Raw genomic sequence first — 219947 nt, forward strand, 5'->3', positions numbered from 1 at the left:
CATTATTTATCTTGAGGTATGAGATATGTTGTCCTCTCTTTCATCTTGGACATATACTTCTACGTTCCATTCTACTATTACAGTACGGGTGCAAACAGATCTCTCCATTCCTCCAACAGAGTCCTTCTTTCATCAAGTAAAATGTCTTTTGCCCTACAGAGATACACAACTTGGCAAGTATATCTCTATTCCCATTTCCATTCTTACAGCAGCATCCAGTGAATACCCTGGCCTCTCTTCGCCTGTCTTTAGGTGCAGTATCATTATTTAGTTATACACTCATTCAATGGATTCTCATTCGTCTGACAGATACCTGTCCCATCGATCCACAACAGAATTCATGGAACTTGATAGACTTTTGTCCACTAAACAAAATTCCTGTGTTCATAAATAAAAACAAAAATGTCCTTCACCCAAATATTCTACTCCCTCTAAATAAAAAAAGGTATGGGTATTAGAACATTAATTAAAATATAGCACAAAACAACGTTTCGACCTTCTTAGGTCATCTTCAGGTTAACAATGAAGAATTGAAAATCCTTTTTACTTCAAGTGGATTTTGTACAAACAGTATCCCCTTTTTTACACCCTTGTACAAATTAATTGAAACAAATTGTCATTTTACAATATTTTCAGCATGGCGGCCGGTGTAGGCTCGCTGGACCCGCTGATTTCATTTAATAGTCATTTTTTCACACAGACGGCGTCATTAGCTGTGTTTTGCAGTACGGTGTATCTATTTTTGGGATATATGACGAAATTTTGAGGAATATTACGTCATTTGAAATTGCGTTAAAAGGGCAAGGAGACCAGTCAAAAAACTTCTTACCAACTCAATGAATAATAAACGGTATCAATGGGGTCTGAAATACAAGAACTGGACGCAAGAACAATGGAGGAAGATGTTATTCAGTGACGAGACTCATTTCTTCGTACAGGGTCAAAGAAGTCTGCATGTTCACAGATCTCCAGGTGAGAAACTTCGAGAATCTCACATCAATCAGTTCGTAAAACGTCCCTTGAAGAAGATGTTTTGGGGCTTTTTCAGCTACTATGGCGTCGGAGGCTAACATATCGTAAAAGGTATGATGCAAGGACCACAGTACATCGAAGTTTTGCAGAGAAGAGTCGTTCCAAAATTGAAAAAGAGATTTCCAGATGGATCTGGCATTTTTCACCAAGATCTGACTCCGTGCCACACATCGAAACTTGTGAAGAATGTTATGATTACAACGCGAATAAAGGTGCTGGACTGGTCTGGAAACTCTCCAGACTTAAGTCCTATTGAAAATCTTTGTGCGATTTGTAAAGAAATACTTCGGGGAAAAGACTGTAGTACGAAAGATAAGCTAATTGAGGCCATAACTGAGGTGCGGTACTGCGATCCAAAAATTAGTAAAGATTGTAGTCAACTCGTGGACTTGATGCCAAAGCAGATTAATGATCTTCTGAAAAATAAAGGCGGTCATATCATGTATTAATTTGTGAGTAATTTTTGGATTCTCAGAAATAAAACGCAAAAAATTGAAAAAAATCGTAATTTTTCGTCTTGTTTCAATTAATTTGCATAAGGGTATATTTTGTATAACGTACATATAGCATAAAAATGGTATATTCTAATAATAAACACGTGGCATGTATAATATACATATAATTAGGAAGGTTTTATTAGTAGAAAAACAATACGTATATTTCGTGGAGAAAAAAACATACATCATTTAAATATAGCCAGGAAGTCACATATTACTTGGTAAACAAAAAAAGGAAGAAAAAACACACTTCTTGAAAAATTGGCGTATATAACGTACACGTAGATAGAACGCGTGACATATCTGTAGAAAGCGACTTGTAATTGTGTCTAATGTATGAATAACCAGAAAGTATTATATTTTTTTCGGGAAAGCAGTGCACAGTTATTGTCCAGAATAATATGTATAATGTAAACATAGCTATAAAGTGTTGCATTGGAAGGAAAATAATACTATCCAAAGTTAAAGGTTGTATTATTTACACATATCAGCGTAAGTTGCATTAAGAGTAAAATAACATATACCCTTAGACCAGAAACTGTGTTACAGTGCACACCAGCAAGTGTTATATGAGCACAAAAACACACAATTTTCTAGAGTAGCTGCGCAAAGTATATATGTTACATTATTTTGCAAATAACTCATTGCGTCTAGACCAAGCATTACCAATAACATACACAAACCAAACAACAGTTATATTAATATAAAATTACATAATCTTTTACACAGCAGATGTGTGTAGTGTATATACACTGCCAGCAAGTGGTATATTACTGAACAAAGAACCCATATTTCTAGACCAAGTGTTACGAATAATGTACACAAAACCAACACATAATTCTGGGCCAGAAGTTGTGCGTAATATTCACATAACTAGTAAATGTTAAAAAACAACACCTACATTTAAATCAAAAGATGGACGTGAGTATCAAATAGTATCATATGGGTGGAAAAGCAGCGTATAGTCAGAAAATGTAATATTAGTAAGAAAGAAATGTACATTTCTAGATTTAGATGTGTGTATAGTATACATATAGTCAGAAAATGTAATATTAGTAAGAAAGAAATGTACATTTCTAGATTTAGATGTGTGTATAGTATACGTATAGTCAGAAAATGTAATATTAGTAAGAAAGAAATGTACATTTCTAGATTTAGATGTGTGTATAGTATACGTATAGTCAGAAAATGTAATATTAGTAAGAAAGAAATGTACATTTCTAGATTTAGATGTGTGTATAGTATACATATAGTCAGAAAATGTAATATTAGTAAGAAAGAAATGTACATTTCTAGATTTAGATGTGTGTATAGTATACATATAGTCAGAAAATTTAATATTAGTAAGAAAGAAATGTACATTTCTAGATTTAGATGTGTGTATAGTATACATATAGTCAGAAAATGTAATATTAGTAAGAAAGAAATGTACATTTCTAGATTTAGATGTGTGTATAGTATACATATAGTCAGAAAATGTAATATTAGTAAGAAAGAAATGTACATTTCTAGATTTAGATGTGTGTATAGTATACATATAATCAGAAAATGTACTATTAGTAAGAAAGAAATGTACATTTCTAGATTTAGATGTGTGTATAGTATACATATAGTCAGAAAATGTAATATTAGTAAGAAAGAAATGTACATTTCTAGATTTAGATGTGTGTATAGTATACATATAGTCAGAAAATGTAATATTAGTAAGAAAGAAATGTACATTTCTAGATTTAGATGTGTGTATAGTATACGTATAGTCAGAAAATGTAATATTAGTAAGAAAGAAATGTACATTTCTAGATTTAGATGTGTGTATAGTATACGTATAGTCAGAAAATGTAATATTAGTAAGAAAGAAATGTACATTTCTAGATATGGAGATGTGTGTATAGTATACATATAGTCAGAAAATGTAATATTAGTAAGAAAGAAATGTACATTTCTAGATTTAGATGTGTGTATAGTATACATATAGTCAGAAAATGTAATATTAGTAAGAAAGAAAATGTACATTTCTAAATACAGATGTGAGTAAATTATTGACAAACTGAGAAAGTGCTATACTAGTAAGAAAGCAAATCGCATTCCTATACATAAAAGAAAGAATAATGCTTATTGAAAAGATGTTTATAATATATACAGCAGCAAGTGTTATAAAGAAAAACATCTACTCTTCTGAGCCAGAAGGTGTATCCGATGTTCACACAAATCATTAAATGTGTACTTGCAGCAAGGATTATAATATTAGATAAAAAACACAAACGTTTAAACTATGAAGTATGTATAAATATACTCATAACCAGTGCTTTTAACATTAGGAAAACAATAAAACTTTAGTTCAAGCGTTTCGTAGAATGTACGTAAAACGAACAAGTTTTAGATTATCGGAAAGGTAAGACACACTTCTAGACCAAGCGTTCTTACATACTATACACGTACTTATAATATGTTGTATACATGAAAAGTAGAACACTTTTCTTGATTAGATGTGTCTATTTTACGTATATTAAAAAGTATTACGTTAGTAAAAAACAAGAATCAAATACTTCCAGACCAGCACATTTATATAACGTACGCCTAGTCAACAAGAGTTGGATCATTAGAAAAATAGTAGATCCTTATAAACCTGATGTTTTGTAAATTAATATGTACATATCCAACAATTAATTGTCATATTATTAAAAATACAATATGTTCTTCTAGACCAGGGGTTCCCAACCGGTGGGTCGCAAAGCCTTGGCAGGGAGTCGCGTAGCCTTGTTAGAAGTAGCTTGGGATAACATTAATTTTATTTCATCAATTACATTTTCATGCTCTTACTTTTTTTTTTGTTTCGGTGCAAAGCAAAACGTGTGCTACGTTAGTTCAATGTCATTAGGTGATATTATGGATGTATGTATGCGTGCCTGTGAGTGAATGTGCCTGTGTGAATGTGTATGTGTCTGCAACTGTATGTATGTGTGTACTAGTGAGTAGCGAGTATGTGAGTGCACGCGCATGTACGTATGCTTGTGTGTCTGTTTAGCTGTGATCAAGTGTGTGTGTGTGTGCTCGCTGTTCACACGTGAGTCACATGTCCGTTGCTGATTGGTGGATGACGAATCGCGTGACTGGCCACGCTCCCTTCCTTCCCAATACTTACCCCATCATTACTCCACCTGCACCCCCCACAAGTAGTCAGTGTAAGATCTACAGTTGCCAAAGCGTTCATTATTCAACATTTTTATTTTATTTTAACAAGGAGATAAGTAAGCAGTAGAAGTGAGTTGTGTCCATGGCTAAACGGCACAGATACTCAGAATGCTACCTCAACATTGGCTTCACCACTGTGCTCGCCAACGACGTCATCGAGAAACCACAGTGTGTTTTGTGCCATGCTGTCCTGAGTGCAGAGTCAATGAAACCATCAAAACTCAAGCATCTTCTCGAGACAAAACATCCAGAACACGCAAAGAAGGGTTTGGATTTCTTCAAACGGCATGAACGGTGTCTTAAAAGCCAAAGAATCGATAGAAGTGGGTCGTTTCAGCAGCAGAATGCAGCCATAGTGGAAGCTTCATATGAGATTGCATTCGAAATTGCTAAGCAAAAAAAGCCTCACACGATTGGAGAAACACTTCTTAAACCGTGCATGATGAAAGCAGTAAATCCTATTCTTGGAGAAGCCAGTGCAAAGAAGATGCAGCAAGTATCCCTGTCAAATAATACTATACAGAGGCACATTTCTAAAATGTCTATGGATGTGAAGGAACAGGTTTTGACCTGTTCCCCTTACAAAACTGGCATGAAACTGGTTAATTATTATTATTTTGGTGTAATTTATATTTTTCGTGAGTGATGCGAATTACTCAGTATCTCTTGTTCGCGATATACACACAAAATGTCACATTACACATAGACACAGAAACGTTAAGTTTCATTATTAACGGTACCTATACATACATATATATTAATTAACTTGTGAAAAGGTAAACCGGAAAATTCTATAACCATTCCCCAAGTTTCTCTAAGGGGATTAGCTCCCCCCTTAGCTTTTCTAATATTTTTACCTTGGTCTCAAACTTCAAACTCTTCATTTCCTGTAACACTCCAACTATTGTCTTTCTCTTGATTTAAAAACCAACATTCTCATTTTTGGAAGTGCAGTAAAAATGCTTCATTAGATCTAATATTTAAATTTTATATAAATGTACCGTTTATGCGCTTTGTAGCATGGCCTAGCGCGTTAAGGCGTGCGCTTCGTATTCTGAGGGGCGCGGGTTCGCGCCCGAGTCGCGCCAAACATGCTCGCCCTCCCAGCCGTGGGGGCGTTATAATGTGACGGTGAATCCCACTATTCGTTGGTAACAAGAGTACCCCAAGAGTTGGCGGTGGGTGGCGATGACTAGACTGCCTTCCCTCTAGTCTTACACTGCTAAATTAGGGACGGCTAGCACAGATAGCCCTCGAGTAGCTTTGTGTGAAAAACAAACAAACTTTGTAATGTTTATCCGAACACGCTCGTGCCATTCTGCTTGCTGGTTAGGTTTCTACTTTTTTATTACTGTTTGAATTTGTTCTTTTTTTTACCAGTATCAATATATTTGCTGTTGTTTTCTGACATATTAATATTACGAAAAAGATAAGTATATTTTGCATATGTACTTCAATATATCAATAGGTAATTGTTCATTGATATCATTAACTAGAAATATGTCAAATATTTATTAATTCTATCTGAAAACAAAACATTGTTAACAATCATCCCAAAATTTAAGCGTTGACAGGTGTAATGCACTTTATTTTCTATTTGATGGGTCACTTGGAAATACCAATCTTTGCTGAGACAATGAACAGAGACATGTTTCATTCCATCAAAAGGTACTTGCATATTGCTCATAATAATAACTTGGCTCAATCAAATCTAATTATAGAACTGCCACTAGTTGATATGTATAGAAATATTTGCCAGAAGTTCGGTATATGTCATGAGTTTCTAAGTATAAATGAAATTATGATTCCATATCATGGTCACCACAATTCAACAACATTTTATTAAAAATAAGCTTGTTTGGCTTGGATATAAGTTGTGAATGTTGGCTGTTCTTACATTTTTTTCCATCTGTTGTAGAAAAGAAGGATACCAAAGGTTGCCTTCAGCATTCCATGTTGTCAAGATAATACAGTAGTCAATACATACCAACATGTAGTGTTGTTTAATAAATTTTTAGAACTCATAAGGACTCAGTGGACTTAGCAAAACATTTGTGCTTGTGGAATTATCCGCAAGAATCGAACCAGACACTACCCTCTCATATCATACGCATACTGAAAAACCGGAAAGAGGATCTTTTGATTTCAGGCCAGATAGAATAGTGTTGAGCGCTACGTGGAAAGACAATAACATTGTAACTGTTTCAAGTAACTAATACGATATTAACTCAGTTCATAATGGTGAAAGGCGAGCAAAGAAAATTAAAAAAAGATGATAGTCAAACAACTATATCTCATCAATATGCACAACAAAGGAATAATGGATAGTGTTGACATATGATCGGATGTTATGGTAGAATATATTTTCAAATATCTTGCACTTATTTGAGTTGCTTCTTTAGGTTTTACTAACATGTTAACCCTACTTTAAGTATAGAAACAATGGTAAATGTTAAGCAAGGAAGCCATCAACATGGAAGCCCATCTGCACTGCTTTCCAAAGCTGTTAAATATGACAAAATATATTACTTTCTTGAGCCCTACTCGCATGGCAGATGTTCAGTGTGTGTGTGTGAAAAATACCAAACTCAGGTGCACAAAGTGTGAAAAAAGACTGCACAAGGCATGCATTAATTTGTCCCTCAGAAAATAAAGTGCAAATTAAATGGTCTGTTTACATATAAAGGCAGCAAACACATTTACATCAGTATAATGCAAAGTTTTCTTTACTTCTGTTCAATGAATAAAAGATAAAGAAAAGGTCTCAGAGTTTTGAGTATTTTCAACAACATTTGTATTCTTTAGTTCAATAACTGAGCAGTAAATGTTCTATATTTTACTTGCTTATAAGCATAGAAAATGTATTTACATAGCTATAATAGCTAAAAATATTTGTTTGTGTTGAATAAACTAAAAAAATTCATTTTGTTATTTCTAGGTATTTTTAATCATATTTATTGTATTTTATTCAGTAAGTAAAAAATAAAATCAAGAATGTTAAATATTTATTATTACATATAAAACACACTATGACAGTTTCCCTGTTTCCATTTTGGGAACATAAAAATCAGAGAACACGTATCTATCACACAAGTTAGACTAGTTACTCAAAAGTGAATAAAGTGAGCTACAAGTCCAATTTTTATAGGTTTTCCATAACTGGGTCATACAGCAACCAGTAAACAAGTAAGTTACCTCAATCATTTATTATTTGTAACAGTTATTCTACTCTTTCCTGTCCAAATTTTATATTTCTACATATTTCCAAAACTACCAACGTCTCACACAATAATACCATTATCATTCAATCTACCCAACTAAAAACTAATTAATTCTCTAACAGTGATCCTAAAATTCCTTCTGTATGTTCTACTATGGAACTAAAGACAAATTACACTTCTTCAGAAACATAAACAAGTAAAATTAAAACTCGGAACTTGTGAAAATGCAAAAATTCAATATTATAATTTCACCAAGTAATTTTATGTGCTCTATCTTCATACTGCTGTTTCCTTTATTTTTGATATTGTGTATGTTGTTAAGACGTTTATTTGTCAACTGTACTTATTGAACAAGTTGCGATAGCGCAATGATTTATGGTCTTGATCTCAATGCAGTCTTCATCTGAAATACCCGATAAATTTTGTAATTGTATAAAAATTACTTTGATATTTCTTTGTTACACATTGGCATTTCTTTCTTTACATTGAATATTGTTTAATAGGTAAAAGTATAAAATTGCTCAATACCACGCAGAGTCCCATAGGCAATAAACAATGTATGAAACAGTCGACAGTCTGTGGGATTACATGACATCTAATTTCAGATAGATAGTGATATAATATACATTTTATCAATTTAGTTAAATAAAATATTTATTTGTAATTTGCAAAGAGACGTACAAAACTAATTAATGATGATTTAGATGTGTGTTACAATGAATTTTACGTGTAACTATTTTCATAATTTCAGTTCAACTGGAAAACGTAATAGTTAGCGTTACAGGGCTGTGAATCTGAGAATTTGTAGCTCGCATCCTGTTGCCATAAAAAGGTGTTTTGCACTTTGGATGCAATGTACGAATGCCGGTCAAATCTCACTATTCTGACAGATAAGAGTAGCTTAGGAGTTAGTGGTGGGTGCTGTTAACTAGCCGTCTTCCTTCTAATACGTATGGACAGCTATGATGAGATATTTCTTCATGTAGTTTTGAGCGAAATTTTGAAACAAACTTCAAAAAAAAAAGTGCAAATCAAAACTGACTCTTTTCATGGCTCTCTCTCTTCTGGTACTCACTGTCGTGTTCAAATATTTGAGTGCTTGTCCTCATGAAAATATTACCGATGGAATGATCATGTTCAACCACAGTGAATCATTAGATATTTACAGAATCTTGTAATATGTTAGTAATATTTTATTCTAATGTACGGTGGTCTCCTCCGTACCTTCTATCCTATATGAACACAGTGAACTGTTACGAAGTGGAGTTTATTTCTTGTCGTCTCTGTATATTTGAATAAACTTAATATATTAATAAAGGGTAAATAATACTTTTATTAACTATTTTAGTAATGTGATATTTATATTTTTGGATTAATATTGTTCTGAATGCAATGAAAGAAGAATTAACACTTGTTTAGAATTAATAATTTTATCTTCAAAATATGAATTTGAGGTTCATCTCATTGTTTTCTTAAATTTATTACAACAAATTTCAAAACAAAATTATTGGATGATGTTAATAAATAATTTAATATTTTAGAAGTTAAGTAAGTGGAATAGCTCTGTTATTATTATACATATATAACTGTGCATAAACCATATCATTTTAATAAAAAAAGGCACCGGCACGGCCAGGTGGTTAAGGCACTCGACTCTTAATCCGAGAGTCGTGGGTTCGAATCCTCGTCAGACCAAACATGTTCGCCCTTTCAGGCGTGAGGGGTTATAATTTGACGGTCAATCCCACTATTCGTTGATAAAGAGTAGCCCAAGAGTTGGCGGGGGATGATGATGACCAGCTGCCTTCCCTCTAATCTTACACTGCTAAATTAGGGATGACTAGTGCAGATAACCATAGTGTAGCTTTGTGCGAAATTCAAAACTAAACCAACCAATTTTTTTTAAAAAATGGGGTCGGTGAGAACAAATGATGCAATAGTAAGATTAAAACCTAACAAAGGCACTAGAATGATCATTAAGGAATAAAATATATTTGTAAAATTAATCATTTTCAAGCAAAAAGACAGAGTTAATTAACTTAGAAAAAAATCTTACGTGTACTGGAGAAAGAAAGCTGCCGAATTATTTATTAATATTAAAATGATAATCTAATTAAATGAGTAAAATATAAATGTAACGTTATCAGATAATCGTCCAGATGTCTTATATTGTGTTTGAACACCTAAAAATATATAAATAAGGTTGTCTGGTTAGATCAATCATTCTTGGAGCATTATATTTATAATGAGTGTATTATAGTAAACAGTTTAGTATCTTCTAATCAAATGCAAGTTCTGGTGTACAATCGTTTTATTCAAACATTTCTTTGGAAGTGACTTCAAAATTATCACTTTAATCGTTTTGTGAAAATGAAGATGTAAAATTTTCAAAGAACGTTTTTAAGAAATTATTGGGATTGTCATCAAAATATGTCAGTTTCTTTTTTAATAATAACATCCATTACCAAAATTATAGCATTACAAAATTATAAAGGTTACACTGTCAATTACCAAATTATTTTTTTGCAGTTATGAAAAACAAAAGCTGAAAAAATTGCCCATTAAACTTCAAGCATATATATATATATTATAGAAAGTATGTTGATTATAAATTTGCAATTTAATTTTTTTTTCTCGCCACACCAGCACATAACGATAACGGTAATTTTGAATGTGAAGATATAATAAAACATTTACAGACTTATATTTTACTCTTAGTAGTTAGTGTCTAGATTTATTTCGCCCAGCATGGCCAAGCGTGTTAAGGCGTTCGACTCGTAACCCGAAGGTCACGCGTTCGAATCTCTGTCGTACCAAAAATGCTCGCCCTTTCAGCCGTGGGGGCGTTATAGTGTTACGGTCAATCCCACTATTCGTTGGTAAAAGAGTAGCCCAAGAGTTAGCGGTGGGTGGTGATATCTAGCTACCTTCCCTCTGGTCTTACACTGCTAAATTAGGGACAGCTAGTGCAGATAACCCTCGAGTAGCTTTGCACAAAATTTAAAAACAAACAAACAAACCAGATTTATTTAAAGTAAATTTGGTTAACATGTAAATTAATCGCGCATAAATAATTAAGTGATATTAAACAAAATCGCGTACCACAACACTTGACGTCACATGTTCCTATTTTATTAAACATTCTTAATTTAGCAACATATTTAATACCCACAGCTCCCTACAACTTCCTCTAGCTAATATTTAAGTTACAAGAATATGCTGCTAATGTTTCTTCTGAATTATTTAGCAGAAAAAGTGTTAAAATGACTGATATTAATGATACATATCCTTCAAACTATATTCACATATAAATTTACTATGACAAGTAAAATGCAAAAACAGTTGTAATTAGTTTTATACTAATATTCTATTCACCGCAACATGATGTCACGGACATTACGTTATCAAACACTAAAGGACATAACAACGTCTCTTACATGTAACAACCTATACAGAACATATTTATGCTTGTTTATGCTTTCGCGTTTCAAAAGAAGAAAGAGCTTTTGAGATGTAAGGAAACAGTTCAATGAATAATTCTCCATCTCTTCCCTTTGGCTTTTCATTAAGAGGCAGGAAGAAGAAATTTTACTTTCTTTCCTTAAAACAACAGATTTTCGGTCTGCATACTTAATTAACAGACTTGTACTTTTGTAATTTTAGAACCTATTCATTGTGTCTTAGTTTATATAAGATTAAAGTGATGTGAACACCAGACCTTACAATGAACTAACCTCTACCATTTCTTCTACTATACATGACAGTCATTACGGGCAGATTCAAATAAATCGCACGTGATAAATGTCTAAAAAAATATTCAAAACCACTAAACCATTTGTGAAACTAAAATATATCCAACTATAATAATAGAAAGCGCCTTGAAGACAAAAAGTACTTGAACTACCTATAAAGTTCTGACAGCTAGTAATCCACAAACACATGAACTATTTTTCTCTATTCTATATTCTCATAAGTAGGTGAAAAGTTAAGATGCAAAGCCAAAACACTTTTTAAAATATTCTGACTTATGTGAAAAATGATAAAAAGAATAAATCTCACTTCGTTACAATGTACCCTGATTTACGTTGCTTTATTTCTTCTTTATATATTCGTAATCTATAACCATGATCTTCGCCAAAATTGCGAAACTTCTTTGCAATTAGCATACAAATGCTCCAAAATGGAAAGAAATGATAACAAGCTAATGACTTGTAACATTCGTATTCATTATCTCATGTTTTAGGTTCTTTAGCGATGTGCTCAGAGTTCATACATAATGGTATACATTACAGTCTCTATAAATAAGCCTGAAGATACGCTTAACACTGGAAGAACATTAAAAGTCAAAAACACTTTCAAGTGGACTCAAACCCCTACAGTAGAAATAGTGAACTGTATAACTTTTCTAAAGAACTTAACCTTATAACATCACTTTCAGCTATAGTTTCTTGCTGCCAATTATCCATAAAAGTTTTACCTACGTCACTATACAGTTAATATTTAAAACAGCTCATATAACCATCTTCTTAGTATTGATTCTTCTATCGTGTTCACTTTAAATATAGTAGCATTATACCTTTCGATGCCTTTAGAAAACGGTATGTGTGTGTGTGATGTTTCAGGTTTTATTTCGAGTCTAATTACCAATATTCATTTCCAAGGAATTTCTGTTAATCCTACCCAGTCCTTGTTTACATTCATTTTCAAGAATGACTATTGTACAAACAACTTAACGATGGGAAAAAGAATAGACTTTGTTTTTGGTGTCTTATTTTTATGTATTTCTGAAATAACTTATCCGAGCGAATGGAAAACAAACGCTACTTCATCTGAAATCTAGCTAAAACACATACGCTGTTAAAAATGTTTGCAGGAAAATGGTATAATATTACACAAACGTCAGTCTTTAATCATGTAGAAAATAAATTACACCAGAATGTAATTGATAACTTAGACCATTAATAGTTATCATTAAATCAATCAGAAAATGTCACATTAATATAAGATCTATAAAAGTATAAGACGCCATACTATTCGTTATATATACTAAGTAATAACAGTGCAAATCAAAGTATAGCTTCCAAAACTGAAATACAGCACAAATATATGTGTCAGGTCATCCAATAAGTAGTGTCCAAAAATTTAATACAGAAAGTGCATCATCATTTCAGTCATTGTAGAAGGTTTTAATGACTAAAATTTATCGTAGGACGTGTATAAAAATGTTGAGACAAATAAAAGAAACTAACCCAACTCCACTTTTTCAAATAATTAATCAAATAAACTCTTATGAAGATGGATGTCTCTGAGGAGCACATTAGGTACGTAATGCTTTACGAGTTTAAAAAAAGGCAACAGTGCAGCAAAAAATACACGAAACATTCAAGATGTTTATGGTGCGGAGTCTCTCAATGAAAGAAAATGTCAAAGATGGTTTCAGAAGTTCAGATCAGGTGACATGCCATGTTCAGGTCGTCCTATTGAGTTTAGTTATGGCTTTCTAATGGCTGCACTTAATGAAGATTGTGCTGTAACGGTTGAAGAACTAGCACAGAAGCTTAATTCAACCCATTCAACAGTTCACCGTCATCTGCAACAGCTTGAAAAGGGGTCAAAACTTGGGAAATGGGTTCCCTATGATTTGACAGAAACCAGCCTTAGAGCAAGAGTGAACATTTGCACATCTCTGCACTCTCGTGAACGTAACTCACCTTTTTTTGGACGGGTTAGTAACTGGAGATGAAAAATGGATATTTTACAAAAATGTTAAGCGCCGCAGACAATGGCTCTGTGCAAGTAAACTGGCTAAAGCACAACCAAAAATGGACCTCCACCTTAGGAAATTCTTGTTAAGTATTTGGTAGGATATTGTTGGTGTGATCAACTTTGAGTTGCTGTCACTCAATGTGACAATTACACCAGACTTTTATTGTCAACAGTTAGAGCACTTGAATGTTGCACTAAAAGAAAAGAGGCTTGCTTGGATCACTTGTAAAGGTGTTGTGTTACACCAAGATAATGCACGGCCTCATACAGCAAAGATTGAAGAGTTAGACTGGGAAAAATTTCCATATCCTCCTTATTCTCCAGACCTTGTCCCATCTGATTATCATCTGTTCCGAAATTTGCAGAACTATCTTGATTGAAAAGAGCTTGGAACACATGAAGAAGTAAAAAACTACCCTCTCTAAATTCTTTTCCTCCAAACCCCAAGGATGTTATAGAAGTGGCATCAAGAAGCTTGTAAATCGTTGGCAGGAAGTAATTGATAATGATGGAACATATATTATTGATTAAATAACATTAAAAGCGTTTGAAATCCTTTCTCTTTTTCTTAACTTAAAATCTGACATTACTTGAGGGATGACCTGATAAAAATTCAACTTGGGCTAGTCTCACTATTCCACGTGAAAATATGTGGCAAGATTCTGTGCTTGAGTGAGGTGTGTGCTAGATTCAAGAGGGTATGTGAATACGTTAATGTTATTGATAGAAGTGACCGGGGTAGAAAACCAAAGGTCTTCAAATGTATTGTTAAGTACCTCGGGTTATGTTTTTGAGTATTCAGACGGTGGTTGAGTTCACATCTTGCTAACAACCTTGCTGTACATACAACAAGATACATTATAGCACAGAGTGATATCAAGGGACGGTAACTGTTCGAACAATGCTGTTAAGAAGAAATAAACCCCAACAAAAGACTTTATTGGCTTAAGTTGACATCATACGACAATCGGTGAAATGATCAAAGTTGGGGACGTGTGCTCTTTTCGGGTGAACCTATTTTTTTTTAGTGATCATAACGTCCATTTATCTGACGATGCTAAAAACAGTGTCAATGTACAACATTTACAATCATGTATGCTGCAGGATTACTTAACCAACAACGTCAGTGATCTGCATAAAACTGATGGTCTCCTGATTACTAAAAACTACTTAGATACGTCATATATTGTCCTTACGAACACTACTCACCTGGCGAAATTCGTTTTCTAACTAGATGATTCCAAATATACAAGAAATGCTGTGAAACAGTATCTTTATGGTAACGATAATGATAAAATTCTCATAATTGTGGCTTGGCATGTACAAACTTCTGGTATAAACATTCTTGAAATTATATGTGGTTTAGATAAAATTGAAGAGGTCATGAGGCAACCAAAGAAACTGGCTAAATTATGAGATCAATGCAGGACATTTGTTACAATACTTTACAATTGTAGGTAATAAACTGTATGGTAACATGAAAAAAAAGATGTGATAATTTATATTGAGTAAAACCTTACACACAAAATGCTAATGCGTTGTAGAAGTTATTCGTTTTTTCTGTTTCTATCTCTTTTATGACAACATTTGTTCCATTAACAAATTTATTGTCTAATTGGCATTAATGGTTACTTGTGATATCTGTATGTATATCATTTGTGTGTTTTCTATTATTTCAGTTGCTGCATAATAATGAATTATCGGAATATGAAATTACAGAATAAATCCATATATAATATGTAAGTAAAATTTGTTTCTTTGTTTTGAAGTTCTCACCAACCTACACCAGGGCTATCTGCATTAGCCGTCCCTAACTTAGCAGTGTAAGACTAGAGGGAAGGCAGTTAGTCATCATCAGCCACCGCCAACTGTGTGGCTAATCTTTTACCAACAAATAGTGGTATTGTATTTTGTTTTTGTTTTTATTTCGCACAAAACTACTCAAGGGCTATCTGTGCTAGCCGTCCCTAATTTAGTAGTGTAAGACTAGAGAGAAGGCAGCTAGTCATCACCACTCACCGCCAACTCTTGGGCTACTTTTTACCAACGAATAGTGGGATTGATCGTAACATTATAACGCCCCACGGCTAAAAGGGCGAGCATGTTTGGTGTGACGGGAATTCGAACCCGCGACCTTCATATTACGAGTCGAACGCTTTAACCCACCTGGCTATGCCGGGCCTAATAGTGGTATTGACCGTCATAATATAACGTCCCCGCAACTGAAAAGGAGAGTATGTTTGGTGTGACTAGATTCGAACCCGCAACTTTCATATTACGAGTCGAGCGCCCTAACCACCTGGTCATGCGAGTTCTATCTGGTCTGTAACTGAATATTTTGTCAGCGGTTCACGAGTCGCAAATTGCTTTTATGCTGATGCACAAATACACTTCACTTGACGGGAGTGGTAGCTAGCTCTTTTCTTCACACGTAAGTTTTCTTACAACGACAATAACTAACGTCCTCGTTGAAATTGTTACATTCGAAATTAATTCACTGAAGTTTGCAATATTCGAAATCTATGAACATTTCTGGTCAAATATCTGTAGGTTTCCGATTAACAGCGTTTGCCACAATTTTAGCTTCCGAGGCTTTAATACACTGACAGTAGCGACCAAACATTGTTTACTCTTGGCGCGTCGGTTTATATACGTTAGAGCGAGGTTCTAGAAAATTTAGTTGGCCTAAAACACATGTTGTTGATTCTCATTCTAACAAATCTTCTATAAGTTTAGGGAACAGGAGAGACTTGCGCAATACACATTTAACATTATACGTTACATAAATGTCTAAATATATATCAAACTGAAACAAACACAGATATTAAAATGATATTAAATCCGTAACACCTCTCTCCTTAGAGAATCAAAAATTGGCATTAGACAATTTGTAACTGAGATATTATATACATACGTGTATACATTGAAAACAATATATTAAATATAATACATTGTACAATTCCAAACATTATGACAATACATAACAAAATGAATACAAATAATCTTATGCTCATAAAATCATGAAAGTGTTTAAACACAAATGTTATGTCTTTTGGGTCAACACAATAAATAATCACACGACATTATCAAATTGTTGGCACTGACAAATATAAAATGATTTAAGATTTAACTTTTAACTTAGAACTACTTTTGTGTCTGATACAAATCTCAGGGATGAGACCCCAATTTATTATTTTACGTATAACTTATCGCGGAGGAGTGTCCGATTTGTTCTGTTATGTACGTTATGTATTACGATTTCGAAAAGCCGGAAATCTTAGTTTGAATTTAAAAGTTAATTAAATGTTAATACGTATCAAATTTATTATATTTTCCAACAAGATTGATTCACAAAGTTTTCTTGTTAACACAAATATATTTTAATATACAAAAAAGAAATTATAGTAACGGATATTACAAATAGCTATTACAAATAATGATTTGCGTATAAATGTTTTATAAACTTACAAACAATACTGAGTCGTGTATCTGGTTTGGAACTGAATAGACTGCACCACAAAGTTTTTGCTTCTTGAACACTATTGGGCATTCCTTATAGGTTTTTGGCTGCTGATCACGAAAATCACATCCAAATTTGCCCATCACGTACCGTTTCATCGAAATCTTCAGTTTTCACCAGGACTTTGCTACAATAGAAAAACGATATTAGGGCAATTGGAATCCGTCAATACTTGCTGACTACTGTTGGGCACTGCAACGTGATGCACCGGATACTGAATACAAACGGAAATGAGGAGCAGAACACTTTTAATTACGTTGAACTTAATTAATAGCGTATTGGAAACATAAGCGCAATTAATTACGTAATTGCCGGTAAACAGTTAACTGTCTATTTCTCAGAGTCCCTACGTGATGAAGCAAAACCAAAACTATATATGTGCATACTCACCAGGTACCTGTCACAATCAGTAAAAACTTTTCAAAAAAATTGTTGTGCAGTTTTATTTTGTCTACGGTTCACGAGGTGTAAATTACTTTTATGTTGATACACTTCACGTAAAGGGAATGCTAGCTAGTTCTAACCTTCAAATGTAAGATTTTCCCGACGACAATATAAAGTCCTCGTAGAAATACTAACATCCGATGTTAATTCATTGAAGATTGTAATGTTCGAAATCTATAAACGTTCCTGGTCAAGTATCTGCAGTTTTCAGATTGATAAGAGTTTGTCACAATTATATTTTCCAAGCTTAAAGTACACTGACTGTAGCGACGGGACGTGTCGGTTTGTTAACGTTAAGACGAGGTTTTAGAAAATTCGGTTGGTTGAACAATGTTTTGGTAAAACATATTTGGTTGATTCTTATTTTCGAGAATCTTCTACAAATTTATAGAACAGGCGGGACTTGAGCAATACACATTTAAAAATATAAGTTACATTATTTTCTAAATATATATTAAACTGACACAAACATAGATATTAAAATAATATTAAATCCAGTTGATCCTGAATCGTTCGAATGAAAAGAGGACACGGACTGTCTTGACGTTAACTTAAGGATTGACATTGACAATAATATACAATCTACTTTGTTTCACAAACCAATAAGAAAACCTCTCTTTCTTAAATACAATTTCCATCATAGCAAAGTTTCCAAGAAAGGCGCAGCTATTAGACAATTAAACATAACTGATCGCAATGTAGTGAAAAATCAGTGCAAGCTTCGAACTAAAACTAATTATTCTGAGCAACTAATATCCTTCTTTTCAGCGAACAAATTTTCAAGGACAATGACGCGCAAAAATCAACACCGCATTTATAGCATGAGAAAGCACAGATAAACAAGGAGGAAGAAAAAAAATTAATAATAACACAAAAAGTTATTTTTATAACACCTGTAATTGACTATGCTACCTTAAAGGAAATAAAAACTATACTTAGGAAATCTGAATTACCAACTAAGGTTATAGAAGAGCCAGTTCCAACATTAGAAATCCAATTATCAAAATCTCGGTACACTGCCCTACAACGTAATAAAGCAACTGTCTTATAAACACATGTTTAGAATCTAAAGGTAATTGTCTTCTCTTCATTGTTGTTTTCCAGCTTATTTGCGTCATACGTACATAGGAGAAACCAGAAGAACCCGACGCACGAGGATAATAAAACACATTGACTGTATTTATAAACAACAGCATGACAGAAATGCAATTCCAGATCATTCTTAATTAATTATGCACAAGTATCACCTGACTTTAAACCAATATTTTCCGTACAAATCTCACCAAAGCCACCAAGTCCACTGAAAATTCAAAGCAGCTGAATAGGAACAAAGAATGGCGCTTACAGTTTTATTTTAACCGTTTTTGTTTTGTTTTTCACTCCGTAATCTTGAGAGATCTTTTGTTATTATTTCAACAACAGTTTTCATTCAACAAAACTTTTCTTTGAACAATATGCTTCACTACTTAACATATAAAAACACGCTGTAAAAATGAATGTTGTAGATTTAAATAGAAGTTATTATATAAATGATTTGAAGCTTTGTGGTGTCAGTTTTGGTTTGCGTCACACTGAATGCTCCTGAAGAAGTTGTAAAGTGAAATTTTGAGTGTCTACTTAAATAATAACAATATTTTGGAGTTATAAAATCATTTATTTCTTTTCATTATTGTATGTGTGTGTGTATGTTTTTCGTATAGGAAAGCCACATCGGGCTATCTACTCAATTCATCCAGGGGAATCGAACCCCTGATTTTAACATTGTAAATCCGTAGACTTACCGTTATACCAGCGGGGTACTTTATTATAATAAACCTTTCTTCAAAACACCAATATGCACTACAGAAATTAAATAATAAATTGGTTAATTGAATATTATTTTTGTTTTATTCATTTGAATAACAAATAACATTTATGTAAATGTTATTTTTGAAGAACATGGTTTAGTAGTTAGGGTGATCGAATCGCAATGTGCTAGTTGTGGGCCCAACTCCGTAATGGCAATCATGTTTGTCCTTTTAGACGTGAGTGTTTTATAATGACACAGAGTTGTTCAAAAATGAATGGTGTTGATTAGCTCACTTGTACTAGTCTACCACTGCTACATGACTAGCGCAGGTAGCCCTCGTGTAGCTTTGCGTGAAATCAAATTTCCCTTGAGATTTAGTTTGACTATTAATTTATCAACGTTGTTTGCATCAAAACACACATATATCAATTCTTCTCTTATATTTTCAATAGACTTTCCAGATACATAATTCTTTAATGATTCGTGTTGTTGTTGTTTTTTCAAAATCATTAGTGGCTTTAGTTCTAACTTATATGTTTAGATTACTATATTTCTTAAGCCAATCAAATTGTTTGAACTCTACACTTTATGATTTTTTTTTTTAGTTTCTTCTATAATTATAAATATTGTTTAAGATTTTTATGGTGAAGCACATAATTTTTCTTATAGTTTAAGGTTATCATTAAATTTATTTCTTTGGTCGCTGTTCTGTTCTCTGGTGTTAGAAGTATTTCTAAATAACAGTCATATAGTTCATTTAAACAGTCCAACTCTACTTCTAAAATACGGACTATTTTGCATTTAAATCCTCTATAAAATAAATATTGTCTCATTGCACAACAGTATAGGTTATTAGTATCTAAATAAGCAATGAACATATTTTCTTATTACAACCATAATATTTCATGTACTTATTATTTGCCTTGCTTTATCTATTACAATTCTTTGATGTCTCCACGAATACCCTTCTCATACGTTAAGATATTACCATATTCACTCAGTAACTATACTTCAATATCAGTTATTTTTAACACTGTATCTCTTGGTAGACCAGGTAATGTATACGAGGTCTGTTCAAAAAATACGCGGACTGATGTCATAAAACAAAATGTACTTTATTTAGAAGTTACAGGTCTGGGACCCCTTCAAAGTACTCTCCTCCGTAACGCACACACTTATCCCAACGGTGTTTCCACTTGTTGAAACTGTCCTGGTACGCTTATTTTGTAATGTCCTCCAGCTCCTTCGTCTCATTTGCCTTAATCTCGGGAATCGTTTCAAATCTTCTTCCTTTCAAGGGTCTTTTGAGTTTGGGGAACAAGAAAAAATTGCAAGGAGCAAGGTCAGGTGAGTAGGGGGGTGGGGAAGAACAGTGATCGAGTGTTTGGCCAAAAACTCACGAGTTCTGAGGGCTGAATTTCGCAGCAACGAGGTGCATCTTCAATTTTTCGGTCAAAATCTCGTAACAAGATCCAACTGATATCCCACACTCTTCAGCAAGCTCCCCTGACAGTCAGACGTCGATTTACCCGCACCAGGGTGTTGATTTTGTCGACGTGGGGTCGTCAGTTGACGTGGAAGGACGTCCAGGACGCTCATCATCTTCAATGGACTGTCGACCATCCTTAAAACGTTCATGCCACTTGAAACACGCCGTACACTTCATAGCAACATCACCGTAAGCCGTGTTAAGCATAGCAAAAGTTTCAGTCGCAGATTTTCCAAGTTTAACACAAAATTTCACAGCAAGTCGTTGCTCCTTCAGGTCATTCATTCTGAAATCCGCCAAACGAAAAAAATCGCACTTCACTTAAAACCGCGTAGCTAATACACAAATGAAGATATCTGCAATCGGAAAATGGCGTCGTAATCAGCTGATCTGTGCAAACCTAGCGACACCAAGCGGATTCCCCTGGAACCAACTGGAGCCGCGCAATTCAAACAGTCCGCGTATTTTTTGAACAGCCCTCGTAGTATCAAGCAAAGTCATAATTATATGTCTTCAAAAATATTCTTAAAAATCTCAAAAATAGAAACTGATATCAGAACATCATTCTTTACATAAAGATCAGAATATTGTTCAATATCTTGTACCTTAATCTCTTTCCAAAATTGTGAGTATGTTTTTAGTAATCATCTGATGTACCCCATTCATTCAATAAACTGTAACATGTTTTTTGGAGTGGTAATCATTTTTCATTGCATTTATCAAACGAATCCGTGTAATCATAAGAATAGACTCCTTTTCTTATTACATGATCGAGCTAATCTCCTGAAAAATGGTGCGTTGTATTTTTGACCTGCTATTTTTTTTATTAAGATTACCTGAAAATTTGTTATTGTTGTTGACTATCAAGCAAAAAGTTACGCAAAGGGCTATCTGTCGTCTGCCAGCCACTGGTATCGAGACCCGGTTTCTAGTAATATAAATACGTAGACATGAATTGTGCCACTGGGTTGCCTTGAAAGTTTATTTAAACTACTAGCACTGAAAGTAGGACGCTTTTTAATTTTAAACAATATCTTTCAATAGAAAGATTTTTCATTGTTTATCGAAATGTGTTTTAACAATTTGTTCACCACAGTTACATTGAACTTTTTTCTTTTTTTTTTAGTTTCATAATAATCATAAACACATTTTCACTCCAAGTTCTAACATCATTTTGGGTTTTATTGTTTTTATTAAATTCGTCCATAGGTTTTACAGTTTTACAAACAATAAAACTTTTTGCTCTCCTTTATTGATTAACAAAACATCTATAAATAAATGGATATCAAAGAAAACAATACTTTGAAGTAATTTTTTAAAGAATTGGAAGTAATGATATGATATGTAAAATCAAATAATACGAAACAGAAGGGATGATACGGGAGTTCTATGGTATATGTATAACCATGTCAGTTTAGATATAATAATAGCAAAAAACAAACAAATCTTATTCTACAGTAAAATATAAAATTGATTACTTTGATAAATTAATGAAAACATCATCGATAAAAGAAACGTTTCATCATTTAAAAAGATAAACAAATTATTTCTTCTTTGCTAAAAAGACCTGTAACTATTTAAAGATTTGAACATGATATGAAATAAATTAAATAACACAAAAGCGAAAAAATACTGAAAATATTAAGAGAATTTAACACCTTCAGAATCCGTGATGAACGTAAAACATTTACTGGAATACAATTATCAATAAAATCATACAATATTGCACTGTTGAAGGTAAATGTTAAGAAATACACGGCTTTAAAACAGGCTTCCTTAATATTTTCAAAATTACGTCTTACAGAAAACTAATTCAATATTAATTTCTAAATAAATTAATATCAAAAATACAGTTTTCATGTTTAATAATAAGTAGCCTCCCCTGTGGCACAGCAGTGTGTCTGCGGACTAATACTGTTAAAAAACCAAGTTTCGATAAGCGTGGGCAGAGCACAGATAGCCCTTTGTGTAGCTTTGTGCTTAACAATAAACAAACAAACAATAATAAATATGTATACTTCGTTTTAGATTACCCTAATTTAAAGCTAAAGAACAGCTAGAGTATTGGAATATCAAAAAAAAATGCAACAATGATCTTGTTGATTTTGAAACTTTCAAGATTTTAATAACCGCACTAAAACAGGGCCCTTAAGTATTACTTTCAAAATCTCTCTCTGGTAGTTATTTTGGGATAAGGTTAAATGTTTCTTAACGAAAAATTAACCTCCAAGGGTGTTCAAAGACTGAACAATTCTCCTTCACCCGAATTATTTTCAAAATTAACCGAAGAATTAAATTTATTAGGATATGCTAACCATTTCGCATTCATGATGTCAGAAAAACACGTAGGTTCAAGAAGTTATGATGGAAATGAAATAAAAAAACCTATAGCCCGAACGTTTTCGAAAGCTGGTCCTTTCTTCTTCAAGGGCAAACCAGAAGCGGTGGTGTAATTGAACAAGTGATATATATATAAAGAGAGGGAGTTTAGTGACATCGTGAAGGCCATCCGGTTTTCTAGGAAATGTTTATTTCTCTATGTACTATTAAAAGCTTATCATTTTCGATACAATGTAGCTAATGGCAAGAATGTATGTGAAAAGTGTTAGGGATATTTTAATTTAGAAATGGTTTGTTTGTTTGTTTTGGAATTTCGCACAAAGCTATTCGAGGGCTATCTGTGCTAACCGTCCCTAATTTAGCAGTGTAAGACTAGAGGGAAGGCAGCTAGTCATCACCACCCACCCTCTAATCTTACACTGCTAAATTAGGGACGGCTAGCACTGATAGCCCTCGAATAGCTTTGTGCGAAATTCAAAAAACAAACAAACAAACTAGACTTCGTAACAGTTTCACCACTTTATATGCTGTTGTTGTTTTGAATTAAGCACAAAACTACACAATGGGCTATCTGTGCTCTGCCCACCACGGGTATCGAAACCCAGTTTTTAGCGTTGTAAGTCCACAAACATGCCGCTAAGCCAATGCGGGGCCACCACTTTATATAAAAGAACACATTAAATAGAACAAGTTACAAATGTGTGTTTGTGTGTTTTCTTATAGCAAAGCCACATCGGGCTATTAGCTGAGTCTATCGAGGGGAATCGAACCCCAGATTAAATGTGTATCAGAAATAAAACTTGTGAGATCCTAGCTACAACATAACTCACAACACTGCACCTATCTTGCACAATCTCAATACACACACAAACTTTTAATTTAGATAATTAGTAATAAAGTCACTACTTACAACAAACATTACTATTCATAAATATACACTAGATCATTGTTTAAATATGTTAAGCAGTGTACAATCACAATTCTTATCGGTAAAACAAATTCCTCATAACATTGTTTATTATCTCTAAATTTTCCATTCACCAAATAATTTTGTTGGTTTTACTTTTTGTGGCTTACCATACGCATATTGTATGGCCAACCCCTTTCGCTTTGTCGCCACTTACTGTCTTATCGCTAGGGGAAGTCGCTCTAAATATGGCCGAGATAATCAACTGGTGGCTCTATCTTTTGTGATATTCTGAAAGTGATAGCAGCAGGAACAGGATCAAATTTCTTATCTGAAGTTGTTTTGACCACATGTTGTAGTGATAAATAATCAACGGTATAGTTCACCTTGGGCTTTTAGCATGTTGACTTACCACTTGTGAAGCCCTTCCTGAAGCTAATCAGATGGCCATTTTCTCTCTCTCAATGACAAACTTACATATCTTTCCGTATTCTGTAAAGCATATCATTGATTATTTTCACTACAACATGTGGTCTTTCCCATCACTTACGTAACCTTGAAATTCATTTTCTCTTGCAACAGGGACTGTACAGTCACACTATGTCAATACGATGAAATCTAGATTTATTAGCTTTTACATCAAAATGACTTTTCATCTTATCACAAAGGACTCACGTCTCTCTAAGGAAATTATTTAAAGCTCCTCTTGTTTTAGTTATGTGTAGGTGTTTTTCTTATAGCAAAACCTTATCAGGCTATCTGCTGAGTCCACCGAGAGGAATCGAACCCCTAATTTTAGCATTGTAAATTCGTAAACGTACCCCTGTATCAGCGGAGAACATTAATTAAAAAGCAAGTTGAATTTTAATTTATTAGTCATTGTTTGCTTTGTGTATGCAATTAAGTTCTTAGGTGCATTATTTAAGTAAATAAAATTACTTGGTTTACTAATTCCATCATTATAAAAATGTGCGCTTACATTTCGTTGGCAAACAACAGAAAAAACAAGAGGTCAAAAGTAATTACTATATTTATTGTTTTTCGTGTTTGTTACAAAGTCAGTCAAATAAATAAAGTTCGTTTAAAATACTTCAAGTTGTATCATTAAAAACATACAGTTTTAATGAATTAAAACAAAAGCTTGTGATTTTCGCTTTCTACAGTTAATTTAACTTACTCACAAATATTACAATTCGATCTAGTTAAAATATCACTTGCGACCACTAGCGAAACAACAACTCAGTTTCGCCACAATTAAAATTCATAAGCATCCACTCGATAGTTTGTGTTACTCACTTTATCAAACCTTCAGATTAGGAGTGATAAGGTGAAGTACAAATTTTTATACCTAACAGTTTCCACAACTCGGATAATAGTGGGATAAAGAAATTATCTCTTTAATCTGTGTGAATTTCTCATGACCACCAAAACAGTTTATCCAGTATTCCACAGTTCACTTAGTGAAATAATTAATAATGAGTAGTACTTTTCTCAATCAACTTTGCCCATGCTTCATCTTACTACACAACAACTGCTAGTTTGAATCCTCCATTTGCTTCCTGAAGCATTAATCGTGGCTTCCAGTTACTAATGAAATCTTCTACTGTATGGTTTTGTATCACTGTGACGAAAACGGTTTGAAATCCCACACGATGAATGTGTTATACTCCTACAACACTGTAAACTAATGTGTTCCTATCCCCTTTAGATTTTTAACGTTTACAAACCACTTCAATAACGCATTATTCACCTAAAGATTAATTTTTTGCTATATGTGTTAACAGTTCTTAACAAAGGCCACAATTGCAAGTTGTTCTTCCTTCATTTTGCAATAACAGCATTTCAGAAAACACGTGTGTATAAACTCGCATTTTCTATTTAAATTTTTATTCCATCTTGCAACTATGATAATGCTACTTGATTTCACTGTCACACAAATCGGTATTGAACAAAAACCTGTAGTTTTGTCACGAATTCACCAACTTGGGTGATTCCATTAAAAGATACTTTATGGACAGAAATATTTTATTATACTCCTTTGTCATGTAAAATGTGCATCAACTTTTATAAGAGTAAGTAATGATGCAGTAATCAGAGACTAAAAGCATCAGAAATATGGTGTAAGACCAAATAAATTGCATACTTTTCGTTTTTACATTTGTTGAGGCTTGCCTAGAATCACTACAATATTTTTACCATCAGCATAATCTCCATCTTTTACCAGGCTAGCCTGAAGACGACCTAAAAAGATCAAAACGATGTCCTGTATTTTATTTTAAAGTTCTAATACCCAAACCAACCGTCTTGTGAACACAAGTTAGCTAATTCTTCTTTATAAAATTCTTCTTTTTAAATATTTTCTATATATCGAATTAGTGTTAATAATAAGTAAAATGACGATAATACAGAAAATTTAGTTAGTTGTGTAAGATAGTGGGAGAGGTGTATACTTGTGCTTCACCTTATCATCATTAGTTCAATGACTTGTTCAGCAGCTTGTCCAAATTGTCAAGTGTAGAATTTGTAAGTTTGGATCCAAATGACATGTATGAACATTTGCTGCATCTAATAGCGTATCATATAATTGAATAACAATTTACTACTTGTTCTCCAAATTCGCTAATGTTCAGATATGAAGTTATATTAGGCTAACCTGTATCTCATATATGGTCTCCACCAACTGCAGAATTCCTTAAATGTTAACAAAATATATGGAATAGGTTGTAAATCATGAGCCTACATACCAGCAGTTGGGAAAAATGGCCAAACGATTAAAGAGAATGTACAACAAGAAAGTAAAAGAATATCAGTTTCAACAAGACAGCAACACAATAACCGCTCAAACACAAATTGTCTTCTGAGGAGTTAATTCATTGAAATGTGAAATTTAGCATTCACATGGTTCACGAAAGCAATAACCTGAAACTAATATCACTGAGCCTAGACTTGACAAAAACACGTGTGAACAGGTCGAACCCGCAGTAAACAACGCGAGCACTGTTATATATCACTTCAGTGATGTCGAGAAAACCCACTTGTAGAGAAAAATATATATGTAAAAACGGCTTGTTTTCATGTAGAGAAGCGAACAACGTTTCGACCTTCTTCGGTCATCGTCAGGTTCACAAAGAAAGAAAGAGGTAACTAACCGGAAGTCGACCACATGTTTGAAAAGGGTTGTGTTACTGAGTGTCGGAATGTAGAGGGAGTGCTTAGACGTTTCAATATATAATTTTATATTATTTATTTTATTACTATTATTTATTATATTATTTTTTAATATAGGTATAAAGGTGTTCCTTTGTATTGGTTTATTTTGGGCTTGAGTTGTTGTATAAGTAAGGCTTCTTTAATTTTGCGTTTGTTTATGTCTATTTCTTTATTTAGTATTTGGGTATTTTCTATTGTTGTGCTGTGTTTATTTGATTTGCAGTGTTCGAAAACGTGTGAAGGTGACTTTTTATGTTCGTTGAGTGTAATTTCCATTTTTAAACCTGTTTCTCCAATATAGAAGTCGTGGCAGTTATCACATTGTATTTTATAAATAATGTTGGTGTTGTGTTTATCAGTGTAGTATTTACATAATATAAACCTCAGTTTTGTGCCTGGTTTTTGAATAAACTTGGTATTAACTGGAATGTTATATTTTGTCACTAGTTTTTGCCCAATGTTGGTTATTTTTCTGCTGATCCCGGGAATATATGGTATGCAGCAGTATATGGTTTCATGATTTTTTAATTCGTGGGATATATTTACTTTTGTTAGTTGATTTTGCTTTATGTCCAGGTGTGTACGTATAATGTTTTCTATGGTTTGTGGAGGAAACTTATTAATGTTGATGAAGTATTGTTTTATTTTGTCTAATTAATCGTTAATTTTACCTGGTGAGCATAGTTTTATGGGTGTGTTTATTTGGTTTCTCAGTATGTTGAGATTTTGTTTTGTTTCATGTGCTTTTGTGTTTGTTATTCTATTTCGTAATGTTTTAATTTCGCGCTTTTTTCTTTTTGCATTTTAAATAAGGATCGATTTTATTTAACATAACATTTGATTTCACTTTTGTGTAACAGTACTGAATATTAACCTGAAGATGGCCTGAGAAGATTGAAACGTTATTCTCTGCTTCATTAGTAAAAGTGTTAATACCCATACCAGCCGTCCTGAAATACATTTTTACTTCAAGTGGGTTTCTAGTTATCACAAAGGGAATGAAACGAAAACGTTTTTCATCAAAAGACGAAATTGAGCTATTAGCATATAATAATTATTACAACGAAGAAGAAAACTTTTCAGATTTTTCATCAGCATCAAATTCAATTACTTAGATTTAGATAGTGAATCAGAGTCCACAAGTGAATATAATCCATTGGTTCCCAATGAATAAGGTGGCACGATTTTGATCCATTTATTCATTCTTTTAATAGTAGAAACGCTAGATTCACAGATAAATTTAGGCTCATGGATGAATCTTAATAATATGAATATTTTCCGTTATATTTGATTAAAGTATAATGAATCATATTATCTGAAAAACAAACAGATACAATGACTTTTGAAAATCCCTGAATTCAAAAGGAAGTGAAAGTAACACTCCCTCCACTTCACGAAGTAAAAAATGGAAAGATACTACTATTGATTAAATGTACGTTTTTTGCTCTGGTAATGCTTATGCAACATGTAAAAAAGCATGTGTTGGCTGATTATTACAAGAATGATCCTTTTATAGGAACTCCACTTTTTCCAAAATACATTACGTGAAATCGATTCAGGGAGATTTTTAGATATTTGCACTTTATAAATAACGAAGAATCGAATGCAAACGATCAGTTACGGAAAAAGTTCAAGAAATGTTTACAATAGTAAAGAATAAGGCTAAGGGATCTTTTTCTCCATTTTATAAAGTAGTTATCAATGAATCTTTGATTCTTTTCAAGGGCCGCTTTGTTTTCAAGTAATACATTCCAAGCAAGCGCCATAAATTTGGAATAAAGATTGTTAAGAAACTTTTTTCCCAATTTTTACATCTGTAGTGAGCCACTACCTGAAACGTCCTGCTGTTTAAGGGTTAAGAGAAAAAGTGAACAACCCTTTTCGAATTTCAATCAAAATCTCTCTGAAAGTGCTTAAAACTTCAGCAAACATATTCTTCTCGCCGCTACCCAATTAGAAATATTTATCAGGCTGGTGACACCACATAATATATCTCAAATACATAAATGAGAATGACACAATACAACTTTCTCACAGAACAGTAGATAAGTTTCTGGACTAGTCAAAATACAAAAATGAACATCTATGGTTAAATGTAACATGTGACCTGTACCAGATTTCACGTAATCTAGAAACAAAATTTTAGATTTTTGAAAATACTCACACAAAGGTCAAATATTTAGTATTTGTAAAGTAATCCCCTATCCCTTCTCGTAGGTTATTTCCTAAAGCAAAAATTAAGTTTAACATCAGTTAAGTAAGTTATAGTAAAATCAGGTAGAAATCACGAACTATGAACAATGGATAGATTGAATGCGTAATCACAGAAAGGCATAAAATGACCACCCATGTTTAGGACAGGTTTCACATGCACGACGAGCATTCTCAAATAACACACATAACTGACAAACATAATCTAGAATAAATGAAATTTAAAACTCTTTAATTCTTCCGTTAAGGGCAAATCAAAGTATGCAAACTATGACTTTTTTAGTTACATTCAAACTTAACTTACTTTATTATCATTCTATACGAATAAACTTACCAACAAAACGTAATTAATAAATCAAATGTTAATATGAAACAAGTTTTAAGTTCTTAAGCTTATATGAAAATATTTTAAATTTTAAATTTCCTCTAAAATTGTGACATTTATTCTCTAAGTATTGCCTCTTATTTATTTACAGCTTCTCTGAGAATTAACGTAAATTACTCATTATAACACCAAGACAAAGCTCGATGTTTATCGTCTTCGATTTATTTTTTTATACTCAAGGCGTGCGACTCGTAATCCGAGGGTCGCGGGTTCGCGCTAAACATGTTCGCCCTCCCAGCCGTGGGGGCGTATAATGTGACGGTCAATCCCACTATTCGTTGGTAAAAGAGTAGCCCAAGAGTTGGCGGTGGGTGGTGATGACTAGCTGCCTTCCCTCTAGTCTTACACTGCTAAATTAGGGTCGGCTAGCACAGATAGCCCTCGAGTAGCTTTGTGCGAAATTCCAAAAAACAAAACAAACAAACAAAACATAAACTAAAAAATCAGACACACTTGCCTCACATTTTCTTTCACAAACCGTAAATAACTCTTACTTTTATACTATATTATTTATAACCAATAGAAGGCAAAATTTTTAATATATCAAATGCCGTATTATATTACGTTTAGTGTAAAAAAGTACTCATTGAAGACGAGAAACCCACTTGAAATAAAAATGCGTCTCAGAACGGCTGGTATGTGTATTAACACTTATTGATAAGTAGAGAACAACATTTCGACCTTCCTAGGTTATCTTCAGGTTAAGAAAGAAGGAGTTTACAAGTAACTGTTGCTGGACACATGTCTTAGGGACGAGATATAAACGGGTACGGGATTGTAGGACGCGTTGCGGTTGGATATCAGGTTATTAATTAGTATAGGAAAAAAAGTGGTCCTTTATATTGGTTTTAGTTGCTGTATAAGTGGGGCTTCTATGAATTTGCGTTTCTATGGTTATGTTAGAAAACACCCAGATACTAAGTAGGGAAACAAATATATATAATAGTAAGAACGACAAGGAAAAGAAGGCCCGCCACAACAAGAAACTAGATAAATTAAGGTGCCAACAAACCTCGTAATTAACAAATGTCGACTGAAAATTAAGCCATGAAGAATAACATCTACTCAACTTCGCAATAACACCTATAAATATTCTATCCATCGAAATGAAACTGCCTGGAAGACCTAGCTACAAGACTTGCGACTCTACACAAACTGAAAACACCAACAAAACAACGAAACACAACCACCAGTAAAAATACAACTTCGACTACAATTCCACCAACAACCAACAACCTATCCTTTCCCTGAAAACAATATCTTAAACAACCCTTTCAAAGAATTTTCACACAAAACTATCAATGTAATTTCACGGAAAAGAAATCTAAAAAACAACTTCACATAAAAATATATTAATTCTATAAGCAACTTAATACAGGACAACATCAAAATTCTAAAAGCAGATAAAGGTAATGCTATTGTTATCATGAACACAAGTGAATACATTCAAAAAATGAACATCTTATTAGATACAAACAAATTAAAACTAGTAAACACAAATCCAACAAAAACACATGAAAAACAGTTAAACAAAATACTACTACAAATGAAAAACCAACACAATTTCAGAAAACATTTATTCTTACCTACGAAAGACCGACTCACACACACACACACCACAGCTATACAGCACCCCCAAATCCGATTGTCCAATACGACCCATAATGTTGACATATGAATCATATAACTACAACCCCGGTAAATATATAGCGTGGGCATTTTCTAAATATGTAACATCAGCCGGCTCCTTTTTCAAAGACTCTTTTAACTTTAAATATATTCTTAATCAACTAAATCATGAAGCCTCAATGGTCAGTTTTGATGTAATCTCCCTCTTTACAGAAGTCCCAACAACTGAAGCCTGCAAGATAGCTTTAGAACTTTATATCCAAGATTGCAACCCATTGATACACATCCCCAGCAACCAATTAGCAACCTTTATACAATTCACTACCACCAAAACTAACTTTTATGTTCAATAACCTAAACTACCTACAAATAAACAGCCTAAGTGTGGGAAATCCCATGTCACCAGTTCTAGCCAACATTTTTATGACACAGATTGAATCTCAAGCAATCAATTCAGCCTTATACCCACTGGTACATGTATGTTCACGATACAATTGCTGGATTCACAAACACACACTTAGTTTTTCAATCACATTTACTTGATGCACCCCAACATTAAGTTTAACTGTAAACAAAAAAAAAAAAACTAACCAAATAGCATTTCTTAACCTCAAGATCACTAGAACTGACACACACCTCAAAACAGAAAACCACAGAAAAATCACCCATACTGGATTATACATTCCCTGGGACTCAGCACATGAAACAAAACAAAAACTCAACATGTTAAGAAACCTAATAAACACAACCACAAAACTATCTATGTTCACCAGATAAAATTAACGATGAAATCAACAAAATAAAACACTTCATCAACATCAACAAATTTCCTCCAAAGACTGTTGAAAAAATTATGCACACACACTTAGATCAACAACACAATCAACAACAAATAAACAAACAATAATAATTCCCAAGAAACAACAAATTACAAAAGTTTACCCTGCTGCATACCATATATTCCCAATATCAATGAAAAAAAAATAACTACCATTTGGAAAAAAACTTGTAGCAAAATGTGACATTCCAGTTAATACCAAATTTATTCAAAAACCAGGTACAAATCTAAAGTCCTTACTATGTAAAAACTACACTGACAAACACAACACCAACATTATTTGTAAAATACAATGAACAACTGCCACAACTTTCATATTGAAGAAACATGCAGAAAAATGGAAACTAGATTAAAAAAACAAAACTCCACACGTTTTCGTACACTACAAATCAAATAAACACAATATGACCATAGAAAACACCCAGATACTAAGTACGGAAGCAAACGCAAAATCAAAACTCTACTTATACAACAAACTCAAAGCAAAATTAAACCAATATAAAGGAATGCCTTTATTCCTGCAGTAATTAATAACCTGACGTATACTGCAATGCCCCCTGCAATTCCATACCTGTTTACACTCTCAACTCTAAGATGTGTGTCCGGCAAGGTTTCTCTTTCTTAACCTAAAGATGACCTAGGAAGGTCAAAACATAATTTTCTCCTTATCAATAAAAGTGTTAATACCCATACTAGCCATTCTGAGATGCATGTATACAGTTATTATCTGTTTTGTCCTCAGTTTGAAAGTTTCTATCGTGGTGTTCTGATTAGCTAAAATTTTAAAGACCAGTTACAAATCCATGCAAATTATAACACTTACAGGACATTCTGGTTTGTATGTTTTATCATTTTGTGTTATTAGGTGCATTATTTAAGTAAACAGTATCATTAGTACAAGATAAATGGGATTTAAATACTTAATCAAAAACAAATTTTTGTGTACAAGAGAATTTGTAATGTTTACTAAAATCTTGTCAAATCTGGTGAATATACACTAACTGCATTAGAAGTTATAATGTCGATGCTTTCATGGTTACCTGGTGGTTATTACCTAGTGGTAACAAGGTATGTCAAAATGAACGAAACTCGTGAATATATTTTTGAAAGAGGAGAAACAAAGTTGTATCAAAAGCTTTAATTCACAGACACTGTAGGATACAGAACAATGACATCACAACAATCAAACACACGAATATTCTATTATCATGGGACAAAACCTAGAAATACACAGAAATGTACTGATTGCCTAGTGACATTGCATACAGGTATGTAAAAACGTGACAAACTATATAATAAATACGTATTACTAACATTGGCCCTAAAGCATTGAGGTGTTTGAAATGTGAAAGTGATCAACTGATATGTAACTGACTTAAAATGGGGAATGAGGTAGTGAAACAATAATAAAAAGGAAAACATGACTACCTAAAAGCATTCTATACTCTCTTTCACCTGTTTTTCAGATACCTGCAATCACTTCTTTAAATATTGGTTAAGTACAAATCAAACACTGACACATCATCCCAGTCATGTTACTTATTGATAATTTAAGCAAATTATTGAAGTAAAAACAAGATTGACAATTAGTAAAAACACAAGAAACATGTAAACTATAAGCCATTCAAAATGCATAAGACAAGTTAAATACATGGTTTAAAAACTTTATCTCATGCTTGGATTTATTCAGAGGCTTACAAATGTTTTGACTTTTTATTTTCAAAAACACTTTAGTGTTACTGATTAAATTAAAATCTGGCAACTAAATTAATAAACAAGGTTCAATAAGAGACAAAAATGAAAACAAGGCAGTAAGGAAAATGTCTTTCTTGTGTTAAGAACACCTGAAAACAGCAATTAAATTTCACATCCCCTAAAAGAATACTTCAAGTAAAATAACATGTTATCTACAATTTGCATTTCTTTCAAGCATAATGTTTATTTGATTTAAATTGAATTTTTTTGGATAAAGCATTATAAAACTCTTGTTTTACAAATGATTCTAAACAGAGTAAAATAAAAGGCAAATGAACAGAAGATTGGAAAATTTGGATAAATACAGTGTGTATTTTTGGAACCAAGAATAAAGATTATTTTCTTTTTAAACTAAGGTGTATACATAATTTTTTCTAAAAAAAACGGTAACACCTGTTTTGGAATGAAGATGTGCAAGTTTGTTTTTTTTATGTTGACATAACTCCTTCAATGAGTTTTACCCTTAAGGAGTGAATGTTTACAAAAATTGTATTTAATGCTGACACACACAATTTCAACATTTTATTTCTTGAACTCCTATCTCCTTGAACTCCTAGTGCCCACCTGCATAGTCCATTTGTTACTCAAGAAAATCATAAATCTTCTAATATTCATACTCATACCAAACACATAATAAAAAGAAAAAAATACATCTTTTATCTACATTATAACTAAACAACATGGGATTAAAATTAAACCCAAAAGATAAAAAAAATATTCATAGACTGGTCATTAAGTTACTTTAAATAGTTAAACCTGGAATTTTCTCATAGTCTCAAAAACATTATAATTTTCAGAAATAGAATTCACTATAAAGAACTTTACTAGCATTTCATATTTAGAATCAGTGAATATGAACATAGTACTTTCAGTGTCAATCAGTGAATCATTCACAGCTAAATGACATTTTTTAAAATCAAATCTGAGTTCAGCTGATCATCCAATTCTTATAATCTCACCACACAGATGAAGTCCAAAGAAGTGTTTAATATATTATATAGGTAATTAGTATTAATATACTTAACAACAAATTTGTAATACTGTCCACACAAACTTTTCTTAACCTTTACAACTGGAATTTTTAGATTATTACACATACAGTACTAATAAAGAGGTACACAAAATACATGCATCTACAAAACTATAATTTATACCTATTTTAAAGGACAACCTAATACCATTTAAACTGGTTTTTGTAGCACTTATTATTGCTTTAACATAAAAGTTAACAATTTACACTTAAAAAACAAGCACTCATTGATAATGAATTATACAAAAGCACTCTTTCACTTGTTGACTTACATATACATACATATTTATTAGAGGTTAGTGAACATGAGAAAAGGTTATACTTTTGAACAATCAGATCTTCCTATATCTTATTTTTATTGAATATTTTGTAAAAAGTAGCAGACTGGTCTTAAAAGCATAGAATGTAAAAAATATGAAACTGTTTTATACAGTAAGTAACAACACTGAAAGTTAATGTTTCTTCAAAACAGCACCTACCACATTAGTTTTATGAGCATTTTATTGGAAAAAAAGAGCCACTATTCTACCTTTAGTAAACACAACCCATCACAAGTTGAGTGCAAAAAGAGCGAACTACTTAAAAACAAATTTATATTTGGCACACACCACAAAGGATCTAATAATCTGTGGTACTTTTAGTAACAGATTAATTCATATACCTTTTATAAAAATACAAAATGTCAAATGTTACCTCGCATGATAAAGAAAAAACAAACAAGGCCAAATCATAGAGAACAAATGATTAAAAAATTCTTATATTTTATGAAATGAACTACTGAGGTTTTATCGCAACAGACCAGCAGTTGAAACCAACCAATAAGTCAACATTTAATTATATATATATGCAAGTACAGAAAAATAATCAAAGTCACCTATTCACAATATTAAAATGCAAAATAGCAGACTATGGTAAGTAATGGCTGAATTCTGTTCTGAAACTTTAACTGATAAAGTACAGAAGACATTCCTACAAAACTGATCACTGAGGTAGAACACCTATTGACAAACCCCTAAATAAAAAGTATATTTTAGAAAATGACACACCTTATATGTTGTATAGTGAAGAGTTAAAGAAAAACCACTAAACACCTCAAATTCAAGCAGTTTTTCTGTTTCTAAAACAAAATGCTCTGAATAGAATTGTGTAAGTAGAAAGGTATAAACAAATCCTTGGAAATGAATAAATAATAATTTTAACTAACATCTCTGCATATTTTCAGTTTGCCATTATATTCATAAATGGTAAATATCAAATTAAAATTGCAAATGAAGTTTGATATATGTCATCATGTTGGATATTTTTTAGTTCAAATTTCTACTAAACTGTAAAGACAACCTGAAGCTTAATTCAATACACAAAAGTAATCTAATTGTGTGTGAATAGTTTTGAAATTCATGAAAGATATTCAAGTTGTCATACTTAGTTTAGGAATGTTAAGATTACATATTTTCTGAATTTGAAAGCATAAGTGTTACTAAAGGAAACTAGTAATTTTTAAAGTTTAACTATTAAAGAATTTTATATGAAAAAAGAAATGGAAGTACAAGTATATAACAAAGTCCTATTAATGGTCAAATAGGAAGCTTTTCAAACAAGAATTCAGAATACAAGTTATGCAAGCAACATGCACCATACCTCCTAAGATCCACCAACAATTAACAACAATATTCATGGTAATATACTATAGAGGGAGTGAAAATAAAAGTAAGGATAAGACCTTAATCAAGGTTCTACACACACATTTCTGGCTTCTTGTTATGCTAGAAACTCTACATAAAAGGAAAAAAAGCAACAACAGAAAAACCTTCAATATTCACAGCTAGTTCATAAAATTCATGCATTTCATATTTAAAATCAGTGAATACAAACATAGTACTTTCACTGTCATCTAGTGAAACATTCACAGACGAATGACACTTCTTTAACAATATGTGAGTTCAGCTTATCATCCAATTACCATAGTCTCACCATATAGATGTAGTCTAAAGAAGTGCTTAATATATCATATAGGTAATCTGTATTCACCCATATACACATACAGAATGAACTCAGGTGTGTAAAAACAATCATTTTACCAAAACTAAACAACTGTAGTATGCAAAATTAATTTAGTTATTTAGATAATTTCTGCACTCATGATAGTATTTTTTAAAGTTGAGAAATGTAATCAAATAGAGTTGAAAAGAACAATTACCTAATGATAAGTGTCCACACAAAATATCTTATAAATACTGTTTTATTTATATATTAGTGTTTGATATGATGACTTTAAATAACATGAGTTATAAATGTTCAGAAGTTTTTAATTATTTATGCTTACTACTTTCTTAGCTTGTGTTTTATTAAAAATTTAAGGTTTTGATAATTGTTTTTACGTGAAGGTATTACTTTCCTTATGTGATTTTTATGCCATTTAGCTTTTTTTTAAAATAATTTTGAATATTATATTATCCCTGTACACAAAGAAGACATTCACCATCAATTACTTTTCTTAATTATCTAATCAGTTTTATACCTCTCCAGAATCTATGTATTTTTATAACAGATGAAACTATACAATCATCTATAACTTCCCATGTTGCTTCACCAACTGGTTAATCTAAAAAGTGTGAACAGAAAAAATAAAATGTTATAACTGACCATAATCACAAAATCTTTTCTTGTACAATTAGAAATAAAACAAAAACTACAACTGTGATTTCCATCACCATGACATCAAGTTCAAAAACTAAACAAAACAAAGTACATCTGCAGTACTATTAATCAAAATTATTTCAAGCTAGATTTACATAAAGAACTATACAAAATAATGAAGTTACCTTTCTTATTACAACCAAATGAACCTGGTTATAAATATCACAACTTATGCAAAACAGTCTTTTACCATCCACAGCATACAGAAACAACAAAAACATTATATGAATTACTGTCTAGTTGCAGTTGCACAAACATTTGTGCTTATGTGTTTGCATGTGTGCGTGTTGTTAACTGACCTTATATGCTAAAAATTAAAATAGCCCAAAACAAATTTTATTTATATATATATATTTACAATCCACATCTAAGGTGAAAGTTTAGGTTTCTTTGGGGATTTCTTGCGGACACTATTCTTGTGACTCTGAGCATGTATCTGTTCAGTAATCCTCTTTACAAGATCATTCAACTCTGCCTGCAATAATATATTTTCAAATTATATTTAAAAAATTCCTCATATTACTTAATTGCAAATGCTTCTACTGCAACTACAGGTCACATTTTTAATGTACAAGTTTTCACTCTTATTTTATTTACAAATGGAACAACAGACTAAAATTTCTATTTTTAAATGTTTTTATAATTTTCAACCAGAAATTTAATTTGATCTTATATTGTAACACACCCAATTTATTAACTCTACATTATGCCTTTCATTACCACCAGGGCCTTAAATTTAACCTTCCAAAGCGAGAAATTAAAATACTTCTTTTTTTATATCTAAGTTCAAAACATTTTACTTGCCTAAGAGGACCTTTTGATTTGAACAGAACTAAACTTTTACCATTGAGATAAGTGTTAGATAACCTACCTGATCATATGTGTACATAAGTTTGGAAAACCTCAAGTTCTTTTTCTTCTGTACATGCTGAATTGCATGGTCAAGGCAATAGACACTATCCTCTTGAGTATTCACAACCTAATTGTGTAAATGCATAATTTCATTAGAGATATATGAAAATTGCATACACAAACATCAGATAATAAAAATACTTACAAACAAACACACTCCAAAGCAGAAAATCACATTTTAAAAACTAAAAACAAATTCATATAAATTTTCAAACATTGTCCAAGTATCATAAGTGCTGACAAAGAGAAAAGTTAATACAGAATGATAAAAAGCAACTGCAGTTTCCTCATAATTTTACAAGTATCTGAAAAAATTAGGAAGTATCATTTAGGTTCAATCCCTACTGTTTAATTACTAGTCTTCTTTATCCAATACACAATATTCCTTTATTTTCTGCTGAGCCATGAATGTTGAAGTCTTTATTACAAGGTGTCCCATTACATATTGTTGAAAGTTAGTAAAAGAAAGCATAACATCTTATACTTTACATAAAAAAACTATTTAATTTAGAGTGAAATCTTTAAATAAAACTCCCCATTGAAATATAACAGTGTGCTCTGCAGACTTCACATTCTTGTTCACTCTCATCTTCTGTGCTACGAGGACGACGTTTCTTGTCTCGAACTTCTACCAATGGAAGTCTCTCAGAGGTTTTTAGACCCAAATCATACAATTGCTTCCTAAGCTTAAGAGTTTGTTCTCTGAAAATAGAAACCAAATGCTTTTTTGTTACTGACAAACAGCTGTAGAACATAATAAAATATATACATGTAAAGTTTTACATAAATAATTTTAGAAGACAAACAAAGTTTCAAAATTCAGAAACAAGGGGCCATACCAAATGTTTACTATTTTATTCAACTTAACTTTAATATTAAATACAATGATTAACAAATTACTACATACAATTATTTACAACACAACACAGAATTAAAATTATGTTTCTTTAATACAACATTCCACAGAGTCTGTTTCTCAATCCTTCATGTCAAGGTGGATCAGTTCAACTTTATACAGTTAAGCTCAAAATTACATAACTAATCCTATTTCATCTTGTTCCAAAAGAAACATTTATTTTTCTACCATACTGCAACATCATAATCAAAATGAAGTATAAAATGGTAAAGCATGTTTTACAACTTTTTAACAAGAAATTAAGAAAAAAATAAAGAAAAAATCTTTTCTTCTATCAAAATTTAACTGAACTAACTTTATTATTAATTCATTTCTAGCTCGAAACAAGTCTTCACTGAACTGTAAAAAAATGGGAACAAAATTAGAGAGAGCTTTCATGAGGTGTTTAGATCACTAATCTATGACTTCTCAAAGCAGACATATTGGCAATTATGTCAAGCAAAGGCAAATGAGGTTGAAAAAATTAGTAGCTAAAACCAATAAAACAGTGACACAATAAGTGGCATGTTACGTTCAGATAAAATATTAGGGAAATCTGAAAACGTATATATATTCAGACTATACTGAATTCAATCCAAAATATAAATTTATATATTTTCTTGAAATCTTTATGTACAAAACTAAATAAAAAACGTTTTCATTAAAAAATGTATAACTCCAAGTTCTTTTTTATATGTGAATGAATTACTACAAGTTTATTTTCTGTAATGGTGTAATTTTACCCTCAAAGTAGGATTCACCCATCTGAGTATGACAGAGTTAGCAAAACATTCTACAAGTTCTGACCAGAATTTCTTTAACACAATATTCCACACATCCAGATAGGTATGGTTTTAACAGTATATATCACAAATTCTAATTATCAACATAACAATTACCCTACATGTTCTAACTAGCATTAATATTATCTCAATAACACTATCTTAATGATTTGGTAACATTTCTAATTCAATACTATATAAATTTCTATTTGTATCTTGAAAGATACTTCTATGAAATATCATCTTTCAGGTCCTGACTATAAAAAAAAGTACTATGTAGAATCTTATATTTTTATAACACAATAATAATTACAGTTTTGCTTCCATAACAGTATTCTACACATTTGCACTTTTATAACAATATCTCATACACCTGTATGTTTACAATGCAAAAATATTCAAACTCTGGCAAAAGAGATTGCACACACAACAGTTTTGAATTTAATAATGAGATCTATATTAAGAAAAAAACACAGTTAGGGGACAAAGATAACACCAAACTATACCAATATTATCAATATTATGGGAGACTTACAAACAAGATTGTTGGAAAGCTATACAGACAAACCAATCTTGTAGAGATATTACATGGGTAACATTTTTTCACTTGGGTTGAAGAAAATTTCTTACTATTCTTTTATAGGCATGCAAACTCCTTCCACACTTCTATTAAATTCATTATAGATTACTCCACTACTCAAATACATTTCTAAGATGTAAACCTAACATAAACAGATGGTGTTCTAAATACTGAATTGTACTGAAAAGCAACTGATAGACCACTTACAATAATATATTCAATCAAATACACAAATTAAAGAAAATTCGCTCTGACACTAAAAGCTATGACCATCACACTGTTCCTTTGAAACAGACTTTGACTAAAGAAGGTTTTCAGCAAAACACTGTAACTCAACAAGTTTTGCATTTTGTTTTATTTATATTTACATTTTTATTATAACTGTTTTAACATCTTTTAAACTATTATCACTCTTTATACCTTTATGTAACATACACATTTCATTTGTACAAACTAAACCTGATACCAGTGTCTCCAATTATGATTTGTTAGTCTCCAAGGTAATCTCATCTGAAACATACAGTTTATGTGACATTGACATCTGTTTCCATATATTACACTGCACTCACTAATCATCACTTTTTATTTTCCTGAGGAAGAATAGTCAACTATCTGAAAGTGCTTAAATTTTGTATGATTTGTTTTGAAATCCATAATAAAATTTAAGCTTTTATTCTTAAAACAAACACAGTATTCTCCAGACTTCTATTTTTATAATAAAATGCCCTATGAACTTTTTAATTATACAGTATTATAAAAATCTCCTTTAATATTACAATATTTTACAATGTGAAGTGTTATTTTGATATCACAACTATTTTTATTTTGGCTAGCATTTTATAACAAAGAAACCTTCAGATTCTTTTTTATAGCAAAGTATTTTACAGATTTATATCTCCATTTTCAACACATAGTATCCTATAAACTTGTACTTTGGCTACCATATTTTTTAGAAATTGTGTAGTATTTTGAACATTGAAAAAGAACATAAGAGTCAAGTTTTTGCAACAATAACAACAACAAAAAATTCATGGACCTACTATATGGAATGACAGGTGTAGTACTGATTTATTGCAAATGGAAAGAAAGAAGCAAGAATCAGTGTGAAGATAAAGATTTACCAAAAATGATGAGGGCAACCGTGTTATAATTAAAGTTGATAATTAAATTGTATTTAAATGACGATTAAACAAATAAAACTGTTTAAATGATAAAAAATTCAAATAACAATACATTTTATAAGCATTTGGAATTGCCAAAAGAGAAGTAGTTAAATAATATATATGTTGAAAAATACATCAAAGAAAAATTACACTTCCACAATATCTCTTCAGTCAGGAACAATACAGCTGTGTTAGATATAAAGACTGTTTAGTGTAGATAGTACTAATTTATTTATTTTACGAGTAATATGTCATGACTGTTTAGTTGTTTTTTTTTTCATAATATAAGAGTTTAGAGCAGATGATTGTTGAAAGTTGTGTTTGTAAATTATTGATGCCAAGGCTACAGAGATTTCTAGAATGACCCTGTGAGAAATGTAAATAGCAGAAACCAGATAAAAGACCACAGAGTTGGAAGACAGCTATAAGTAAAGTCAAAACGAAAAAAAAATTTGGGTCACAGAAAAGTTAGAACATGTAGAATTAATCGTTGTAGTTGTAAATAACCTAAAAGCTGATATATTAAAAGTGAGGTTAACACTTTTCTGACATTTTAAAAAAAGTTATTTGTTTCATCAAAGGGAGTTCAAAAGCTATTGAACCTGCTCTGTGGACTTTTGAAGAAAAGTAGATGATTTTTGAAATAGGCCTAAATGTGAAAAAGCAGATGAGTATTGGAAGTTTTGGATATAACTGCAGTAACTCGTAAGGCAATGTAAGTGAATTACACACTAATGCTGTAGTGATAAACTAAAAAGAGAAAAGCTAAAAGAAAATGAGAGAGAGGAAAAATTAGAAATAAAGAGAATAAGAGACCAAACTAAAATTGCAAAGCTCACCCAAGCGAAGGAAGATGGACCCAAGAATGACAATGGAGTCAGAGAAATAACTTCGAGCCAAGTTGACCAAATCTGATGAACAGAAAGATGACATGGATGCTTTCTTGGACAGATTTGAAAGATTTGTCCCAGATCAGAACTGGTTAGTCTGTCTTATCCCACTTTTCACAGGAAAAGGCTCACAAATATATACATGCATGTCATCAGAAGATGATATGGACTATGACAAATTGAAAGTGCCTTTACTGAAACAATATGAAATTACTGAAAGTTTTTTGCTAAAACTTCAGAGAAGTAAGACTTAAAACTGGAGAAACTATTACTGTTTGTGGCACATCTATGGTGATACATCAACAGATAGGTTGCCATGGAAATAGTTTTGAGAGACTGGCAGATCTATCAGTATGAAAACAGTTCACTATTATGTGTCCAACAGACATGTCACTGTTCCTAAAGAAGAGAGCACCAAAAGATGCAGAAATCATCAAGCTGGTAGAACAGTATATGAAAGCCATGGGGGAGTATAACTGGCAAGTTAAAAAATATCCTGTCAAATTCAAAACCAGTGATGGCTAACCACAAGCAGGAGGCTACCAAAGGTGACACCAAATTAATAGACAGAAGGAAGAAGTGTTGCTATGTTTGTTATAAAATGGGGGACATTTGAAAGCAGTGTAAGTCCATTACCAGCAAGCAACAGCAGAAATCTCAAAATGAAGCAGCTGTAGCTATTTACAAAGATAGTGCTGGTAAGAAACAAGAAAAGAGTGACTCACTATACACACTGCAGCCAGAAGAAACGGAATCAAGAAAACTCATCAGACTCACTACAAGAATAGGTGCAAATGCCATGACTAATCAATGTACAACCAATGGTTGGTTCAAGTCAGCAAATGGATCAACAGTACCAATAGTCATTAGCAAGCACTCTGTGGAAAAGACTAAGATATTTCTTGCGTGCTGAAACCAGTCATTTCTCCAGTGAACTTCATTCAGGGTCATGCACTTAATCATCACCAGTTCAAAGCGTTTCTTGAAGAAATTGATTCAGATTTCTGTGACTTGCCTTATCACACAACAGTGAGGTGGCTCAGCTGCGGTAAAGTATTGTCTTGTTTTTATAAGATGAGAAGAGAAATAGATATATTTCTTATCGAGAAATATAGAGCCGATCTACTTCTGTTGGATCTTACCTGGTTGTCAAAGTTGTCATTTTTGGTTGACATCACAACCTACATGAATGAATTGAACTTTAAACTTCAGGGGAAGAATAACCTTTCTGTAATCTCTATAGAATTATTAAAGGATTTCAAAGAAAGCTGTCATTGTTTGAAGCACATTTGGAAGGAGGAAACCTCTCTCGTTTTCAGTGTTTCAATGAGTTTCATGCTGGAATCACAAAAGATATCAACCTGGAGTTTCAGAAAAAGATTGCTGGTGATTTAAATAAGCATTTTTTAGAGAGATTTTTGGATGTCGACAGAATCGAAAGTAACAATCTCCTTTTTCAGAATTCTTTTGATTGGGGCATTGATGACGTGCCAGTGGAACTTCAGCTGGAGGTCATCGATTTGCAAGGAAATGACTTATTGAAAGCAAAACACAGAGAGGGGCAACTTATTGAATTTTACAGCTGCATACCTGAAGATGATTTTCCAAAGCTGAAGCAGTTCGCATCTGGTATGGCATCAGTGTTCGGAACAACTTATGTCTGTGAACAAGCATATTCCAAAATGAAGTATGTGAAGTCGGTACATTGATCAAGGTTGACTGATGAACATTTGAAAGTAATTCTAATGATTGGATGCAGCAATTCAAAACCAAACACTGAAGATATTTTGAAAGTCAAACATGAATTTCATAAATCTCAGTACGTTTTTGCAGCTTAGTGAAATTCAGATATGTACTCACTATGTGCGATGTGACAATTGTTTTTGTTAATGTCACCTTCTTTGATAACCTTTTGGTAAATAAAAATGTTGGTTGTATTTCTGTTTGTTTTTTATTATATGTGTGTATTGCATGCTACTCCCACATGGCTAATGTGGCATCCTAAACTTAGTGTTAAGTCTTTTACAGAGAGCTTTTGTTCTAGCTTATGAGTATTGAACATAATGATCATGTGGCCTCACGCTTCTCATTCCCCAAGTAATCTGGCCCTCTGTGAAAAAAAGTTTGGTGACCCTTGGTTTAGAAGGTTTACAACAAGGTTATGTTTGAAGAAGTCTGATATAAAAGTGTTCAAATGAGTGTATAAACCTGTAAATACTTTCTGACAATAAACAGGTGTGGTATAGATAATGTTTATTTTGTTTACTTGAACATCTAACAAAACTAAATTATGATCTTCTTTCATCTCACATGTAAAGTTAATACGTGAACATTGTGCATTTAGATATTCTAAAAACTTCCCACTGCTCTCCAAAGTAAAGAAGAACAATAAAAAAGAAAAATAATAATAATAATGTACTACCACTTTGGGGTAAGTAAGTTAAACTTACCTCATGAAGTTTGCATTCCAGCCCCCACTGTGATGGTAAAGTACTAATTAGTAGCCCAGTAAAAAAATTATACTAGTACGAAGTGTCTCAGCCAGTTATCTAAACCAACTAGCATAACTCCCAATCACAACCCAAGTTCATTGTAAATACCAATTTTTAGACTCTAAACAAGCTTCTTATGTAATAAGGTATTCATCTGCATGAAGTAGTGCCAAGTTGTTTAACCCTTTTGCTACGGGATCAGTGTAATATACACCAATTTGTCTGCACATTTGCAAAGGTTAATTATTTGCACTATAGCTTCTGATACAGAATGTACACATTTAGAGAGATTACAATTATTTTGTACACAAAAAATTAGATTTTTTAATTAAATATTTTTGCTAAAGATTTTTTGTGAAAATAGAATAAATTTCCTTATTAATTTAAGAGAAACATGATTTTATGTTATGATTAAAAAAATACTCTTCTTCCCAAAAATCTCAAATATTATTTGCATAATCTCTAAAACCTCCTAAGTATATTTCAAATGTTTGTTTTCAGTTGGACTTTATATTTTGTTATTTTCTATACTTTTAACTATATGGAGTCAGCTACTTAAACAACTTCGTAACCATCATAAAAAAATTAGGAATATGAATTTTTTTGTGTGTGCTAAAGTGACAACATATTACAATGCGAAAATGGAAATGTTTAGTCTAAGTAGCTTAAGTCTCATAATGCTATATGTATATATTATGTCTTATTATATTGATCTTCCACTCATGCTTATCAACATTACATAACTTGCATGACGTGATGCACGACCAATCATGTAATGCATCCAATAATATAAAGCTGACCTTTAGTCTTCCCTGCCTCAGCTGTGTTTTAGTGGACTAGTATTTTGAAATATACAGTAACATTTCAATTATTATATAATATATATATACATATATAAATTATTAAAGTTATTTTTCTTAAAATCAAGAAGTAAAGCAAACAAATATTTCTTCTCCCTACAACCTTTATACTTAGTTGTTGCTGGACATAGGTTGTGAAGCCTTTTAAAATTTTGCATGTGGAGGATATCAAACAAAATTTTTTTTAAGGTTTTATATATACAGTTCAACAACCAAAAAATGATAAGTAGCTATACTGATACCAAATATTCCATTATAATTTATTAAGCTTAGTAACTAAGTATTCAGATTTTTAAAAACCATGAAACTTCAAACAGACTAAAGACACAACCTACCTTCTTGAAATATTTGTTCAAAAGAACGTAGTAGCCTTTTCACCAATTAAAATGCTGAGAAAGCCACTCTGAGGATGTTCTAAGCTGTTTATTGGCTATTCACATGTCATATAATGAAGTAAGTGAATATAAGGGCCATTTCCAAAAATGGAAAGAGGTGAACAGGGCCACCATGTTTGATTCAGTACATAAGCAAATTCTGAGTAAAATAAAAAGGTATCAGGTTCTTATTTTATATTCTAGCTTGTCAATACTAGTGACTCGGGTTTCTAATTTGTATAAAACTGCAGAATTAGTATCTTGACATCACAAATATCTAATTTTAAACAGCGCTGCATTCAACATACCATGACTCCCTACAAAATCTATATTTAATTGTGTTATTTTAATATTTACTTTTAAGTTAAAAATTAACTAACATATAATAAAGTTTGAATTATAATATGCAATTTGATTCCAAACTTATTGACATAAATTCATAACTTAGTAGTTCATTAAAATTTTGAATGCAAGTCAACAAATGCAATGATATGGCTTTTGACCCCTGAACAGTTGTGAAAGGGTTAAACACAACTAGATAATGCATTCAAATTCAAATAATTATCCTGTTGCATTTATAGATTAGAATTAAACTGTTTGAAAACAGGGTCATTTCTGAAACAATTTTACTTGTTTATAACATGCAAATCATTACTGTTCTTATATTTCCAACCAAGTTTAATAGTAGTCATTCATATAATCTTCTGAATATTACCTGATATGATCAATCATTGGCAAGATTTTCTGTAGCGTTTCAATTTGTGTGCGCCCATCATTTGCAATACAACAGAGAAGTCTCTCGAGAGAAAAGGCTGGAGGTTCACAACTGTTCCTTATGTCCTTAAACAATATACCAAAGAAATAATAAAATATGAAAATGTTGGAGATTTCCAACCATTCCTATTGTAAATTAAAATTAGTAAAAAGAATTGCAATTATTTCTAATGTTTTTTAACAATACACTATAGAGTTAAACAAAATAAAGTACAATGACCTTTATGGGTCAGCAGTACCATATAAAAAAAAACTATGAGTTATAAAACTGTGATCAATTCTTAGCGTGGACCACAACAGCTTTTACTTTCCAATCCTATCTTAAACAAGACAGTAAAAATGAGGAGGGGAATGGAAATAAAAATGTTTGTTATGACATTGCTCACTAAAAGTCAACTGCCAACTGGCATGAGGCCATGCCTTGAATACAAGAGTCATAGCTTTCAGAGTATCAGAGCAGACAGACTTTGCTGCTGTGTCAGCCAGCTCGTTTTTTTTAATACCAATATGTATCTAGAAAACCTGGATATTAATGGAAGATAAAGTAAAATGGGCCAGTTGTTGTTAAATACCAATGAGAATAGGGTGAGAACTAATTTTATTCCATGGACAGTAGCGAAATAAGAGAACCAATGTAAGTAGTACAATCTGTGCACTGCATAACTTCCACATGATCTGAGACAAGAGATGCGGTATACAACTCAGAAGTGAACACAGAATTTGTAGAGGGAATCCTGTAAGCAACAACCAAGCCACAAAACAAACCATGGCAGAGATCACCTGAATCATCTGATTTTAAACTATCTGTATACACAGGAACAGAAGAGTGGTTTGGCAAGGAGAGGATGTTACTTCCAATCTAAAGTATTCACCTTTCTCAGTTGACTCAAGGAAAGGTCATATCTGAGTGCAGTAAGAAACCATGGTGAAATGAAATGATCATTGAAGACAGTAATGCCATTAAATGCCTGGATACGAAGGCTAAGGACAGGAATGGCAGATTGTCTGTTCTGAAAGAGTACAACCCACTGAAAAAAAAGACAAAATTCTAGGCTGTAAGGATCAGAATTTGGTAGTATACTACAGAGAAATTTCAAATGGTGGAGGTGAAGAGGTTTGTGTTGTCTCAGTGTCCAAGCTTTGGACTGAAGAAGAGCAAAAAGTCCCCATGCAAAGCCAAAGCCCCAGATGGTGAATGGGGTCCAGCACCTTCAAGAATGAGGTCCTGGTGGAACCATAGGTCAGACAACTGTAGTCCAGTTTGGATAGAATGAGGACATGATAGATCTTGAGCACAGAACACCAATCTGCTTTCCAAATGGACACAGAGGATGTTCAGTGTCCTTGTACAATTTGACACAAAGCTGCTTTATGTGAGAAATGAAAGCAAGCTTACAATTAATGATAAGCCCCAAAAACTTTAACTTAGAGACAACAGGCAGAATAACATCACTGACACAGAACTTGGATCAGGATGTACACCCTGTTGGTGGCAAAAATGCATGCAAACAGTTTTGGAAGAAGAAAAGATAAAACCATTTGCTATGGTCATTTCAACAGGTGATTGGGGGCAATCTATAGCTGCAGCTTAATAAACCTCATATTTGATGACCAACATGAGATGTAAAAGTTGTTGATATAGAGCTTGTTTGCAGCAGTAGGAGAAAGTTATGTTGTTGTAGCATTGATCTTGACACTGAAAAGTGCAACACTCAAGACACAGCCCTGAGAGTCTTCAAGTTCCTGTGCAAACAAACATGAAATGGTCAAATTCACATAAACTTGGAATTGCCTGTCAAATAACAAAATTACAAATGAAAATTGGCAAATGGTCACATAACTGATAAGAATAGAGATCCTGCAAAAATGCTGTACCTTCACATGGTGTCATAAGTCTTCTCAAGGTCAAATACAGAAACAAAACTTCTCTCTTTAGGAAGGTTTCCCTGATCAATGATTAAAATCAAATCAGGTGTTGCAGGGTGGAGTGCTGTTGCCAGGACCATATTGGGCAAGTGAATGGAGGATTGATTGATCTGAGGAACCAAACAAGAAGAGCATTAACCATTCTCTCTAAGACCTTACAAAGACAGTTAGCCAAAGCAACTGGACAATAATTAGAAAGAATCTTGGGATGATTCCCAGGTTTAAAAAAAGTAGGATATTAGTTTTGCACCAAGTAGAAGAAAATATGTTCTCTTGCCAGATCCAGTTAAATACAAACATAATCAAGCAAGATAGTTATGAGATAGATGATGCAGCATCTCAGAGTGAACACTATCAGATCTGACCAATTTATTGTCAGACCAATGAAGAACAAGTTTGAGATCCACCAGCATAAAGGAGTGATTAAAGTTGTAGAGATAATCATTCTGTAAGGAAAGAAGCAATTGCTGTGCCTGAGGCTTTATGGCCAAGAAAGCAAGAAGGGAAGCAGAAGTGCTGGAAAGGTGAGAATAGCTTTCACCAAGTACATTAGCAATGTTCTATATATGTAAAAATGGCTGGTTTGGGTTGATAAAATATTTATGTAGAGGAGCAAACAATGTTTCAACCTTATTTGCTCATTGTCAGGTTCACAAAGAAAGAAAGAGGTAAGTGACCAATAGCTGACGACATGTGTAACTGAGTGTAGGAATGTAGAGGACGTGCTTAGATGTTTGATTATATTTATTAATATAGATATAAAGGTGTTCCTTTGCATTGGTTTATTTTGGACTTGAGATGTTGTATAAGTAAGGCTTCTTTAATTTTGAGTTTGTTTATGTTTGTTTCTTTATTTAGTACTTGGGTGTTTTCTATGGTTATGTTATGTTTATTTGACTTGCAGTGTTCAAAAATGTGTGAAGGTGACTTTTTGTGTTCTTTGAATCTGGTTTCAATTTTTCTACTTGTTACACAACCCCCTTCAAACATCTGGTAGGCTATCAGTCAGTTATCTCTTTCTTTCTTTGTGAACATGATGATAACTGAAGAAGGTCGAAACATTGTTAGCTCCTCTACATAAAAATTTTCTCAACCCAAACAAGCCGTTTTTACATATATATGTTTCTCTACAAGTGGGTTTTCTCATCATCACTGATTAGCAATGCTCTGTATGTCAGCAACTTCCTGGCCATTGAAGAGCAAGATGGAAAGGAGATGACCTCCCAATGACTTTCTTAAACTTGTCCTATGTGATTTTGTAACTGGTGATAAAAGAGAAGTCACTTGTACACTTAATCCAAAATTCATTTTGGTTTTGACATTTGGCTTACCAAGAATAAACACATGCCCGCTCAAAAGAATGCAGTTAGATAATATATAAGTACTCAGGAATACCTGAAAAAGATATTTCAGCTCTGTTTCTGAGACTTCTGTGCCTGCTGGTAGGCTAAAGATCACAACAGATGAGGATACTGTGGGAAGAGTCTCAAGATTGTAGCCAAAGAACAATCAGCTGTATGAATGATTCAATAGGTTAATGCATCTCTGCAGTCATTAACAGATGGAAGACAAATGACAACAGAATTGAGTTTCAAGAGAGAGAGATGAAAGAGAGCCTGTCAGCCTGATTCAACTTTGGTCAGGTGGCATTTTCTGCTCCATGAGTTATTGCCAATCTCCAAGAAAAATGAGAAAAAAGTGAAGGAGCATAATCAGATTGCTCAACAGCTGTAAAAGACTGATTACATGCATGAAAATATGCAAAAGAATAAGCACTGAAAAGAGGCAGGTCATGATCTGAGAGCATATGCTCCATGGAATGACCCATACAATCAATATCAGCCCCATCCAGTGGAGATTGTGTTCATTAGTCTCCCAAGATGAAAATGGAAGATGGGAAATATTCTTTGAGAGCATCAAGGTTTGACAGATCACAAGTCTCCTCAGGAGACAGGTAGAGAAACAAGGAGATAGGGATAGCTACAACCTCCAAGGGTGTACATAGTGTGGCACAAACAACATGGGCATATGCTGATCGACCACCACTGCTGCCCCACCAGATGCTCATTCATCACACATCTGTCATTCCGATATAATGAAAACTGCTACAAAGTGCCAGTATTAGCATGCTTCAGGAATGTTTCCTGTAAGGAAAAACTCGCACAGGAAGACAGGAATAAACCAAGGCTTTAATGTCATCTAAATTACAATAAAAACCTCAACAGGTACACTGTATCAAAGTGACATTTTTTTATTTAGGTGAAGGAAAACTGGGTGGAGAATCTTCTCTCTTTACAACTGTGCTGAATTTCTTAACTCGCTGAAGATCTGTTGACCTCCATAGATCCTGCCCTGGGTTGCACTGGGAACTCTCCATCATTTAAAGTAAATTCTGGCAGCTGTGAGTGTAAACAAATAACCATTCTGCATCTCAGGGTCAAAAACGATGAACTTGAGCAGTCATCAGAAGCCTAGGCTGTCACTAGAAGCAACAGTGAGGACAGAGACAAGAGTAGATGTTGACTTGTCAACTGTTTATACACAGAAGGCAAATGATTCTTCAGGTAATGGAAAAAAAAAAAGACACTGTTGGAGGCACAGAAATATATGTCTGCACACCCAATGTAGAAGTGAAATGTAGTACAGCAGCATATGTCCAAGTTAGAGTGGGGTCAATAACTTTTGAACCTCAGGTAAGAAATGTTACAGATGGTATGTAGATGTTGTACCTCCTTCTCCTCCATCTACTTAGGGCAAGATTGGTAGTGAAGGGGTGAGAACCACCACAGTTAACTCAGGGAGAGTCCAGTCCAGTTAACACTCGTAGACATCATGATCTAGATCACCACAATGAGCATATATCAAAGATGTCTTTGAATGTCCAAAATTGCTAACACTGGAAATACCCAAAGGGTTAGGAATGTAAGGCCACACCTTACAATTAAAATAAACTGCCATGACAGAGACAGACAAACATGACAATGTAAACGTCAAAATTAATATATTTTTCAGCAACATAATTCTGTTCTTAAGAGTAGAAATACAGTGCACAGTAGAAACTCCCTGGTTGGAGAAAGCACCAAGAATGTGACTTGTGGATGTTCTTCAACTCCCTCTTAACAATCACTCCTTCGATGAAATTCAAAGTAGCATGGGGAGTAACCTCAATGTACTTATCCTCAATAGTCTTTGATTTTTGAGGAGTTTTGCTATGTGTAGATGAAGATGTTTCCACCAAAATGTCTTCAGAGTGAAACTTCCTGACAGACTTTGGAGAATCAGCAAGCCCCTCTCATCCCTTCTGAATGAAAAAAAGAGAGATATTTGCCCTGAAGATTTGTCAGATAAAGAATAAAAATCATGGTATAGATTCTGATTATGGTGCTGACTGCATAACAGAGTCGTCTATGCATAATAATTTACTGATTAGCTGTTTTTTATAGTTTTATTTTTTAGAGGATTTGTAGATCTATAATAAGTAGAGAATGATTCACTGCCTACTGACCTCACCTCATGGAGTCCACTGAGGGGGACTCACTACAGTGCCTAACAAAGACACTGCAGCAATGCCAAGGCTTCATAAGCACTAGACTCAAACACTAGCATCAGACATAATGTCCACAACACCCACAGAAAATGCCCAATACTATTACTAAGTTGTCTCTAGTCCCAAAGGACCAGACGACTGACCCTGGAGGACCACCTCAAGGTTTCCTGTCTACAAACATTACAAAATGATGTATTGGAGTTCCCCAGATACCACAAAATCATCAGGATTTTCTCTTCTCCTTTCCTTCACAAATCACCATGCATGACAAACAGGTGGGTGAAAATTCAAATCCCAAAGGATTAAAGACTGAAAATACAGAACCTTACCTGAAAGGTCCCTACACTGTGTATGGATATTCACCTTAAGGAGAAATTTGTTACTGACAAATGCTGTTGAGTCAACATATTCCCAGTTTTATGAGTATTATTTTTTTATATAATTTTTTTTTGTGAAACTGATGTAAACTCAATGTTATGGCTGGTTAACAATAAAAATGGTGAATGTGAGAAAGATGGAATCAGACTTTCAGGACTTTCTCAGAATTTTTTTGAAAAAAACTTATTTTCCAGGAGTTTCAACACTGAATTCTTTGTTTGGTTTTTATAAAATTCCATGATTTTCCAGAATTTTCATACCCTGTGAGAACCAGATATCCAGATGATTTGGTGGATTGATTTCAGTAAGTTTTAATAAACTGAAATTAGGAACAAAAAACACTGAGGCATAGACTTAGTAAATTTTAAAAACTAATATAAGCAGTACCACAATGTAATGTTTCAGTTCAAGATCTGAAAAGCTATCACAATATGCATTATAATATACATAATCACAAGATGCAATTCCTGTAAAACATATTATTACTGAAATAACTAAAAACATTAGATTGTCTCAAATATTCACATGCAAAAACAATTATTTTAAAACTATGAAAACACATTTTACTAAACCAGATTTTATTTCTGAACAAGTTTCAAAATCAGAAACTTAATTCACTAGGCATTTTAAAAAGTAAAATTGTGCTTAACTGCCCAAGTAGTAAGTCAGCAAAATTAATGATACAAAAGTTACAAATTTGTAAAATAGATCTGTACAACTAAAATTCTTGAAACAAAAGTAATACAGTGTTTATTTAAAGACAAAGTCCAAATACCATGAAGGCTTTCTCAGCTAGATCCAACCAGTCAAGAGTAGCAAAATAAACAGATTCAGAAACACAATAACCACAGCAAATAGTTGATGTGAAGACACCAGGAAAAATCACAATAAACTGACCACTATCTTGAACAGTTCTACTTAAAGAGGCACCATGTTCAACCAACAGGTCTGGAGGAATCTATACAAAAAACAAATTTTTAAAAATTGTGCTTTAATGTTGATAGCAAGTGCTGCTAATCAGCAATTCAAGAAACAAGGATGATTGTTGTTATGATTTTGGAACCTAAAGAAAAATGTCAAAACTTGTTACAACAGTAAAGATAAATTATTAAAAACAAAATAACTTATTTCAGGAACATATCATAAACCATTCCAATAACACCAGCTACTAACTTCTAGCCTTTCTTTCAAGTTTTTTATGCCCTTGGTAACAAATTGTAATTAATTCCATAAAAAATACTCCCTTTCATATCTAACGTTCTGTTATATAAATTTAAATTCTGTTGACAGAAAGTTATCGTGTCCACATATAAAATGTCATCCCTGAACATATGCAAATAAATAAATTTCATTTAGAAAAGGGTATTAGCAAAACACATATATGCAAACGTATACAATATTATTATATTTCATCAGGACTCTAAATTAAGATTAGTAAATCACTAAATTGTTGACTGGTGTTCTACTTCTAGAACTATATCATGAAACTTAGATTTTAGTAAAGAACTAAACCAATTTAGTTTAAAATTCAATAAAAGATAATCAGAAACTTTTATAGTCAAGTATCCATATATTCTTTATATGCATTTCAGTCATTTCTGTTGCAAAATTCTATAACTATGGTTAACAAAATTCATTGTTTAATTTAATGATGACAATTTGGTTTTGCAATATCCAGTTGAGCTACATGGCATTCCTGGGTTAAATATCAAGATGTGAGGATAGTGAGATCACAGTTCACAAGACTGATTGCCAAGGCATTTAAATACATAGACCAGCCAGTTATATTAACATCACCTGACCCCAGTATAGTTTTGCTGGGAGCATGGTTAGAAATAATGTGTTCATGTGGTTAATCATTATAAATCAAAATCAAATACAACTCATGTTAACTGCATGTTGTTTTTTTTCTCATTCCTCTTAATTTGATTATTATCAAAATATAATGAATATTACTTTAGACCTATTAGTTTCTAAAGTTTTACAACCTTTTGATGCTTAAACCATAGCTCCTAATAATACGTTTTTAGTATAGGATGGCCTTCAAGACACTTTTTTTTTTTCTTCTGTTTGTTGATGCCCAAATCCACAACAAAAATGTTGAATTCATTGGTACTCCACATATTTTTTTTCTTTTTTATATCCTATCCATAGTTTCTTTTAGGAAACATGGGCACAATCAAGACTCACTACAAGAGAGGAAAGAAGGAAAAACAACTGGCAAGTATTATTCACATTACAGTTGCTTTACAATTCCAGTTAGAAAGTCTGAAATGTGGTTACCAGTTTCCACAAAATTTGCAAAGAAATTCCCAGCAGTTGCACAAATAACATGAGCTTACTCACTATATACAGTCCCCTTTTCATTCTGTTTAGAAAATATAAAAACATGGGACACTCTTAAAATATACTATGTAACCTTATTATAACATTTCATAATAAACTAAGCGGGTCCAAGTTCATGTAAACATTCATTAAATATCATATTACATGAACCTTATTTAACAGTTTCAATATCTTATTCTTACATAAAGTTTGACCTATTAAACAGAAAAGAAATTGCATCTTCAAAAAAAACTTTCAATCATATTTTTCTTTAACCATTCAAATTCTCAACTATTTTTTACATTTGAGGAAACATAACAGCTAGACATTTTGGTGAAATTGACCAGCATTAAATTGAGACAAGTTTAAAATACAGTTTTCTGACAAATCAATTATCTAAAACTTTTTTTTTTGGCAAAACTGCTTTTATAAGTGAACCATATCTTTATCTTGACTTCATAAGAGGGTTACTGCAAACTTTGTTAAATCTAGATGTTTGTGGGCTAGGTACACAAGTATCCACCCAAACCAATCAACTTTTAAATTTTGTGAAATCCTCAAAATTAAAACTCTTTGAAATTCAACATATTTGAAAACAAATTTCTTCAAAAGTTAAAGTTGATGCCTGCTCAAGGCAGCATTTTGACACAAGTAACTCTACAAATTATTAGTATGCTTCACAACAATGTAGTGAAATATACAATTAAATCTACACTATTAACATTTTACATGAAAGTGTTGTAACAAAAACAAGTTAACCTAAGTATTATCAATATATTTAACACAAAAGTATGTGCACATAAAACTGAACCCTATATACATTATACACTAAATACTATGGTCAACATCTAGCAGTTACCTTTTGTTTCTGCCTCTTAATTTTATAAAATAATGTGCAGAAAATGTTTTGACTTTAACATAATTTTACAAAGTTTTGTTCTCTTAGTCAAATTATGAGTTACTGCTATTCTGTGGGTACTACCCTAACAGGTGACAAGACTGGATGAATAATGAACTATCACTGAATAGTGTTTTCAGGGTTATTTTCTCCTGATGCAATTTTAACATATTTAATAACCTGGAAAATAATGCTGTACCACAGTTTACACATTTCTGGTTCAGAATATTAAAACATATATACTGGCTACTGATTGAATTCAACACCAAAGAAAGACATTTATTACACTGGATTAACTTAAATGCCCATGTCTTTAACACTTGGTTCAACTCCAGATAATCCAGATGATTTCACTCAGGTCTTCTGAACTACATGAATTTTAATCACTATCATAACAGTGTCATCACATAATCAACTTAAACAAGCATGTGTCAAATGAATCAAGACTTTGAAAAGCCAAACAGATCATCTGTGACCTTGAAAAAGGTATCTCTTTGGCCTCAAGATATATATTAATTACCAATTCCAACCTTCCCCTTAACCCTTTCCCAATGAGTCAAGAGTCATTTGTTGACTTGCATTTAAAATTTTATTGAGTTATTATTTTATGAATTTATGTCAATAAGAGTGAAATCAACTTGTAGAATATAATTCAAACATTAATATTATATACAAGTTAACTACTTAACTTAAAAGTGAATATTAAGCAGACACACCTAAATAATCAAATTTAGTGAGTCATATGGCATGTTGAATGTAACAGTTTAAAATTAGATGTTTGTGATATCAAAATATTAAATCTATAGTTTTGTACAAATGAGGAACCCAAAGTACTAATATTAACAAGCTAGAATATAAAATAAGAACCTCGTTATCTTTTTATTTTGCTGAGATATGGCTTATGTACTGAATCAAACACAGTGGTGCCATTCACCTCTCTCCATCTGTGGAAACAGTTTCTTATATACACTTACTACAGTATATACATTATTTCAATCAATAAACAGCTTAAAATGTCCCCTTTGTAGTTTTCTCTGCAATTTTTATCTTTGAAAAGGCAACCACATTCTTTCCATCCAAGGTTTCATAAAGGTAGGTTACTCTTAAGTCTGCTCGATGTTTCATATTTTTTAAAAATCTAAATATATATTACTTATTAAGGTTAATAAATTATAGTGGAATTCTAGGTATCAGTATAGTTAAATATGATTTTTTGGTTATTCAACTGTATATATAAAACCTAAAAAAATTTTGCTTGATATCCTATGCATGAAACTTTAAAAGGCTTAGCTACCTATGTCCAATAGCAGCCAAGTTCAAAGTTCACAGCAAGGAGAGATAATTGTTTGGTTTACTTTCAGATTTATTATTCTATATTTTAAGAAAAATAAGTTTAATAATTTATTTCTAAATAGTAATAATCTATATACATATATAATGCATAATAACTGAAATGTGATTGTATATTACAAAATACTAGTCAACTAAAACACAAACAAGACAGGTAGGACTAAAGGTCAGTTTTATAATACTGGATACATAACATGAGTGCACATGTACCACATCAGTGCAAGTTATGTAAAGTTGATAAACATGAGTGCAAGTTCAATATAATAAAAAAATAACAAATATATAAATATAGAGCATTATGAGACTCAAGCTACTTAGACTAAGCATTTGCATTTTCATTTCATGTTGTTATTCTAGCATGAGAAAAAGCATAATTTAATATTTGTTTCCTAAGTTTTATGATGGTTACGAGGTTGGCCAAGTAATAGACCTCCACAGTAAGAGTACAAAAAATAATATAAAATATAAAGTTTTACTCAAAACAAATGTTCAAAATGTATTTAGAGGTTTTAGAGATTACTCAAATAATACTTGAAATTTTTGGGATGAAGAATAGTTTTCTTAATCATAACATGAAATCACTTTGCACTCCGACAAGTAATGAAACAGACTATTTTTACAAACAAATCTTTAATAAAACTACTTTAACAAAAAAATTTGATTTTTTGTGTACAAAAAACTTGTAACCTCAACTAAAAGTATGCCAAATTTTGTGAAGATACACATGCTGTATCAAAGGTTATAGTGAAATTATTTAACATGTGCAAATGTGTGACAAATTTGTGTATATTATACTGAGCCAGTAGCAAAAGGGTTACATAATTCCATTCTATCCCAACCTTGTTATAGTACAGAGAATATCAATTTCCATTTCATCAATTCAGCAGCTAATTTACCATCACTCCCAATTACCACTCTTTGCTGTTAACTCTGCAGGCAGCCCACTATGGCCAGAACAAAGTGTGCATATCATGACATTTTAGAGTTACATTCAAAATTTATTAAACTACTTTATTATCAAGGTATCATACTATAATGGAACTCTTTCTTACATGATACCAATAACATTTTTTTTAATACACAATGTCTAACCCCTAATTTTTATCCTGTATGCATGTAGATTTGCAATACAGGTCCCAATTTTCTCATTTCATCTGCATTTTCCATCACTGAGATTTTTTTCTCTCCATTCTCAGGGTGCACATATGAGGTCATGAATATGTCACATGTAAATCTAATGCACTGGCACCATCTATATGAATATAATAGTACTGTTTGTTGTATGTCCATGTAAATAATTTGCAAGGTATGGATAGATTTTCACCAAAATGTTATGGATGTTCATTAGGTCCTTGGGGAAATACACACAAATTTTCAATTTTGCATTTCACAGTTTTTACAAGTGTTTTTGAGTTTTTTTTATCACTACTTTGACCCTGTTGATGGATCTTCACTAAATTTGGCACGAAGGTTTGTTGGGTCTACAAGGAGATCCATGCAAGTTTATAGTTTCATATTTTGTGTTTTGCTGTTTTTATGGGTATTTTTTGTTTTTTTTTAAATAATATACAAAGGAAACAACTTTTCATGTTCTAATGTAACCTTTCATTAATCATGAATTTACATAACTTCCATCCATGGTACAGGTATCTCAGTTAGTACAAATAAACTTGACAAAACACAGTTAAAATCAAATTTTAATACAAGTTATTAATTCTTACTTTCATTATGAAATATTAAAAACATTCTCAAATCTCACCCAAGTGTGAGAATTGAGACATTTGATTTCTAAGTGTCTCCTCTTCTCTAACATATTTACCACCGTTCCAAGAAGTGCAGTCTTTAAAATAAATTACCCATTATAACAGTTATTACTCAAGCAAAGTAAAACATTTTTAGCCTTCAATCTTATTTATTTATGGTACCATAAATTTGAAAATCAGATACCCTTTTATCCCACAAACCCCTGGTACAATCTCTCTTTCACATACTGTTGGTATTTCACTGATATTAAATACCAATAGAAAGCCAAGGTTTTAATCCATCAAATGATGTATTATGTTATTTTCCATAAGACAATCATCTATTTCACTTACACTTCAAACATTATTCCCACAGGAAACACACCAGTAAGACAGATTTATTTTTAACAGGTCTTATCACTTAGAAAGCCAGAAAAATTATGATGGAGATAAAATATTGTCTGCTTTTTATTCATTCTTATATTCTGTGTTCTTATGTACAGTATTTAAATGACTATAATATATTTAAACAAGAAATATGCTAAGTCCTCAAGTGGACAAAGCAACAAATAACAGTACAAGCAGTCACATCTATCCAAGGACAACATGGTGCCAATTTCAAAATAACAATTGCTGGATTATGATGTAAAATGAGCTCTTTCTAATGACTATGAACATGTACATGTTGAAAGTACACAAAACTTGTTAAGATCAACATTAAACCATAGAAGGTTTCAACAGCATTCAAAGAAAGTACCTTGAACAATACATGTCAAAAAGGCAAGAAAGCTCCATTTTCATCTAGAATTACACCTGCATAACTATTGCCTTATGCTTCAAGCTATACTTCAACAAATTTTCATGCATAATGTGACACAAACCTGTGAGGTTTCATTATTGTTTTCAATGTTTCTTTTGAAGTTAAGGAATAAAGCTAAGATAATATAAAAAAAGGAACTATAATGTACAATAATATAATATACATTGGCAAGAAAGTGATTTAATTAAATTCTGAATGTAAATCAGTGAAATGCACATAAAGAAGTTTAAAAAGGTGTTGCTGTCAAAAAGTTTATAGATTCTTTGAAAAACAATGTCATCTTTCCAACTTTTTCTTCTCCTGAAATCTATTAATTAATTTAAAACCATCAATGGACTTTCTTTCATTGCAACTGTCACAGTTGTATCGATTTATATTTTATGCCAAAAGGACTTTGTCATATAATGGGCAATAATTATGATGGCACTGAATGTAATTTTATACCATGTGTGTTGTGTGAAGATAAATGGAATTCTGCTCTTTCTATTGTTATAAGCATGCCATTCAACTTAAAACAGTCACTTGGGAATGGCATAGTTTGAACTCAAGAATGTTTATAATGATTATATTTTAAGAGTAGTTCTAGGACTTTGTAACATGTTATTGGTTTACAAACTGTTTGTACATGTAGTTTATTGCCAGAAAGAAAGATGTTTTTAACTGTAGTCATTTCTTGTACATAAAAGTCTGAAGTTTAGTCGCTCTAGCTGTTTGCACTTAGAGTAAGACCAAACATGAAGTTTTTAATCATTTTTATAATATTTTTTAAACCAAGGAATACAAACTTGAATAATATAAGCCTCCTAATCATAATGTACTTGACAATGCTAATTTCAATAAAATACATTAATAGTAAAGTGGTTTGATTAAATTTTGAATACAAGTTGGTAACACTTTGTGACATACACAGAAAGGGATTTATATATGGTATTGGAAATTATAGGGTTAAAATAGGGCTTCTTAGAAAATGTTTTTACAGTAACAGAAGATGGTCGGTACATTTTTACACAGAAACATACAATGGTCGACAGAGCTAAACAAAGTAAACTATAATTCATACTGAGTACTTTAAACAAAAAGAATTCATCTAATGCAATAAAATCATTTAATTGTTACCTTAAAACCTACAGGCTTCAACTTAATTGCACACATTTTAAGTTTATTTTAAATTATTGTCTTAAATGTACATGGTAGCACAATGGTGCTGTGATATGTTCATTCATTTTATTTGTCTAAAAGTGAAAAGTGAAGAGCATTTCAAAAAATAAATAACCAACTAATGCATTTCATAGAATAAAAAAAAGTTTCCAACAACCTTTACTTAACATCAACAAATCACTCAACTTACTCCAAGAATGGATTTTATGTAACTTACCATAGCAGTATCAGATGACAACCAAATTGGATTATTGGTACAGAATTCTGGCATAATTTTCTTCATAGCAGAACAAAAATTTTCTGTCTGATATGCAGGAATGCTGTACCTGAAGAATAAAAATATAGTACATAGATTTCATAGGTGATTTTAAGATCCGTATTGGCTAAATTGAAAGCATAGAGATAATGGTAAACTTAAAATTATATATCTGTAAAAAATGTTAAGATATTCTTACATATGTAAAAAAGATATAACAATAAAATTTAGAGAATTCTGGCAAGAGGCAACATCAAGTTTAGAAAACAGTAGCATGACTGAATTCAACAAAAATGTAATTAAGTAGTTTTTCTATCAGCAAAATACTCAAAATGGATTTAATAGATTATTGTAGCAATTTCATTGTAAATATAACATGAAAAAAGTAAAGGCTAAAAATATAAAGTATAAACTGAAGAGTAGCTAAAACTTAGTATCAAAAAAAAAAAAAAAAGCATGCAAACTCTTGTTCCAAATACAAATGTATAAATATAAAGTAAGGATGGATAAAAAGTATTACCAAAAAAGAGGAGGTAACATACCAGATCTTGCTGGCACCAGTATGAAGATATTCCAACCATGGAAGACAGTGTGGATCACGATACCAGCATCCAGTTGTGAATAACATTCCCACATGCAAAGTTGGAATTGTCACTCCTACACATGAAAAAAACAAAACAAAAACTCACACTTACAACAAATGATTTACTTTTATTCCTAAACATCTCTGTGTACTTTAGGCAGTTTTCTTTAAAGTAGCTTTTTACCTAAAAATGAGAAAAATTCAAAAATTGACAAATGAAGTTCTCCTTGACATTTATCACCAATGGAATTTGGTTCATATAACTACAATAGTGTGCACGTTATACCACTATAAATCTTTATAACAATTTTCGCCTTTTTGAAATAATAATTTGCAGCATAAAATGCATTTGATACTTGCTTAAGTAATATGAGGGTTTATATACAATATTTCACGTCTTATGTTAACCCTATTGCTACAGGTCATGGGTCAAAGGCCACTTCTTATTGCACTTGTTGATTCACGTGCAAAATTTTACTGAACTGCTATTTATGAATGTATGTCAGTGAGTTTTGTACAAAATTGTAGGTTATAATTCCAATTTTAGTATCATCAATTTGTTAATTTCTTAATTTAGAAGTAAATACTGAAAAAATAAATCCTAAATATTGATTTTTGTGCATCACCTGGTATGTTGAATGCAGCATTGGTTTGAATTAGATGTTATGTACAAATACCAAGTCTAGTTTCTTACAAAATATAAACTCAAATTATAGATACTGACAATTTAGAATCTAAAATAAGAACTTCCTATCTCTTCAATTTACTGAAATATTGATAAATGTAGTGAATTAAACAGTGGCCCTACCCATCACTTTCCAATTTTGAAAACACTTACACCTATTTCTGTCTGCAATGTGTGAATAACTAATCAAAAGCTCAGAATGCTACCCACATGGTTTTTTTGAGCCTCTGCAAAGCATTTACTTGGCAAACTCATTCTATGGTAGATTTGAAATCATAAAGGTAAATCTTTAGTGAGCTCAAAATTTCATATTTTTAGAGCCCAAATACAGCATAGTTATTAAGCTTGATAAATCATAATGGAATTACATGGTATTGATAGGGAATTTATGATATTTAATTATTCCAAAATGTATACATAAAACATAAAAATATTATTCTGTTTCATATCCTCCACATGGGAAATTTGAAAATGCTAAGCAATCTATGGCAAGCTACAAACAAGTTCAAAGTTCGTAACCAGAAAGAGAATTATTTCCTTTAATTCCTAATTTTCTGTTCTATATTTTGATAAAAAATAATCAAAATTGAATAAAATAGTAATAGTGTATATTATACAGGGTGTCCCAATAACATGTATACACACTTTGAATGATTATTACTCACTCAAACTTTCTTTTTTACAGATGCAACTGATTTGAAGTGATGGCAGAAGCAATACTAAGCTTTGAGAAAAGGAACTTTATCTGAAAGTTCTACTGGAAGTGCAAGAATGTAGCTGAAGTGCAAAGATGGTTTAAAAGGGAGTTTCAAACTGATCCATCAACACGACTCACCATTACTCGCATCAGAGATATGTTTGAAACAAATGGAACTGTTCAAGACATCCCATAAAGGGTGTTCTAGAAGACCAAGGTTGTCCACCAGTCCCACACGAGAAGTAGAGCTGTTGGAAAGTCTTCACTGATCTCCAAGAAAATCTGTTCAACAAACAGCCTGAGAGACAGGAATACCAAAATTTATCATCCATCTAATGTTGAAGTGCATTCATTGGAAAGGTTTTATTCCAGCATTAGTCCATGCAATCAATGAAAATGATCCTGACCATTGAGTTGAATTTTGTGAGTGGTATCTCACGAAATCTGCAGAGGACACACAGTTTCCAAACAAGATTGTCTGGAACAAAGAAGCCACATTCAAGTTAAATGGTTCAGTTAATTGCCACAATTGCACCTACTAGGCACCTCAGAACCTGCATGTTACAGTTAAAACACCACGTAAACTTACTAGTGGTTACAGTGTGGTGTGGATATCAGCATTGGGCATAATTGGACCATTCTTTTTCGAAAACACAGTCACTAGTCTCATTTATCTGAACCTGTTGCAAGAATCTGTCATGCCATACATTCAAGAACAATTTGGAAATGAGGAGTTTTGTTTCCAGCAAGATGGAGCACCTCCCCACTACCATCGTAACGTGAGGACCTATCTTAACGAACATTTGCCAAACAGATGGATTGGGTGAAGGGGTAGCATTGAATCTCCCCCATGTTCACCAGACCTCACACCTCTGGACTTCTTTTTATGGGGATCTATAAAAGTTTATAGCACAAAACCTGCAACAGTCAATGAGCTGAGAACAGCAACTGAAAGAGAATGCACCCAAATACCAAATAAAATGATTTGTGAAGCTAGAAATTCCATCTGTCAGCATTATCAGCAGTGCCTGGATCAAAATGGTCATCAGTTCAAACACCTGTGATAATGATAACTCAAAAGATTTTATACTTGTCTTCTTAAACTTAGATTGTGAAACCTAGATATATCTTAATAAACATTGTATTTGTAATCATTCAAAGTGTGTATACATTTTTTGGGACACCCTGTATTAAAACTAAAATGTGACTGTATTTTACACACAAAAAAAAGTCCATTAAAGCATAGCCAAGACACGTTACTTTGTAAGGGGCATTCTTGAAGATGGGAAACCCACTTGAAATAAAAATATATTTCAGAATGGCTGGTACTAGCATTAACACTTTTAATGATAAGCAGGTCCTGAAGATGACCGAGGAAGTTCAAAAAGTTGTTTTCTGCTTATCGATAAAAGTGTTAATACTCATACCAGCCATTCTGAGATACATTTGTAAAGGTCAGTTTTATATTCTTGGATACAGTATCATGAGTGTACTCTGCACTACATTATTACAACTTCTATAATGTTAACCAGGTACTGCTGAAAGGTTAATATAATAAAAATAAATAAATATATATTAATGTATAATGTTATGCAATTTAAGCTATTTAAACTAAACTTTTGTACTTTATTGTTATAACTTGTAGTTATTCTATGACAAAAAAAGAATAATTTATATTTACTTCCTAATTTGTTATGGTAATTATGGTGTTGGTCAAATTGACGATTCCAGTACAGAGATAAGTTTTACTGAAAACAAATGTTTCACGTGTATTTAGGTTTCAGAGATTACATAAATTATATCTGAGATATTTAGAATGAAGAACAGTTTTTTTAATCACAACATGGAAATCAAATCACACTCAGACTAATAATGAAACAGACTCAATATTTTCACAAACAAATCTTTAATAAAAATACTTCATTAAAAAAATTACTTTTTTTGTGTACAAAATGTTAACAAAAAGTCTACCAAATTTTGTGAAGATAAATATACTGCATTAAAAGTTACAGTAAAAATACTTAAAATACATATATGAATTTGTGTATTTTATACCAAGCCTATAAGAAAAGAATTACGAAAACCTTTGACTTGTTATTCTAAGAAACAGTTACATGCACACGGGAGTGGTTATGCCCCACTTTAATACATAAAAAATTTGTTAGCAACTATCAAGAGATACACCTGATCTAACAATATCCTTGCTGCAAATTATTAGGCAGAAAAAAATATTTCAGCTTTAAAATTACTGAAAATAAGGTACTTTTAGATCTCTACAGTAACAAAAAAAAGAACTTACATGCAATTAAGCATTATCATGCAAGAACTCACTGTCTAGTTTTAGATTTAGAACACCAACTAAATAGGAATAAAAGAATATTTGTTTACTTCTTTTATTCGTTTTACCCTATGTGTACCAAAGTCAACCAACAGTCCCTATAGTTTTCTAAACCTCAAAAACCTTGTCTTACAATGCTTGAAAAGAAACTTTTTGATAATGACCCCCAGTTCTTTTAATAATGTTCTCTCACTTCTCTGCAAACTGCTACTGAGAAGTAAATCTACCATTTACAAAGAAGATTTATTTGGAATATGTGACCTATGATATGAGCATCTGGAAAGTACTACAGTCATACACATTAGTTACAAGATATGTAGATTTTCAGCTCATTTTAGGTTTCATAATACAAGTTTTTTTTGTTTTTTTTAACATCAACCATACATCATCCTAACTTTAGTCACCAAAACACCTACATTTATAATTTTTCTATATCATGGATATTTTTAAAAATGAAAATGAACAAAATAATATTTAGAAAGTTATATCATAAAGTAACTGAAACATTAACACAGGACACTAAAAAAATCACAAACTGTTTTATTACTTGGTCAAGATTTTTTCTAATATGTTCAGTATTTACCAGAAACTGGGCCCATACACTTCAAGATAGAACCTTGGCTGTTAGTCAGAATCTTCAGGTTCCAAGGATGTCTGAAATATAAGAAATATTAACACTCTTATGTTCAAGATATCCATGTAGAAAAATATGGATAAAAATAACTATAGAAACCCTATTAATTATACCAATAAGGTTTTAAATTAATTTATTGCATATATTTACATAATCCTAACACATAACAGATCATGTCTTCAAGTGACAAAGACAAATTAAACTGGCACAATAGTCTGAAAATTCTTAATAATGTTAAGGAATAATAAATACTTAAATTTAATAATTGTGATTAAAAATAAAAACTGTTTCTACACAAATTTTTTTCCTGTTTTCCAAATATAATCTTGTAATAATACATGATTCTGTTAAAAGATGTTCTTCAAGAACATCCTCTTGCCAGACCATACAACTTATAACTCCAGCTACAAAAGGTGGATAACCAGCAATTTTCCAATCCATACAGTGTTGACTTAGCAGTTTTGAGATATTCAGCTATCTTGTCCTGTCAAAGAATCGATCTGGACAGCATTTCCCAATACTTTGTTTTTTTTAAAACTGTTGTCAGTTGCCACATCCTCCACACCATTGATGTTTGTCAAAATTGGATATAGTTTTCAAACAACCCTCATACTAGCAAGAATATAGTACATATTATGTTCATATTTGAAGCTTTACAATGTTTAGTATAGTTGAAAACCTATCGAGAATGTTTGTATCAATAGCACCTCTTAATAATTCAATATTAATTCTGAATGTTATTTTTGGTAACCCACTAGAGAATAACAGTATATAAATTTAAAGTTTTAAAATTCATATTAAATATGGCTGAAAACTGTCACAATAATAACAATGTTTCTCATATTAGTAAAGTTAAAACACAACATAACTTGTCAAAATTAGTACTAAAGATCACATTATGCCTAATATACAGAAAATAACAATGAAACAATTTAGGTTGCATACTCTAATCCATTTTAAGGTTCATTAAAATATGCTTTTAACATCTCCTTCTTCAAGCAATACAGAAGGATTACTAATATTGTTCTATTAATGAATTTATATCAAATCTTTCAAAACATTGTAGTGAAATAAAACGTTTAAACATTTATTTGTCCATAATTACTTGTATATATTTTAAAACAGGTTTATTATTTCTTATTATGAAAAAGGTACTGCAACTGCTTATGTTTTCAGTTTTAAAAGTAACACTATATTATTCTGTTATAAACATTACAAATTCACAAGTACTTAGATTCTGTAGAATTTGTAACAAATTAATAACTAATGGAATTAAAAATCAAACATTACATAAATTGATCAAAATATTTTGGAAAAAGTGTGTGTGTGTGTTTTCTTATAGCAAAGCCACATCGGACTATCTGCTGAGTCCACCAGAGGAATCGAACCCCTGATCTTAGCATTGTGAATCTGTAGATTTACCACTGTACTAGTGAGGGGCTTGGAAAAAGTATAAAATACACTACATAAATATAACAAAGCAAAATTTTTCAAAAATATACAATTCTTTTTAATAAAGTTATTTAAAAACATCTTTGCACTATTTTCATATGTATATTAACATAAATAACATGCATGAATGAATAATCTCTTACAAAAGATAGATATAAGATAATCTGGATATTAGTAATGACAGTAGACTGTATGGGTGGAGCATAGATGTTATACAAGTTCAGACTGTACCACCTGATGTGAACTGCAGTTTCATCTATACAAGGTTCATCAACACATCTCAAGTCAGCAAATCAAAGAAGTGTAGTATGGTATCTTAAAATGCTGGTATGTGTATAATATTTATTGAGATTTTACAACTTTTCACACTCATCATTTAGTAACTGAAAGAAGTCTGTAATACTAACATCAAACAGTTGGTCCATTGTATAATACCAAAAAATACATTTGGTGCAATTTCACAATATTATTCACATATCTGAAATCATTTATGTTACTATCATACATAATGTGTTAAAAAGATGTCAAAATGCCACAAACATTGTAAGTCTGGAAGTATGAACACAGTATCTTTGAAGCAGGTAACTGAAAACAGTAATCAGTGAATAAATGTTTCCTCCTTTCTAAATGTAAAATAATGCATTTGAATAATGTACATAACATTTTCATGAACAAAATTTAGGGTAAAAAGTAACCTATTTCCTCTAGTTTTTGCCTTTTTTTTATGTTAATTGTAACTTACTCCAAGAATTGTAGTTCAAAAATATTTTATAACTGATATATTCCCATTTTCTAAAATTTAACATAATATAACCTTTAGGAACAAATAAGGACTTATTGATCCATCTAGGCTGTCCCATTTTCTATAATAAAATTATCAAATAAATAAATGTAAAAAAATAATAAAATTTTAAAACCAACCCTTATCATTCACATACTTAGACAGCTTTTTTCTAAATTCACTTAAATTTACCAAAAGCCAATCACTCTGTTAGAGAAATAAAACTGTCTGAGCTGAAGATGAATGACTTCTACCTATTCCTATTATTCTTACTATTATTACAAGTGAAAAAAGTTATGCATCAATACTATCAATTCCCTTTACAATTAAATACCTCAATCAGATAACCTATTATAACTTATTTTCTCAAGAGATCTCAATCTCTCCTTCTATGATAATCCCTCCATCCCAAACACCATTCTAATAACCCTCGTCTCAACCCTTTCCAACAATTCAATATCCTTAATTCCTGAATAATAATATAAAAAGTTTGTATTTTCATTTCTGCACAGTTGCAAACAGCTTTGCTTTCAAGCAAAACAACTCACTAGTAAATTATTTTTTGGATTTTTTTTTTCCCCATTTCTTCAAAGAACAATTTTTTGCTAAAAATCTTGAGAATATATTAACTATTTTTCAATTTTCAAGCATTTCTCTAATTTTGAACAGGCCTTGTTTGAAAATTCATATCAAATGGCTTGATCATTCAGTCATAAAACACAACTTTGAAAACATTTAATAAAAAATGTAAACATGAATGGACAGACTTAAACTATTATGTAATACTAGTTTAAATATATAGGTTTAAGAGTTTTTGTATAATTTCTGTAAATGTTCCTTTCATTTGTAAACTGTAAAACTATTTATGTGTTAAATTATATCTGTTTGAAAGCTATAGAAATTATCTTTGATAAGATGGCATCATATCTTCAGATAGGGTAACCTTATATGGTTTCCAGATGTGTTGACTGGGTAACAAAGAAAACGAAGACAAGTTTAACACTGTAAAATGTTTGGAAAAAGTTATCATCATCAGCTACAAGTAGTTTACCTAGACACAAGAATATGTATACAGTATGAAACAAAGAAGTAACAGAACTGGAAATTGCTTAAGGTTTAATAAAGGTATTTCTTTTATGCTTGATTTTTATTTAACACTTGCTATGGGGCTTGGTCAAACTGATCAATTTTGTGACATCAAAATGACCTTTATAGTTTCCATACTATAACTTCTAATATGCTTTGTGTATCTTCATGAAATTGTGTAAGTTGTCAGTAAGCATTAAGAATCTTTAATTGATGACAAAATCAGAATTTTTAACATTGTATTTTGACTAAACATTTTTTATGAATATATGGAGTCAAGAGCTGACTTCACCAAGATCAAAGATATTTTTCTTCATCTGAAAGTTGTTAAATTCCATTTATTTGATCCTTAAAAACATTTGTTTTCAGTAACACTTTATATTTTATGTTATTTTCTCTACCATAATTCTATACAAGGTTGGTGAATTTGATCACCATTAAAAAAATATGAAATAAATTTTAACACGAAACAACATTTCTTTTTACTAAATAGCTTAATGTTAGTAGCAATATACATCTTTTTATACTTAATATTATTGTTTTAATGCCTATCTAACTAATAATCCTGCCATACAAGTTATATATCACTCAGTGAATGTGCAACTCATGCTATCCAATCAAATTATTTGATGCACAGGCTAATTGCAAGTGCACTTATGAAAAAAAAAAAAATTTCTTTTTTCCCTAACCTAACTTTATCTAGCATAATATGATTCTGATTTTTACATTTCAGTTACTTTTATGATTACAAATAAAGGGTACATGTCAGAAACAAAAAATATATTACAATGTCTTTTTTTTTCTGTCAACTATCAATGAAATTTAACACAACTTTTTACCTTAACAGTACTACAGCACCAAATTTTATTTATTTATTTAGATAATGCATCTAAGAACAAAGAATAATAACATATAAAACAACAAACAATGTCCTCTAACTATCATAATTTGCCTGGCTTTCTAGCTGTGCAATAAGATCCATTAAAAATTCAGCTATGCTGATCAATGTGCTTCCCATGAGAATAAAATTTGAACTGGAAGCAAAATAAACCATTCTCTGTTACATATTTTAAAAACAAGCAAAATGATAACCACATTTGGTCAACATCAGTAATTCATTCACCAAATATGAAGTATGCACATCATATTTCAAATAAATCTATGACAAAATTGTTTTTTTCTTCTTTGGGAGGGTGGGTTGGTGTAGGGCATGTGCTAATTGATTAATCTATTGGTTAATCTAGTATCAAAATACACTAATCATCCAGCTTTACCCACTATTGCAGTAACCCTTTTGGAAACAAAGCAGTAAGAGTCAGTGAATTACAATAAGAGCCAGTAGCTGTTTCATATGGACCATAACATCAGCAGTGTATGAAACATTGCAAACTTACAAAAATAAGACAATTTATTTCTTTTGGGATAAAAGAATAAAACTAATTTCCACTAATATTACAATAAATCTGAGTAATATCTCAAATATTACATGTATTGCATTTTATGATTTATTAAAAAACAGCCATATTGGGCTTGTTTTGTAAAAAATCAGGTAGTTTATTTGTCAAAATCATAGTAAATAATTCTATGTAAAAAAAAATATTTTTTACCCCAAAGTAAGACAAAATAAGAATTTCTTAATTTCACTTTTTAAATGTTTTTCTATAAATACACTATGATTTCAACAAAGACATTTTGCTGCTGTTACCTGGAATTGACTAGTCACAACAACAACTGTCCCCAGTCAAATTTCAATGGCTATTTATACCTAGTACTTTAATTTTATAACCATCAGCCATGATTTATATAGCTTATAATGGGCTTATGCCTCTGCACATTTTATGAAAACTGGAAATTAGTACGTTACTGTACGAATTTATTGTTCTGTTATTGTCCCAGTACTGCATATAAAATCATTCAATTTTTAATTTTTTTTACACAGTACATACTTTTTAGATGCACTCCAAGTCACTCAGAGATTAATCACATCATAACAGAACAATATAAAATGCTATAAATTATGTTCATTCTAACACATTGATAAATAATGTAAATATTTATGTTGCTTTATTGAGTCCTGCATGGAAGGTAAAATTAAGTTCTTTTTTAAATAGTTGAAAGTTAACATTTTCTAACACCTAAAATGTATTTCTAACAGGTACTTATTTCCTTCACCCAAAGTTATCTTAACCATTATTTATTCTCAAAGCATTGGTAAAACTTTAAATAGCACATCAGTCTTTTATACCCCTTCATTTTTGTATTATTGCAGCAATATGTGCTGATCATGTGACTACCTTTTACCAATCATACTCCACCAACTATATTAGCCAAGATAGTGCCATTGTAGTCAAATCCTCAATCTTGAGAATTGGCATACACAAACCAAAACACCTACAAATCAGTGGGGAAAATAGAATGTAGTAGGTAAGAAAAGATAAGTACCTATCAGAAATACATTTTCAGCTTTAGAAAATATTACCTTCTGAAATGGTTCTACCTCCTCGCACCCAAAGCTAGAATTCCAAATTGCAAAGGTGGAAGGGCTGATGTATGCACAAAAAAAATCAAACAATAACTGCCATAAAAGTATAGGAGTGCTACACATAAAATAGGAAGCACAGTGTGGGGTACAACACTACTTCTGAAACAGGTATGCTATTCACTCAGTAAAGAAGAAAGGAAGATACACAGGGCAGAATTGAACAGACTACATGACTAAGGCTAATGGACCGTAAAAGAATATGAAAAGACCAAGTACAATCTATATGGGCAGAAAAACATCCTGTGGAAGCATCTTGCACAAGACTGATCATTATATATTGTGATTATAAAAAAAAAAGAAGAAAGAAAGAAAAGAGAGAGAGAGATATCAACAAATGAGGTCTCCCCAGGCTAAACACATCCAGGGAAAGCATCTTGTGATAGTGTAGTTCATTCAGGTAGAAAACATCTAGTAGAAGTAACTTGCACTAACAGTGTAGGTCATGACCAACACGTGTGGTTGATCTGAGCAAAAAACATTTTTGGAGAAGTGCCCTTAGATTAAGAATATTACGATGGTGCAAGGGGTAACAGATTATTCTATTTTGAAAATCTGAAAGATCCTGATTCTAATAATCATGGGTCAGTAAGAAGTGGTACAAAATCCTTTCTGCTATACTCAGTGGTCTTACAAAAACACCCCCATCTCCACTGTGAACATTAGAAAAAAATGAAAAGTTAGTGCTCAGATAAAAAAAATCCAGTACACAAACCACTAGGTGGGATCCTGAAATGCAATTTAAAGCAACTGCTAAAGGGGGAAAAAAAGGACATAGTATGCTAACTAACTTCATTCAGAAATGAACAGAAGTATGTAGGGACTAGTGACATTATCATCATCCATTTCACAAAAACTTCCTTACTAACCACAAGAAAATTCTAATTCACAAGTCAACTTTTATTACTTCCAAAATAAATGTATCATCATCCATTTCACAAGATCTTCCTCACTAATTACAAGAAAATTCTTAATTCACAAGTCAACTTTTACTTCCAAAATAAATGTATGAAATGGTTGAAAACAAAAAAATATCAAAAATTAAGTAATAACTCATAACTGTTGAAAATGGCAAGAAACCACATATGAATGAGTAGAATTCACACGTAAAAATACAAAATAAAAACACATATACACATTGTAGTGCCAATCAAGAAAGTAAGATTGTGATACTATGGCAGATGAAGCTACTTTCAATATTATAGGTGGCAAGGTATGATTGGTGGAGAATAGTCACATTATCAGTACATGTTGCTGCAATGATACAAAAATGAAGGGCTGTAAAAGACTGATGTGATGTTCAAAATTTTAGCAATGCTGAGATGACAAATCAAGGTTGAGACAACTTCAAGTGAGAGAGAATAGTACTGTTTAGCAACTTAAAGTACACAAGACAGATTCCAAAATGTATACTACTTTTAGTAACAAAACTATGATACAATACACAAAATACTCACTTTGCAAAAGGGCTGTTTCGTGTACAAGGAAACCCACTTCCATACACACTGCTGTCTATATTCCCAGCATGCACCACTATATGACTTTCTCGCTCCTTGACATGCTTCCAGTAATCATTCTGTTAAAATAAAACCCTAACATTATCACAAATTGCTTAATTTTGCAAAATTGCAAAAACAAGTGAAAAATCTTACATCACAATACTTTGTGAATTGTTTGTGTGCTTATGTATGTGTGTGTGTGTGTGTGTATAGTATTTCTATATACCAGAACAAGTGCTAAATGATTTCCATGTTAATATTAATAATTCTTTTCTTCATCTCTAAACTCTCAAATTTATTTGCTTATTAATCTCTAAAACCTCATAAAGTTCAAAATCTTTTTCAGTAAAACTTTCCACTTTATCTGTTATTTTCTCTACTCTCACATAAAAAGTTGGTCAATTTGACTGACCACCTAACCACCAGAAAAATCGAAATTACCCTCTTTTTCTTTTTAGAATGACTTAAAATTGTAATATGAACCTACACTTTTTTATCCTAAATAATTTCACATCCACAACAATATACATCTATTTATACTAAACTATATTATTTTATTGCACTCTGAACCCTGACTAATTACTATTTTCACCAATATGTAATTGTAAATCACTTGACAAACATGCAGCTAATGTTACACAATTGGATTACATTACCCACAAACTACTGGTGCAGCTCCAGCACCAGATCATATTATTATTCATGTTACCTAACTAAACTTTAACTGATCAAATGAAATTCCCATTTTTACATTTTGGTTAATTTCACAATAATAAATAAAAAATACACAAGAAAAAGAGTACAAACTTGGTTTTTTTTTGTCATTGACTGTCAAATGACACTTAATCCTACTTTTTACATTAATGGTAGTATTGTACTAAATTTTCTACTTTGTTACACAATGCACCAAAAAACACAGAATAATAATGTGCAAAAGTAACTATCACAATTTTTCTAGCTTTCTAACTATGTGACGAGAGCTGAAAAAACTTCTTCTAGGCTCATATGTTTTCCATGGGAATTAAGCTTGAACTGAAAGTGAAATTGACAACAGGGGATTGTATGTGAAACTGCTAATGCACAGCAGCACCAGTATTGGTGCAGCTCCAGCACTTGATTAGTATACTTTGCAATTCAGCACTTGGTAATTAATAATCTTGTTTGAGCAATACATACATTTCATGTTTTCCTGATATTTATTTTCCTAATTACACTAAAATTAGTGAGAAATGTGAAAATTAGAATCTTAACATGATTAAAATGCATTGTAGCTGAAACTGCTGGCAGGAAAGCAGATTTGATCAGCAGGTAAACAAAATAATGTTAGCATTAATAGTGTCAGACTACTATTTTGTTACATGAAAACAACCATAGTTTCAATATCTTGATAAGAATTTTGTTCTAAATAGTTGAATAAAATGATACAATTGTAGCTATTGAATGGAAATAATGATTAACTTTTCTTCATATTTAAATACATGTATTTGCCACTGACATTTTACAGACCAAGGATTAGGACGGTTTCCTTTGGTATGCCAACTACTGCCTTGTTGAAGCATTTTAATCATTTCAGTGTTCAATCAGTTCTTCTCATAGACTGTGATGTGACTGTCTTAAACCAGGTAAATAAATTTAGAAAAACACCTGTTTTTACTTTTCTTTGGGAATGATGGTCATGACAAAGATTGCCTGTGGTAATAAGCACCCAATAGTATTGGGGATATTCCCTATGTCAGACAAAATCCAAATAGCAGATGAGAAACCAGTTAGCAAATACTGAAAAATTAATTAAGGGTGAAAAGTTAAGTGCTAATACCCACAATGCAACAGCTCCTACTGTCTTTCACTGTCTGGAGCTAGTTGTGAGAAAAGTTAATCAAATAATATTTGAAACCAATATAACACAAAATAATTACATATTTCATATCTATAAAACATATTACAATAAATATAAATGTCTGTGTGTATATGTAAATATTTCACTTTATAAATATCTTATTATTGTGATAGATCTATGGATGCACAAATATTTCTGATAAACAGCCACACATACAAAATGTCTGCAAATCACTTTTATTTGAAGCAAAATAAAAAATTAAGAAATCAAGCTTTAACTAAACTATTTACTTGTGTGAAAAAAATACAACAGAAAACCAAGTGCTTTTTCATCTTTCAATCAATAAAATATACACCACTGCATATAAAGCAAAAAATTACATAAAAGACAAAAACCCACTTGTATATAAAATTCACATAAAAAAATAAGCTGGTGAAGAACAAGAAAAAAATATAGATATTGAAAGACAGGAAACCTGAAAATTATAAAACTTTTTATAACGATTCATAAATCAATACTGACATGGTACATAAACCTAAATTTCAGCTAATAATTTTACTATTAAATTAAATAGTAAAATGCACAAATAACTAACCTCAACTGAAAATAAACTAAATAAAACTTGGATGTTTGCACATTTATTTAACTATGGTTATTTTACTTTAAGCATTATAAAATGTGACTATATATAAATATAGTTGTAAAAAATGTATTAAAGTTGAAAAAAGATGTAAAATATCTAAATGAAAAGCTAAGCTGTTGAAAACTTCATTAAACATAGGCCGACCATAGCTAGTTTCAGATACAATCATTAAGTGGTCATGATAAACAGCTCCTTGTTTCAGTTTCCACTGATCCTGCCTGACAATTCCAGATTTGAAGGCCACAAATGACCACCTCTTTTAGAACATCCACACACACAACAACAAGTTATTTGAAGCACACCTACTTCTGTCTATGACAGGGGTTCCTAACCAGTGGGTCGCAACCCCCCAGGGGTTTGCAAACTCTTGGCAGGGGAGTTGCGTAGCCTTGTTAGAAGTAGCTTGAAATAACATTAATTTTATTTCATCAATTACATTTTCATGCTCTTACATTTTTTTTGTTTCAATGTCACTAAGTGATATTATGGGCGTATGTATGCGTGCCTTTGAGTGAATGTGCCTGTGTGAATGTATATGTGTCTGCAACTGTATGTATGTGTGTACTAGCGAGTAGTGAGTATGTGAGTGCACGTGCATGTACATATGCTTGTGTGTCTGTTTAGCTGTGATCAAGTGTATGTGTGTGTGCTCGCTGTTCACACGTGAGTCACATGTCTGTTGCTGATTGGTGGATGACGAATCGCGCGACTGGCCAAGCTCCCTTCCCTCCAAATACTTACCCCATCATTACTCTACCTGCACCCCCCCACAAGTAGTCAGTGTAAGATCTACAGTTGCCAAAGTGTTCATTATTCAACATTTTTATTTTATTTTAACAAGGAGATAAGTAAGCAGTAGAAGTGAGTTGTGTCCATGGCTAAACGGCACAGATACTCAGAATGCTACCTCAACATTGGCTTCACCACTGTGCTCACCAACGACGTCATCGAGAAACCACAGTGTGTTTTGTGCCATTCTGTCCTGAGTGCAGAGTCAATGAAACCATCAAAACTCAAGCGTCTTCTCGAGACGAAACATCCAGAACACGCAAAGAAGGGTTTGGATTTCTTCAAACGGCATGAACGGTGTCTTAAAAGCCAAAGAATCGATAGAAGCGGGTTGTTTCAGCAGCAGAGTGCAGCCATAGTAGAAGCTTCATAAGAGATTGCATTCGAAATTGCTAAACAAAAAAGGCCTAACACAATTGGAGAAACACTTCTTAAACCCTGCATGATGAAAGCAGTAAATCTTATTCTTGGAGAAGCCAGTGCAAAGAAGATGCAGCAAGTATCCCTGTCAAATAATACTATACAGAGGCGCATTTCTAAAATGTCTATGGATGTGAAGGAACAGGTTTTGACTGAAATCAAGGGTTCCCCTTTGTTCTCCTTTCAGCTCGACGAGTCAACAGATGTAAGTTCATGTTCTCAGTTGCTTGTCTTCGTGAGATACGTTAATTCAGGTGACATCAAAGACGAATTCTTATTCTGCAGTGCACTTGAAACCACAACAAAAGCTGATGATGTCATGGAAAAAGTTTCAACTTTTTTTCAAGACGAAGATCTTCAATGGGAAAACGTGTGTGGGGTTTGTACGGATGGGGCACCGGCTATGCTGGGATCGAAAAAAGGATTCCAGTCGAGAGTGAAGAAGCTAGCACCTCAAGCAAAGGGCATCCACTGCATGATTCACCGATATGCTCTCGCCAGTAAGACTCTCCCTGCCTCTCTGCAGGAAGTGCTTGAATCTGTAATCAAAATTGTAAATTATGTGAAGACTCAAGCACTCAACGCTCGCCTATTCAAAGAACTATGCAAAGACATCAATGCTGACCATGAAATCCTTCTCTTCTACACAGCAGTACGTTGGTTGTTGAGAGAAAACATTATTAATCGTGTCTTTGAAATGAAAGATGAAATAAAGCTATTCCTGGAGACTCAAGAAAGGAAAGATCTTGTAGCTCACTTCGAAGATGAAGCATGGAATAAAAGGGTTGCGTACCTAGCCGACATTTTTGACCAGCTGAACAAGCTCAATTTGAAGCTTCAAGGAAGGGAAACACAAGTTTTCCTTTTTCAAGATAGTCTTCGGGCCTTTGTTTCCAAACTGCAGAACTGGCATTGGAAAACCAATCTTGGAAACATCGCTATGTTTGAAAAACTTTGTGGAGTGATGGATGAGTCTCAGATCTCAAACATCTTCAGTCTCTAGAAAAGGAAGTCGAGCGTTACTTCCCTGAGCTATCACAGGAACAGGAGGCCCTGGTAAGGAACCCATTTGGTACTGAATTTGATGTATCCAGCATCCCAGATGATATCCAAGATGAATTTCTGGATCTAAGGAACGACTCTTCAGCTCGTGATCTCTTCATGGTGAAATCCGTGACTCAGTTCTGGTGTGCTATGTATCAGTCATACTCCAAAGTCAGCATGATAGCTTTGCGTGTCCTTGTTCCATTTGCTTCTACCTACTTGTGTGAGGCAGGATTTTCCACTCTTGTCAATATAAAAACAAAGAATAGGAACAGATTGGATGTTGGAGATGATATGAGACTGGCTCTAACAAACGCTCGGCCACGAATTTCAAAGCTTGCTGCTGAAATGCAACATCAGGCATCTCACTAGCTGGGTTGGATAGCTGTTCAAACCTATGTTAATATTATTTTAAGAAATATATGTTTTTTTTGTGAATTCAGGTTGGACCAATGTGATTTAATTTGCTGATAAATAATTACAGAATTTTTAAATATTTTTTTTAGATGTTTCTTTCCCTCTCCTTCACAGAAAATAAAAGAAAAATTAAGCTGCTGATAGTAAGCCCTAAGTAGTGGGTCACATGGGTTTCAAACTTTTAGGTGAGGGGTTGCAAGTGCCAAAAGGTTGGTGTAGGACAAGTGATTAACCAAACAAAAGCCCAGAATTTCCCCTTAGTAGTTTTCTCAGGCTCTTTTAAGTATTCTGTCCCCAAACTCTTTTCATGCTAGATTCAAAATGGCATGGCAAGCTATTTTTGAGCTTAAAATTTCATATTTATTTAGACCCACATGCAGCTTTAGTTACTAAGCTAAATAAATTATAGTAGAATTATATGGTATTTATACTGTACTTTATGATTTTGGTTATTTTAAAATGTATACGTAAAACCTGAAAAACAATTCCATTTTTCATCCTCCACATGATACGGTTTAGCAAGCTGTGGCAAACAGCAAATAAGAACAAAGTTCATAACTAGAAAAGATAATCATTTGCCATACTTCTTTATTTATGGTTCTGTGTTTTAAGAACAGTAAGTTTAAAAACTTTTGTAAATTGTAATAATGTGTACATACATGTACATATATTATGTTTTGTAACTGAAATAAAACTACATTTTACAAAATATTAGTCCACTAAAACACAGCCAAAACAGGTTACTCATGCAAAGGTCAATTTTATATTCTTGTATATGGAAACATGAATAAACATGCACCACATCATTGCAACTTCTGTAATGCGACCCTCAGATTACGAGTTGCACGCCTTAACTTGCTTGGCCATGCCAGGCCTAGCTAGACAAAGCTGGAAGTTCAATATAATAAAAATAATATATATATATATATATATATGTGTGTGTGTGTGTGTGTGTGTGTGTGTGTGTATATTATGATGAGATTTAAGATATTTTGATTAAACACTTGTGTTTGAGTTACAACTTGCAGTCATTCTAGACTAAAATATTCATAATTTATATTTATTTCCTAATTTCTTTTGTGATTACAATGTCAGCCAATTTTACAAACCCCTTATAGAGTTGGGATAGAGAAAATAACAGATAAAATATTAAACCTTACTGAATACAAATGTTTGAAATGTATTTAGGAAGTTTTAGATATTAAACAAATTATATTTGAGATTTTTAGATTGAAAAATAGTTTTTAATCATAACATGAAAATCCAACTTTGCACTCAAACTAGTAATGAATAAAACTCGATTCATAAATAAATCTTTAGAAAACATACTTCATTAAAAATTTGATTTTTTTGTGTACAAAAGACTTGTAATGTTTACTAAAGTCTATCAAATGTTCTGATGATACACAAACTGCATTAAAAGTTACAGTATAAATACTTAGCATTTGTAAATGTGTAAACAAACTCATATATTTAGTACTAGACCCTGCAAAAGGGCTTACAAGGAGAGGCACATTACAAAGATCCCTGCATTGAAATATTACACAATTCACAAAAAGTCATTTTAAAACTACTGAGCACTCCACTTTTGATTCAACAATGAGTGCTATACATATTTTTTGTTAGAAATACAATCTTGTCAAAATTAATATTCAAACTCATAACTCTTGCTATGACCAACTCATTTCTGAAGAATAAATGCCTGCTTTACAATAACCACAAATTGTAAGATTATTTTATTTGTGACTTATCTATTATCTTTATTCCATTGCATCTCTTAAGTATCTTGAAAAAAGCTAAAATTATGTTAAACATCTTTTTTACATCTACAAGTTATAAAGTCATAATCACAATTACAAGAAAACAACAAAATGATTAGTTCTTTTAATAAGTATCAAACTGTAAAACTACTATAACTATATTCTTGTACAGTTCAAGACAAAAATTAAACCTTACAAACATTACAGTAAAGAATCATTCAACTAATTCAATGAGCTATAATGAAAGCACACAGACTCAATATTAAGTTTATAGCCTGACACTGCAAGAGTCTTATATGATAATGGGCATAGTATAGCAATATATTAATAAGTTTCCTATAAAGCCTAGAGGTTAACATACCTCCACTTCATCTGGTGAAGGCTCATGCTTATAATACATAGCCATAGTGTTTCGAGCAATCCTGTAAAAACCACTGAGAGACATAGAGCGGCCCTTAAAAAAAAAAAAAGAAAAAGAAAAAATCATACCAAACCTACAAAGTATTTGACAATAATATTACACATGCTATAAAATACTGGCCTATCAACAATAGCCATAAAATGTTATAATATTTTTGCAATTTAACTATTTAAACTTTTCACCCAAAATGAATATGTCCAATAAATATAAAATTTCAAAACCAAAAAATAAAATACATCTTATAACAAACAATAATATTTGGAACAAATTGGACTTTTAATTAGAAATTATGATAATCACACCACATTTTTGATGAAAGATAAGTTTAACAGCCTGCCTAAGCTCCACGAAAAACACAGCATATCATTTTGATGACAAAACCTATTCTCTTATTCTAATGACAGAGTAATTAAACTTACTAAAAAATAAAATATATTTTAAGTCATGTTAAATATTTACTGTACCACTGTAATCCCTAATAAGTCCACAAAAAATAGGTTTTAATAAATCTCACATCAACTCAGCTCCAAAACAAAGTATTCTGAAAATTATTGTAGTTTTCTTTTCTAAAAAGTCACAAAATTAGTATGCCATAAATTTCATAAAATGACAAAACACACCTACTTTTGCAACACAATCAATATTTTCTTCTTCAGAATCATCTTCTCCAGCTTCTTCAATCTCTCGTCTTTTCTGCACATATCTGTTGTGTTCTGAAATGACCAGTTCTTCAAGTTTTTGTTTTTCTTCAGCAGGAAGAGTATCATAAGGTACAATGTATTTACAGTAAGCATCATACAGCTTTGTTACTCTGTCTTGTGCCTAAGAAGAATAAAATACAAAGCTTGAATAGTAAGATCCAAATTTAAATTATAACAGTTTGAATTTTCTCAAACTCATAGTATGATTATTACTTTTTATAAACTTTTTAACCATGTAGATTATTATATTTGGACTCTTTCTAAATTCGAATGGTACATAATGTTTTTACACACTGAATGATCAGGTTTAAACAACAAGTATTAAAGAATTACAAGTAGTGTATGTACTCAAAGTAAACATATTTTAAGAGATCCAGCTAATTCAACAGGATACACTAAATACAGTTCTGCAAGACCCCAAAAGTTCCTGTTTCAAGAATTAATAAAACTAAAATTAAGAGTAACAAAAAAATTTAGTTCTTGTTGAATTTCATGCCATACTGTGTTATAGTTTACAGAATACATAATTCTTCTCATGATTCAAGGCATATACATATTTTACATATGTTACAAAATTACAAATTGCAGTGTTAAGCATCCCTTATGTAACATCATTTTAGTGTCTACTGACTGATAGAAAGCATAATTCCTGTTTAGAGGTGTGAGTCTTTTAAAACAGGAGATCCCTATAGGTAGCTTTCTGTCCCCTTTCAAGGAAATAATGGTCTTGAAATTTTATCCACCAAATACTTTGAAATTAAACAAAACTTAATCAACTTTCAATTTTTAATATTCATAGAAAAAAATTACTGTTCCTACAAGTTTGTAAAAATAAAAGAATGTTTCAATTTAGATCATTTCTTTTAAACTTCATTGTTATGATAACCATAATTACAGCAAACAACTACGAAACAGTCATGGTTCCTTGCTAACATTAATTTGAAGTTACACAACAATAACTGTTAATAAATATGTAAAGTATGAGTAACCATTAGATTATGGTTCACAAAAACCTACTGCTTTAGGAATATGCATAGCATCTGCCACCCTCTGCCACTTCTTCTTTTCTATGACCTGTTTCAGTCCTCCAAAGTGTTGCACAGTATTGTAAAGCTTTGAAAGATCTAGTTCTACTCCTCCTATCTTCAAATTCAGAAGAACATTTTTCTTCAGGTTTCTCATTAAATGAAGTACTACAGTATATTTAACTAATTTTCATTATAGTAAAGAATACGTACATTAATAATACAAAGAAAATAAAGTTTAATGAATATAAATACAAAATATATCTAAATGACAATTGCACATATTTTAAAATATTCTTTTTTAGCTACTTCACACAATTTCCATAATATTTGGAAGATAGACAACTACTTCATGGTTTTCCACCTTGTGTAATTCAAAAAATGAAGTCACTTTAGACAACTTTTTGTGAGTTATATAAAACTAAATCTATACAACTCTCAAAACATACACAAATAAAAAAGTCAAAAGTTTATATCAACACTGACAAAAAAACAAGAAACTAACTGTCAACTATATATGAAATTATAAGGAAGTACTAAATATAGAATTAGTAAAAAGGTTCATTTTTGCTACTATAATGAAAGTTAAATTATGTACAACATTTACATTTTGTTTTCAGTACTTTCATAAAGCATCATGCCTTTACTAATTCATGGTAATTACTACTTCCATGTTCAGTACATTGAAAGAATTAAAACAAAAACATAACTCAGCAGCATAAAACCTAAACACTTTCTGACAATGGCTGAAATGATTTACATTTCATTAGTTCAGTGTATTGCTCGGTACTGTGAGAATTGTTGTAATTATCAGATTTAAAATAAATAATGAAATTATAACTTTCAAAGCAATATAAAAATACCTATAAACTATTTCTATAAAAAAAAGCTCCATTAAAAAACACAGTAAAGTGATGATGAATTATAGATGTTATATTTCTGTGTGTAAACATACCAATGGTGCATGTTCAAGTGACACACCCTGTACTTTCAAAGTTTTCTTTATACACGAAACATGCTGAACATTAGGCCCCCACCTGGAAAAGAACATACATATTAGTGCTATGCATATATATGTCTTTCAACTGCAGATATGCTCTTGTTACCTTTCACATGATAAGCATCAGAAACTAATAACTTGAAGGGGACTTAAACAGAGTAAACTTTGAATTTGCTTTAACAGTTTGGTCTTTTAGGTACTTACAATTAAAACAATAGGAGAGAGTATCATATGTTTTAACAATCACAAACATTATATCACGATATGTACATATCTGTTTATATATATAGATTGATGATAAAATATTATTAAATCCTTTACACTATTTGTGATAATAAATCAAGCATTTTGGTTTCACTGTAAGCCTTACCCACAAATAGTCATGTTTGTACTGATACAAAGAAAGCTATAATTACTATGAAAATAGGTGTTATAATGATTCTATGCTAATGTACAGGGTGTTTGGAAAGTCACTGTACAGTTTTGAAAGCAGCAATAACAGCATTCATTCAGTCAACTTCAAGGCAGCAATTGATAGCAGTGTTTAGAAACAAAATAAGAAGGATCCAAGCCTGTATTGATGCCAACAGGGGTCACTTTCAACATTGTTTATAACTGTCATTCATATTTACCTCTTGTATTCTATATTGAAACATATCTGTTAATAAATATATAAGTGCACAGTAACTTTCCGAACACCCTGTATATATGTACGTGTATACTTGTGTTTATAGATGTATAATAACTAACAAAGAACATTTACTTATAATAATTCCAGTTTGGACATCAACAATTTCTCAATGAGTTACATTAATTAAGTTTTCTGAGAACATTTGATACAAAAACAGTCAGCTAAATAAAATACAAAGAAATAAGACTGTTATACATGGTAGAAATTTTTTTCAATTCCTATTCTATCCGTAACTTATTTTTGAATGTAATGTTTCATTCATAATCAATTCATTTGTTTACACTCCAAATGGCAGTTGTTAAGGAATAGTTTCCATGGGTTTTAAATAGTGTTCAGCTATGCAATTTGTTATAAATAATAGTCTCCTACTATGTTTCTTTATAGCTTATTGCACTGATTATATTATAACTTCTAATACAAACTGACTGAATGGTGATCACTGACAAGAGTTACATTTTTACAAATAAAATTATAATTATCAGATACTTTTATATATATAGACACAATAAATTTATGCAAGTACAATATTATAATGGAAAAACACACACATATATATATGTTCATTATAAACAAAAACATGATGTTAGACTGATAGATGGTGTATCACCATCAATCAGGGTCTCTTTCGCAGTCACCTTCTAAAACCTAGGGTAATTTTATATCCCACATTATAGTCTGTTCTCTGAGGGTCCTTTCAACTGGTGAAGCATTTTTTATTTTGTTTATAACAAACTAACATCAGTCAAGTGTTGGATTTGCTGTTTTTAATACAATCCTTTGTTGTGTTTTTATTTTACTTAACTCTTCAGTGTTAATGTTCTCTCTACATTATATATGTGTTTAACTCTTCAGTGTTAATGTTCACTCTACATTATATGTATATATGTATGTATGTATGTATTATGTATAAGTAATGTAATAATGGTTACAATACTTAGATTAGCTTACATCTACCATGTGCTGCAACTAACTAGTCTAAAATTAATCAAGCATAATTTATGTTTAAAACACAAAGTTTTTATATAAATAGTTATATGTTAATATTCTTGCACATTTTTACAAAATGGGATGTGATTTATAACATTTACCAATGAGCAGTCACAATTTGTCATGGCCATGGTCATTCTATCAATATTTTGCTCTCGTATAAATTAATGAAATTATTTTGATATGAACATAAATTGTCACATAACAAACAAATGCATGAAAATTATGTCAGTCATTGAATCATACACACCCCTTTCATAATGTTGGTACAGATTTTAGTAGCTGAAGGACAAAAACATGAAGTTACATATATGTATTAAGATGTACATTGAAAAAAAACATTATTGGACCCAGTATATATAGCCATTACTATGATTATGCCTTTTGTTTATGCACTTCAATAAATTTTCAAAAATCTTACCTATATAAGACTTTATGCACATATTGGTTGTGTGCAATGAAACGCATATCATCATTAACCTTACATTCCGGCTGAAATTAAAATTAAATACATTAATTAATCAGTATATTTTCATAATGTAATAGACAAGTAAAGTTATATAATAAGATATAATAAAAAACACTATTATGTTCTTTAAATGTCCAAGTTGCTAATTTTTTTTACTATTACTTTTCTGTTCTAAGGCAGGAAATTATTTATCAATCTAGTTTTACCTAGAAGAGTAACCTAATTTGCCAAAAGGTTAATTTAGTGGGTACACAAGTTGTATATAGTTCTTTTAACAAATATTAAATCATGTAATATTTTCACTTAAAAAGGTTTAATTCTTATTGAAAACATAGGCACAAATTTTATAGCAATATAATCTCGCTACTGAATTTTCTATATGCATTTTATATTTTCCCCTTAGTTTTACTCCAATTTGCATAATGTGCACATTCAAACAATGTAACATACTTTATGTATAAGACAATAGAGCAACAAAGATTTGTTCACTGTGTTGCAATAGAATCTGTGTTCACATCTGTTGTGTGCACTCAGAGTAAGTGATTTTTGTTATGAATAATGTTTTTTCTTTCTTTATGAAGTCTAACACAAATTACTGGTCATTTCCAGCACTCAAGCAACACTTTATTTACTTATTCATAAAACAAATATGTATGCATTGTAGTTGAAGCTTTTACATTCTGGAAATGATTTCAAACAACTTCAGTAGTAATATAAAATTATTTATATACATAACCAGCCTGATTATTAAAAGAAACAAAATACAATCAAAGTTCCATGCTATTTCTCTAAACACTGCATAGTTACTTATTTTAGAACCAGCTCAACTTGCAAAGGAAACAACTTGTACAGATATAAGTTTTATTTTTGTTTCTAGTTTCAATGCACGACAAGTGGAAACATGTCACAAAGGCCTCCTGTGACCCACTACACAGAAGATCGATTAAAAGAGGAAGATGGAGAACCTAAAACTTTGAGAGAACTTATGTGATTGGTTCGCTCGATTTCCAAAACCTCACTTGCTGGATACAAATATCCTTGTGGGGATAGGAAGACAGCACTAAATTACAGCGGTAAACTGCACTTAGGCATCTCAACTTTAGGAATTAGTTACTCCTCTGGAGGATCTTGTACCTCCCTCTACACTGGCAGAACACCTCCTCCCTACTCTGAACTGAATGGTTACAGTTATTTTTGTGGAACCCATTCAGAAAGTTGCTTCTTGGGAAGAAATGTGCAATGGGGAAACCAGAGAGACTGCAACACTCCAAAAAGTGCAATGGGTTCACGTCATCTACGGGTAGTACAGTTCGAGGACAGGCATATCATGACACAAGTATCACGAGAAATTTATACTCAAATAATCTTGTGAAATACTCCATCTCAAGGGTGAGCATATACATCCATGGTAATATAGAAATTAGCATGGCTTATAGTATAAACTTGATAGAAGTATGTCTACAAATGGTTATAACTATTTAAGTGGATCCCATACAGGGTATAAATAGAATACCTGGCAGGCACCACTTGCCACACAGCAGAATCTAAAACAAAGCTGAATCAGGGCTACTATGAGAAATTAAAGCACTAGTAAAGACCGACCTTATTTCACAGCCATGCTAAAGTTGGAAGAATATCCACAAGAGGAAGGCAATAACCTGAAGAAACGGAAACAGAGATGTGGTACATTAACTCGTGCAAAGACCTCCACATAAGCCTTTAGCAGAATATCCTCCAATGGCTGACAAAGATGAGAGGCAAGGGAATGTAGTTGATTGAAGGAAACATGAAAGAGATCACTTCAGAAGGAAAGCCAGGAAGAATAAGCCACCTGTATCAAAGTCATATCCAATTGGAAAGGAAACAAAAAATAGCAAGAAATAAAATAACATATACCTGAGATATAAGTTTCGAGAAATCTGATGAGGGCTGAACAAAATCCTCGGGAAGGTGAACTCCAGGATGGTGAACAAAATTATCTTCAGCCTATGCTAGTAAGAGTTTTGAGAAGAACAAGAAAAATAAGAATATGTATTTCACACAGTACTTCACCTCCTTGCAAACAACAAAGGCTGCAAAATATCCTGACAGTTGGCCAGCGCCTGTTGCCAAAAGTATGGGAAAGGTCGAGTGATACCCACCTGAAGTGGTAACAGTGACTTTGTTATTCTTGCATAATGTGAAACCAGCAAAATAATGTATGGACATGGGTACATCAAATGCTCTCAAAGAAAACTGAAATTAAATTAAATGAAGATGAACAAAGGGTTTTTGAACTAAGTTAGCATGAACAAAATTAAGGAATGTTAAACCACTTCTATGACGATAATATGTGTTCTAAAGAAAGATGTTTGCACTAAAAAACTGTCAAAAATAAAAAGAAATGATATTTCAGTGGTGGCATGTATTCAAAAAAGTGTGCAAAGGGCAGCATAAAACAAGGAAGGCAAATCTTGTGAGCAAAAGGAGAGTACTGTATCAAAATTACATATTTTAATTTTTTGAAGTTCTATTCTTTTAGAAAAGTTCTTGTCAAATTTCAAACAATTTCCTACAAAATATGATAAGAGAAAAATTTCCTACAATCAATGCACATGGCAAGGTCTCTTAAGGTTAAAGGCATAGATTGTGAAAGAAAGAAAGAAAGAAAGAAAAAAAAAACAGTCTCTACTTTATGTATTGTTTGCACCATAAATACACAACTTTCAAACTGTATTTGGTTACCTGTGCTTGGGCTACTGCAAGAATCAAATTCTGACTCTTATAAATCTACTTGTTTTTACATAATGGAAACATACCTGTCTATCATGTGATTATAGTTCTAGAACACTCCAACAGTTGCAAAGAAACATCCACACTGTGTTTACATAAGTTGTAAATAATTGTTTTGTTGAATTTATGGCCAATATTTGGTATTTAGTTATTATTTCTTTGCTTCCAAAGAATCCTCTAGGATAAACAATAAAAACTTCAATTATATGTACTTATTAAAAAAACAGTATATTATGAAGAAGGTCTTAAACACCCCAAATTCTTGAAACAGAATATTTTCCCCAATTTTTATTGCTATGATATGAAGACTAATTCAAACAATTTCTTAAACCATGGGCTTTCCAACTACATAAATTAATTTCAGAAAGAATGTAACCTACTTCTGTAAGTCACGAGTTGTTAATATCATCTTGTAACGAAATGAAAGTTGTAATCAAAAATCAATATCTTACTCATCCCTAAGTATTTGGGCAAAGATATTTTCTATGTTTTGCTAATATGTGTAACTCTTCCAGCTTATACAAGTATTACAGAACAATAAACTCTATAAATTTATTACTGACTGTAAAGTAACAATGCTAAAAGTGACTTAAGGTACTTTAATTATTTGTTTACCCAGACATTCACATCACTGGTTGTCCATTTTATTTGACATGAATGGATGCATAAAGTTTAATTTCAGCTACTCATGTCACAAAACTAATTGGTAGCAAATCATGTAAAATATCATTTTAAATTATAACAATTATCTGAAAAATTAGAGGTATGTGTTTGAGCTTCAATGAGCACTCTTACAACAGAATCTTAATTTAAAATCAGTTTCAGTACGTTTCCTGGAATGAACTATATGAGGTCTTTTACTTGACCAACACTGTAACCATCATAAAAAAAAAGGAAATAAATATAATTTTTTTCTTTTGTGTCAGAATAACTACATATTATAACACAAAAATACAAATGTTTTGTCTAAGTTGCTTAAGTCTTATTATGCTATAGATATTTATGTTTTATTATATTGATCTTCCAGTCATGCCCAGCTAACATTACATAACTTGCATTCACACAGTGCATGGTGTACTAATGTTGTGTATATAAAATCAACCTTTAATCTTCCCCATCTTGACCGTGTTTCAGTGGACTAGTATTTTGTAATACACAGTCACATCCAATTACTATACATATATATATATATATATATATAATTACTACTTAGAAATAAATTATTAAACTTATTTTTCTTAAAATTTAAAACAATAAATCAAGAAGTAAAGCAAACAATGATTTCTTCTTGCTATGACCTTTTAACTTGGTTGCTGCTGGATATTAATTGCTTTTGCTTTTGAATTTCATGTAAAGCTACAAGAGGACTATCTCCACATATAGGTTGCTAAATCTTCTAAAATTTTGGAAGTAGAGGATAACAAACAAAATTTTTTTTCAGGTTTTATATATATATTTGAACAACTAAAAGATCATAAATAACTACAATGATACCACAAAATTAAACTATAATTTATTAAACTTAGTAACTCAGATGTATTTAGATTTTATGAAACTTCAGGCAGACTACATACACAACCTACCCTACTGAAATTTTCATTTGAAAAAGCATGACAGCATTTACATAGATTAATATGGCTGAGAAAACCACTAAGCTGTCAATTGATTATTCACATTATATATTGAGTAAGTGTATACAAGGAACCATTTTCAAAAATTCAAAGAGGTAAATGGGGCCCACTATGTGTGATTCAGTACATAAGCAATTTCTGAGTAAAATAAAAAGATATAGTTCTTATTTGATATTATAGCTTGTTAATATTAGTAATTTAAGTTCCTTAATTTGTATGAAACTGCAGACTCAGTATTTTGACATTACAAATATCTAATTTTAAACACTGCTGCAATCAACATACCATATGACTCACCAAAATCTATATTTAGGTGTATTCTTTTAATATATATTTATAAATTAAGAAATTAAATCATATATAATATTAAAGTTTAAATTGTAATCTACAGTTTGATTCCAAAATTATTGGCAAAACTTCATAAAGTAATAGACCAATAAAATGTTGAATGAAAGTCAACCAATGCAGTGGCATAGCCTTTAACCCGTGACCCATCACAAAAGGGTTAAATGTGTATAAATAGAGAGTACTTCTGTGTTTTACACGGTTTATTCCTAAGAAATAACACTTTCAACTTTTGTTCTGAATATGTAACTTAAAATATAATTGATGCCAATATTTGTTCATTTTAGATACACAGAATAATTAATAGTATGTTTGTTGACTTAGCAATGAAGAGAAGTCACAGTTACTAAAGGTGTTATATTTACATGTAGTTTCAAGAGTAGATAAGGGAAAAGAATTCCTAACCTGAGATACATTTGAATATTACCTAGAGAAAGAACAAATTAATTATTATGAATTATGTTAGTAATCAGTTTTTATGTTGAACATAACATTTTGTAAAGACTTAATTTATTTGTTGCTAGTTGGTGTTAAAGAAGATCTGTCTTGTAAAGCCAATGAGAAGGCAGTGATGTTGATGGAACTAAAAATATTGTAGTTAGCATTAAAAGAAGAATGGATGTTGAGAAGGATGTGATGTTCATTAGGAAAAAAGATACCGAGCACAAAAAAAAAAAAAAAATTAATCTTCAATTATTCAATTTTAGAGCTGATAAAAAGACTGTCTCTAAAGTTTTAAGTGTCTGTAGGTGTATTAACCAAACTATTTATACATTGTTGTTTTTTTGTTGTTGTTCCTTCCTTTAGAACTTTTTTCTAAGATGTTTTATTGCAGTCTTATTATTATATTTAGTATACAGTACTTTGTAATTTTTCACTAAGTCAATCATATCTTCAAATGTCTAGGGTGAATTTCATACATTTAAATGCTCAGTCAAGTATTAAATAAGTAATTCATATAAAATCTCACCTTGAAGGAATCTGGAGGAATTATCTTACAAATACCATATTTTTCTGCTTCTGGTCTAATTTTCTCTATAAATTCCAAAGGGTCCTGAAACTCCTCTGCAGTAGGATGATAAACTGGTGCTTCAACCATCTTGGGAGGATCACTTTCCATTGGGAAAGGTTCCTTTTTCCATGTCACTTTTTTTGCATCACTTTTTTGTTTTTTATTTGCCCCGACAAGTTTTAATTTCCTCTTAACTGTTGATGTTCCTACTGGTGTTCCAGGGTGACCAATTTTTGGGGATAATGTGGTTTTTGTTCTTATAGAACTAGATGTCTGAGTTTGATTTGATATTGATTCTGTAGATGTAATTAATGACTCTGCTAACTGAGTTACAGGTTCTGGAGACACAGCAGGAGTGGTAGTCTGTGTACCAACAGAAATATCTTCAATTTTTTCAAGACTCTCGCTCAAAGTAGCTAGAATGTCTTCCTCACAGGTGTTTGTAGAAGCATCTGCTACAGTTTTGGCAGGAGAAAAGTCCTGAATAAAATGATAAGGAACATGAGTAAGAGTTTCACGAGTAGTAGTTAAAAGAATAGCACCAGCTGGGAAGGAATCATCAAAAACTCCTGAAAAATCACTGGTCATTAGACCTTGTATTTCATCAGAATTCCCAAAAATTAGATCATTTGGTATGGTGTGGGCCATTTCTCCTGTCATCTCAGCAATGGCATGATCACCTTCTGACATATTTTCAATGATGTATGATGCAGCTGCTGCAGTATCATCAGTGTTGTTATAGGTTCCACTCCTTTGGGAGGCCACTAACTGTACATTGCGTGTGTTACTAGGCACTTCTATAGAGTCTCCTTTAATGGACCAATCAGACTCCTTTTTTATTTGTAACTGTTTTTCACATTCCAAAGTTTGGTTTTTTCTTTCACTTTTTTTTATGCTGCTGTCTGTTTTTAAATTTGACTTGTATTTTTCTTTATCTTTTAATTTACGCTTCTTTAGCTTTTTTGAAAGTTTATCTTTGGTTATTATTCCATATTTCTTGTGAGATTCACTGAAATGCTTGCTTTCTTTTTTAGATTTTTTCAGTTTTTTCCTTTTTTCTTCTTTATTTCCTGACTTCCCAAGTTTTTTCTCATGGTATTTCCCTTCACTTTTCTTAGGGTGTTTTTTAGAAACTTCAATTCTGTTGTCAGAGTTAATGTCAAAAGATTCATATTTTTCACATGATTTTTTACTCTCTAAGTCTCGACAAGAAACATGTTTTTCCTTCTTCTCACTCTTCTTTAATGATTTACTAGAGATTACATGCTTGGAGGACTTGTTTGATTCCTTCAGTGGAACTAACTTTTTCTTCTTTTTAGGAGGTTCCATTTCCAATGATGTTACAACATCAAGTGATAATGAGGACTGAGGTCCACTTTCACCACTTTTTTTTTCTCTCTTTTTTATTTGTGGTTTGCTTTCTTCTAAAACATGATGATCCTTTTCTGATGATTCTTTAACCTCTAGTGTCACAGAAAGCTGATTATCTAAAGAATCTATCTGAGGTTTTGTTTTATCTTTTTTCTTAAACTGTTGCTTTTCTTCTTCCAGAAACTTTGGTTCCTTTTTGTAAGATGAAATCACCTCTACACTTTCTGAGGACTGACAGCCAGTTGATTCAAGATGAATTTTTGCCTTCTCCTTTTTCTTGGTCTGTGGCTTATATTCATCTGACGGACATGATTCTGAAGGACTGACTCCTTCAGACTTTTTATCTTCAGAAATTCTTATTTCTGCTTTATCAGATTTCACTTTCGAGTCCCTTTGTAAATTCTTTTGTTTCTTTGAAACTAATCTTAATGTTTCTTCTTTCATATTTTTGGGTTCTTGATTATTTTTTTCTTTTCTTTGTTCTTTAACTTCTTTTTCTACCTTATTCATTTTAGTAACATTTTTTTCAGTTTTTTTTGTTAGAATGCTGGTACTTGATTCCATATACTTATCTTCTATTTCATTTCCATCTTTCTTTACCGTGTTCTCTTTAATTCCTTCTTCCCTCTTCTTGACACCTTTTTTCCCCTTAGACTTAGAGACTTCTGTTAAAGGCTTTACAGCCTGAGAAAAAACACCTATTGTCAGTGGAAGATTATCAAAATACTCTATTTCACTTTTTTGTGTAATTCTTTTTCCTTTTGTGTTCTTTTGGGACTTCACAGAGGACACAGAGTTTCCTGAAATATTCCTTTGACGTAGGGATCTCCCATTGATGCCTGAAGAGTTCCTCGTTCGAGGCCTCTCCAAGGCTTCAGTAAGTTCTGTAGGCTTTCCAATACTTCTTGTTACTGGCCTGCTTACTTTGAAAACTTGAGGAACCTGCCTTCTTTGCTGAGGTCTTGCAACAGGTTTAGCAAATTTCTCTAGTTGTCTAACAGTTTTTCTGGTAACTGCTTTGCTTGTTGCTGACCTCAAAACTTTGCTAGAAGATGTAAATATTTTTTTTGTGACTTCTCTACTTTGATCACTTGTTCTCTGCTTCCTGTTGGAAACACATTTTAATGAAGTAGAGTTCTTTGCTCTTAGTCTGTCACGCCATTCTTGAAACTTTTTTGAACTTGCTGTAGATCTTAAAGTAGTAGTTTTTGGCTGAAACTTGGCTTTGTTTTCCTCTGTTTTGGATTCTTTAGTAACTGGCTTTGGAGACACAAGAACAGATTCTGCTTCAAAATCACTTTCTGAATCAAAATCAACAATAGGAGGTACCAATTTTGCTTTACGAAGATGTGGCGTTATACCCTGTGGTTCTGGATTAACAGGGGATAGAACTGAAGGAAGAGATTCTCCTCTAAGTCTAGCAGACCGAATTGGCTTTTGTTTGTTAGTTACTAATTTTAACCTTGTTTGCATACCCTGGCTAGTAAACCTTGAATTCCTTGAAGAAGAAGTGACAGTTAATCTGGCACTTTTATGCCTGTTACCTCTTCTTTTCGTTTTCTTATCTTCCTGAGAATTATCTTTGCTTGTATTCCTTCTTGTGTCTTTTGATTTTGATGTTTGCTTTTCTTTGGCAAGTCTCTGCTGTTTATATTTTTCTCGAAGTTGGCCAACTGATGTTAACTTTGAAGAATTTTTTAATCTTCCTGAAGTAGAATTTGATCGTGGCAAACTTTCAGGGTTAAGTGTTGCTTGTTTGGTTCTGGTAAATGAATCCCTGGTTAACAGTTTTCTTTTATGAGTTAGTGGTGCCTATAAAGACAAAGCACAATGCATTATAAAAGGCTAAATATAAAAATAATAATAAAATTTAATGATGTACTATAAATCTCTGCATAAAAAATAAATTTGAATCATAAGTCAGTTATAGAAACAAAAGATCCATTTATTAGAAAGCCATGACTTCTGTCACCTACATGCAATTTAAAGATATAAACCATGTTCATTAGTTCTTCAAAAGTACCACCTGTTATTGAAGCAATATACTAGACATCTAACTGTTTACATTCTTAGGCAATATAAAAGCAGTGTCATCAATACTATAAAACAGCTTAATTTTATTAATTTTGAATCTAACAAAAACTTAAAATTAATTCTAGCAAGAATAAATAAGTTATTTGAAAGAAAGAAATAAAGCTATAAAAATATTTTCCCTTTAAATATTTTTAACTCTCATATGCTTATCAAAAATAGTTAAAGCCCCAGCTTTCAAAATCTTATAATCTACAGTAGTATCAGAATAATTTTAAGAATATTTTGAAAATATAAATAAATTGACATTTTGGGTTTTCTCACTAACTTCTTTAAAGCAAGAAATTTAAAATCTTACTCCAAACAAAACTGTCTTAAGTCTTCAATAATATCATTGCAAAATAAATTTCTATTTAATATTAAATTTCATTAATGGTAATTATATGTCAAAATAAAACAAAACTACATAAAAATGTATAATGCAGCAATTTATGTAACAAAACTGAAAAAAAAAAGTTCTAAAATTCTCAACAAAAAAAATCACAAAGCTTTAGATTTTTCATACAAAAAAATTCAGCTACTTTGACAACTTTCAATCAATGATAACACACTAAATATTTAATTAAACTTTTAAAAATTTAAACTTTTTTAATAAATTGTAAATTCGTCAAGAACTATATTTAGTCCCAAAAACATTAATGTATATATGTATATATATATCATAAGAAAGTGCAATTTAACAGATTTCAGTGATATGATTTCATTCATAGTATGCAGCTTTTCACATTACATATGAACAAAGTTACAATGTAGTAAAAATCTGAATAAAGCTCTGGATTCTGAAGTTAAGTCAAGGTCAACTGACAGAATTTTTTACTAACATGCAGTTCATGCACAACATAACTTTTCAAACCTACACTTTTTTCTTTTCCACTGCTTTCTATGCTACTCTCATTATACATGTCTCCATTTTCTGATCCTGTAATGCTTCCTCTTTCTCTTTTAGACACCCATGTTCTTCCAACTGGTTGTTTAACTGGAGTTAGTCTATCCACAAGTGAGGCTTTATATGGGTTTTTTTCATGGAGTCCAGTAAATTTAGAGAGCTGTTCATCTTTTATTCCACTTATATCTGCTTTCCCCAGTTCAGGACTTGAGCTACGACTTGATTCAGAGTCACCATGAGCACCTTGATTCAGGAAGTCCAGAGCAGGAGGAAGTAAAGGGGTTCCTGAAGGTGATCAATATGTCAGCCATTTTATAGAAAACAAATTACATTCCTGTACCCAAAATAAAATCTTATAATGAATCCAGCCTCAATTATCATAATTACTTATTAAAATATGACAATGAATTCAGCCTCAATTTTCACAATTGTTAATTTTCTAAAGTAACATACTTATATTCAGCTACTTTGATGGCTTTCAATCAATGATAATACACTGAATATTTAATAAGATAAATGAACTACTTTTTAAATAAGCAATAAAAGAAAGTATAAACATTAAAGGAGTTCATTAGGTTACTTAAATAAAATACACAAAATGTGATTATTCTTAACAGAACAGTTAATTTCAAAGATGATATATACAAACAGTCTTGTAAAAATAGTCTGAGCAGGAAAAAACAAAATCTTAAAATATTATTGTTAAAATATCTGTGGAATGGAGAGCTGTAAATGTGTAAGAAAAAAAAACACAAAAAACTCTACCACCAAGATCTCGGCCATCCTACTACCACACAATCATATAAGCATCTACACAATGATCTGATGTCAAGATGCCATCCACAATACCACTCATGGCATGATTGATCCTGGGGTACCCCCCACATCAGCTATAAATTTAATGGTACTAGCCAGTAATGCAAGAACTTTTATTTTTTACTTGTTAACAAAAATCCATGTACTTATCAATCCAAGTAATCCCATTATATCCATTTGTAATTCCATAACCAAAATTATCTCTTCTTATTTAGTCATTATAATGGTATCCCATGTTAACTTTTTTCCCATATGCATTAAGGACATCAGTGATACCCTACATATACTGAGTGGCATTAAAAATGCAACAAGTAATAAAATGAGTTGTTTCATACGGATTGAGCAATAACGATGCAAACATGCCTGGGTTTTAATCATGAGTATTCTCTGAAAACAATTCAGTAGTTCAGATCATTTTAATCAGTGTGATCACGTGTCAGTATTTAAACCAGTCAAAACTTTCCAATCCCTTGCTGTTGTACATAATGTGAGAATGTGGAAAAACTTTTGTATGCAGTACACACTGTTACTTCAGCCTATAAAATGCTGGGTTTTAAAAGTTTAATTTCACCACAAAGAAAGATGCCTCAACTGATGCAAAGAAAGCAGGGATCAGGTCGTTGGAATCCTAATAAAGGGATGACACAAGCCAGGGTCGTGGCACACTTTCGGGTGCAACTTCATGCACGACAATGCACGTCCTCACACGGCAAGGGTGTGTACAAACCGTTTGAATGAAAACAATGTGAATGTTCTGGACTGGCCTCCATATTCCCCAATATTAATCCCAATGAGCATCTCTGGGACATTCTGGATCAGTGTATCTGTCATTGGGATTTTGCCCCCAGCTCTCTCTCTGAACTATATGCAGCACTTCTGGCTGAGTGGGACATCATCCACCAAAGGTAGATTGACTATTGGGTGACATCTATGCCAAGCAAGATCCAGGCTCTTCTGGTGGAGAATGGAGGACATACCCATTATTAGCGTTCTGGACATTGAAATCCTGATTAAACTGTTTGTGTGCAGTTTTTGATCAAATTCTAATATTGTGTAGTGCAAAAACATGATGATTTCATAATATGTACATTCAAAACCTATGTTTAACCTAGTATATTAAAGTTGTTTAACTGTATGTATATTGTTGTGTTTTTATTGCCTCTCAGTATATGCCTATCAGACGATGATGGAACCTCCTCCACTGTGTCATGTAGAAAATTTCTCCGGTGGGATATCCTTATCATGCCAGTAACATTGGAAGCCATCTGGACCATCCACGTTAAATTTTTCTCATCAGAGAACAAAACCTTCGTCCACTTTTCTATGTCACATGTTTGGTGCTTCTCAGAAAAGTTTAACTGAGCTGTTTCATGGTGTGAAAGGAGGCGTGTCCCTTGAAGACATTTACGGTTTTTAAAGCCTTTCTCCTGTAGATGCCATCTTATTGTTCTTGAGCTGCATTCTGCAGCCATAATCTGGTTCAACAATCAGCTGGCGTCTTGCCGAACAACTTGTCGAATCCTCCTGCTCTATGCAGGCGAAATTTTCTTGGGCCAACCACTTGAAATTCTCATTCTGTATCTCTCAGGATCTTTTAAGAAATTTGCAACAGCAGTTTTACTATGCCCAATCTCACCAGCGATAGCACATTGAGAGAGACCTTGCTTTTGCAGCTCGATAATTCTGCCACGTTCAAACTCTGTCAACTTTTTAGCCTTTGCCATGTTTTTTACCCAATGGAACACAGGAGATGTCAGTGGGAGATATTGACAACACTAATACTTGAACATAAATGACTAAATTTCGTTACATGTTTACTGATTAACACTTTGTTTCAGTATGGTCTTAAACATTTGAACAGCTAGTATTTAGACTAATTTCATAGTGTTCACATTTTCCCTATTAAATGCTAAAAAAGTTTTTTATTTTTATTTTCCCTTTTCTTATTTTCATCTTTTGAAGCTCTACTCAAATGAGTGGTTGAGTTTATCAATGCAAAATGCATATTTTTTCTTTATTTTCATTGGTCTTAAGATTTTGGCCAGCAGTGTAGTTTACATTTCAAGAACATTTTTCATCTAAAAACATCAACGGTACTAGAACTGGGCAATTAAATCAAATGATATCTAAGAACATCAATTATTGTCAAGTAAAATAAGAAATTAATCAAACTTAGCATTTCTCATTATCAACATTTTCAAATAATCCAAAAAATTAAAATATTATTATTAAAAAATTAAAATAGAAGGATTTTCTTTTATGACTACGATATGGCTGAGAATCTCAATGTTTTTTTTTTCTAATTAGTTTGTACTAATGAAGATGTTGGGTTGATTCCAGAAGCACATCTTCTTCTGAAAGAATATGTGATATCCTTGAATGGAGTTGGCATCAAAACAGAACTATTTAGATTTAACACTGGAAGACTGAAGAAATATGATGATGAAAGAAACAAGCAAGCAGCTTTATAGGTCATCTACCTTAATTCTTAATTAACCCATTAAAAGCTGTTAGGTGCTGGAAGCTTGAAAACTAGTCAACATCAGAAAGATTTTTGGAGCAGAAGGAGGATAGACATTATACAAATAATTACTAATACATAATCTTACTTTTGTGTATGGGAAATTATTAGAGCCTTAAAAGTACAGAAATTCTACTACAACATTTAGACACAATTCATGTTTTCATTAACTCTAGATGACTAATTTTATTACCAGTGTACACTGACTGCATCAGTTACTCTCATGCAAAATAAATGATCAACCAAAATTACATTTTAACATAAAAGGTCATAAAAACATATAATGAACGAATATTTCTGATTATTCCAAATATCCAGTAACCAAAATTAGGATTACACTGATTAATATTTCTCATTAATACTGTTTTCAATTATACACATATCCAGTAATTATAATTTTGCCATTACAACTTTGTTCATTTTAACAGATTAGTGTCACAATTAACAAAAACAATAAGTTAATTTTTAATTAACTTTACTAATCTAGAAAGCAAAATGTTGCCATTATGATTTCTCATTCTTATTTTCAATTAATTCAAATTTACTGAGCTTAATCAATTGATGTTATGACTAACAACTAACTTATCAAAATTAGCATTTTTTATTAATCCAACTATCCAAGTAATTGAAATAATGCTATCATGACTTTTCACTATTTTCCATGAATTGAAGTTTCTTCAGCTTTGGGCCAACATGGCCTGATGACTAGAGAAGTTGCCTCATGATCTGTGGGTCTTTTGTTTGATTCCTGTGCCATCAAACATGTTCACTTATCAGTCACATGATCAACAACTTGTTTCTTAAGTTATTATAAAGCTTCTATGGCTACTTGCTACTGGCTGGCAGCACCCACACCAAGGTGACTGTATCAGCAGGTTTCAGAAATGTTTCCTCTAAGGAAATACACACAGGATGGTAGGAAACAATCAATGTTTTGATGTCATCCAGATTAGAATGTAAACCTCAACAGTTCCATTATATCAGGGTGGCCATTTTTATTTACATGTAGGAGAATTGGGTGGAGAACCCTTCTGTTTACGACCACGTCTTTTACCTTCACTGTCTTTATTGAAGATCTATTGACCTCCATGGATCCTGCTCTGGTTCGACTGGGCAGATCTTCACTGTTGGAAGGGGATTTCAGTGACTGAGGACATGAACAAATGATTGTTTTGCATCCTTGGGTGGGTGACGAACATGTAGCTGATGAAATGCCTGTACCTGGAACCAAAGGATGTGGATCTTGAGGTTTGTTGGAATGTATGTAAGGGACAGAGATAGGTTTTGAAGTTGATTCATCAATTTTTTAACCATGGAGGTCAAAAACCTCTCATTTGTTTGGAGAATGATTCTTTTGGAGGCACAGAGATATCTGTCTGCACTCCCACTGTAGTAGTGAAATGAAGTGCAGCAGCATATGCCCAAAATGAAGTGATGGACAGCAACTTTCAAGCCTCAGGATAAGTAATGTTATGAATCGTTTTCAAATGCTGCACCTCTTTTTCTTCCAACCATTTAGGGCAAGAACGAAAATAGGACACGTGGGAGCCATTGCAATTAACACAATCAGGGTCTGTTTCACACTTATAGGCATCATGGTCCTTGCCACCATAACGAGAACATGTCAAGGAACCATGACATGACATTTTTGAATGACCAAACTGCTCACACTGGAAACATAGGAGAGGGTTTGGAATGTATGGCCATATCTTGCAATTAAGATAACCTGCCTTGATGGGAGCAAGTGGACGTGGTGATGTAAATGTCAGAATGAGGATATTGGTCGACATTGCAATTCCATCTTTGTGAGTAGAGAAACGCCTCACTGCAGAAACTCCTTGATTGGAGAAAACAGTGAGAATCTCTGACTTTGGGATGTTTTTCACTTCCCTCTCAACAATAACTCCTTGTGATGAATTTAAAGCATCATGAGGTGCAACCTCAAAAGGTATATCCCCAATTGCCTTTGAATGCAAGAGGAGTTCACTGTGTTGAGATGTGAATGTTTCCACCATTATGTCACCAGATCAAAGCTTCTTTACTGACTCTGGAGAGCCAGCAAGTTCCTCTAGTCCCTTCTGAATGAAAAAGGGAGACATTTGCCCTAAAGGTTTGTCTGCAAGAGAATATAGTATAAGAAAATGAGTTACAGGTGTTACAGATATTGAAAATTGCTGCTCAGAATCATCAAGACGTAGTTGTTTACCTATGGACTGTTTTTTCACTATTTTATTTAAGTTTTTATTTGGAGGATTCATAATAAAAAAGGAAATTTTGGTGCCCACTGACCCCACCCACTTTGGAGCCCTACAAGGGTATGCACTAAAATGTCAAACATGGACACTGCAGCAATGCCGGGTTTCATGAGCACTATACACAAACAATAGCATCAGATAGAATGTCCACAATGCCTGTTGAGAACATCCAATACTGGTACTTGGTTGACCCTAGCCCAAGTGTACCAGCCAATTGACCCAAGAGGGCCACCACAAGGCCGCCCGTCTACAGGAATTCAAGACCAAAGTGGTGTGTTACGGTTGGACCCCTCAATCATCAGGATCCTCTCCTCCCCTTCGTGGGTCGCCACACACAGCAAACACGTGGGTGGGCATTCAGATCCCAGAGGAGGTAAACTGAAAGAACAGAACCTTCCCTGGAAAGTCCCCTCACCACGTACAGGAATCCACACTGAGGGGAATCAACTAAAGAAAATTATTTGTTTCAATTTTTCCAACAACCAGTATCGTGAAATGAATTAATTACCATTTTTGATTATTCCAACTGCCCAAGTAATAGAAATCTCGCCATTATGTCTTGTTTTTTGTTATGCAAAATACTACCAAATAGGTTGCATTGAGTTCAAACTCCATTGTCAATAAACTTGCTCATCCTGCTATTTCAATATTAATAAGACTACTTTTGAACCGATAACTAGAAAATTGGCAAATAATTGGCAACATTCACTGCTAATTATCTGACAACGTAGATAAAGTATAAATTTAAGTTGTTTTTTTTCACCCTCTTATGTTCCTGATTCATAACTGTTTATCTATATTCTTCAATACTGAACAAATAAAGGGGTCTAAGATGTCAAGGTAATCACCTATTTTTGTTATACAAATAACTATTGTGTGTTGTTGTATAAGCAAAGGAAGATTTACAGTTGGATCAAGAATACCAAATCCTCATTATCTTTTAAGGCAGGGGTTCCCAACCTTTTGGCACTCGCAACCCCTTACCTAAAAGTTTGAAACCCATGTGACCCCCTACTTAGGGCTTACTATCAGCAGCTTAATTTTTATTTTATTTTCTGTGAAGGAGAGGGAATGAAACATCTAAAAACAATATTTAAAAATTCTGTAATTATTTATTAGCAAATTAAATCACATTGGTCCAACCTGAATTCACAAAAAGAACATATATTTCTTAAAATAATATTAACATAGGTTTGAACAGCTATCCAACCTAGCTAGTGAGATGCCTGATGTTGCATTTCAGCAGCAAGCTTTGAAATTCGTGGCCGGGCGTTTGTTAGAGCAGGTCTCATGTCATCTACAACATCCAATCTGTTCCTATTCTTTGTTTTTATATTGACAAGAGTGGAAAATCCTCCCTCACGCAAGTAGGTGGAAGCAAATGGAACAAGGACACGTTGAGCTATCATGCTGACTTTGGAGTATGACTGATACATAGCGCACCAGAACTGAGTCACAGATTTCACCTTGAAAAGATCACGAGCTGAAGAGTCATTCCTTAGATCCAGAAATTCATCTTGGATATCATCTGGGATGCTGGATACGGCAAGTTCAGTACAAAATGGGTTCCTTACCAGGGCCTCCTGTTCCTGTGATAGCTCAGGGAAGTAGCGCTCAACTTCCTTTTCTAGAGACTGAAGATGTTCGATAATCTCATCCTTGAGGAACTGATCCAGTTGGATCTGAGACTCATCCGTCACTCCACAAAGTTTTTCAAACATAGCGATGTTTCCAAGATTGGTTTTCCGACACCAGTTTTGCAGTTTGGAAACAAAGGCCGAAGACTATTTTGAAAAGGAGAACATGTGTTTCCCTTCCTTGAAGCTTCAAATTGAGCTTGTTCAGCTGGTCAAAAATGTCGGCTAGGTAATGCAACCCTTTTATTCCATGCTTCATCTTGAAGTGAGCTACAAGATCTTTCCTTTCTTGAGTCTCCAGGAATAACTTTATTTCATCTTTCATTTCAAAGACACTATTAATAACGTTTTCTTTCGACAACCAGCGTACTGCTGTGTAGAAGAGAAGAACTTAGTGGTCAGCATTCATGTCTTTGCATAGTTCTTTGAATAGGCGAGTGTTGAGTGCTTGAGTCTTCACATAATTTACAATTTTGATTACAGATTCAAGCACTTCCTGCAGAGAGGCAGGGAGAGTCTTACTGGCGAGAGCATATCAGTGAATCATGCAGTGGATGCCCTTTGCTTGAGGTGCTAGCTTCTTCACTCTTGACTGGAATCCTGATTTCAATCCCAGCATAGCTGGTGCCCCATCCATTACAAACCCCACACACGTTTTCCCATTGAAGATCTTCGCCTTGAAAAAAAGTTGAAACTTTTTCCATGACATCATCAGCTTTTGTTGTGGTTTCAAGTGCACTGCAGAATAAGAATTCGTCTTTGATGTCACCTGAATTAATGTATCTCACGAAGACAAGCAACTGAGAACATGAACTTACATCTGTTGACTCATTGAGCTGAAAGGAGAACAAAGGGGAACCCTTGATATCAGTTAAAACCTGTTCCTTCAAATCCATAGACATTTCAGAAATGCACCTCTGTATAGTATTATTTGACAGGGATACTTGCTGCATCTTCTTTGCACTGGCTTCTCCAAGAATAGGATTTACTGCTTTCATCATGCAGGATTTAAGAAGTGTTTCTCCAATCGTGTTAGGCTTTTTTGTTCATCAATTTCGAATGCAATCTCATATGAAGCTTCCACTACGGCTACACTCTGCTGCTGAAACTACCGACTTCTATCGATTCTTTGGCTTTTAAGACACCGTTCATGCCGTTTGAAGAAATCCAAACCCTTCTTTGCGTGTTCTGGATGTTTCGTCTCGAGATGACGCTTGAGTTTTGATGGTTTCATTGACTCTGCACTCAGGACAGCATGGCACAAAACACACTGTGGTTTCTCGATGCCATCATTGGTGAGCACAGTGGTGAAGCCAATGTTGAGGTAGCATTCTGAGTATCTGCCATTTAGCCATGGACACAACTCACTTCTACTGCTTACTTATCTCCTTGTTAAAATAAAATAAAATGTTGAATAATGAATGCTTTGGCAACTGTAGATCTTACACTGACTACTTGTGGGGGTGCAGGTAGAGTAATGATGGGGTAAGTATTGGAAGGAAGGGAGCTTGGCCAGTCAGCGATTCGTCATCCACCAATCAGCAACGGACATGTGACTCACGTGTCAACAGCGCAGCACACACACACTTAATCACAGCTAAACAGACACACAAGCATACGCATACATACGCGTGCACTCACATACTCGCTACTCACTAGTACACACATATATACAGTTGCAGACACATACACATTCACACAGGCACGCATACATACACCCATAATATCACCTAATGACATTGAACTAACGTAACACACGTTTTGCTTTGCACTGAAACAAAAAAAAATGTAAGAGGATGAAAATATAATTGATGAAATAAAATTAATGTTATCTCAAGCTACTTCTAACAAGGCTACGCGACCCCCCTGCCAAGGCTTCGCGACCCCCTACCCACTGGTTGGGAACCCCTGTTTTAAGGTATCAATAACTATGTTATTTAAGATTGTATAAACAGGTAATGATCTTGGGCATCCAGACAGCCATATCTTTTCTGTTTTTTTCCAGAACTTAGTAATTACATGACATGATGTTGCATAATCAAGTGTGAACATGAAGGAGGGGTGGTCCAAGAAAGTTAAACTTAACTCCTCTCCCCACATTTTGTTTTTAAATATTAATAATTAAATTATTTAATGCTTCGTAAGTAGGTGGAAATTTTGGGATAGTCCACATCTCCCTCCATTTTTGTTTTTAGAAACTAAAGAAAACAGCCAAACATAATACCAAATATGGTATCAAAATGGAAAATCAGATGTCAGTATTTTTAATTATTTACTACTCTAAAAGCTTTTTTCTAGATTTTCTGTTGCACCCTCAACCAATATCTGATTATTTTTAATTGAATACAACTATATAAATATTAAAGCTTTTGAGATTTCTTTTTCATCTATGTTAGTATTACTTAGAACAATGTTTCTCAACCACCAGTCTACAGATTAACTTCAAATCATCATGACCCTCTTGCTGATCCATGAGATTTAATGAAAACAAATAAACAAAAACAAACAGAATATTCATGTGGAAATAATAATGATTTTTCATTGTAGTTAGATTTCACTGGTCTGAAACAGTTTAGGGAGGCAGCAAACTGGTCCCAAATATCAAAAAGGGTTGAGAAACACCAACTAAGAACACCTACAGCTCTTATAACACATATATTACAGAATAGATTTTTCACCATTTAGAACACAGAATACTCAAGATATATTTTTCATATTGTTGATGCTCAATATAAGTGAAAATTCAAGTGTATGTATACACTTATTATTTTATATGTTTAACTGTACAAGTAATGATATTTTAAAAATATGAAAACATGCATCCTCTTTATAAATTTTAGGTGTAGACTTTATAATTCATCCTAAATATTATTACAACTGTTTAATTTTATTTATAAAATTTGAAATTTTCGTTTTTTATATTTATCAGATTACTAAAAATAAATAAATGCATGATAACCAAACTCAAATTTTACTAGGCTTTCTAATTAATTTTATTATTGAAGTTACTTATAGAGTGTAAACAGTGAAATTAATACAAATTTATTAGTATTGCTACTAGAGATCTTATTGCTTCCCCCTCCATTCTAACACATTTGATCTGTTCCTCTCCTAAGTAAGTTTCCTAAGGAATTTACTGCTAACAATGTTTAACATAATTTAAAATATGCATGAATCACATCTTGAAAAATACTAAACATAAATACTCCCATCTAGCAAGTTTTGATATTTATTTTTAACAAACATCAATGTTCTGGTAAAATCTTGTGCATTAATCTTATTAACATTTTATTTCCACCAAAGTATTCAACTAACTGACATGATATACACCTATAGCTGAAAAAGTTTTTATGTTGATAAAATTATCAACTTTATATAGAAATTTGATGTTTGAAAATATGGCAAAGTATTATGTTTATTTTCATCACTAAGAATTCAGTAATTTGAATATAGTATTCACATGGAGAAACAAGGAGAATACTATTAATCATATTTTCAGATTGTTATAAGTTTTATTACTACTTTGTAAGTATGATTCATTTCACATACAACAAGTATAGATGAATATAGTGACTTACTCCTAAATTATTGTATCTGAAGATGGGATTTCCTCTTACTTTCCATATATTTTTGCCACATATTTTAAGACAATTTTATGTCAATACAAAATCCATTTAAACAACTAACACAAAAATATTTACAAATCAACATTTTCTCATTTTGTGACATTTATTGAGTACAATTCGGGAATGCTTCATATCTTCATTACTAAACAACTGTTTGAAGTTCTGCCTGTAAACAACAAAACAACCCCACTCAAAGTCTGATAATTTAGAATTTTTCTACCTATCCAAAGAATATCTGTTTTTGCTGAGAACCTTCCACCCTTTGAGAAGTATATTATCCATTTCTTGATTTTCAAGTATTTTCCTTAGTTACTGGACTAGCCTTAACTGACACCTTTTTAGGATTCCACGTAAATGAAACACAATACAGTTTAAATACAACTGGGTAGAACAAGAATTAAACAATCAAGAGTTAAATGTTATATATATGTTACAGAGTTATTGTTCTCATAATTTCTTTCATTATAAATAATGAAAGTATTTGTGTGTTAAACTATGTCTGTTTGAAAGCTGCATAAAATTTGATTAAAGAGAAAAGGCATAAACTTAATCAGCTTGGAGACCAATTGGGTAACAAAGAAAATATTATTAAAGGTTTTACACACTATTATATGTACAATGTTTGAAGAAAGTTTTGACCAAAGTGAGCATAAATGCCACATGCTCAAACTGAGACACCATTAAGCCATGTAACATACCAACTAGACCTAATAGTCTAAAAGTCAACATACAAATCATCAAAATCTGAAAACATCATATCCCTCACTGACCATGTGATTGATTAAGTTCTGTAATGAACACCACAGTGCCATTTCTTACTTTTAATATCATACTTCATAAACCAAATTTTGTTATTTTTCTTCTTCAATTGGACACTCAACATTTTACTTTAGAGCTTCTTTGGGAGCATTCTAATGAAACACTAACAGTATTAACATAAATAAACTAGCATACTGGCTACTTATAATTATTTTCAATTGCATTGAAGTATATTTCAAACAAAGTTACTACTCTTATTGGTGATGATAAATTTATTAATTCATTTGATTTGCAAAACATAAACTTGGGATTACTGCATATTTGAAAAACAAACAATGGCAACCAAATGAAGTTATTTAGCCTAATAACAATAACATCACATAAAAAACAAATTTTATCCCTCATGTAATAACAAAAATATTGTTTTGCTTGTGCAAATTTTAAACTGTGTTTACTATTCAATAGATGAGCAAATATCACTTATCTCCCAGCTTTTAGCTAAAGACAACACACATGTAACCTCTTAAGAAGCACTAATCAAGAACCATGGTAGTGGTTTAAAATGAAAATCAACCTTTTGTTGTTCTTTATTATAATATAATATTGTTCTGCCATCAAATAGCAAAAATGGCTCTGAATATTCTAATAAAACCGAGGTAATATTATTAAAAGCATCATTGTGCATTATGCAAGATATTGGGTTGAGGAATAATTCGTGAGCGTTTTTTCAAGTTAAAAAAATGTATTCATAAATGAAACGCTTTCGCAAAATATTTCATGTCATTTGGTAGATAATTTTTTTTGCTCTAATAGATGGTGTGTTTGATTTTCATATGTCTTTAATTTTGCTTTCATTTTCAGCTCATTAAATGGAATGTCAAGTGGACAAAATCGAGCATTTTCGACACCATCTGCTTTTCACATTTAATTTCTTGCAATTTCGTTTACAACAATGCATACTATATACCTAGGTATTACATGAAATAAAGTATCATAATAAATGTTTTGGGTGTAATGTGTTCATGCATTGAAGTATTGTATTGTCTTGCATGTAATGCTTGAATGAAATTATTTAAAAACCCTCACGAATTATTCCTCAACCTAATAGTTTTCAAGCTTATTTACAACCTAACAAATAAATGGCAACTGTATAAGTGTTGGCATCCAATTGTTTTAATCTAGCATGGAGTTTATATGAAACCTTCTAATCTACAGCATGCATATGTATATAATTGTCTGCAAGCTGTAGACAAAATTATTTATCTCAGGACAGCTGGTATGGGTATTAACACCATTACTTATAAAGCAGATAACAATGTTTTGACCTTCTTAGTCATCTTATGGCCATAAGATGACTTAAAAGGTCAAAACATTGTTATCTGCTTTATTAGTAAAAGTGTTAATACCAGGCATTTTTACTTCAATTGGGTTACTCCTCATCATAAAAATTAAATGTTTATGTAGCATGCATGGCACATATACTATAGTAATTATTAACTTACCATTCAGATTGTACTAATTTTGATGTTTGTGTATAGAGTTCTTGTGTTTTCAGATACAACATTGCCAATAAGATAACTTTTTTTAACCACTGCATGCTTGATTTTGGCCATGTTACATAAACTACATTAATAATTATGCATAAATATATTAAATATAAAATATTTTATGTATGCATTAAGCATATTTACTATATCACAGTTGATATTTTAAATGTTTATGAGTTTGTATTTTAAGTTTTCAATGTTTATTTTAAATTAATGTATATATTCAAAATAAACTATAATGTTCATCAATAACAATTATCCATTACATCACTGCAGGTTTAATGCATATTTTTACCTCTCAGTAGTGATCTTTACTCTTTGAAATATTATTATGAGGTTTAAGTATTTGATTCAAATAACCGTTTCTACTGTTTCTGAGTTTTCCATTTTCATTTTAGGAATTTGTAAATTCCCAAACTGTTATGCTCTCATTTCAAAAACGGATTTCTTTTTTGAACATTCAATAAAACTTTACTAAACCTATTTAAAGATTTATAAACATATAATTTCCATAATAAATGTATCATAAAGACAGATATGTTCTTATTTCACTATTATCATGTTAACCAGTCTTACTAAGTAATTTGATGTATGCTGCTTCCTAGTATCTTTGTATAAATTTCTTGGTTTCACTTTCTCCAGACACAGAAACTGAAACTTTCTTTTTACAGCATTCTTGTTTCAGCTTATTGACAGAAACTATATCAGTATCCTTTATTGAGTAACAGTTTCTCCAAGTGTCAATCCCTGACAATACTATTCAACTGTAATTATAATAAGTGTAGAATGTCATTATGTTAAGAAATGTATTTCTTACTTTCTAAAAAAAAATAGCTGTAATGTTTTGGTGTTACTAAGCTTTTTGCATCAATGCTTTTACATGTATTGAGGGAGAATTTTCTTGTTGTTTATCAAATACCAAAAAACAATTTTTTGTAACAGTGCATAATTACCAATCTGTTCTGTGGAAGAGCTAAACTTCAACATTTTCACAGCACAAACTTTTAAAATTCCAAGAAACCGGGTAGATGGTGCAATACCCAGAAATAACATTGTTTACTGAGTTTGAAAAATTAGGGTTTATTTCATTCTACTGATAGTATTACTAAAATTTGTTGCATAAGAACAGCTTGTTTCGAAGATTCAGGCTTATCTTGTATATATTTGTTGTTGTTTTTCAAAATTTGTAATGCATACTGGATGAATTTACACATTTTAATAAAATTTAAAAAAAACAACTTTAACACTCCAGATAAATATAAAAGAATATATTTCTGTGTAAAACCAGCTTTTCACCTTTGCAGCTTCTTCAGAGTTATTATGCATAACTGCTTGTAATGTTCTATTTCTCAAGTCTGTGGTAACATGCACCTAACAATGTATAAAATATTATTATTGTTTCATTCTTGTTCTAATATTATAGTATTGTTACAATACTATGTCTATACAAATGTATGACAATGGTGGCTTAGTTACATGTATCACCTATTGTCTCTGTTAATTTTGGACTTTTTTTTTTTTTTTTTTATGAGTACAGCTTCAACATGTTTTCTTTCCTTAAAATTTTTAGTTTTTGTAAAATAGAAACTTTAAACGGGCATGAATTTTCTGTTTTCAAGGTTCCATGTATATATAAGAAGTGTTTTGCTGGAAAAGTTTGGTGTTGGTCATGTGTATATAACATTGATGTGTTCTCAGATGCACGTGTTCTGGTTTCTCATACATATGTCTCTCCACACTTTACAAATGATATGGTAGAACATTTTTTGATGTGACACATTTGTCCTGCTCTGTTTTCTCTGGCATAACATTGTTTTTGGTACATTTTTTTGTGAGAATGAAGAATAACCTAATAATTCCTTCAGTGTTTTACCTGTTTTTTTTACATTATGCTGACTCTCTGTTGAGATTGTTTAATAGCTTCATAAATCTTTTTTATCATGTTTTTATGATAAGAATGTTCATTATGTGCATTTTTGTGTTGTAATGTTTTTTTGGTTTTTTTATGATTTAAAACCACTCTCAATGTAATATTTGGGATATCCGTTTCATAATAAGTGTTTTAAAGTCATTTTGTACTGTTTGTATGGCATTCTGCAAGAAGCAGTTTTGGTTTATTCTCATTAGTTTTTCTACTAGGGTTCACATTTTGACTTGTTCCAAATGGTGTGATTTGTAATGGAGAAATACTGGTTTCTTGCATTCTTTGTTATACAAGGAGCTCTGTATTTCTCTTTCTTGGATTTTTAGGGCTACATCTAAGGACATTAAGTATCCTTCTGTATTGGATAGTTTTAGTGTAAATTTAAACGATGGGTGATAGTTTGTTTTTTGAATTTCATGCAAAGCTACATGAGGGTTATCTATGTTAGCCATCCCTAATTTAGAAGTGTAAAACTAAGGAGAAGGCAGCTAGTCATCACCACCCACTGCCAATCCTTGGGCTACTTTTCACTAACGAATAGTGGAATTGACTGTCACATCATAACACACCAACAGCTGAAAGTTAGGATATGTTTGGTGCAAGGGAAATTCAGACCCAAGACCCTTAAGTTATGAATCAAGCACCTTAACCACCTGGCCATGCTGGGCCCTGTGCACAAGTTGTTTCTTCTAAGATTAAAAAAAAACAAATATGTCATTGATGTATCTGTACTACACTCTTGGTATTAAGCCTGTCTTTTGTTTATGTGTGTCAAGAGCATTGGTTTCTAATGTATGCATGAATATTATTGTAAATGTGACTGCTGCTCTGTTATCCATTGCTATTCCTTTATTTTGTTAGTACAAAGTCTCATCAAATTTAAAGCAGCTGTTGTGTAGAACAAAATTGAGCATTGTGAGGATGGTGTATAATGTTATGTTTGCTTGAAACATGTTGATCAACCGAATATGTGAAGTTAATGATATTATTTAGGCCTTCTTCTATCAGTATAGATGGGTACAAGGCAATTACATCTAAGGAAAATAAAATGAAATCAGTGCATATTACTTGTGTAGAAAGATATTCATTTCTAATAGATCTTCAGTATTGGTTCAGCTTGATGGAGCAAATTTTAGACATCATTTAACCCTTTTGCATTGGGTCATAGTTCAAAGGCCATGTCATCACGTTTGTTGAGCTGCATTCAAAATCTTTTTGAATTACTACTTCATGAGACTTAAGCTATTTAGACTAAACATCTGTATTTTAGTGTTATAATATGTAGTCACTCAAGCATGAGAAAAGCATAGTTTATATTTCATTCATAATTTTTTTATGTTTGAAATTGGTGAAGTGACAGACCCCACAGTTATTATTGTTAATATTCATTACAAAATAGTCAGTCTTACAGAAAAGAAACATTTGAAATATATTTAGGAAGTTTTAGAGATTAAACAAGTAATATTTAAGAGTTTTGAAACAAAGAATAGTTTTTCTCAATTATAGCATGAAATCATTTTGCACTCAGATGAGTAACAAAACTATTCTATTTATTTTATTCACCTGTTACATATACTGGATTATTCCACCATGTTACCAAATATTAATTACAAAAATATTTATAATTTTAAACAAAGAACTTTCATTTCTATTATCAAATTCAAAATTGTCTGTATAATCTCTAAAACCTCCTAAACAAACGTTTGTTTTCAGTAACACTTAATATTTTGTTATTTTCTATACTATAAGTATGTGAGGTCTGTCACTTGATCAATCTCATAATCATCACTAAAAAATTCATTAAATAAATATAAATTATGCTTTTTTCATGCTAGAGTGACTACATATTATAACACAAAAATACAAATGTTTAGTGTAAGTAACTTATGTCTCATAACACTATATATTTACTTATATATTTATTATTTTCTATTATATTGACCTTCAAATCATGCCTAGCTAATGTTAAATAATTTACACTGATGTGGCACATGTGCACTCATGTTACATATCAAATAATATAAAACTGACCTTCAGTCTTCCCTGTTTGACAGTGTTTTTGTGGACTAGTATTTTGTAATATTCAGTCACATTCAGTTATAAAACATTATATATTTACATATGTATTATTACTATTTTCATCTCAAAACAAAGAACTTCCTAAAATGTTTAATTTTTTTGCCCATCCCAAAGAATAGTTTAATGTCTGCTAAAGCAATCACTCTTTAAAAATGTATTACCCACTCCTTGCTTTTTACAATTTTTCACTTGTTTTCCACTATTTTTTGCACTGGGGCTTGGTTGCACTCCTTTTCATGATGTCACATCAAACAACTTACCTGTTAGTAAAGAACAGTTTAGACATAGGTATAAAGCAAGTTTAAATATGATTGGATAGAGCAAGAATTAAGACTTTTAACATTACAGTAAAGTCAATAAAGCTGGCAGGAGTTTATGATTTTGTGGGAAAGTTTCATGACAGATATCCAATATTATTGACCAAAGGCATTTAATGGAAAGTTGAGAAGTCTTAGAAATTAGTTAAAAAAACTCTGAATTTTTTAATGTATTTTCAGACAGGATTTCAAGAGCACCTAAAACAAGGAGCATTTTAGTTGCACATCAAAATGCATAGTAAATCGTATAAACCATAAACAATTATACAAAGTAGAAATAGGTAGATCACTATCTGAATGTGCTAATGAACACACCAGTTAACTGATGATAAACCAAATAAACCAGTACACCACCATTTCCATTGTCAAGGTCATATTCTTGAACAGTTTAAAACTATAGTATTAATTACTGCCCAAATAATCAAAGTACAATATTGTATGACCTCAGGACTATCATCTCAAATGGCAATAATAAAGCATTTTTATCTTTTACCATTTTATGATTACATCTACCATAAAAATGGGCAAAAGTTTAATTTTTCCCATGACGTGTATCTTTAAAAATTTTTAAACATAAATAAATGTGTTTGTTTGTGTATGCCTTATACAATGTTCAAAACAAAACCTTAGGTTCTACAATTTCATTATACATATTAAATTGTTGCTCATATTATACCTTCAATCTCTTTTTCATTTATGTAACCCTCAGATTGTTGTCTTGTATTGCCGACACAAAGTATCTTACCATCTACTTTGTTCTAAACTCAAACATAATAATTCAAATTGTCCTGAACTATTCATAAATTTTACCACAGGAAAAGCTCTATGGTAAAAATATATATATCTTTTAAATCAGAAAGTAACCTATTCTTTTATGAAACTCTTATAAAGTGCTGGCTTCTACTACTCTGCTGGCAACTCATTACATAACCCAATCACCCAGTAAGACGTCTTTAACTAGATCCTAGTTTGTCTTCCAAATCTTAAACTTGTGCCCTCTCAAGATATTGTGTTTAGAACTCAGCACAATGAAATCAGAAGCCTTATTCCTACTGATCCCTCAAACAATCTTATAAACTTTAATGAGATTACTTTTTATGTTCTTCATTTAAGAAAACATTAAAATATTTTAACTTATCCACAAAAGATATCTTGGAATCATCCTAGTATCCCTCTTCTGAAACCCATCCAACAAATCATTATTCTTTCTTAGATAAAGAGAAAAAGACTGTACACAGTATTCCAAGTGAGACCTAATAAATCTGTTGAAAAGACAAATTATTAATGAGTATGATTTTTAATCAATGTACTTATGAACATGCACTAAAATTCAATAAGCTTTAAAACTAGCAATAGAAAACTGTTCTAATGGCTTGAATGACTTATCCACCACTATGCCAAGATCTATTTTTTCAGTCAATCTTGGATAAAAAAAGGCAGTTGATGTGAAGAGAATGGAACAAAGACTACAGGACCACAAAACAGAAAACACATGCATAAGTCATCCACAGAAAAGTAGTGGAAATCCAATGAAGAGCAAGGTAGGACTCACAGTGAAATATATGAGCACACAAAAGTTGTTCAGAGCTGACAGGTCAGTGATAGAGCACTAGCCTCTTCTTTTTGAGGACAGCAAACAGACAGGAATAAAAACCCAAAGAGGAGTTTCAATCACATTTGTTAGCTAGGGCAGAAGAGGAGAGGTGTGCAAATGTGGAAAACTGGGAATTCCAAATCTCCACTGAAAACCTCCTGGGAGTGTGATGAATAGCCTCCAAGAACAGGTGTAGAGAGAGCAAAGGATGGAGATAAGCAGATAGGTAGAGACAAATATAGGAAGGCTTGAGGCTTGAATATGAAAACTGAAGTACTGCTGTCAGATCTCCAAAAAGGAGCAAGCAACTCCAAATGTTGTGACTCTAAAAAAGGAAAATCAAAAAGATCATGTGCAAGAGCATGGTCATCCAGAGCATATGAGGGTAAAGAGATACTGACACCTGAATGCAACTGGCCTCTAAACAAACATTAGGAACTCCAATATCCAGAAAGGGCAGAAACACTAAATACTGACCAAAGAGCTCACCACTGAGAGATGCAGGAGTATAACCACAGGAAATTGGATGCAAGGATAAAACATAACAAACCTGTTTGATTAATCTGATAAATGAGGAAAGAAGCCTGGGCATAACCCTTAAAATTACAGAAAACTGTAAAGCATAAGTAGAAGGAACAAACACGCTCTCCAAATCCTCATTGTCATGTTCAGGAAAATCATAACTTGGTATGTAAAGACAACCATCAGGTGTTTCCAAAGACTACAAAAAAGAAGCCATCTCTCTCCAAGAAGCAGAACTGTTACTTCTTGAGATAAAACTTGCTCAGATACAACTGAAAGGGCTGGAAATTCAGCTATAGTTGTGGCAGTGGCTATGGTAGATGCATGGACTTGTGAGTACTTGACCAGGAGTTAACAAGATTAAAAAAAAAATTCTCCAGCTCTGTTCTCAAACTATTTGAGAAAATAAAAATTAGGCATGGCTTAATAATAACAGGACTGCAAATTAAGAAGTGATTTCAGGCTGCATGGAAGAGGGGATGCTAGTGACAATAGGAGTTTTACTGCACTCCCACTGGTAAAAGGTTGCTACATGACCATTTACAAAATGGCATTGCAGATGTCTCACTTGAATACATGATTCTTGGTTGAAGTATCAAGGTTAGTGGCAAGCAAAAATACATGCACACAGTGAGCAGTATACGTCAAGAAAAGCTATTTGTGAGGTAAGATATCATATTGGAATTACAAGTTTTTACACGGCAAGGATTTTCAAAACTCAAATACATTTGTTATAACCATGACCTTAACAATGAAAAAACATACACATATTGAGAAAGTACGAGTAACTCTACAGCTACACAAATGTTCAATGACTTCATTTACTAACAATTTCAAAATGCAGGGTCAGTATACTGGAAGAAAGATTATATGTAACAAAAGTCTTTATAGTTTAAATGTTTCCTTACCTCGTAGGCACAAAAATGTTAAAAAATCTTCTGTCTTAGGCCTTCGACATGGAAGCAAGTCAGAAGCAACATTACTTGTCTGAAGAATTTTTACAGGAGTTACTGCTGGGCTATTTGGAGTTGAACCTTGGGCAAATTTTCGTTGAGCATGAACTTTTGCTCTAAGAACAAAAATTTTTTCCCCATTAATAACTACAAAGTATACATAAAAATGTAAAACTGATCAAACTCATAACTTCAGTGAGAATGAAAAACCACAGTAAACAGAACTATTACCCATACATACATGTATGTATATATATATATATATATATAGGAGCCTCAAGGTATTTTAACTTTTACAAATTGAACAAATAAATATTGCTAGCACATATAATAAAAGTCTTTTAAACTAGCAATGCAAAGATAATCCTTCAGTAGCATTGCCTAAAATCATTAAAAAACTTAGAAATAAATATGTTTAACATTGCTGCATATGCACAAGTTTATGGGTGAAGTTCTGAAGAATGTTACACCATGTTACTCTCTCTTTAAAGTTGGTTCAAAGTGCTTTCTTGAGATTCACAGACATAGAGAACAAGTGTAAGAGAAATATCAAGCCAACACTGAGTAAAGTCCTCACAGTTATCATGATATCATCATGATTACACGAGCCCACAGTGCTTTTACTGTCTTGAAAACTTTACATGTCCTTCAGCAATTCTTGTATTCTGAATCCAAAAATGATATCCACTTTTATTCATCATGTAAATATTTTTCACAAAATATCACACACACTTTTACATAAATGAATTACTTTCAGTGAAACTAGGTCGTACTTTGTCATACTCAAAATGTTGACAATAACTGCCAACAGATTTCTCAAGACCAATTGCAACATCAGTCTTATCAACCATTCTAGAACCCACACACAACAAGCATAACAACAAAAAACGCTCATTATGGCAAAGTAGTAATTTGATCTAAGTGAGAGATTTTTTTCCCAGTTTGTAAAAAAAATTCCTTACATGATGAAAAAAATTAATATTATTATCAAAATCTGTGTAATTGAATTGTGAAAAATCCATTATTAAAAGCAAAACAACTTTTATGAAATTTAAATTTCCAGGTCTGTGTTATCAACAGTTTGCCTTACTCATTCTCTGTTAAACAGGTATACAACTTCATTAGGCAGCTTAAACCAGGAGCAAATATTCAAACAGAAAAAAACAACTGCAACATGGCAGGATTTTTTTTTTATCCAGCTATAATCACCCAAAGACTTCCATCACCTATCTTTATCACAGAAATTTTAATTAGCCATCTGCTCTATCCCTTCTGTCAGCAGTAGCAGCTTTTTCATAATTTTTTTTGCTTTCTTCTCAGGAAATTAAAGTTAGCCAAAGAGAATGCTTTTTCAAAAAATATTTAAGCATTCACTGAATAGTCCCAAAACCTAAAACAGATTATCCAGCTCAGGAAAGTGTTGTTAATTTTAGACACTATAGGATATTTCAAGATAAATTTATCTTGAAGTATTTTCCACTTCAAAGCAGAAAGACCACTCCCAAGAAACAAAAGTATTGTCTGAAAACAACCAAAAATACACTACAGCTTAGTATACTCCCACCAAAAATACATCAAACCCAAACTCCACATTAATCATAAGACTAGAATAAAATCAATAAACTTAAATAGCTGCTTCAGAAGATAAAAACTCAATCAACCAACAAGTCAAAACTACAGTCACTAAGAAGAATATAACAAAATGCCAGCAAATTCAAACACAAATTCAAAAGGTTCAGACACATCCTCTGACAAACCTTCTACCTCAAATCAAAGCAAACACCCATAAAAAGATGAAACAAGCTGAGATACCACTTGATCCTGAGACTGAAGCCTACCACTCTCACCCAAATATCTTCCAAATAAATTGGTTATTCCAGCATAAGCTTAAACTTTCAGAAAGCACCTCTGCCAATTTCCAAAAAAGCTCCAAAGATACTTAGCCTGTTGGTGCCAGCTCTTTTGAGCATACCACAGCCAAGCAAGAACCCCAAGAAACCACAAATGACAACTCCAATGACTCTCCTGATGTATAAGTCAATTATTTATTTTCAAGTTTTTATTATAACTCTGTAATTGATAAATTGCAGATATTCATGCATAACATGTTATTTACTAATAAAATATATTCTTTCAATTTAGCCTCACAGCTTGAGCACTAAGTGGGTAAAACATTCAGCACTTTGCTACAAAAAGTAGATTTTTCTCAGGCCACTCCTGTTTTTCCATCACAGCAAAATTCTTAGATAATGGATTTCTATCTCCTTCCAGTTCTTTTGGATTCTATGATTATTTTCATTTTATTTAATCCTATTTAATTTTTCAGGTTTTATTTTATTTTATTTATTTTATCCACTTACTTTCTAGAATATAATAATAAGATTGCTAAATTACCTCCACACAGGATTGATCAATGGTTGGTTTGAATCTTTTCAGCTCCCTCTGCATCTTGCATCTAATTGAGCCTAAGTTCACTTCAAGCTGAAGTTAATGTTTTTCTTTCTTTCTTTCTTTCTTTCTTTTTTTTTTTTTAGCTACAAGTGAGGTGAAACTGAATTCTTAAATTTTTCATTGCCTTTGATTCCTTGTAACCTAAACTTATACCAAACAATGATGCCTAAGGTTTAGGCATGAAGAAATTTTAACCATTCCATTCTCAAAAACAGAGGTTGAGTACATTATACCAATTTTATATCTTCACTACATTATTGCCATCAAGGCAGCCATGTATGATCATGTTATATCTCATGTCAGTACATTTTGATAATAACCTTGTAGCATAGATTCCACTGCAAGAAAACTCCATCATAAGATGTCACTCCCAACAACACTCCACACTGTTGCTTTTCACAGTCTATTTAGTGCAGGCAAAGAACTATTTCTTATTTTCTCTACTCTAGCTGTAGTAAAATCATCAATATACAATAAAATGAAAAGCAGAAAAATATGAAATAAATTAAATAATACTATGTTAATCTCTGTACTAAACAAATTGTATACAATCATAGTAATTATTCTCATCAAAATAAATTAAATAATACTATGTTAATCTCTGTACTAAACAAATTGTATACAATCATAGTAATTATTCTCATCAAAATATATACATTACACCACAAACCCATTAAATGTTTCCCCATACAGCTAATGTAAATAACAAAGTCATGCTACACATATTTAATATATGAAATAAATTAAATAATACTATGTTAATCTCTGTACTAAACAAATTGTATACAATCATAGTAATTATTCTCATCAAAATAAATACATTACACCACAAACCCATTAAATGTTTCTCCATACAGCTAATGTAAATAACAAAGTCATGCTACACATATTTAATATATGAAATAAATTAAATAATACTATGTTAATCTCTGTACTAAACAAATTGTATACAATCATAGTAATTATTCTCATCAAAAATATATACATTACACCACAAACCCATTAAATGTTTCCCCATACAGCTAATGTAAATAACAAAGTCATGCTACACATATTTAATATATGAAATAAATTAAATAATACTATGTTAATCTCTGTACTAAACAAATTGTATACAATCATAGTAATTATTCTCATCAAAATATATACATTACACCACAAACCCATTAAATGTTTCCCCATACAGCTAATGTAAATAACAAAGTCATGCTACACATATTTAATCTTCATAAACGAGTCAAGTATAAGTGTTATCCCTGTCTTGGAAAATGTAAATTAATAAATTTAAATACATCTTTATAATCTTTAGCACATGATTACCCCCCAAAAGTGATTAATCTTCAGTGACATGACACTAACTACAAAACTGCTAAAGAAGGCAAAAGGTAGTTTTGATATATGCTATTCCTCAGCAACTTTATATGGTTTTCATGTGATTTACTAACCTGTATATTCAAAATCATTTTAATATAATGTACTCAACCCTCTGTCATACAGTTTGTAATTATTAGGTCTAAAAAATACAAAAAAAAACACACCCTATCAGAAATCTAAACAAAAAATTTCAAACAACTGTCTCATGGAAATCAAGAGTCCATATAAACTAAGATATTTAAATTACATTTATGTGACTAAAAATATCTATATTACTGATGATAGTTTTGAAAACAGATTGTCTTTTGTTATAATGTGTGTGTGTGTGTGTGTGTGTGTGTGTGCATGCATGCAAATTCTTCCTTATAAGCATTAGCCTCCAAATCCTTGCTTGCAAAGTTCAATGTATCAGGTCATCCCTTAAGTAATGTCTGATTTTAGGTTCAGAAAAAGAGAAAGGGTTTCAAATGCTTTTAATGTTATTTAATCAGTAATGTATGTTCCATTGTTATTAATTACTTCCTGTCAATGATTCACAAGCTTCTGAATACCACTTCTATAAAATTCTTGGGGTTTGAAGGAAAAGTATGTATAGAAGGTAGTTTTGATCAGATGGGGCAAGGTCTAGAGAAAAAGGAGGATGTGGAAGTTTTTCCCAGTCTAGCTCTTCAATCTTTGCAGATGTCATCCTTGCTGTATGGGACTGTGCATTATCTTGGTGTAACACAACACCTTTACAAATGATCCAAGCAGGCCTCTTTTCTTTCAGTGCAATGTTCAAGTTCTCTAACTGTTGAGAATGGAAGTCTGATGTAATCATTACCTTGAGTGGCAGCAACTCAAAGTGGATCGCACCAAAAATATCCCAATAAATGCTTAACAAAACTTTCCATATATATATGCAAAAACGGCTCGTTTGAGTTGAGAAAATATTTTACATAGAAGAGTGAACAATGTTTCGACTTTCTTTGGTCATCATAAAACGAGCCGTTTTTGCATATATATTTCTCTACAAGTGGGTTTTCTCAACATCACTGATTAAAACTTTCCAAGGGTAAAGGTCCATTTTGGCCAGTTTACCTGCACTGAGCCAGTCTCCAGTGCTTAACACTTTTTATAAAACATCCCTTTTTCAACTCCAGTCACTAACCTGTCCAAAGACGATGAGTTACATTCATAAGAGTGTAGAGAAGTGCAAATGTCCACTCTTGCTCTCAGATTGGATTCTGTCAAATCATGGAGGACCCATTTTCCAAGTTTTGACACCTTTCCAAACTGTTGAATGGGTTGAATTAAGCTTCTGTGCTAGTTCTTCAACTGTTAAAGCACAATCTTCATGAAGTGCAGCCAGCAGCAAGTAATCATTAAACTCAACAGGAAGACCTGAATGTGGCACATCATTTAAGCTGTGGTCACCTGATCTGAACTTCTGAAACAACCTTCAACACATATCTTTCATTGAGAAACTCTGCACCATAAACGCTTTGAATGTTTCACGTAGTTTCTCCTGCACTGTTGCCTTTTTTAAACTCGTAAAGCATTATATGCCTAATATGCTCCTCAGACACACCCATTTTCATATGGGCTTATTTGATTAATTATTTGAAAAATTGGAGTTGGATTAGTTTCTTTTATTTGTCTGGACATCCTACTTCATAATTTAGTCATTAAAGATTTCTACAAAGACAGAAGTGATGACACACTTTCTCTATTAAAATTTCAGACGTTACTTATGGGATGACCTGATAGATACAAGCAAACTAATTCAAAATATCATTTTATTCTGCACAGAGATCCAACAAGATTTTTTCCCCACATTAATTCTATGCTAATTATAAGTAACAATGAAGATTAAAACTTGATGACAATATTATAAATAGGGAAGGAAGTATACAGTAAAGTAAGTAAGACAAAAAATGCATGCTGTGAAGCATAGATAGTTAAAAAGGTTGAGGCATTTATATTTTAACAGTTGAACTATGAATACTAAACTAATGTGCATACAGGTTATAATACTACAAAGAATAACTAAAAATAAACGAGTTTTAAATGTACAAAAAAGTGGAAACATAAATCTAGTAATTACAAAACAAAAAAGCTTGCCCAAGTGCTTTCTATCACCTTAAAACCAACTCTAAAAATCCCTTAATAAAAGGCTATTTCTAAGTTAATTGCAGACACACTTAGGACTGATAATAATAAGAACAATGGAAGATAAATAACAGGTGAATATAAACTTTTTTTTATTAATCTTCATATTTGGTACAACAGAAACTTGGTGGAAGTGACTAAGTTCAGCAAACAGCTAATATTTTGTGTATCCAACTTTTGCTTTAATAAATGCAAATAGTCTTTCAAGCATTGTTGCAACAACAATAAAATATAATCTTGTCTTAACAGTTTTGCACAGTACTGAATTTGGATCAAACATAAATGAGCAAGATAGATCAAACAACCCCTTACATTCTTATTTATCACTCCTGATCCACTCTATAACTGAAATTATCCTTTGTTGTTTAGACTTTGCTGAACTGATTGGTGGAGGTCACTGTGCTTGCTCATTAATTCTTTTTCCTGAGTTCTAACTTGTACTTTTTCCAGAGGTATTTTATAAACTTGCTTAGAACTTTGAATGATTTACTTACATAGCTTTGCAGAGAATAATTTGGTATACCACTTATCTTTCATTTGTTGATTACAAAGGATTCTTTTGTCAATATGTCTGATATGCAAGACTATTTAGTGTATTATCATCTCCTAAATACATTTCATGTTTGTTTTCAATAACACTTTATATTTTAGTAATGTTCTAAACTCTACAAGAGGTCTGTCGCTTGACCAATCTACATGAACATCATTAAAAAAAAAGGAAATAAATATATATCATGTTTTTTTTGTGCTCAAATAGCAACATTTTAACAAGAAAATACAAATGTTTAGTCTAAATAGCTTAAGTCTCATAATGCTATATATATATATTATTTTTTATTATATTGACCATCCAATCATGCCTAGCTAACATTACATAACTTGCATTCACACGTTGCATGTGCATTAATGATATACGTCCAGTAAAATAAAACTGACCTTTAGACTTCTTTGTCTTATTTGTGTTTTAGTGGACTAGTATTTTGTAGTATACAGTCACATTCAATTATTATATATTATATATGAATAAAAATTATTACTATTTAGAAATAAATTATTAAACTTATTTTTCTTAAAATATAGGACAATAAATCAAGAAGTAAAACAAACAATTATCTCATCTCACTACAACCTTTAACTCTGTCAATGCTGGGCATTGGTTGCTGAGTCTTAAAATTTTGCATGTAGAAAATACCAAACAAAATATTTTGAGGTTTAATATATATATACACACACACACACACACACACAAATGAATAAACAAAAAATGATACTGATACTACAGAATTCCATTATAATTTATTAAGCTTAGTAACTAAAATGCATTAAATTTTTTTTTTTAAATATGAAACTTTGAGCAGACTAAAGATACAACCAATTGCCTTGAAATCTTTGTTTGAAATAACATGACAGCTTTTTCACAGATTAAAATGGCTGAGTAAACCACTTTGGGGACATTCTAAGCTATTGATTGGTTATTCAAATGTCATATATTGAAGTAATTGTATATAAGGAACTGTTTCCAAAAGTGGTAAGAGGTGAATGGGGCCACTGTGTTTCATTCAGTACATATGCCATATCTCAGCAAAATAAGAAGATACAAGGTCTTATTTTATATTCTGACTTGATAATATTAGTAATTTGAGTTCCTCATTTGCAAAAAAACACTATCGACTTATCATTTTGACATCACAAACATGTAATTCTTAAACAGTGCTGCATTCAATATACCAAGATTCACTAAAATCTAAATTTGAATGTGTTCTTTTAATATTTACTTTTAAAGTAAGATATTTACTCATATATAATATTAAATTATAATTATAATTTACAATTTGATTCCAAACTTACTGACTTAAATTCATAGAACAGTAATTCAAAAAATTTTGGATGGAAATCACAAATGTGAAATGGTTCATTGAGTATGGTTCCATTATAGCATTACGTAGTTTATAAAAGTTCAAGATCTATCTGTGTCTCTCTGTCTCTCTCTCTTTCTCTGTGTGTGTGTGTGTGAATATTGAGTACAAATTAAGTAAAGAAAAGTAAAGACAATTAGACAGATTTAGACTGAGTGATTGGCAGTTTAGCCATAATGGACAATATTTTAAAGTGAGTTTCACAGTCCAGCAGAGATATGAAGAAGATTCCATCTTATCAAAATAAGTTCTAAATTAACTGAACCCATCTATGTTGACTTTAACAAAAAAGGAGACAATTATTTAAAGTCTGAAATACAACTGTCGTAACTCATGGAGTAGCGTAAGTGAATCTACTGCAGATTGTACAGGAAGAAACAGTAGAGAAAAATATTTCTTATCAGTTGGCTTCTAAAGTAATAGAATCAGCATGTGTGGACTTTTGACACAAAAAGAGAATTATTTAGTTTTAGATACAACTTTGATATCCTGTAGTGCAAAGATTTTGGTTTTTTGGTTTTTTTACAAATGTTTGATTTGTTTTGAATATATTACTTTAAAACAAGTGGATTGTGCTATCTCTTTATTGTTCACATTTTTGTGAACATGCCACAAACACCTATTTTAAAAAATCAAAGCCCATGTGTACAAAATCCTGACATTTGGTGAGCCAGCGAGGATTATACAATAGTAAATGATGATAGAGGAAGACATTAATGATAGTGGAAATATGTAAACCTACATACAGAAAATATTAGTGATGTTGAAAATTGTGTAGATTACAATTATGTTCTATAACCATATCATCAAATTTTAATAAATGGATAAATATTGGGTTAAAAGACAGTGAACTACAAAAGTATGTTAAAAACAACATGAACTAGAGAAAGAAGAGCAGAAACAGAAGAAAAAATGGAAGAGACAGAGAAGGGAGAAAGAAAGACTAAAGGAAGAAAAGAAGAAAGAATTGAAAGAGAGAGAGAAAGAATAAGAGCACACACTGAGAATGCCAAGCTCACCCAACAGAAAGAAGGACCTAAATCTGTAAAAAATAAAAAACATGGATGTTTTCATGGAGAAATATAAAATCTTCGTCCAAAGTCAAAACTGGAACAAAGGTGCCTGAGCAGTCTGTTTCAGTCCATAGGAAAAGGCCTACAAATGTACACAGACATGATGTCAGAAAATGCCAGGAACTGTGACAAATTAAGTGGCCTTGGTTAAATGATACAAACTTATGAAAGAAAGTTTTCTTTAAGTTTAATTAAGTAAAGACAAACCTGTATTTATATTTGTGGTATGTCTATGGTGATACTTTTCCAGATGAACTGACATGACTAAATGTGACAACAGTTTTGATGGACTGACAGGTCTTCTAGCATGTGAAGATTTCATGATCAAATGCTCAACTAACAGGTTACTTTTCCTTAAAAAGAAGAGTGACAGAGAGAGAACCAAAAGAGGTGGACGAGATAACAAAGCTGACAAAACATTTGAGAGAAGCCCATGAAGATAGAACAAGCAAGTTTAAAACTATCCACTTAAAATCACAACCAGTGGAGGCTGACAGAAGCAGGAATATATGAAAAATGACAGAATGTCAACAGACAAATGAAAAAAAAGAGATGCTATACTTATTATAAAATAGGGTACGTTGTAAAGGAGTGTAATTCCATCATCAACAAGCAACAGCAGAAATATTAACATAAAGAAGCTGAAGTTACTTACAGATGTAGTGTTGACAAGAAACAAGAAAAGAGTGATTGTCACTATGAATGCTGCTGCCAGAAGAAACAGAATTAATGAAAAACACAAAATATACCACAAGATTGAAGTGCCATTTCCAAGAGTGATCAGAGCACGATTAATGGTTGGCTCATGTTAGCAAATGGAACAGCTGGAGCTGTTATAGATATTAAGAGGTGCCAACAAATTACAATATGCCAATAGGTGAAGGTTATGCCAGAGACAAGGAAGTCCTATGTGACACTGTGTGCAGTAGCGAGAACCAGTCTTATATCTGAAGGCCAGTTGACAAGTAAGGTATGCCTGTGTAAACTAATTGATGTTACAGCAGAAAGTTTCCTAATAACAAAAATTAAGGTTTACACTCCATAGTAAGTAGAAGTTGAGGCTATGTGTATCAAGAAAACAATATAGGACTTCATGGTTGAAAACATACCATGCAGTTGAAATCTGAAGAAACTAAACAGAAAGAAGACTAATGTGGCATCTCCAATCACCACTACAGTAAAAGAAGGAAAATAAAGCAAGATACAAAGCCTCTTAATTAAAGTCTTGAAAAGTAATATCTCAAATGGATTTTTATAGGAGCTAAAGAAAGTGCAGAAGAATGACCCTTCGACACAGATATTTTGGGACAGTGCCCAAAAAAAAGTGGAGTACAAGAAAAAACAGAGAGGAGAAAAAGGCTTAGGAAACTGAACCAGACTTATGAAAGCAGTTCTACTGGTGAAGCTAAGTACAAAGGCAATAGGAAGTAATTATTTAACATGAAGGTTAAGGATTGCATTTCAAGGTCAAACAGAAGGTCTTAATTCTGCTACCCATAACCAGCAACATATTCCCTGGCAGTACAAAGGACCTTTCACTGTACAGGAATTGGTCAACAGAATGCACTATAAAGTAGAAGTGGATGGGAAAATCAAGGTATACCATACTAAACTGTTGAAAAAGTTGTCTGATTGGAAAGAAGGCCTAACACATGTAGCAATGGAATTACAGAGAGACATGGCAGGTGTGGCTGTCATAGAAGCTGAAGACAATGACTTTGTTATAGGCCTAAGAAATACAAGAACATCAACATAAGTGAAGAACTGACTCACAAGAAGAAGAAAGAAGTACAAGATCTACTGCACCAGATGTTAGAAAAACAAGTTGGTTCAAGAAATCTTGATAGAAATGAATAAAAACCCTACAATCCACTGGTATACCTTTCAAAAGTGCTGAGATTATAGGATTTTTATTCATTTCTATGCCAGTATAAAGACAAGAAAGACAGATCTCAGGTAACATACAATCAAAATGAAGACAAGGGATTCTGCCTAAATGAAGTCCTACAGGAGTACCCTATATGTGGAGAGACCATCAAAGGAATTGTAAACGTTGTAAACTAATGAGAAGACTTAGTATAAGAACTAAGTATAGTTTTGTATATTTTTCTTGGAGAGAGGCTTTTGTTCAATATAAAAGACTATTAGCATAAGCATTACTATGCAGTTCATATTGTGACTTAGTATTTTTCATGACAAGAGTGTTGGGGTTGATTGTTCTGAAAGCTTTAGCTGTGACTAATTTTGTTTCATAACTCTTTACAAGTCATATGCTGAGTAAATTTCATTTCATAATTCTTTACAAGTCATATGCTGAGTATGCGATTAGACTGTTATACTATACTTTGCTGATATTATTAACATCACATATTCCATTTTTTGATGTTTTTCTTGTCATATTAAGTTCTTATTGTTCCACTATAGCATCACATAGATTACAGAATATTCAAGGCCTCAGTCAAAAAGGTAATATACATATATAGAGGTGACTAGCAAGCATATGTTCAGTAAATTAGAAAAAAGGAAAGTCTAGCAAGAAATAATTAGATCTAAAGTGAGTGATTGGGAGTTGCTATAGCCATGATGTACAATTTATAAAGTTAGAAGTTTAGTCAGAGAATGTAAAGTTCACTCACACACAAAAAAAAAGTGAAGTTAGGTGTTGTGCAAGTGATTATCCTTAATGAGTGATTTTTGTTGTGTGTTTCACAGCTGTGTCATAATAATAGCAATAAGAAATGTAATTTGTTTTGTCAGTTGGGTTCTAGCATAACTTGTATGGTTTGTGTGGACTTTTGGCAAAAAAAAAAGAATTATTCAAAGTTCCGGCAACAACTATGAAAACAACAAAAGTACATCAGAAAATGTTAAGTTAGCTAAAGTGAAGTTAGACTGTGTGATTGTTAGTTTAGTCATAATAGGAAATATTTTACAGTCAATTTCACAGTTTAACACAAATAAGGAGAATAATTTTTCTTCTCAAAGGGTGTTCTAAAGTAACTTAACCCATCTGTATGGACTTTGATAAAGGAGACAACCATTTACAGTTTGAGATGCAACTGTGATAGCCCTAGGAGTAGTGAGCAAGTTCAATCACAGAATGTACAGAAAGAAACCAAGTAAAGAAAAATAATTAATCTTGTCAACAGGATTCTAAAGTAACTGAATCAGCCTATGTGAGCTTTTAACAGGAGAAAAAAACTATCTAGAGTTTAAGATACAACTGGGATATCCTAAAGCATAAAGAATTTTTTGTAAATATATTTGACTTGTTTTGAATATATTATTTTAAAACAAGTATATTGTATACTATCTGTTTATTGTTTGAATTTGTCACCAACAAGTCACAAATGCCTATTGTAAAGTAGCACATATAAACACATTACTTCCCTTATTCTAATAGCAGTTATAAAGAACTGTCCATGAATATCTGTTTTCCATATTCACTGATCATACAACCTACTTAAATAAAATCTTTCTTTATACCATTGCCAACATAATTTATTTTTCATAAATTTACCAATCAGGTCCATATTATCCATATTTAAAAAAAAATGGTAATGAAACACACACATTCATTACACAGTCAATGGTAATGCAGGTATAAAAGAAAGGAATGAATGAAAAACAGCAGAAATTATGTTTGATACCTAATGGCACATTATAGAACTACAGAAAACTGTTTCATGTGGTTTATATGTATAGTAATAAAAGAAATGTTCTACCAAGTTTTACAGTTCCCCCAACATTTCTAAGAAAAAAATTATTAATAAAACAGAAAACTCCGACTTCTGTAAAAAAAAAGTTCACCTTTTTGGGCTTTCATCTCTATTACCCACACCATTCTGTCCAGGACGCTGAAACTGTCTGTATCTTGCATTAGGGCCAGTTATGTCACCACTGGTCTCCCATTCACCCGAGTCCAAAATTTTTGAACGTCTATTCTCATTCAGTGAAGCATATAGGGCTTTTTTAAGGTCTTTCTCTTCCTTCCAAAGCAACCCATTGTTGTAATCCTGAAATATACAGAACAGAAGAGAAGTGTTAAAAATGTATAATGTTCATTTATTTACATAATATGATATGCTTTAAGCACACAATTTATCAGCCACATAAAATGATATGCTTGATTTAAATAAAGTTAATCTTGAAGAATTGTGAGGAGAGATAATGGTTGCCACTTACTTTGTCTACACATAATAATGCACATTATAACTTTAAAAATCATAGAAGCGTAGTTCATTAAAAATTATATATTTGATATAAAGATATCACAATTATATTTTTTTTTAAGTTGCACCTGGGCACAGTTATTAACATTTGTAAGTACCACAAGAGATTTGTAGGAGTCAAAAAATTCTAAATGTCTATTAACTCCCAGGTATTTTTCTTTTCAAATATAGGAAAGTTTACAACAACTACCCAACATTATTGCAACCAACTTCATTTTTTATTACCATTACCACTTTCATGATCTTTCTTTTCTTTGTTTTTTATTTCATATCTGCAAAGCATAATACCACAACAGCTGCTTACTGAAAGAAAAAAAAATCAATGATAAATTTCATAAAAGTGAACATATATTTCTAATTGATACTTTCCTCCTCCTCTCACATAAATGGTTATTCTCATTCAGTGCTGCTCTATATGCATAAATCGTTTTTTTGTACGTTACAAGCTTTGTGCTCCCATGTTTCTTAAAATGGTTCATCTGCATGTCATGTGTAAATCATTCTGCAACAACCCTCCACCTATAAGAATGCAAAACACTTTCCTGATGCATGTGACTTCCTCTATTCAATTTTATCAAACTATCACTTTCGAATTTTGGAAGAAGATGGAAGCACCAGTTTTCAGTAAGAAGAAAGAATGAGAAGTGTGAAAGAAGGTAAGTACCTATTGGAAATATATTTTCAGCATGGGAAAGTTATAACTCTGTAAACAGTACCTTACCTCATCTCACATAAACAGCTAGAATCCCCTACCTAACAGGTGAAAATACAGACATGAAGGAAAAGCAAATAAGCATTCCTCCAAAATGCCAAAAGATCATCCTAAAAGAGTAAATCCTCACAGTAGAGGATCATACATGAGAGACCATATCACATCCATACCAGATATAATCTTCACCTAGTGTGGAATGAAGTGTTGCAGAAATGGGCAGAAGAATGGGAGGAACACATCCATACAAGGAGAACAATGTTGGAACAGAGATCTAAACCTGCATCTAACAAATCTCAACCCATAAAGTACTAAAATATATGCTCCTAGATGTAGAATGGCTAGAGCATGATGGACCATACATAGCAAGTCAACTTCATCCAAAACCTCGCCACCAGGAACCAACATCCATGTGAGGGTACAATAAGGATCATATCATTGGTAAGTCAACTACAACCCAAATCCCAGCCATCAGGTGGGGGTAGGAAACAAGATCATACCATCTTCATCTCAAATCCAGCAGAATGGAGGAAATCTCATGCCCATACCTCCATTAATTGGGCAAATTATTTTAATTTAATAAATTGTTTGAACAATTCAGTCATTGACATTCAGTCAATCAGCATAAGAAAGAGGTTTTGATAATGAAAACTTTTCAAAACCATCCAACAGGACCTATTCCCAATGTAATAACATCCTTGGGATAATGAAGAGGAAGAACCATATTAACATAGAAGTTCAACCACCATGACCCACAACCTGAGTGAAGGGAACAGTAAAATGATTGAGTGAAGCACAGAGTCATCTGTAAGACATGTGAGAACTTAAGATGATTTGTTCAGCTCTAAATAAAAAACACAGCCACTGAGAACCTAACATCCATGGAAATGTAGGGTGAAGGATCTTAGTTGAAGAAATAAACTGTATTTTGACAGCTCACTCCAAAGATACACCATCCCGCACAGAGATGGAGCATCATATTGAAAAAATTTTCTCATCTAAACCAACAGAACATCACTACCCTATTTTCAACTGAATGACTGTAGCATTATTTGGGTCTTATATCAATATCAGGCGGACGTCTTCATGGTCCACCATCCCAGTGGCTTAGAACTGGGAAGTGATAAAGACTCCCATACTCCACTGGAACAAAACAGGGACAAAATGCATTGAAGAGTCCAGAGCAAGTGTAAACACCAGTGACAGTGCAACAGGTAGCCACAAAAACTTATTTTGAAAAACAAACCATAACTGATTTATTCAACTGAAGGCATGTCAGGGATGGGCTGCTATACTCTTCTGCTTTATCCATGAGGTCCAAGGGTGAGTACAATCTAGAACAGTCATGTTAATGAAGCAAATATGTTTTGAGGGAAACCTAGAGGAAATTTTGTGGAAACATCCCATCTCAATAGTAAGCATTTTATGATCATGGAAATTAGAAATATGCAGTCAACCTAACCTGACAGTGTAGATTTGACTATAAGTAGCACACTTGGTCAGGCACCACTTGTTATAAAGCAGGATCCATACAGTAAAAAAAAAACAGAAAATGGGAAAAGTCCCTGAAAAAGATATATATATATATATATCTATATAAGATAACCAGTTACAGTCTCACCAAAATCTAAAGAATGGCTACAGGTAGAAGATAACCTGAAGATGAAGACACAGCAATCCAATGGAGATGGTGAGATATGAACATATGCAAGTCAGTCCACATGCCCAGTTAAAGAATATCTTTCAAGAGTTAACAGGAATGAGACACCAGAGAAAAGGTAAGGCACCTAGCCTCATGAGAAGACACCTGGAACAAAGACAAGAAGTGCAAGCCAATCAAATTACAAGCTGAATCATAATTGTCAGGATGGAAGGAGGAAGGTCACAAACAGGATATGTCTGCCAAGGGATTAAGAGGTGAGGATCAGCACTGCAGGAGAAAGCCAAGTGGGCAACACAACAATGAAGAACATGAACAGAACATAACAGCCTACCCAGAAATGAGTGATGTCAAAGGTGGGAAATGAAAAGAGGAGGAACTGGCAAAAAGAAGAATTTACCCTCCTGAACTGCTGAAGTTATAAGGAAGGAAAGATTGATCCAGATAAAGGAGAATATATATTGAATGATAAAGTATGTGAAATGTAAATGGCAAATAAATCTGATTTATGCTGTCCACAGGCTAATAGGATGAGTAAATAAATATTAAGGGATAAGTGAAAAATTGAGAACAAAAACAGATGTTCAAATGGATAACAAAGTATAACAGTAAAGAACCATATTAATATTCCAATCTGAAGGGACTGCATGCCAAGCTGGATGATTGATTTGAAAGGAACACAACAATAAAGGAGTGAGGGAGAGGTAAAAAAACTTTATGATATCTAGTAAAGAGTGAGATAAGACAGCCTGATAACCCTCTATCAGGAGACAGAAGACCTCTGGACTGAGGAATAGTGGGTTGAGTAGGGAAAAAAAAAACGTTGACCCAAAGACCAATGGCAGAAATTATTCCACTTATGATTGATAAACATCCCTAGAGTGTGGGTGAAAAAAACAAGCTAAAAATGAAGTGATCCAATACGATAAAAACCAAGCATGAAGAGAGAGGATGTGAAGGGCTGGAAGAAATGCTAGTGATCAAGGTTGGAATAGAAGGAATGGAGTCAAATGGAAAAGGTAATACAGGAGCAGATGAGAGCTAGAACAGCAGCAGAAATCAAGGTTGTGCTTTCCAGCACAGAGCAATAAGGACTCAACACAGTGGCATGGATGATCAAAATCACAATGTGAAGAAGATGGACAGGAGGATAAACATTGGTCCAGTCTTGACTGAATGCATTGACATCCAGATCAAGAGGATGAAGAACCAGAGACTAACCAGAAGCAAACTGGCATTGAGGAATGAGGTGAGCATCCAAATGAGGAGTATCCCAATAAAGTCATAGTCACTCTGTCAGATAAACTTTCTTGGGGTGAGAAGAATGATCTACAACAAGACTGAAGGTGCCTAAAACATGGCATGAGAGAATTTGAATACAGAGTGTATGGACCTAAAAAAGGAAATCTAATGTTAAACCACCACAAATAAAACAAGAACAGGTGCTGTCTTTGTGATTGATAAAAGCCACCAATGTTGAATTATCCAAATGAATCATGACCAGATGATTTCTGACAAGATTAAGAAAATCATCCAAAGCACAACATACAGCCAGAAGCTCCAGGATATTGATTTGGTATGATCTTTCAGACAGAGACCACTGATCTGAAGTTTCCTGCTGATTAACTCATGCCCCCCCCCAAGCTCTAAAAAGAAGGATCCATGAAAATATGCAAATTCATACAAAGGAGAGGAAGCAGAACACCTGATGATGTGTGAGCCTTGTCCAACCACCAATGCAGGTCACCTACAAGGGAAGGAGGAAAGGAAATAGGAGCCTCCAATGGATCTCATGCAAAATTCTATTACTAGTACAAAGCCCAATGAAGAGACCTCATATACACTCAACCCTAGGAAATAAGGGCTTCCATGAAAGAACACATTTTTAAAAGTGATAGAACCTTGTGAGCTGTAAGAGAGGAAGCAGTAATGGTGTGGAGAAATGAAAGCTCCATCAAATGAGACACTGCACAGGTATAAGGAATAACTTCTCCAATTTGATTAACCATACCAGGAGAAGCAAATGAGTGTGATGGCATACTCCTGTTTGGAATAAGCTAACATCAGCCAGTCACCCATGTAATAATGGAAGCATTAAATCCGAGCATGCAAATATCAGAAAAAAACGTTGATCACCTGATAAAAAACATACAGAGCCAAAGCAAGGCCAATGAACAGGGTACAAAATTGATAAATTACTCCATAATGAATAAACCAAAGGCAGCACCTTGACTGACAAGATATTTGGACTTGCAAGTAAGAATTCACTACTTCTGCCTTTGTCATCCACAAACCCAAAGAAAAGTATACCTGAGGTTGAGAAAATAATTCCATGGTAAATTGGGGTAGAACCAAAACATAGAAAACTGATCAGAAAACTGACATGTCTGGGCTCTAAATAAGACAAATCACCAAAGAAGAAAGAGCAGATTGTTGTCAAACCAGCTCATCACAGGATTCTTGTATATTTAAAAACACCTGGTATGGATAGAGAAAGCACTAGTAGAGGAGCGAACAATGTTTCAACCTTACCTCGGTCATCATCAGGCTCACAAAAAAAGAAAGGGTTACTGACTGGTAGCTGACCTCATGTTTAAAGGCAGTTGTGCGATTGAGTGAAGGAATGTAGAGGGTGTCCTTAGATGTTGGATATATTTATTAATATAGGTATAAAGGTGTTCCTTTGTATTGGTTCATTTTGGGCTTGAGTTGTTGTATAAGTAAGGCTTCTTCAATTTTGGGTTTGTTTGGGTTTGTTTCTTTATTTAGTATTTGGGTGTTTTCTATGGTTATGTTGCATTCATTTGATTTGCAGTGTTCGAAAACGTGTGAAGGTGGCTTTTTGTGTTCTTTGAACCTGGTTTCCCTTTTTCTAGTTGTTTCTCCAATAAGGAAGTCGTGGCAGTTGTTACATTGTATTTTATAGATAATGTTGGTGCTATGTTTGTCAGTGTAGTTTTTACATGGTATAGACCTAAGGTTTGTGCCTTGGTTTTGAATAAATTTGGTATTAACTGGAATGTTATATTTTGTTGCTAGTTTTTGTCAAATGTTGCTTATTTTTCTGCTGATGTTGGGAATGTATGGTACGCAGCCATATGTGGTTTCGTGATTTTTAATTCATGGGGTATATTTACTTTTCTTAGTTGATTTTGCTTTTTGTCTAGGTGCGTACATTTTATGTTTTCTACACTTTGTGAAGGAAACTTGTTGATGTTGATGAAGTATTGTTTTATTTTGTCTAATTCATAGTTAATTTTATCTGGTGAGCATAGTTTTATGACTGTGTTTATTTGGATTCTTAGTATGTTAAGTTTTTGTTTTGTTTCATGTGCTGAGTCCTAAGGAATGTATAGTCTAGTATGGGTGATTTTTCAGTGAATTTCTGTTTTAAACTGTATATTAGTTCTTGTAATTTTGAGATTATGAAATGATATTTGATTGCTTTCTTTCTGTTCACATGTGAAGTTAATGTTGGGATATGTAAAATTAAGTGTGTGTTCTGTAGATGTGAATCCCGCAATCATATGATATACATATCTGTACCAATATAGTGGTGGATGTAATGCTGAGTTAATTGCTTGCCTTTCAACTTAAGTCATAAAAATATTGGCTAGAACTGGTAATGCTGGATTGCCCATGCTTAGGCCATATGTTTGTATACAGTTCTGGTTGTTGAACATGAAGTTTGTTTTCATCGTGGTGAATTCTCTGAGGGTTTCTGGGAATGTCTATTAATGGGTTAGGGTGTTGGATATAGAGTTGTAAGGCTATCTTGCAGGCTTCAGTGGTTAGGACTTCTGCAAAGAAGGATGTGACATCAAAACTGGCCATTAAGGCTTTATGATTAAGTTGATTAAGGTAAGATTTGAAATTAAAGAAGTCTTTGATGAATGAGTTGACTGATGTTACATATTTGGGGAATGCCCATGCTATGTATTTACTAAGATTGTAATTAAACGATTCATATGTGAACATTATTGGTCGTAGTGGACAATCTGGTTTATGAGGTTTGGGATATTACCAAAAACATACCACTGCAAAAAAAAAAAAAAAAAGAGGCCATATGCATGTCCCAGAGATAAGTAGACAGTAAATGAACCTGGGATGAAGTAGCATGCCTCCCTAGAAGATCCCACCATCAGAGAAATCACAAGTTTAAGAACAGATCTGAAAAAGACAAACATGCCATTGTGGAGGTAATCAGTGAGAGGCCAACCCTCAAAAGACTCTCAGGATATCTGTGAATCTCATTGGAAAGGAGGTGAATGGTAGACAAGAACTGTAGGAAAGTCAATAGGGTAAGACATTAGTGGGAAAACTGGATGTGGAATAAAGAAATAGAATGATGAGGGTCTGCCCCCACACAGGCTAAACTGATTCTGACTTTGAAAATCAAGAAACAGTTATTCAGCCTGATGGTACACACCAAGGCAGACTGATCTGAAGCTCCTGAAGGATGAGGTGTGCTGGCACTGTCAAGTTTCTCAGAAAAAAAAGTTGGGTTAACCAAGGTGAACCAGTTGATTGTAAGGTGCATGAGAGCTCAGGACTTGTGGCATGCAAAAAATGTTTGCATACAAAGGGCAGTATTAAATGAGAATAACTATTTATGCTAGCTAAGATAATGTTCCACACCAGAAATCATGATGAATAAATAATGTATATCAACTAAATGCCTTGGATCATAGTGTATATGCAATATCATTGTCTGGTAATTCATTTACAACCACTTTTTCATTCCATGCATTATGTTAATAAAGGAAATTGTGCTGCATTTGTTTTTAGCACAGAAACTAACTAATAATTTGTTCACAAAAATTTTTGTGTTTCAATAAAATGGGTGCATCCAACACAACAGAGTACTCAGCTTTACTAAATAGCTGTGGGAATTTTTTTTTTTGCTGGATGTCACTGTTTGTTGTCATTTTACTGAGCACAAGAAATACTTCTATTGAAATAAGTGTTTTTTGACAGTTGTCACATCTACAAGTAGTGTCAAAGGGGAGACACTCAATTGAAATTATTTATTCTACACTATAAAATAAACTCATAGAAAAAAACATTGTTGGATGTTGATATTGATTTGAAATTTTAGAAACTGAAAAAAAGTAATTTTCCTGTAATGTACTATTTAAAAGAAACATTATATATATATATATATATGTACTTATAAACACATTTTTTATATGATTAATAATTCATGAGATATAAAGCATGGCAGGCAGACATAGATCATTCGTTTTGTCTTGGATCTAAAAATATGCAATCTTGTAAGAAAATGCTCTGTTCAGAGTTTGATTCACTTAACTGAAACAAAATTTAGAAAGTTTCAACATCCAAAAATTATTTATTAAATCCTCATAATCAGAAGCATCTCTAGATGTAAGATCTGGAACTGAAGCCCAATGGCAAAATAATTTTGGGCATTTCAGTATGATATTATGCTTTACTGATCTGATTTTTCAAGAAAACAATGGAGGATTTAGGGTAATGTTAAATATAAGCATGGCATAGACTTTATGTACCAGTGCCTAACAATACCTCTGATCATAACAAGTATGTGTTGTAATGGACTAATGGTCACAGCAGAGAATTGTCTCTGTGTTTAAAGTATCAATGTCATAATATTGTAATGTGAGATGAGGTTTCTGCATTCAAAATAAAAAAATACTGAGTGATTAATAATTGTTAAACAAATACAAAATAAAAATAAAATGTTAAGCTTAACAATTTATATACAGATTCATTGCCAAATGAGGACAACTTGCATTCAAGTATCCTAAGTGTATAAGCATCTTACTGTATATTTTTCAACAATGTTCTATTACAACCTGAATAAAAACTTTAAAACCTGAAAAAAGTTTAAAGAAAAACTCAATTTTGCTATATTCATGTTCATTAAGTTGAAATATATTTAAGACTCACTAGACTTTTTGCCATCACATTTCTCCTGGGTCTCTGGGAAGACGGGCTATTATCTGAAGAGGCTGCTTGAGGACTGTCATTTTTTGAATCCACCTTCATAACAGTAGCCTAACATATAAATATGTATATATAATTCCTACACTCAAAATAATTTTTGTTAGATATGCTATGCTCATTAAGACAAATACAATAGATATCAGTCCTGATAAAGTCTGTAATTAAATCCCACCAGATACCCAATTTCAAACAATTTTTAGTGAGTGAAGATTACTTCCTCAACCAAACATTTTTATATTTTGTAAATAAATAACTTATTTGTATTTTACTAAAAGAACTACAGATGCACATAAATACTCAAAGAATCCAAGCCATACTAAATATAAACCTTCAAATACCTAATAAAATATGTCTGAATGTCAGTTTACAAAAATAACATTTCTATCTTGTAACCTACTAACAAATTGCCCAAGCTTACAAAAACTTTCAAAACATGAATCTTTTTTTTTCATCCTTACACACAAGAGAAAATGTGTTCATGATTTAGTATCTTAGAATTACATGAAACAACTTTTTTTTGAAATAGCTCACTTTTAAACTCTTTCAAACATGCTTATGTTCTTCTAATAGTAAAAGAAACAAAACTGCACACAATACTCTAAAAGGAAGTCACATATTTAGCAATATCATGAGAACCAAACAAATATTACAAATTTTATCAACAACTATTTTTAAATACCACCCCTCCAGAATGTCAATCTTAAAAAACTAATTTCTGTGAGAAAATCAAATGACATAAGTGAACAATGTAAAAATGCTCTATCACAAATGCTTAAATTTGTGTTTATCAAACCCCTAAACTTAATTTCTCAAATTACATTTTTTACACTTTATTGTATTCTCAGAACCCTTAAATTTTTTCCTAGTTTCAACAAAGAATAATACACCAAATGCAGAATGCCTCATCAAAACTAAAAAAAATGGCATTGTCTTCCTCTTGTTTCTTCAACCCCCTAAAAAACATATTACATAGGTTGAGTTTTATGCCTTAAAAGGAGGAGGCTGTGCAGAAAACATAACAATGCAGAGCCTGTATTGAATGCAAAAGGTGACTCAGATTAGATCTGAAATACAAGAGATAGAAGGGAGAGAAAATAGGAGTGAAGATGATGTTCCCTTTTTCACTCTGTCAACATCTTAAAGGAAATTACAATCCAGGTAAAGGAGAACATAGGTATGGAGATAACAAATATGGGAAACATCAACAGAAAATATATCAGACAACTGAAATCTGCATGCAAAGAGAAGTAAGAAGTACATCTTGAGGGAAAGGTGGTACAAAGAGCAAGAGGTAAAAGGTGCCAAGGGAAGAAGGGTAAGGCCATGGAGGACAACACTAAGATTCCAAACTGGTAGCAAAACTGGGTAGACCAAACAAATTAGGTAAATCATATGCTCAGCAACAGTCAGTTGCAAACTCTCTTTCTTAACCTGAAGATGACTTAAGGTCAAACGTTGTTCTGTACTTTATTTTAATTAAAGTTTTAATACCCATACCAGCTGTCTTGAGAATACATTTTTGCTTCAAGTGGATTTCTCGTCATCACGAAATGAAGTAAAGTGATGGGAGAGGAAAAATGTGACAAAGTGAAAAAAAAAAGATAATACACAAGGTTAACCTATAGCCCATGAGGATAGAAAGAGATAAACCATTCTCAAAAAGCCAAGTTAAAAATCAGAAAGGTGGGAATATTTGTTTGGGAAGGTGAGAGGCCATTAAGCAAACACTAAGAATGGAAAATGTGTCATTTATACTGGTAAACCATCAATGGAAATGAGAAGACCATAAGAAAAAAAAGGATGACTACCTGCATAGAGAGTCCTGTTCATCTTGCAAGGGACTGGAGAAACTCCATGTGTGAAGACAGAATGTCACTGTGGCAGGATAGAAGAGAAATTAGAAAGATTCGGGAAAGTGGAAAAGGTACAGTAAATGAACAAAGAAGGTTTAACAGTGAAAACCATAAAGGGGTGAAGAGAAGGACTTGACATGGAGTGGTTTGTATGAGAGAAATAACATGGTGATGTTAATGATACGAGGATAAGCATACAGGTAAACATTGGTCCAATCTTGACTGAAGGTATCCACCAACAAAAACTAAAGTGAATTATACAGAACCAGAAATCAGAAGAGGGGAAGTTTTGTATGGAACTGAGTGGCAAATGTATCTAGAAGGGGGAATGCTCACCCAGGAGGATAACCATCAGAATACTTGAAGAGCAGAAACCACTCCATTCATAGAACTTTAATGTGATGATATAACTGGCATACCACAAGATTCAGAGCACTTGGAATGTGACAAGTAAGAAGATGGACCTGCTGAAACTGATCCAAGAGATAATAGCAGGAAATGATCAAAAGCAAGATGCACAGCTGTGTTCTACAAGGTTGATGTGTGAAGATTTTATCATCAACCAGTTTCTCTTAATAATACACTTATACTCCCATCCTATAAGAGAAACACCTAAAAAGAGCTGCAAATCAGGATAGGAAGAATGAAGAAAAAATACCTGTTAAGTTATTAACCTCGTCAAGCCAACAAACAAAGGTGTCTTGTAGGGAAGAGGGGAGAAAGCATGGTCTAAAATATTCCAAACAAGAGTTCATTGATTGTGCAGCACCCACTAAAAGAAATATATTTGCTTGACCCTACAGGATAAGGGATTTCATGAAAGCCTAGACCAAGATTACCATTTTATTTGTAGAAACAGAACATCTGATTTCTCTCTTGAACTTTAAAATCCTTGCAATACAAAGTACAAAACTAAACTTCTGATAAAAGAAGCATACATAAAAATGCTTTCTCCATCTATAAACCTTATACATTCTTCATTTGATTTAAATCTGTGTAAAAACTAATTTACATGATATACTGTTCATTTTCTATTATTTTTTGTATTCAAATTGTTTAATGTCATCTGGACAGTATATTGCATTCTTTGTGTAATTTACATGGTGCAAATCCCTAGATTACCAAAGATGAAATTTTGTGGATCCCAAAAATCTATTAAATACTTCAGATAATTACACTGATGATGTTTCTTCCTCAAAAAAACTTCTGTAGCATTCACAAACAGATATAATTTAATATACAAAATCCTTCACTCCAACTAGATTCTTTTGCATGAAACCACAGACTACTGCTACCACTATGTTTACTATATTATGATGGGAAAAGTCCAATTTTTGCTCTATTTAATCAAACTCTCTTTATAACTGTTTTCAAAATTATAACTTTCCTATATGAAAATGTATTTCCAATAGGTACTTCTTTACTCTAACACGATTAGCTTTTTCCATTTTATGCTGCCCTCTAAATGCAAACTTTCTTTTCAAAAAGCATGCCCCAAGTCTTACACATTCCTATGTAGAAATTCAAAGTTCCAAAATATCTCTCATGAAAATCATCATGCATCAGCTCTCCTATTATATGACTCTCTCTGTGCACCACTACCAAACTATATCACAAAGTTTGGCAGAAAAAGCAAGCACTGACATATTGTGGGGAGGAATGGTGGGGAGTAACTATTGGAACTATTTTCATATAGGTAAATTATAACTTCTGATACAGTACCTTCCTTCCAGTCACACAATTTTGAATCCCACATTGAAAAGGAGGAGAAACAGGTGCAAGGGCAGAACAGGCAAATCTATCAAAAAGCATCCAAAGGAGATGAGAGAAATAGAGCAGGTTATCTAAGGAGGGTTACTACAATACTTCTAAACTAGGTGTCTGTTTGCTATGAGTAAGTGGGATCAAAACATGGCAGAACATGAAGGGAGCACATCCTTGTTGGAGAGGATAGTTGAACAATGAGATATTAAACAGAAAGCAGAATCACTAAATCCTACGATAGAAAGTGGGCAAGTGAGAATGTGTCTCATGGTAAGAAGTGACTAAGACACAATGGACTGCACTTAACAAGTCAATTACCTCTGAAACCTTACTCGTGAATATTGACATACTCACCTCAAGTCCCAGAGACCAGACAAAACATAAGAGAAGAATCCAGATCTACAAAAACCACACTCACTAGGTTCCAACATACATTCAAAAATGAGAAGAGTGTACCAGGTTGCAGGGAAAAATTGCATTTGGGCATCTCAACTCTGGAAATTAATATTTCCTTTGGAGAATCTTGTAACTCTCTATACAAGCAGAGCACCACCCTCCTACCCTGATCTGAATGGTTATAGTCATTATTATGGGACACATCTAGCAGGTTGCCTCCATAATCAACCACCTCAGCAACTTGGAAATGGTAAATGGGAAGGACTCCCATGCTCCACTGGAAAACAGGAAGAAAACTTACAGAGAGTACAGAGGGACTGCAACACCTTTACCAATGATATCCAATGGTGGTACAGTCCAAGATGAACACATTATGATGCAATTATCACAAGAAATTTACACTTATCTTGTTAAACACACAATTTCAAGGGTGAGCATACATAGTCATGGAAAACAAATAAGAATCAATATGACTTACAGTATGAATTTGATAATGTCTGCAAATGGTTATATCAATTTAAATGGAACCCATTCCAATTACAGAAAGAATACCTGACCAGGTACCTCTCACCACAGAGTGGGATCCAAAGTGAAACTAAAGCAGGGACCCCTGAAAAAAAAGAAAGCATTAGTAAAATCATAGAATAGCTAAAGGCAGGAGGCAATACCCAAGAAAGCAGAAACAACCATGTGGTGTAGTGGGAAATAAACATGTGCAAAGTTGTACACATGCCTGATCCTATAATTTCCTCCAATGGCTGACAAAAACAAGGGGCAAGAAATCAGGTAAGGTAATGGATTTGATACGAGGAAGCATGAAAGAGATCAAACACTGGAAAACAGACAAGAAGGAAGAGGCCAACTGGATCAAATTTCAAAACCAACTGGTCAGGATAACCAGAAAAAGATCATGGAGAGAGGAACAAGGATCCCGCAATGCAGCCATGCAAGCAATATAATAACAGAGAGCATGGACAGGACAGAGGTACCTATTCAATCAGAATGAGGATAGAGGTGAGAAACAGAGAATAGGCAGATAAGGGAGATGTAGGACTGATCTTCTCAAGCTGCATATGTCTGAAGAAGGAAAGAATGACATGGATAAAGGGCAACATGGATAAAGAGAAGTACAAGGTCTTAATAACATCAAGAATGAAAACCTCTGACGAACTACATCTGCATGACAAAAAGAGGAAACAATATGCCTTCAAAGACAGCAACCCAACTCCACAGCCCTGAAGGGATGAAACCATAAACAAATGTAACTCCAGCTGAAGAGGACAAAGTGGAACACCCATTGACATAAGGGCCTTTTCCAACCACCTATGGAGAATCCATTAAGAAGAATAAGAGAATATGACCATCCATGGGTTCCCTGGTCACAAAAGGCCCATAGAAGCATCAGAGAAAATGAAGTTCAACTAAAATAAAAAAACTACTTCTAGGTTCACATGTGGCCTAAAGAAAGATGTCTGCATTGTAGAACTGCCAAATTAAAAGTGATAGTTCAGTAGTGGCACATAGACAAAGTCACATGACTTACATGATAGTAGTACTCTCCTATTGGTGAGAGTTGAGACCTGATTATTTGCATGACAGACATCTTGAAACTCTAAATTTCATTGCATGATATGGAAGACTTATGGCATGTTTTGAAAAATGGAAAAACTAATCTCGTAAGCAGTGGTAAAGTACCATATCATAAACAAATGACTGAACTACTCAAGAGATGATAGAGACTTAGCAAATATAAAGCCAATCTTCGGGATGGGAAAGAAAAATTCTTATAAACATTCACAAGTGAAACTTTATGATGCACAAAAATGACAATCGAAGTTTTTCACTTTTTTTCATGAATTCCACTAAAGAAATGTTAAAAATTGATTTAAAAATATCGTTACAAAATAATTTTAGTTATAATTGTTAAAAGAAAGTTTAAATTAAATCAAAATTTAATTTAAAATTGCATGTAAAAAATTGAAAGCTAAAAGAGACCCTATCTTCAGGTACATAAATTCAGTATTAAGTCACTCCTAAACTGTTGTAAATAAACATATGTATCAGGTCATCCCTTAAGTACTGTCTGGTTTTAGGTTCAGAAAAAGAGAGTGGATTTCAAAAGCTTTTAAGTTATTTAATCAATAATGTGTGTTCCATTATTATTAATTACTTCCTGCCAACAAATTCACAAGCTTCTAAATGCCACTTCTATAAAATTCTTGGAGTTTGGAGGAAAAGAATGTAGAGACAGTAGTTTGACATCTTCATGTGTTCCAAAGTCTTTTATTTGATGGAAAAGATTTGCAAACTTCAGAATAGATGATAATCAGATGGGGCAAGGTCTGGAAAATAAGGAGGATGTGGAAGTTTTTCCTAGTCTAGCTCTTCAGTTTTTGCAGATGTAATCCTTACTGTATGGGGCCATGCATTATCCTGGTGTAACACAACACCTTTACCATTGATCAAAGCAGGCATCTTTTCTTTTGGTGAAACATTCAAGTGCTTTAACTGTTGACAACAGAAGTCTGATACAATTGTCACATTGAGTACCAGCAACTCCATGGGGATCACACCAACAACATCCCACCAAACACTTAATAATACTTTTCTAAGATGGAGGCCTATTTTGAGCTGTACTTTAGCTAGTTTACCTGCACTGAGCTATCGTCTGTGGCACTTAACACTTTTATAATATATCCATTTTTCATTTCCAGTCACTAACCTGTCAAAAACAGGTGAGTTATGTTCATGAGAGTGCAGAATAGTGCAAATGTCCACTCTTGCTCTCAGATTGGCTTTTGTCAAATCATGGGGGACCCATTTTCCAAGTTTTTACACAGTTCCAAGCTGTTGCAGATGATGGTGAACTGTTGAATGGGTTAAATTAAACTTCTGTGCTAGTTCTTCAACTTTTATAGCACAATTTTCATCAAGTGCAGCCAGCAGCAAGTCATCATTAAACTCAACAGGATGACCTGAATGTGGTGCATCACTTAAGCTGTAGTCACCTGATCTGAACTTCTGAAAACACCTTCGGCATTTTCGTTCATTAAGAGACTCCGCACTATAAACACTTTTAATGTTTTGTGTAGTTTCTGCTGCACTATTGCCTTTTATAAACTCATAAAGCATTATATGCCTAATGTGTTCCTCAGACACATCCATTTTCATAAGGCTTTATTTGATTAAGGATTTGAAAAAGTAAAGTTTTTATTTTATTTGTCTGAGCATTTTTATACATGTCCTACTACATATTTTAGTCATTAAAGCTTTCTACAAAGACAAAAATGAGGATGCACTTTCTCTATTAAATTTTTTGTCATTACTTGTAGGATGACCTGATATTATACATGAAAGATAATACAAAACCTATAAGATGAAAATGTGATTAACAGTGCTTATTATGTTTCTTCCTACAATTTTTCTACACTTTTGAATATTTGATGAAAATAAACATCTTACTTCATAACATTTTCAAATAAGTTTTTATTTATAATGATGAGAAAACCACTTGAAGGTGACCTGAGAGATCAAAACGTTGTTCTCTACTTTATTTTAATAAAAGTGTTAATACGCACACCAGCCATCTTGAGATACAAGTTTTTACTCAGTTGATAAACTTTGTTACCCTATGAAAACCTCAAAAATAAAATTAAAAAAAAAATTGTTTCAGATGTCAGGTAACTGAAAACATTTTTAATTTCTGGAAGTAAAATCATTTTTGAATACCCATGAAGGACTATCTGAGATTTAGCCAACAATACTGGTCTTAATACAAAAAACAGATATATATCATAGCATGCTAGATGAATTACTCATTTTAAACATTTTTCAAGAACAAAAAAATATATATATTAATCATAAAACCTCTTCTTTCAACAATGAAAGAAATATTCAATTATCTATCACATCATAGTTGTGTTTTTAAAATATTTTATCATTTTTTACAACAAAAAGTGTTGTTATCTTAACACAAAAACCTTTAAAATGTCTTGCCTTAGAACGACATTATGTTACTTATATGATGTATTTCACAATATTAATTATTAATCTGAAAAATACCAAATATATGACACACTAGCAATATTACTAGTAGGTACAGGTAAATGTAGATTACATACTCTTAATTGCTGAGATAAAGTAAACAATTTTATAGTTATATAATTATATTGCACCTATATGAAACAGTAGTAGTGAACAGAATGTACACAACTACATATAGGCAGTCAATTGTGTGAAAACTAGGTTAATCTTATCTTTACAACAGGGCAGTAAACTTAACATACCACTTTCACTTGTTTAATTGTCATTGCACATTACATATCCACAAAAAAAAATTGTTTATGGTAAAATTGCCAAGAAAAATTGTGGTAGGTGGTTATGATATTTATTTTTATTGAACATTATTACACCAATTGTTAAATAATGAAATCTAGTTTATGCATTTTATCAAAGTAAGAATTATTTATATTCATTTTTTTTAGTTTCTATCTAGCTTTCCTTTTGTATAAATATTTTTATTACTCAAGAGGCTTATAGAATATAACATCATGGGCCGAAGCTTGTTTCTAATACACAGTTGTCAAGGGAAATAATTATAAATGATTTATTAGCACTGTGACAAATCACCTTCTTAAAAACTTTTAACACTTTTAAAAGAATTATTAATCATTAATATATGCCAAACATATAAACAAACTATTAAAATTCAAATTAATAATATTAAGATCTTAAGGTGTTCATTCTAGTGTTTCATGGTAATTTAGAGGAATTGTTAAACTTCAAAACTCTAAAGTTATATAGAAAGGAAACTATTTTTGTATGTAAATTTATATGCTTTTGATATGATTATATTATCCAAATGTTCAAAGTTAGGCCAATTTAATAAACAAATTTTCCACAAGCAAGTCTTTAATATGTTAATACGAGGGCTGTTAAAAAAATATGCAGACTGTTTGAATTGCGCGGCTCCAGTTGGTTCCAGGGGTGTATCGCTAGGTTCGCACAGGTCAGCTGATTACGACGCCATTTCCCAATTGCAGATATCTTCATTTGTGTATTAGCTACGCGGTTTTAAGTGAAGTGCGATTTTTTCGTTTGGTGGGTTTCAGAATGAATGGCCTAAAGGAGCAACGACTTGCTGTGAAATTTTGTGTTAAACTTGGAAAATCTGCGACTGAAACTTTTGCTTTGCTTAACACGGCTTACGGTGATGTTGCTATGAAGCGTACGGCATGTTTCAAGTGGCATGAACGTTTTAAGGATGGTCGACAGTCCATTGAAGATGATGAGCGTCCTGGACGTCCTTCCACGTCAACTGACGACCCAAAACGTTGACAAAATCAACACCCTGGTGCGGGGCAAATCGATGTCTGACTGTCAGGGAGCTTGCTGAAGAGTGTGGGATATCAGTTGGATCTTGTTACGAGATTTTGATCGAAAAATTGAAGATGCACCGTGTTGCTGCGAAATTCAGCCCTCAGAACTCGTGAGTTTTTGGCCAAACACTCGATCACTCTCCTTCCCCACCCCCCCTACTCATCTGACCTTGCTCCTTGCGATTTTTTCTTGTTCCCCAAACTCAAAAGACCCTTGAAAGGAAGAAGATTTGAGACGATTCCCAAGATTAACGCAAATGGGACGAAGGAGCTGGAGGACATTACAAAAGAAGCGTACCAGGACTGTTTCAACAAGTGGAAACACCGTTGGGATAAGTGTGTGCGTTGGGGAGGAGAGTACTTTGAAGGGGTCCCAGACCTGTAACTTCTAAATAAAGTACATTTTGTTTTATGACGTCAGCCCGCGTATTTTTTGAACAGACCTCGTACAATTTCAAAACCAAATAGCCCACAATTTTTCACACTTTTCAAACACTATGTTATTTTCATCTACACATGATATGCATCTTAAAAATTTATTTTAAAATTGGCAAAACTGAATTCTTCCATATAATAGAACAACTACTTGTTCTTGCAAAGGAAATATTTAGCTGGTTGCATGATTTTTGAAATTAAAAGAAAAAACATTCCCTCATTCTTTGTTGTAGGCCAAAGAATAGATCCAAGAAGAATAAAGGAGTGTGTATAAACACCTGAACAAAAGCTACTTCTATGAATAAAGAAGCTCATTAACCCTTTTGACATAGGTCAAAGGCCAGATCACATTTATTGACTCACTTTTTATGAATCTATGTCAATAAGTTTTGTATCAAACTGTGTATTACAATTCTAATTTTAGTACTGTACACTGTTTAATTTCTTAGTTGAAATATATATAAAAATAAAAATATTGATTTTTGTCTATCACACGTTGAATGCAGCATTGGTTCAAAATTAGATGTTTGTGATGTCCAAATACAAAGTATGAATTGGGAATTCAAATTACTGATACTGAGAAGGTACAATATAAAATAAAAATCTCCTATCTTTTCTATTTTCTGAGATATTGCTACATTTACTGAAACAAACAGTGGCCCTTCCAACTCTTTCCATTTTCAGAAACACTTGCATACACCTACATCTGTCTGTGACATGTGAATGAGTTGAAAGCTCAGAACTTATGTCCATCTAGTAGCTTTTTCAGTCTCTTAAATATTAAGCTAGCAAACTCTTTCTTTTCATGCTAGATTTGAAGTGGTATTTTTTAGCTCAAAACTTCATATTTTTTAGACCTGAATACAGCTTGGTTACTAAGCTAGACAAATTCTAGTAGAATTATATGGTATTGTTTTAGTCACTTATTATTTTTGTTATTTCAAATTTTATGTGTTAAACCTAAAAACATTTATTTCATTTCACATTCTCCAGCTGCAAAACTTCATAAAGCTTCACAACCTATGTCAAGCAGCAAATAAGTACAAAATTCATAACTAGAAGATATGATTGTTTGCTATGCTTCTTTATTTAATGTTTCATTTTTTAAGAATAATAGGTGTAAGAACTTATTTGTAAATAGTACTAATGTACTATAACTGAAATTATGACTTTTACATCAGTTGGTAAAGGCCAGATTTTAATTCTTGATTACACTAACATGACTGCATGTGTACCACATTGTTGTAACTTCTGTAATGTTAGCCAGGCATGGGTGGAAGACCACTATTATAAAAATATATATAATGTATAATTTTGAGATTTAAGCTATTCAAATTAAACATTTTTGTTATAACATAATTTATATTTATTTCCTAAGTTCTATGGTAGTTACAAGATTAGTCAAATTAACTTAACCATAAAGATATTTGATAGAGAAAATAACACATAAAGTATACATTTTTGTCTTAAAATAAAATTTGATAATTACCTGTAGTTTATAAATATTTTGCATGTAAGTTTTGAAAATTTCTTATACATAAAATGATTTGTGATCTTAAAAATAAAATTACTTTGCATGTTGAATAGTCAACATTAAAATACAAAAGGCACAAGAAAACCTTTCCTTAGAAAATCTTAAAACATAATTTAAAAAAATTAAACAATAAAACCTTATAATATTTACTGATAATTTTGTGAAGACACACTTAATAATTCAAAGATTATAGCATAAAAGCTACAACAAGCACAAAATGTTTACAAGGTCAGGCCATAGAACCAAACCCATACTATGAGAAATAAGTAGCAATAACATCAAAAGTGAGACATGTTAATAAACATGAGCAAAGTGCAACTATACTGATTAGTAGTAAGCAGATTATGCATGTTTCCAGTCAGGTTAAACAATTTGATAGCATTTTCAGGAATTCATACCCTGAGGAACTGTTAATCAAAAAAGGAAATGGTATAACTTCTGTTAATAAACCGAAACAAGTATGCTGTGAATAAGAACAAGTTTCAAATTCTGTGTGTCCTCGGAACAGAAGAAGCAAGAAATTTACACAAAAATACCAGAAACTAATGTATACTAAATTATCAACTAAGGCTAATCAGCCTTACTAATTACTACTTTTTATTAATGCATCATAGTATATTTATACATAACAATCACAGTGTTTTTATTTTATTCTATTAGTTATAAAGGACAATGCAAAAGTAACTATGTAGTGTTTTTTACTACCTTAAAATGTTAATAATCAAAATTAGAAAATATCAGTTTCTTGATGACAAAAAACTCATTTGAAATAACTGTTTGAAACGTTGTTCTTTGCTTATCAGTAAAAGTGTTAATACCCATGCCAGCCATTTAGAGATGCAAAATATCAGTTTACTGACCTCACTCTTGTTTAATGAAAATTGATTATTACATTTGTAACTAATCACAAGATTAAAAGGCTAATATGAAAAAATGGATAAACAATATTGTTTCATTAGTGTTTGTCCTAAAATCACAAAGTAGTAGGTTCAAGACAAGCCAGTGCTAATCAATTGTTACTAGCACACAAATTTAGGAAAGTATGATATGTGATGTTGAAAATCACACCCATACAGATGCAAAAAAAGTAAAAACAAATTTGGTTTAAGCACTGAAGAATAATGGCACACAAGTTATAAATTACAATAACATATCTTACATATTATTTAGTATTAAATAATACAGCTATAAGCAATAATAAATTAGAAACATCACACAGTGCAAAAACAAAACAGCAACTTTATACAAAAAAGCAGAGCAGAGCACAGATAAATCCTTGTGAAACATTGTACTCTGTAAATTACAATATCTTACATATTATTTAGCATTAAATGATACAGCTATACACAATTATAAGTTAGAAACATTACAGTACAAGAAAAAACAGCATCTTTATACAAAAAAGCAGAGCAGAGCACAGATAAATCTTTGTAAAACATTGTATTCCATAAAGAAACATAATAGCAATATTTTAACTTCAAGAGTTGGGATAATAAAAAACCCTAAATTTGGACAATTGATTATTTCTGTGACTCATGACACAAATCATTCAAACCAAACAACTCAGAATTAATCAAAAATGTTACCTGAATATTTTACAAAATATTCAACACTTCAAGAATCCATACATGAAAGAAAAGGCCGGTATGTTATGACAGCCATACTACATTTGTCATATCGAGAGCCAGCAAGGCCTTTCATTCAATACCATGACTTATCAGACAAGTTGGTGATATAACAGATGAAACAGCAGACTAGGTAAAAAATAGTTTTGTAAATTATAACTTACAATACAACCCGATACAAAACCTTATTAACTTATTTGGAGCATTGTATTCAACCTTACACTCATTAAGAAGGACAATGAATTGTTGGAAAACCTCCAACAAAGGAGGATCAACAGGATGATACCTGAGATAAAAAGTTGAAAAATGTCAACCATCTCTCTCACTTAAATATAGAATAAACATTCCACAAAATTTTCTTCTCTCCAACAAATAATTGAGGTGTTTATCACTGCAAAAAGATCTGATAGTATCAATGCATCATCTTTCTTCATACTTAATGGTAAGACAAGAGGACACACACTGTCAGTGTAAAAGTCATCATCAGATAAGACACTTTTAATTTTCTAACAGGATGATTGGACGGACTTTAAAGTAGGTTGATTTCATACACTGATGATATAATTAATTTAAGGGAAAGCTTGAATGATAATTATTTAAATAGGGGCTGGTTTTGAAATTTTTGTGTGTAATTTGGTAGATGAGACAGTTTAAATGTACAAATACATTGCTGTCTTTAAATGTTATGTTACAGCCAAGCTGTACATTGCAAAAAAAACTGAATCTTCAAAATGAACTTACCTTTATTGTTACAGTAGATGGAAAACTTTTATGTTTTCTTCTTCTATGTTTATATATTGTACCTCCATATTGTTCTTCAACATTTAACATTCTCCAATATGGAAAAATGTAATTTCCTAACCAATTAAAATTTTCTTGATTTTCCAGTTTCTGAAAAATCTGGATCTTGGGATACTTGTTAAAACAATTCTTAAACCTTCAGGACAGTGTTGAATTGCAAGTAGTAAAGTCAACAGAATTTTGAGTTGTATAAACAGAAATACTGACTATAAATCTAAAGAGACCATATTTTCAATATATATATATACAGTCCTTATTTAGAGTACTGGAGGCAGTTTTGGTCCCTCTTGCTTTAGGAAGGATGTTTAGTTATTAATTGTGGAGAAGGTTCAGAGGATGGCTACTAGCACAATTTTAGAAATTAATGGTTTATAAAATTAGGATAGTTAAAACTCCCTTTAGTTTTTTTCTTGATAAAAAGGAGGTGAAATGATCTAAATGAAGCAGTCAAAAGTAATAACAGAATTGATGAAGTTAATGCATCTGGTTTTTACATGTTTATTTCTGAGCATAATTGTATAAGAGGTCATAATTATGAGATTTGGAAATGTCAAAACATGTTACCAATTGAGAATATTTTATTTTACCAATAGCGTGATAAGCCTATGGAACAAAATGCTGTCTAGATGGATCACTGTTGCATTATTAGAGAAATTAAAAAAAAAAAAAGATCACAATTAAAAATATATACTCGGTAATAACCATACTTAAATCAATATTTTCAAACTATATTACTTTTAAGGCTTAGAATATATTGTTTCATCAGTTAGGTTCCCTTGAGTTAATGATATTTTAATTAAGTTATTCCAAACCTCCTGCAAACCATAATTTATAGTTAAAGTATAAATGACTATTTTCAAAAATAAGCTACTATTTTTTTTTTATACTTTTGTGTCCTAGTTTATCTACAGGCATGACTTCAGACCTTCCATACTGAAATTGAAATACATTCCCTCCCACTAACAATGCAATAATTTTAATAACATCCTGATACAGTGGTAGTGATCACTAATTAACTTATATTTACATATTATGCCAAGGAAAACCTTTCTAGAAATGCATTTTCTTCTTTCAGTTATGAGTAACAAGTTGGTAAAGTCAACAAAATTAGAAATATTTAGATATCTTTAGAGTAGTTTTCCTCTTCAATGTTTTACCTGTATACTATATTCACCTCTTCAGTCTTCTGGTCTACAGTTCTAGTTTTTGACTTCCACCTTAATGTATTTTTCACTCCTGGACAAATACGTCATCCTAAAATGATACATTAATAATAATCAGTCTTATTGGCACAGGAGAATAAAGTTGGATCACGGAAAAAACGCTTTCAATAAAATAGGAAACAACTACGTAAGCCTAAGTTATTAAAAACACTGTTCAGGAACACTATCGCCGACTATTCCACTGGCTAAATTTTTGGCTTGCACTTAGTTACTAACTTTGTTAACACAAACTTTGCGTCTTGTATCATATAAAATGAAAAAATATTCAATAACCGTTACTTACAGAATTAATCATGAATATTACTTTTCAGCGATCCTTATCAGAAACCTTCTTTATTACACAATTAAGTAGTGCATAACCATGCTACCAAAATAAAAGCAAACATTCCATTCAACACCTAAGACATACACACAAACATACATATAATAATACATCTTCTGACAATGCATTGTCCATGTGCTTATAGTAGCAAGTTGTGACGCCTATTTTTTATTGGATCAAAAACTTAATTCCGTTCTCGATTATACGAAAATTATATGTTCAAAAGTAATCCAATACGATAATTAAATAATATGTTAGTAATATGAAATCTAAAAAAAGGTTACAAAAACTTACTTACTCTGTACTTACATTTTATTTTATTATTCTATATAGTGCGGTGCTAGTGTTTATAGATGGCGTTTTAAGAAACTGAATGTAAAGCTTGACAACTGGTGTTGGTTATTTAGTTATGTTTCTTAAATTTCTTGGTAAAAAAAAGATAAAATGTATATTACTGAATTTCGTCATAGTTTTAAATTTTATTTATGGCTGTGTTGTAGGTCTAAGTAATGATAATTTTGTAGAAGAATTGGAAATTCAACCATTACCAAGTGGGCATGTTTATACTTACATGCAGTTTACAACGGTGTGGGATGTAGACAAAACGCCTGGTAAGATATAATTCGTAACAACGGTGGTTGGAAAGTTCATTTCATGAAAGCAATAGGATTACCGTTATCTCATCCACACAAACACTCAAAACATTTATCCAGTCTTCCTGTAAGCTAAATAATAAATTTTAGTTTAATTTATGCTGCATCCATCATATCTGAAGTAAATGTGAAAACAACATATTCTAATACTAGTAACAGCCGCCCACCCTCTTACTCTTAGAAAAGTAAAACTGTCTTGGCTGAACATACCTCCTAGCATGCTCCAATTTATATTTGTTCCCTTTGCTTACCATATCACCATTAAGTATCTGAAAAAATATACTTCAGCACAGTAATTGGATCTATTGGTTAACAATTTTGGAAGTGTTAAATTGCATTCATATGACAAGATTTTCATCTAAGGTGTCATCCTATCAGCACCTGTTTGAACTCTACAATGCTTTAATGTCCTAAAGTTAAGGAGTCCAAGACTAAACAAATATTTCAAATGAAGCCTAACCAGTGACTGAAATTTAATTTTTAGACTTATATTCAATTTTTATGTAAATAGAATTTAAAACCTTATTTGTCTTATCATAAGCTTGTATGGTTGTCAAACTTAGATACTGTAAAGCATATATATTTGAAAATTAGTTATTTAAAGAACTGCTGTTGCTTTTAGTTTTAGGAAAGAATGATAAGAGTTCTGAAAATTAGAGCTGGGCACATAATCAGTTTAACTTATTACTTTTGAACATCTGTAAGTTTTGTTTAACCAAAATTATTATTAAATCTGCTCCTGTTATGATATTAATTTACTGATCAGTATGGGCATTTCTTATTCTTACTGTTTTTAATTATTCCAATTATCCAAGACTTGTATCAGAATAATGGATCAGTTAAATGTAATAAATGAGTTAGGTGATTAAGCAATTGGAAAATTATACTGGAAATAATAGCCTAATTAGTCTTAGAAAATCATGTTTTGAAATGTGTATGTAAATGAAAACCAATAGATTCACCAAAGGGAAATATTGCTTTATTCAATTTTCATTTTACAAAGGTGATATTTGATGTTCTTTAAATGTTACATAGATGATGGAAAGGAATGTAAGCTTTATAAGCATAAATTTTCAAAATCTTTTGATATAGTTCTATGTAAGAGATTATTAAAGAAAACCACATCATAAGGGGGTTCAAAACAGTCTAATTAACTGTAGTGTGAAATGGATGGATAGGTGAAAGCATAAAGTTGTTATTAATGGAGTTCAGTCACATTAGACTCATATTGCTATTGGTGTAAAAGTACCTAAAAGGTGAATACTTTAGCATTTGCTTTTTCATATTTATATTAATTGTTTTGATAGGTGTATAATTAATAGAATAGTAAAGTTTGCTGATGAGAGTAAATTCTTTGGTATTTCTGTCTATATCAAGTAGAGTGTGGCTTGGATCATTTGGTAAGTTGGAGAAATGTTTGGCAAGTGATCTGCAGTTAAGTGTAAATTGATGCATTTGAATCAAACATTAAAAATAGATGGAAATCAACTGTAGAAAATGTTTTGGATAATTTGCTTTAGTTATTGAAGCAATAATTCTGACAAAAGTCTTCAGTAATTTGGATAATCAGAAATGCTAATATTTATTAGTTGATGAGTTTCATAAAAGGATTCATTTTAATTGTAATCTTGATAATCTGGCAAGTTCTAATTTCCAGAGCAACATTTAGTATCCTCTTTGAAAACAAATGTAATATTAGCAATTGTTCCACTAATTAACTTTAAAATATATCAATTATTATATATTACAGTGTCTTCTAGGTGGACTTAAGTTTGATAGTCATACGGCAATAGAATACAGCAATTTGGCATATAGAATTTTAGGTACTATTTGCAAAAATATATCACAGTGTCTAGTAGGTAGGCTTAAGTTTGACAGCCATACAAAGATACAATACAGTGATTGGGCATACAGAATTTTAGGTACTATTTACAGAAATATTGGATGTAAGTCTAAAGGATAAAATTTGATTTTACAGAGGTCTGGTTTGGTGCAGCAGTATTAAATCTGGAGCAAAAAAGACTATAATTCAGAAATGCCATTCATCTCTCTGCAACACAGAGAGCTGTTACCTCACACACACACATTATTGTGTAATTTTCCTGCAAAAACTAGAAGCCTAGGACAAAGCTATCACTCCTACGGGTATACATGTGTAAAGCTTTAGCTTATAATGTAATAATTATTAGACTATTTTTTCACCAATATTAGGGTGACACATCTTTTATGTTCTGACATGTTTTTTGTTTTTTTTTCTTTCAAATATTGTGGAGTTGACATTTGAGGTATTACCCAAGTTTTTTTACTTTCCAAATTAGATTGTCTTATGGTTTTTTCTTTTAGTTAGAGTTTGAGCACTCTCATCTGTAGAACCTCCTTATATATACAAATTAGACTGTCAGAGAAAAATCACTTTTAAAAGCTATGGTAGCAGTTTATTAACTTGATAATGTTTTGAGCAAATGTTCTTTTTCAAGCCAGAAGTAAATCTGAAGCTTTTATCCTTTGCCTTCCTTAACTTCTGATTCTCTTCATTATGAAGAATATTTACCTCCACTGTCTTCATTTACAGCTCTGATTATTCAGCTATGTGACATTTGTTTCTCTCTCCAGCAGTTTGTGACAATTTTCCACCTTCTAACTTTTGTTTCATTCCCTCTTCTTAGGTATTTGTGACACATGTTGATGCTTTTTTAACCTAAACCTTAATCTCCTTGCCATCATTATTTGTCTTCTATGGTTATTATCATGATCCTTCTGTATTTCTTGAATTTCAGTCTCTGGAATCTCACCCTCCTGCTTTGGTTGCCCACTTTGTCTTTTACATATGCTCAATCTACTTATTTTCATCTGAGCATCATGCTACTTCTTTGCTATTTACTTGTTTGCTACATTATCCATGATTCTTTTAAGCTTGTATTTCTATATTGACATGGTTTTTTTGGTTTCCAGATTTGCTTGGTCAGAATTCCTTCCTTTCATATGTGTACCTCTCTCCCTCTTATCTCCAAGACCTCTGTCTCATTCCTTTCCTTTATGACAAAGACTTTGGAGGTGTTCCTGATTATATAAATACCTAAGCTGAAGCTTCTCACCATATTACAGATACTCCAATAATTTCTCCATTCTCAGGTGTTATCTGAAATTGCTCTACCATCTGTTCCTCATTGTTTTGCTCCTTCTTATTAGCTTCCCTCTCACAGGGTTTTCCATCATGGCTCATGGAAGTGTCTTATGTGCTGTCTTAGTGCTCATATCATGTTGGTGCTCAGCTCTTTCTATTTGTGTACTTCCTTGTTTGATATTGTAGTGTCTCCTCGTAGGGCTACATGGTGGGTGGGGTCAGTGGGCACCAAAATTTCCCTTTCTTTATTATGGATACTCCAATTAAAAATCTTGAAGATTCTGAGCAGCAATCTTCAACATCTGTAACACCTGTCCCTCATTTTCTTATACTACATTCTCTTTCAGACAAACCTTTAGGGCAAATGTCTCCCTTTTTCATTCATGAGGGACTAGAGGGACTTGCTGGCTTTCCAACATCACTAAAGTAGCTTTGATCTGGTGACATATTTGTGGAAACATCCACATCTCAACACAGTGAATTCCTCCTCCACTCAAAGCCAATTGGAGATACAGCTATTGAAGTTACACCTTATGCTACTTTGATTTCATTGTGAGGAGTTATTGTTCAGAGGGATTTGAAGAACATTTCAGAGTCGGAGATTCTCGCTGGTTTCTCCACCCAAGGAGTTCCTGCAGTGAGGCATATATCCACTCACAAAGATGGAATTATGATGCTGACCAGTTTCCTCATTCTCACATTTATGTCACCACATCTACCTGCCACCATTAAGGCAGGTTATCTTAATTGCAGAGTACGGCTATACATTCCAAGTCCTCACTGATGCTTCCAGTGTCAGCAGTTTGGTCACTTGAAGATATCATGTCGTGGTTCCTTGACGTGTACTCGTTGTGGTGACAAGGATCATGATGCCTATGAGTGTGAAATGGACCCTTATTGCATCAATTGCAATGGCTCTCACCTGTTCTGCTTTCATTCTTGCCCTAAATGGTTGGAAGAAAAAAAGGTTTAGCATTTAAAACGATTCATAACATTACTTGTCCTAAGACTCAAAAATTGCTGTCCACCACCTTGTCTTGGATGTATGCTGCTGCACTTTTTTCCACTAATACAGTGGGAGTGCAGACAAATCTCTCTGTGCCTCCAAAAGAATCATTCTCCAAATAAATGAAAAGTCTTTTAACAAAGTTGATGAATCAACTTCAACACCTATTTCTGTCCCTTACGTACATTCCAACAAACCCCAATATCCATATCCTATGGTTCCAGGTACAGGCATTTCCTCAGATACATCTTCTTCTCCCACACTAAGATGCAAAACAATCATTCGTTCACATTCTTATTCACTGTAATCTTCTTCCAACAGCAAAGACCTGTCCACTCGATCCAGGGCAGGATCCATGGAGGTCAGTAGACCTCTCTCAAATAAGGACAGTAAGGAAAAAAGACATGGTCATAATCAGAATGGTTCTCCACCCAATTCACCTACACGTAAATAAAAATGTCCACCCTGATACAATGGAACTATCGAAGTTTATGTTCTAATCTGAATGACATCAAAACACTGATTGCTTCCTTCCATCCTGTATGTCTTTCCTTACAGGAAGCATTTCTGAAACCTACCAATACAGTCACTTTTGGCAGTTTTCTTTCTACAGAAATGACAGGCTGTGTGATGGATGAGTGCATGGAGTGGTATCAGTGTTGGTTATTCAGCATGTGCTCAGCCTTTCTTTGCCACTTGACATACACCCTTAGAGGCCATAACCATCACGTTTCTGTGGGTCATACCATCACTGTTTGTTCTCTTTACCTGTTCCCTGGAGAGACATATGATCAATCACATCTTGATGCTGTCATTTGAACAGTTGCCATCTCCCTTTTTCATCCTGGGGGACTTTAATGGACATCATGCCCTCTGGGGAAGTGCTGATATTGATAGGAGGGGTCACTCTGTAGAGGGTATGCTCTCTGATCACAACCTTTCTCTTTTCAGTACTGACTCTTCTACTTATTTCCATGCACCTAGTCAATCCTATACTGCTATTGATTTCTCAGTTTGCTCCCCTTCATTATTCTCCCATTTTTCATGGAGGGTTGACAATAATCCACGAGGCAGTGATCATTTTCCAATAATTTTGAGAGAGACTGGCCATGGTCAATGCCACCTGACCCACATGCCCAGGTGGAAGCTGGATCAGGCAAACTGGCCCTCTTACACTGCTCTCACAGAACTTGATCCTGCCAATGTCTGTAAGCCATCAATAGATGACTGTGTAGCAGCAGTAACTAACTGTATTATACAAGCAGCTGCTCAATGTATTCCTAAAATCTTGACACATTTTTCACTATATCCTCATCCATGGTGGAATCCTGCTTGCCACATGGCACAGAAGACTCAAAAACTGGCCTGGGATACTTTCTGTAGATATCCCACACTCTCAAACCTTAATTTCCTTTTATGAATTTTACTAAATTTACTTTTAAATCTTTACCAGATGTTTGGCGCAGATAGCCTCACTGCTTTGTACCATAAAACACTAAACCAACCAACCAACCTTTAGGTTAGCCACAGCCTCTTATGTTTTCAATCAAATTGTGTGAGCTTTCACACAGTGAGAGCATTCTTTGAGTCTTCAGTTCCATTATTATATCGAATATTATTATATATAATATTATATATTATATAATATTATTATATTATATTTCTGCATAAGGAACCTCCCTTCTCTTTTGGAAGGTGTCTCATCTGTGCTGGCTGCTCAAGTGCTTCAAGTCTGTCTTGACCTACATTTAGTATTTGGTTCATGTATGTGTCTTTTTCAATTCAGGTGTATAGAAGGTTTAGCTATCACCTTTGCACCTTTATATTATGGAAACTGTTTTTCAAGGTTCAGTGGTCTCCTATTATATCTGCACAAGAGATTCTGTCTCACTTGCTTCTCTCAAATCCCTTAGCACTCTTCATTGAACTCTGAGCAATCAATGGAGCAATATCCTGGGGTTTCTTGTCTGCTGTTGTGACTATACACATGTATCTCTGTCCGTCTGTTGCAATGACTTGATACCTCCATTACAACTGTACATGTTACTTTACCCTTCCCCCTCCTGATTTGGATCTACATCCCTACACAAATGACTCTTTCTGGGTGGGGATGATTCTGATCATGAACTCGCTGAGAATTTGGCCTAGAGAGGAGCAGTGCCTTAATGTCAGTGTCCTGGAAATGTTGGTGGTTTATTATGCACATCAACATCTTCAGTCTCAGTTCCCAAGTTATGTGGTGACGATTCTTTCAGACATTTCCATAGTTGTATCTCACATCTGGGTAACCTGTCTTCAGGATCTTTGCTTTTTCAGTTTGGTATTTGTTTTTTAGACCCAAGACCATCAGATTCAATTGTCTGTCTATCATGTCCCAGGAGCTTTGAACCTAATGGAGGATTGCTTGGCTTACTTGGACAGATCATTCCTATGGATTAATCTCTTAATCCTAATCTTAATCCAAACTTTCTCTAATTTTATCCCCAATCCTAGATTTTGTTACTCTTGCTATTCATACACTGAGCCAGGATTGGTCCAACATCTTTATGTCTGTTGCCCTTTTTGCCTTCTTCTAATTTTCTGTCTTAAATTTGGTACATCCCTTGTCAGGTCTTTCTAATTACTCTTTTTTGGTTGGCTCTTTTGTGGTTTCTCCTTTTGCACCATTTGTCATCCAAGGAGCCTGTTCCACTTCCTCTTTGGTGGCCTCTTGTCCACCAACCACAAATGTCCATCTTTCAAAATGGGGTTTCACACACTTTTGTTTCACCTGTTAGATCCATTTGGACATTTCATGCATAGTAGTCCATTTTTGCTTGCCTTCCACATTATCCATCTGTTGGGTTTTGGTAGAAGTTTATTAATGTCAACAACCACCAATTATAGCGCTGCTTTATTTATAAATGTTTTGTTACCCAGGCATTTTCATTTTCTGATTTCGATTGACCTTTTCAGGACCTTTTTTTACAGTTGTTCTCTTTGATCATTCCCTCTTCTAGACATGAACCTCTGCACTGTTTTTGATGCCTTACTAGTTTCCAATTTGAGCTCTTGGACCCTCATTCCATATATTATATGTTCCCAAGAAGACATATTTTTTTCTTCTTTTCACTCACAGGAGACATCATTTATATACTAGATGGCTCCCACAATCTCTGTCACAATGATCATTTGATTTTTGTTTCCAGACTGCTCATTTTTCAAGAAAACATGATCATTGTAACCCTGAGCATCTTTTGTGTTCTGTTTGGGCTGTTAATTGTTATTTTGCTCTTACTGATCTCTTCCTTGGAAACTATTATAACCTCTTCATACTGTGGTTGTTTCCTTCTCTTGTAACTTATCTTTGGCCAGATAGATTTATTAGATCATCCAATTTATATGTTTCTCTTTGAGTGAAGACACCCACACACTTTACCATCGCATCCCATAAAGTTCATTATCTCTCACTTATTGTCAGTGCTGTCCTATTGATGAAATTCTATAAGCTGGAATGTGAATTACAACTTACACATATGTATCATATTACCTCCATTACATAATGGTTCGTGTGCTTCTGGCTTTTGCTTTCTTCTTGTTACCACTCTCCATTCACTTTATCACCTTGCCATGTTTAGCTTATCAACAACAGAGGTCACCTTGTGGGGAAATCTATCTGGAAACATCCTCATTGGGCAATAAAGTCTCTCTGGTACAAGATTGAGTGGATGTGCCTTTTTTCTGGGAAGTAAGGCTGGGGTGTTAACTGTTAGAATAGTAAATGACCCCCACTTTGCTACAAACCAAATTGTTCCTAATAGTTAATTCAGTTTGATTGGCCATGGGTTTGATTTGGGACACAAGTCTTAGGTACTAATTCCTGCACCTGATTTTTATATTGAGTATTTCACATAAATATTTCTCCAATGTTGAACAGCCTGACTTATAGCTGTAGCCATGCTAAATACTCATACTTTGAGAATGGAAAACTCTGCTTGACTTGCAGAAGATTCTAATGACATTATATTTTGCTCTTCATTTCTTGTGGGGAAAATATTTTCCCTTGTTGAGATAGAAGAAGCAATCCACATGTGCTGACTCACAAGGTTACTTGTATGCTTTGTGGATGTCACACACTATGGGCTTCCTCTTTCTGGTGCTATTTTCAGAAAAGAGTGTACCTTTGTAATTTCTCTGCACTTGCCTCTTCTTAGACCACACTTAGAAGATTGTTTCCAGTCTTGAGCTTCTTGTCTTAGGATGTATACTGATTTTTTGGAAAAGGTTAAGTGAACAGGTTGTTGAAGAGTTTGAGGAATTTGTGGTATTTACCAATTTCTGTCCCACCAATCAGTAGGTTTGGTGTTTCTTAAACTTTGGTGCATAAAAGAAAAACATAAAAGGGTTGTCAGTGGGTGCTCCCAGACAGTTCCCTTCCCTTTTATCAACCATACAAAATTAGTGGTATTGATAGATAGCCTAAGAGGCTGTTGTAACAAAGACAGGATGAGCAAGTTAAGTTGCTATGGAAATCAAGTGCAAGGCCCTTCCTGCAAATCACCAAAAGCAAACTTGAAGTAGAAAAAAAACGCTATGCAAGGGCTAAAATGGGGCAGAACACCAGTAAATCATTATGTAGTTTTGTGCTTAGAAAGCAAATATACATAATGATAATTCTTTAATTACTTAGAAAATTGAATTATTCAAAACCAATAATCATGAAACCTTATTTTGATTAGTTTATTATTTGTGTAATAAATAATTTAATCATAATTTCAGTGGATGGAATAATTGAAAACAATTATAATAAGAAACATTAATTTTGGTTAACCAAGCTAATAATAACTTGTATCAGTTGATTAATTTACTTGACATTGATCAGTATAATTACTTTTCACAGATGATTTAATCACCAAACTCAATGTACAAGGGCAGGCTAAGATCCTTTTTTCTTTTATGGCTGCTAAGTTACTCCCATCAAAATTATACTTATAACTTAAATTATGATAATCTACTCATTAATTTGACTCTTGTATATATATTGCAAGCCATTGTGCCTGTCTGAGCAGCCATCTGTCTCCCATTTATGGCAGCTGCTTCCTGTGCTGTATTTCAAAAGTTGTTTGTGCAGCAAAGCTCAACATTCAGTTTTGGGATGAATGGAGAGCAGTCATGAATAATGTTGATGCCATATTTTATTTTGCAATCAGGATATCCAACACTAAATTGTTAAGAATTAATCACACTATCATTCATATTTCAAAATGTGATTAACTTAAAGAATAATAATGTAGATTTACCATATATTATTGTTGAGTGGTTCTTAGGATAACTGAAATTCCCAACAATGACTTTTTTCACTGGTCAATGTAGGTAGCTCAGAGCTTTAGGAGTTGTTGTGAAAAAAATTATTCTGTGTAAGGAAATTTTCATTGGTAAGATTTTGTACCAATGAAGTTAAATAAAATCAAGTTTTCAAGCATCTTATAACAACCATAGATTTCATGAGCTGAAACTACTTGTGTAGTTTGTATTTAGTTGTTCAGAGAAATGTTTCTGCTATATGTTTCAGTAATGTTCTTAAAAGAGAAAAGACATATGGTGGAAATGTAAAGCTGTTTTATATTTGTTCAGCAATTAATATATCATAGCTTAAAATGTAATTTTTTTTTATGTAGCTCAACACTTCAGATATTTTCCACTGTCCCTTGGAGAGATATTAGGTCGTCATTCAGTGCAAGAATTACATCTTCGTTTAACTCAAGGTTTGTGGAGACATCAAAAATGGGGTTATCCATACACCATTGCACCTCCTGGTGCTGAACTTTGGACATGGTTCAAGGAAGAAACACATGAGTATGATACAAATATTTTATGTTTGCTCTTTATAATATTTTAAAGTATATTAGTAAATGTGTTAATACCCATACCAGCTGTCCTGAAATACATTTTTACTTCAAGTGGATTTTCATCATCACAAAGCATTTTGAATAGTTACGTGTATTAATGGCTCTTTGTCCAAATTAAACCTGTTAACAGAGCACCCCATTTGTTAATTTTGATTGTAATTAGTTATTGCTTTCTACAAAATAAAAAGATCTCATTTAGGACCGTGTTACTATTCCATTTATTTAACTTACTTGTACATATTGGATTATTTTCATGTGCACCACTATTAAGGTAATAGGCAGATATGTGCCACCATCTTTCTTTTAGGGGCTGGTGATATTTTTAGACCATCAACCCTGTTGGATTATTAGACTGCTTTGTTAGGTTGTTTGGGCTTTATTTAGTTGGTTGTTTAGTGTTGAATCCATTATTGTGGTACATTTAAAGTTTAACCCTTCTACTATGATTAGGTGGCTTCCACCCAGTCCATATCCCCCAAACTAGAAAGCAGTTATACTGCAATTTTTAAATGTACATGCATCTTCATGATTTTTTTAAAATTATTAGTAAATTTTATAAAGCACTCATATGCAAAGTATCAGATTTTTAACCCTATCCAGGTGGGCCATGGGTCAAAGGCCATGCCATCACATTTGTTGACTCACATTCTCGGCCATTTTCAAATATAATGACATTATCTCTCTCTTTCAGGACAAATTTTCACACCAGTAAGTTGAGACTTGAATCTGTTCAATATTTCAAAAATGTTTTAGACCCAAATACAACTTATTGGTTAAACTCAATAAATTATAATATAATTATATGGTATTCAAATGTGCATATAAAACCTAAAGGAATTTTTTTTGTTTTATGTCCTCCACATGTGAAATATCTTAAGGGTTATCATGCTACAGCAACTGAGTACAAAGCTCATATATAGAAGAAATAATTGTTTGCTGTTTTATTTATCTTATTGCATGTCATGTGCCAGGTGCTTTCAATCTAGTTACAGATAATTTTTTGCACCTAGGCCAAATCTCTTCCAAAGAGTGATCATTCAATCAATTCAGGGAGCTTTACTCCAATGGATGCATTTGTCATGGGCCTCAAGACATGGTTACCTCTCTTTTTGCTCTGACTGTCGATGCCTTCAGCCAGGATTGGTCTAACATGTATTTTTATGTCTACCCTCCTGTCTGATTGCTTCATCGGGTGACTTCTCTGTTAATCTCCACTCCTTGTGGGATCCTCCAAGTTGTGCTCCAATGGCCAGCACAACCATATTTTCTGAGGCTTCAGTGTTTACTCCTTTTAGCACCTGTCCCTTTTCTTCTATTTTCTTCCCTTCTGCATTAGCCTTAATCCCCTGATCTACATCCTAATCTCCCTGTCCTGCATCTTTATTCCTGGTTTTTGTCAGGTACTTGGTAAGACAATCTGGCTTTACACATGAAGTTACCTCCCTGTTAGCTTCTTCCACTTATCCATCTTCCTTTGCAGAATACCAGTGCAGGTGGAAGGTTTTCCACTGTTGGTCAGCTGGCATGAGATTTCCTGTCAACTAGCCTTCTGTGGCTTGGGTGGAGAATTTCTCATTTGACTCTTCGATCATGAGCCTTCAGTCTCCTTGCTTCCTGGTTTTCAGGTAGCCCTCTCACACACCTTCCATTTTTCCAGTTCCCTTTCCCCTCTGCTTATACCTATCTTCTTGTTTCAAAGGCCTTCTAGAATTGGGTCATTATTATGGTCCTCCATGTTCTGACTTTACCTCTGTTTGAAACCAGGTTTATTATGCTTCTTTTTTCATTTGTCCCTTAAGAAATACTTTCTTTTTCTCATGGTCTGCAGGCATTGCCAGTCTGATTTGTTAGTTGCTGAAGTTCAGTGTACCCATTATCACCCTACCTATCTTCTCCTTTCTCCCCAAGTCTATAGTGGTTCTAAAGAGTTGTTCTTCCTTTTTTTCTATTTTCTACTATCTATCTCCCATCTTTATCCTCATCTGGACCATGAAAGACTCTATGTACTGTCAGGTACCTTTGCTACCATCAGAGGTATATGCATCCATTTTTCTATTGCCTGATAATCCTCCTCTTTTGGTGATCTTCCCCTTTCTCTCTTATGAATTGGTTCTGCTCTATGGTCTCTTTAGCCTACTGCTCTTTCACTTCATCTTATATCTTATTCCACATTTATGCCCATTCACTCCATCATCACACAATTTTCCTTGTCTCTCATTGTCCACAAATGGAGATTCTGCATGCTAGCATGTGGACTACACCCAGTATGTATATCTCCCACTGTGTTCATCTCTTCATTCTTTTGTTCACATCTGAGTTTCATCTTTCACATGTGGTTGTGCCCCAAACTTTGATGCATCTTTAACTGGTAAGTTTATTTTCCTCTTTTTTTTTTTGTGGGCCTTTCTTTCTTTTCTTTTCTCATGCAAACCCTGCTCTATGGTGAGCCCTAGATTGATCAGTTCCTCCTCAATCACTTTTCCATTTTCATATTTAGTCTTTGATCCCATTTTGGTTCATTATTTCTGCATGCTCATCTTCATTAGAGGTAATGTAGCTCAATTTGTCAGAGGCTTCAGATGAACAGTATCATTCCTTTCATACATTGGCATTTCACCTAGTCCAATGTGCTTTCATTCACTCTTTTTAGTTATTCATTTAGTACATATTTAACTAATTGTGTTTCATTTTAACTACTTGATGATGGCTTCTGTCACTCACAAAAGGAACATTCTTTCTTATTCCTTTTGTGGTAGGTAGTGGATCTTACTTTTTGTACTCACACACTTTGCATATGTCTACTGGAGGGTCATGTTCTAGGTTTTAGCCTCATTGCTCATTGCCTTTTCAGTCCTTTCACATTTATTTTCTTGGAATGACATCCCAATTTTCCAAATTTTTTATGGTCTTACTTCTTGTGGGGTAGCCCTCCACATGAAGACTTTGAATTTTTTTATCATTTTTATCTGTTTTCAGCCTCTAATTTGTTATCCCCTTACCCTGGCTGTCAATGTGTTCAGAAAATATTGCATCCAGTTTCTCACATTAGTTTCTATTCTTTCATCCATTTTGTTCCAAAATGTTTGTTCGTCCATGTCACTCCAGTTCAGGTCTTTCTAACTGATTTCCTGACCAGCACAAATCTTGGCTTCTCTGCTGTTTCAGCTAGATTATTTCCTTTGTTCTAGTCATTTTTATTTAACTTGATTTTGTGGCTTGTGGTATATAGTATATTCCTTTTGCCTTTTTCATTTCTTAACATTTTCCACATTTCTTTTCAACTGGTTCCAGATTAACTTGTCAGTTCTTTTTTTTTTTAAGATTTATTCATTGAATCCATTTCCCATGATTTCTTTCCTTTGCTCCACTACTTCATTTGCGATTTGTTTTCCTTCCTCTCTGATCTGTTGGGTTTATATTATGATTCAATTGGCCTTTTATTCCTTGTATCATTCTTTCCATCATTGATTCCATGTCTTCATTCATATCAAGTACCTTTCCTTTTCCCTGCATATCCAAACTGTTGTTAACTGGAGGTACTTCATCTGTCGAGCATTAGGATCACTACTCATACAATCATCTCCATGCTTTGCTTTGGATAGCTATTTCTTCCATATCAGAGTTTAGTCATTTACTTGGTATCATCCTTTATTCTTTTCTGTGAATTTGTCTGGATGTGTTACCTTTTAGTGTATATATATATATATGTGTGTGTGCGTATATATATAAATAGAGAGAGAGAAAGCTTATTTTCAGGACCATTTCCTCTGTTTCTTTATGGATTCCACTCTGTGGTGAGTGATGCCTGTTTCAGGTATACTTAAACTAATAAAAGCCCAACTGTAAGGCCATAGTAAGTTAACAGCTATAATTCCATGGCAATGCACACTGTGGTGACAGAGTGTTCCAAAATATTGCTTATAGGTTTATTCTCGTGGCAGGTTTTTTCAAAAGTTTGACCCTCTCAAACTGTACTCACCCATAGATTACATGGGTAAAGCAAAAGGGGATGACCGCCCACTCCTACTGTGCCTTGTATTGAATAAATTGGTATGATTTGCTTTTGAAAAGAAGGTTTTATGGTCATCCATTGTACTGTCTCAGGTGTTGTTATTCCTCTGGACTCTCCACTAAGCTTTCTTACCCCTTTTCTTCTAGTAGAAGTTGAGAGTCCTTACCATGTTTAGTTCCAAGTTGCATGAGTGTGGACCGTGGAGGCATCCTTTTTAGTTTGATAATGAAATACAAATAACATATATAAATGATTATAAGATTATTTAATTTATTGTAGGATATTAGTTTTCTGCTGATACTGATGACGAGATATCCTCCACTATGTGAGCTGTTCAAATTGCAGTTTATTCCTTCAATTCAGATATCAAATTCTACCCCTATGTATATGTTGGTTCCCAGTGCCTGGGTTATGAATTTATTTTTATTCAATCAGTGTAAGTCCTTACACATGTATTGCATATGTCTCTCTTCACTCTTTTCAACTTTTGTTACTCCATCTATGTAGTGAGTCATAGTGGAAGTACTTGCAGATTACTGCAGTTCTTCCTTTTCTGCTATCCCTGAATGATTATTATTCCAAGGATGTTCCTGCAGTTGGGATGTTTCCTGTCATTATATATTTGAATGAGATGGATTATATTATGCAGATATCTTTTCAATGCTGGATGTTAGGTTCAATCAATTCAGTTTTTCATGTTGTTATAAAACATGTGCCCATTCATGGATCAGAAGGTGCAAGATTTTCTCTGCTTGAGGAATTTGAGATGAAAATGGTATGATCCTCTTTTCTACCTGTACTTGGATGTCTGTACCAGGTGACCTAGGTTTTGGATTGTTGTTGACTTACTGATGGTTTAATCCTCATCCTATCTGTGCTTCAGTATCTGTTTTCAGCAACATGTGTTTTGAATTTAGCTGAGTTATTGTGTATGGCCTGTTGTGCCCTAGCGACTCTACGCCTTGGGGCTCATCCTTTAATTTTACCTACTTCTGAGTTTTCTGGGATTGAGTTTCATAACTTTAATAAATAATGTATGGTTCAGATCACTAACCTTCCATAGTTATTTCTCACTTGGAGATGCTTCTCTGATTTTCCATCCATGTTTGCAACATTTTTCCACAATTGGCAAAGAGTATACCTGGTTCAGAAGATGTGTGGTTTCACACATAAATCTTTGACACCAAAGATATCTTTGGGAGTGTACTTTGGACACTTTAAAAGGATACTTCTTTCTTACCTTGTATTGATCCCTCCACCTGTTCTGTGTGGGATTTTAACTTTTTATGTGAGGAAAGGTAATGTACCAGATCAGAAGTTATAATTTTCATATACTGAAGATGTATTTTTGATAGATACTTACCTATTCCCACCATTCCTCTCAACTGGCAGCTGGTGCTTCCATTTTCTGTAAAACTCTGAAGTGACAGTTCAGTAGAATTGAATATAGGGGAGTCACATAAGTCAACAGTGTATCTCTGTACTCCTATTGGTGGAGGGCATTTGCATGCAAGATGCATTGGAATCAGTCAATTCCAGATGTGGGAGATTCAAGGCTTGTGGCACACACAAAAGCTTTTTTGTATACAGAAGACAGCATTGAATGAGAATAGCTATTTATGTAATAGGAGGTAGGTACCTATCAGAAATACGTTTTCAGTATAGGAAAATTACAACTTTAAACTATCATAATATGAACTGTCACATCTTTTTATAATGAGATTATAATATTTCTGTTGCAAAATATCAGAAGATGGCTACAAAAATATTTAAAAAGCTTTATTAATTGTTTTGTTTTTCTAAAATTAAGGATATAATAAATACTAGTAACATTATTTTTCAGAGTAAATGTCTCAATATCAGTTTCTACTTATTAGAAAATTTTCGGGAAATTAACTAAAAACTCTTAAAAGCATTCAAAAGTGGTGTTATAAACTTGAAGGTAAAAATGTATATTATTAAAATAAATGTTATATGTTTTTACAGCATTACAAAGGCCTGGTCTGATTTAACAAATGCTCTCTCTGGTCAGTTTTGTGCATCTCTGAATTTTGTAGACACAACTAACACCATCAGCCCAAGATTTTCTTTCCTTCCTCAAGGAGTAGCCTCTGAGAGTTATGCAAAAAACCATTCATTATTGAGATACTCTGCACTTCCTAGGGAAGCAGTTTGTACAGAAAATTTAACACCATGGAAAAAAACTTCTTCCATGTAACAGCAAGGTTTGTAAAAGATATAAAACAGTTTTTCACTCTCATGGAGAAGCTTACTTTGGAGTAGTAAAGAGAGATGGTTTGAGTCTTTTATTTTTAATTTACCAAAAAATAAAAATGTAACTTTTACTAAAACAATAATTGATATTAACTTATATTGTGATTTTTATTAGTTAGGTTAAGTAAATTAAAAAGTATTTCAAACTCATAATGCACTAGAATGTAAAAATCAACAAACAACTGTTTTGTCTATCAGTCTTTATCCTATTTTTAAACAATATATCCTTTCTTTTTTAAAAAATTCAATGGAAGATACTACTTATTCATAAACTTGTCAAACAAAATTTCCAAAGAATTATGTTAAAGGCACAAAATCACTTCCTTTAGTGAATTCTTGTAATAGTAGTTTGGTTAAAAGAAAATTATCAAAATGAGGTTAAACATACATTTTATTATTATGCTTCATAAATGTTTTTGTTCGTAATGATTCCTTTTATAATTAGTAGTACAGCATACGAGGTCTGTTAAAAAAATACGCGGACTGTTTGAATTGCATGGCTCCAGTTGGTTCCAGGGGAATCCGCTTGGTGTTGCTAGGTTCGCACAGATCAGCTGATTATGACGCCATTTCCCGATTGCAGATATCTTCATTTGTGTATTAGCTACGTGGTTTTAAGTGAAGTGCAATTTTTTCATTTGGCGGATTTCAGAATGAATGACCTGAAGGAGCAACGACTTGCTGTGAAATTTTGTGTTAAACTTGGAAAATCTGCAACTGAAATTTTGCTATGCTTAACACGGCTTACGGTGATGTTGCTATGAAGCGTACGGCATGTTTCAAGTGGCATGAACGTTTTAAGGATGGTCGACAGTCCATTGAAGATGATGAGCGTCCTGGACATCCTTTCACATCAACTAACGACCCACACTTCGACAAAATCAACACCCTGGTGTGGGCAAATCGACGTCTGACTGTCAGGGAGCTTGCTAAAGAGTGTGGGATATCAGTTGGATCTTGTTACGAGATTTTGACCGAAAAATTGAAGATGCACCTCGTTGCTGCGAAATTCAGCCCTCAGAACTTGTGAGTTTTTGGCCAAACACTGGATCACTGTTCTTCCCCACCCCCACCCCTACTTACCTGACCTTGCTCCTTACGATTTTTTCTTGTTCCCCAAACTCAAAAGACCCTTGAAAGGAAGAAGATTTGAGACGATTCCCAAGATTATGGCAAATGCGACAAAGGAGGTGGAGGACATTACAAAAGAAGCGTATCAGAACTGTTTCAACAAGTGGAAACACCGTTGGGATAAGTGTGTGTGTTGGGGAGGAGAGTACTTTGAAGGTGTCCCAGACCTGTAACTTCTAAATAAAGTACATTTTGTTTTATGATGTCATTCTGCGTATTTTTTGAACAGACCTTTAGAATAATTTATAATTCTAATTTATCCAAAATTGTATGTTTCAGTGTGCACATGTTTAACTTGTTGAAGTTCCTAATATTTTTCTTACTTTTTGGTTTAAATTTTATTTCTACTAATGGATCAAATTACTAATACAGAAATGAATTCTGTCCTTAGTACTGAATGTAGCTCATTATAACTAGAAGTATCATTAGTGGGCTTGGTTTTAACCTAAGGTTTATGTACTATTTTTAATTTTTATTTCATGTTGGTTTATATATTCTGTACTGTAGTTATTTGGATCACTTTTTATTTCAGTATTTCTGAAATATTTAAATTTTTGATCTCAGAATTCCAAATTTCAGGAGATGATATAGTCACCTATTAGATTTTAGGATTTGTTATTTTTAGACTTATGCTCAATTGTCTGACCCCTGTGTTTTAATTCCTTTAGAAAATATTTTCCATATAGACAGATCATTGATGATGTTTCTCTTATTCAAAAACAGCTTGATGTTCTTAGTGACTGGTCTAATGTTTTATTGTTGGAAAGTGTAAATGATACATTTGTAGAATAGTAAATTAGAAATAGCTTAAACCTTGATTGACAGAAACAATGGTGGTGTTAAAAAAGAGAGTATTTCTCTCTGTTGAAAAGAGTTAAGGTTTTGAGCTCTTTTAATATGAATTTTGAATGTGAGAACAAGTTTATTATGTTTTTTGTTGAGATTTCAAATGATGTCTGGTATTCATGTTTAGTCCTCATATTACAGAAAGAATATCAACATTTTGGAAGAAGTAGTAAAATAAGGTTTATCTGTGAATCAATGTCCATTTTTTTTAACTTTTTTCTTTATCATAGAAGAATTGGAGATGATGTGATTTAGGTTTTCAAGTCATCAAATTTTAATATATTTTTCTGTGAGTGATCTACCAGAGTGACAGCATAAAATATCTGGAGAAATAAGTTTTAAAACTAGCAGCAGTAGATTTAATTTATGTTTAACTTTCTTTGATGAAACAATTTGATTAATGTTGCAAACTTGTGAAACATTTTGGCTTGTGATATAAAATGCTTGTTAACAAATAATTCCTGTGAGTGTGGGGGATAAAATGGAAAGAGTTAGAAAGAAGCAGATTGAGGTATATAAGATTATTAAAAGAATCATTAATGTTGATGCAAATATAAATTTTTGACTCTACAGAAGTCATCTTTAGCTTAGGCAATTTTATTTTTCTAACAGGGTAAATGGTCTTTGAAATGTGATGGAAACAACTAATTTATGGAAGTTTAAGAGAAAGCTTCATAAATACTTGAATAATGATAATTGGCTTTGAGCACTTTTATAGCCCAGATGGACCAAAAGGCACCTGTTGTCCTTAAATTTTAAATGTTTTGCAGAAGTCCAGAAGTAAATGTATACATACTAGCTTGAAGCTTAAGAAGAAAAATTGCAGTACATAAATTTAACTGTATAATGTGAAACATCCAGGCAACATAGACATGATGAAGTTCATGCTGAAATTGCATAGAAATTTAGAATATTATCTAAATATATCTGATTAATGATATATTTTATATACTACTTTTGGAAGGATAAAATTATTGGCTGTTTCAGCTTTTACACTATGATTTTGCAGATGTCTTGTCCTCCTCATCTCTTTTCTCCTGGCTTACAGCAGTTCTTTGTTTACATTCCTCAAATCCCACTTTTTGGAATTTCTTTTACCTCATTTAGAAGGTAGACCATTAACTTTTATTTCCCTTTCTAATACAAATTTCTTCCATCTCTGTCTCTCTCTTACCACACTCTTTTGTGTTAGTTTTGAAAACTTCATACTCAGGTGGGGTTTTCAGGAAATGTTTGTTCTCTCCATTCTCATATTTTTCTTTGATTTTACTCAGTTGGGCACACTTCTCATCAGTGCCTTTGTCACTCTTTACACTAGGTTTCCATTCTTTGGGCTTGAAGTTCCTCATCCTTTGACCTGATAGTCAAGTCTTAGTAATACTGATTTGATCTTTTTTTTTTCTCTCTCTCTCTCTCTCTGTATGCTTATTCACTTGTTTCTCTTCTTTTTTCTTCTCTGTTGGTTTGATATGCAACACTTTATCAGGTTCTGTTCAAGGTGCCTCTTTGGCTAGTATAACCATGATTTGTCAAGTTCATTGCCCTCAGGACTGGATTCTCTAATCTTATAGTCTTTTTCTTATCCCATTCCTTTGTCATACTTGAATGCTTTGCTGAATCCTTTGACTTCATGTTCTTTATACCTTTTTTCACTAAAACCATGTTTTCTTCTTTTCATCTGTGGTCATGCCTATTATATGTATATGCTTTGTGCACTCTCTTTTGCTACACTTGTTTCCTCTTCTGTTCAGACTGGGCCTTTTTCCTGAGAATCTGGTTGCTTAGGAGAGTTTTTTCTTCAACATTTTGTTGCATCTAATTCATCAACTGTCTTACTGTCTTACTCCTGCATTTTATTTTCACTAACTCTTGAATGAAATCCTTCTTGGATGAAATTGTTTCATCTCCTGCAGGATTTTGACTCCTTTCAGTTGCTGTTTTTTAATACACCTACATATAGTCTTTTTCAGCTCTCTTTTTCCCTTTTATAGGATCTTGTCAGTTAGCTGGTGGTATTTCCCAGGGTGTGCTTATTTCCCAAAATTTACATCAGGCCAAGGTTAACAAAAAATCACTCAACCCATCAATCTGGGCTCTAATGTTGAGATAGGGTGTTGTGGAAGACTACTACAGGTATCCTCTTGTTATTAAAACTGTTTAATTGACTAATTCAAACTGTACTCTTTCATGAACTACCATGAAAAAAGCCAACACCAGAGAAGTATCTGTCCACTTTTGTCTGTCCTTGTTGTCTTTTAAAAATAGAGTTTTGTGGTAACCCATTTCAGTAAAATGCTTTTTCAGCAATCATATGATGGATATACAGGAAAATTACTGGGTCTCCTCACCATTAAGTTTCTCTTTCCTTTTTAAGGGGAACATGGGAGACCCTTACCACTTACCAATTCTTACTCACTGGACCTTGGAGAATTCCTCCCTGATTGTGCACAACAAAAATTGAAAGTAAGGGGATAGAGAGTTTTTTGTGTAGTGTATGGCACTTCTCGAACACTTGGTGTTCCTTCTTCCTGCAACAAGTCTTTCCAGTTGAGTTGAGAAACACATTGTACTTTCTCACCACATTACACTTCTTGTCAACCACTTTTGTGCTGATGCTCAGTTAATCATTATCAAATTCTACCCATCTCTATGACACTTGGAACTCTTTTACCTTACCCTCCATTTCCTTCTGAATGAAGAATATACACTGATTGAGATGAGATATCATCTCCCACAGGCTTGACCTTTCTCTGCTAGTGCTTTATGCATGTAGCTCATCTAGGTTTGATGTCTACACCAGCATTTCCATACTTTCACTGTGGGATTCTAATTATTGTGTCTCTATAAGTGAGATATTGTTTCACATGAACATTTATTTCTAATAGATACCTCTTCACACTATCTCCCACATCCTCCCTACTTCCAATGCACTTTCTCTTTCCTTGTCTAAGAATGAAGTTATTTTGAGTGCAAGTGCTCATGGAGAATTACTGCACAAGGAAGTTGTGTCCATCTCCTATTGGTAGAAAGCTATCATCACATCTTGTTGTCATCTTGCACTTGTGCACTCACTTTAACACATTATTTTTAGGTGGAAATTGACTCAAGGCTACTGGTGTGCATATTTCATAAGTATATGTATATGAAGAGATATATATCAAAAATACATTTTAATGTAAGGAAAGTGTTAATATATATTTAGTAGTATTTATAGCCTCATTTTATCCAGCTGGGCAATCAATAGCAAGATAGAGCTGAGTATAAAACTTGGATTATGGTTGTTTCTCGCATATGCTTTATACACATTAAGCCATCCTGATGCTATGCAAAATGAAGAAAAGTTTTGTATATCTTTGAATGCATTTCCTCCTAAATGAGTTGACCCATCCAGATCAAACTTGACATGCTAACGTATTAGTTATAAAAGCGAACCAAATACCTATTAAACTTTACCATATGTTGAAACATAAAATTATTTTATTGAATAACTCTAATGTCATTACTGCAGTAGCTGTTGTAGATAGTTTGAAGAAACCTCCCATCACAATAAAATTTTACAAGGCAAAAATTATAAATAAAAGTTTTGCCATTTTGATTTTTTTTCCCTTACTGACCAAAATATACAGTAATGAAGCATCCATCTGCACCAATGCAAAAAATAGGAATATTGCTGCTATTTATGTTTCCCACTGTTTTCTTATTAACACCATTTAACTTCCAGTTTGTACTAGGTTTGAAATAAGTGCATAAGCCTAAGTTAAAGAAATATTTCATAATTGCAGTATATTTTAGGATATTTGTCTCTTCTTGATCACAATATTATGTTGTAGAGAAGCAAAATTTAAGATTATTATAAAATTTAATGCATTAAATATACAAATTTTAGATAGAAACTTTGACTACATCTCTTCTTTGAAATGGGCTGTTTTGAGCAAGAAATGTCAAAACTGCTTTACCATTTCTGCCAAGTTTCTTGGCTCAACTACTACACCTTCTCATTTCTGATCTACTTACCCTGTTTTAAAGCAGTTTTCTTGGAAAATTAACACTACTGAAAATCCTCACAGAAATTTGACTCGTAAAGTGCATTAAATTAAAAGAGCTTCAAAAACGAAGTCCATTGTAAATTGAGAGTTCACTTTTACTGGTAAACTTTCACCAGATCTGTTGGACTTTCACTATGGGTGGAGCAGAGTATGCAATTTGCTGCTCAAAAATTAGTTGAATTGCAGAGCTACTTAATTGTTGTTTTTCATTTTAATGTTTTTAATTATAATTTATAAATTCTGTAATATTTTTTTACTTTGATATTTTCTTTTTTTACTAGTAATAATAAATGACTCTTTAATGTTGAATATTATTTTATTGATTGTATTAGCACTTTCCAATTTTATTCTCTTATTTTATTCACAAGGCTGGGCTGTCGATGTTGCTGAATGCAATTAAGGTTTTTAGTGCTACCTATGTTTCACTAGCTGTTGATGTAAGACCAATTTGTAGGGTAAGTTCTTTATATGTATTCCATTAAACTAGTAAGCTGAAATAATTATTTTCTGATAAATCATTTAACATTTATCCATGTATTGAAAAACAAGATTATTCTGAAAAGAATTCCTACAACTTAGTTGCACCAATCTGTTATGGATGCACAATGGTTGTTTTTCATGATACTTCTTAATGATTAATCGTATTCATAACTGGAAATTTCCAAATTTGGTAGGCAGTATATTATAAATCATCTGATGATTAAAAATATATAATAACATTATGGAAAAGGTCTTGATTATAAAAAGTAGTATTTGATGTGAATTTAGAAAGTCAGTTGATGAAACAGATTTTGTCTGCACCTTCAAGTTTACTCATTATCAAAAAATGTTCATTTAGTTTTATCTAAAAAAGGAAGTACCATTTTGTTTTTTCTTTACTTGTTTTATTTTCCATATAGTAAGTCTAGAGTTGTTTATCTACTTTACCAGTTGGCTATTGGTCTGGTGCCAGTCATGTAAAATGAAGTACTATGTGTATGGTAAAGTACAGGAATTATTTTGTATGATTATTCATCTTATAAAGATGAAACATTGACCATACCTTTGCCAAATCATAGATTTAATCAGTGTAAAATACTGTTAGACCTTTTGCTTGAATTTAACATTGATTGAAAAAATGCTTGGAGCATGCATCTATTCATAAACTCCAATAAGTATATATTTTTTTTTCAATATACATTTCTTCCAATGGTTATTCAATGTTGGTTATTATTATAAAACCCTCATAATTATTTATAGTTATGAAATGTGTTCATTAAGTATGATGTCAGATGTTACCAAAAAATTAGTTTGTCAAACTTCTTTGCCTAAATTGTATGCCATTACTTATACCCAACAAGCACAGTTCATATAATTGATGTGAGCTTTGATTAAATCATAATATCTACATAGATTTGAACTGAAAAACAACTCAGTAATGTTCTTAGTTTCTTATAATCTTTAGAATTCATTGTTTCACCAGTTGGTAGTACCTTAGCTATTAGCAATATTTTCAGCCATAATCCTAAGAATTCATTTGTCATAACATTATGTCTATTTGGGAGATTTAGGGTGGACATAAATTCATATTTTAAGATGAAAATGTAAAATAATCTTACAATAAAAATATAATGATAAATTAGAAATAATAAAAATAAATATATTAAACATTTTGACCAAACTGTTTATGAAAATATCATTAAATAAAGGATAGATTATAACTCAACAGAACACATAAGTACTGGTAGTTTATATCATGTACAATCATTAAATTTTTGCTTCTAGAAGAACTTGACCATCAGTATATGCAAAACTTATCATTAGGGGGTATTATGTTGTCTTGTGATCAATTAAAGCCCATTACAAGTTCTAACAGGTACTTTCAGAGTGACTTGAAATCTGAAATAAGCTATCATGACATCGTTTATAAAAGTTTGAACATATTATGTATCAACTGTTCTTGCTATAAATGTTTGCTAACAGATTTGTTTCAGTGTATTTCATTGTTTCATTGCACAGTTGTGTTCTAGAAAATTGAATTGTTTTGTCTGTTATTTTTTCTCAGTGGTACTGTATAAGGTTTGATTACAGACATTATTCTATATCACAGGATAATAAGTGCACAGAAACTTCTCTTGAACTGAGACTGTCCATTTCTATTGTGTTTGAGCCACCTGTGTCTCAGAAGGGAAAACAAGGTAGGAATTTCTAGTATGGATTTGAGGCAGCATTGAAATGCAGTAATGTGTACATTATGCCTTTATGTAATGAAGTAGTTTCTACTCAATTTTTACCTAAATGGTGAAGTTGAGAACATTATCCAATTTATCATAATGCTAACAAGTTGCCAGAATTTTGAGAAAATTTCCCTTATATGTGACTTAATTGAAAAGATATGTGTTTGTTAGCAAGTACAGAGAAAAGTTTTCTGAAACAACATGTACAATAATCAAATGCTAAAACTTTGTGTAATAAAACTTAATTTTTTTTATATGTCTTTTGAAACATATATAATACTAACCTGAATTAAACTCATATTATTCAAAAAATTTATTATAAAAGACTTTAAAAATCTGAAGAAATTTGAATGGTTGTAAGTACTGCTATTTGCCAAATTGCAGAATTAATGTTATTAAATGTTAAATATGACATTGATCAGTATGTGGTATTTTCTGGTAAACTGATTTCCCAAAACAGAATGTTTGGTAGATCTGCTATATAACTGGAAATATGCATTTCCATTGATATCTGGACTTCTCCTTTACTGGGATTATGATTTGATATGTTTTTTTGTACATAAGGGTTTTGACCTTTAGACTAGCATCAGCTTTACTTGCATTCTGTCAAATTATATAAGTTTTGCTTCTATCACCTCCATTCCATAGCTCTGTGTATGCACCATTTCAATGGACAACTGGTTACTGCTGGCACTATTTCTTTAATGGTCAGAATATTACACCCTGATTCTACTTTCAGAAACACCCAAAACAGGCTTCACTCTCAGAGCTGAGACATCTATTCATGCTCCAATTCAGTTTGTCATGAGTCTAAGTATTTTTTTAATCACATTTATCACTTGGACTCAGCTGACTCCCATCAAGCACCACACTATGCAACAAGAAGCCCTACTACTACTCACCTCTCCTTCTTCCACTGCATGAGTAGTTCTTTCTTTTCTGGAAATGTGGACATCACTCAGGACTTTCATGTTTTGAGGATAAAAACACAAGAGATACTTCTAATGGCTTTTATGCAAATAAGGGATTCTAAACATTGATTAACTGAATTTCCCAGCTTACTTAGTCAAGATCCTTCTTTGATCTCAAAGGGTTTTTAATTCACTACCAATTTTGTGGTAGTGTCTTGTGTTTTTTATCAAGAAGGCACTTGTTACAGGGTACCATGTTTTTAAAAAAACAGTTTGCATGCATTTTTGCCACCAACGAGGTATACACACCAATCCCAAATTCATAGTGATATTGTTCTTCCAGTTGTTCCTGAGGAAAATTTCTTGGGGCTTATCTTTGACCATAAACTTACTTTCATTCCTCACAATGCAGCTACTTATCAAGTGTACTAGGGCACTGAAAATCCTCCATGTCCTCTCTTCCACATCTTGGGGAAAGGTTCAATGTTCTATGCTCAGAATTTATTGTCCCCTCACTCAGTCAAAACTGGACTATGGGTTTCTGGTCTATGGTTTTGCCAGGACTTTGGCCTTGAAGATGCTAGTTCTCATTCACCATCTGGAGCTGCAGTTCTGCACAGAGGCATTGGATGATCTTGCTGTCTCCAGTGATTGGCTCATTCCCAGATTTGACATTTCTTTAAGTCATTTGAAGAAGGCAGATACTCCTGATTGGAAGTATCATCTTCTCCTTACTGAACAACTTTCAAACTATCCATTTATTTTTACTTACATGGATGGCTCAAAATCAGATGACTCTATAGGCTCTGTCATGGTCTTTTGTGGACCAGTGGTTGCTCACAGGATCCTGTCTACAGTTTCTGTATTCACTGACAAGTTGTTTCCCATTTCACTTGCTCTGAATCATGTATAAGCTGTGCAATACACTGATTGTTCTATTTACACTGACTTTCATTGCTCCACATCGGCCCTTAAATTGTTTCATGTTTAGTTTCACCCTGTTCTCATCGATGTTCCTTAATGGTTGACCTATTTTTCTCTATATTCTATTAGCATCCAATTTTTCTAGATGCTTGACCATGTTAGTATTGGTGCAAATGAACTGGCTGACACCTCAGCTAAGTTTGTCTGCTTTGATGCCATCACAGCTGTTCCTGTCTCATATATGTTTTATGGTCCTGTATTTAAGGCTTGCCTTCATGCTAGTTGGAATTTGATTTAAAGTGAGCAACATTATAGCAAGTTTTTCCTGATCAAACCTGTTATTTTTTTGGTCACGTTGTTTACATAAGAATAGGAAGGAAAGGAGGAAATTGTCCTGGCTAGGCTACACATTGGTTAGGTTTTTAACTCATCATTTTCATTTATTAGGAATTGATCCACCAGTCTGTGGCCTTTATGACACTCATGTCACAAATGCCAACATTTTAGTGTTGTGCTGTTATTATGACTCTGAGCAACAGCACCATTTTTGGCATGTTTCTTCTGTTGATACAGCCCTGACATTGGATGGCATCATTGGCAATGGTGACACGATCTAACTTGATTGTTTTTTTAGCTTTTTACAAGGCATTTGCCTTTCTAATTTAATTCAAATCTTTTATCTGAATTTTTGGCATTGTTTAGTTTTAATTCATTTTATAACAGTTATACTTTTTCAATTTTTACTAGTTGTTTGGCACAGATAGCCTAATTATTTTGTGTCAATAAAACACCAAATAACCAATTTCCAGTACCTTATCTTCAGGCTTTGGCAGTGGATGCTGTCAAGAAAAGTCAATATTCCAACCTTATACTTTCTCTCCACTTCTGATGTTACTCAAGGTATTGAATATGACTCGTTCTAACCCATTGTTGAGTCATTGCACTAGATTGGTAGCTACACCCTGGTTTCTGTTTCTGTGTTTCCTTAAGTAGTGTACAACTCTTCCACTTCTTTGTTGGCCATTTCTATGGAAGTAGCCATGATCTGACATGGTACACCTGGTTATCCAGAAGCTCAGCCTTCAAGCATAGCAGTTGTGCAGTCTTTTGCATTGTATTGAGGTGTAATTCCTGAGGTTGTTATGTATCTCTCTTTCAGTCTTTACTTAATCCTGCAATTGTAATAATCACTGGATATAACACACATATCAGCAATGGTGAATTGAGAGGAGCTTGAACCCTCTTTTATCAGAAGTGCCAATCATAACTTTTTTTTTGACCTAGATCTTTGGCAAGGGTTTCCATATCTTCTGTAGTCTTCCTGTATGAGACAGCCTTATCAACTACTGTTGAATACTTGCAACAAAACATTATTTGAGTCCCTGATACTTTTCAATTTCTTCAAGTCATTATGGGCCATTTTTTTTCCAAATAACCATTCCAGTTAACTCCCTGGTATGTTAACCCTATTGCCACTGGAAACCTTTGCTATGCATCACACAAGGTTTTACTGTCTTACGTTCATAATTTTATTAAACCTTTCTTTCTTTATGTCATACTAGTAAGAATTGCATAAAGTGTCAACTAATATTCCATATTTTAGTAGTATATAAGTTTTAAGTTCTTAATTCTACAAGGCAATATTTAGAAAATCCAAAATTTCCCCCAGTATTACATAAATGACATAGTTTCTCTTAGCATGTCATCTTCCCTATTTATCCACCACTCCTCAAAAAAAATGAAATTAGACATAAATTACTCTCTATAAAATTGTCATTGCTCTAACAAATAATGTTTTGATGGTTTTCAATTTTCTTTGGTTACAGAGCTATCAAATAGAAAATCAGACCACTTCTGCTGCACCTACCTGTCAATCCTCTTTTCATAATTAGATAATAGTTCTTTCTTTTGTTTAATTATATAGTACTTATTACTAATAGGAAGCCAATGTTTTCATCTATTAAATGGCATACAACTTGTTCTGAATGGTTAAATGTCAATTTCACTCGGTATACCAACATCGTTCTTGTGAAAAAGTTAATGACTGGCTTGAATTAATTTGTAATGATTTTTGTTGCATAATTAGAAAACTACAAAGAGTTTGAGAGATATGAGAATTTATTTACCTTTTTGCATATTACTAGTCTATATTGTTTGGTGCATTATTTAATAAAAAAATTTAAGTGCAATACTATGATTAGTATAAAAATTAGGGTTAACTCTCTTCAACAGTCGAGAGTAAAAAAAAGAGAAGATTGGTTAAGTGTTTTATTTCTTGTTTTACATGATTATTCTTTATGTATAATTATAAAAATAACTAAAATGTAGAAATAGAGATCTCTTGTAAGTTAATTAAGATAAGATTAGGTAAAATAAATAATAATGTTTCATGGGCATGCACTGGAGTAGCTCATGGGTAATGCAGTTTGATAATGTAATGTGAGCTGCATGTGCTTCAAGTGAGTTACAATTTATAGCGGTGCTAATATTAGTTAGACATGGTTCAAAAGGCAATAAAACAATAAAGTTTAATTATAAATAGATGTATGCTGTTACAAACTGAGAGCTATTTAAGATAAGTTTAGTTTTATGTTACAATTTGAAGTCATTTCAGAAAAAAGGGGTAATTTAGATTCATTTCAATTTTTTTTTGTGGTTACATGGTCGGTCAAATTGTCTAATTCCATCTCAAGATAAGGTAGAGAAAATAACAGATAAACTATATAGTTTTATTGAGAAAAAATGTTTGAAATGCATTTAGGAAGTTTTAGGAATTACACAAAGGAAATTTTCAATTTTTCACTTGAGGAAAAATATTTTTAGTTTCTGCTGACCTATAGATATCACCATTAGAAGAGATTTGTGCTGTTTGTCCAGCATACTTTATTATTTTACCTATGTCCTCCAATTGATTCTTCTTACCAAAGACACTGTCAGACAGGGATAGGGGTAAATCCTATTAACTGATTAATATGATCACTATTTCTCACTTTTGTGTCTGGTCAGATTTCAATTGTGATCTTGTTCAGTGAGGGTTTTGAAGGTTTTGTTGCACTCATCAATGCCTTTGAAGATAATATACAATGACTTTTTATACTGGGCATTTTTTATGGCAATAGATCTTCTACAAGTCACATCTAATCAGATTTGTCACATTTCTATATCTTTAGCAGCCTAGTCGAATTGTTCACTGGAGAACATTGGGTGTACTGGTATCTGGACCTCTCACCTTATTTGTGTAATCTGGCAGTATCTCCATCTGAGGTTTTTGCCTATCCCCTTTAGATTATACACAGAAGTATTTTCATTGTTACATTTCAAGGTCCCTTACCTCAATTTAACAGGATCTCACCCTGTGGCAAGTGTTGCACAGACAGGCGTGCTTTTATCAAACTAATTCCACACGAGCAGCCAGTAGTTCAGTGTATTTTATCTAGGTTGCAACAGGCTTTGTAGAAATGAAGTGTTCCACAAGACCACCTAAAGGCAGACTGGGTAGTATTATTGTACTGTGTTGGACTGCCACTCAAGGACTATCATATGTAAAGCATAAGGGGATTCTTCTCACCCTTGCTGATTCTTAGATTGAATTAATCAGGGTCAGTTTGCTTTTAAAAATTTAGGGAACTTGGTTCAGATATTGAACTGTTTCCAGATCATTTTTCTTCAGGACTTCCCAGTGTGCATTATCTCTTCATATTCCATTACTGGAGGAAGTGAATCCTTACCACACTCGGTTTGTAGTGACTGTGGTGGTGGACAAATATTATTCCTCCAATGTGTTTGTGTGAATTTCCTTCACATCCAGAGAATATGGTGAAGTTTTATACCATCTACCTGAGTCCCTATATGCTTCTTTTTCACAGATGTTGGTAGGAGAGGCACCATCTTCTTATGTGGGAGCCTGCATGTAATACCAGCTCAAATTTTATGCTTAGCTATTCAGATGAGTTGAATGCAGCTCTTCTTTTTGATCAGTGATTCAGAATATTGTTTGTGGAAGAGGGTCCATTGTTTCCTTATAATTTTGAATTCAGAGTGTTGTCATCCTTAGTCCTTGGATGAACCCTATTGTTTCACATCCTCTCCATAATTCTGGCGGTAAGTAGAATCGACCTTGTCCACACAGTTTAGGAGTAAAGATGGATGTTTATAATTCCACACTGGATGAGTTCTGTCTTATCAGGTTGAGTAAGGGGTGGCACTGGTTTACATGAGTGCGTACTTGTAATTCAGGTTTAGAGTTGACACAAATCTATACAATTAGGGATTCATGGACCTTCTCTTTGATAAATGTTGGTTTTGTATATTGTTCTTAAAAAGAGGTACTATCTCCTTGTAATGAGAAGTGATCCCATCCTAGGTCCTTGGTTGAATACAGGTTCCACCTGCTCTCCTTAATTCTTGGAGCAACTATAATACCTCTTGTCCATTTTGTTAGGGAGTTAGAATAAGTGTTCATAATTCCAGGTTGGATGAATTCTTTTCTTTGGGTGAGAAAGGCATATAAGATCCCACCTTCCCAGCTTGAGGTGTTGCTTTTCAGACTTCTTCAGGTTAAGGAAAAAATTTGTCTACTTGAGTTTTGCTTGCTTTTTCATTTTAATTCCAGTAGTTCAAAATGGATCATTGTATGGCTGCATTGAGATCCACTCTTAAGTTTGTATGGGCATGTGTGAGTATATATATATATTTATTTATTTAAGCTGTGTTCCAATTTGCCTAAGCCACCAACATGGGATGTAGGGACCATGGCTCTGTAGTTCCAACCTTAAACTATATGCATAATGAAAAGATTTAAACATTTTAAACCATAGCTAATACATAATTAACTAAAGTACAGTACTGTGTAAGTATTAGAACAGGAGAATATTTTATTATTTTTTCCACTTTATGTGACCAATTATTTCATCCCAGTATAGAATGAAAATCTCATCCCTGTTGACAAGTGAATGAGCCAGGGTGAGAATATTTATCATTCTACAGAATTTCCATATTCTTGTACCAAGGGCATGTTATTTATAAGAGTTCTGCTTGAATGAAGACACTGATCATATTTAAAGTTTGAAGTAACTGTCATGGTACACCCCATGCAGTGTCTTAACTATATATAAAGAAGCTATCAAGGAGCTAGCATATGATGCTGGTATATGGTAAAAGAAATCAAGTTGATAACACACCACAAGTAAACCTTGATAAAAACATTGTTTAACACTATATAAATGTTGTTGTTATGTCACAGCCCAAAACAGCATAGAGAATTGTCAGTAGAGGAGAGAGTATACATAAAACCTTTACATGATGCTGATTGGAATCTCTGACAAATTGCTGCAGACTTGAAATGCTCCACAAACACTGTGAAGTACACCCCAGATCATGATATCAAGACAGGTAAATTTGAAAATAGGAAAAGAAGAGGCAGAACACTTAAATACAGTGACACTAATGTTAAGTATTTTCTTTATACATTCTTCAGGATAGAAGAAAAACTGCCAATGATCTGAAGCATGAGATAAACAAGCATATAACAAAATGTCCAGATCTACAGTATCAAAAAGGTTTGAGAAGGATAGAATATTTGGTTGTGTAGCAGTTTAAAAAAACCTTTACTTCAGTCTCCAACTATTGTCAAGAGGCTGAAAGTTGCAAAAAAGTACAAAACTGGACTGTTGATCATTGGAAAAGGATGTTATAGATGGATGAGTTCAAGTTTGAAATATTTGGTTCAAAGCATAGATTACGTATCAAAAAGACATCCCCAAACCATCACACTGCCTCTCTCATACTTCATGGCAGGTATTATGCATTGAGGATGTGTTTTTGCTAAAACAGCAGGAGATATTTGGAAAATAGATGGAATAATGAACCAGTGCAAATACCATCAGATACTGATATGTCATGATGTACCCAGTTGTTCACATATTATTGGTAAAGGGTTCTTCTACCAAGAACATAATCACTCCAAACACTCATCCGTCCTATACAGAAATTGCTTAACCAAGAAAGAGAAAGAAATTCCAGGAGTCATTCAAATAATGCAATGATCCTGATTTTTTCATTTTGTCCTAACACTTTTGCACAGAACTATATAATAATAAGACCCAAATGAAAGTTAAACTGTATCTTTAACAATAACATATTTAAGTAATAAATAACTATAGGTGCTACAGTCAATTAAACAGCCAACAATATTGTAGTAATCAGTGATGTCGAGAAAACCCACTTGTAGAGAAATATATATGCAAAAACGGCTCGTTTGGGTTGAGAAAATATTTTACGTAGAAGAGTGAACAACGTTTCGACCTTCTTTGATCATCATCAGGTTCACAAAAAAAAAACCTGACGATGACCGAAAAAGGTCGAAACATTGTTTGCTCTTCTACATAAAATATTTTCTCAACCCAAACAAGCCGTTTTTGATATAAATATTGTAGTAAATTTCATATACTTTGAAATGAATGTTTGGTCCCAAATTTTAAAATAATCATTATTGGCTTATATTGTAAAATTAGTTCTTTGTAACTGTTATATGTTCATAGGTGTATACCATCTACATAAAAGGAATAAAACTGTAATTTTATTAATTGATTATTTTTTGTTATGATTTTAGTAATAACTTTGTTTTGTCTGTCATTGAGATGATTGAAAACTCTAATGATTTGAAACACTAGTTTTCTTCAGTCATTTAATGTTTGTGACATTAATCGATCTGTTTCCTTCTCATAGGTAATTGATTAAGTTGCCCAGCTCTAGTGAATGTGATACAAAAAGAACCTATCACAGCACTGGAAAATTGATATATTTGTATCTGATTTGCATTCACTAATACAGTTTACTCTGTTCAGACTGGTCACTCATGAAACTGTTTGGAAGTGGAATTCTCAAGTCCTGTCCATTGGCTACTAGATCAACTATACTTGTCCACACCACAAGTAACCAAGTGAGTTTATGCTTATTTAGACTACTCTCATAAATCAAAATTTTTATTTTAGTTGATTTATTACAAGGCTACTTGACAATATTGAGAGTGTACCTGCAAACTTATGAACTCTCAGACTCTGATTTTATAATTGTTTTTAAGAGTTAGTTTCTTAAGGACTACACTTTAGTAATGTATATTATAGTTTTGTATCTTTATAACATTCTGTTTGACTGCAAGTCAAAACCTGACAGTAGGGCAAATGACATTTTTCCTTTGAAAGAAAAAACAACAAAATTTCAGTTGTAAAAATATTTAAGTTATGATGAAAAAATCAAAACTGTAACTTGCTGCCTATAAAGCATGGAAGAACTGAATGGAACTTAGCAACTTTGATAACCTGGTAATGAGAGATTAGTTTGTTGGAAATGTCCTGAATATTGTGGGAAATAAATATAAGATGTGGAATTCCAGATCCAGGGTGATTAAAAAAAATAGCAAAGTTAATTTCTTGTTAGAGTTCTTAATTTTGTAATGATTTATAAAGTGATGTAATGTCAGGCCTTAACTTTAACTTTTGAAAGCAACAACAAATTCCTATATTGCACTTCCACACAGTGACAGGATTAGCTATTCATGTTCATTGCTGCCCCCTACATGTGAACTTTTTATATGTGCATGCCACAAGCAGTTTGGCAGTGCTTGTGCATAGACAATTTTCTTTCTCATACTTTACTTTTTCTTGTTCATATTTAGTATAATAACAGTAATATTCATTTATTATAGCTTCTAGATTTTTTGGAGTTTGAAATTTACCTTCAGTTATCCCAGCTGTTCCAGTTGCATTCCAAAGTTAATGTTACCACTTTAGGAGTCACACCTGTGACTGCTGCCATCTCATGTGAGCAACTTAGCATGGGTTTTTGTTGGTATTCACCCTCTCAGAGATTGAACATTAAAAAGGTCAGGCTTTTTCCTCGTTTCTTGCCCACAGTTCCTCCTGTAGATGCCAATCTTGTTTGGCTTTTTTCATCATCATATTTCACATGTTTGGTTCTTCATTTCTATTATGTAGTCTCTACTCCCAATAAAAAGATTCTATGTTTTTTTCACTTGTTTATAATTGTTTTTATTCATGTTCCTCCACAGACAGTTTACACCTTATTTCACTGGGAGTTTGGTAGTCTACTCTCCAGACTTTTGTTGGACCACACTTCATGCTTCATGATCCACCATTTGCCATACAGTCCAGACTTTATAGAGAGATAAAATGTTTTACTAATTTGTTGTTAATATTATTATCTGTAACTATTTGGATTCTATAACATACACTTATTTAGATTAGTTTATACTAAGTTATATCATGAATTGTAACTAGTCTTTAATTGCTTTATCTCTGTACCCTTTGATTAGACTCAATTTGGTATGTCATTCACGAGTTTAGCTCTGCTATTTCCTTAGTTTTATAACATTATTTCTATTTACTTTCATTAATAATATTTTCTTTACTTGGTTTGGGTGGAACTCTTCGATTTGTTGAAAGATGCTTCCTCTTTCTTTGCTCCATGTTGGTGTTTTTGCCATCTTCAATTCATTTATTTTTTGCATGACATCTTTGGTTTTGGGTTTGTATTGAGTGTGACACTCCTGTTTATTTTACTTACCATTATTAAGAGGGTTTTATGGTCTGTTCCTTTTCTTCTTTGTCTGTTGTCTGGTGGGAATATTATTCCTTTTGGTGACACCTATTCATGCATCCTCTCTTTTTATATATTAAATCTGCTTTTTTGGGCTAGCTTGCACAATATTTATATCCTTGCATGTCATGTTCTGGGTGTTCTTGGCCAGAACACAGTTCATTTTTCTCATCCCAAAATATTCTATCCACCAGAGTGTGGTCGTTCAGTTGTCTTTCATAGGATTCTCCCACATACTTCCCTTTATTACATCCTTCTATTAACATACATTTATCTTTATTTGGTATCTGGTATTTTCTCTGTCTAGGGCTGTTGTTTATCTGGACCAGGATTGGTACTACAAGTTCCTGTATGTTTATCCCCCTCCCATCCTCTTACTTCCATGAGTGATTTTCCTCATCTTTACCATTCTGCATTAAGTCCTTCTGATCACTCCATAATTATCAGTCCAACCATGATTTCCTTTACTTCTCTGTCTCCAGTTTATTCCACTGTACTTTATTGTCTATGTTATTTGATGGTATTCCATTTTGGATATTCACATCATTTACCTTCATGCTCGGTTGTTATTCAATCCTTGATGGGAAGATCAGGTTTATATGTGTAGTAGCTTTCTTTTAACTTGTTGCATTCACTCTTTTTCTGTGGATCTTTATTAGAATAAGTGGAAAGTGTTCCTTGATTTCCCACAGATCAAACACCTGTATCTTGGATGACACAGTGTTTCTCCTGAAGTTTCATCCATGGGTCTTCAGCCCTCACGATCTTTGGTTTATCAGGTAGTCCAGTACCTTTTTTTTTTTTCCTCCTAAAACCATGGAGTTTTTACATCACCTATCCTAACTATGTTCATACTTTTCTGGATTAGGTGTCTTTCTGACTGCTTACCATTCCAACCTGGAATATTCATATTTTTTTTTCTCTCACTTTACCTTTGTTTTCATCACTTTTCTTATGTTCCATGTTTCATCATCCTTTTAACTATACTTCCTTCTCATCTGTGCTTGTGTAATTCATAGTTCATATTTGTTTCCCATAATGTTTTTTGTACATATTTCCCATTGCTTATCTTCTCCTTTATCTGACTCTTTCTTTCTTCCCCAAAATATTGGCAGATAAAGTAGGTAATTCACCCTTTTTCCTGATTCCTTTCATTTCCCTTCTTTATTTTCATGATGATCCAGATCAATTCCTGTGTATGGTTTGTACTCTTTGTTGTTCTGTTCCTCTTGCAGCTTCTTTCCATGATATGTGCTACCTCCTCTTTATTCCAAGATAGATTTCCTTGAGTTGGAATCTTTCTCCTTCTGCCTTCACCAGTTGTGCTAGGCTTTTTATCCCATCGGCCTACTCCCCTTTTTCATCTTCCTCCCAGACTTTGTTACAGGTGTCTTTTCGTCAGGTTCGATATCCTTACATTTTCCCTGGCATCGCATCTTTGTCAACCATTGGGAGAACTCCTACATTCAGGTACAAGAACTACACCTGAAAGGTTCATCTCCCCTTATCTACACTGTGTTACAATTTCTTAATTGTCGAGTTTTTGTCTATCATCTGTGTTTGTTTTTCATACTTTGGTGTGACTCTGACTAGATAAGTTTCTTTTCATTACTTCTTTTCTTTCTGAGGCCCTTGCTTCGTTATTCACTGTTTGGATTTTCCTTTGTGGCAAGCTGTGCCTGACCAGATGTTTTTAAACTGTAATTCATACTGTATAGCCATGCTGAATTGCACTCCCTTCCATAGCTTCACAATGCTCACTAGTGAGATAGGGTGTTCCATAAAATTGCTTGAAGATGAACAACCTTGCAATTTGTTTACTTCATAAACATTCCTTTTCCAGACTGTACCAGTCACAGAATGCATGGTTAAAGCAGAAGGGGATAGTTGCCTGTCCCTACCATGCTTTGATTGAATAAATCAGTATGTTTTGCTTTTCAAAACAGATTTTATTGTCAACCATTGCAATATTTCTAGTGATAGCATCCTCCAGACTTTACACCATGTATTCACACTCCTTTTTTCTAGCAGAGTTTGAGAGTCCTTACCATTTTCCATTTCCAAGTTGCTAGGGTGGTTGATTGTGAGGCACCCATCTGAATGGGTTTTACAAATAAATGGAGGTAACTATTCAATTGAGAGTAAGGCAGTTGTGTTCAGCTGATGTAGATGATATGTGTCCTCCAGAGGAATTGACCTATCACCTTGGTGGATGGCATGGCCTCCTGATACAATTTACACAACTATTGGAGTTGAGCTGTCAAAAATGCAGTTCACCCCTTCAGTTGGAATTTCTCATTTTACTGCTACATGGATGTCAATACCCTGTAGCCTAGTTTTGAATTTAGAATGAACCAAACAACATAAGTCCTCATGCCAGTATCAGGTTGTCTGTCATCCTCTGTGATTTTCTCCATCTGTGTTGTGGTCACAGTGGTAGTACTTGGGATTTTTCTAGTTCTGTCCTTAGCTATCCTTCATCCTCTCATCTTATGAAGATGTTGTTGCCAGTTGAAAGGTCCCAGCTGGTTTCATGGTTGGAGGAGTTGATTGCATGCAATAGACACCCTTTTTTTTACTGTATGTCAAGTTATTTGATTGATAGCTCAGAGTTAATTCTTATGTCATACCTGGGAATTGGAGTGGTTCTTAATTCCTTGGTTGTTGGGTTTGAGGTGAAAGCAGTATCTTTTGGTACCCTGTGAAGTGGTTTTGAGTGCAGTTAACTTGACAAGTATGGTCTGCCTCACCCTAGCCATCTACATCCTAGGGCATGTGGGATTGTGTTACAATATCTTTCTCTAGTTAGGATCAATTTTTTACCACATTTTCTCCCACTCAGATGTGGTTTTCTCATTTTTTGCCCTGATATCTTACAGCTTCCACATACAAATGAAGAGTACATTTGGCTCATAAGTGTGTGGTTCCCCTTTTCAAATCTGACTCTCTCATCAACAGAGGCATTCTCCTGCTACATTTAAGGGTATGTCTGATTTTCCCTCATGCCACTCTCTCCTCCTGACCTTGTGAAAAAAAGAAAGTATCATATTGGAGTTTATAATTCTCCAATATTCAAAATGTATTTCTGATAGGTAGTTTTTTTCCACGCACGCTTCTTATCATTCCTCCCCACACCACAATGCTAAAATCAGGGGTTTGATTCCCCTCGATGGAATCAGAAGATAACCTAATGTGGCTTTGCTATAGGAAAACATATGCACACTTCTCCCCACACTACCAATACTTCCACTTTATGCCAAAATTCAAAGTAATAGTTCGGTAAAGGTGCATAGAGGAAGTCACATACATCATGTGAGTGAACTATTCTACCATAGGTGGAAAGGTGACACATGATGATTTACATGATAGACATGTTGAAATCACTTAATTTTAAAATAGAGGAGCAAAAGGCTTGTGCCATACATAAGTAAAATGTTTCTATTGTTTCTATAGCAAATGTTAATACATAGGTGTTTGCATTATTTATATGTATATGTATTTAGTGCCATGATTTCTTTTCAAATATGTTTCAGTATCAAAACTTTTAATAAATATGCAACAGTTTTTATTTTGACTATTTCCCAAAACTTAAAAGATGTTATGTTTGAGGGTTGTTTTTTTTAAGTCAACTCGTGGACTCAGTGCCAAAGCAGATTAATGATCTTCTGAAAAATAAAGGTGGTCATATCATGTATTAATTTGTGAGTAATTTTTGGATTCTCAGAAATTAGATGCAAAATATTGAAAAAATCATAATTTTCCTTCTTGTTTCAATTAATTTGCACAAGGGTGTAAGTATTATTGGAAATACATTTACAGTTTCGGGGAAATTATAATTTCTAATTTGCCAATTATTCTGAATTATTAATCCTTACACTAAAAATATGATTTGTAAATAAACAAATCTGACAATAATTATGAGTCAATCTAGTTCATACCATTACAGTTGTTGTTTCATTAAATAAGTAAGAACATACAACGTTTAAAATGCATAATAATTTAATGCATAAGTTAAGGTAAAGTATATGTTTAAAAACTGTACATGTTTCAATGGAAAATGTTCTACCATCTTAAGGAAGATCAGAAGAAACAAAGAAAATTTCATTTTTATATCAGCAAGTACACATATAATTTGCATATTATGCAGTGTAATCTACAGAGTAGTTTCCAAAAAATCATAAAATGATTCTGAATAGAAATGTAGGCTGTGTTGACTGCATATTTCTAATTTTCATAGTCATCATATGCTCGCTGTTGAGATGGGTGTTCCACAAGGTTTTTTGTAGGTTTGTCCTCATATCATTTGATTTGTTAATTTTCCTGTACTTTACCATACTCACCCATGGACTTCAGTGGTAAAGCAGAAGAGGATAGCTATCCAACCCTGCTATGCATTTTATTGGATAAATTGGGTCTGATTTTCGTGGTCATCCGTTGCATTGTCTTTGATGTCATCATTCCTCTGGACTCTCTACTGCATTTTTCCACAGTTTTTCTTCCAGTGGAACATAGGAGGCTTTAACACTTTCCAGTTCCAAACCACTGGATTAGTGGACCATAGAGACGTCTTTCTGAGTGTAATAATGATGGACAAAATATATAATAATAAAAACAATCATTTCAGGGTAGAACATGGGTGCAGATGATGAGATATCCTCCAATCTGATATTCCATCTCTGTATAGGTTTATTTAAGGGAATGTAGTAACTTTGGAGTGAACCATCAAAATTGTAATCCAACTCTTCGCTTTGGATAATTCATTTTACCCCCACATAGATGTTGGTTTCCAGTGATTAGATTTTGGATTCATAGCTAAACCAAATGACATAAGCCCTCACAGATTATTACAGGTATCCCTGTTTTCTCAGTCAATTGTACTATTGTTTCTTCATTTATGTTATGGATTATGGAGGTGGTACTTGCTGATTAATATGGTTCTTCCTCTTCTGCTATCGCTTGATAATTCTATCGTATTGAAGATATTATTGCACTAAAGGCAGTTTCTGTTGGATTAGTTTTGAATGAGATACTTTGCATTACATTAAATTACAGAGACATCTTTACTATACTAATCATCCATATGTCAGGTTCCTAGATCAGGCAAATAATTTGTCGCATTGTTAGCATGTGTTCCATTCATAGATCAGGGCATACAAAATTCCCTCTGGTCTACTAACTGGAGGTGAAGACAGTGTGATTCTCATCCTACCCCCACATGGATGTCAGCTCTCAATGGCCTAGGTTTTGGATGCAATTATCTTGACATTTACAGTCTGGCATGCCCTAGCCACTCTGCACTTAAGAGAACATCCTTTTATTTTCACCTACATACCAGTACACTGTGGAATTTAAATTTGTTATATCATTACTTGGATTACTATCCCACCATTGTTCTCTCCCATAGGAGTGTGCTCCTTCCTTTTTTTTCCACCCATGTCTGCAACACCTCATTCCATACTGGTATTAGATGTGGTGTGGTCTTCTCTAGTGTAAGGATCTGTTCTTTTAGGATATTTTTTGGATGCTTTCAAGGAATACTGCTTTGTTTTTCTCTCACAGCAGTCTCTCCACCTATTCAATATGGGATTCTAGCTATTTATTTGAATGGAGATAATATTTTGTATTAGAAGTTAAAATTTTTCTACACTGAAATTATATTTGTTATAGGTACTTGCCTCTCTTTCACACTTTCCACCCTTCCTTTCCACTGAAAGCCAGTCTTTCCATTTTCTGCCAAATCTCAAAGTGATAGTTTGGTAGAATCAAATTGAGGGAGTCACATGTATCAGGAGAATGTTTTGCACTCTTATTGGTGGAGGGTTATTGCATGATGATTTACACAAGACCCATCTGAACCGTTTAATTGTAAGGTATGTGGGAGCTTAAGCCTTGTGGCATATAGAGTGCATACTGAACAAAAATAGCTATTTATGAGTAGAGGTAAGTACATTTCAAAAATATATTTTCAGTATAGAAAAATTATAACTTGCATGAAAATCAATAATTTAATTATCACATAGACTACTGCTATGTCTGTCATTTTCCTGCTAGCCCAGTAAGTTTGGATAATGGGCAAAAGGCTTCTTCAGCACTGGCTGTGGCAGATGTAGTGTGGTCAAGATATTATAAAATATTTTTCTTTACTCATAAGTTCTTAGAATTGTAGATATGTGATCTAGTTGTGTGATGAAAAGTACGGTGGATTATTTATGTGAATTTTTTTTTTAGTACTGATTTCAACCAAATACTATCGTAACATTCTGTGCCACAATTCCATGATACATTTAGATCAGGTTTTTCCATAATATCTTACCATAAGATGTTATCATTGCCAAGGTTTTGCTTTTAAGTCTTTTCTTTCACAATACATATGCCAAAAGTATAGAACTAAAAATGCTTTCAAAATCTAAACTAACAAGATTCTTATGGAAGTTTTTCACATTTTGTTTCAGTGTAGTATATTATCTTCCATATTCCTTATGACTTGCACACAATATGAAAAAGTTTAATCTAACCATTTTTAACTAAAAGAAGGAGAAACAAATTAGGATTAGCTATAGTATATCTACTCTTATTTGATAAAATATTAAAGTTATTTTTGTATATATTGGTTCCTTTTTTTCTTTACCTTTGGAATATATGAAGAACCAATACGCAAAGAAGTTTAAGATGTGACACTGAGCTGAGGTTTATCTTTTATCTTTCTAAAAGAAATGTAATGATTCATTTGTTACTCATGATCATTGAAATACAGATTGTTTACATATAGAAGCAAATAAGAACATCTTAACATATTCATAATGTTATGTGAACAAAGTGCTATTATTATTTCTTGTTTCTATAAAGTTCTGTCTTTATTGTGTCAAAAAGTCTTTTGTTACAGGTTATGTTTTTCTGCAAATATTGAATGATTTAAATTAGATATATTCTCACTAGATTAACCAAACTTATTTCATCATAAACTTTCATTTATTTAAATTAATCCCTTCACTTATGTTTCTTTCAGACACTTGGAAAGTTTTTACTTTCACCAGAACCAAATGAACTTATCATCACCTCTCATGGTCAAGATGAAAAGATTTATGCAATGTATGATGTGAAGAAGATTTTACAGAGTGCTGAACATCTCAATATTGTAGCTTCTTACAAGAAAAGCCATGTATACTGGATCATTCCACCTCCCATAATATCTGCAACAAGATTCATTACAGGTAGCAAATAGGATTTAAAGGTTGAAGTTATAGATACAATTTAAAATTTAGTGAGTAGATGAAGCATTTGAAGTAATTACAGATTTTAATTGAATAATAAATTAATTTTATGGAAAATAATGTTTAATTTGATATGAATGTTTAACTGAAATGCCTAAAGAAGAAATAATTTATCTTTCACATTGTAGATAACATAAAAGTATTGTATGTTTATATCATAGGTTATCAAACTGAAAGTATCTTTCATGTTTTAAGTTATGGAATTTAAAATATCTTTTTTATGTATAAAACTTTACAAGTATGACATCAGGTAAAACCATCTATTTGAATAAGAAAGTAAAGATGTTGGAAAAAAAATGTTTTGCACACTAATAGAAATAGCACATGGTATATTTTCTATTTTTTGAAATCGTAGCATATGTGGGAAAAATATATTTTCTGTACTTAAGTTTATTTTCATGGGCCCCAGCACCATTTTTAAATTCCTTTTTATATATGGTACTCCTTTATATTCAGAATTAAATTAAACTACTTTACCATCAATACGTAAAAAGTGTAATTACCATTAAGTTGTGTGTTATAATTTGAATATTTATATTTTCTAACTGTTAATTACTTTATTTTAAAGGAAGTATTTCAAAAAGTATTTAAACTGCAGTTTAAGTAATTTTTGAAAGATTTCCTTTAAAATAAAGTAATTAAAATTTAGAAAATATAAATATTCACATTATAACATACAACATAATGGTAATTACATCAAGGGTTTCTCAGATAACCCAACATGCAGACTTTAGATCTCACATGACAATTAAGTCAAATTTATGTACTTAATACATAGAAATAGCTGTGCATGGCAGCTTGTATATCTAAGAAAGAGATATCAGTTTTCCACCTCTTGATGGTTGTCATACCCACTTTCTATAATTTATCTTGCAATCTACAGTGTACATCTGGTTAGTTGACATGAATGTATATAGTTGTTATAAAGAGCATAGTTTACACTATACCATACCAATTGTTAATTTGAATTTAACATCCAGTTTTTCTTATAGTGTATGTGTAACTGCTGTTTATATTGTCAACTGTTTGGTTTACTATAACGTATACAGTGGTTTCTTATCTCTAATTATAGAAATAGTTAAATTATGTAGGTCTTACTTTTATATTTAATTACATATTATGTTTGTTTTAAGAATCATATTTGAACTGTTTAATGGTTTTTTACAAGTTTAACTTGTCACCTGGACTTTGAAATGTTATAAACAAGATGGTGTGTATAAGTGCCATCTTATTTCAGCAATGCACTTCTGTGGGATGTCTGCCAAAATACCTTCATAAAGACCTGTGAGCATCATATATGGACATTTATGATAATAGACAAAACACCCCCCCCCCTAGTGACATAGCAGTATGTCTGTAGACTTAGTGTTAGAAACTGAGTTTCAATACCATTGTATAGCTATGTGCTTAGTTCAAAACAAACAAACCAAGCTTTTTAAAAAAAAATTTAAAAGCTATAAATGATAAAGACTTGACATTATGCATATAAGAAATATAACTATTCTAGTTCTATAAAGAGTTGAAAGGTAAGTATGTTTGTTAATTTTAAACAATTCATTGCATTGTATATTGATGATAATCAAAATAGTGAGTGATATAGTAGAGAAAATGTAAAATCAAATATAAATATTTACTTTAAAAACTTCTGATATTCATTTGTGAAGTCCTAGAGATCATACAAATGAAATGTGATAAAAATATTATGATCATGAGAATCCCACTTGAAGTAAAAATGTATTCTAAAGATGACTGGTATGGGTATTAAATCTTTAATTACAATGAGGTACAGAACAGCATTTGAGCTTCTTAGGTCTTCTTCAGGCTAACAAATAGAGTTAGCAACTGACTGTTGCTGGTCGCATGTCTTAGGGACAATAGTATGAACAGGTACAAGATTGTAGGTGGTGTTGTAGTTAAATGTTTAATTATTAAATAGTATAGGTGTAAGGTGTTCCTTTATATTGGTTTAAATTGGTTCAAGTTCTTGCATAAGTAGGGCATCTTTGATTTTGCATTTGTTTATATTTGTTTCCCTACTTGGTATTTAGGTAGTGTTTATGGTTATATTGTGCCTATTTGATGTGCAGTGCTCAAAAACATGCAAAGGTGTTCTTTGAATATGGTTTCCCTTTTTTGCTTGTTTCTCTGATATAGAAGTCATGATGATTGTTGCATTCTGTTTTATAAATAATGTTGGTGTTATGATTGTCAGTGTATTTTTTACATAGTATAGATTTTAGTTTGTACCTGGATTTTTAATGAATTTAGTGTTTACTGGAATATTGTGTTTTGTTGTAAGTTTTTTCAGATGTTAATTAATTTTTTACTAATATCAAAAATATATGATGTGCAGCAGTGTAAGGTTTTACAGTTGTTTTTTGGAATTTATTATTGTTTGTTTGTTGTTGACTGTGTTGGTCTAGGTGTATGTATATAAATTTTAAACAGTTATGAAAAATATTTGTATATGTTGATGAAGTTTGTTTTATTTTGTTGGTTTCATTGTTAATTTTGTAGATTAGACCTAGTTTCATGGCTGTGTTTATTTGGATTTTTAATATGTTGAGTTTTTGTTTTGTTTCATGTGCTGAATGCCAGGGAATGTATAGTCCGGTATGGGTGATTTTTCTGTAGATTTCTGTTTTGACTTGTATATCATTTCTTGTGATTTTGAGGTTGAGAAATGTTATTTGGTCAGCTTTTTTGTGTTCATAGGTGAACTTAATGTTGGATGTATATGGAATTAACATGGTTGAAAAGATAAAAAATAGTATTTTTGTACTTCATATAAAAAATCACCTTGCAGGTGAACTATTCAAAGTGCAAGTGCAAATAACTATAGTAATTAACACATTTTTTATTAGAAAAAATAGAAAAGCATCTAAATTAAATGTTTTAATTTCTGAAACTGCATGCATTTTGGAATGTTTCTGTCAAATTTTATACACTAGTTTTCTGTTTGAATAAAATAGAATGAGAGTGACATTATATGCTAAGAATCATGCAGTTGCCATGGGGTTAAGGAAGTAAAACCTTTATATAGTAAAGTTTTGTAGTAGTAGTGTAATGTTTTAAGCTATAGAAGTAAATGTACCTTTTATATTTAAATAATTATGTTTTGTACTTTAAATTATTGAAAAAAAGAAATTGAACAAAGATGAAATGGAAAGTGACTGTCTAGTTCACAGAGTGATACTTAAAGAGAAAATCTTGTAGGACTAATCTACAAAAGTAGCTAACTCGTGTTCAAAGGACTAAGTTTTGAAAGATGAAAGGGTTTTTAAATGAATACTCTGCTCATGGATTAAGGAAAACAGTAAGTTTTATACTTTGCATTTTCAACCTGGGAAGTATCAAAAAATTTCATTTTACATACAAAAACTAGGAAATGTCAGGATTTTATGAAATTGTAATTATAGTATAAGAATGGCAAAAAACAACTTATTAATGATAAAAATATTTGAAGTTTAAAAGATCAGTATGTATATTTTATGCACAAAAGTGTTCTGTGTATATCAGTGAATCTTTTTTGTTTACCATTAATTGTCAGAGTATGAAGGTAGCCTTAACATACATAAAACATAACTAGGTTCCCACCAAAATGACACATAAAATTTACTTAAGGCTCTAGACAAGACTTGTTCTTGTCTTCCTAAATATATGTCAATAAGGATTATATTAATAACTTCATAATAAATCTAAAGTCCCTTAACAAATTGTTATGGGTGCATTGAATAAGATTTACTTAGTTAATATTGATGGCTGATGATTGCCCAATCATATTTCCAATAGTTAGGTAGAATATACCAGTGGCAATTAAGGAAAACCCATTTAAAGAAAAATATGAATAACAATGTATAACATCAATAAATTGAGATAACAAGTTTTGGAAAAAGTCAAAAGAAATATTGAAATATAAAACATTTCATGACACTCATAAGGGTTTTTGAGAAAATGGCACCATTAGTTATCACTGCAGTTTTGTGGAAACAGTTGAACTTATGCTGCTACGTAACTGAATACATCCTGTTCATTAAGTAGTCTGTAATTTAATGTATTAAATATCTGAGTAATATATTAAGAAAATTGACTGTTTATCATGCAATAAAGTAGATGCTAGGACAAGAAAGAATAAAAATTGGCAGTAGAGATGACATGGGTACACACAAGTGAATATAATTGGATCAGTAGTTTCTGAGACATTTTGGGATTTCAAATCACAGTATATATGCTCTTGAGGTCAATATTAATTACCAAATGCATAGGCTAGTACCGTTAACTGTGGGTGATGTTTTTCCTTGTGTCTAAATCCAAGGACAATGACAAAATAGAAGTAATGTTAGTCTTTTAATAATAGTTTTACTTAGTAGCAGTCTTTGTTTAACATTGAAGTAACATTATGTAAGAACAAAATAAAAAGTGTGACCCTTAAGTGATTCAAATGGTGTAATACTATTTTGCAATATCATTGTCAGTGATGAATCTGTTTGCATACAGTAATGTTTGTGTTCTGTGCCAGTTATAATAGTCTCTATAAGGACAGTTGCACATTGTAATTCCATAGGAATAATGCAACTATGAACATTTTGGTTCTTTCAACAACATTCTGATTCAATGTGTTGAGTTTCATGTATGTATAATTAGAATTTACAACTTATTTATTTATAAATATAAGTACAAATGAATAAAATGGGATCTATCCATAATTGTATGGGGACATTAATTTGAAGATTTCAATGCTATTGATATAGATAACTATGATAAACATAGTTTCAAAGAACATGCAAACACAATACATTATGCTTTGGATCATAGAATGATCTCATTAACATAAGAAACTTTTTTTTTAATAAATGTCAGAAATATGAGTTAACTGCAGTGTTACAGCTAGAGGAGGCTAATATCCCCACAAATGTCATAATAGATAAGATGTGTCTTTCCACTTCTGCAGTTTCAGGGCCAGTTCCCAGAAACCATTTATTAAAATGTATGATTACACACATGTAAAAGTGTGAGAAAATAATTTTATACAATGGCCTACAAAACACCTTTCAACAGAATCCCTATGGGTGTAACTCAGATGCTTATGTGTATAGTTAGAAGATGAAAAGTTTTTTGCACATTTTTGTGCATCTGTACATATCAAACAATATTTTACATATGAGAAATGTATTTGTTTAAGAATATTCTATTTTACAACAGTGAACATCAACATGATATTTCCCTGTATTAATAGTTGAAACTTAATAATCACAGTTGTTAAAATTTATAGTGTTGTTTCTGTTGTGATAATGTTTTTGAAATTTAAATTAAAAAGTATATTCAGCATGCACTATCATAAAATAATGGATAAACTACCTTTGTAATGTGTGTTCTGATAAAGCCTAAATTATTTGAGAACAATATGAGCAATTACATTGGTTGAAACTCTGCAAGATAACATTTCAGCAAATTGTGGCTATTAACAAACAGTGTATTTTGTCTTTATTAAAAATGGGAGTAATCATTTGCACTTTCACATGGTATTATAAGTAATGATATATCACAATCATAGGTCAAACATTCGAGAAATAATATTTTGGTCAGAGAATTTCAATCTACCCATCTATGAAAGAAAGTGTCATGATTTAAGTTACAGAAGTAAAACATTGTATTTTTCAGGTTATGGAATGGAACAAGGAGGAATTAAAACTCAACTCTACAACAATCATCCTACCAAGTCTATGAAGATTGTTTATTTAGAAATTATTCCCTGGTTTCTTCGGGTTTATCTTCATACCTTACAAATGAAAACCTCAGGAAAAGCATTAAAGCCACGTGGGTCTTATCTATATGTACTATGTAATGAAGTTATTTTCTATTTACTGAAAATTACAAATTTTCTAAAGTAGCTAGAACCATAAAAATAAATTACTGTGGCAAAGACATAGAATGTGATACATGCTTCTAGTTTCCAGAACATGCAAGTTCACATAGGAGAGGAACCTGTCAAGCATATGCTTTCTTTGACAACTAGTTTAAACACTAGTGTTAGAGCCAAAAAGTATGAAATTCTTGTATACTACCAGTGTTTATTACATCACTAGCATATAGCCTATCAAATATGGCAGGACAAGTACTACCACTCCTATCTCATAGTATTCCCATACCTCATATTTCATAGCTAACAAATAAATAAATTTTGCAAAAGCAAGCCTGATCAACAAAGAGGCAGAAAAGTACAGTCAAGGCAGTCAAATATCTGTAAATTCATTCATGAGCCAAACAAAATTAAGATCTTTCATGAAATGAATTTGTGTTGTATTCATATAATAATTACTGGTAAAACCAGGCAGATTAACAACTCCTAATATATAGAAGAGTTAGTGTATTTTGGTCACACTATGTCCTGACAATAGCTTTTATATCATGTCACTCAGCAACAAAAGAATAACTTAATACTATAGTCTACTTAATTAAAGTATAAAATTAAATGTATAGTCAACAAAACTGAAAAAGGAAATTGTTGATTTTTTAATTTATAGTCTGCATTGATTAAAGAGGTTTGTTTTTATTAAAAACGTTGGTGATATAACAGCAAATAGCATAATTCAGAAACAATTTAAGTTTAAAATGAATCAGTATTTTTAATTTATTTAAATCTTTTAAATTTAAATTACTTTAAAGTTTATAAACTTGGCTCACAGCTAAGTGATCCCACACCATGTCTTTGCTCTGGGCTTATATTACCAACACTTACTACATTTATAAGGTTTAATAGCACTCCATACCTTTTGTTATGTCATGTGGCACACACTGGCTTTTATCTAAGTTGAATTTGTTGTAACAACTATGAGAAAGTAATTTTATGTGTTTTTTTTTAATTAACAAACTGAAAATATTTTAAAATAGATAGAGATACTACTTTAAATGTTTGAACATAAATATAATAAATCTACATCCTATGATTTCTTTGAAAGATTTGTTTTACACTGATAGTCATATATTTTGTGCGACTGTTTGGTAGTTTCATAGTTATGTAAAAGTAATATCATGCAATATATATTTAAAGGTTGGTGTTAGAAAACTTTCACATAAAATTCTTAATATTATTTGTAGTTTTTTTTGCATTTTTTGTGTTTGATTGATGCTGAAAAGTATTTCTCTTAAAAATATAATCATTAACACAGAGGTTGTGCATTTCAACCTGGGAAGGATCGCACTCATCCATACCATTTTGAAATTATTGCTACTCTTCCACCAGCTTCTGTAACAGAACTATCATTTCAATTTGATCGAGCTTTTTTGAAGTGGACTGAATACCCACCTGATGCTAACCATGGCTTTTATGTCAGCTCTGCTGTAATTAGCACATTGTTAAACTCCACAAGAAACTGCTCCAGGATTCCTTTGCATAAATCTACTATTTTGGAAAGGTATATTAAATTCTAAATACATCGTTTGTCTAAGAAATATGCTGTATTGAAAACAATGTTTCCAGTTTCATATAATTACAGACAGACAAGTGTGTTTGATTAAATTTTTCTTTTATTTTTTAATGTAACCATTGTTAAATAGATCTGGTGTATTAAATGTATAATATTCTCAAATAACCTGATTTATGTGCAACCATTAGATAGGTCTGCTTAATTACCAGAGACTGAGACTGGATTTTAAGATGTATGACAAATAAGTAGACTGGACATGTGATTTAATGTAATAACAAAATAGTATGTGAATGTGTGTGTGTTTTGCATTAGTACAGGAATGACTGACTGTACTGGACCCATGAATGAATGAGCTGCTTTCTTTCAAAACAAATTTATATTGAACTAGTCACATTGAAAATCAAATTGAACTGAATGTATACTAAACTTCATTCCAACAGACATTCTTGGTCCTGTTCATTTCCAGTGGTTTCACCATATGACTTGTCTTGTGAGATGTTAATAAGCTGTTTTCTGAACCAAGTGTTCATGCCAAAACTATATCAAATATACCAAATGAAAAAAATTTATAATTCCTATGTTAATAAAGATGGTGGAAAATATCATATATTCTTGTAATATAAATGTCTACCTTCATTTTTAAATATAAACACTGTCAAATAAACCTAGTCTGTCAAATGTGTGTTCAGTTCAAAAATGTATTCACTAGTAGGCAAATATTTGTTAACAAATTTCTATCTTCAGTTTTAAATGAAACTACCAATAAACATGTCTGTTTTATTAAAACATATATCTAGTTTTATACATAACCACTGATAAACAAGTTTACTGTATTACAAAGATGTACCTAATTTAGGATACAACCATTTATTTTCACATCAATAAAATTGTAAAGTTTCTTTATATATATATTTTCATTTTACACATGTATTGTTCTTTTTCTACAAAATGAATTGTTTTAATCAGATCATAAAGTTATAAAGATTACTTGGGTATAATTGTTTTTAAATTGTATTGATGTTATTTTTAAAAGAAGTTATGATATCTGTAGTCTCTTGTTACAATAATGTAGAAAGTAGGAATGGCTGTAGGTTTTTAATCAGTAACTATCATAAACCTTTCAAATATAAAATACTAGTTTTGGGTTATTTTTGTGGTATAACTTAATCTTGTATCATTTTTGTCTTACAGTTTGAATGACAGTTCTGCAAATTACTTCATTAGACTACACACAGAAATACTTCTAGTGTCTCTGCCAACACCAGATTTTAGTATGCCATACAACGTCATTTGTCTGGCCTGTACAGTAGTTGCTTTAGCTTTTGGCCCTATTCATAACATTACAACAAAAAGGTTAGTGATTTTGTACAAAATTACTTAAAGAATCCCAGAACTGATTTTTTTTTATTAAAAAATTTTTTTTCAGGTTCCAGGAAATATTGGTGTACTCAGAACTTTGTAGCTTATTCTCTCACATTAGTTACACTACATTTTTAAGAAACTCACAACGAAAAATAAAAAGTTACAATAAACATAGAGAAAAAGAAAAACGTCATTTCAGATATTTATCATCTTTTTAGATTTTATTGAGATATTATGCTGGCAACCTCTGTGTTTGTATGTTTTACCTCTTTTCACTACCTCCATTGTTTTCCAGTAGCTTTGCCATTACTTCTGTCATTTTACAGTTGATAACTTTACCACACTGTTTATGTGTATCTATGTGTGAGTGTGTATGCTTCCAATATGGTATTACCTCTTCTTTACATAAAGCTGTCTCAATCTTCTTTTGCCCTTTATGCTAAATAATTTCTCAATCGTTTTAGTAGTCATTATACCCCATCAATTTTGTGCCTTTCCTGAACATGTGCATATTATTTAAGTACTCTCCACCATATTATTGTGCCAACCATATTGGCACAGCTAGTTCCATCTACTATTTCTGCTCAATCCTTACTTTCTATATTGGCATAGCATTGTTTTGGTATATGTTTATTGCATGTGGCTACTGTTTATGAACATCATTTTTTTTACTTTTACATTTATTTCTTGTTACTAAGTTATCAAAGATCTAGTAAGAATTTTGAATCAGCATAATGATATATTGTGGGATTTTAGCTGAGTTAAAATTTTTCTTGCACTGAAAATGTGTTTCCAATAGGTACTTATTTTGTCTTACACCCTTCTCACCATTTCTTCTCACAACTGGTATTCTTTAGAGATTGTCAGTTCTCAAAAGTTAGGATTGAGTGGGAATAGTAGAAGTAACTAGCTGCAAAAGTGTGGGTGGTGCAATACTATTTATGGAGAGTAGTCATGTGATATGTACATGTTCAGTAGTGATGAGGTATAAAGAGTTGTGCACTGATTATAAAATTTTTTTAACAATTCCTTAAAGGCTGAAAAAGATTGAGATAGCTCTGTGTGAGAGGAGGTAGGTGCCTATTGGAAATACATTTTCTGTGATCTTGTTAATTCCTTCTGCTTACCTGCTTTTACTCTGGTTTTTTTTCCTGTTTGATTTAGATCAGGGTCTTATATCTTGACTTTTATTCAGTTTAAATCTTCTCTACATCATCTTTTTTTAACCTGTGCCACCTTTACTTCATTAGTTCTTACTGACACATTTCAAGCTTTTCAACTATGCCTCTTTCTTCTTTGGTACATTTGGTTGATTTTTAGTATTTGTTCAATATTTTATCTTTGTTATTTTCTTTTTCACTTTAATTTTAAATATGTTTTACTTATTGCAACATCTCACAAATTATTGTTGGTATATTATTATTTCTTACTGTTTCTCATAAAACATCTGTATCGTGCCCATGTAATTAATTTTCATGTAGCATGTTGGAAAGCTTCACAACTTGATCACTTCATGCTTATAATGTTTTTAAATATTTTACTTTAAAGAGCTTACTGATACAATTTATTCATAAGTTTTACCCCCACTTGTGTGATGCTTTGCACAGAGAATCTCTGTAACATCCATTGAAGTTTAATACAATGTTGTTCCACAGCAGCAGTTGCAGGATCTGAAATTGGCATTATGCATGTTTTTATCATGTTGCTGGTTTTGCCCTTGGTTTTCCATCACCTCTATTGAAGCTTTTGTAATCTTGTTAAAGATCCTCTTATTAACTTGAGTTCAGTAGTGGCATGTTTATGACATAGAAAGGTGTTTAGAATAAAGCAGCACAGTTTATGAAAGACTTGAAACTACAAGTTGGGGCTTTTGTCATCATGCCACCAACATGGCCAATATTTTCCTCAGTCATCCACTTGTACTTTTTAATATTTTTTTGAAACTTTAAATAAATGTAAAGACAAGTAACATCATAACATTCACAGCACTGGAAAGAAATAATTTAATTCAGCCATGTCTTTAGGCAATACTTAATTTATTTAACCCTATGGATACAGGGGCGTCAAAATGTACATGTTATGACATTATTACAGTTACTTTCAAAATATAATTAATTTAATTTAATTTTACATTCAAAATCATAGCTTTACAACAATTGTTTTCCCTCCTTGAATTTCATTATATTATTTTTTAAATCTGGTTGTAAGATTTTTTTATGTGTTAAGTTGCAAAAATAAAAATATACATGTTTTTGTATTACTGTTCTTTTAACTTCTCCCAGAATGTTAAGATTAAACAACAAATAATGGCCAGATTTCTCATTCTGATGTAAGTAGCTGTACATGTTTCAGGTCATGATTAAAAAAGAAAAATTAAATTAATAGTGCTATAAGCACTATTTGTTTATTTTTTTTTGTTTTGGAAGTTTTTTTGTGTTAATATGCACAAGTGTTTTAATCCTTAAAGCGTAATTTAGACATCAAAAAAATCAAACCTCTTATCAGTATTAACATAAGCTAACATGCATCTATCATAGGCTTCAGTTGGTTGAGAAAGACAAAAACCAAGGCTTGTTCAGCAAGATCGAAAAGTTGTTTTGGAGGAAAAAAACTATAGAATGTGACAAAGAAGAAACAAAGAAAAACAAATAGAACACGTTTTTCTTAAAATTCATTTTTCCATATGTCGAATTATCTCAAATTGTAAAATATGCTTACTTTAAGATCATATTAGTAAATTTAGTCATTGTGTGTTTTAGCAACTAACAGGCTGTGATCTTTTGTTTTTTTACTGTATTCTTATAATGCCAGCAATAAATGTATTTCAAAACTAAACAAGTGTTTAATGGTAAGGCATTAGGTTATTTCAGTGTCTGTAACAAATACTCCATCTCAAAGCTATTTTATCATTATCATTGAGAACAGAATAAAAGTTGTTCATCATGTTTCCCACATTAAACAATATTAAACTTAAATTTAAAGAATATTTTTAAGTAGTTTAAAAAACAGATTGCCAAAGAATCTTGATATATATGCATCCTACTTTCAAAGGAAAGGGTTGCAAGAATCTCGCTGACAAATTCACCAAACAAAGATGAAGTATTTTGTTTATCATGACAAATATTTAGTAATAGTGTATCAAGGAGTTAAGAACTGGATGAAAGACCTAAAAAAAATACACCCTTGAAGACTCAGTGTTATCCTAACTCAGATATCAGGTGGAAAATATTTATCAGTAAAGGAAATTTGCTAAATCATTTGAATAAAGGAGCAGCAACACAAAAGCATAGAGAAGCTCAAGAAAATTAAGTTTTTGAAGATATTTTAATATACCATGTCCATTTGTACAACTACAAGAATATAAATGGTCTTTGAAGAAAGATAATTTTCATTGTGAAGTTATAAAAACTCAAGAAAAATATGAGGAATTGAGGAACTACATTAACAGGAGATGCACACAAGATCATAAAATGAAATGTCTTTTATTTGATATGATAATACAAATGAAGTTATCAGTCTAAAAAAGTAGCAAATATAATGAACTAAGGATTCAACACAATTTATCAATTTCAAAAACTTTGTGATGACGAGAAACCCACTTGAAGTAAAAATGCATCTCTAGACGGCTAGTACAGGTATTAAAACTTTTATTAAAATAAAGTAGAGAACAACATTTTGACCTTTTTAAGTCATCTTCAGGTTAAGAAAGATAGTTGTAACTGACCGTTGCCAAGCACATCTTAAGGACAAGAGTATAAACAGGTACAGGATTGTAAGGAGTGTTGCAGTATGTGTTAGGTTATTAATTAGTATACATATAAAGGTATTCCTTTAAATTGGTTTAATGTAGATTTTAGTTGTTGAATAAGTAGAGCTTTTTCAATTTGTATATGTTTATATTTGTTTCCCTTCTTAGTATTTGGTTGTTTTCTATGGTTATGTTGTGTTTATTTAACTTGCAGTGTTCAAAAATGTGTGAAGGTGTTTTTTGTGTTCTTTGAATCTAGTTTGCATTTTTCTGCTTGCTTCTCCAATATAGAAGTCATGGCAGTTTTTGCATTGTATTTGATAAATAATGTTGGTGTGGTGTTTGTCAGTGTAGTTTTTTCATGGTATGGACTTTAGTTTTGTACGTGGTTTTTGAATACATTTGGTGTTTACTGGAATGTTGTGTTTTGTTATAAGTTTTTTTCCAAATGTTGGTTATTTTATTGCTGATGTTGGGAACATAAGGTATGCAGCAGTGTAAGGTTTTGTAGTTTGTTGTATCTTAGCATTTATTATATATGCAAAAACGGCTCGTTTGGGTTGAGAAAATATTTTACGTAGAAGACCGAACGTTTCCACCTTCTTTGGTCATCGTCAGGTTCACAAAGAAAGAAAGAGGTAACTGACCGGAAGATGACTACATGTTTGGAAGGTGTTGTTTAACTGAGTGTTGGAATGTAGAGGGCAGTGTTAGATGTTTGAAATATATAATTTATTTTATTATATTTAATATAGGTATAAAGGTGTTCCGTTATATTGGTTTATTTTAGGTTCAAGTTGTTGTATAAGTAAGGCTTCTTTAATTTTGCATTTGTTTATGTTTGTTTGTGTATTTAGTATTTGAGTGTTTTCTATGGTTATGTTGTGTTTATTTGACTTGCAGTGTTCGAAAACGTGTGAAGGTGACTTTTTTATGTTCTTTGAATCTGGTTTCCATTTTTCTACTTGTTTCTCCAATATAGAAGTCGTGGCAGTTATCACATTGTATTTTATAAATGATGTTGGTGTGGTGTTTGTCAGTGTAGTTTTTATATTGTATAGACCTCAGTTTTGTGCCTGGATTTTGAATAAATTTGGTATTAACTGGAATGTCATATTTTGTTACCAGTTTTTGCCAAATGTTTGTTATTTATCTGCTGATGTCGGGAATATATGGTATGCAGTAGTATATGGTTTCGTGATTTTTTGATTCGTGAGATATATACTCTTCAAAAAAAGAAATGCAAAAGGCAAAATATGAGACAAATTGTTAACAAGTTTATTCCGGATAGTTCTGTATGACATGTGTGAAACTTTGCACATTCACTGCTGAACATCCAAAGTCTGCAAAGGCGAAGTCCATGCTCACTAGTTGAAGTTTAACGTCACTCAATAACAAGTATGCCCCCCGTGAGCATCAATAACTGCTTGGCATCTCCTGCCCATGGAAGCGATGAGATGACGAATCACATCCTGTGGAATGACTGTCCACTCAGCCTGCAAAGCTGCTGCAAGCTGAGGTAGAGTCTGCGGTTGAAGTTGTCACCGTTGCAGACGTCGGTCCAACTCGTCCCACCGATGTTCCGATGGGGTTTAAATCTGGTGATCTGGATGGCCAGGGAAGAATATTGATGTTGTGGTGTCTCAAGAAGACAGTGGTGAGTTGGGCTGTGTGAGGACGGGCATTGTCATGTTGAAAAACATCATTGATGTTCACCATGATGGGTTGCACATGGGGCCTAAGAATCTCGTCGACGTATTGTTGAGCCGTAAGATTCCCTTGAATGTGCAAGGTCTGTTCTGGCATTGTAGGTGATGTCAGCCCACATCATGATGCTGCCACCACCATATCTGTCAACATCCTGCACACAGTTTGCTGCTAAACATTCATCTCGGCGATGGTAAACACAGGTCCTTCGATCCTGCCTACGAAGCATAAAACGTGATTCATCGCTGAACCAAACATGCCTCCATCGTCGATGAGGCCATACCCGATGTGCTCGTGTCCACTGCAGCCGTGCTTCATGATGTTGCTGGGTGAGGATGATGCCTCTGACTGGACGTCGAGGTCGGATTCCTGCATCTTGTAGACGGTTGCATACGGTCTGATCGGAAATCCTACGTAGCCCTGGTATGGTTGAGGCAGTAGACGTCGCAGTGGTGGTCCTATCCCGAAGGTGACATAACCGGATGTAGCGCTCTTGTGCAGGTCTGGTCACACGAGGTCTGCCAGATCGTGGACTGTCACGAGTTGATCCATGTTGTTGGTGACGATTCCATAGCCTTGTGATGGTGCTTGGGTGGACATTCACAACTCTGGCAACATCTGATCAAGATTCGCCTGCTTCCAAGTGACCAATGGCATTGTTGTGTTGTGCTTCAGTCAGTCTTGGCGTAACTGTGTTGCGTGTCGGTGGCTTAACACTGAGCTATGGAAACCGAGAACCCGTCACTTTTATAGGAATTTTGCACATGTTGCACTTGCAGAACATGCAGATCTCTCAAACAAATTTATTGGACACGCATGCGTTTTGGCGAAAAATCCAATGTTTTCCTCCATTTTCAAAGTGCACAAATTTTATTGTCATTTTGGTCTGACAATCAGTGCTTTAACACGTGTAACATCACATACTCTGAGCTTGTAATGTTATTACATATATTTATCTTTAAAATAAAAAAATATCCCTTTTGCATTTCTTGTTTTGAAGAGTATATTTACTTTTATTGGTTGATTTTGCTTTCTGTCTAGGTGTGTGCGTATAATGTTTTCTACGGTTTGTGAAGGAAACTTATTGATGTTGATGAAGTATTGTTTTATTTTGTCTAATTCGTCATTCATTTTATCTGTTTTATGGCTGTGTTTATTTGGTTTCTTAGTATGTTGAGTTTTTGTTTAGTTTCATGTGCTGAGTCCCAAGGAATGTGTAGTCCAGTATGGGTGATTTTTCGGTGGATTTCTGCATATAACTTTTTTCATGGTTTTTGGAGGAAATTTCTTGATATTGATGAAGTGTTGTTTTATTTTGTTGATTTCATCATTAATTTTATTGGGTAAGCATAATTTTGTGGTTGTGTTTATTTGGTTTCTTAATATGTTGAGCTTTTGTTTTGTTTCATATGCTGAGTCCCAGGAAATCTGTAATGCATTATGTGTGATTTTACTGTGGATTTCTGTTTTGCATTGTGTATCGGTTCTTGTCATATTGAGGTAAAGAAATGCTGTTTGGTTAGTTGTTGAGCAGCAATCTTCAACATCTGTAACACCTGTTGTCACTCATTTTCTCATTCTATGTTCTCTTTCAGACAAACCTTTAGGGCAGATATCTTCCTTTTTCATTCAGAGGAGACTAGTGGGAGTTGCTGGCTCTCCAAAGTTAGTAAAGAAGCTTGAGAACTTGATCCTGCCATTGTCTGTAAGCCATCAATAGACTGCTCTTTGTCAGTAGTAACTGACTCTATTTTATTGGCAGCTGCTCAGTGCATTCCTAAAAACTTAACACATTCCACCATTCCTTATTACAGTCCCCTTAGGTCATCCAAGAAAAGCAGACACTCCTGATTGGAAATACTATCTGTTATTTGCTGAACGTCTTTCTAATGTCTCTACATGGTAAAAATGTCCAGGTGCTTCAACGCTTCTATAAATAGGGTCTCCTGAACTAGAGATACACAGCAACGATGTGCACGTGGTGGTTCATCTATTAACTCTACCAAATCCCAAACCCCTCTATGAATTGCATTCATGTTGACAGTATACCTCCCAGCTTGGGATATTTGAACAGAATATGAAATAGTGACAAAAATGCCTTCTGAAACTATGCTAAATGAAACAGTGACTGGACCAAAAGTGATAAACAAAATAAACAGTCTGTTCCTGATTGAATACAGATGGCTGTTTTTATCAGTTCAAAAAGAAGTTATATTCAAAAGAGATTTGGGATTTGTCTTCAGAAGTACCCAAGTTGAACTTACTAAATGCATGCGTGCCATTTTTCCGCTGAAACACGGATTTCCGAGGTTTTCAAACGGCCAATGATCACCCATGAGATTCATGTAAATTCGAGGAGAAAATATGAACGATTTGGGGGCGGGTAGGTGGTTTTGAGGAGAAATAGTATTTTTCAATGTTTATTGCAGAAAAAAAAAATCTGACCGCCATCTTGGAGGCAGTCTCATTTCGTCTCGTTGCAGGTCTCGTGGTCTGGTATCGTGTGCATACCAGACGATAAAATATTCTCTACGCTCCAAAGAAACAACAGAGATTGAAATGTTTAAAAGGAAAGACGTTCATTTTGATCCTGAAGACAAGAGAATGTGTAAGGACATTAGATCAGCAGCTTCAAAGTATACCTCAAAGCTGAGGGAGAATCAGAAGAAAAGGGCAGAAAGGCGTGAGGCCTATGGTTCTGTAAAATCTGGCCCAGCCACCTTGGCTAAATTAAAGTCCAGAAAGCTGCAGAGGCACAGAGAGCTGCCCATTCAGAGAAGGAGAGAAAAAAAGCTCGGAAGAAAGCACTGGAATGCCCCTGGAGCCCCCTAGTCAGGCGTGGCTGCTGGCTGTGGCGCCTCTGGCGCCAGGTTATATACCTTTTCCTCTTTTTTCCATAAATGTCAATGGCATGCCTGTAAATGATAGAATTCTACAGAAAATGAACTTCACATTTACTTTGTACAATTATGAAACCATGCAATCTGTCACTCTCATTTCACATAGACGGGCCCAAAACATCCAGATATTATCTGTCCAACAATTTAAGGACATTACTTTGTCTCTTTTTGGCCCGGCATGGCCAGGTGGTTAAGATACTCGACTCGTAATGTGAGGGTCGTGGGCTCGAATCCCCGTCACACCAAATATGTTCTCTCTTTCAACCGTGGGAGCATTTAATGTGACAGTCAATCCCACTATTCGTTGGGAAAAAAGTAGCCCAAGAGTTTGTGGTGGGTGGTGATGACTAGCTGCCTTCCCTCTAGTCTTACACTGCAAAATTAGGGACGACTAGTGTAGGTAGCCGTCATGTAGCTTTGTGCGAAATTCAAAACAAACAAACAAGGAAGGATTAATAAAGATAAAGAAATCTGTATAAAACAATATAAATTAATCATCAGGTTTTTGGAAATAATATTAGGCAAAATCTGTCTGTCTGTAAAATTAACTGCTTGTTCGTTTATAGCTGTGTATTAGAAAATTTTTCCTCCTTCATATAAAACTGACAGGGACATGTCCAAGTGCTTAGGGCGCTCAACTCGCAATCTGAGGGTCGCGGATTCAAATCTCTGTCACCTTCTCAGCTGTGGGTGTGTTATTATGTGATGGCCAATACCAGTATTCCTTAGAAAAGAGTAGCTCAAGAGTTGGTGATGACTACTTGTCTTCTCTCTAGTCTAAATTATGGTCGGCTAGTGCAGATAGCCCTCGAGTATCTTTTTGCGAAATTTAAAACAAACAATCATCTTTCCAGTGTTTAGGTTTTTCTCGTATTGACTTTAAAGCACGTTCACACCAACAAAATATTTCAAATGATATAATGTTGGAAAATCGTATTATCGACATATATTTGTGAGTTTTGTTTTTTATAATTGTGTTCTACTCGTTTGCTAGTGGATGTAATAGGAAAAATCAGAGATTTATTGAAGCCTAAGTTATAGAATGGCTAATCATTTATACAAAAGAAACACAAATTTAATAGAGTGTGAATTCATTCTTACAAAAGTAAGATTGAGTAACATTCAATCTGGGTTCAAAATAAGTAATGTTAGAACCTGTAACTAGATAATCTGTGCATTAAAGCACATACGCCTTTAGATTTTGCTTTTCTGTTCATGGTAATGTTACTTAGGTGAAACCGATTTACTTCATGAGTGAATAACATGGGTCCACAAAATAACAGGAACTTCAACAGTTAAATATTAACAAACTAATTTGAAATTTCCAAGTTTGAAAAAAACAAGGAACAATATGTATTTAAATTTTAATTCTCTTAAGTAATCAAGTGAACAAGATGAAATGCAAGACTTTACTTGACAGTCAACCTCTAATCTCTTCTAAGAACTTACTGAGAGGCTTATGAATAATTTAATAACTTTAATTATCAATTAGAATAATATTACTCTATAAAAAGACAACTTAAACTTGTCAAACTGAGGGCTTGAGACTGAAAGAGGTACAGCTAAGATATTGTTGTATTATATGTCAAATTTTGTTATACTTTCCCTCTCAAGACGGGAGCTCTACCAGTAGTACTTTGGTTAAATATCTTTCAAACCTTAGGGAAGATTTTGTCTTAAGATATCCTCTGATGAACAAAGAGAGAAAACAATTATCTGCTTTGACGTACAAAATGCAGAACGACACAGAACAAGAGGTAGCTAAAGAGATAACTCAATAGCCTTTTTGACTGTGTGTTATGTGAAAAGTACAAATACACCTGAACGACTGACAAATATCAAAAACTTCCACATTAAAATAGAAGGTTAAAAATGCGTGGTATATTTACATTTGTGTATGCTTAAAAATGAATAAAGAGGTTTTGTTTTTTCTGTTTGAAAAGAGTTATATATTCACAGTGTGGCTAAATAACTGTAAAAGTGTACGTTATCTATCAATTTAAAAAAAAAACTTAATTTCTAAGGTTAAGAATACATTTAGGATTTATTTAAATATTTTTTAAAAGATTAACTTGAACATAGCTCATCTTAATGGTGTAGGGAAGAGTCATAAAATAAGAGTGCTTGGCTAGAAATACAAGTTTTTCAATGAGATATTGAAAGTATAAGAAGCTGCTAAAAGCAACTCTCATGCTACTCAGCTCATTCTAAGGGGTCTGGGAGCATGACTCCCAGAAAATGACTATGATAATATAATTTACAATTGCTATATAACTCAAATATGTGAAAGTGGGCTTCCCTACTGCATCATGGGTTCTGATGCCTCTGTGTCTGTGAAAGTCAGTGATTAGTAAAAACTGTTATAAACAGAAATATTAAGTTTCCAGGCAGATGTAAAAGAATATGAAAGGGGGTGTGGCATTCTCAGTAGGGCCAATTATTTACTGTGGGTCCTATAATTTAAGTATGGAAACGAAACTTATGTGTGTTAGGGTATTTAGAAAACAAAAATATGAGGCGAAAATTATGCTAAAAAATCAGCTTTTATTAGTACTCAGTAACTAAAATACCCATTAAAGTAGCATGACGCAATTCGAGAACTCTAGTTTGGAACAAAATGATTGAGTATTGCAAAATGTATTTATTGATATCAATAAAAACTAATTTACTTATATAATTAAAAATGCCTTAGTTTAGACAATAGCTAAATCTACAAATAATTAATTGCAGTAAAACTCGCAGTTAAAACAAAATCTATTTTTGATTTTCACAAACAACCAAAGATACACAAGTACAAAGGACGAAAGACAGCTCCTTTATAAGTAAACTCCCTAAACTATTCAAATAACTTATTGAGAAGCTTATGTATAATTAGTTAACTTTAATTATTGCCCCCTAGTAGCACAGCAGTATGTCTTTGGATTTACAACGCTGAAAACGGTGTTTCGATACCCATAGTGGGCAGAGCACAGATAGTCCATGGTTTTTCGTCACTATTCTCTTTGTCAATTTGTTTGTAGCTAAGCATATAGCTACATAATGGGATATCTGCGCTCTGCCCACCATGGATATCGAAAACAGGTTTCTACAGTTGTAAGTCCGAAGCAGGGGCGTAGATGTTTTAGACCCGATGGGGGGATGATTTTTGCAACCACTTATGTGTGCTGTTCAATTTGGAAATTGGTAATCTCTGATTACATGAACCTAAAAGCTGTAAACATATAGTCACGAGTAATCTTGTTGCCATGATACTTCAAGGTTTCAATGTAGGTTTGTATAAGTGAGGTGTTGTGAACAGTTTTCAAAATGTTAATAGAATTAACAAATTAATTGGCACATGAATTTATTCCTGCACAGTATAAAAGATGGCCATTATACTTGACAAGGTTACTAATAACTTACATTGCATGAATTACATTTTCAAATATTAATAAAATTAGTAATTACCCTTGATAAGTTTATATCTACTGAAAAACTGTTCATGTTTTTTTGATAAAAATAATTAAAATGTCTTTGCGAACTTTTGAAAATTACACATCAATACAATGTAGCGCATAATTATTCATACTTTTCATTGAAGTAAGATTCATTTAGTCCTTTAGTCTACATGTTCCCAAACGTAGACCTCATTTGTGATGATCTGTTTATGAATTATTTCATAAGCTCTTCTAAATTTATCTTGTCGACCTCATCTTTGTGAGTTGAGGCGGCACTGAGACATAGTTGACCTTAACCACGTCTTCATCCGTCAATGCAGAAAAGCTGCATTCACATTCGCAGCTGGATACTGGACATAGAAGCAAAATTTTCATGAGAAGAAACACTTCACTAAACATCTGCTGGCTTGTTTCATGCATTTTACAGTAAGCATCCTTGTTGTAATTTTCCTCTGTTTGCAGTACCCGCAATTGCTCAACTGTCATTGTAGATGCTTCAATCATGCCATATACTGTCGCTGATGTTGCTTGTAATGTATGGTTTAGTTCCTATAATACAGTTAATGGATGCTGAGCCATCAACAATCCTAAAACTGCCTTTCCTTTGTCAAATCTGTCCAGCAGACCTTATACTTTCACTGCTACATCTGATTTTTCATTTGCTAATTCAGACAAAGAATCAACAACGTCACTGTAGTGATCATTAGCACATGTTGTTGCAGATAGGTGGCACAACCAGCATGTTGGACACAGTGGGTGGATGTATTTAACTGGATCATTGTGGCTGTTTGACGATACAATATTTTCAAAGATTGTCTTGTATTTGCCTGACCTCTGAAGCAAGACATAAGTTCATGTACCCACTGGATAAAATCTCGAACACATTCACAAGTTTCAACTGCATGTTGCATTATTAAATTAGCCTTGTGTGCTCTGCAGTGAAAAACAAAGCTGACTGTTGCTTCTCTTTTATTTTTGCCTGGCATCCACTATACGCACCACTCATGGTGTTCGTTGAATTTCTGTTTTGCCTTTTTTCCAGTTGCAAAAACCGGTGGATATGAAGGTATACTCCACTGGCCTCTCCAATTTCCCTGTAAAAATGCCTCTATTTTCTGCCTTGACACAATGAAAGCATATGATTTTTGAGTCTGATTGTCGAAGTGCTATCATGGGAACTCATCAAACCACTTCCCCTGGAAGCTGATATTTTGAGATATTGCTTTATGTCGTGGTATTAGTTGTGTGTCTGGATGATATGGCTTTCTACATTATATCTGGGGAGTGTCAGATTTTTCATTACTGCACAAACTTGTTTCACAACTATCTGGTGGTTCATGATGTGCAATAGTTGCACAAGCATTTTCAGACTCGTCCTCTGATGTACATGGTATTTCCTCTGTATTCTATTCTGTTTCTATTCCTTTGCTAGAGGTTGTTGGATTATCTGCATTGTCACTTATGGTACTAGTAACTGGCTTGCAGAACTGTCTAATATCGGAAAGTTTCAGACGCTTGCTTGTCATAATTGGAATCTGTTTCCCAGATGACTCAACAGGCTAAAATACATTATTTATTGAAAAACTAACATACAACGAACGAAGATAGAACAGAATGGAAGTAGGACTGAACTGTACAATGTATTTAAGTCGAACGCGCGAACCTCACAGTGACTACCGAGCTGACTGACCACTTGGGCATCGCTTGGACAATAATGTTTGACAGTTACAACACAAGTAATTGCAAGGTTTTCGAAAAATACTTAAACAATCACAACTATGTTATATTCCTGTTAAAACTTATCAAAAGGCAAACACGTTGTGATATAATGTGTATAAGCTCGTGTTTTAAATAAAAACACCTTAACAAAAACTAGCAATACAATTCGAATGGAGGCTTCAAACCGTTGAAATCGCTCCTTTTGTGTTCTAATTATACAAGAAAATACAATATTTTTACTATCTATGATAAGAGAATATATTGTTCTTTTACCATAAAGCACAAACACTTTATTAGAGGGCGGTCATAATGTGAAATTTCATGAATTAATGAGGGCCACAAACACAGGTTTTATGAGCCCTGTTGTAAAATCGAGGCTCAGACTAAAGGGAGCGGAGGGTTGTGATCCGAGCGGCCCGAACCTGTTGTTAACTGTACACTAAACGTACAGTGTGATCAGCGGCTTTGGCAGCTATGGAGAGTAAGGCGTTCGACAATAAAACCAGCTGGACATGCATAGGAACAAATAACGTAGGAAAACCGTACAATAAACACATAAGATTGATGCAGCTACAAGCTACAACTGGCCTGCCAGATCTAGATCACAGGAGTTTACG

General features: G+C 32.7%; 2 protein-coding genes across 7 annotated transcripts; one reads left to right on the top strand and one right to left on the bottom strand.

Moving 5' to 3' along the window:
• Positions 1–33593: 33593 nt before the first annotated feature.
• Positions 33594–154483, bottom strand: Jarid2 (Jumonji, AT rich interactive domain 2). Of its 6 annotated transcripts, none has more exons than XM_076481132.1 (21): positions 154422–154483; positions 153742–153821; positions 138725–138832; positions 130006–130211; positions 117186–117346; positions 96652–96965; positions 92291–95515; positions 86525–86595; positions 84381–84462; positions 83418–83543; positions 82324–82521; positions 81640–81732; positions 74327–74445; positions 66961–67031; positions 62617–62731; positions 62036–62144; positions 54301–54483; positions 47616–47740; positions 39400–39566; positions 38824–38930; positions 33594–38427 (listed from the first exon to the last, which is right to left on the bottom strand). In XM_076481132.1, exons 3-21 carry the CDS (start codon positions 138821–138823, stop codon positions 38320–38322), a joined length of 5679 nt encoding a protein of 1892 aa, XP_076337247.1. In that variant the 5' UTR covers positions 138824–138832; positions 153742–153821; positions 154422–154483; the 3' UTR covers positions 33594–38319. The 6 variants fall into 6 exon arrangements, with proteins under 6 accessions (XP_076337247.1, XP_076337245.1, XP_076337244.1 ...); XM_076481130.1 differs by having other exon boundaries at positions 153725–153821; positions 154422–154442; XM_076481129.1 differs by lacking the exon at positions 154422–154483 and adding an exon at positions 154074–154253 and having other exon boundaries at positions 153725–153821.
• On the top strand, positions 154450–208654 carry PIG-T (phosphatidylinositol glycan anchor biosynthesis class T). The gene is given in 12 exon segments (XM_076481136.1): positions 154450–154723; positions 164553–164730; positions 170782–170992; positions 170994–171020; positions 177461–177547; positions 179182–179269; positions 187989–188083; positions 196766–196970; positions 202692–202871; positions 204202–204445; positions 205649–205810; positions 208357–208654. Coding segments are annotated over 12 exon segments (1794 nt in total). The 5' UTR covers positions 154450–154521; the 3' UTR covers positions 208472–208654.
• Positions 208655–219947: the final 11293 nt, after the last annotated feature.

The sequence above is a fragment of the Tachypleus tridentatus genome, chromosome 13 (assembly GCF_004210375.1).
Source record: "Tachypleus tridentatus isolate NWPU-2018 chromosome 13, ASM421037v1, whole genome shotgun sequence".
Taxonomy (NCBI): Eukaryota; Metazoa; Arthropoda; class Merostomata; order Xiphosura; family Limulidae; genus Tachypleus; species Tachypleus tridentatus.

Excerpts from the sequence above, each read along its gene's own strand:
- Jarid2 (XM_076481132.1), bottom strand. The coding sequence starts at position 138,823 with ATGAAGGTGGATTCAAAAAATGACAGTCCTCAAGCAGCCTCTTCAGAT. Across the intron at positions 130,212-138,724 it reads ATGTGATGGCAAAAAGTCTA|GATTACAACAATGGGTTGCT; the intron begins GTGAGTCTTAAA and ends TGTATATTTCAG. Across the intron at positions 38,931-39,399 it reads ACACTGTTATATTTCAATGG|TTGTGAATACTCAAGAGGAT; the intron begins GGAGTTTTATTT and ends TACACAATTAGG.